General features: G+C 45.5%; 3 protein-coding genes across 4 annotated transcripts; 2 read left to right on the forward strand and 1 right to left on the reverse strand.

Moving 5' to 3' along the window:
• The first annotated feature begins 13,972 nt into the window (after positions 1 to 13,972).
• CACHD1 (cache domain containing 1) lies at positions 13,973 to 139,767 on the forward strand. The gene is made up of 27 exons (XM_054384249.1): positions 13,973 to 14,191; positions 52,928 to 52,990; positions 67,873 to 68,021; positions 83,615 to 83,721; positions 95,052 to 95,178; positions 97,709 to 97,853; positions 99,787 to 100,003; positions 105,096 to 105,245; positions 106,943 to 107,176; positions 110,082 to 110,231; positions 111,163 to 111,286; positions 112,090 to 112,207; positions 114,061 to 114,229; positions 117,434 to 117,576; positions 119,007 to 119,188; positions 121,213 to 121,323; positions 125,000 to 125,122; positions 128,322 to 128,421; positions 128,539 to 128,655; positions 130,473 to 130,633; positions 131,892 to 131,978; positions 132,513 to 132,629; positions 133,844 to 133,995; positions 134,328 to 134,489; positions 135,223 to 135,300; positions 136,240 to 136,341; positions 139,529 to 139,767. The coding sequence occupies exons 1-27, from the start codon at positions 13,973 to 13,975 to the stop codon at positions 139,765 to 139,767; spliced, it is 3,846 nt and encodes a 1,281-aa protein (XP_054240224.1).
• Positions 139,768 to 154,237: 14,470 nt separating this feature from the next.
• RAVER2 (ribonucleoprotein, PTB binding 2) lies at positions 154,238 to 197,604 on the forward strand. The gene is made up of 16 exons (XM_054384561.1): positions 154,238 to 154,436; positions 154,513 to 154,883; positions 170,033 to 170,099; positions 170,953 to 171,422; positions 175,865 to 176,056; positions 177,371 to 177,497; positions 177,895 to 177,897; positions 179,502 to 179,584; positions 183,682 to 183,786; positions 183,979 to 184,090; positions 185,342 to 185,601; positions 187,556 to 187,667; positions 188,752 to 188,897; positions 193,301 to 193,390; positions 194,176 to 194,304; positions 197,458 to 197,604. Exons 1-16 carry the CDS (start codon positions 154,238 to 154,240, stop codon positions 197,602 to 197,604), a joined length of 2,613 nt encoding a protein of 870 aa, XP_054240536.1.
• Positions 197,605 to 201,399: 3,795 nt separating this feature from the next.
• On the reverse strand, positions 201,400 to 234,828 carry JAK1 (Janus kinase 1). 2 transcript variants are annotated; one of them, XM_054384366.1, is made up of 24 exons: positions 234,633 to 234,828; positions 232,644 to 232,767; positions 227,246 to 227,399; positions 225,013 to 225,176; positions 223,180 to 223,528; positions 220,449 to 220,622; positions 219,459 to 219,616; positions 218,634 to 218,761; positions 217,987 to 217,998; positions 216,514 to 216,684; positions 214,078 to 214,184; positions 212,469 to 212,615; positions 211,464 to 211,551; positions 210,835 to 210,962; positions 209,592 to 209,727; positions 209,029 to 209,180; positions 207,438 to 207,588; positions 206,052 to 206,146; positions 205,738 to 205,930; positions 204,581 to 204,705; positions 203,501 to 203,673; positions 202,967 to 203,084; positions 202,349 to 202,459; positions 201,400 to 201,513 (listed from the first exon to the last, which is right to left on the reverse strand). In XM_054384366.1, exons 1-24 carry the CDS (start codon positions 234,799 to 234,801, stop codon positions 201,412 to 201,414), a joined length of 3,429 nt encoding a protein of 1,142 aa, XP_054240341.1. In that variant the 5' UTR covers positions 234,802 to 234,828; the 3' UTR covers positions 201,400 to 201,411. The 2 variants fall into 2 exon arrangements, with proteins under 2 accessions (XP_054240341.1, XP_054240340.1); XM_054384365.1 differs by lacking the exon at positions 217,987 to 217,998 and having other exon boundaries at positions 216,514 to 216,700; positions 218,638 to 218,761.
• Between the last annotated feature and the right edge of the window lie 45,694 nt (positions 234,829 to 280,522).

Below are 280,522 nucleotides of genomic sequence, written 5' to 3' on the forward strand. Positions count from 1 at the left end.
TGTTTATAACAGCAGGAGGTATGGCTGCACATGCCTATCATATTTTAAAGGATTGTTGGTGATAAGATGATAAAAAATGCAGACTCTGCAACCACTTGATTCCAACAAGCTGTATATATTCAGTATGATTAGTGGATTATTCCACTTTTCTCTCATTTTAAATATATTGTAGAATTGTTTTAGTTGGAAAAGATCTCTAAGATCATAGAGTCCAACTGTTAACAGCACCATGGCCATTAAACCATGTTCCAAACTGCCATGTCTACAGATTTTTTTACCTCCAGGGATGGTGACTCCACCACCTCCCTGGGCAGCCTGCTCCAATGCCTGGCCACTCTTGCAACTAATATCCAACCTAAACCTCCCCTGGCACAGCTTGAGACCATTCCCTCTCATTCTGTCACTTGATACTAGGGAGATGATTCAATTCCAATAAGCTCAGGTATGAAGATACGCTGCAGAACATGTACCTTGGCTGTAAAGTGTTGTTGGGTGGATAATTAACCAGAAAGGACAGAGGGAGCATTTTATAAGTGAGAAGTGCTCCTCTCTCTTTGATGGCTCATTAGTAGCAGATTTGCAAGAGGCATTGTGGAAAGTCCTCACCAGTTTTCACAATGCAGTAACATTCATTGCCTGCTAATTCGTTAGTAGGAGGAGGTAGGCACCTGGAAACTGCCCACTCTGTAATGACTCATAGTAAAGCAATCACAGAGAATGATAGAATCGTTTCATCGGAAAAGATGAAAAGATTAGCCTCTTAAAGTATTAAGAAAAGTCCAACTGTTAACCCAGCACTTGCCATGGCCACTAAACCATGTCTCCAGGTGCCATGTCCACACTTCTCTTGAACACCTCCAGGGATGGTGACTCCAACACCTCCCTGGGCAGCCTGTTCCAATGCCTGACCACTCTTGCAGGAAAGAAATTGTTCCTGCTCTCCAGCCTAAACCTCCCCTGGCACAATTTCAGGCCATTTCCTCCTGTGCTGTCACCTGATACTAGGGAGAAGAGACTGACCCCCACCTCACTCCAACCTCCTTTTAGGGAATTGTAGAGAGCAATGAGGTGTCCCCTCACCTTCGTCTTATCCAGACTTAAATGAACCTTTATAAATGCTATTATTGTTCTTGTCTACCCTCTGACCCTATTTTTGTCTTCACTCATGAGAAGGACTGCCAATAATGCCTTGTGACATTTTAATGCAACCCTTTAACATGAGCTGTTTCACGTGTTAGATTCAGCCTTCATGAGTATGGGTAGGAGTGGAGGAAAATAAAGGTCTGTTTCTTTACCACATCTCAGCTGTTCATTAGGTGGTGGAGCTAAAATCTGTGATAAGAATCAGAAGGCAAAGCCAAACTGATAAGCCTTGTAATGCTGTTGATGGAGGAAGAAAAAGAAAAGCAGCTGGGATTTTTTCCCTCTTTGTTTCTTTAATTAAGTCTAGACTATATGTGTCCTGCAGCTTGGAAAGATCTGGAAATATTTACTAAATTGCATTCTGCTTATGATGTCAATCATCAAATTAAAAGAACGAGCAGAGAATGGATTTAGGAAAGAAAAGAAATATCTGATTTGCAGGTTCCTGTTGCTTAACAGGACATCACTGAACTTCAAAGACAAAAAACGTTCTTTCTTCCCAGTTTGTAAAATTTATTCTAGCCTGCACTTCTGGTTCCCATGAAACCAGAATTTTCATCACCAGAGAAGTGATGTGGATGAAGAGATCTCACTTCTTGCCCTCTTGGTTTTCCATTAAAAAATATAGAACACCCATTTCAGCCTTCAAAAGGATTTCTTCAGAAGATCTCAAATCAGATAAGGAAAAAAAACCCCAGTTTTATGAGCTCTGGTCTGAGTTTTTAGTCTCCACAGATTGCACACAATTTCAATCTATTCCTATATATTTTCTTTTTTAAAGCCCATCTTAACTGAAACTTCAAACCTATAACAACTTATGTATGTGTCTAGGTTAGAGGAGGATTTCAGATGAGTATCTGTGTTCTCTAGCGTAAAATAGTGGCAGGATCAGAGATTTCTTTTGGTACTTGCTGTAACAAAGAAGAAATAGCAAAGGACCAAGAGCAAGCCAAAAACAACAGTGGAGGCATGGAGTAACTCATGATGTTAATCAGATATGCAGAGATTCCTCTTCTCTCAGCTCCTTAGCTACAATGCTTAACACAACATCTCATCTAATCACAAATCACCTTCTGGAGGAGTATGTCTGTAGGTACGATCTGCCCTCAAAGCTGAAAGTGACTTTTACTGTTTGTTTTTTTTTTTTTCAAAGTGAGTGACTGGATTCTCTGGATTCATACCAGAGGTGGTGCTTTGACTGTTATTAAACTAGCCTATAAAAGAGCTGCCTAATTAACAGGCAGAACAAGTCATTTAGAATATGCAGTTATATTCTGAATGCAGGCTTACAATGGCTTCCAGTAGCATCTCAATCTTTTTTTTTCAGTTCGGGCACACTTATTTAGTTAATCTAACACGGGGATGCATTATTAATGCTGGCTACATGAAGAAGAGTACAGTCAGCAGGTTGAGGGAGGCTTTCCTCCCACTCTGCTTTGCCCTAGTGAGGCCACAGCTGGAGGACTGGGTCCAGTTCTGGGCTCCCCAGTTCAAGAGAGACTGAGAACTAGTGGAGAGAGTCCAGCAAAGGCTCCAAAGATGCTGAAGGGCCTGAAGCATCTGAGGAGGAAAGGCTGAGAGAACTGGGGCTGTTGAGTCTGGAGAAGAGCAGCCTGGGAGGGAATCTGCTCAATGCTTGGCAAGAGTTAAAGGACTTGTGGGGGGCAAGAGGATGGGGCCAGACTCTTCTCAGTGGTGCCCAGTGACAGGACAAGGGGCAATGGCCACAAACTGGAATCCAAGAATCTGTTGATTGTAGATATTTGTGCACATTGTGACTAGTGTATATTTGTACATATTCATTGCATTTCATCATAGATTGTAGATTTTCTTGTAAATACAGCTTGCATTTGCTTGCAGACTGAGCTAGCCTAGTTACTGTCAGTGTGTGAGGGGGATTTCAGCTCTCACACTGTTACAATTCATTATTTTGGTGCCCAACATGGGGCTTGAACCCACAACCCTGAGCAGCCTGGAGCAAGCTGCCCAGAGAAGTTGTGGAGTCTCCTTCTCTGGAGAGCTTCCAAACCCACCTGGCCATTGTGATCCTGGGCAAGCTGCTGTGGATACCCCTGCTTTAGCAGGGGTTCTGGACTGGATGATCTCCAGAGGTCCCTTCCTACCTACACCATGCTGGGATTCTGTAAAGTGAGTTTGTCATTATCTGCTATGTACCTTCAAATTGGAAAAACCTCTCTTTCTCTCATTAAGTTTTTCTTTGATTTGGGTTTTTTTTAAAGCTTCTAACTGTACAAAAACTGATCTATGTGCATTCCAACCTTTCCATTGGCAGATCTGTATTTCTCTCACTGTTAATTACTATGCTTAAATATCATCCTGCTTCTGTAGAGCTTACCATCCTGGCCACAGGATATCTGCCACTTGCAGTGATAACAGAGATCTGATCTTTTGCAGGAGTAAATTCTCCTAAGAAAAGTTGATGTCATCTATAGCCACAGTGGTGCAATGAGATTGTGAGGGATATTTTGTGGAAGGGTTTAAGGAAAAGGAACCGGGCATTAAAATGTAGTAACAGCTGCCACAAAACCAAAGACAGCAATGTACTCTGAAAAAAATAATGAGGAAAAAAATATATATTGATTTTGCACTCCAATAGCATTCCCCAGAAGAAGGTAAATTCTGCCTTTTCATTCATGTCTTGCAAGACAGTGACAGAACAAGTGGAAACTGCCTCAGGTTGTGCCAAAGAATGTTTAGGTTGGATATAAGGAAAAATTTCTTCACAGGAAGAGTCCTCAAAACATTGAAATAGGCTGCCCAGGAAGGTGGTGGCGTCCCCATCTCTGGAGGTATTTAAAAGACACATGGATGTGGTGCTGAGGGCTGTGGTTTAGTGGTAGTGACTTAGCAGTAGTGGTGAGATTGTGAGCTTTAAGTGAGCAGTTGGGCTTGATGATCTCAAAGGTCTCTTCCAACCTCAACAGTTCTATGATTCAAAACATTATTTTCAGCTGTTAGAACACACGTTCTTTTACTTCTGTAGATCCTAGTGAGTGGTCAAATTCCAAATTATTGAGCTGCATACACTGAAAATGTAACTACCTGCAGATGGTGTCCCTTAAACATTTATTTAGGTGCACATTAGGTATTCCTGAAAACGTAATAAAAGAAAATTCCACTTATTGCCTGCCTAATTTCAGAGACTATAACCAGCTCAAGGTGTTCCTGGAGCACAGGCTATGGTGAGGATCCTGTTGCAGCCTGGCCACTAAAGGCTAAGAGATTCCAGATGTGCTGGGCCAATGGAGGAGGATGGGGGTGAGTGTTCATTAGGCAGGAAAGAGCCTTGGATCTTGGCCTTCCTTCTTGGGATTATATTTAATGGATGGTTGTTGAATGTAAAATGCAGAAAAGGGGAGCAAATTCGGGTTGGAAACTTGGCTGCTGAGTGATGTACCCCGTAGGCAAAGCTGTTGAGTGAGGTGGACACCATTGAACTGTCTTCTGAGAAGGTGGTGACACGTCACTGAGGTGATTATCTCCCACTGTGGTCAGTGGAGCTCCACCCTGCTGTTACTTCAGAAAGGACTTCCCAGAATAGCAGGGGATGGAGAAAGAGAGCCCTAGGTCCTGCTGAACACGGAATCCCAAATCAAAAAAACGCTCCTTGGCAACCTCCTCCATGACTGGCCACATCCCTCCTCCAGAAGGGCTGGTGAAACCTGTCAGACAGCACACTCCAACTGCAACTCTCTCCTCCTGCTTGCTTACAACTCTTCTCAAGCTTTGTTTACAGGCTGGAGCTGAGGGATTCAAATACCGTGTGTGTGGGGATGACCATGTTGGCAGGTGGCTCTTGGGGCATGCCGCTCCATATCCCAGAGCACGTTGCATCCGCTGCCTAACTAGAGAACATGATCTTGGGGACAAAGATCATGTCAGCCTGTCTGCAAAGTGCTCCACAAACCATATCAGGTGGTCTAGCAGAAGCTATTACTTCACCCTCCAAGCCTTGCCTAGCATAGGGCCAAGTCCTAGGTGACGGCGATATTAATAGCAGTGCAGTAAGGGGAGGTTCAGAGTAGGGACCTCAAGGAATCCCATGACAGGAACAGCTGAGATATATTCTGTTTCTCAAGAGCCAGGAGAGAGACGAGGGGTTCTCACGTTCTCCCTGTCACCACTGCAAATTCTTCCATCCAACCAATCTCACTGTGACACAGTGACACCCTTTTGATCCCATGGGGAATCGTCCTCTTATGCCCTTAAAAAGGGTGTTTATGTTCCATCCTGTGGCAAGACATGGTCCCCAACCAAGGGAGAGGATAAGGGCACCTTGTCACAATGTGGGGGTCAAATACCAAAAATGAAGCTATTTTAATTTTTAGAACAAAAACAAAGGGAAAAGAAAAGAAACAATTGAACAAACAAACTAATAAACCCAAACCCACTTTGGTGCCATGAATTCTATGACATCAACGTGAAGATAAAAGCAGAGATGTAGAAGGAAGATAAAAGAGATTAGGCTATCAAAATTATTACAAATATTGCCAGTAGCAGTGCCTGTTCCCAAGGCTGCCTGCCATTTCTCAGCAATATGATCCAAGTTTGCAGGTTTGGGCTTTCCTTTTATTTCTATTTGTGCTGGAATGTTCCTAGCTGCTTTGTAATTTAGACTCCGGGATATCCAAGCTGAAGAGTTCGGCCATTTCTACAACTAAGGTTTTAGCAAACTAAAAATGACCAGAACACTTGTGTGTAGCTAAAATACAATACAGAAAGAGAAGACTCATGACCAGTTGGAACAGACCTTCGAGATCATCAAGTTTAATCATCAAGATCATCAAGTTTAAACCTAACACCACCACAGCCTTTAAACCACATCCCCAAATGTTTCTTGAACACCTCCAGGTGATTCTACCACCTCCCTGGGCAGCCTGTTCTGATGCCTGATCACTCTTTCAGTGAAGGAATTTTTCCTGATATCCAATGTAAACCTCCCCTGGCACAATTTCAGGCCATTTCCTCTTGTTTTGTCACCTGATATTTGAGAGAAGAGACCAACCTCCACCTCATTCCACCCTCCTTTCAGGTAGAGAGCAATGAGGTCTCTGGTCAGTCTCCTCTTTTCCAGACTAAACAATCCCAGTTCCCTCAGCTGCTCCTCATATGACTTGTTCTCCAGACCCTTCACCAGCTTTGTTGCCCGTCTCTGGATCTGCTTCAGTGGAGTCTGTAAGCTCCAAGGATGGAAGCATGCTCTAAATAACCAGTGGATCTCATACTGAGCTAAGGTAGAGGTGTGTATTGACACCCAAGATATATGATTTTAAGACCTGTTGGAGCCTTCTGAAGGTGCCTGTGAGTCTAATCTGGCATCTGCTACTCAGGCAAACATGTTCTTACTCCAGTGCAGGGTACTGCTGATGCAAGGTGATATTGAAATGGAAAACAAGTTTAAAAATAAAAGAGAAGGCATCTGATGCTATTTTTAGAAACATTTTTCATATGATCTTAAAATGATAGAAAGAGCACCCATTAACACAGTGTTTTGATTTAGCAATAATCTCACAAATAGTATCTTCCTATTGGTGTTTGATGATAGGACTTGATCACAGAATCAGAGAATTGTTCTGGTTGGAAGAGACCTCTAAAATCATCAAGTCCAACCATCAACCTAACACCACTGTGGCCATTAAACCATGTCCCAGAGTGCCATGTCCACGCATTCTTGAACAACTCCAGGGATGGTGACTCTACTACCTCCCTGGGCAACCTCTTCCAGTGCCTTACAATATTCTTCAGAGTCTTTTCCAACCTAAGTGATTTTATGATCTTTCTACTAGTTTTGTTTTGCTAAAATACAACACAGAAAGAGAATCATGAAAGAATGAAGAGATCAAGAAATGTGAGTTAGGAATTTGTCTCCTTTGTTTCACAGCATGAGCATGTCCTTTTATCCATAAGCATGAAAAATGTCTTAATAACTCATATGGTCTTGATTCAGGAGGGAACCATGGGCATTTAGAGAAGTCCTAAACATGTTTCAAACGTAGTTTGCTTCTCATTCACAATTTCTTTGGGTTACCATCTGGTGAACCACATCACTATTTAACGGAGTTCTTCTCTGAACTTGGTGCCATGCTGCTGAAAGATGTTATTCTAGATACCATGTAGGCAAAGGAGACATATCTGAAGGTAGCAGGTTGCTGGAGTAAGGAAAATTCATCAGCATAGAGCTAGGATGAGGTTGTGAGCCTATGGAGCAACTATTTCTGGAAGAGGCTCCACCACACTTGCCCTGAATCAGTCTGTATGGGAAAGCACCATAGAAACCTTGGTAGTGCTCAGTTGTTGTATGGCGAGAACAGAATCAAGACTGATGTCTACTGTGGCTGGGGAATGATTAACATCCTAACAGGCTGGCTCTCTTACAGGTAATTACGTGATTATATAAAGGTCATGACTTATAAATCCCCAGGGACTGGACAACTGGTTAAAAACCCAGCCCTGCCATCTGCTTTTATAGTTATATTAATCCCAAACTGTTTGACTGCAGCTTTCCCACAGCATGTAGTCATCACTCTCTTCTACACTGTTGTAAATCATGTCTATTATTTTTCCTATATTATGAACTTCCATTGTAACATCACAATCCCACATGGTTTTCTCTCAGGAGAAACAAGATGTGCTGAGATGCCCTAATGCCCAGACCTCAAAAGACTCTTTGTAGTGATGGGTAAGAAAATGCCAGAGCACCAAAAAGCTCTGCAGGGGCACGTTTATGGCTTTATCTCCCATTGCAGACATGGCACTTCAGGACATGGTTTAATGATCATGATGGTGTTAGGTTGATGGTTGGACTTGGTGATCTTAGAGGTCTTTTCCAACAGAAACAATTTTATGATTCTATGCTTTTCTTTCTTTGGAACCACCAGGAACAAACCCCCAAAATCCTCAGGCCTTTTTATCAGCTGCCAGAGCCCAAGCCACCCCTCCCTGTAGCCATCTCTTTTCTATGGCTGGGATGCCTTTGCCTCTCCCCCTCTTTAGCTCTTGCTTAAGTATTTCAGTCCTGCAATGATGATAGTTTGAAGCTAATGAATTTTCTTCCTTACACCACCTTTTAGTTAGACTTCAGTATAAAATGAGCTGAAAGGAGACCACGCTGGTAATGCTGTGGTATTGCTGTGCTGCTAGCACTGGGCTTGTTCAGCACTCAGCTGCACAGCTGGGCACAATGCTGACTTTGAAACCCCACACCACATATGTGATGGCTTTCATTAAATATATTATCTGGTGATGATGGTGCTATGGAAGGAACTCTCTCGTAGGCACACTTACAGATCTGGGCTGGGGAGGGAGGAGACCAAGGCATTTTTTCCATTTTCATGACTGATTGTAATCTATACGGCAATGACTGATTAAGTAAGCAGATGTTGCACTCACTGTGAGCTAACATGTGAAGTTTAAAGTCTTAGAGGTCCTATCATATAATGTTTGTGAAAATGGACACATTTCAAATGACATGAATCTGAACTGAGCACCATGAATCATCAAATCACAGAATGGTTTAGGTTGGAAAAGAACTTTAAGATCATTGAGTCTGTTAACCCACCACTGCCATGTTAACCGTTAAATCATGTCCATCAGCACCACGTCTACATCTGTAGATAGAATCACAGAATCATTGAGGTTGGGCAAGAGCTTGAAGCTCATTGGTTCTGTTAACCTACAACTGCCAAGTTAACCACTAAACTGTGTCCCTCAACACCACATTGCATGTGTAGATAGATATAAGGAGTATAGACTTAAAACGTTTATACAAATGGTCTTTCAATCAGGAATTAACGAGGAGATATCAGAGGACACATTTCTGATGTATAGCAGTTTGTTGTCTGCATACAAGGAAACAAGGTTTAGAGAAGCAGTTCCCAGATGCATTAATCAATTGCTGCTTGAACTGGTCCATGATAAATCACAGAATAAGGGATGCTGCTCATGGCTTAATCCTAACACGTCAGTATGTTCAGCTCTCAAGAGGGAGCAAAGATCAAACTTGGTGAGAAAGCCAGGACTGTAGCCAACACTAACACTAGGATGAGATTCCAGAGAAAGCATTTCAAGATAATGAGAGGGATGAGAAACTAAACATGAAAATGAACATGGGGAAATGAAGCCCTTCAGATTTAGCCTGTGCACAGTTTTTCTGGTGTCCACACTCAACATAAAGGCAGGTATAAAAGGAGTCAAAAGAGAAAGTAAGAACCAAATAAGCTAGGAGATACAAGAGGAAGATTGCAGCAAAGCAGAAAGCAGCAGCCTCATGTAAACTTCCAGTTTCTCTATTTTTAATCTGGATTTATACCAAAAGATTAAATTTAGTCTTTGCTTTGCAGTTAGAAACAATAGCCACAAAGAGTTTCTCAGATCCTCTCTTGGTGAGTGAGCGTTGCTCTTTGCCTTTATGAGGACTACTGGATGTACAGCTTGTACAGGACTAGTTAACAAAAGGACTATGGACCACTAGAGATGATCAGGCAGAAAGTATGAGGCTGCCAAAAAAAACATTCTGTCTGCCATATAATTTTTGGGGGTGTATTGCTTGTAGGTGTGAAGATTAAACACCAGGCTTTGAGCAGCCTGGTATAGTGGAAGGTGTTCCTGCCCATGACAAGAGGTGGTGAAAGTAGATGATCCTTAAGGTCCTGTCCAACCCAAACCATTCTATGATAAAAGGCTAGACCATGTTTTCTCAACATGTGCTCTTAATCTGCAAAAGCCTCGGGGTACCACAGAAGAGACCTCTCTATTCATATAGATCTGAACCTGTATATACAGTTCTTAATATATAAATTAAATATTTACCTGCAAAGGAACTTTGGAAGCTCTATCAATAATATCATGATTTCTACAGAAGGATATACACCATTAATCATCATGGAATGCTATCAGATTAGTCAAGCATGATTTCTCCTTGGTAAATCCATGCTGACTACTCCTGATAACCTTCTTCTCTTCCAAGTGCCTTGAGAAGGAGTCGCTCCATCCAGCAGCACACCTCTCCTTGTTGTGACTCCAAAGACCATATGAGCTGAGTAGCAAACCCTTTTTTTTTTAAGGATATTTTACTTTTTTTCCCCCTCTATGTCATTTTGGAGGGAGTTGTTTCCTACTTCCAGCACATGTACAACTAATTCAGAAATGGTTCCACTGATGGTTACCTTAGTTGCAATTCTGCATCAGGGCATCTTTTGACATCATGGAATAAGCTCCTCCATAAACACAGGAGGCAAGAAGGCTGCAGGGTGGAAGGAAGAACTTGATACAGTTGGACTTGATGATCCTAAATGCCTCTTCCAACCAAAATGATTCTGTGAAGAGTTGCTAACTGCTTCTGTGCTGGAAGCTGGCTAACTCATCTGAGAAGGCATCTGTGGAGGCATGGAACACATGGGAACTCCAGGAGGAGGCCAGGTTTGCCCCAAGGGCTGCAGAGTAAATGAATTTAGATTGTGCATGAAGATGTTAAACTTGTTCAGTTGGTTCCCTTGCCATGAACAGGATCCCAGGGCTTTAGAACTAGAAGGACAATTGCTTCATTCGTTTCCTGAAATTAGTTCATAGGAAAGAGAGAGGGAGAGAAAGAAAGAAAGAGAGAGAGAAAGAAAGAGAGAGAGAAAGAAAGAGAGAAAGAAAGAAAGAGAGAAAGAGAGAATGAAAGAGAGAAAGAGAGAGAGAAAGAAAGAGAGAAAGAAAGAAAGAGAGAGAGAATGAAAGAAAGAGAGAAAGAGAGAAAGAAAGAGAGAAAGAGAGAATGAGAGAGAGAAAGAGAGAATGAAAGAAAGAAAGAGAGAAAGAGAGAATGAGAGAGAGAAAGAGAGAATGAAAGAAAGAGAGAAAGAGAGAATGAGAGAGAGAAAGAGAGAATGAAGAAGAAAGAGAGAAGAGAGAATGAGAGAGAAAGAGAGAAGAAAGAAGAAGAGAGAAGAGAGAATGAGAGAGAGAAAGAGAGAATGAAAGAAAGAAAGAGAGAAAGAGAGAAAGAGAGAAAGAAAGAAAGAGAGAAAGAAAGAGAGAAAGAGAGAAAGAAAGAGAAAGAAAGAGAGAAAGAAAGAAAGAGAAAGAGAGAGAGAAAGAGAGAAAGAAAGAAAGAGAGAAAGGGAGGAAGGAAGGAAAGTATTTGTAGCACTAACCTTGTGATTTCTTGATCAGGTGCATTAATTGGATGACTTGGGTAGCTGGAAACTCAGTGGTGTTACTAACACAGCTAGCTACTGACTGACCTCCAGCTGTAATCTTGACTTGATAATGTTTTATGCAGCAAAGTTTACAGAGAAGGAGTTTTCTTTTCAAACATGCAGTTAGGGTCAGAAAGAAAATAATATTAATAAAAAAAAAAACCCAAACTGGGTAGATTAGCCAAGACATTTGAAAACCACTTGGCTTTTCACTATAATTTAAAACCTTTGCGTCCTACGCTAGTGAATCTAATAAAAACCCCCATAAAAATGTAATACGAAAATGACTAGTGCTAAGAGTGAATTTGGCTCAGTTTTGCTTCTCTCTTGGGCCCAGGGAAAATATTCCAACAGAAGTCCAAAAGCTTCAACGTGATTGAAACGTTGCTTGTCTTTCAGGTAAAAAACAAACAAAAACAAATAAAAAAGGTACTTAAGCAACAGAAATACAAGATAATGATTATAGCAGCTTGGAGAGGTGGTGTTTTGGTTTAGATTGATTTTGCTAAAACAGAAAGAACTCCTCAGGAAAACTGAAATATTGTGTCAGAGCCATAAATCACCTGAATGAACAAAAGCCAAGGATAAACTGATACAGCTTGTTCATATTGAGAATTAATTGCATTTATTAAAAGCAAATGAAAGGGAGTTTTGCTGATGTCCCTTGAAAAACAGCAGCAGGCTAAACCTGACTCTGAGAGATACCGTCAGATGCTGCCCAACTGCAACCCTTTCCCACAGGAGAAGGGTTTTGGTTCTGACCCAGCTCTCACTCTGGACAAAGTGGGGTGGGCAGTTGCTGTTGGCATCCAGCACTTGAGAGAATATTAAAAAAATCAACTGTTAAAGAAGATAGAAACCACATTTAAAGAAAAAAAAAAAGAGTATGGATACGTGGCTGTATTAATTCTTGGATGAATTGGGGCCAGGTTGGATGAGGCCTTGAGCAACCTGATCTAGTGTAAGGTGTCCCTGCTCATGGCAGAGAGGTTGAAAATAGCTGATCTTCAAGGTCCCTTCCAACCCAAACCATTCTTTGATTCTGTAATATAAATCTAGAGGGTATGGATTTCCTATGTGCCTTGGGCTTTCTGATTTCTGGGCAGGAACCACTTCTGGGTGCAAAAGAAAAATGCTTCTGCTTTCATTTGGTAAATTATATTCCCTGGTATGTGCTTTCCTAATATGACCCAAGGTGCACACAAGGTGTCTGGGGTGTTTCTGGTGAGGTACATGACGAGAAGGGAAGGTGTAAAGTGTGAGGAAGACAAGGGATTGAGAAAGGTGCTGCCACTTCTCACTGGGTGCAGAGATTGGTGTGTGCTTGTCCTGGATACTGTTTCCAGGGCCAACAGGGTTATGAGCAAAAGTTGTGGAAAGGGTTTTCTCTGCATGGCTTTGTCTTCTGTGTGGCTTTGTCCCCAGCACTTCGTCACTCAAAGAGGATGTTTCTCCAGGGGTCTTTGGCTAGTTATGTTCTCTGTGCTGCTCATCCCAGGACAGCTGTCCTTTGTGGACCATTGAGTGGGTTAGGCATTGTGTAGGTTCCTTTCATTGATTTTCCACCTCTCTTGCATGATAAACATTTTCTCAAGTATCATTGCATGGCACCGTGAGGGTTGCTTTTACACTTCTACATTGCTTCTACAATGATGGTGGTGAGACCCTGACCCAAGTTGCCCAGAGAGGTGGTAGATGCCCCATCCCTTGAACCATTGCAGGTCGTTTGGGGCTCTGAGCAACCTTCTGTAGTTGCAGATGTCCCTGCTGACTGCAGTGGGGTTGGACTAGACGATCGTTAAAGGTCCCTTCCAAGCTAAACCCAGTCTGTGATGCCATTATTCCATAACATGAGTCTTTGCTGCCCAAAGATGGATGACCTTGTGCTGTGGGTTGTGAGAGAGGACAGGAACATCGCACTCAAAAGGAAAAGATTTTTCTCTTTTTTTTTAAGAGTAAAGAAGGTTTAAAAAAAAAAAGGAGGGGAAAACAAAAAGTGTGTGTGGGGGGGAAGGTAAAGGTAAAAAATTAAGTTTCAAAAGGTTAAAAAGAAGAAATGTTCTGACCTTCCCGGGCTGCACTCGCGGCCGATGACACAAACACTTGCGGTCCCGGGCCGCCCCACCGAGCCCCTTGGCCGGGGTCCCTCCCTCTACGCTCCGCTCCGCTCCCCTAGCCCGTGTCGGCGGGGGGCAGCGCGGCCCCGGCGGAGGCCGCGGGCGGGCGGGAGGAGAGGGGCGGGACCGGGGGGGGGGCCTGCCCGACCCCACTCAGCCCCCGCCCGCAGCTCGGCGGCCCCAGTCGCCTCCTCCCCTTCTCCGCGTTGACTCCGATCCCTGCTCTGCTGCTCCCGCTCCTCCTCCACTCCGCACTTTGAGTCTCTCTGCCGCCGCTGCCGCTCTCAGTCAGCAGCGGGGCCGCGGCGTGCAGTGTTCCTGGAGCCGGGCTTGGGACGCAGCGGCCGCCCGGTCGCCCGTCTGCTGTCCCCCTGCATGGCGGCCGCTCCGCAGCCCTAGCCGGCCCCTGGGGCCCGGGTGAAGGCAGCGTAGAAGTCGCGGGTCCGGGGCACACACACACGACAGGACGTTGGCCGGAGGCGGTGCCCGCGGCTCTCCCGCCGCGGAAGCATGGCGCGGGGCGGCGGGCGGCAGGAGGCCGCTGCTCCCACCACCAGCACCTGGGGCCTCTGGCCGTGGGGTCCGGGGCCCCTCGGCCTCCTCTGCCTGGCGCTGCTCTGCGGGGTGGGCGCCGCCGAGGCGGAGTTCTCAATCCTGGACGAGGCGCAAGTTCTGGCCACCCAGATGAGGAAACTCGCCACCGAGGAGCTGGGGGTCGTCACCATGCAGGTACGGCCCGGCCGGCCCGGCCCGCGCCTCGCCTGGTTTTCCCTCCCTCATTCCCTGTCTCTTTCCTCCACACGCTCTTCCCGATTCCTGTTTTGCCCTTTCTTTCTTCGTTCCTTTCTTTCTTTCCACCTCGCCGGTTCTTTTCTGTTTTGCAAACTTTCCTTCCCCTTTGCGCAGGCGGTCCGGTTCCCCTGAGCCCCCTGGCCCCGGCTCCTTTCAGTCTAACCCCGCTCCCCTCAGCCCCGATCCGGCTCGGGCGGCGGGAGCGATCGGGGCGCGTTGAGGGAGGAGGGGCAGGGACTGATTCCTGTTTTATTCGTAATTCGCACAATAGAAGCGGTCAGAAAACGCCCTCCCGAAGTCTCGAAGTCTGTTTTTCGCATAGGGGTCCGAGCCAGGCCTTGGGGCTAAGCTCCGGGCCGGCTGTGCGGTTTGTGGCTCGGTGCTAACCTGCCTTCCTCCCGAGCATCTCTCCCTCTGCGTGCTGCTGGCGATGAGTGGAGTCCTGTCCGAAAACCCTCAGATGAGGGTAAAGAAATGCTTCCCGGCCCCAATGTGCGTTCGGACAAGTTTATTCAGATGCTGAAATTCGTTTTGGGTTTTGGGACTTTGAGGAGTTAGTTATTTTGTATCTCGGCCTTAGGGGCTGCATCTTAATGGGGTGTTTTGTATACGGACTGGTTGGACTGGCAGGGTGTGCTGGTACCTGTGTTATGGCTATCGGCTACGGACCCGCTCCTGGTGGGGAGAAAAGTGAAATCATATCCTAGGCGGCTTTCAGCGAAAGGTACGGTCAGTAGCAAATGCACTTTTAAAAGCCTCCTAAACTGAAAAAGAGACACTTTCATAGGATCAGCAGGGGTCTCTATCCAAATGGCCTTTTATCTTCTCTAAACTGGCGTCATTCTCTCACCTCTGAAACATCATTGTGTTGGCCGGCCTCCTAGGGCTTCGTTTTGTCCGAGAAAACACTGAGCTGTCTCTTGTCCTTGATGCTAAGAAGACGTGGATTTAAATGACTTCACTTAACAAGGTAGATTATTGATGTAGTGATTCAAGGAAGTCGCTTTTTTCCCCTTATGCCGTGCATACGCCTGCGTTTATTTCCCCTCAAAAGATAGGAGTGTAATCCTGTAAATGGTGGCGTCTGCTTAGTGCAAATTAAGCCAGTATAATTGTCTTGCTAAATCTGTTTCTGGTGTTAAATACCCCTACCCCAATATGATCATCTCAACTCATTTTGTCTTTAAAAAAAGCAACTCATAAAAATGTCTATGGCTGTGATACACGATCCAAGTGTAGGGTGAGCCAGATTTTCTTTCCAAGGATTGTAGCAATGATACAAACTCGGGATCAATCTGGATGTTGGTGCAGAGGGATGCAAATAATGTTTAAACTGAATTTACTCTTTGTTGGATATTTAAGCCCCCAAAGTAATTTAATGCGGTGGAACTGGTAGTTAAACTCTGAAAACCCTTTTCATACTCAGCTCTGTTTTTATATGCTTAATATTTTGGCTGTCGTAACTCCCACTAAGCTAATGTGCAGCCTGTCCTTTGCTCTCCCCTCTAACATTATTACAGCTGTTTAAGATTAAACACCAGTGGGAACAAACCTCCCCTGATTTTTAGAAGCTTCTTTGGTGACCTCCTATGGTAGAACAACAACAACAAAAAAATCGTTATGACATGCGTCACTGTAGCCCAGTTTTAGGGGTGCGGAATTACCCTTTTCCTCCCTTGTGCAAAGCTGTTTGGGTTGCCTGTGTCGCAGGACTGTTGGCACAGCAGGAATGCTCAGGGTGATGCAAACAGGTGCCATGGCAGAAAGGAGGAGTGGGGGATTTTTGGAAGAAGAGCCAGATTGCTTTTGGGCTTTAAGTGGATAAAAATCCAAAGGTGTTGTCGTGGGTTTGGAGGGCGACGTGAAGGCAGAGGAAGTTGTGGTAGCGAGAGGAAGGATTAATACCCGACCATTTGGGAGCTGCGGTTTTGTTTAGTTTCATAAATTGTAGAGGAGGAAGCGGCAGGATTTAATGCTTCCCTTGTGCCCTTGCTTCGTGCTTTGGTCCTTGCCAGTTGTGGCTTCTACATCTGCACATCCTGGTAATAGGCAGGAGGTGGTGTCACCAGCTGCTGGAGCAGGACATAAGGCTGGGAGAGGGCTTTGGAGGAAGGCTAGGTCTGAGCTGGAGGTAGGGAGGAAGCATCCAATGAGTGAAGGAGCAGGTAGAAATGCTTAAATTGAGTGCAGGTGAGAAGCTGTTTTGGGTGTGTTTTCAGTCTGGAAAAAGAAATTGTAGACAGAGCCTCCATAATTGCAGGAATGGAGGGATGAGGTGGAGCCTCCAGAGCGGGCTCTAGAGGAGCGAGGGGAAAGAGGTAAGAGGAGAACTATGAAATGTGTCAGCTTTGAATAAAAGAGGCAGGGTGGAATGAATATGGAAGCTGCAAGATGGAAAGTAAGGTAGATTTCTGATGGAGCAGCCATCAGTGCTGTAAATGAGATCTTTCATCCTCCATTCAGCATCTACTTCCTGCAATGCATTCTTCTACCAGCATTTCACCTAATTATTTCAGCAACAATAAGGGCTTAGTGCTTTTAATCAAATCCTGCTCTTTTGTATTGTTGAATGAGGTGCATGTATGTCTGCATTGTAACACAGACTGAAGCTATGGGGAAGAATCAGGATGAGAGAGATATCTGATGCCAGCATCAGTCTGACAATTGTTTTTTTGGCACTCACACCACTGCTTTCTATTTATAGATGGTTGGTGACTGCAGTATCTGACTGGTACCTTTAAGCAGTGCTTTGTTTTCTCACCCATGTAAGTGCTCTGATTTCAGATTTCCTTGAATGATGATAATGAGGATAATGTAATACAGGTGAAGCTTGTGAGATGCATCATTCCAGGGAGGTGGTGGAGTCACTGTCCCTGGAGGTGTTCAAGAAATGTGTGGACGTGGCACTTGGGGACATGGTGTAATGGCCATGGTAGTCTTAAGTTGAAGGTTGGACTCGATCTTAAAGGTCTCTTCCAAGCAAAACAATTCTACAATTCATTGGGTGTATCGGACAGCAGTTTAACAGCTGCTTAGGTAAGTTTCAAATGAGAATACGCACCTTTGTATCACATGAAGTGATCACTTGATGAGAACACGTTTGGCAGTGCAGGAAGATGTGCATGTCCCGAGTGTCTTGTGTGTTATCATCTTGAGTGTTATTTCTCCAGGAGTGGTTAAATATAGAAAGTTCATTGATTGTCTGACTTCCTTTGTCACACTCATTCCCACTCTGAAACCCACAGCTAATGTCTCATCTCATATAGGCTTCCTTTAAATATGTTGAGTTATGGGCTGGTGTGTACATGCTCATGCTTTTGCATTTTTTTTTGCCCTGAGCTATAGAGGTGATATGTTTGTGATTCCCACCAAAGTTCATCAATATTTCTTCCAAATTAACCAGAAGCAGCTGCACCACGGTCTCTTCATTTTCTCTCTCCTTCCCACGGGGTGGAGAGGGGACAGCATCGGGAGCTGTGCCTGCAGCAGGACACAGTCAGCCGTAACTGTTCCCTTCTTTTTATTTTTGTAAGGTAGGGTGTCTGTATTGTTACAGGGAGCAGCTTTTGGTAGCAGGCTGCATCCTTGGAAGACAGTGTGCAATCACATCTCCACTTGCCACTCCAAGCAGGTGTATTCTTTTTCATTCCTCACTACACTATGACTTCAGTAGCGTGGTGTCATAATTCACAGCAGGCTGGAGTTCAGGGAATGAGCAGCTCAAGTGAGAGTCCTGAAATATATTCTCCTGGGCAGAGCTGACACTCAGCAGTAATTAAAAGCTAAGTGTCCCTTTATACTAAAATTATAACTAAATTGGTGGTTGTGGCATAATCTGGTCTGCTGGTAGAGTTTCACTGTCTCTGTTACCTGTCTTGTCTGATCTTGGTTTCTCTGAACTGCTTGAAATTACTGAATAGGTTGGAACAAGTGAAATTCCTTGATTGAGAGGTCAAGGCAGGAAAAAAATTAGAACTTTTGTGAGCCTTTTGTTTGGATTTGGCAAAGTTTAACCCTCTAATCTGCACAGAGCAGCCAAGGTGAGGGCTATTTATTGCTAGTGTGGGGCAAAGTACCATCTCCACCTCCAAAATGGGGATATAATACTTGCAGTGAGAGTTGAAAGGCTTAAGCGATGCTTTCAAGATGAAAAGCATTGTTAAATGCTTCTATAACTTTCAAAATGCATGTTGATGTTTCGAGCCAGATAGTAACAAAAGTTATAGGCCCCGAGGACCTTGAATATTTTTGAAGGCAGTTCTGCCATTTTAATCCTTTACGTTTTTTTTTTTTTTTACTCTGGGAAGGAAGTATGGCCTTTTTGGCCTTTTCCCATTGTCTGTCACTGATCTTGGAGATTAGAAGGGGGAAAAAAAGTATTTTGAATCTGAAAACAACAGTTTGCTGGTCATTTTTGTCCTGGTTTGTCATTTTTCTTTTAGTATTAGTACTTGCTCAGGTGATGTGTAAAATGACAAACGTTGTAGTGCAAGCTTCTCCAGGTTGATTGGCAATGGGATTATTTATTTATTTAACTAATAACTTGTCTGGCTATATGTTTTTCAAGAACAGATTGTGCACAGACCAGAATGACATGGAGATGTCCAGAGGTTTATATGGGGAGGATGCCCTGACACCATCGTTCTGAGAAATCCATATTCTTTGAAGATTTTTGGGTGATGGCAAAGAGTTGCAGTCACCACAACAGTTCATTTGTTTGATCCCTTTGAAAAGGAACACTGACAGAATACAGTATTTTCTTTTTTCCAATGGGATGATCATCTGGCTAATGACAGTGGATTTATGATTCAGAAGAGATAAATCCCATTCCAAGCTGCACTGCAGACCAGTTGAAATGCCAGAACCGTGGTTCTCCATCTCTGAAGTCAGGGTATTTACACATTTCCCCACTTCTTGCACTGTTACCAAATAAATCCACAGTTGACTATGAGGTAGTTGCTCAGCAAATGATGTAAAATACTGCAAGTCCTCCAGCACTGGGTCTGAAACCTTGGACCTCTGTGAACCTTCATCCAAATGACAGCACAGAGCCACAGAACTGTTGAGGTTGGAAGAGACCTTTGAGATCAAGTCCAATCACTCACTGAGAGCTCACAGTCTCACCACTACTGCTAAGCTGCTGCCCCGAAACCATGTCCCTCAGCACCACGTCCATGCATCTTAAATACCTCCAGGGATGGGGCTCCACCACCTCCCTGCTTCTCTTTTTTTTATATTTAGTTTTTCCTTTTATTTGCAAGTTATTTCTAGCTTGCAAAGCTGAATTACAATAGAAAAATGCAAGTAAGGAAGGCTGATAAATATTTGACTAGATATATTTTTCTGGTAATTATTATTTGCTAGTAGTGCTCTCTTTAGGAATAATTACAGAGTAGAAACCATTGGAGTAAAACCTCATCTGTTTTACATGATTATGCCTTGGTTTGAATCCAGCTACAACAGCCTCTTTCAAGGCTCTCTGAAAGCCCCAGACTGCAGCAGTTTTTCATCCTGTTCCACATGTTTGTTTGTTTTTTTTTTTTTTTCCCCTTTCCTCCCCAGCATGAAACATTTCAAAAAGATAGCAAGAAGTCCTGGTGGAAGGGCAGGGAAAATGGCTGTGTGTAGGAGACTGAATCTGAATTTTTAATTAGGCTTTGAGTTGTTTCTTCAAAGTGTTGGGACATCGTTAGCTGTGTAAGTCCTGTTGCCTTAGCCAAGAGTGACATTTCCCTTCAAACAGGGAGAAAGCAGCTGCCCTGCGCAGATAAAAGTCACCAAGCACGGTGCAGCAAGGAGGGGTGGGAGATAATTAGCTGTCCCCTGCGCTGCTGCCACGAAGGACCCTGCCAGTGGGGACCGAAGGGGTTATTAGCAGCAAGAAATCCAAGGACTTTGTGAAGTAATTGGGAATCTCTCAGCTGTGGCAGGGCTGATAACACCTATGGGAAGGCACTGAAGTAAATACAGTATGTGCTAGCCTGCTTCCTTCTTGGCTTAATTCAGCAGAGGAGGTTAGTACTTGATGATCTGAACAGCAGAGAAGCTGCTCTGCTGCTAGCTTGGCCAGGCACTGGTGAGAAAAAATCTAATGCTTGTTGTCAAATAACAGAGTCTTTCACCTTCTTTCAGACAGAAAGGCAAGATATTTTGAGGCTGGACGTAAATGTGAAACATAAAAGGGTAGATTTAGACTGGAGATTAGGAGGAAACTCTTCATGGTGAGGGTGGTGAGACACTGAACAGGTTGCCCAGGGAGGTTGTGGATGCCCCCTACCTGGAGGTGTTCAAGGCCAGCTTGGATGAGGCCTTGAGCAACCTGATCCTAGTGGAAGGTGTCCCTGCCCAAGGCAGGGGCATTTGAACTAGATGATCTTCAAGGTCCCTTCCAACCCAAACCATTCTATGAATCTGTGATTTTGTGTGATTGTGTTTATTACTATTTCTTTTATGTCTGTCGATAAAAGGAAGTACTAAATATTGACAGATTTTTTTTTTAGCTTGACAATTTGTGTTTTCAATTCAGCAGGTTTTGGTGAAAAATGGGCAAAGAAATAATAGAATCAAAGAAGAGTTTTGGTTGGGAAAGTTTTTTGAGCTCATTGAGTCCAACCATTATCTGACTTTACCAATTCTGATGCTTTGCCAGTTCATGTGTGGGAGTGCCCAGCTATGAGGAATGATCCCAAAATTCTGTCCTTTGCCAGGATGCTGCATATCTTGGGTGAGAGCCTAACTCTCTGTGAAGCTTCATGGCAGTTCTTTATGGATCAGATTGTGGGGACTTTGCTGGGGACTTCAGTGAGCGTGTTGGGATGGATAATGTCCTAGGAGTGATTTATTCTGTTGTTACTCAATAGAAAAATACTAACTTTGGGGGTGGATTTTTGGTTTGTTTGGGTTTATTATTTTATTTTTAGTTGCTTTTTTGTTTGTTTAAGGGGGGGTTTGTTTGTTTGGGATTTTTGTTTGTTTTTATTTTACATGCATAATATAGCTTAGAAATGGAAATTTAAGTAGTTTGATATATAAACCTTTTGTTTTTTATGCCAAAAATTCTTCTGAGATTTTGACTAATACCTTTACTTTTGTAGGCTTAATGCAGAGTAACATGTAAAATGATAAAGTGTGGAGGGCCTGCATCCTGCAGTCACCATTTTCCTATGGTCTGTTGTCATGTAATAACGTGCAGTATTAAAGAAAGCCAAGAGGAAATCCTTGTGCTCCCTTTGCCATGGCAAGCAGAATTCAAAAACATTGATATTTAGCCCAGTGTGTTGGGAAGATACAACTATTTAACATAAAAGTGCTAAGTCATTGCTTGACTCTTACATTGTCTGTGTTCTTCCTGCAAAATCCTTATGTCTGACTTAGCAGGGAAAATCCAAATTGATTTTTGAAATAATCCTGGTGCCACAAGTCACTAACGCTCATTTCTAATTCCATGACAAGTTTGAATGGAATCACTTTTATCAGCTGCCTGTAAGGTCTCTTCTGGAGATTTTCCCAAGTGATTTTGCAGCAGTGTATTTGCAAAATTACAATCATTAGTAAAACCAAACTATTACTTCTCCAGCTCCTCAGCCAGAAGCAGCTGATAAAATCAGCTTGACACTGGTGCTGTTGGAGCTCATGGCTTTGTTCAGCCTTGATGTGATTTGAAGCTGCAGCTACTTAACTAGCAGAGCAGAAAGCACTGTTTTGAGAGAAGCTGTCATTTCATTTTGAGCATTTTTGCAGAGCTGTCTGCCAGTGCTCTCTGTCCAGTTTTAGCCATCTTTTCCACATTTTCCTGCGAGACAGTAGGAATTTTTTGTTATACTTAGGATTGTCACAGGTGGGAATGAGGCCAGGGGAAAAGGCTTTAAAATAGACACATCTGGAAGTTGCTATAAAGGTTTCTAGGATCTGGGATGCTTTAAGCTGAATTTCTTGTGTGTTTGCCTTGGTAGGGTTATGAGAGTACTTGAATGTCCTTTTTTGTGGATTTCAGACCAGATTGTGTCTCTAAGTGAGTTCAGCTTAATGGTGATGGTCTGATGGTACCACACCATAGGTCTGAGGTGCTCCCATGACCTCTCTGTTTCTGGTTCAGTCTCTGCTGCTCTTGCTTTCAGCAAAGGAAGTATTAGAAATATTTCCTTTTGGGCTCTTTCACCTCAGAAGTAATATTGAACAAAACCTGGGAAGGTGTTTGTGGTAGGGTGACAGAAAGGAGAAGAGACAGACTCCCGAAAACAGCTGTAGCGGGAGCCTCTTTGCCTAGAGCAGGTCCAGGCTCTCAGCCAAGGCTGGAAAGGGCTCACCAGCCCTTGGGAAAATCTGATGGAGAGCCAGGAGGGGCTCTTTGCCTTTTGTTGGAAAATAAAGGAACTCAAAATTATGTGGGTCAGGAGTGTGAGATTTTCTCATAGCAGGCTTTCGTTTTGTGTGAGGGGTTGGACTAGATGACCTTCGGAGCTCCCTTCCAACCCAGACCATCCTGTGATTCTGTGAGGGTAATATTTGATACTAAAATGATTGCAAGTTGGTAAAAATATCTTGATGTTAACCAAACAAGCCACAATCTTCACCATTTCTTTCTCAGAAGAAGATGTTAACACAGGAAAGATTGATCCCTCCATGCTTGTGATCGTTTCCTTTCCTTCCTCCTTCCCACATGACGGCAGATGTGTGTGAAAATGCGTTGCATGGTGCTAAAGCCACAGGGAGAGGTGTTCAGCAGCAGCTGGAGGATGACATGGCCAGCAGTGACAGCAGAGCTGTTCCTGGCCATTTCACACCTGCTGTGTATCACACAGCTCATGTGTACACCATGGGACAGTTCAGCTTGCTGCTGCATCATCCAAGCCTGGCTGCTGCTTTGGGAATGGGAGGCCCAAGCCCTCGGCAGAGACCGGTTGTGTTTGACTCGGACTAGTCCTATTTTACCTCACAACAGTAAGGAGGATAAAACCAAGTCGTGTGAGGCTTTTGGGGCTGCAGTAGATGTGTTGGAGATCCTCAGGTGAGGAGCACCTTGGTGTGGCTATGGAGGGGTGTGTGCTTTGTGGGAGCCAAATTAAGCTTGCCTGAAGTGTTTGCTTTCACTGGTAGCCTTTTGACTAGGGATCAACACATGGGCAAATGTTGATGGAAGATTGGTACAGAAGAAGGTCACTTTCAGGATATTTGGGGTTTGTTCATGGTCAGTGAACATTATATTCCCTTGGATTTTCCCATACAGAAATCAGGCATCATTTCTGACTTTTAATTTTGGAGACCTAAGCATCATATGAAGGAAAAGAAAGGTGCAGAATCTGTCATTGCTGCAAGGACTTTAAAATGGAGGAGGAAAGGCTACTTCAAGTCAGGGGATCCTAAATTACAGCCGGTATTTTGTTAGTGATGGAGGCTAAAGCAGGTGTGTGATCTGCAGGTTCAGCTTCCAGCTGGCAACAGCTGTCAGAGTCAAACCCTTATGGACTGGACATTGTAGAGATAGAATTTTTGTGTCTGGAAGGCATATGTGGTGTAAGAAAAGGATTTTTAATTCATGAATAATACATTTAACAAATTTAGCAATGAAAGGATATTTAATTTAAATATATTACCACTGTGAACTAGGTAGGTAGACTTCATTGATTATATTGTTTGCCTGAAGTATTGTGTGTAATGTGAATTTCTTGGTTGTTTCTAATTTCTTTTATTAGTTCATTGCTCAGTAGTGTATTTGAGCAGAAATTAAATACATTTTTCATTTTATTTCTAACTGAAATGTGACTATCATTTTATCTGTGAAACCTTAGAGCAGCCTTGTGGTATTTGAAGGGGCTAGGGGAGAGCTGGGGGGTATTTTTGACAAAGTATTTACAAGTAAAAAGTATTCAAAACAAATAAATGCTGCACAGTAAAAAGTAAAAAAAGACTTCTAACAAAATAAAAAGGGGCAGAATGAGGCTTCAGACTGGAAGAGTTGGTTTTAGATGACACATGAGGAAGAAATTCTTTCCCATGAGGGTAGTGAGGCACTGGAATAGGTTGCCCAGAGAAGCTGTGGAGGCTCCAAGCCTGGCAGTGTTCAAAGGCAGGATGGATGGGGCCTTGAGCCACCTGGTCTAGTGGAAGGTGTCCCTGCCCATGGCAGGAGCTTGGAACTAGATGATCTTTAAGTCTCCTTTCAATCCAAGCCAGGCTGTGATCTGTGATGACGATATTAAATTATAATATTTCAGCTCCTCCATTTGAATCCTGCTGCTGTTTTATTTTTGTAGCCCTCGATGATTTTGATAGCTGCTCTGAGGAATATACTTTGATGGTCTTGGAGTTGTTAAAATTAGCTGGATTTTTTGTTTTTGGATTTTAGTCCAAAAGTTGCTTTTTACCATTTTAAATATCAGCATACTGATGATACTGTGCTTGCATTAAAACTGCTGCATGTAAAGCACAAATTAAAATAATCCCATAATAGATAACTCACTTTAAAATGTTTAGTCATTTATTTCTGCTCGATAAGAAGTTGAGCCTAATGACTTGCACAATACTGATCCACCATGGCATCAAGTAAGTGTAATTTTGTCTCTCCCTTCATATTTATGCATTTATTCAGTAAGCTGTTGACTGTAAGTCTAGAAATACAAGTTCTGGTAATTGCAACCTCAGCCTGTCAAGTACTGCTTTTTCATACATTACCAAGAATAGAAAGTCAGCCTCCAAAAATAAATGAAACCCAACATACATCACCATGGTTTTCAGTGCTTGAAATGGTGGATTTCTCTTCAAGGAGCAAAGGTGCAGCAGCTATTTTGAGAAGGGAAGGGAAGAGTCAGGATGAAATGAGCTCAGAGCTTCTATGTGAAGGCTTGTTTGAAAACCAAGACCTGCTGCGTGTGCTGTCTGCTTTGAGTGTGTCATCTGGGTGATTTATTAGAGCCTGGAAATTCATGCTAAAGGGGAAGAGAAAAAGTGAGCAGCTAGGAAGGGATAATACAGTCGTTAAGAATATTAGTAGAGAAGGCATTGTTTTGGGGCTCTTTGGAAATGTAATGAAAGCTGTTGTCCTCTCTAAGACAAATTAGATGTGAACTGCTCTGCTAGATAGTGTTGGTCAGATTTATTCCAGCCTCTTACTTGTTTTTTTATGAATCCCTATCTGGATGCAGCTTTGATTATAAAAGAAAATAAAAGCTATTGTGTGTTCAAGGCCTTTGACCCCCAACCTTGACTCCTTGGGAAGTGTAGGGACTTCCCATGAAGTTGTACTTAGGCTCTCTCAAGCAGATCAAAAGTGCAGCAGAGCTGGGTTTTTGCTGCCTTCCAGCCTTCCTCCATCGTTTCCTGAGCTCTGCTTTGCTTGTTTTGTGTCACTTTTGCCATTCCTGCTCTTCTTGCTTTCCAGTACCAGCAGTGTGCTGGAAATGCCTTCCTTCTTCATCATGAATGAGCACTTGGCTGTCCTGCCCATGATGTGACCTGTGTGGGGCTGAGGTGGTTGGTATGGCAGATGGACACATCTCTGTGGTCAGTGGAAAAAATAACATGATTGTAACAGATGCCCTGAGATGTTGTGCTTGATGGAAGATATTCCTGTGAGATAGGGAGCTGGATGGCTGTGAGTGCATGGATGTAAAGATCTGCAGAGCACTGTCTGTCTGCATGACAAACCCCAACCACAGTGCCACAGCCATCCACTCTTCCTCTGTGTCCACAGAAAGGAGCTGGACTGGGTTTCGGCTGCTGCTTCTAGGAGGTGACATTTCATTTTAGTGCTGAAAACAGATTTATGGCCTTTTTGGGATTCTTGCTCTGAAGTAAGGTTAGAGCCAGTGTTAGCATCAGGCCCTAATTGCCTGCATGTCCAAAAATATATTCAAAACATTAAAACCTTACTATAGAAAGGCTGTGGTCTGGCAGTATGGCCAGCTGCAGACCCTGCAAAGGCTGGTATGTGAAGCTGGCCTACAGCCATACCCATGCTGGTGAAGTTTGTCAACTTGTGGCCTTGCTTTGATGCAGAAAGAAAAAAAGATTCTTTTTTTTGTCCCTTTTGGTGAACAGAAAATACCTTGTTCTCTCACAGACCTGGCAGAAATTTGTATTTACCTGAGTTAGGTACTCAAAGTCTTGGGAGATGCTGAATCCCCGTGGGGAAGGGGAGGAAAATGGTGTAGAAGTGAGTTTAACAGAGAAAGGGGCTGAAGTGGCTGGTTACTGCTTTGGTTTTGACAAGAGCAGAAGCAGATATGAGTGGCAACTCACCGGCTCATCGTCATGCCATGGTGGAGGAGCAGGATTTATAGATTCATATAATGGTTTGGGTTGAAAGAGACCTTAAAGATCATCTAGTTCCAACCTCTCTGTCATGCACAGGGACATCATCCACTAGCCCAGGTTGCTCAAGGCCTCATCCAAGCTGGCCTTGAGCATCTCCAGGGAGGGTACATCCACAACCTCCCTGGGCAACCTGTTCCAGTGTCTCACTGCCTTCACTGTGAAGAATTTCTAATCCTCAATCTAAATCTCCCTTCCTGAAGCCTAAGTTTTATTTAGTTTTACATTTTTTTAACTTTCCTGTTGCCAACCTAACCAGAGCAGAGATGCTGGTGTTCTTGATCATCATGTTTGGTGCAGGTACACTGTCAGAGCTTGAATCATCTGGTCAGTTTTATCCCTGAATGGTTGTCTGCATGTCACCAAATAAAGAACTAAAAGCATTAACCAATGCCAAGTACCCTTTGGGCTGTCGTTATGGGTACCAGAGCTATTTGAGTCTTACCGCAGAGGAGTTGTGAAGCATTCCCAGCTACTCCTTTTAAAGCCCAGTTTAAAGTAATAGACTTAAAAATCTTATTGTGTAGTTGAGTTAGTGACTGAGTCTTCACTTCATAATCTCTTTATAAAAATGTATGCACATTAGCGGGACTTATTTAATAGACACACTGCCTAGATGAAAGGGCTCTTTGTGGAAGGAGGCTTTTGTGCCTTTCTGGATCTCTCAGCAATTCCTGCAGAGCTTCCCAAGTCTGGCTGACACCGAGCGCCAGAGGAAAAGACCTTCTCGCTTTCAGCTTGACTGGAGAATAAAGGGGAGCGAGTTGGGAGTGGGGGAGGGACCCCCGCTCCCTGAGGCGGGGCGATTGCTATGGGCAATCACCAGCCCAGCATTTAGCACGTTTTAGTTCTTCCTACCCCCAGCTGGGGCTTTGCATTCGCAATGAGCTCGCTGCTACCCTGGCAGCACAAGTGGGGCTGTGGCAACAATAGCAGCTTCCCAGCCCGGTGAAATGGAGACAACTTCTCTCAGCCTAGTAGTCCCTTGATTTCTGGTTTGGTCCACAGATGAGGTTAGTAATGGCCACTAACCAGAAAAGCATTTAATTGGTTTGATTATTTTTTTTTTAAATTGAGATCTGATGTTATCTTTCATCTTCTATTTATTCTCTCAGCTGGATTTTTTTTTTTCTTCTGTCTGTGGTGCACCACAGATATTTGGCAAGAAAATTTTTTTCTTTCCCTGGAAAAATAAGGCTGCAATGCCATGGATATGTTCAGTTTGACCTTGCAAACGCCTTCATGAGAGGAAGAATCTAGTGGACATCTAATTAAGTTTCCACTGGCAAAAAGAAACCTCAACCAAAAAAAATCCTGAAGTTTTTTGATAAAGACATCTCTGTTTGCAGTTGCTGTTAATTTGCATGCTCTGTGTTTTGCAAGCAGAGAGAGCTCCACCTTAGTGCTGTTGTAAGGACCCCAGAAAACATATTCCACACTTTGGAAACACCTGGGTGAAGATTCACAGAGAAAATTACTTAAAAAAAAACAACAAACAACCCAAAGGATGACACCAAAATCTCCCCAAACCTACCCAAACAAACACACACCTCCCCCCCAAACAAGAAAACAAAAAAAAGCTCAAAGAAAACCCATAGGCTTTTAATTAGCATGGTAAACCTGGAAATTGTGATTGAGATCCTTTAGAGTTTCCATTTTGGTCAGATGGTCTGTCCCTGGTGGGAAAGGGGAAGTGGACTCTGTGCATTGAGCTGGTTTTTGCTGGTTGCTGTGAAAGTGCTGCTTACGTATTTCAAACAGCCGGATGAGGAAGAGCTGGGGTCTGCTGGAGGTTGGGTACCTCCAAAGAAATTTGTGTTGTTAGGTAACTCCTGTGGTGTACCTTACCTCTGCTTCTTGCCTTTGACCCCAGCTGCCTGTCTTCACCTGATTCCTTGTATTTGCCAATGGTTTTTCAGCTGCAGTCACAGTTGGAGACTCTATCTTGTCAAGAATGAGAGTGGTGAGATGCTGGCCCAGGTTGCTCAGAGAGGTGGGAGTTGCCCCATCTCTGGAACCATTCCAGATCAGGTTGTCTGGGGCTGTGAGCAACCTGTTCTGGTTGCAGCTGTCCCTGCTGACTGCAGGAGGGTTGGACTAGATGACCTTTAAAGGCCCCTTCCCACCTAAAGCATTCTATGAAGAAAGAGTAGAAGTAGGTCTGTGTCTGGCTTGAGTTGAATGTCTGCAGGTTCCCCGAAGGGTAAGGTCGTTGGGTATGCGGCAGCTAAGAGTGAAAGCTGAGGACTGGGTTACACTCAGGTATCTTCAACGAGGGATGAGGTGGAAAGTCTTACAAAAGGAACATGTCTGGCCAAAGTTGATCAGGGGTGAAAGGCAGTGGGGCTGGACTTTGCTAGTGTTCCTGTATGACTTGAAAGCACTTTTTGTCTTGGGATGAACCAAGGTGTTTGTGTCATTGTTGTGACTGAGAATTTTAATAATTAAAAAAACCTTTGAGACAAATCACTCAACATCTTCTTGCCAGCAGCCCCAGCAAAAGGCTGCAGTTCTCTGTGTAAAGCCAACTGAACAGCCAGCCTCTTAATGTTTGGATGAAGGCGTAATCCCTTTCTAGGTGTCCTACCAAACCGGTGCAATTCAGGTGCCACTCATCTTCCTCAAGCTCCTCTTACCAAAGAAAAGCTCTAGGGTAAATGATAGTCTGAAGAAGAGAAGACTTCTCCATACATATCAATAGCAGCCTGAGAAAGCTCTTGCTGAGCATTGAGAACAATTCTAAAGGACCTTTTGTAGGCAAGAGGATGGGGCCAGACTCTTCTTACTGGTGCCCAGCAACAAGACAAGGGGCAACAGGCACAAACTTAAACCCAGGATGTTCCACCTGAACCTGAGTAGAAAATTCTTTGGTGTGAGGGTGCTGGAGCCCTGGAGCAGACTGCCCAGAGAGTGTCCTTCTTTGAGAGCTTCCAAAGCCCCAAGGCCATTGTGATCCTGGACAAGCTGCTGTGGGTGCCCCTACTTTAGCAGGGGGTTGGACTGGATGATCTCCAGAGGTCCCTTCCAACCCTTGCAAGTGTGGGATTCTTTCCATGCATGTGGGCTTGTTACACAAGCAGTCTTACCTGTAAACCTCAGCAGCAGGTTGAAATTTGTCATGTTGTGAATTTCATGTCTTTTATAAGGTTTTTTGTGTCTTTACCAGTCATTGCAACTCTTGTAAGAATGAAATCCAAGGAGGTTTGAAGTGTTTCTTGCACAAGCAAGTGGTAATTGAGATTATTTTCTAATAGTATGTGTTTGGAGTAGATAAAAACACCTGAAACTTCTGTGGTTTGATAGCAATCCCTGTATAATTATCCATCACTTTTCTATTCTGTTTTGGTATTTGGAGAAGCAGACACTGTTTGCTGCATGGCAGTGCTGTGAAGTCTGAAAAGCATACATGTTCTGAAAGCTAGAAATGTATTTGCTTTTTCATTCATTTCATTGCATATTTGTTGCAGGTTTGTGCTCTTCAGTTTCTTGAGGGGCGAGTTAGCTGGACATTGTATTCAAAACCAGGTTCTGTTTATCAGATGAAGATTTCTTATGAAGAATAATGTTTATTTATTTTAATAGCTGCTGGATGCTTTGCAGATTGGGATAACAAGTATTTGTTTATTTCTTTTTCATCAGAACAACCCCCCCGCACACACACACATACCCCAAATCCAACAGTATTGTTGTTATTACTATTTTATTTTTGGTGCCTAAAAACTGAAACAGGAAATGACCTGAGACTCAGTTTCCATGACACCCTCTCACTTGAATCCAGTTTTCAAGAAGATGAAAGGACCAAAGCAGGCTTTTGATAGTGAGCAGCTAATTGGGTGGCTGATAAAGGCAGGTTTTTCTGTGTGGGGAAAAAAAAACCAAACCCAAAAACAGAGAAAAGAAGTAGAACAGCTGTGTTTTGGTACCTATGTATAATCCGAGAGAAAACTCTCCAAGGACAAGGACACTCAGTCATGCCTCAGTGATAAGAAAATGAAGGATCTTTGAAAGCATAAATGTGGCTTTTGGGGATGGGGGGGAAGTTCCTATTTAAAATAAAAATCTACTGGAATGAGTGTGTTTATAAATAATGGATTTGAAAAATCAGAATGGAACCACATGAAATGGTGTGGAAGGTTAAGGAAGGGATCGTGGCCCTATACTCAGCACGGGTCAGACTGCACCTTGAGGATTGTGTCCAATTTGGAGCACCACAGTAAAAGAGATACATTGAGGTGCTGGAGTGGGTGTAGAGAAGGGCAACGAAGCTAGTGAAGAGTTTGGAGAGTATATCTTATGAGGAGAGGCTGAGGGAGGTGGAGTTGTTCAGCTTGAAGAAGAGGAGTCTGAGAAGAGACCTTCTTTCTCTCTATAGCTACCTAAAAGGAGGTTGTAGTGAGGCCAAGCGTTGGCCTCTTCTCCCAAGTAACTAACAGGACAAGAGGAATTGGCCTCAGTGTGTGCCAGAGGAGGTTTAGGTTGGGGCTCTGGTTGGATATTTCTTTCTTGCAAGAGTGGCCAGGCATTGGAACAGGCTGCCCAGGAAGGGAGTCACCATCCCTGGAGGTGTTCAGAAAACGTGTGGACATGGCACTTTGGGACATGGTGTATGGCCATGGAGGTGGTGGGTAGAAGCTTGATCTTGATGATCTTAGAGATCTTTTCTAACCTTAATAATTCTACTCTTCTGTGAAGTGTGGGGTTTGTTTCTGTGTATACAAATCCTGAAAAAATGGCAATGTGCTCAGGTGGGTTTTTTGCTGTTCCCTTTGCTCAGTGTGTTCCTATGTTGAAAGATGTGGTTAGAGCAGCATGCAGTCAGGTCTGCTGCTCAAGAAGGACATGCTTCTCTGGGACATGTTTCTGCTATACAAAGCCAAGGGTTGCAGAGGAAGCTCATAAGAACCTGCTTCATTTTCAGCAAAGATCTATCAAACGGTCTCATCTGCAGCCTAGTGGCTTAGTTTTAATAGCAGACTCTGATTCAGAAGAGTTACAAAAGCAGCTGAATTGATCCTGCCTGCTGAGAGGAGAGGATCTTGCTTGCCCCTCCACTCCCATTGGGCAGTCTGAGTTGGCTGCACCCACCCATGACTCCTTTCCCCCACCCTGAGATCAGCGTGGGCTTTCATCAATGGTTGGATGGATTTTTCATGGTTTGCTCCTTCTTCAGGAGGTGTTTTTCTGTCCAGATGGAGAAGAGAACTGTGTTAGCTAATGCCATTCTTGCTGCTGTGCATGGGGTAACTTTGTTTTCTCATGAAGTTTTGAATACCTGGAAGGGAAAGTTGTTGTAGGAACATTTGAAGATCAGCCATCTTGGGACTTTGTATGCTCTTCATGGTGGTAGGGTACCCTGTTGGTTCGTGAAGTGTTTCCAGCTGGTTAATGCTATTTCCATGCATTGTTTTCTCCTCCTTTTTATGTGGAATATGCCATCTAGGTTGGCATAGTTCAAACTAAGTGAAATAGGAGGCCTAATATCAAAGCAAGCCTGTTTTTTGAATGCAGAAGATTAGGATCTCTCCTCTGAAAGCTAAGCCAACAGTTGCTAGTCTTTAAAAAATACTTCAGTGGTTCATGAACCTAAAAATCAGCTGCACCATCAGTAAACAACCAACAGAGAGTTTGGAGCCACGTAGATGCCAAGGGGACTGGAACATCTACCCTATGAGGAAAGGATGAGAGACCTGGGGCTGTTTAGAGAGGAGGCTGAGGGGGCATCTCATTAATTCTTAGGAATATCTATAGTGTAACTGTTGGGAGGGTGGGGCCAGACTCTCCTCAGTGGTGTCCAGTGATAGGACAGGGGGCAGTGGTCACAAACTGGAACCCAGGAGGTACCACATACACATGAAAAAATTCTTGACTTTGTTGGCAGAGCCCTGCAGCAGGATGGCTAGATTGGTTGTGGAGTCTCTTTCTGTGAAGGCATTCAAAACCTGCCTGAATGTGTTCCTGGGTGATTTACTGGCTGACCTGCTGTAGCAGGGGCTTGGACTGGGTGATCTTCAGATGTCCCTTCCAACCCCAACCCGCCCCCCAACCCCTCCTCCATGATTCTGTGTGATTCTGTGAATTTGGCACAGATCTGGCTGCTTGATGCAAGACATTCTCACCACACCATCATGTTCTCCTGACTTCTGCAATGTTAAGGAAGCAGCTGACTATCTGAAAGAGCTGCTTCACCATCAATAAATAAAACCCTCTAAAACCAGCTTGACTGCTGGTGTCGGGCAGCTCCTCAGCCTTCTCATGTAAAGATCTTATTAGGCAAGGGCTGTGGGCTGGCTGCCAGTTTTCCTCTGCAGACTGAGCCTGGGGGACTGCTCGTTAGCTCCCCGCCTGCCTGCCAGAGAGGAGCACGTTAAATGACTACTGGAGGAAAGGGCCGTGCTCTGACACCGCGGGAATGCAGGTGGGCTGGAGCCATGCACGGGAATGAAACCAACGTGCTAATCGTGCTGCTGGCAGGAGGCTGCCTGCTCTCTGCAATTTCAGTGTTTTCTGGTCTAAATAATCCCAGTGGGTTTTCACCAAACCTTTCCAGCTCTCTCTGCTGATAGAGCTGTTAATAATGTGGTTTATGTCAGGATTTGGGGTGAGCATTTGGTGAGAATCTCGAGAGAGAGATAGGTGTTGCCTGCCTTCAGAAAGTGGAAAATATTGCTTTAGGAGCACAGCGTGGTGTTTGCTGCTGCTCCTGAGTGCCAGCACAGTGTCAGGAGTGTCATTTCCCAGGAATGGTGTCTGCAGCTGGCAGAAATTTCTCTGCACGTTGAGACTTTGAGATCCAATCTTGTGCTTGTGCTGTCACTATGGAGCTCTCCTGGAGCACTCGTTTATTTTTTTTTTTTTAAAGGCTGAAATTTTAATATTGATCCCAGAGTGTATATTCAACTATTCTGCTCAGAAAATAGTCATTACTTATGCATGGTGAGAGGCAGAAATGAAATAAAGTCAATCTGGTGTTGTATGTGGGAGGCAGAGGGTTGCGTGTTCCTGTGCAGCTGTGACAATCCCTTGGGTCCTGCCACCTTGGGCACCATCCCTCTTTCCCTGTCCCTTTCTGGTAATAAATCTATTTTATCTCAGATTAAATGAAATCAACCTGAAAACGAAAAAATGGTAGTAAGATGTTCCAGAAGCGACAATTTAATTATGATTTTGAAATTCAATGCTGAAGGAAACAAATGTTTCACATAGATGCTGTTGCCAGAGCCCTGCTAAAATGTGATTAGTCTCATGAGTGCTTAATATGGAAAATGTTTAGCAGGCAGGAAATAGAGAATCTTTTTTTTTTTTTTTTTCCCCAGCTACTTCATGTTTATCTGCAGAACAGGTAGAACAATATCTGCTTGATAAAGGTGTTTGTTTTAAGTGCAGCTATTCAGGAGGCTAGAGAGCAAATAAATGGGAGAGTAAGCAAAATACAGTTTAACGTTAGGGAAGATATGAGAGTCAAAAATGGAAAGCCAGGTCTCTTTTTTGCTGGTATTGGTCTACATCACTGTAATGGTGTGGTGGGTTGAAAATCCGCCCCTTTACCAGACCAGCTCAGTTGGAAGCAAATGAAAGCTGTATTTACAAGCAAAACTACAATCTACAATGGAATGTGATGAATATGTACAAAATACACAGTATTTACAATATTTACAGGTATTTACAATTAATAAACAGCACGAGGTCTTTGACCAGGGGAAGCTAATAGCTTCTCCCTTCCCTGCCTCCTCCCTTATGCCCCTGTAGACAAGGGACAAGAGAAATAAGCAGAGAAGTTAATACCAGTCAAAACAGTGCAGCCAAGGTCAATCAGAATCAAGTTAATCTCTCCCAGAGTGTAGAAGTGAGAGGAGAGAGAAATTGTTTTGGGAACCAACTCTTATGGTAGATACCTCTCCAATGAGATTGTTTAGAATTATCTTTATTTTCCTTTTTTACACCCAGTAGTGGTTTATTTACCTTTTACCACTTTCTGTTCAAGATCTGTGGAAAATTTTAAAGGCATAGCCTAAAACTACCACAAATGGTCTAAGTGCCTTGAGGGGGTTGCAAATGTGATTTATTTACGCTGGGAGGGTCTCATATGCTTCCAGCAAAGCATAAAGCAGTGAGTGAGTGTTAGGCTTAAAAACTGCCTGACAAACTTTATATTTCCTCAGTGCTATCACTTGGTAAGCATTCTTTTGAGCAGTCATCTTTCTTGCAAAGTGCTGTGTGATGATCTCTGAATTTTTGCCTGCCCAACTGCTTTATGTGGCCCCTATTGCATGCAGCTCATCCCTCATGTAGCAAATTTGGGGTGGAACTCAGAACTTTCCACAGTGCTGACAGCTCAGTGATAATTAGTGCATGATTACTACTGAAGCCCCAGTTGAAGAAGGGCAGGGACTTGCTGGAGAGGTACAGCAAAGGGCTACAAAGATGCTGAGGGGACTGAAACGTCTCTCTGATGAGGAAAGAGAATTGGGGCTCCTTAGTCTGGAAAAGAGTAGGCTGAGGGGGGATCTGATCAAGTACAAATATTTAAAGGGAGTATGGTGCCAGGCTCCTTTCAGTGGTGCCCAGTGACAGGACAAAGAGTAACAGGCACAGACTTGAATATAAGAAGCTCCATCTGAAAGTCTTCAGAGAGGGAGACTTCACAACCTCTCTCCGCAGTCTGTTCTAGGGTGCTGTCACCCTCACCATAAAGAAGTATCTCCTCATGTTGAGGTGGAACTTTCTGGGTTCCAGCTTGTACCTGTTGTTCCTTGTCCTGTCACTGGGCACCACTGAAAAGAGCCTGGCACCTTCATCATGGCACCTACCCCTCAGATATTTATAGGCATTAATAAAGACCTCTCTCAGCTGCCTTCTCTCCAAACTAAACAGCCCCAGGTCACTCAGTCTTTCTACACAGGAGAGACATTCAAACCCCCAAATCATCCTCAAAGTGTTTAGCTGTTTTCAACATGTGTCTGTCAGCTCCAGTCTCTGTAGTAAAAACTATCTTGTGAAGACATGTTTAAACTGTGTCATGGAAAGCTTTTGGATATTGAAACACAGGTTACAGTCTGAAAGAGGAAGGTGAAGTTAATGTATGGCTATCAGCAATTTATTAACTTACTAAAGTTAAAATTTATTAAGATGAATTATCAGTATCAGAGTAATGAAGAATTTCCTGTCCAATAAAGAATATTTTCTTCTTTCACTTTCTGACTGTTAAAACAGTGATACCAGTGTAGTAGAAACTGGATTTGACAACAGGAATATTTATTCCTGGGGTAGCATTTCTGGCTACTTCAAAGCAGCCTTAATTTAAGCCTTTTTTTCTCCTCACTGTCTGAACTCGCTAATCCTGATTCCAAAGTGGATTACAGTGTCATTTCCACGTGTTCAGACAGATGTGCAGCACAGAGATAATTGCACAGAAAAGCAACAGAAAGAGAATTTGTGTAGCCCACCGTTTGGAGGTGGGCTCTCTACAGCCTTAAACCCTTAATTCAGTGTCTAGTTTGCCAGTCAGTCCTGGCGGGCTTGTGTGCTGATGAGGCTTGGCAAGCTTGTGGCCTTTCTTCATGTGCAGCTTGAACTTGGAAGCTGTGCTTCCACCAGAGTGAGGATTTGATGCCCATTTAGCACAATTCATCATAGGATTTTTTTGTTGTTGTTGTTAGAAAAGACCTTTGAGATCGTCAAGTCCAACCATTAATCCACCACTAAACCACATCCCTCAGCACCACATCTACAGGGCTTTGAAACCCCTCCAGGGATGGGGACTCCCTCACTGCCCTGGGCAGTCCATTCAGTGCTTCACAACCCTGTCATGTACTCATAAAGAGCAGAGTTATTATATAATGCTTATAAAAAATTGGAGGTTTTGGTAAAATACTATTTGTTGTAATGCAGCAGCATGTACTAAGTACAGCTTTTCCATTGACATCTATTTCTGAACTCGATAGGATTTCATAAATGAAAGCTGGGGTGATTTACTGAAAGTGGAATGAACCCTATTTTTGAGAAAGAAGCTGATATTAAACATTCTAATTTGAAAACCCCTTCAACGGATAAATATTTGATGTGCACTGAAACATCCTCAAAAAATGAAATATGGATGAGTGGTAGGAAGATTTGATAATTTCAAGTGCAAGTGCCTGCCTAGGGATTCTTGATTCTTTTTAATGAAGATAGCACTGTACACAGGATCAGCATGAGTGCTTCTTAAATAAGAGAGTTCATCTCAGTAGCATCTTCTGAAGGAAATCACAGCAAAGGTTTATTTTCAGCTGCCTTTTCTCCAGAGATCTGGAAATATTTTCTTTAGACACAGTTAAACATGAATTTAGATTTAAAAAATTAAAAAATAAAGTCAAATGATTATTTTCTGGTTTAACATAGAAATTGTTTTAATTGTATTCATCTACCAGGAGCAGTTCACTTTGTAGTTTGTAAATGGTTTGTGGAAGAGCAGCTCGTAATAATATTTACAGAAGGCATGAAAAATACTAATTGCTTCTGTCATTGTTTTAATTTTAACAATGTGTGTGTGTGTCTTGAGTTGGGTTTTTTTGATCTCTTTAATAGATACAAGCCAACTGGTAATGACATCAACCATAACCTGAATTCATACTTCCCATTATACATTTTCTGGGCTGTATGTTTTTTTCCTTTTCTGAAAGGCTCATTCCCTCCAGTTTAAATTCCTTTTTTAAGAGTGGAAATTTGCTCCTAAACTCTGTTGGCTGCTCTGTTCCTCCTGCCCTCACAGGTTGTGCTATGCTGACCATAAATTACAAGAGTGTGGCAATGTGCAGCTTCCCAGGACTGCGCTTGTAGGTTTGTAGCAATTATTTTTTGTGCTTTAGGTTGCAAAACATAAACCTGCTGGCAGTCAATTTGAGGTTTTCATTCTGTCCTCTACAGCCAGGATAGTGCAGTTCTCAGTCCAGTCTGCTTTGCTGTTGTCTCCTCTGGGCTTGGGAGGTTTCATTAGGGTTAAAACCAATCCAAAACAGAGGGGGGAAAAATATCTATCTTTAGAAAAAATCTAGGCTGTTTCTCGGCATCCTGAAAGCTGGTTTCTTTTTTCCTTTTTGCTTTGCTTTTGCAGCATTGTGATTTTTCTTGCATGTATTCCTCTATTTTCCAGCAGTAGCGTTGGCCACGTTGAAGGTCCATTCTTGTTCAGAAAGAGACTGTTTGTCCAAACAGAGCTGGAGGCATGGGTGGTGTTCATATGACAAGATTGGACCTTGACACAGTCCCTTAAAAACTTGGAACTTTTTCCAACCATACAGAAATTAACTTATATCTTACTGGGGTAATGGCTTCAAAGTCTAAGAAGCTTGATTTAGGTGAGACATGAGGAGGGAATTCTTCCACATGAGGGTGGTGAGGCACTGCAACAGGGTGCCCAAGGGGGTTGTGGATGCCCCCCACCCTGGAGGTGTTCAAGGCCAGGTTGCATGAGGCCTTGAACAACTTGGTCTAGTAGTAGGTGTCCCTGACCATGCATGGCAGAGGGATTGGAACTGGATGATCTTCAAGGTCCCTTCAAACCTGAACCTTTCTATGAATCTGTGAAATACATCTCTAATGATTTCAGCAAATCTAATTTTTAGGAGGCTGAAATAGGTTGTTTTTTTTTTTTTTTTTTTTTTAGGAAATAGCTAACTAAGGTGTTCATTCAAAAAGAGTGAATGTCACTATTGTTTTCATGGTTATTTAGTGAAAATGATAAATAATGCTTTGGCCACATTCAGATAATTAGAACAGTAGATTAGAAATGGTTTTGTGTTATGATGTTTTCCATAAGTCTTTTATTGTACTACTTATTCTTCTGTCAAAATATGTTTTATGCTGAAGTTGCTATTGTGGCAAGAGGACTAAGCAGAGCTGAGATAGTTTTGAAGCCCTGATTAAATAATGACTCTCTGAATGATGACATTTGTCAGGAGGTCTTGGAGACCAGTATAGTGTCTACACAAATCTGTATTTAGATGTCAAATCATGGGCTCTGTTCAACTGCAATAATTGTGTTTAGCTGAATAGTCCTGGTGTGAAGGCTGCTATTGTGAAGTGAACTTAACTGTCCAGTGTTTATCTCTTGGTGAAAGGGCTGTAAGTGCTGTGTGGGATGTCTGTGGTGCAGAGACATGGTATAGGCATCACAGTCTCACAGTATATCAGAGGTTGGGAGGAACCTCAAGAGATCATCAGGTCCAACCCCCCTGCCAGAGCAGGATCACTTTAGGGTAGTCTGCACAGGAATGCATCCAGGTGGGGTTTGGAAAGTCTCTACAGAAGGAGACTCCACAACCCCCCTGGGGAGCCTGTGCCAGTTGGAACAGGGAGGTATGCCAACAAGCCCTCTCTCTTCTTTGTGATTAGGATGTCACAGATTCACAGATAGCATTGGGCTGGGAGTGACCCTCAAAAATCATCTTGTCCAACCCCACTGCAGTGAGCAGGGCCACCTCCAGCTAGATCTGGCTACCCTGGCACCACATTCTTTGGAAAACAAAGTAAAACCGCTGATTTGACAGCCTGAATCTGAGCCAGCAGTGTGCTCAGGTGGCCTGGATCAGCAATAGTGTGATCAGCATGAGTAGGAAAGTGTTTGTCCCCAGGTATTCAGCACTGATGTGGCCACACCTTAAGTTGTGGGTTCAGTTTTGGGGCCCTCACCTGAAGAAATATGTGAGGTGCTGGATTGTGTCCAGAGAAAAGCAATGAAGCTGGTGAAGGATCTGGAGAACAGGTTTGGTAAGGAGCAGCTGAGGGAATTGAGGTTGTTGAGCCTGGAGAAAAGGAGGCTGAGGGGAAACCTTCTGGCTCTCTACAGCTCCCTGAACGAAGGTTGGAATTGGGTGGGGGTTTGTCTCTTCTCTGAAGGAACAAGCGACAAGAGGAAATGGCCTCAAGTTGCAGGGGAAGTTTAGGTTAGATGTGAGAAGAAACTTCTTCACTGAAAGGGTTCTAAAACACAGGACTAGACTCCCCACAGAGGTGGTTGAATCCCCTTCCCTGGAGGTGTTTCAAAGAGGCAGAGATGTGGTGCTGAAGGACATGGTTTACCACAGGACTGGTAGAGTTAGTTAATGGTTGGACTCATGGACTTTGATCTGCAGCAGGTCTCTCTGGCCTGAGCCTCAGCAGCTGCCTAGATGGAACTGCCTCATCTCCTGGGACCCACAGGAGATGAGGCAGCCCCACCCTTGGCTTGCAGCCTCTTCAATTTGTAAAACAATGAGGGTGCAAGATAAAGGACTCCTCTTTACAAACCATCTGATAACGTTTTGCTCCCGAAGGCTGGATGCAGAAATTCTCTTGGGATGGCTTGGCAGCGGGAGAGTTTGCTCTTCTTCAGTGCCTTCCCTCATTAAATCTGGAGCTTTTTCTCCCTTTTCTGACTTGGAATCTACTCTGCTGTTGATTAACACTGGAGGTTTTGTTGGAGTTTTGGTTGTTGAGTTTTGTTTTGGCTTTTGTTTTACTCCCCCTCTTTCATGTAAATGATGTCGTGCTATTTTGCTTGCTTTTTGTTAATTTTTAATTAGAAGAATAAGTGCTTGCATTCATGCACAAATTGCTTTGAAGTGCTGTAGGAATTCAATGCATGCGCCGTCCCTTAGTCTCAATCTTTAATTTTTTTTTGATGAATTGATAACATCTAATGGCTCTGCTCTTTCCAGAAGATTACATTTGTTTGCAGTGGGTTGCTCAACCTCCTTCTGTGTCCCAAGATAAAAAGTGAAACACAAGGGAGAAGGATTAATCAGCCAGCTCCCATTGAGGTTTTGTTTCATGGGGGTGTGACTCATGATGGACCAGAGCTTTTGGAAAGAGCGAGGGAAGAACAGTCCTAGGGACTAACTGACCTCCATTCAGCAGGAGCCAGCTGAAGGTGGGTTGTTGGATGCCCTGGGCCAGCTCTGCTCCTCTGGCCATTGTTCTGCAGAGCCTGGAGGTGATCACTGACCATGGCTTGGAGAAGTGGTTTAGTAGTTTCTTCCAGAGATTATTGTCTGTGCTTTATTGACCTGGCAATTATTTGCCACTTTTCATGTGATCACTATTTTGGGGGTCCCAGGACACAGCATTTACTTCTGTGGTAGGTGTGTTTAATCTTGTTGGTAGTGACAGGTCTTCTGACTCATAAAACCTAAGGAGGAGAAGTTGTCAGGAAATCAGTCTACCAGCATGCTTGTTCCCTGAGTTCATTCCTCCCCTGTTATGAAAGCAAGAGGAGAAATACCCCATTTCCAGTGCTGGTTGATGGGTAGTGCTCTTTTTGTTCACACATAAGTAGAATAAAAATTCTGCATTTTGAGGGTAGTTAGGCACTGGAACAGGTTGTCCAGAGAGGTTGTGGATGCCCTATCCCTGAAAGTGTTCAACTCCACACTGGATAAGGCTTTCCGCAGTCCTGTCTAGTGGACAGGCCCCCCATAGGGTCCACACAGGCCCTCCCATGTGGTAGAGGGGTTAGAACTAGGTGATGTTCATTAATACAAATAATATTATGAGAGTCCTAATGTACTTTTTATTTCAGACACTGACTCATAGAGGGAGGTACAGTCTCTTTTTCAGGTTGGGCTGTTCAGCCTGGAGAAGAGAAGGCTCTGGGAAGACTTTAGAACAGCCTTTCAGTACCTGAAGGTGACCTACAAGAAAGCTGGGGAGGGACTTTTTACAAGGGCTTATTGTGATAAGAGAAAATGGACTGAAGATAGAAGAGGGGAGATTTAGAATGGATATTAGGAAGAAATATTTACAGTGAGGGTGCTGAGACACTGGAACAGGTTGCCCAGGGAGGCTGTGGATGCCCCCTCCCTGGAGCTGTTCAAGACCAGGCTGGATAAGGCCTTGAGCAACCTGCTCTGGTGGAAGGTGTCCCTGTCTATGGCAGGGGAGTTGGAACTAGATGATCTTGAAGGTCCCTTCCAACTCAAACCATTCTGTGATCTGTTTTTTCTCCCCTTGGAAAAAGTGTTGGTGCCTTGTGTGGAAGCAGCTGAAAACTGACAGCTCTATGTTAAAGTTTGAAGTTTTTTGTGTCTTCTTGCAGAGTGGGTCAATATTGGACAGTTGTGGTTAAGAAGCTGCAGCAGCAGTTGCAGTGGAAGGCTGTTATCAGGCTATTTATTGTCTGGATATTGATGGTTCCTGCTGAGAGATCCTGAAAAATGATACTCTTGGACCTTTAAAGAAACAGCTCTGCAGTTGCGTTAGCATCAGCCTATTCGTTTTGCACACACAAGTTTGGTGTTGTGATTTATGAAGTATAAATTCCTGTGTTTAAGCTTGCTGGGCTTGGGTGGTTTTTTTTCTGACTCAAGTAGATCTCTTCAACACCTCACTCCAGCCTTAGGGTTCCTGTGCTGCAGCATTTCTGCAAACAAACCCCATCAGCTTCTGCCTTGCTTGTGTTAAACAGCTGAGGAAACTCATGTGCTCTCAGTATGTGTCTGTGTGTCCCACTGGGGTTTGGACTTTGCTGTAAATTCACACAGTCCTGGCTGGAATGTTTCTTGATGGAACCAGGTTGAAAACACACCACAAAGCGTGGCCAGCAGGTTGAGGGAGGTGATTCTTGCTCCTCTGCTCTGCTGAGTCCTCACTGGCAGTGCTGGGTCCAGCTTTGGAGTCTTCAGCACAGGAGAGCCGTGGACCTGTTGGAGCAGGGCTAGAGAAGGCCACGAACATGATCCAAGGGCTGGAGCACCTCTCCTGTAAGAGCAGGCTGAAAGAGTTGAGGTTGTTCAGCCTGGAGAAGAGAAGGCTCCAGGGAGACCTTACAGTTTCCCAGTATTTGAAGGGGGCTACGGGAGAGCAGGAGAGGGACTCCTTACAAAGGCATGGAGTGACAGGATGAGGGGCAATGGCTTCAAACTGAAAGAAGATCAATTTAGATTAGGCATGAAGAGTAAATTCTTCCCTGTGAGGGTGGTGAGGCACTGGAACAGGTTGCCCAGAGAAATTGTGGAGACTCCAAGCCTGGCAGTGTTCAAAGCCAGGCTGGATGGGGCCTTGAGCAAACTGCTCTAGTGGAAGGTGTCCCTGCCCACGGCAGGGGATTGGAATTCGATGATGGTCCCTGCCAACCCAAACCATTCCATAATTCTACGTTTCTTCTGCATACTTGCTGTATATTGAATTCATGACCAAATTGAACAGGCCCAGTAATTAAAATACCAAGCTCTTTTGGCTATAGAAATGCATCTCTGTATTGGTCTGTTGCTTATATGTTTCCCCATCTTTAGTTAGTCGTTTTGACATGAGCTTGAAAACACACCAGGAAAATGAAACCTAGGCTTCTCCCAGTGGGATGGAATTTCAGGTCCGTTTTGCTCCTGATAAATGCTCTGACTTACGTTCTTAACAAAATGCAGCCAGTTGAACAATACCCAGTAATCAAAACATTTTCAGCCTGAAAAGAACCCCATATAAATATTTTAAGTTTCACATCCTAGAGGCTGGAATGAGGAGTGAGTTTAGGGAGGGGAAATCCAATCCTGTTGAGAAGACCATCTGCTTTATATTTGAAGGTTGGGCTGCAGAACTTCTCGTTGTTCTGAAATACTGCCGTAGACGTTGTTGTGAGTATAACCTTAGTCGAGTTACACTGGCTAAAGGAATAAGCTTTTTAACATGTGGAACTCGTTTTCTTAGAGTATTTTCCCTTCTCACTGTTTTTTTCCCCTTCCCTCTTTTCTGGTCCCCTGAAAAAAAAAAAAAAGGACGAAAAATCTGTTGGTTCTTGATTGCATTTTTGGCAGTTTCTCAGTTTTCCATAGTTTTCTCTCCTCCCAAATGCCTGAAATTTTCCAGGGAAACAAATTTATAAAAATTGTCCACTACTTTGTTTTCAAACAGTGTCATTCCTAGTTATCATCTGCCCTTCTGCCTCACAGAATGCTAGTGGTTTCAAGAATATTCTCTGGAGATCATCAGGTCCAACCCTGCTGCCAGAGCAGCATCACCACAAGTAGATCACACAGGAACACATCCAGGTGGGCCTTGAGAGTCTCCAGAGACAAACTCCACCACCTCTCTGGGCAGGTTGCTCCTGTGCTCTGCCACCCTAAGGGTAAAGTTCCTCCTCATGTTTAGTTGGAACTTCCTGTGTTCAAGTTATGCCCACACTAATGGACATAAAGTGATATCTTGTCCTGTCATTGGGGACCACTGTGAAGAGGCTCTTGAAACAACCCCAAAGATTTTTTACCTCCCACAGGCTCATGGTAGTAGATTAAAAATACAGACTGTGATAAATTTCTACCATCAAAAGTGAGACCCAACCTGAATTCCAGTTCTTCAGTTGTCCTCTGTATGTATAAAACATTTTGGTGCAGTGCTGGCCACAGCCTGGGGAGCAGAGCTGCAATGGGCCAGCATGGCACGTGGCAAAAACCAATAGTACCTTGATTTGGAAATAGCAAATTGGGAAGCATCTTCATTAAGATAAAAATTGGGAGGAGGAATGATGTTTTCCTGCTTAAAACCTCAAATACTGAGGAATTACGCTCCCTGAAGGTGTGTGCATGAGCACATGGAGATAGACATCTGCAAAGACATACACTTGCATCATGAGTGCCAGGAGGTTCTCTGCTCACTTTGCTTATGGAAAAGCTTTTTCTCACAATTGATATTCCCCTTCCCCCCCAATTCCTCTTCATTCCAAGTAGTCCTGTGTAAATTTTATATGTAAAATGAACAAAGTAATTTAAATGATGTTGCCAGAGGAGTCTTGTAAATGATAAGGTGGTTTAACAATGCTCCAGCAATAAAGGTAACAGAGCACAGACCAATTATGCCCATTGGTGACACACAGAGCTTCTCTGAGCAGAATGTTGGTGGTAGGAGATGGGCTGGGCAGGACAGTAGAATCACAAGTCACAGTAATCATAGAACTATACAGTTGTTTTGAAGAAGAGACCTCTAAGATCAAGTCCAACCATCAACCTATGACCACCAGGGCAGTTAAACCATGTTCCAAAGTTCCATGTCCACACTTTAATTGAACACCTCCAGGGATGGTGACTGCACCACCTCCCTGGGCTGCCTGTTCCAATGCCTGACCAGTCTTGCAGGAAAGAAATCATTCCTACTCTCCAACCTAAACCTCCCTTCACAGAATTCCTCTTGTGCTGTCATCTGATACTAGGGAGAAGAGACCAACCCCCACTTCACTCCAACCTCCCATCAGGGAATTGTAGAGAGCAATAAGGTCTTTGCATTTCCTCGTTTTTGAGCTGAAGGCGCTGCTCCTGGTGCCTGCTCTCTGACCTCCATGAAAGCTCCCACCTGAGCCCAGCTTGTGAGCTCTGCATTACATGTCTCTGTCTACATCTCTGATAAAGATATCTGTGTGTTTGAAAATACCACAGTAGACAAATACATTAATTAGTTAAATCCTTCCTGAAAACTTATCCTTTTATGAAACCAACAGAAGGAGAAAGGCATTGCCAGTGTGGATCCTGAAAATGTGGTCAGGCATTGGAAGAGGATGCACAGGGAGGTGGTAATCATCCATGGTGGTGTTCGAGAAACATGTAGACATGGCACTTTGGAACATGGTTTAACTGCCCTGGTGGTCTTAGGTTGATGGTTGGTCTCAATGCTCTTGGAGGTTTTTTGCAACCAAAACAGTTCTCTGATTCTATTCCTTTTTAGTCTGTAGCTGCTGCGTCTGTCCCTGGCCTGAGCAAGGTCTTTATGCTAGGCTCTCATCTGAGTGGTTTTGCCTTTCACTGTGTTTTCCTCCACTTTACTTTAGCTTCTTCTATGTATATTGTAAATTTTCTTAGGGGAGAAACACAAAGCATGTCCCTGCTCTCCTGGGAAGCCACTATTTAATGTTTCTCGGGTTTAGAAAATGGTAACCAAACAGAATGTGATAGGGCTTCAGACACTGCAAAAATAAACCCCAGACAGGAGCCGCAGTTTTCCTTCCGAACAATCCCACTCAGTGAGTTTCAGCAGAGAAAGGATTTGTTGGATATTTGTTTGCTCACCACTTTTTGAAACATTAAACTTTAAAATGAGAAACAGGGCCCTGGTTAGTAGCTGCTTGAAGTTTTAAACCATGTTGCAGCCCTGCTGAGCTAATAGATGTGCCTTTTGCTACTGCTTTTTTGGTGTACTTCTATTAATATTGCTGTTTTATTTTCATCCTGGAGTACCCAAATTTGACAGGTACCAGCAGTCTATAGCCTAAATCCACTGAAAGTTGGGATTTTGCTTTATTGTTTTGATGTCTTCTAGTGTAGATGGCAAACCAGCATCAATGTATTTACAGCTGAGTGGATATTTGACTAATCCTGGCTTTGTTTTTCCTGAGTCTCTTTCTGTTTTTTTTTTTCCAGATTCTTCCATTTCCCTCCCTGAATCTCTGTTTTTCCCAATTCTCTCTCCCTCTTTTTCCCGACTCTCTCTTGTTTTCCCTCCACCCCCCCGATTTTCTCTCTGTTGTTGTTTTGTTTTTTTTTTTTTTCTGATTGTCTCTTGTATTTTTTTTTCCTGATTCTCTCTGTTTTCCAGTATTTGAAGATGTTATTTCTGTTGGTGGGGAGATGGATTTGGATCTGGTCTGGCAAATAAAGTGATGTGTAAATGGCTGAATGCCCTGCAGAGCAGTTGGTGCTTGTATTTGGTTGGAGACTTCGGGGATTTGGGAGTAGTGGCTTTTTTTGTTTATTTTGATGCAGTACTGACAGTCAGTCTGGGGGCTTTTGAAGTGTTTTCTCACCACAGTGCAGTGCTGCTGAGTTTATTTTAATCTCAAGAAACTGAGGGAACAAGCCAGTTAATATTTTATGTTTTGTGCTAAGCTTGGTTTACAGTCATCTACCAGATTGAAAACATGACTAAAAGACACCTTAGTCTTGTTTTGGCACATCACAAAGAAAAACTGGAGCTGCTCCCTTATCTCTGGCTTGATGGAAACCTGACTCCATCCTAGCTGGAGATGCAGGTTTGGGTGCTTAGCCCATTCATCACTGTCAGACCCCACCTGTGGGAGGCATTAGCTAGTGGTGGCCCAAATCTTCCCCAACCCAGCTTCAAGGACCCCTACCCTTGGGTCCTCTAATCACTTCCTGACTTATCTCACTTGTCAAATATTTGTCCTGCTGTTCAAAGCTAGAAGTGAGGCCAGCTGGTGGCACCAAGAAGCTCTTGGTGGCATTTAAAGTTGTTAAAGGGTATCTCTAGGTACTGGAGAAGATTATTTTCCAGGAAGCTGCAAGTGCTTTGACCCAGACAGATAATTAAGGAGCTAAGGAAACCAAGAGGCTCTAATGTGTTGGAAATGTGTTGGTAAAACCAGCTCCAGCTTTCTGAGGACTCCATCCAGTCAGTCATCATGTGCACTTGCAGACAAAAAGCCAACTAACTCTTCCTGGGCTGATCCCCAGCAGCTTGGGCAGCAGGTGGAGAGAGGGGATTTTGCTCTTCTCTGCTGAGACTACACCTGGAGTGCTGGGACCAGCTCTGGAGTCCTTAGTATGGCAGAGACATGGGCCTGTTGGAGTGGGGCCAGAGGAGGTGACAAAAATCATGCAAGGGCTGGAAACCCTCTACTGTGAGGCTGGGCTGAGAGACTTGGGGTTGTTCAGCCTGGAGAAGGCTCTAGGGAGACCTTTTAGCAGCCTTCCAGTATTTGAAGGGGGCTACAGGAGAGCTGGAGAGGGACTTTTTATGATGTCATGGAGTGTTATGATGAAGGGTAATGACTTTAGACTGGGAGAAGCTGGATTTAGATGACACATTAGGAAGAAATTTCTTCCCCGTGCGGGTGGTGAGGCACTGGAACAGGTTGCCGAGAGACACCGGGGAAGCTCCAAGTCTGGCAGCGTTCCAAGCCAGGTTGGATGGGGATTGAGCAAGTTGCTGTAGTAAGAGGTGTCCCTGCCTATGGCAGGGCAGTTGAAACTAAGTGATCTTTAAAGGTCCCTTCCAACCCAAACCATTCTATGATTCTGCAGGCTTATAGGTACATAAACCTCACTCAGCTCTCCTGAAGGCTGCATGTCTCAGAGCTGTCACAGAACACCAGAAATCCTGCTGTGGTTCCTGCAGGTACCATGATGTTCCCCTCTGTTTGTGTAGCTAAATGTGAGTGCTGTGTTCAGCAGGGGAAGGGGAGGATCAAGATCATGAGTGGTGTGATGTGCTGAGCATTGTGCTGCAGGACTCAGGTGTTGCCGGAGGCCTGGGAACCCCGGGGATGGCACAAGGCTTTGTGCTCAGCCCCTGCATGCCCCACAGAGCTTAAATGTGAGTAGAAAGCAGCAAGAGCTAGACACAGGCAGTCAGACAAGCGCTGTTTTGCTCTGAGCATCTCCAACCTTTGAATAATTTGAAAAGAGAATTACACTTCCCTGACTTCATAATTCAGACCTGGCTAAATCTGGGACTAGTGGCACTTCTATCATTTGCTTTTGGACCAAAGGATGGAAAATGCAGATGCTTCAAAACTCCTAAGATTTCATGTAATTTTCCATGCCGTTTACTTCAGAATGTTTTGTCTGCAAACCAGTTCTTTGTGCTGGAAACAGCTGAAGTAAGTGAAGTAAAATTTGCTTGCGTGTAGGGTGAGCTGTGGCAGCACAAAACAGCTGTGAGAGAATGCTGATTGCTACATCAGGTCTACATAGAATCATAGGATGGTTGGAGTTGGGAGGGACATCTGGAGATCATCCAGTCCAACCCCCCTGCTAAAGCAGGGGCACCCACAGCAGCTTGCCGAGGATCACAATGTCCAGGTGAGCTTGGAATCTCTCCAGAAAAGGAGATTCCACAACCTCTCTAAACAGCCTGCTCCAGGGCTCTGGCATCTTCACAGGAAAGTTTTTTGACTCCTCTTCAGGTGGAACTTCCTGTGTTCAAGTTTCACACAGAATTCAGAGTTTGGACTGGAAAATATTTCTAAAGAATTTTTTAGATTGGATATTAGGAAAAAATTCTTAATTGGAAGAGTGGTCAAGCATTGGAAAAGGCTGCCCAGGGATGTGGTGGAATCACCATTCTTGGAGGTGTTCAAGAAATGTGTGGACAGGGCACTTTGGAATATGGTTTAGTGGCCACAGTGGTGTTGGACTCAGCGTTTTCTCCAACTGAAACGGTTCTATGATTCTATGAAAAAAAAGAAAGTTGCTTTTGTTTCCATTAATTTTTTAAGTCAAAAGACTTTGTGGAAATGTGCTTGATGAAACCAAAACATTGGGAGTAGTAGAAGCACTGCAGGCATGTTGTGGCACCTGCAGGGTTGGAGCACAACTGCAAAGCTGAACCCCAAGTCTCTCAGCCTGTCTTTGTGCTCCGGCCCTCTGATCGTGTTTGTGGCCTCCTCTGGACCTGCTCAACAGGGTTGACCAATGTTCAGCAAGAACCTGAATATTTACTAGAGATCATAATAAATTTAGAGTAGCTAATGACAGGAAAAAGAGAGGGGCAAATGGAGAAAAGTAAGATAAAATGCTGGTTTAGGGCTTGCTGAGGTGTTGGGAGCAGTGCAGGGGAGGTTGATAGCTCTGTCTGGTGGAGCATCAGCTTGGAGGGAGCAAAGCTGGATGCTGAACCAGTGTGGTGGTTGCAGCCGCTGTGTGTTGCGACAACGAGTGGTGGGTTAGAGGCATCTCATTAAACACGTGGGTGGTGGTTCCTGGTGGCTGCTGCCATCTGCTCAGCAGATTCAATTGAACAATGAGGGGAGGGGGGGAACAATAAGGTACAGATGTTAATAGTGTGTAAACTTCAATGGGCAAAGGTCTCCTAAGTGTTTAGACTGGTTTGGTCAGTTTGTGGAGCTGACTTCTGAGTCTGTGAAGTGCCCTTAGCTTCATTTGGAGATTGCTGCTTCACTCTGGTTTTCTACTTAACGGCAGATTGCTTTTTCAGTTAGTGAGATTAGCTTAAGTAGAACAGGGAGATGATTCTGGCTTTAGGTGAAATTCTGTGTAGGAGTTCTTGAAGAGGGAGCAGATATCCTGAGAAGAATCATGGAATTGTTTTGGTTGGAAAAGACCTTCAAGATCATCAAATCTAACTCTGTCAAGGTTGGTGCTAAAGCATATGTCCCTCAGCACCACATCTCTGCATATTTTAAACTCCTTCAGGGATGATGGAGAGCCTGTTCCAGTGGTGAGAACCCTTTCAGGGAAGAAGTTTCTTTTAATGTGTGACCTAAACCTCCCCTGGGACAACCTGAGCCCATTTCCTCTTGTCCTAGGGAGAAGAGACCAACCTGGGGGGTTATTGTAGAGAGTCAGAAGGTCTCCCCTCAACCTCTTTCTTTGAGCTGACCAACCCCAGATCAGGAGTAACTGACCCAGGCAGGAGCTGAGCAGTTTGTGTGTAGCCTCGGCGGGCTGCAGCTCACGTTTTCCTGGGTGGTTTCTCAGTCCTTACTCTGTTTTCACTCGGCTGGCAGTTTGACTATCAGGCTCCTGCTCCTCCCTCTCTGCCATGCACAGAGCTTTTACTCACAGCAGAAGATACCGTAATGTTGGGTAGATTCTAAATCAAGCAAAAAGAGGTTAAAACCCCAGCCCAGTGGCCAAATGAATTCCTGCTGGCACCGTGACTCTTACATAACCGTGTATAATGGTCTCTGGCTTTATTTTGAAAGTTCATAACCAGACCTGCGTGTTAAAGGGGTGGAAGAAGGGGTCAGCTTTGTGTTGAGGACAGAGAGCTCCATTCTGGGTAGCTGACAGTCTATTTCCGCCTTGCTTCTTTTGATGTCTGCAGACTAAATGCTGCATGGAGAGAAAAATTTGAGTCATTTAAAATATTTTGCATCAAAATGACATGCTTTAATGTATTTCCTTCTGATGTTTAAATTATCTTTTCATCTCATGAAGGGGATTTAAAAAAAAAAAAAAAAGAAGCCAACATGTTTGTAGTTAAAGTGCCCAAGCTGAACTTTAAACAAAGCTCTGGAAGAAGAGGAAGTGTCAATGTACAGGCAGCTTTTAAGAGCTGGTGCCTTTTTCTTCTCTTCACCAGCCCCCCACTCCTTGGCTCTCTGAGACTTGTAAACTGAGGAGATTTATTGCTGCTCTTCCAAATGCTTCTTTAGAATTAGGAGTGTAAATTTTTGGAATTCCTCAAGTCCTCAGGAGGCAGAGGATAAGGGAAAGTGATGAGCAGAGAACACCAAACGGTTTTCCAGGATGGTTTTGCCAGTCCTAGCTGCATCTTGCCTTACCAGGGCAAAATCAGCTAAACCTGCATCAGCAGATCTCATGGAGTCATGGACCAGTGATTACACTGAATTTGGGTGAAATGTAGACTTCATTAGGAATTGCAGTTGTTATTGTTAATAATGTGGAGAGCTGATAGACTTACTGTGTCACTCCAGCTCTGGAGTTCTCAGCACAGAAGAGGCATGGACCTGTTGGAGCAGGGCCAGAGGAGGCCACAAAAGTGATCCAGAAGCTGGAAGCCCTCTGCTGTGCCAACAGGCTGGGGGAGTTGGGATTGTTCAGCCTGGAGAAGAGAAGGCTGCAGGGACCTTAATGTAGCCTTTCAGTGCTTAAAGAGGACCTGTAAGAAAGCTGAGGACAGACTTCTGAGCAGGGCCTATTGTGACAGGACAAGGGGTGATGGTTTGAACTGAAAGATGGAGATTCATAGTGGAGAGAAGGAACTAATTTTTTACACTGAGGGTGGTTAGACCCTGGCTCAGGTTTCCCACAAATGTAGTAGATGCCCCAACCCTCGGGCATCCCTGCTCTAGTTGCAGATGTATGTCCTATCTGACTGCAGGGGGGTTGGACTAGATGACCTTTAACAGCCCCTTCCTACCCAAACCATTCTGTGATTCTGTGATTTTATGAGTCTTAGTAATTTCACAACTGTCAGGTCAAGGGATGGGCTCAGCAGGATCCTCATGAATGACTGTCCTTCACCAGATGTGTCCATGCCTGCAGATGTATTGTGTCCTTGACTTAACGCTGAGAGACATGGAATCCACACTGTCAGTGAAATCCCAGCTCCCCTTGAGGCTGGTAGAGAAAAATCCCTTTGACTTATTTATTTTTTTTTATGCCTCCTCCACAATCTAGGAAGGAGTTTACCATTCATGTTCTTTCTGCTTATATCACTGATTTGCGGTACATTTGAGATTGTAAAATGTACTTCCCACTAGTTCACTTCCCTACATCATGTGTAGAAGCTCTAGTAAATGTGGCAGGGATTGGCATGCACTTGAGCAGGAGGACAGGAGAAAGAACGTCCTTCATAAAATAATGGGCACGTTTTTCTGTTTTCAAATGCATAATGACCTAAATAAGCTTAAAGTATTACTGTTATTAATTGATAATGAATACTCAACACTATATGGAATAGGTTGCCCAGGGAAATGGTGGAATCACCATCCCTGGAGCTGTTGGAGAAATGCGTGGGCATGGCACTTTGGGACATGGTTTAATGACTGTGGTGGTCTCAGGTTGCTGGTTGAGCTTGATGATCTTAGAAGTGTTTGCCCAGCTTAATGATTCTGTGATATGGTTCTCTCAAACCTCCACTGGGTTATGTAGCCATCACATATTGCTGTTTAAAAGGGATAACAAAGGAGTATTTTAGGGACGCTTGTAGGTCTTCCAATGGGGGTGGCCCCACTGTCACTAAGGGGAAAGCTGCCTTTGGAAACGAGAAATCCGGAAGGAGAAACGTAGGTGTATCAGGCAAATTTCTCAGGAATGCTGTCAGTGCAACTCAAATCCTTCCAATCCTGTTTTTCAGTCTGGAAGCAGAATATTAACAAGGTGCTGAGTGTTTTTTCTTCCACCTAACCACTGTAAATGAACACTGCTGGCAGTGTGGCTGTCACTTGGGTCCCTCTGGGAACAGATGGGAAGCTTTCCTAGGGGAAGACACAGCTCTCACTTCTGTCTTCTGATACATCCTTTTAAAATGAGTCCTATTTTTCTCTTTCCCACATACCAAATATGTCTAAATTCTGCTCACAGCCTCTCATGTGGTAGCTGGAAGCAGCAAGGACTTTTAAAAATGGCCATGTTGGGTTAAAAGTTTAGCACTAGAGAACAGTAGTGGCTTGCACAGCAGCAGCTTTCTAATATGTAACACTTTTTTTTTTAGCATCTTATGTCAGTTTAGTAAATGAACAGATGTTTATAAATAAACCTTCTGTGTCTTCACCTTCAAAACCAATCCAGCCTCTTCATGCAGATCCACAAACACTTCTACGGAGGCAGAGTTCCCCTTGGGCTAGCCTGGAATTAGAGACTCCCCAGGTGAAATGGTCCTTTTCTGGCACTGGTTTCCTCACCCCTGTGCCTTTTGGAGCTGCTTTAATGTGACATTCAAGACAACCATCTCTTACACATCCTTTCTGTTTTTTCTTTCTTGCAGAGGATATTCAACTCCTTTGTGTACACAGAGAAGATATCGAATGGAGAAAGTGAAGTTCAACAGGTGAGTCCAGAAGCCCCTTCCCACTGCCCACCAGCAGCGTTACAGAGTTAGTGTTAGGAGAGGAATTGCTGTCTGGATTTATTGTGGCCACTATGTAGTGTCCAGTGAATCAGATAACAATAAATGACATAGAAATTAAATGGAGATGGGGGTCTATAGCTGATGATGTGTTTGAAAATTCTGCATTGTCATTGAAAAGCTTCCCATCTGCTTTGTGTGTGTCCTCCCCTTGGAAACAAAAGAGCAGAGGCAGAGCTGGGGCTCTCATGTACCTTGCAATAACTGGCTGGTTTTCATCCTGGAAATCACAGAATGCTATAGGTTGGAAGGGTCCTTTAAAGGCCTCCATTGCATCTGGGGAGGGATAACCCCCTGCATCAGTACAAGTGAAGGCTGCTAGAAAGCAGCTTTGTGGAGAAGGCCATGGGACTGCTGGCGGACTAGAAGTTCCCTGTGAACTAGCAATGTGCTCTTGTGGCCAAGAAGGCAAATGGTCTTCTGGGGTGCATGAAGAAAAGTGGAGGCAGAAGGTCAAGGGAGATTGTTCTCCCCCTCTACTCTGCCCTAGAAAGGCCACATCTGGAGTAATGGGCCCAGTTCTGTGCCTCCAGTTCACAGGAGACAACTGCTGTAGAGAGTCCAGTGGAGAGTGGAGAGTCCATTGGACTCTCTACAGATGCTGAGGGGCCTGGAGCATCTCTGTGAGGAGGAAAGGCTGAGAGCCCTGGGGCTGGTGAGCCTGTGGGAGAGCAGCCTGAGAGGGCAAGAGGATGGGGCCAGACTCTTCTCAGTGGTGCCCAGGAAGAAGACAAGGGGAATTGGGCACAAACTGAAATCCAGGAGGTCCCATCTGAACAGGAGAAGAAACTTCTTTGTTGTGAGGGTGCTAAAGCCCTGGAGCAGGCTGCCCAGGGAGGTTGTGGAGTCTACTTCTCTGGAGAGTTCCCAAAGCCAGCTGGGCATTGTGATCCTGTGCAAACTGCTGTGGGCGCCCCAACCCTGGGGAGTTGTACTGGATGATCTCCAGAGTTCCCTTCCAACCCTCACCATGCAGAGATTTTGGAATTCTGTAATTGGATGCCCAAATTATGATCCCATAGAAGGAATCTGCTGCTTGGAAAGGCATCATGCATTTGGTGGCAGTAGGTGGTTGGTCCCAGCACTGTAACAGGAGGGTTTGCTGGCTGTGATGTCACGCTAGGGTAATGTTTCTCTTGAGTATTTCTGGGTGGTCTGCACACTGCGGAAGGGCCATGTGGGCTAGATTATCCGTATCAGATGGCTTATGAAAGCCAAAAGTGTTTTTAGGAAATCAAGAAACTGGATTAAAACTTCTTTGAAGTCTCAGCTATGGATTCTCCACTTAGGAAAAGTTGCTGCTTGTTCCCCAGCCACAGATGCACCTCTTCACCCTATGGAGATATAAATAACTGTCCAAACACTGGAGGTACTGTGATGAATTCAGAGCTGTCAGAGGAGAAAAACGAGGCCGTGGTGAAGCATAATTACTGTGGTTAAAAGCTCAACAGTGAAGTGCATAGAAGAATAATTGAGCACTTCTGTTTCATTAATAACCCAGTCTTGTAACCTTAATGAATCACAAGCAATAGAACTGGAGGTTTATGAGTAAGAGTAGTAGATTGAATGGGATCAGCTCAAGCAAAGGCAAACACACATAAGCAAATTAAATCCCCAGTTGCTCATTCCTGGTTTTGTCATTCATTAACATTTTCTTAGCAAGTGATACCAAAAGGCAATTAATTAGGGGTTTATATCAACTGGGATTTTCTTTTTCCTGGCAAATCACTGAATTCTTGTGGGGGGATGGGCTTTATTTTATTTTTAATCCCAATCTGTAAATAATGATTTTCAGTTTATTGAGAGAAAGTGAAAAACTACAGCTGTTGGCCTTCAGGCCTAACTGTTTTATAGGCTTGGCTTTCCTTATGCCACACAAGGAGTGGTTTACCTTTGGATGTTAAACTGCTTACACTTCTGAGGTCTACAGTTAGAGAATTCCTGTTGCGTGTAACAGATAAAACCTCTTTGGCTTTGAATAGGTTATTAAAAATTGGATGGTGATTGCCAAAAATAACTTGGATTGCTTTCCTCCTGTAAGTGACTTCCATATCAGAGAACTCATAGTATGAAAATGTAGTGGTGTGAACTGGTGATATGATTGAAGTGGAAGATCGTGAGTTCTGTTAGGGGAAAATCTAGGTGAGCTGTTTTCAAGGAAGCCAGCATGTGTTCAGCATCCTGCCAGACATCTGGTTTCTGTGGTGTAGAGAACATGAAACCGGACTCCCAGGAGGAGAGAGAATGGTGACATAGAATCAAAGAATTGTTTCGGTTGGAAAAGACCTTCAAGGTCATTGAGCCCAACCATCAGCCTAACAGCACCATGGTTGTTAAATCATGTCCAAGAGTGCCATGTCCACAGGTTTCTTGAACATCTCCAGGGATGGTGACTCCACCACCTCTTGGGTAGCCTGTTACAATGCCTGACCACTCTTGCATGAAAGAAATTTTTTGTAATACCCAACCTAAACCTCCCCTGACACAATTTCAGGCCACTTCCTCTTCTATCACCTGATAGTAGGGAGAAAAAAACAACCCCTGCTTCACTCCAACCTCCTAGACATGGTCTGTTTACCTTCCAGTACCTGAAGGGGCCTACAAGAAAGCTGGGAAGGGACTTTTTACAAGGGCTTGTTATGATAGGACCAAAGGGAATGGATGGAAGCTTGAGAAGAGGAGATTTAGACTGAAGATTAAGAACAAATTATTTACAGTGTGGGTGGTGAGACACTGGAACAGATTGTCCAGGAAGGTTGTGAATTTCCCCTCCCTGGAGGTGTTCAAGGCCAGGTTGGATTGGGCCTTGAGCAACCTGCTCTGGCGGAAGGTGTCCCTGCCCAAGGCAGGGGGTTTGGATCTAGATGACTGTGATGGTTTGAAACTGTCTCTTTAATTTTTCTTCTCAAAGTTCAAGCAGAGAAAGCTAAAGAGTGTAAATAAGTCACTGTTGGGTTTAAGAAAGCAAAATAATGATTGTTCTAAACACTTCCATTGGATGGATAGGAATGTTTAGGAACTACTACTCAAAACAAAGTCTGCAGTCGGGGCAGCTTGCTGGGCTGTCTGGCTGCTGTTTCTTCTTCTCTTCTGGCTGAAGATAACACACTGACCTTGGCGAGCTAAGGTAACAACTTCTCTGCTTTAGCTAACTCTGCTTTCTGCCAGGGGAGTCTGGGGGGAGGCCCCTGGGAGAGAGGCCCCTTGGGAAAGGTCCCCTTTGGGGGAAGCAAAGGGAGCTTGGTTGTGCTTTTCTGTTGATTGTATATATTTGTGAATGTTGTGATTTTGTATATTTGTACATACTCATTGCATTTCATCATAGATTGTAGATTCTGCTTGTAAATACAGCTTGCATTCGCTTCCAGACTGAGCCAGCCTGGTTATTGTCAGTGGGGGGGGAATTTCAGCTCACACTGACACAATGATCTTTAAGGTTCCTTCCAAACCAAACCATCCTGTGAATCTTTGCATCTTAGAGGTCTTTTCTTTTTAGCGTCAAGCTGTGTCTCAGCCTGGAAGGACAGGCTTGCTGCAGAACTGTTTGTGCTGCTGAAAGGCATGGGCCATCCAACGCCTCTTTGGCTTTACAATGCCAGTACCTGTGAGACAGATGAACACATCAGTGCTCTCTCTCACCAAGGCAGAAGGAAGCCTGTCTTCCGTGGTGGGAGGAAAGATGCTTTTGGCTGCTGTCCCACTGCCTTGCCGTGTCACATGTCGCAGTTGGTGCCCATGGCTGACTGCCTTGACAGTGACACTAAACCCAATGCCAGACTGCTGCAAAAACACCACAGCAACCTGAGAGAAACCAAACATGGTTGTCTTGAGTATTCTTAGTAGAAACAAGATCCTGATGTGTCAGCCCCAGGTGCTGCTCTGCCTGCTCAGGTTCTACAGATGGTATAAGAGAAAGTTCTGCACACTGGAAAGTAGCTTTCTGCACCCTGACAATGCTCAGGAGTGTATTTCAGTGTCACCCAGATGAGGAGGAATGATTTGAATCTGCTGAAGCAGAGGCAGTGGAAGAAGCTGGTGGTGATTCTATGATGCTTTCTTAAGCCATGTCCCTGCTGCCCTCTGTGCCCTTCCCCACAGAAGCAGTGTTGTTTGTTTTTTTTTTTTTCAAAAGCCAAGCAGGTTGGAATCACAGAATGCTTTAGGATGGAAGGTCCAACCCCTCTGTAGTCAGCAGGGACATCTGCAACCAGAGCAGCTTGCTCAGAGCCCCGAACAACCTGACCTGCAATGATTCCAGGATTAGAGCATCTCCCACCTCTCTGGGCAACCTGGGCCAGTGATTTGCCACCCTCACAGTGAATAAATTCTTCATTCTCTCCAGTCTGAATCTCCATTTCTTTAGTTCAAACCATCACCCCTTGTCCCGTCACAGCGGGCCCTGCTCAAAAGTGTCTCCAGCTTTCTGATCTGCTGCTTTAAGCACTGAAAGGCCACTGCCGCGGGCCATACAGGCGAGCGGGAAGAACGACACATCAATGTGATGCAAGTTCAAATCCCACTTTATTGAACCATCGGTAGTTGCTTATATAGACCAAACTTTTCCGCTCCACCTTCACGCTGTGAGCATGCGTCCTTCTATTGGCTCCGCCATCTTGTCCATGCGTACTGCATGCGCCCCTTCCAGGAAGCCGATTGGTTAGCATAGCCACACTGTTTACACATGCTTCCCCATCTACCTTTTACAATGTTGCAAATGCCCCAACACCTCCCCCCTTTTTCTTAAATAACAAATTCACACTCTTAGTTACACTACTTAGCATGCATTGGATTAAACATAACAATAAGCATATAATTAGCAAAGCAAAAATTGTAGGTATCAGCATTTCAAGAACACCCAGCAACACAGCCTGGTAGACCCCAATTTGAAAACCAACTATTAAACCAATTGTCTAACGAACCACTTTGCTGCTTAACCCTTTTTTTTTTTTTTTTTTTGTATTTTCCTTGAGCATCCAAATATCTTTTTGAATAGATACGCTGTGGGCTGCAAGATTAAAACAACACATTCCCTTGATTTCTTGACAACCATGTCCTTGGGCCAAAAGCAGAGACTTCATTTTCAATCTTTCGTATTGTCGTCCGAGTCTGTTTGACCTGGATCAGATGCGGGCCGTATCCACGGTCGAACCCACTTGGCTGGAATCCACCTTGTTGACTCTCCTGCAGACACACAAGCATAACCCCTTCCCCAAGTCAGTAAGCGGACTGGTCCATTCCATCGCTGGGCCAAAGGTTCAAAGATTTGTACTAATACCTCATGCTGAGAAAAGTCATTTCTATTAAGCAGGTGAGAGAACATAGGAACTAAATTTTGTTCTGTCCGTGGATTTAACCAATTTAACACATAGCATGCCTTTGCTATAGTGAGGTACGGACTCCTTTCCCCCTCTTTTTTATATATTGTCAAAAGCCGTTTTAGATCCTGGTGCGCTCGTTCAACAATGGCTTGCCCTCCTGAATTATAGGGTATACCTGTCAAGTGTGTAATTTTCCAATTCTGAAAAAACTCATGAACTTTGTTACTCAAGTAAGCTGGAGCATTGTCGGTCTTAATAGTGTCTGGTCGCCCTAACACTGCAATGGCTGTTGTCCAATGCTGAATACAAGCCAAACTGTTGGTTGACTTATGTGAAGTTGCCCAAATTGCTTTAGAACATGTATCTATCGTGACATGGATGTATTTAAGGGCACCGAACGGAGGAAATTCGGTGACATCCGTTTGCCAGACCTGGCGAGGTTCTAGGCCCCGCGGATTAGTCCCTTCAGCCGAAATGGGAGTTAATCGGGCACAATCAGGGCAACTGGCAATTATTGAACGAGCATCTGTTTTAGAAATCCCAAAGGACTTCATCAATGACCGTGCCGATTGATGAAAAAATTTATGGGACTGAAGTGCTTGTGCCAAAACATCTTCTGTGGATACTTTGCTTACTACTTTGCTGTCTATGAATGAATTCCCTTCAGCTAGTAACCCTGGCAAATTAGAATGGCTTCTGATATGCATGACCCACCATGGATGTTGATGTGCAATAATTTCAGACTGTAGCTCCAAGATACACATCTCAAGGACAGGATTAGTTATACCGCCTAAGATTGCATTATTTAAACGCTTTACTACTTCAACCACATATTTTGAGTCAATTATAATATTCAAGGGTGTCCTCCGGAAATCCTGAAATACCATAAGAACTGCTTTTAATTCCAAAATCTGAACTGACCCTTTTGTCTTTTCTACTCGGGTATTCCATAGCCCGTTGATTTGATGAGCATATCCATATTTCCCTGTCATACTACTGGCATCCGTAAAAATAGTGATCCCCTCTGAAAGGGGAGATTCTACTTGCAAGGAGTCCTGTTCTATTATCAAATTTGTTTTAAACAAAGGGTGTTTCGGGTAATGATTATCCAGTCTAATTCCATGGACAGCCGTCGCAAAAGCATCAGATTGCTCCATCCATGAATCTGCAAGATTGATGTTTTTCAATGGCAAAATAATTTGAGCTGGGTCCGTCGCTGCAATTATCCTTAATCTATTTCTTGCTTTTAATAGTAAATTTCCGACTGCGTCTGGCCTTGTAGTTATAGTGGCCTTCAACGTACTGCTATGGAATACCCATTCCAGAATTAACACTGAATCATCTTTAGAAATCTGAGTAATCAAAGCAGCCACTTCCCTGTCTTGATTATAACAAATAATAGTGAAAGGAACACCAGGTACAATTCGATCTGCCATATTATTCCGTATTTTTTCTCCTATTACTTGTAAAGCCTGGTATGCTGTGGGAGTCAATGCTCGAGGGTCAGAAGGGGATTTCCCACCTTTTAAAAGATCAATTAGTGGCTTTAAATCAGAATTGGTGATCCCACAATATATTCTTAACCATTGTAAATCACCGACCAGTCTTTGCACATCATTCAAATTTTCAATCTTTGTATTAAGATTCAATTTTTGAGGTCTCAAACGTGTTTCTAGAATCTGCATGCCTAAATACACCCATGGTGCACGACGCTGAATTTTCTCTTGTGCAATTACTAAACCATATTTTGCTAATGCTTGAGTCACTTCTTGCTCTTTTTGTAATGGAAGTGGCGTTGGGGAGGCAATTAACAAATCATCCATGTAATGGTAAGTAATCAAGTCAGGGTTATTTTTTCTCCACGGAGCTAATGCCTGATCTACAAACCATTGACAAATTGTTGGCGAATTTTTCATACCTTGGGGCAGGACCACCCATTGAAACCGTTTAGAGGGTGCAGATCTATTAACAGACGGAACTGTGAAAGCAAATTTATCGCTGTCTTCCTCATGCAGTGGTATTGTGAAAAAGCAATCTTTCAGATCCAAAATAAGTAGATTCCAATGTTGGGGCAACATAACCGGAGATGGTAATCCTGGTTGTAATGCCCCCATTTCTACCATTCTATTATTGACTGCTCTTAAATCATGCAACAGTCTCCACTTCCCCGATTTTTTCTGTATAGTAAAAATCGGTGTGTTCCAAGGACTGACGGATGGTTTTATATGCCCCAATTCAAGTTGTTCCTGAACTAAACTTTCAACAACTAAAATCTCCTTGCAAGATACAATTCTGAGCAAGACCCCTATACCTTTTATCCGCATTAAATGAAGGATCTCTAGGCAATGAAACCATTGGTATATCAGTATCAACATTTCCCCCACCGCACATATTTGCTTTCTCAAAATTTCTGGCCTTTTTATCTATTTCTTCCAATTGCTTTTCTACATTTCTCAACCCAGTAACTATAGAACTATGTGCTGCCTTATAAGCATCTTTGATGTCCCGTTTTTTCGAATCACGATCAAGTCTCCTCATTTGCTCCAAAAGTTCTGTCATAGCCTCTCTCTGCTGTCACAGTTCTTTTCTTAGTTCTTGATATGGATTGTTTGCAGCTGCAGCACTACCGTGATTCCTCCCCGAGGTCGCTGAAGAGGAAAAAACAGTCTGCAATTGATCCCAAAAAGCAGTGGAATCTATTTCCATGCTTCCACTTTCTCCGGAAAAAGGGGCAGTCGCCTCAGTATTTGCAGCGCCCTGTGCCGTCATGTTAATCACAACAGAATCACTTTGATTCGGACCAGTTGCATAAGGTGGCAAAGATTTATTTGCGTCACAATTGGAGTTATAGGGGGGCAAATCATCCCCGTCCAGACCCCAGGCAATCTTCTCTGCCCTGGTCATATTTGATGTTGTTACAGGGCAAGGAACGGGAGAGTCCCGACAGTCCACAGAACTATCGATAGGCGGCCAATTGTCAGGCAATTCTGATTTTGTTTCCTTTGCGGTGACGTCTTGGATCGTCTGTTTCCAAGCGGCTGCAGCGGTCGCCTCCCCATGAACTTGATCAAGCAACAAACGCACTGTTCGATATGTTTTAGCCAAGTGTTTTGCCTCCTTAGATTCTGTCTGCACGCTCTCCCAGAGCTCCTGTCCTATCTTCTGCCAAACTTCCCGACTATAAGCATCTCTCGTAGAGTTCAAATAACCCTTTCTTCGTGCCCAAGCAAGCAGTTCCATTAACGCGGGCTTCGGCAAATTAGTTTCCCCTTTTTCAGCCAGCCTTAACAGGCTATCTACTACGGCTTCTTCTATGGCTGATACAGTCGACCCCATCCTGCCCTGTTTTCTCCCTGACTCACCGGTCAGCCGTGCACGAATCCGCCTTTCTTCGGGCGCCCAGCTTCCTCTCCGCTGGCAGCAGGATCCTCGCCGCTCCGCAGCTCTGATGTGTCCGTCCCCAATCAGTATCACGTTGGGGTCACCAAATGCCGCGGGCCATACAGGCGAGCGGGAAGAACGACACATCAATGTGATGCAAGTTCAAATCCCACTTTATTGAACCATCGGTAGTTGCTTATATAGACCAAACTTTTCCGCTCCACCTTCACGCCGCGAGCATGCGTCCTTCTATGGGCTCCGCCATCTTGTCCACGCGTACTGCATGCGCCCCTTCCAGGAAGCCGATCGGTTAGCATAGCCACACTGTTTACACATGCTTCCCCATCTACATCGTACAATGTTGCGAATGCCCCAACAGGCCACATTAAGATCTCCCTGAAGCCTTCTTTTCTCCATGCTACACAATCCCAAGTCTCTTGGTCTGGTCTCACAGTCCAGGGGCTCCAGCCTTTGGATTGTTTTTATGGAATAAGTGTGTTAAAAATAGGTATAAGAATACAAAAAAGTTAAAAGTAGAAGTCTGTTGATGCATAGTAAGGATGTGATACAGCAGGAGAAGTGCCTGGTGGATGCTGAAATTGAGGTACTTGTGTTCCAAGTTCTTTCTTTCAAAGTAAAAATACAAACTAAACTCTTCAGTATGCGAGAAATGCTTTTGGAGGAGCCTGTCAGTGTTAAATCCCTGGTTGTGAGTGTCTTATGGCATCAGTGCCTGTCAGCCTCATTGATACATATTTCATCTGCAGGCTTGAAAACATTAAAAATACTTTTGGCTTTCAAGATGCAGCCAGAAATAAAACCTAACCTTGGAGCTGTGCTTTCCCTTGGTGCTCCCTGAGAAGGGAAGACTTCAGAGCTGTGGAACTTTGAGGGGGAATGAAGATTTAAAAAGAAAAAAAATAAGAGGAAGCTCAGGGGAACAACGCAAATGAGGCAAATGTCTCTGGGAAAATTAGGGAAGCTCACTGATGTTGTGATGAAAGGTTGTCACTGGAGATGGTGACAATTGAAGTGCATTACCCATGGGTGCTGCTGTAATAGAAACAGGTGTTACCGTCCAACCTGTCTGCAAACTGAAATGCTTTGGCTGCAAGCCAGCTGCCAACAAAACAAAAAAGGTATTAAAAATAGAGCTAATGGCTGCATTGTTTGGAGGAGACACTCGTTGCTTATTATTCCATTCTTGAAAATTAAGGAGAAAATACAGGAGTCTGAAAAAAAGATGAGAGGAATGCCCAGGGAGGCTTCTTTTCCCTCTCTCTTTGTTTTTAAGATGAGGTGAAGATCACTTGGAGTCCTGACCCCAGGATAACAGTGGTTGAAGTCTCAAGGTGTCCAGATTTATTTTAGTCTCCATTAAAATGGGTGAATTTAAACATTTCTGTGGGAGCAGGAAATGTCTGTCACACTTGGTGCCTATCCAAGGGTATTCCAACCATGGGATGTTAGCTCCCTGCCCCTTTTATGTTCCTGATTCAGGCCCCAGTTTTCCGTTTGTATCTTAAAAATGTTTTAAACAGTTACATTTGGATGGTTTCATGGCTCAGTGCTCTGCCCTTTTGTTAAATTATTAAAACCTTGGAGATTCTGTAACCATTGTGGTGTGGTTTTTCCATCCTGTGCCACAAGCTGCCCTGCTTTGGGCAGGCTAAAGAAAGCAGGGAATAGATTGGAAAAACACGATCTTTTAGTTAAAGATTTTAGGGTTTTATATAGGAAAATGCGAAGCTGATTTCAGCCAGCAACCTTTCTTCTGACAGCTGAGAGCATCACTTTGCAAACTGAATAATGTTTCTGAGCTAATGATGTGAGCGTGCATGCATGCATGGGCACGCAGGCACCCATGAGGAGCTAGGCAGCCTGAATTATGGTGGTGTGGGGTTTTTTTTGCTGTTTTAATCACTGAGAACTGGGAATTGCCTCTTTGTAGCCATGGATTTTTTGTGCTCCACTGAAGCCCAGCTATGGAAGAAAAATTCAGTTGGTTTTGTTAGGCTTTCATCTGGATGATCCTTCTTGGCTTGCTGAATTGGAACTGTTTGGGTTTAGTGCTTTTTCAGCTGATGGGTGACTTACCCTTCGGTTCCTCACGTGGTTTCTTCAGTGTAATCCATTGTCAATGGAAAAATGTTTTTGGATCATCTGGCCATGGGTGACTTTTTTGAGTGAGCTGTTTTTAAAGTGAATTTGATTATTGGGAGTATTCATATAATCATAGAATGCTTTGGGTTGGAAGAGATCATTAAAGGTCATTTAGTCCAGCCTCCCTGCAGTAAGCTAGGCAAGGTTGCTCAGAGCCCCATTAAATCTGATGTTGGATGTTTCCAGGGACAGGGCTTCCACCACCTGCCTGGACAATCTGTCCCAGTGTTCCACCACCTTCATAGTAAAGAATTTCTTCCTGATGTCCAGTCTAAATATACCCTGCTCTAGTTTCAGGCCATTGCTCCTTGTCCTAGAGCTTCATGCCTTTGTACAGCTTTCCTGTAGGCCCCGTTCAAGTACTGGAAGGACACTATAAGGTCTCCCTAGAGCCTTCTCTTCTGTTGCTATCTGAGGGCAGTATTTTTAGGGTTTTTCAAATTAGGCAAACATAATTCTTCCAAATTACATCCATGGAGATGTCTGTGTAGCTCTGGGTGGCTTCATGTCCCTTGTCACTGATGTGCTCTTGACTCTTTGTCCTGACTGGGGGCCAGTTGGGCAGGGCCTTGAGCAGCCTGGTCTAGTGAAGGTGCCCCTGGTGGGGAGGTTGGAACTAGATAATCTTAATGTCCCTTCCAACCCAAACCATTCTGTGTTTCTATGACTGAAGTGTTGGATCCCATTTAATCGAAGTATTTACATTTGTTAGAATCATGTAATTTCCCTGCCTACTGCGGGGGGCTCGGAGGGTTGTGGTGTGGACCAGATGAGGTCACTTTCAACCCAGTGAATTCAATGATTCTGTGACTTTGAGCCTCTAAGAGTTTTTTTGATAGAAGATGCTTTTTTCAGTTTCTGAGGTATCTTCTGAAAACCAGATTTGTCAGATCTTCAAACTCCTCACAGCGAGGTAGAATTCAAAGGCTGTGAGGTGCTTTTGTTTTTCAATCCAGAAGGTCAAAACTCATCAACACCAATGCCTCATCTGGTACAGCATTCATGAATGAGAGAAAAGCAGTGCTTCTAAACCATAGTCCTTCTGCTCTGCTGCTCCCTCTCAGTTTTGTTACTGCTAAAGCTGGTCATGTGGTCCTTTTCTTTCAGCAAACTTTAAGCTCTGTCCCCTTTTGTGATTTCAGGTAGGGAGACCAAGGAAGAAGTGTATAGACTCAAGTGTCTGGTTTACAGTAGTGCTTAAGCACAGGTATTGAATTTGCTCAAATGGAGAGGAACTTGATAGCCAGGAAACTTAAATGCTTTGCTTTAGGAAGTTTGGCTTGCATGTGTTTGAGACCCTCTAAAAGAATACACTTCTTGAGGACATGTTGGAGCACAGTCAGACAAAAAGAAAGTTTACCAGAAAAACAGAAAAGGAACTAACTACCCAGCAGCTCATTACTGAACAACTGGGAGCAATTTAGTAGTGTTGGATTCCTACCATGGAGGAAGACCATTAGTAGTCCTCTGGTGTCTTGGCAATAAATCATTCTGCAAAACTAATTAGGTATAATTCTGCAAGTCACTTGAGCAAGGTCCTATTAAAACCTGTGCTCCTAGGAGACCTGTCTTTGAGCTGCAGCATTTGCTGGGAACAATGGAGGCAAAGGCATCGCTTCTATCAGTGTGGGCCCTGTTATTTGCATAACGAAGTAAATCATGACGAAATGTCCTGTTAATAATAGTTAGGAAAGACATTTGTCAGTCCAGGGGAACTGGAACAAGTGACTGCATTTCTCAGGACTGTTAAATCATCCCCGTAGGGTTTGGAGTGTCTAGGGAGCAGGAGGGATGAGTGTTTCGAATTAACGAGCTCGCTTCAGCTCTCAAAAAAAATTTGAGGGACTGCAAAATACAATGTTTCTGAGAGTCCAACGCTGCAGTGTGTTGCTTAGGGATGGTTCTTTCATTTAAGATGTGTCTGGCAGATGATTAAGTGTAAGAGATAAGTTGATGTGCAAAGGATGCTGAATGTGCCAAAGCAAGTCTTGTCTCTTTCATTAATTTCTCACCATGAACGAAAGACAAGGAGCAAAATTCCCTGTGAATATTTCTTACAAAACGTGGTGTTTCCTGGTAACTGGGTTTACTGTCAGGTTTGCTCAAATAACAGCCACAGATTTTTCCCCTTCCAGTTTTGCCCTGCAAAGTCATTAGTCTGACTCCTCGTGGAGCACCTAATGAACTAGACACAAGTGAGTTGCTATCTGCCAGTGCGCAAGCTTCACTAGGTCAGTGATGTGTCGCAGAAGGCTCTACCCCTTGCTAGCACTGTGTGTATCCAGACTGCTCTGGATCTGCCTGGCACAGAGAGAGCAGGGGCTCTGCCTGCAGAAAGTGTTGGCACAACCATGCCTTCAAGAAAGGTATGGACATCGCACTTCAGCACATGGCTTAATGGCCATGGTGGTGTTAGGTTTGCAGTTGGACTTTTCCCACCAAAACGATTCTATGATTCAAGTCCCACACCAGCAAGCCCCAATGCAGAGCTCAGAAGGATTTGATTGCCAAAATGTGTTGACTCCTCATTGTTGTTATTACTGCTATTTTAATAAACTTTTAAACAGAAGGGCTGAAGTCCCCAGTTTGCTATTTCTAAAGCTAGGGACTTTTAATTTATTTCAAGCCCCAAGAATTGCAGGGGAGGGACGACAGCCTGTTTGTTTTCACTTTCTGAAAGGAGAGAAATACGATCATCTGCTCTTACAAGTAATACAAGAACCTCTAAACCTTGTCCTGATTTATGAATGGCTGCCTTCAGCAGAGGGACCTCTGGCAACAAAAGCCTTGTGGAAGAATTTCACCTGCGGCTGTTTTTTTCCTTTTGTTACAATATCAATTACAGGTTTTTCATTTTGTCGTTGAAGTCTGTAGTTTAAAATGTAGCTTGTGAGTGGCCACAGTGAGCTGCTAGACTGATGAAGAAAATCACTTGGAAGATGCGCAGCTAAGAGCCTGTAGTGGCCCTTGGGAAAGCAGAAGGGGATACAAAGAACAAAACACAAACTGGGATGAGAACTCTATGAAAGTAGTTGAGAAATACTTCGGCATAGGTCCACCTGACTGAGGAAGCTCTTGGTGAACAGAGAAATATTCATGACAGCATTTGGATCATGAGCTTGGCCCAACACAGCAGTGTGGGCTCTTTGCTCCTGAAGTAGTAAGAAGTTTCTGTAGGTGAGGTCTTTAATTATTTGGGCTTTCCTTAAGTGTCCATTTAGAAGGCTGCTTTAAATTGTCTTGTGGCCTGTTTTAGTCAGACCTTCCAAGAGCATTGTACTGAATCAACAGGAAGCCAGTACCTGAAAGGGGCCTACAAGAAAGCTGGGAAGGGACTTTTTATAAGGGCTTGTAGGGACAGGACGAGGCCCAATGCATTGAAGCTTGCAGGGGGTAGATTTAGACTGGAGATTAGGAAGAAATTCTTTACAGTGAGGGTGGTGAGATGCTGGAACAGGTTGCCCAGGAAGATTGTGGATGCCCCTTCCCTGAAGGTGTTCAAGGCCAGATTGGATGAGGACTTAAACAACCTGGTCTTGTGGAAGGTGTCCCTGCCCATGGAGGGGAGGTTGGAGTTAGATGATCTTTCAGGTCCCTTCCAACCCAAACCATTGCATAGATAGAGTTGCATCCCGGTGTCAGACCTTAATGAAAGGGAAATGAAATATAATAGAAATTTCACTTCTCATTCATGCAAAACTTTAATGTTCAAGTGCTCATTGCTAGGTCATAAAAGTGTTTTAGTTTATCGTACAGACTGTGTTCTATGGCCAGCGTTATTAATTGATTTCACAGTGCTTAAGCCACTGAAGTAGCATGAGCAAGGCAGATAACTATGATCTTTAACTCAGGCAGTTTCTCCTTTCCATTTAAGTTGGTTGCTAATTTGGGTAATACAGAGAAATTGGCTTAATCTTCATCTTTATTATTACCATTTTTCAGCTGGCAAAAAAAATCCGTGAGAAGTTTAACCGTTACTTGGATGTTGTGAATCGTAACAAGCAAGTTGTGGAAGCTTCATACACTGCTCATCTGACATCACCCTTGACTGCAATCCAAGACTGCTGTACAATTCCACCCTCTATGATGGAGTAAGTATTAAATTCTGAAATCTCTTCTGCTGTCACGTATTATGTGAAGAAAAAAAGATGATTTCTTTGCAGAGTAGCCTGTATTTTCTGCCACTCTGGAGAACTCTGAAGGAGGACAGCATTCACAAACTCCTTCTTACCTTGTCCTCTTGCTTTTACATTTCTACTAAGCACACATTCAATGAAGAACTCTAAACAAGAACTGGGATTCAGCTGTGATGGTAAAATGAAACAAAAAGAAAAAAACTTTGTTCAGTCCTTAAGTCTTCCATACAAAACGAGTCTGTTTATATACAAGATATTTTTTGCACTAAGGCACTCCTTATTCTGAACAACTCTTCTGAAGCTTGTCATGGGACTTTTTTTTTTTTTCCCCTCCTTTTGAAATGCAGTAACTAAAATAATGAGTTGGTCAGTAGATCACATGCTAAAAACCATTGCATTACAGTTTAATTAAGTTGACATGCTGCTGTTTCATACCTACAGGCTTGCTGAAACGGAGCACATTGCTCAGAAATGGAATTTGTTCATTTTCGATTTGATTTGGTTTTAAAGACAGGATTTTTGGGTAGTCTAAATCCAGGCAATTGGTTGTCTTGGGGTTCTCTTATGCTATGTATATGCAGGAACTACTTTGGGTTTCCTAAGTGTGTGATAGAAGATCTGATTTTCCCAATAAAAGTGTCATAATTTCTTTTAAATGCTCAGATTTTAAACTCTTCTGTTTGGTCTGTATCAGCAATAGTGTGACCAACAGGAGCAGGGAAGTGATTTAATGCCCCTAAGCTCAGCTGCACGTTGAATGCTAGGTTCAGTTTTGGGCCCCTCCAGGAATGACATTGAGGTGCTGGAGAGTGGGTCCAGAGAAGAGCAGCAAAGCTGATGAAAGATCTGGAGAACAGGCCTGGTGAGGGAGCTGAGGGAGCTGGGGTTGTTTAGTCTGGAGAGAAGGAAGCTGAAGGGAGACCTTCTGGCTCTCTACAGCTCCCTGAAAGATTGGAGTGCAAAGGGGGCTGGTGTCTTCTCCCTCGTATCAGGTGATAGGAGAAGAGGAAATGGCCTGAAATTGTGCTGGGGGAGGTTTAGGTTGGATATTAGGAATGATTTCGTTCCTGCAAGAGTGGTCAGGCATTGGAACAAGCTGCCCAGAGAGGTGGTGGAGTCACTATCCCTGGAGGTATTTAAAAGATGTGTGGAGATGGTGGTGAGGGATGTGGTTTAGTGACAGCAGCTTAGCAGTAGTAGTGGGATTGTGAGCAGTTGGGCTTGATGATCTGAAAGGTCTCTTCCAACCTCAACAGTTTTATGGTCCTATAGGTAGTGACAGCTTATCCTTGAGGTTTCAAAGACGTGTGCTAGTGCTGGTGTTACAGCAACAGTAATAGTTTCATTTAGAGCTGCTGCTGTAGAAGAGGTCACATTGAAAGACAGAGACTTGTCTGTGCCGTTTGTTGTTTTCAAGAGATACTTTGCTTTGGATTGCACCTTGAAAATGTGGGTGTCCTTAGGGCTGTGTTTTTTCCTTCAGAAGGGTTATGAAATATTTGTGCTACAACTGCTTGACTCTATATTCTTTTTCTTGCTGCAGGGAGGTGTTTCACCTTGTAACCTCTACTTGAGTAAACATTTAGTGCAAAACAGTGTCAGAAGCACATCTTCTTCAGGGTGGCTTTTTAGGCTAGATTTGAAGACCTGTCCCACAATATTTAAGGCTGTTTATCACATGGTGTTTAGCCTCTAAATGCATGGTGACATTTGAACCTTCATGCTGTTGGGTGATTGTTCTATCAGCCTTTTACATCACTGTCTGGCTTATGGACACTGTTAGGAGCTCAGCAGTTTTGGAACAATTAGTTGGGAAGGAGATGATGAACTGTAGTTTAGAGAAAGGGTGATTTTTGTAAAGGTTATTTTAATGACTTGATATATGTAGTTTATATTTGTTAGCATTAACAAAACTAGCCATGTGTGTGGCCTTGTGTTTGCTCTTATTTATCCTGAAAACCTAAGCGCTGGCTTCAAAGAAAATTTGCCATCTTGCTTGAGATAAACTCTGAGAATACGAGACCTGGAGACTGTAAATAAAGATTACAAAAAGAACCAACAAAGCACAAGACGGCATATAAAATAGAGTCATAGAATCATAGAATTGTTCTAGTTGGAAAAGACCTCTGAGTCCCACCATCAGTCTAAGACCACTATGGCCATTAAACCGTGTCCCCAAGTACCATGGCCACACATTTCTTGACTCTACCACCTCCCTGGGCAGCCTGTTCCAATGCCTGACCACTCTTGCAGGAAAGCAGTTGTTCCTAATCTCCAAACTAAACCTCCCCTGGCACAATTTCAGGCTATTTCCTCTTGTCCTGTGACCTGATACTATGTAGAAGAAACCAACCCCCACCTCACTGCAACCTCCTTTTAGGGAGTTGTAGGGAGCAGTGAAAAAAAAATGACATTTCAATTACTCATTTGGTTGAGTAGTGAGATGTGAGAGGGAAAGTAATATTTATTTTACTGTCATTATGTGCTGTTGGCACTTGCAGTGAAGAACCCAAATGAGTAAGATTTCATGTGGCTGTGATTCCAGTCCATGGTGACAAGTTCTGAATTAAGATGAACAGCCAGACTCTGCTTTGGGTTGCTCTACTGCACCCAACATCCACCACCCTAACTAGTGTAATGAATGCTAGCAGTCTGTTCTCCTGTCCAAGCAGTCTGTTCTCTGTTCTCCTGTCCAAGGCAGGTTTGTGCAATGGAACTACCTTGTTTGGAAAGTGGAGAAAACAAATAAATCAGAATGTGCAAAACCAACGTGATGAGGCAGTGCAGTTGGTGGCTATTGAGTGGTTTTGGCAGGAGACTTTTCCATAGGCTGTAATTCAACAAATATTTTAATCCTGTGCTTGTGCTTCTCTTGTTTACCCAAGCATTCAAACATATGCTGGAGTACATGGAAATGAATCACATGCTGAAATGTGTGGACAGCTAAGTGGAGGTGGATTGCTACATTCATACAGTCCTACAATGGTTTGGGTTGAAAGGGAAATTTAAAACTCATTTAGTCCAGCCCCTCTGCACTGAGCAGGGACATCTGCAACTAGAGCAGGTTTCTCAGAGCCCCCAACAATCTGACCTGGAATGGATCCAGGCATGGGGCATCTACTACCTCTCTGGGCAACCTGTTCCACCATCTCGCTATCCTCAGTGTAATAGAGTTTTCTTTCTCTTTTCTAGTCTAAATCTCCCTCTTTTAATTTAAACTGTGACCCTTGTCCTGTCACAGCAGGTCATGCTAACAGGTCTGTTCCCAGCTTCCTTGTAAGCTCCCTTGAAGTACTGAAAGGCCACAGAAGGTCTCCCTGGAGCCCTCCTCTTCTCCAGGCTAAACAACCCCAACTCTCCCAGCCTCTCCCAGCCCACTCTTACAGCAGAGGGCTTCCAGCCTTCCCATCATTGCTGTGGCCTCCTCTGGCCCTGTTCCAACAGGTGCATGTCTCTTCTGTTCTGAGGACTCCCTAGCTGGCCTGGCACTGCAGGTGGGGTGTTAAGCAGTGTGGAGTAAATTTCAGCAACAGAACAGGGGCAGGGTTTTGCTGTTCTTTTCTTCAGATAGAGGTGTTTGCATTTTAATTTGTGCTTAATCAAGATTTGGGAATGGAAAAATGTGGTGGTAATGAGGGAGAGACAGAGGCTGAGAAGAGACATGAGTGAACATGGCTTTCAGACAATCTCATAGGTAGAGGGTATGAAGATCTGGTGTCTGCCCTACCATTACCATTAAGGCTATACCTGTGTCTGTATGGTCAGAGCCTGGAGACTTGCCCCTTCACCCAGGGCTGTCTGCTGCATGGAGGAAGCACCCCGAGCAGCTGAGAGGAGGCATTGCTCCACCCAGGCAGTCCATGTGGATAAAGTGCTCCAGACTCTTAGCAAAGGGATGGATAAACTGAGGGGAGATAAGGAAAATGGATGTCAAGTGACATGCATCTTCTAATCCTTGAAGAAATCCCTGCTGGGAAATAAGGCTTTGTGTTTCCTCACTAATACAGACTGCTGGAGGAGCCATGAGAAGCAGATCTCATGCTGTCTCCAGACATTGCCTATCACGATTGCACTGGGTGGCTATTTACAAGACAATGTTGTAACTTTGTGTACAAAATGGTGTCTCCTGTTTGTCATGCCTGAGATGCTTCATTCTTAAGAAAGCCCTCAGTAGATCTTGAGGAAGTCTGGGAACCTAAATGGCCTGATAGGGTGGAGATGGGGCTATAGCAGTGTCAGCAAGAGGCTGGGGAAAAGAGTAAAAAATGTTGGTTTATCAGAAGTACAGAGCAGCATCCCCAGACATGAAACTAAAGGCAAGGGGAGACCCCAGTGCTCTACTAGTCCCTGAAAGGAGGTTGGGGTGAGGTGGGGATCAGTCTCTTCTCTCTAGTATCAGGTGATAGAATGAAAGGAAATGGCCTGAAATTGTACCAGGGAAGGTTTAGGTTAGATATTAGGAATAATTTTGTTCTTGCAAGTGTTCTTGCAAGTCAGGAATTGGAACAGGCTGCCCAGGAAGGTAGTGGAGTCACCATCCCTGGAGGTGTTCAATAAGTGAGTAGATGTGGCACTTTGGGACATGGTCTAGTGGCTGTGGTGGTATTAGGTTGATGGTTGGACTTGATGATCGTTGAGGGCTTTTCCAGCCTTAGTGATGGTTGGACTCAGTGATCTTAGACACCTTTTCCAACCTTAATAAGTCTATAGTTCTAAGTCCAACCATACATTTGTGCTGGTGAAAACATTTCCCTTTCTCTTTGCTTCTATCCTGAAGGACAGAAATGAATTTCATTGCTGATTTTTGTTGCCTTCAAACCCCATCTGTGGAGAGGTGCTTTGCCATTCATTAATGCCCTTGTTTCTGCTGCTAACAAACTTGTCTCAAGGCAGCTGGAAATGTATTTTTGTTCTTTATTTAACTTAGCTGATAAGGCCTTAGGGAATACATTTATCTGAATTTGTGGAAGGAGATGGAATGGAGAAATATTTGTTGGTAAAACACAATACTTGGCAGTGTTGTGTTACAAACCTTACCAGAGTTGTTTGACTAAGGGAGTTTACAAACCTATTTCTGAAAATCATTGACTCCCTGGCTGTGATACCACCCTCAGAAGTGGTCTGGTTTTTTTCTGCTTTTTAAAGAGATGGTTAAATATTTGCTAATGCGGTTCAGTTTTATCGCAGCTCTTTCTGTGTTTATCTTTCCTCTCTGGAGCAGTTAAGTGGGAGATAACGGGAATCCCATTCAGGTCCTCCACTTGCTGCAATATCTGAAGAGCTGCACTTCCAGAGAAGAAGTGGGTGGGCCATGCTGCATGAAATTGCAGATGTTTGCTGTTCTTGCAGAGTATCAGACTACAGTAAATGCATGTGGGTTTGTAGAGCATGTAGGGAGCGCTCAGAGTGCTAGTCTTGGCATGACCTTGCTTTGTCCATAAACTCTAGCTGGTATTTAGGAAATGGCTCTCTTGGATTGTTGCTTTTACTTTGTAAATGCAGCTGAGCTCCTCATGAAAAAGTGGGGTTTGGAAGAGTTTGTTTTTCTGGGTTGCAGCCTTCCTTCCAATAATACACTTTCACATCTGAGAGCAAGTATACTTTGACTTTTGCAAGCAGTGGTTGAAATACTTGGACCAACTTCTGTGCCTGTATCCAGTTTTGGGCTCCCCAGTTCAAGAGAGACAGGAATCTACTGGAGAGAGTCCAGTGGAGAGCTATGAGGATGATTAAGGGACTTGAACATCTCTCCTATGAAGAAAGACTGAGAGACCTGGGGCTGGTTAGTCTGGAGAGGAGAAGGCTGAGAGGGATCTTATTAATGTCTATATATATTTGAGGGGTGGGTGTCAAAATGAAGGTGATGGTCTCTTTGTGGTGGTGCCCACAAATAGGACAAGGAACGTTGGATACAAGATGGAACACACGGAGGTTCCCCCTCAACATGAGGAGAAACTTCTGTTGTGAGGGTGCTGGAGCCCTGGAGCAGGCTGCCCAGAGAGGTTGTGGAGTCTCCTTCTCTGGAAAGATTCCAGACCCACCTGGATGTGTTCCTGTGTGACCTGCCCTAGGTGATCCTGCTTTGGAGATCCCTTCCAACCCCTATCATTTTGTGATTCTGTGAATGATCAGTAGTTGTGGGGGGTTTAGGGTGGAATTTACTCATAAAACCGTTGTTTTTCCAGCACTCTGTTTAGATTCAGTGGCAACATATTCTCAAGTGTGTAAAGTATGAGTTAAAATCTTTCCTTACAATCTGGAAGGCCTGCCTGGTTGTGAGGGGAGGTTTAGGAGGTTAGTATTAGGAAATACTTCTTCACTAAAAGGGTTGTCAAACATTGGAATGGTCTGCCCAGGGCAGTGGTGGAGTCACCATCCCTGGAGGTACACAGATGGTGTGTGACCTGGTGCTCAGGGACATGCTTTAGTGGTGACCTTGGAGTGCTGGGTTGAATGTCGGAGTGGATGATCTTGAAGGTCTTTAGCAGCCAAAGCTGTTCTGTGTTTCAAAGGTAATGCTGAATTCTCAATGAACTTAAGCAATGTCATTTACATACTAAAATCAACTTGAAATTTGGATGAACAGAAAGGAAGCAAAAGAAACAAATCTTTAAAACAATGAGACCCCTTCAGTAGCTGCCCAAGTGTCATTTTCATCCACAGCTCCCTCCTTTTTCCCCTAAACTGAAACTGTACACTGTAAATTCCGGCCGAACGCGATCCGATTGGAGCTCACTTGAGCCCTGGTTTGATGTAAGATTCAAAGCTGCTGCAAATTTATTTTATCTCCTACACTTGCTGATCTCCTGCTTGTAAATCCTGTTGAAGGAGAATAAAAATGAGTGCGGCCTGATGGGAATTGAGTGTCTGAAGTTCAAAGCAGTTTGCAGATCAGAGCAAACGTCAATCAAATGAACATCTTGCAAGCTAGGCAGGGAGTGCGCTTTTCCGTGGGGAAGAGATCAAAGTGGGAGTCGCAGCTCTGTTTGCTCCCTCGGGATGCAGCTTCGATCGGCCCTTCATTAAAGGGAATCCAGAAGGAAGGGCTTTGCAGAGAGAGGCAGGGAAAGGGGGATGGGGCAAATGGGCCTGTCTTGAAGCTGAATTTCAGCCAATGTCTTTTAGAAACATACAATGATTTGGGTTGGAAGGGGCCTTGCAGGTCATCTAGTTCCAACCAGGGATGCTTTCCACTAGATCAGGTTGCTCAAAGCCCTGTCCAGCCTGGCTTTGAACACTTTCAGGGGATGGAGAATCTACCAAATCTCTGGGCAGCCTGTTCCAGTGCCTCACTACTCTCAGGAAGAATTTTCTTCCTAATATCAAATTTAAATATCCCCTGTTTCAATTTAAAGCCATTACCCCTTGGCCTGTCGCCACAGGCCTTTACAGAAAGTCCCTCTCCAGCTTTCTGATAGGCTCCCTTGAAGTACTGAAAGGCCACAAGGAGGTTTCTATGGAATCTTTGCTTCTCCAGGCTAAACAGCTAATCAACCAGTATCCCCAATTCTTTCTCTGCAAGGCTGCTTTCCATCCATTCATTGCCCAGCCTTGGATTTGTGCTTGGATTTTCCTCTCATTTAATTAAATACCCTCTCATTTAATTAAATACAGCAACATCCACAGTGTTTGCTGTGGTTTTCTAGGAAGGGTTTTGAAAGAATTCTTAAGTGTTGGTTGTAGTGTTACCACCTGGAACATTTTGGATGAGATCTCAAGAAGAGATCTCAGTCAATCATCACAGTTATTGTTAACCTCATACTCTTGCTGCTAGGCAAAGTGGAAGACACTGGGGAAAATTAAGACTTCGTTGTGCAGAGGAAGGGTGGTGGTCAATGCTTGTCTGCACATCTTAAAATATTAAGGTTTTGGGGGTTCTAACTTCTTCCACAGCAAGTGATAGGAAGATTTGTAGAGCTTGAACCTTGCGTGGAAAGCATGGAAGATATAAATAGAAAAGGTAAAACCAGGAGTTAGAGCCAAGAATATGAGCTTTTATTGGAAATGCCACATGGCAGTGTTGAGACTTCAGTTGTAATTGTGTCTTTAACAGCAAATAGATTGTAAGCACATTCTTAATTTAAACAACTTGGATCACCCAAAATAAGCACATGGGAAACTCTCCAGTGTAATTTAAATGATTCATAGATATTGTGAGTCTGCATCTGCCATCCTCCTGCCTTTGCCCAGTTTCTGCTCTTGGGTTTCTGAAGATGTACATCTGGGATGGGAGCAGGTCTCTTCTCAAAGTTCTTGTGTCATGGAACCAGTATCATGGAACTTTGAAAACACACCACATTGCAAGGTGCAAAAAGTCAATTTTAAGGCAAACTGAACCCAAAAAGAGGTTTCACAGGGTTGTTTTGGCTGGAGAACACCTTTCCAACTGTTAACCCAGCACTTCCCAGTCATTGGAAGTAGATCAATAGCTCACTCTGGAGCAGTCCTTGTATGGGTCTGTCTGAGGACTGCAGTTTAATTTATGGGTTTAAAACAATTCTGCATATTTAATTTACATCGTTTTCCTATTAACTTGATTCTGTTTTTGCTCTTTGTGCACTGTAGCAAGATAAAGGAGGGGTGGGCTTGGCTGCAGGAACTTGTTGCTTTCCTTTTCCAGCTCTGCTGCAGAGTGTTCTCATTTTCCTGATGGATAACAATGCTTAGTGGGAGAAGCTGAGATGGTTGAATTTCGCCTTAAAGTTCTTCAGCATGTAACAATGAAAAGTGCAAGGTCAACAGGGTGTTTATAGCTAAAACACTGATCCCCTTGGCCTGTGGCAATGGGTTTGGGGCTGCAGGGGGTCATGCCAATGTGATAACTTCATTTTTGCGTGCCTAGAAGAAATGCCAGAGCTGAACCTGGCATTCATCTACTTGAAACCTCATGTTAATATCTTAGCATGACTGAGAGACCTGGAATTCAGTTTGGCAGCTTTGTGTGTACAAAGAAGTGATACAGCAATACAGTTGACATTTTGAATCAAGAGATTTAAAATTTCTCAACTCCAAGAGGGACATTGAGATGTTGGAGTAGGTCCAGAGAAGGGCAACAAAGCTGGTGAAGGATCTGGAGAACAGGTCTGGTGAGGAGCAGCTGAGGGAACTGGGGTTGTTCAGCCTGGACTAAAGGAGTCTGAGGAGAGACCTTCTGGCTCTCTAATAACTCCCTGAAAGAAGGTTGGAGCCAGATGGTGTCAGTCTCTTCTCCCAAGGAACAAGCAGAAATGGCCTCAGGTTGTGCTAGGGGAGGTTTAGGATGGACATGAAGAACAATTTCTTCTCCAAAAAACTTGTCAAGCCCTGGCCCAGGCTGGCCGGGACAGTGGTGGAATCCCCATCCCTGGAGGCATTTCAGTGCCATGTAGGTGTGGTGCTGAGGGCCATAGTTTAGTGGTGACCCGGTAGTGCTGGGTTAATGATTGGCCTTGATGAGCTTAAAGGTCATTTCCAGCCTAAGCAATTCTGTGAATTCTCTGCCAGGTACTTTAAAGTGAGTTGCTGGAGCAATGTGAGAGCTGTGTGGCAGGATGCACTTGTCAGTTGGAGTGAGCGTGAGCAGTGACTTGTGGCATAAAATAAACCCAGAGCAGAGGAAGATTCCAGATGATTTTGAATTAAATCCCAGCACTTCCTGCCTGTGCTCTCAGACAGGAATTCTTTTAGTTGCTAACAAGGTATCCAGCTGCCATCACTAATAGATTGTGATGGGAGCAGTGGGATAATTAGCTAACATCCTAAAAAGTCGTTACTTGTCCCTACGAGTTTTGTCATTAGGGTTCCTTGGAAATTATTTCTTTAGCATGGGGCTGGTTAGTTTGCAGTCTCCAGCTCTTCTCCATCTGGTTTTGCCCAAATGTAAACATGCTTTTTTGGGGAACCCATCCTTTATCATTCCATCTTAGTCTTGAGATTCTTTAGCCAAAAAAAATCAATAACATTTTTGCTCACTTGGTAGGGGCTGTCACATTTTGAGGTGGTTACATTTTAATGCAGATAGGAAAAGCCCCAGCCTTGATCTGAGCACCAGATTGCTGTGCAATGTCAAGTCTTTCTGTGGGTGGAGAGGACTCTGGGGAGTTCTCAGAGAGCAGGTGGGCAGTAATTTCAGCAAGGAGTCCAGGCAGAGTGAACAAGCCTGTGCAGGGCTCTACACCATCATGGTGTGGCTGTCTTCAGTGTCTGACTTAACATCCCTTCCCAGTGTATCAACCTGATGGTGGTGGGATCATATCATAGAATCATAGAATGGCTTAGGCTGGAAGGGACCTTAGAGATCATCTAGTTCAACCCCCCTGCCATGGGCAGGGACATCTCTCAACTAGACTTTGTTGCCCAAGGAGGACCTCGTCCAATGTGGCCTTACATAGCTCCAGGGAGGGGGCATCCACAACCTCCCTGGGCAACCTATTCCAGAGTGGACAGGAGACCTTTCTATCTGTCTGTCCATCTGTTTCTCTCTTCTTGCCATGAAGAGTGAGGATAATGCAGAAGATCATTAAAAGCTCTTCGCCCCTATCTGAGTCTTGAATCAAACCCCAGTGCTGATGCACTGCTGCTGATTGTGCTGTTTTGGAGAAAATACCAAAACCACCTAGACATCTGGTGCCAATGAGGAGTCCACAGCACTTTTGTAGAGCAAGGAACTGAGCTGCCTCTTCTTGTTCCCACAGCATTATTCACTACCCTCAGTGCTCAGTGGTTTGAGCTGCTGCCACAATTAAAGATGTCTCTCCAGTGATGAGCAAGTCCACAGCTGTGTGTGTTAGGTGGAGATGGAGGAGGGCAGGTGGAGTTAAACACTATGTTGAAAGTCTGAGGTGTGTAAAATATTTGTGAAGAGATGAGAGAGAATATGTGTACAGACTGCTCTGGGACTCCCTGAAGTAAAAACTTGCACTTTCCAATTATGTTTGCATCTACATAGTAGAAAGTTTGCAACTTAAATATTCACAGCACACCATCCCCCGTTGCTCCCCCACACCCCAGTATTTATAAGTTAAAAGGTTGACCAAAATTGGTAAAACTTTTTGAAACCGCATTTATTCTACCTAATTTGTAAAGTGTGTAGAGGGCAGTTAATTATCGACGAATATATGTGACTCTTCCCTTCTCCCCACCCTCTTTAAGTCTGGGTTTGAGAAGGGCTCACAAAACGTTGGTGCCTCAATAACTCTGCTTCTTCACTGTGGCTTCATTCATCTCGACCAGCAGCTGAGGGAGTTTCTCCTCCCCCTCCACTCTGCCCTGGTCAGACCACAGCTGGAGGACTGAGTTCAGCTCTGGGCTCCCCAGTTCAAGAGAGACAGGGAACTGCTGAGAAGAGTCCAGTACAAGATGCAAAGATGCTGAGAGGAGTGAAGCATCTCTGTGAGGAGAAAAGACTGACAGCCCTGGGGCTGTTTAGCCTGAATAAGAGCAGTCTGAGAGGGCATCTGCTCAATGCTCAGCAAGGGCTAAAGGGTTGGGGGGCAAGAGGATGGGGCCAGATTATTCTCAGTGGTGCCCAGTGGCAGGACAAAGGGCAACAGGCACAAGCTGGAACCCTGGAGGTTCCATCTGAACAGGAGAAGAAACTTCTTTGGTGTGAGGGTGCTGGAGCAGGCTGCCCAGAGAGGTTGTGGAGTCAGTTCTGAAGAGCTTCCAAACGTAGCTGGGCATTGTGATGCTGAGCAAGCTGCTGTGGGTGCCCCTGCTGTAGCAGTGGGGTTGGACTGGATGATCTCCGGAGGTCCCTTCCAACACTCACCATCCTGTAATTCTGAGATTCTTGGGTCTCCTCTAAGAATGACGTGGTCAGTTTAAGATGCATGCAGTGCTGATGGCTGAAGATCAAACTAACTTTAGTACATGCCAGTTTAATGAGACATTGTTTTTACTGATACTTCTGTGTGGCAGTGAAGGTAGAAAGGCTAAGCAGGCAGCAATCAATAATGATCACTTTATGCATACTCCAAAGTTCAGTTTGATTAGAGATTCTTCACATAGAGCCTCTAGTCTGAGCTCCAGCTGTGTAAAAGGAGACTGTGTGACTGCAGGAACCATAACATACAATCTGCTGTTAAGGCCAGAGAAGTCTGTGTCTGAGGTCTTGTTACGCTTTTGCATAAAGGACTATTTCACTTATTGCCATTCAGAAAGTCATTAAGGAATTTATTAGTAAGTTCACAGGAAATTACTCCTGTACTTTGAAGGGCAAATCTCTGAACTCGTAAGAAGTTCACAGCATAAGTAAAACCTCTGCTTTAAGCAACAAAACAATCAGGCCACTCTCAAATATGGTTAGACCACTATGAATTATGAACATAAAGCAACCTTATGTCCTGAGTAGGCACCAGCAGCAATGCTCACAGTGAGCTCCAGCTCCTCTCAGGAGCATTTGGCTGGTTTTGTAATGCTACAATTTCTGCAAGAGGATCCAGTCACCTACAGAGCTGGTGATCTTAAGCCTACTGACAATTATTTTTCTTTTTCTTACTTAGTTTTCACTTCTAGGTTATGCAAAGTGTTCTTACATCCCACGTGTGAGGATCCCACAAACCCAGAGTTGGAGGCTCTCAGCAAATCCTGACTTGGGGCTGCTGTGGCTACGTCCCTGTAGAATGGAATTATTTTGAATTGGGCTGAAAGAAAATAGATTGAATTAGGAGAGTTTGAGTTTGCTTAAGAAGACTTGCTTCCTGTGGTCACAACTGGAAATTTCCTCGTAACCAATTCCATCTGTCTGTGGTTTTTGTTTCTGCTAATTGTTGTTATAAGGGGATGGTTTGGAAGTGCTTTGTTTTGTTGTCTCTGTCTCCACGAAACCCAGCCCTTCTAGCAAGCACTAGAGACAGAAAATCATTGTCTTTCTAGTCATACTGGGCACCATCATTGCTGAAGGAGAATCACAGAATTGTTCAGGTTTGTTAGGTAAAACCAAAAGAATTCAAACATGCAGGGCTGATTTTCAGTTTGCTTCAAGCAGAGACAATGACTTGGCCCAAACTGGATTTTAATCCTGTTACTGGTGTGGTGGTAAGAGGGTTTGTGCCTCTCATCCTAATGACTTAATGTTCCCTCTCTCTTTGGAGACTTTTTACTCTTGCTTTAAGGGGTAAACCTTCTGGGAGAAGAAATTTTTCCTAATATCCAATCCTAACCTCCCCTGGTGCAACTTGGAAGAGCTCTTTAAAGGTTCAGTCCAGCCATTACCCCAGCACTGCCAGGTCACCACTAAACCATGTCCCTCAGCACCACATCTCCATAGCTTTCAAAGCCCTCCAGGAATGGAGACTCCACCACTGTCCTGACCAGCCTGGGCCAGGCCTTAACAACCCTTTTGGGGAAGAAATTTTTCCTAATCTTCAACCTAAACCTCCCCTGGTGCAACTTGAAGCTGTTTCCTCTTGTCCTATCACTTGCTAGGGAGAAGAGACCAACTCCCACCTGACTGCAATGTTCCATAAGGGAGTTATAGAGAGCCAGAAGGTCTCCCCTCAGCCTCCTTTTCTCCAGGCTGAACAAGCCCAGTTCCCTCAGCTGCTCCTCACCAGACCTGTTCTCCAGACCTTTCACAAGCTTCTTTGCTCTTCCTTGGACACAGCTGCAGCTTACTGAATTTCAATTTCTTAATTAAAATCTTCAAGTAGAAGAAGGGTGCTTAGGTTTCCTACCCCTTTAGATTGCAATATTTTGGGGCCTCCACTGTCTGATAGCTTCTACATATGGATGTGTATGAAAAATTGTAACATCAGTGCAGTGGGCAGTAAGCAACTACACAAAGAACCTGAAGGACAAAGATAAGTTGCACTGAGCATTAAATTGGCACTGGGTGAGTGGTATAGAGATGGAAGGCAGTGACTGAAGTGCTGTTGATATTAAGTTGGTCACTATCTTTTGATGTAACTGCTTTGTGTGTAATTCACTGCTTTTAGACTTGACAATACTGAACCCCCAGTTTCTACCCAGGACACATTTCCTATTAGCTTTCATGCCAGAAAGCCTAGGTAAGTCCTCACTTGCAGTTTGTTGTAGGAACAGATTGATGGAGAAAAATTCTTTGATAAGAATTAAATAATTTATTTTGAAGTACTAGAATAATCATGTCATAGATTCATACTATGGTTTGGGTTAGAAGGGACCTTAAAAATCATCTTGTTCCAATTCCTCTCCTGTGGGCAGGGACCCACCAGGGAACAACCTGGACCCGGTTGTTCAAGGCTTCATCCAACCTGCTCTTGAACACCTCCAGGGAGGGGGCATCCATGGCCTCCCTGGGCAACCTGTCAATAAGTAAAATGCCATCAAAATACTGAAGGTCACAAAAATATTAACAGGTAAAACTGCTCTATGTAAATGACATGAAACTGCAGTTAAGTCTTTGAAAGCTTTAGAAGTGTTTCCAGTTATTTATAATCCTTTTAACCCCTTTTTTGTTTAAATTTGATGATGCTTTAATTCTATTTTATCATCATTAGAAGTTTATGTATGTGAATACGTCTTGCAAAAGGGCTATGAATGTATCTGAATTACTTCACCTATCCAAAATGTAACTTAACTTGAGACTGTCAAATTCTTTCCCTGTTTGGAATGTAAATCTCCAAGTTCTGCTCCGGAAAACAGGTTTAAAATTCCTCTTTTTTCATAATGACATGAAGAGGAAATCCTCTTCCTGCAAGACGCTTGGAATAAAGCTTTCAAAAGTGAAAGATAAAATAAATAGTCCTGGTGAAAGAGTCTGCAGCAAGTAAAGGTTTGTCTCAACAACAGGAGAAAACAGTTCCTGATGGCATGCTGGGTGCTAAGCTGGAACATCTACTGTTTAAATCCAGATGAAAGAGCACACTGTTACAATCCAGTCTTTTAAGGGATATTGTGGTGGAAAATGCAACATATCATTGTAGAGAGCAGATGCAGTCGAGCCATGAGGAGCTCATCACCCAGAGTTTTGGGTTTCTCAGTTTTTCTTGGACCTTTAAAATACGTATAATGTTGGAGTTTCCGCTCTGGTGGGACCTCAGCTGGAGTACTGTGTCCAACTCTGGAGCCCCCAACACAAGAAGGACATGGAACTGTTAGGGCAGGTGCAGAGGAGACCCCAAAGCTGATCAGAGGGCTGGAGCACCTGCCCTATGAAGATAGGCTGAGAGAGCTGGGGTTGTTCAGCTTGGAGAAGGCTTGCAGGAGACCTTAGAGCAGCCTTCCAGTATTTTTTGAAGGAGGCTACAGGAGGGCCAGAGAGGAACTTTATACAGAGGCATGGAGTGACAGAATGAGGGCCGATGGCAGGAAGAAATTCTTCCCCATGCGTGAACAGGCTGCCAGAGAAGTTGTGGAGGCTGCAAGCCTAAAAGCCAGGTTGAATGGAGCCTGGAGCCATGTGGCCCATGGCAGGGTGGGTTGGAACTAGATGATCTTTAAGGTCCTTTACAACCCAACCCATTCTGTGATCCTGTGATCTCATTCTTTCCCACTGAGCTATCCCAAGACTGGTTTGCAGGGTGGCTGCTGGGTCCCTGGGGTTCCAGGGTGATGTCAGAGTGCTAACCCTGCTGTTGTCATTTCAGATTCGATGGCAATTTCAACACCAACGTTTCAAGGACTATCAGCTGCGACAGACTCTCTACCACTGTCAACAGCAGAGCCTTCAATCCTGGACGTGACTTAAATTCTGGTAAGCAGCACTTGGGGCTTTTTTCCTTAAATGTTGTGGGGTTGGGGTTTTTTTTTCCCATTAGACTTCACCATTTCCTTGGCATTTAGAATTAGCATCGATTGCCATAGCAACCAGCTTTTCTTTCTCTTTGCAACTGTCACACACTGCTCTTAATTTGAGATTTCATGATTGAAAGATGATACCTAAAGTAATGCCCTTAGTCTAAGTACTTCATAAAAATGTCAGGAAGATTCTATTCCAGCCTACCATGGATAATTTTGTTGTGGTTTATGCACTTCTTATATCTCCTCTTTTTTTTTTTTTTTCCCCTTTTATACCAAGGCACTTTACTTCCTAGGTCTGTCTGCTTTGGCATCAGCAGTGTCAGCTGCTGAAGGGACCATGCAAAGAAGTTTCTCTGATCTTCTTAGCTGAGTTCAGCTAATGTGAGGCTGTTTGCAGCGATATGCAAAAGCTACAAAACATAAGGACATCCTAAAATATTTCCTTCCTTTGTCTTGTCAGGGCATTTCCATCTTGACAGTCAGTGCATTTGCTTGACATGCTTAAAGAGCTAGAAATATGCTTAGAACCAAAATACATCTGACTTATCCCTGAGAAATTCAGCTTTTGCTCCTCCAGTGCAGCAAAGTTTTTTTTTACTTGAATTAATACATGGATTTCAGGTGGTCTTTTTCAGTCCTAGTTTTGTCCAGATATTCCATCTCTCTTTTCAACTTTATGAGTATTTTCACCTTATTTTGCCTCATAATGCCTTTAAGTTGTAGATTAGAGAACACCATAACTTTGGTTGTGGATTTTGTTTAGCCTAAGTTTTGGGGCCTTAATTACTTACCTAAGGCAGACTTGAGAGAATTTTTGTTTATTATTTTAATTTTCATGTCTTTTGGATGAAATACTAATTTATTTTTTTAACTTGACTGATGTAGGGGCACACATAAAACAATCTACACTTACCATGCAGCAATCTGCCTGTCTTAGAATCATGGAAATCGTGGAAAAGACCTTTAAGATCATCAAGTCAAACTGTCAACCTAAGAACACCAAGGCCATTAAACCATTTTCCCAGCTGCCATGTTCACATGTTTCTTGAACACCTCCAGGGAAGATGACTCCACCACCTCCCTGGGCAGCAAAAATACTGAAACTAATAGGATCCAAGAGCCTCAATTTTTTTGTCTTGCTTTGTCCCTTAAAGCTCTGCTTCCTGGTTTTCTGATACCATCTAAAAGTATAAACCAAACACAAAAGGGTCTGTGGTCGGACTTTTCAGTGTTGCCCAGCCACAGGACAAGGGGCAGTGGGTGCAAACTGGAACCCAGGAGGTTCCATCTGAACATGGAGAAAAATTTCTTTGCTGTGAGGGTGCCACAGCCCTAGAGCAAGCTGCCCAGAGAGGCTTTGGAGTCTATTTCTCTGGAGAGATTTCAAACCTTCCTGAACAGTCCCTGTAGGTTCCTTTCCATCCCATCCACTGTATAGCACATCTTGAATGCAGGTGCTGGCCTGCCAAGCTCATTTCCTGACATACATCTCATCACCATAATTTGTGTGGTGTTTTCCATCCTAAAGATAAGCAGTCTTTGTTCACTTACTGGGATTTTGCTGGGCTTTGTTTTGCTCAGAAACTATCCCTTCATTAAAGAAAAACCCACTTAGTAAGCAACCAACTTAGTAAAATAATGGTTAAAATCACATTCAGTTGTTGATTAAAGTAACTTTGAAAGCGAATTTTCAGGCAAAGCCTTGAATCAACCCTTTAATTTTTTTTATGTAAGTAAAAAAAAAAAACAAACAAAAAAATAATCCTTTTACTGCTGCAGAAGATGGATTAAAAAAAAAAGAGGAAATATTTTTTTTTCTTCTTGAGTGGTGGAGAACAAATAAACTGTAATTTCCCTTATTCAATTCAAACTTCCCAGGTTTGAATTCTCACTGAAACAAAGTGAGAGCACAGTCAAGCTTCTCACTGTCCTGGCTTGTCAGGAGCACTTGAGTGCCTCCTCTTCCCTTGCCTCTGGCTTGAAAGCTTCCTGATGAAAGGAGTGCCTTCAAAAAATGACATTGGCAGTAAAGGGCAGCAGAAGAGAAGAGGGAATTGGAGTGATAGTAAGAACAGGGATGTGCTTCAAGACTGATTGACAGCAGAATCTCATCTGGCTTTCCTGTTGGCAGCTCTCAGAAATACAGTCTTTTGGAGGCAGTTTTTTATCAGTTAGAAAATGCCTGTAAGGTAGAAATGGAATGGAAGGAGTGGATTGATGCAGAAAAATGAGATGGAAGTAGGTTTATTTGAGGAGAAAGAGTTGATACACACCTAGTGAAAGTAACTAGCAATAGGGCGAGAGGAAATGGCCTGAAATTGTGCCAGGGGAGATTTAGGTTGGAGATTAGGAACAATTTCTTTCCTGCAGGAGTTGTCACGCATTTGAACAAGCTGCCCAGGGAGGTGGTAGAGTCACCATCCCTAGAGGCGTTCAAGAAGCCTGTAGATGTGGTGCTTCAGGAATATAGTTTAGTGGTCATGGTAGCTGGGTTGCAGTTGGACTCAATTATTTTAAAGGTCTCTTCCAACCTTAATGCTTCTATGATTTTATGAAAAAGAAGTTAATTTTTATGTTGGTGAGTTACAAGCAATGTCCTTGGTCCTCACTTCTTTGTGAAAATTGTTTGAAAATCTGTGAGATGATGCTTCTCACCTTCTCTTCCCTGGTCCTCATTTCAGAACATCTAAGCCACATGAGCTCCACCACCTTGGCCACAGAACAGGAGACTGGTGTTGCTTCAGGGAAAGGTTGCTGCCAGGAGGGGGGAGCAGAATAATGCTGCTGTCAAGCTGAACATCACCCATGTCCAAAGCACCGTCCCTGTATCACTGCAGAAGTATTTGGGGTTTGGAATAATCCGGACATGGGAAGGCTTAGGGGCAGGAGACTGGCTGTTTGTTTCTGTGATGGTGGTGTCTGTAGCTCTTGCTACATGGGCCATGACCTCTTGTGGCAAAAGCCAGTCTCTGCCCAAAGGAATTCATGGTCTGAGACAATAGTGGGCTTGAGACAGACTGGGGATGTAAACAGACTAGGAAACAGTTTTGGTCAGAAGGCTGGAAGGTTCTCGGTGCACCAGCATCCTTACAGATGTGAAGATGGCTGTCAGGATAGTGCTGGCTTTTAGAAGCTCTTCCTTAGTGACATCTCTCTTATTTCTACAGTGACCTAGTTCTGTGAATCCACTTACCTTAGACCATATGCTGAGGTCAGAGGACTTTGTCTGCACAGGGCTGTTTCTCCATAAATCAACATGGGTATTCAGAATGCTGAACCAAAACCACCTATGAAAGAGGATGAAGATCAATTGAACAAAGTTCCTCTAATCTCATATTTTTCTTACTTCTCTTGAAAATGTCCTCATGTAGAGCTAGCCAGGAATTTCTGTCACACTTTGGATTCAGCCTGGATTATTTTTCTGCTCTCAAAAAGCCTGAGAATTGCTGGTACATCGGAGTATTTTGATTATGGTTGTTTTTTTTTTCTCTGCTGCCTTGCTTTGCTTGTTTAGATGCAGAGGCAGGAGCCACGTCTTCCCAAAAGTGATATCCCGTTGTCTTTCCCACTGGATGCAGCTTGGGGAGGACCCTGAGTGCATGAACCTCTTCAAATTATTTCGGTTGGAAGAGACCTCTAAGATCATCGAGTCCAACCGTTAACCCAGCACTGCCATGTCACCACTAAATCATGACCCTCTGCAGCACAGCTCTTCAGTGACCCCAGGGATGGGGGATTCCACCACTGCCCTGAGCAGCCTGTTCTTGCCCTTGACAACCCTTTTGGGGAATACTTTTCCTTGCATCCATCCTAAACCTCCCTTGGTGCAACTGGAGGCCTTTTCTGATATCGTGTTCCTTGGGAGAAGAGCCCAACTCTCATCTTGCTCCAGCCTCCTTTCTGGGAGTTGTTGAGAGCCAGAAGGTCTCCCCTCAGCCTCTTTTTCTCCAGGCTGAACAAGCCCAGTTCCTTCAGACAATCCTTACAAGACTTCTGCTCTAAACCCTTCCCCAGCTGGAAGGGTTTGAAAGCCCTCTCCTCCTCCAGCCCAGAAGCAGGAGCTGCAGTACTCCATTTTGCTCACAGTTTCCATATCAGCCTGCCCTATCTATCACCCAGGTCATGTTCCTGAATGGGTTGGGTCAATCATTTCAGTCTTTACATAGACAAAATAATTCCCATGAGTGTATCCCTTTTCCTGCATGAGTTTTGCAGTTGAAATAATCCAGCCTATAAAAAGCTCTCAGCAAAACATAAATTTAAGCTCTGCTCAGTTCAGCCTCAGTCTCAATGTTTTAGATGTTGCTCTTGGCCTGCTCTGCACAGAGGGTAAGAAAGTCGGATCAGAGTGGTGAGGTTGTAGGTGTTGGAAGGGAATGGAATTCCTACCGCAGACTGCGGGCAAGCCACAGGAGCAGAGCCTGGGAGAGCTCTCTGTGGACAACCACCTCAGCTTCTAGTCTGACTGTGGTGTTAAGAAGGGTACTTGCAGCTCATGAGCTTTGGGAAACAAAGGGCTTTTTTGGCAGTGTTCTGTTGGAGCATGGTAATAGAGAAAATAAACATTCATCTTAGGGAAGAGGGGAAGAAGAAAAAACAACCCTTAAAAATAATGCTTTTTTCTTTCTGGGTACTGGGTGACTTCCATTTTTTTAATGTCTTAGGCTTTGTTTTATCTTAGTTTGAGTTTTCCATTTAGATTACTTTTAGCCATTACTACAAACCTAGATAAGGGAAGAGTCTTTATTCTTCAGATGGAATCACCGGCTTTGGTTAGTTAGATTAAGAGATCTGTCCTCACTGGTATGAATAGTCCTTTATGTATTAAATGACAAAATCTTATCCAGAGCCAGTGCATTATGTTATCAGATTCCTTTGGTCTTTTTTCTTTTTGAATAAACAAGGAACCAGTAAATCTTTCTTCTTCTCATCCTTCAAAGTGCGGAAATGTCTGTTTCGACTCAGGCAGCTTTAGAGGAGTGCTGTTCCCCAGCAATAAGCAGAAATGGTACCAAAGTTGCTCAGTAAATTCTGTCTGTTGCTTCTCTGAGTTGTAGATAATTTAAAATATGGAGTGCCTTGCTCATGTTCCTTGTATTGCTGAACTTTGATAGCTGGGGAGAGTTAAAATCATAGAATGGATTAGAAGTGACCCTCAAGATCATCTACTTCCAACCCCACCCTGCCACGGGCAAGGATACCTTCCACTAGACCAGGTTGCTCAAGGCCCTGGTCTTGAACACCTCCAGGGAGGAGGCATCTACAACCTCCCTGGGCAACCTGTTTCAGTGTCTTGCCACCCTCACTGTAAAGAACATCTTCGTAATCTCCAGTCTAAATCTTCCCTCTTCAGCTTCAGTCTACTCCCCCTCATCCTATCACTATAAGCCCTTGTAAAAAGTCCCTCCCCAGCTTTCTTGTAGGCCCCTTCAGGTCTGGAAGAAGTATTTGAGCAGAAGAGTTAATTCCCCTGTTCCAAATCATTTTAATGAAGGAAGCTGGGCTTGTTCCATAAAAGGAGAGGGTTTTTTTTCACTTCTTTCCCCTCCAGAGTCAAAAGATCTCCCAAGGAGTGAGCTGGGCTCCATTCTGGCTCGTGCCACCAGCAGAATTTTAATTGGGTTGGAGCTGCAGAGCCTTTTCTTTGTGGTGCAAACGCCTGAGCCAGAATACAGTTTGACTCAGAAAATCCTGGACTGCATTTGAAGGGCTGGAGAGTTAAGAGAATGTCTTTATGTGTCAAATAAATCCATTCACTCGCTGCTGTTGTTTCTGGGGAGCACTACAGGCTCTTCATGATGCTGCTTTTTGATGGAGGAGGTACTTGTCAGAGGAGAACTGCAGTGTGTGTTGCACAGAAAATTAAACTTCGCTTTATGTGTGGGGTGAGAACCACGAGGTCTGCAGCTCAGTAAATGCAATGCTAAAGAAGAGGACTTTAAGAAGCTCTTTTATAATGAGCAATTATGTTCAGTAATTCCTTTTTTTTTGCCACTGACTGTTTGTGCTCTTCTTTTGAAGATTAATTAGTTAATGATTTGACTACGCTTTGAAGATGGAAAGTGGTATCTAGAAGTGCTAAGTGTTATCATACCGCATTCCCTTTGAAGTTTTATAAACTCTATCACATAGGGCTTGCTTTCTAAAAGTCCTTTTTGCCTTGTGAGAGATTTATAATTAGAGAGAATGATTATTTCAAATACTCTCATGCTAATACTTCCCAACTTCTTTCTGCCTGCAGCAGAATTTGGGGTCATGTGGTGCTGCATTGTAAGGTTTCAGAGTGCCATCTCACTGGCAGCTCCCAGCCAGCCATTCCTGTCCCCACTCTGTGTCTGGAAGTAAGGGAGTCCACTAAGATTTCTGTGTTTATTAGACTTGGACTCTTGGCTTCCTCCAAGCAGTGTGATACCAAGGCTGGGTCTTTATTTAGTGGTGATGCTCACTTCAGAACAGCAGAGTCACTGCATGTACACAATAACACAAAATGCTTTGGAATTTCGTAGAATCATAGCATGGTTTGGGTTGGAAGGGACCTTGAAGATCATCTAGTTCCAAGCTCCTGCTATGGACAGAGACACCTCCCACTAAACCAGGTTGCTTTTAAGGTGCCATCCAACCTGGCTTTGAACACTTCCAGTCTTGGAGCCTCCACAACTTTGGGCAACCTATTCCAGTGCCTGACCACCCTCATGGGGAAGAATTTCTTCCTAATGTATTATCTAAATTCAGCTTCTTCCAGTCTGTAGCCATTACCCTTTGTCCATGCCTTTGTCAAAACTCCTTCCCCAGCTGTCCTGTGGCCCCTTCAGGAGAACTATCCCTGGAGTCTTTTCCAGACTGAGCAACCCCAACTCTCTCAGCCTGGCCTCACAGCAGAGGGCTTCCAGCCCTCCCAGCATTGCTGTGGCCTCCTCTGGCCCTGCTCCAAAAGGTCCATGTCTGTGCTATGCTGAGGACTCAAGAGCTGGCTGCAGCACTGCAGGTGGGGTCTCAGCAGAGCAAAGTAGAGGGACAGAATCCCCTCCCTCCACCTGCTGCCCACACTGCTGGGGACCATCCCAAGATGCTGTTGGCTTTCTAATTGGCATCAAAACAGGGAGTTGGGTGCCGCCTTATACTTGGAAAAATCACTTGAATGAGAAAAAAGGAAATTATTTTGGCTTACAATGAGAACCACAGATCAAGCATGTGAAGCCCAGAAATTGAGTAGCAGTGAAATGCCCAGCAAACATCTCTGCTGGGGCTGCCCAGGGGGTTAATTTTGGTGGATTTAGCCTTTAGCTATAGGCTAGGCAGGCAGCTGCTTTTACAGGATGTTTTTTTTGTTGTTGGAGTCTTTTGATTGTGTAACACATCTAGAGGCTGGCTTTGCTGCAAGGAGGAGGTGAGAATAAAGTACAGGCAACTGAGGGAGTGGAAAGTTTGGAGTAAGTGAGGCTGGGCTAAAAACAAGTGTCTGCTGGGTGTCCTGGCAGGGACCAAGAAATGAGGAAATATCTGCAGGGCATTCTTACAGCTTTAGTGGATGGAAAATAAGTGCACTCAAATAGAAAAAGAATAGAATAATGTATTTTTTTTCAGCTGTGGCTTATCTGCTGGGAGATTGTCTGCTGTGGTCAGAGGAAAAAGGGAGGGGGGAAAAGCAGAGTTGTGATAAAATTGGTAGTCTCTGGGGAAGGTGTTATTGAGCTCATGTACTAGCAGAAGGAAAACATGAGCAGAACTCTCTGAAAAGGAGGAAAAGCAGAGAAAGGCACCAAGGAGGCTGTAAGGAGTTTGAGGTTCAAACTGAGTTGTTTTGTGGGGAAAATGAGCGTTTTTTAAATCCAGATGTTCTCATGGGGAAATAAATACCAGTTGTGACCTCATAGAAATGAGGTTTGCCTTTGATACAGCAATGATTTTTAATAAAACCCTTTAAATTGTAAACATTTTTTTAAAGGCTGTAGATGAAATGAAACTGGACAAGTTAACTTCATCCAGGCTTTAACTGGGCATTCACGTCTGATTTGAAAATACATTTTTCATGGCCTTTAACCCATTGCAAAACCATAGATACTAGAGATTAAGCTTCTTTATATGAAACAAAAGAAAACAATCACCATATAACATGCCCAGAACTATGAAATCTTGGTGGCTAGCCATAAAAAGAAGGAGTGAAATGTTTGATGGTGTCATGTGCCTCTCTACGTGCAAGGCAGGGCAGCCATAGGAACCAGCAGATCAGCCACAGTGGTATCACTGGAAAACTGTTGTCCGAAAGAAAGGCTCAGTGTGCATGATGGACTCTTCCATTGGTGTTCCATGCCTCTGCCTAAATAACTAACCAGCAAACTGAAGAGTGATTTGTTTGTTCACTGCATTACCCCCACCACATGATACAGCTCTGAGGTTCTCCTCTGGCACCTTGACCTGGACATCAGGGAAATCAGGAGTAACCTGCACATTGTAAATGTCTGCTGCTCAGTGTGGTGTGCCTGCCCTTTGGTGACCTGATTTATGTCATAAGATAATTTACTAGCTTTTCTTAAGTTTTTTTTGTATGCAGTAGGATGGATAATATTGGTTGTTGTGCTTAAAAAATAAAATAGAATCACATAATGATTTTGGCTGAAAGAGACCTTTGAGATCATCAGGTCCAAACCATTAACCCAGCACTGCCAGGTCACCACTAAACTATGCCCCTCAGCACCACGTTTCCTTGGCTTTCAAACCTCTCCAGGGACTGGGGACTCCACCACTGCCCTGGGCAGCCTGCAGCAGGCATTGACAATCCTTTTGGGGGAGAAATTGTTCCTCATGTCCAACCTAAACCTCACCTGGTGTAACTTGAGGCCGTTTCCTTTATGCCTGTTGCTCGTTCCTTGGGAGAAGAGACCAACCCCCACCTGGCTCCAGCCTCCTTTCAGGGAGTTGTTAGAGAACCAGAAGGTCTCTCGTCAGCCTCCTTTAGTCCAGGCTGAACAACCCCAGTTCCCTCAGCTGCAACTCACCAGCTTTGTTGGCCTTCTCTGGACTTTCTCCTGCACCTAAATGTCTTTCTTGGAGTGAGAGGCCCAAAACTGAACTCAGTATTTGAGATGAGGCCTCACCAGTGCCAAGTACAGAGAGGCAAGGAGAGGAATTTCAGGTAGCCCTAGCTATAATAGCACTGCATGGGTTAGGTTTAGTTTGGTTTTAATTAGACCTAATTTTTGCTTAATATTTTCCCTGGTACCTTATTTTGATGACATTTGAGGTTGCTTTTTGTCCCTACTATGCAGAAATCATTGTCACAAAAAAAACCCTGCTAGATAGGTACCATCACCAAAACCAGAAAGAATAACTTAAGAGAAATCTGGGGGCAGTTTAAGTGCGACAAACAATATTCATGTATTTGTTTGACATTTTTTGCTTTCTTTGAAAATGGGAGAATTCATGAGATAAAGGATTCCTGCTCTCAAGAGCATCACCAGGCTGATGTTGTCCATGCACAGGGAAGAGAAAGAAACAAGGTTTGGCAGCTTTGTTGGAGTTGAATTGGTGTTTTTTTTTTTTTGGAGGAGGATGAGAAAGTGAGGGGTGGGAAAACCCTCATCAATGATTTTAGGTCTTCTTGTTTCTTCCTCCTTCCACTGAGGCACCAAATTTTTCAAAGCTACAGTTGTGCAAAACTGCATCTTTCTGCAGAGCCAAGCAGGATGCACCCAGGACTTCCAGTGGGACTTTTAGGCACTGTGGAAGTAAGTGTGGTAAAAAGAGGGGGGAAAAACCCCCAAAATAGTAGGTTTTCTTCACGGTGATTACACTGAGCTGAATGTGGAGAGAACATCTTGGCCACAGCCAGGCTGGGAAACTTGAGTAAGTGCTAAACTGTTGAGGATGTTGAACTTCAGCTATATTCGGTGGGTATTTTGCTGTAGAATGGCTGACTGAGGTTTGAAATGTGCCTTGCAGTGATTTCCAACCCAAATATTTGGCATGTTTGATAATGAACAAAATCCAGAAGATGAAACAGGCCTATTGTCAGTGTCCCAAGGGAAATGACAAAAGTAAATGCTCAGCAAAAGGTGAAGCACTCTGAATCAAGTGTTCTTCTCTGCCATTTCTGCCTGCTTTTGTATCAAGGAACATGAAAGAAAAAGGGCAAAGAAATGCCTTTATTTTAAAGTGTAGTTTAAGCTGGTGTGATCCATTTTAAGAATTCAAACATGCAGGGCTGATTTTCAGTTTGCTTCAAGCAGAGACAATGACTTGGCCCAAACTGGATTTTAATCCTGTTACTGGTGTGGTGGTAAGAGGGTTTGTGCCTCTCATCCTAATGACTTAATGTTCCCTCTCTCTTTGGAGACTTTTTACTCTTGCTTTAAGGGGTAAACCTTCTGGGAGAAGAAATTTTTCCTAATATCCAATCCTAACCTCCCCTGGTGCAACTTGGAAGAGCTCTTTAAAGGTTCAGTCCAGCCATTACCCCAGCACTGCCAGGTCACCACTAAACCATGTCCCTCAGCACCACATCTCCATAGCTTTCAAAGCCCTCCAGGAATGGAGACTCCACCACTGTCCTGACCAGCCTGGGCCAGGCCTTAACAACCCTTTTGGGGAAGAAATTTTTCCTAATCTTCAACCTAAACCTCCCCTGGTGCAACTTGAAGCTGTTTCCTCTTGTCCTATCACTTGCTAGGGAGAAGAGACCAACTCCCACCTGACTGCAATGTTCCATAAGAGAGTTATAGAGAGCCAGAAGGTCTCCCCTCAGCCTCCTTTTCTCCAGGCTGAACAAGCCCAGTTCCCTCAGCTGCTCCTCACCAGACCTGTTCTCCAGACCTTTCACAAGCTTCTTTGCTCTTCCTTGGACCTGCTCCACACATAGCTGTTCACCAGCTTTGGTGCCCTTTTCTGGACTCACTCCCAACACCTGAATGTGTGTCTTGTAGTAAGGAGCTCAAAATGGAACTCAGTATTCAAGGTGCAGTGCTGAAGGCAGGGAGGTGATCACTGCCATAGCTCTGCTGGCCATGCTGTTGCTGGTCCAAGCCAGGAATATTTGTAATTCATAAATTCAGGAATTGCTATCACATATTAAACAAAATCTGTCAAATCCAGTGTTAAGTTTCCACCAGACATCCACTGTTTGCAAATCATACCTGAAGCTCTACCAGTCCTCAGACAGAGGTGCTTGTATTTCATGTTAGGTCCTTGGTTATTCTTCTCCAAGCACATGCAAGAGAAGTCATGAATAAACATCCCTCCAAGGTTGTAATTCTGCTTCCTTTGTCATTTTCCCTCTTGAACCTGTAGTTCTTGCTGATAATCTGAAGTCTAACCCAGGAATCAAATGGCAATATTTCAGCTCAGAAGAAGGCATCTTCACTGTGTTCCCAGCCCACAAGTTCCGGTGCAAAGGCAGCTATGAACACCGCAGCAGGTAGGATTTGTCTCTTTCCAATGTCCTGGGCAAAGCACTCAAACTGGATTCCTCAAGCCTTGATTTCCTTTCAGCTTTGTGCTTTGCCAAGATAACAGCTTTCATGAGTAACCTTTAGTGGGGTCCCTTGGGTTTTCTTAGTTTTGTTGGTTTTTAAGGCACCAGTTTTCACTTTTTAAGCTACTTTGAAGTAAAATAAACTCACATCCAAGTTTCTCACCTTTCCCAAATCAAATAAACTGTAAATAGCAGGAAGTTGTAAATCATAGGGCAGCCCCCAGGCAAAATTGGATATGTTTGACTCATACTTGACCCCTGTTAACAAAGAAGTGAACAAGCATTCTACTGATTTGGCAAATGCATCACTTTGGGGAGATGGGTAAAGGATGAGACACTGGAAAGAGCATAGGCAGGAGCATTTTTCCTCTCTCCACTCAAGGTTCAAGGGGAACACCATGGATAGTTTGGGAGCAGCAATAGTGCAAACTTTCATTTTCTGTTAGAAAAAGCGCAATCAAATGGTGACAGGGTTTTTCTGCAGAGGGGAATATTTGTATTCCATGGGCATTAAGCAGAGCAGTTGCAGTGCAGTATTTTTTCCTTAGTTTTTCTGTCAGTGCTGTGGGACTAATAAAGAGTCAAGAGTGGAATCTTATGAGAAAGTGGCTTTAGTGTCTCTGATGCCACATTGGCTAATTGTCCCAGTTAATCAATCTGTGCAGAGGAAATATCAGTCCATCCAAGTACCTTTCCACATAGCTGAGTGCACAGAAGTGCTTTGGTTACCTGTCAGTGTTGAGTAATCAAACGTTGACAGATGTTCTCTTCTGTGTGTCATCAAAGCATGAAGCATATGGGCTTGATTAAGTTTTCTATGGCCTTGGAAAGGTGATGTCTGAAGATGTGAGAGCTGGGCATACCCCACTGTTGATGAGAATTCTGTCGCTAAACCATTACTGGTTTTATCAACATCACTTAGTCTGGGTTGCAGATTCTCCATGGTTAAATAAAGGATATCTTTTGGCTAGTATTTACTTCAGAGGATGGTTTGGATGGATTAATTAGTTAATGCTTCAGCTCTTTGAAGATCAAAGGCCTTATTTAGGTTCCTAGGTATTAATACCAATGTGGGGCTGCAGGCTGTTTTACAGTTAAGATCTGATTTGTGCCAGTTTATTGCAGTGCCTTGTCTAAAGTCTTCTGCATTTCCTTCACTCTTAATAAGATATCTCTGGCTGCCTTTGATATAATAAAATTTAGATCCCAAAACTCACTCTGGACTTGATAACTGCTTTTGGGTCTAGACTGGAGAGGAGGAGAATCCACATAAAATCATAGAATGGCAGGGGTTGGAAGGGACCTCTAGAGATTCATAGATTCACAGAATGGTTTGGGTTAGAAGGGACCTTAAAGATCATCTAGTTCCAAGCCCCCTGCCATGGGCTGGGACAGCTTCCATTGGATCAGGTAGCTCAAGGCCTCATCCAACTTGCCCTTGAACACAGACAGTGAAGAAACATCCACATCCTCCCTGAGCAACATATTCCAGTGTCTCACCACCCTCACTGTAAAGAATTTCTTCCTAATCTCCAGTCTAAATCTACCCCCTGCAAGCTTCAATCCATTAGATCCATTAAATCATCCAATCCCCCCTGCCCTGCCAAAGCAGGATCACCAAGGGCAGGTCACACAGGAACTCACCCAGACAGGTTTTGAAAGGCTCTAGAGAAGGGGCCTTCACAACCTCTCTGGGATATGTTTTATCCTCTCTCATTTTTTTTAATCCTTCATATTTTCTTCCAGGTTGAAACCTTTAGTGTGAGAACTTGTGGAATCTTTCACATATCTCTTACAACACTGAACTGGATCTTCACTCAAAACAGGTTTATTTGTGTTAGCACAGACAGATACACGACAGCTCCAAGAGTTAACTCAGACTGGCCGTGTGGCATAAAACTGTGCAGACCCAGGACACCAGGAGAAAACCCTTTTTGGCCAGAAGCTTTCCCTTATTACCATAAACCAAACACCCTATGCTAACGCAACCCTGCACAGTTGCACAGGTTTCTACATTTCATGTAACCAGCAAAACCCCACCAGTGCAGTGAATTCTACATGTGAGTGAGGTTCCCAGCACCCAACATTCATCATGAGGCTTTTCTTGCTTGTCAACACTTAATCTAAAACTTGGTGTCATCTGCTGCAAACAGCAATCCCAAGTGCTGCTGCTGTGTCAGCAAAATTCTTTATTCCTGGCTGAAAGTAGTTGCTGTGGCAGAGGGAGAAGGATCTGATACCTGATTTGGGTATCTCTTCCCTCAGGAAGAGAGGGAAAGTGAGGCCTTCTCTGAATCTTCTCAATTAGGCTTTCCTAGCAGAAGCTTTCATGAAGGCAAACGTTCCTGTTACAGTTCATTGTGTTTTCCTGGGGTGTTTTTGGTTTTGATTCTTCACTGTTTTCACTTGTGAAGGTTTGAGTGGAGATGACAAGATGACTCATGACAGTGCTTTGGGGGTTGTTCTCCTTTAGGCCTGTCTACGTTTCTACGGTTCGACCGCAGTCCAAGCATATTGTTGTCATTGTGGACCATGGGGCTTCGGTCACCGAGACACAACTTCAGATTGCCAAAGATGCTGCTCAGGTCATTCTGAGCTCTATAGATGAACACGACAAGGTAATGTTTCTCCCAGCATGTTTCCAATGCTTTCAGCTCTCCTCAGTGTTCTCAGTTTTCATCCGAACTGATGGTTTTAACTGCAGTCTGTAGACTCACGGGGATCTGTGGCCTACCCCTACTGCAACTTCCGGAAGCCTGCGTTACTGCAGGGGAAACATCTGGGGATCTGCAGACAAAATTCCAAAGTGAAAACCACTGTTTTAAGGCAAAATCTTATTTCTGGGTGACCTTCAAAGGCTCTTTTGTCTTGGCAGAGTCTTTAGGTGATGGTTCAGCCTGGAGAAGAGAGGGCTCCAGGGAGAACTTGTAGTAGCCTTCCAGTACAGGAGGCCTGGGAGATATGATTTACAAGGAGCATGTAGCAATAGGACAGGGGGCAGTGGTGTGAAACTGGAGCAGGGTAGATTTAAATTGGACATTAGGAAGAAGCTCTTTACTGTGAAGGTGGTGAAACTCTGGAACATGTTGCCCAAGGAGGTAGTGGAGACCCAGTCCCTGGAGACATTCAAGATAGGTTTGATGGGGCTCTGAGCAACCTGATCTATTGCCCCATCCCAGGAGACATTCAAGATCAGACTTGACATGGCCCTGGGCAGCCTGATCTAGTTGGACTGCAGGGGGGGTTGGACAAGATGACTTTTGAGAGTTCCTTCCAACCCAATGCAATTTGTGAATTAGAAGAACTGTGCTCTGAGCCTGACAACTTCTGAAGTACTTGAATGCTTTGAGAACCTCTTTTCTCCTCTGAAGCTGTATTTCTTTTGCTTGTGAAAATGGAAATTATTTCTTCTGCTATACTGGGGAAAGCTGAAGCATAATTAGTGGTTGGAAAATTCCCAGACAAAGAAAGGATAAAGCAAAGGAAATCTGGATTTTGTGTTTGCTTGACAATAAGACAGTCACTTAAGTTGTGGTTTTGGAAGTACAGATTAGAACCAAGGGCCTGTAGCGTACTTCTGTAGCACCACAAGCAGTCCCCAGTATGGTCTTTACTTTTAGTAATTCTCTGCCAGTGGGACCTTGATTATTCTTTCTGGTTGGGTTTTGTTTTTGTTTTTGTTTTTTTTAGCAGGAAGGAAATTTCAGTCAAATCAAGTCAAAGAACAACTGATTATAATCTTTGCCTTAAGTCTTCTCGATAATAATCCAGGAAAAACATTTCTACTTCTGTGCTTTTAGAGTGTTTTAGTACTGGAAAATAATAGCTCAGCAGAATTAATAGCTCTTAAATGTCAGTGTCAAAATCATTTGTCTTAATATAGACTTGTAATGAAGAAAATAGATTTAAGACATTTATTAGTTGGTAGCTCAGTGGTTAGGAAACCTGTTATACAGGTATAGAAGTACTGCTTAATTCTGTGGCTGTCTTGCATCAGTCATAATTGGGAATAAATTATGCCACTCATTTAATAAGACTGCTGTAGTCTGTGTCTGTTAATGTCCCACTACATGCCTTGACTTATTGACAGGATTCAAACTGCTGGGAAATTTGCCCTGCTTAGAATGAAACATTAAAGCAACACAAAGCTTGGCTAAGAAAAGTTCTTAGTGGGTTTGTTCTGTTTTCTTTTCGTTTTTAGCATGCATTCTGCTTTTCTCTAGGCGCTCAGGGAGAGGTGGTTTATTTTAATTTTGGTTCTCTCTAGTCCACTCACCCTGCAGCCCAGAAGAGTGTATTAACTATTATGTATGAGCAAAGTGAAGCTGACTTGGTCTGAGAAACAAAGGCTGAAGTCTTTTTTTCTTGCAATCACCATAAGTCTAATCCTTTTCAAATGTGATGGGTTTATGCCTGGAGCATTTCTCTTTTAACAATTGCATTTTAAATCCAGGGAATCTCTTCAGTTGGCTTTATCATTGTGTTTTCTGTATCGGTGCGTAAAGAATTCTAAATGGGAAGGTAATCCAATAGAGTTTCTTCTCTTTCAAGATCTCCGTGTTAACCGTGGCAGACACAGTCAGAACCTGCTCGCTGGATCAGTGCTATAAGACTTTCCTGTCTCCTGCCACTAGTGAGACAAAAAGGAAGATGTCCACCTTCGTTAGCAGTATAAAGTCATCTGACAGCTCCACGCAGCATGCGGTGGGATTTCAAAAGGCTTTCCAGCTGATACGAAATACCAACAACGGCACCAGGCTCCAAGGAAGTAAGTCCCTGCTTGAGCAATCCGGCTTATTCTGGAGGCTTGCCAATGTCTGCTTGTTTGAGCTTCTCGCTGACAGAGGCCAAAGGAACGGAGTGTCTTGAATGTGAAATGAAAGAATAGAGGGTGGAGGAAAGCACGGATTCTGGTGGCTGGGTCTGGAGGCTCACAAAGATGATCAGAGGGCTGGAGCACCTCTCCTGTGAGGGCAGGCTGAAAGAATTGGGGCTGTTCAGCCTGGAGAAGAGCAAGGTCTAGGGAGACCTTAGAGCTACATATCAATACCTAAAGGGGTCCTACAGGAGGGCTGGGGAGGGACTGTTTAGAAGGGCTTGTAGTGACAGGATGAGGGGCAATGGTTTGAAATTGGAGCAGGGTAGATTTAGATTGGACATCAGGAGGAAGTTCTTCACAATGAGAGTGATGAAATACTGGAGCAGATTACCCAGGGATGTGGTTGAGGCCCAATCCCTGGAGATATTCAAGATCAGACTTGGTATGGCCCATGGGCAGCCTGATCTATTTGGAACAGTCTTTGCTGACTGCATGGGGGCTGGACAACATGACCTTTGGGAGTCCCTTCCAGCCCAATGCAGTTTGTGAATCTGTTGACTCTGCACAAGTAGCCATTGAATGTGGCCATTCCCTTTTAATTTAGTTCACTTGCTGACTTCCTTTTGAATTACAAAGTGAAATTGTAGGATTAGGTTGTCCAATTGCTGAATTATTTAGCAAATACATGTGTGGGGGGAGTCCTTTTAATGCAAATTGCTGTTGCTGAAGTTCAGTGACTTAAAGCTAAAACGTATGTATGGATAATCTGCCTAACTGGAATCCTACAGAGGTGTCCTTTGCTTCTCAGGGAAAAGGGGGTTTGGAGAATACCAGTTATGGGGGCTGTTTTATGGAATGTGAGGTTAGCCTGGCTAAATTTTCCTTCTTCTAAGAATATCCTCCTGAATTGTGGTCTGCTCTGGGCTTCCTTCTTCCTATCCCATGATTGGGGTTTTCTTGTGTGTTTTTGTAATGAGGATGTGGTGATGTAGGAAAGATGGATGTGAAATTGAGTGGCACGTTTGCTTGCCAGGAGGCAATGGAAAGCCAATTCCTGAAGCTGTGCTCTGAATGCTTGGTGGAGTTAAGTAACATCACCGCTGCTGTGGCAGGGTGGAGAAACCAATTTGATCTCTATGGGTTTAGTCAATTTATGTAACACAGATCCCATAGCTTGCTCCAATAAGAGCAAATTCTTCAGTGTGCTGAAGGGCACAAGCTCAGAGCAGAACACGACGAAAAAAAAAGTCCTGGAATTAAATTGCTTTGGAAAGAGTGAGGAAATGTGCTCCTCCTTCATGTGATTTATAAAAGGGTGCTTTTGCTATAAAAGCTTCAACCAACATCTGACTTCTAGGCAATACAGTGAAATACTGATCTGCCTGTACACTGTTTAGCTGAAAGATAAGGTGCCCAAGGGCAGGTATTTACCATCCTCTGGCAAAATTATGAAAAGCCTGCAGCTTTCTACAACATAAAACATAAAAAATAAACTCAAGAAATCCAGCACTGCTGAAGCTAGCTGGAATCAGATGCATTAGTCATCAGGAGTTATTCCAAGAACATCAGCTGTAGAGTCTTGCAGCATAACAGAATCACAGAATGGTAGGGGTTGGAAGGAACCTCTGGAGATCATCCAGCTCAATCCCCCTGCTAAAGCAGGGGCGCCCACAGTAGGTTGCCAAGGATCACAATGTCCAGATGGGTTTGGAATCTCTCCAGACAAGGAGATTTCCCAACCTCTCTGGGCAGCCTGCTCCAGAGCCCCAGCCACCTTACACCAAAGAAGTTTTCCTCCTGTTCAGATGGAACCTCCTGGGTTCCGGTTTGTGGCCATTGCCCCTTGTCTTGTCACTGGGCACCACTGACAAGAGTCTGGCCCCATCCTCGTGCCCCTCACAGGTCCTTTAGCTCTTGCTGAGCATTGATCAGATCCCCTCTCAGGCTGCTCTTCTCCAGGCTCACCAGCCCCAGGGCTCTCAGTCATTTCTTTTCATAGAGGTGCTCCAGGCCCCTCAGCATCTTTGTAGCCTCCACTGGACCCTCTTGAACTGAGGAGCCCAGAACTGGGCCCAGTACTCCAGGTAGAGCTTTACTAGGGCAGAGTAGAGGTGGAGGAGAACCTCCTTTAGCCTGCTTTATGCACTCCACCAGACCATTTGTATTCTTGGCCATCGGTGTCTCACTTGTACAGCAGGACTCCCAGGTCCTTCTCCACTGAACTGGTTTCCAGGAGATCAACTCCTAAATTCTTCTACATATCTTTCCTATTTGGCCACTCTTTGTGTATTAGGATTAGAAGGCTTTGGTACATTCTCCATTAATGTGCAAACACATTTTTTTCCCAGGTTTTATACCAACTATTTTGGGGCACAAGGACAGAGAATTGAAAGAAAAGGCAAATGCTTTGGATTTAGGTTTTCTTCAGGAGTGAAAAGGCTTTGAAGGCCCAATTGCCTATACAGCAAATTTCAGAATTCGTAGGGTGAGACACAATAGGTTTGAGAAGAGGATGTTTATAGAACAAGTCTCATTTTATTGTAAATAATCTTTTCATCTTCTTAAAAAAGAAAAATAAACCTATTAAAAAAATAAAATCATTCATTTCACTGTTAATTTTCTAACATCCTCTTCCTGGAGAACAATGTATGGGTGTGTCAGGGAAGCTATTGAGATACAGCCTCATTCCCAAATTCACACTGGGAAAGTTAGAAGGGAACTAATGGTATGAGATGGAAGAATTGTGCCATTGATCACGTCTGAATTTCCTGCCTTATGCTGGTTCTTATTGCTTTCCTGCTCGGCAGATCCTCATCCCAAAGCTCTGCCACTGAGTACCAACATTCCCAGAAAACTCTAGGTAAAGAGCTGGGATAAAATTGCAGTGTAGATATATTTAGTTTATAGAATCATAAAATCCTTTCTGTTAGAAGAGACCTTAAAGATCAAGTCCAACCACTAACCCAGCACTGCCAGGTCACCACTAAACCATGTCCCTCAGCACCACATCTACACAACTTTGAAATCTCTCTAGGGATGGGGACTCCACCACTGCCTGGGTACCCTGGGCCAGCCCTTGACAACCCTTTCATTAATAATGGTAGACTGAACACTGAATAATGGTAGACAGGAAAGAGAGCTTTTTCCAGCTCTCTGAGTTCAGTGTATCAAATAGAGCAGGCTGATTAGCTGTTGAGTGATAAGATGCCCTGTTGAGCAGGAGGTAAGGTGTCCTTCATGCAGACTTAGAACTATCTTATGTTACTTCTGCTAGCAAAGCTTTTAGACTGCAGGATCATGCCTGGATGTGGTGTACAACAGCTATGCTATAGCCTAGGAAACACTGGAAGAATTTTCCTTAAGCTACAGCCAAAGCTGTATTAATACCAGACTCTGGGTGGGGTTTTTTACCTACTTTTAGCTTCTTAAAATAAAAGTCAGATACTCCCCCCAAATTTACAGCTCTTCTTGCCTCAGCCAATTCTGGCTGCAAGTCTTTTCAAGTCATGATGACAAAATGTACAAGCCAAAGCATTCATACTTAGTTAAAAAAAACAACCCACAGCAAAGCCACAAAGAACCCCAGATGACACAACAGAGTTGGTGTATAATGAATTAACCTCATGTGCTCCACATAATATGGTGAAGTATGATCCCTACAAGTGTCTTTAGGCATAAAATACTGGTTAGTGCTGAGATAGAAGCTGATGAAGCATCTAGATGATTTGAATCTGTGTTCAAAAGCTTTGAGGTAGGTCTTTCACCAGGAGCATAGCTTGAAAAACATGTTCAGTGTCGCACAGAATGAGTCATTGATGGACAGCAGTGTGGTGCCTTTCCAACATACAGCATTGGGTGCCTTTCATCCCCTGGTGTCCTCCAGCTGTTGCACTGAACTCAGGGACTCAGATTACAGAATTACAGAATGGCAGGGGTTGGAAGGCACCTCTGGAGATCATCCAGTCCAACCCCCTGCTAAAGCAGGGGCACTGACAGCAGCTTGCCCAGCATCACAATGGCCAGCTAGCTTTGGAAGTTCTCCAGAGAGGGAGACTCCACAGCCTCTGAGCATCCTGCTCCAGGGCTCCAGCACCCTCATAGCAAAGAAGTTTCTCCTCATGTTCAGGTGGTACCACCTGGGTACCAGTTTGTGCCCATTGCCTCTTTTCCTGTGGCTGGCCCCATCTTCTTGCCCCCAAACCTTTAGCTCTTGCTGAACATTGATCAGATCCTCCTCTCAGGCTGCTGTTCTCCAGGCTCAACAGCCCCAGGTCTCTCAGCTTTTCCTCCTCATAGAGATGCTCCAGGCCCCTCATCATCTTCATAGCCCTACACTGAGCTCTTTCCAGTAGTTCCATGTCTCTCTTAAACTGGGGAGCTCCAGATATGGCTTCACTAGGGCAGAGTAAAGCGGGAGGAGACCCAATCTTGTGCTGCTGGCTACACTCTTCTTGATAGAAACCATTAGGGTTCTTGGCCCTGAGGGCATGTTGCTGGCTCATGGATAACTTGTTGTTCACCAGCACTCCCAGGTCCTTCTCTTTAGAGCTGCTTCCCTGCAAGTCAACCCCTCACCTGCACTGGTTCAAGGGGTCACAGGTGCTCCTCTTCGATGCATTAGGGAATTGCAGTCCTCTGGATTGCAGGGTAGGTGATGAGCAGATTTTTGCTTTCGTTAAGCCCTCCACATGGAGCAGGGTCTGCTGCATGCTGGGATCCTGTGCTCCTGCTGTGGCTGCAGCCAGACCAGGAGGCGCCTGTGAGGAGAAACAAGCCACAATGCTTTTAGATGGTTGGTAGGCACCAAATCAAGCAGATGTTTGTTAGGTGCTCTGAATGAAATGAATAATGAAGGATGTGATTGATGAGACTGTGAACCTCACAAATGAAGCTGTTAGCAATATATGGTTCTAAGCAGGGCTCTGACCACCTGAATTTATAGAATCACAGAAATACTGAGGTTGGAAAAGACCTCTAAGATTGTCAGTTCCAAGAACTGCCTTAATGTAATGCACTTTCTGCTCTCTCTTTCTGATTCTAGATACTGATATGATCATAATTTATCTCTCGGCTGGGATCACATCAAAGGATTCCTCAGAAGAAGATAAAAAAGCCACTCTCAGTGTCATCAATGAAGAAAACAGTTTCCTCAACAACTCAGTAATGATCCTTACTTATGCCCTCATGAATGGTAAGAGATGATTTTGTGTTTTCACTGGGTGAAAAATTTCCTTCTACAGCTAGCTTCTTCAGCTCATCCAAATGTAATTCCACACCTTACTGGGAGTAGTTTGTTGGAGGATTTTGGCTTGTGTAATCCAGAGGCTGCATCCAGATCTTTGGTCTATAAAACTGTGTGCCACTGCATGGCTGTGTCATGAAATCAGAATGGTAGGGGTTGGAAGGGACTTCTGAGTCCAAGCCCCCTGCCAGAGCAGGATCAGCAAGGGCAGGTCACACAGGAATGCATCCAGCTGGGTTTGGAATCTCTCCAGAGAAGGAGACTCCACAACCTCTCTAGGCAGCCTGCTCCAAGGCTCCAGCACCCTGGCAGCTAACAAGTTTCTCCTTGTATTGAGGTCGAACCTCCTGGGTTCAAGTTTGTATCTGTTGCTCCTGTTCCTATCAGAGGACATCACTGGAAAGAGTCTGGCCCCTTCTTGACACCCATCCTTCAGAGGTCTGTAAACATTAGTAAGATCTCTTCTCAGGGTTAGTTGTGGGGGAGTTAACCTTCACTTGAAATCCCTCTTGCTTTAACATTAAATCCAGCAGAAAACAGATCAACCATTGATGTTACTGGGCATAACTTCCACCAGCAGACGGCTCTCAAGGTATTTCTGCCAGTAACACAAACACCAGGGGAAACTGTGTTTCATAGTGCAGTTGCTCAGGATCTAAATTCTTGTTGGTTACCAGCCTGAACTTAATTTGGTAACTGTTGCCACTGTACACCACTGCCCATTTTTCCTGGTGCCACCAAATAGGAATATACTTGGCTTCTGTTTCAGTTATTAGCCATGAATGTAACATCAAATGTAATCTGAAATGCTCTTATAGCTTAGGACCTACCTTAAGAGTGAGGTTAAACATGAAGGTGATGCTCACAGTAGAGCCATAAAGGTTGGAAAAGCCCTCTAAGGTCATTGGGTCCAATCATCAACCCAACACCATGTCCACTAAACCGTGGCCCCAAGTGCCATGCCACACGTTTCTTGAACACCTCCAGGGATGGTGACTCCACCACCTCCCTGGGCAGCCTGTTCCAATTCCTGACCACTCTTGCAGTAAAGATACTTTTCCTGATATCTTGTGGAACAGAAATTTTGCATCCTGTGTTTCTTCAGTAAGAAGGTTGTATGTTGTATCACTGAAAACTGCATGTAGCCTCCAGGAAACTAAAGTTCAGCCTAATGGATCATTTGCACATTAAAATACTCATCTGAGACCTAATATATCCAAAAGTCTTTGATTTGTCTGTAGGAGCTGAGCCTGGCACATGTGTCAAATGGGCAACTTTAGTGTTTAAGCTGAAGAATAAAGCCTGTTATCTCCAAGGGCTTCTAATATGCTCTTGGTCCTATATGTGGACCAGCCACTGGAGGAGAACAAAGAGCTGCCCTGTGGATTTATGGGTCACATAAGTCTTTGTTAGAAGATCTTTGTTGAGAGTGGTTATGCAAAGAGCCTGTTCAGATTTTGCACCATGCAACAGAACATGAGAGGCAACCTTAATCAATTACTTTTCCTAAAGCCATACTGGTCTGTCAGTACCTCACCTTATCACTTACCAGTCCTACAGCTTTTATTGACAGCACTTTAAGAAATCTTGATGGAAATTCAGCTTCTTTTGTCTCCTTTCTTCCATTTCTTCCCTTTGCCTTTCAGAGGGAGTGACAGGTTTGAAGGAGCTGGCCTTCCTACGAGACCTGGCAGAGCAGAACTCAGTGAAGTATGGGGTGCTGGACCGAACAGCTCTCCCTGTCACCAAGGGAAGCATGATGGTGCTAAACCAGCTGAGCAACCTGGAAACTACAGTGGGCAGATTCTATACAAACCTCCCCAACCGAATGATTGATGAAGCAGTCTTCAGCCTGCCCTTCTCAGATGAAATGGGAGATGGTAAGTGCTTGCAGTTGAATTTTGGTGTCAAAACCTACAAAATTAGGTTCCCTTTGCTTATATGGAATTACAGAATTGGTCTGGTTGGACCAGACCTCCAAGATCATTGAGTCCAACCTTCAACCCAGCACCACCATGGCCATTAAACCATGTTCCCAAGTGCCATGTTCATGTATTTCTTGAACATCTCCAGGGATGCTGACTCCACAACCTCCCCAGGCAGCCTGTTCCAATATAAATATTCTGTAGTTTTATAAGGTGATGCTTTCAGGTGTGTTCCCAAGGCAAATACAGAATTACCCTTCCATGCCAGCAGGTTTTTTTTGTATCTGCAGAAGGTCTAGGTATGAAAAAGTGGTGTTAAGACACAGAGTAGATAGATTTAGATTGGATTCTCAGGGGTGAAATTTGGTCTTAAAAGCCTGTGTACAAGGGAGTGAGGAAAGGCTGAGGGATCTGGGGCTCTTCAGCTTGGAGAAGAGGAGACTGAGGGATGGGCTCATTCATGTTTGTAAAGATGTGCAGGGTGAGTGTTGGGAGGATGGAGCCAGACTCTGCTCAGTGATGTCCAATGACAGGACAAGGGGCAATAGGTGCAAGCTGGAGCAGAGGAGGTTCCACATGAACATAAGGAAACACTTTTTTACTGTGAGGGTGACAGAGCCCTGGAGCATGCTGCCCTGAGAGGTTGTGGAATCTGTTTTCAAAACCCACCTGGATGTGTTCCTGTGTGACCTGCCCTAGGTGGTCCTGCTCTAGCAGGAGGGTTGGGCTGGATGATCTTTTGAGATCCCTTCCAACCCCTAACATTCTGTAATTATCCATAATGTAATTTGTGGAGAGAAATTCTTTGTGCTTGAGGAAAGCAATCTTGTCATGTTGAAACAACATCCATCACCATGCTGCACCATTGCTGGGGGCATTATTTCAGTACTTCTGTATCTGGAGGCCTTGCAGGAAGGCTCGGGGAATTTCGTACATCACCACAGTGGAAAAGAAAAAGTTGCTACTGTTTGAGCTTCTGTTTTCTGTGGAGCTATGGCTGTGACTTTTAAGTCATCCTTCCTGCTGGAGTTCTATTTGTTCTGCCTTTGCACCCTAAGCAGTGGCTCTTCAAAACTGGTTTAGCATTGATTCTCCACTGCTGGGATGGAAAGACGGGAATGCTGGATGCTGGTGGTCCAACTTCTGTAAGAGAGGGGGAAGCAACCAGTTTAGCAGATGCCACAAAGAGAGATAATTAATTAGTGTCCAAAATTTGTTATCTTTAGCTCCTCCTTTAGCTTCAGCACGATTGGTCTGCCCACAGCACTGGGTAGAAAGAGGGAGCCTCTGCTGCCTGGTGATCACTTAGCCAGTGTAGACCAAATTTTGTGGAAATAATCAGTGATTTTATAGTGCTCTGACAACTGAGCAAAATCTGTATTTCTTCATTCAGGATTTTATATCTTCTTAGTATGTAGGGTTAAGATGAATAGTTTTCAAGTGCTGCTGAGTTTGGGTTGTTCATTTGTAGACTTCAATAATGGTTGGCTTCAATGATCTTGAAGGTCTTTTCCAAACAAAACAATTCTGTGATGCTATTTGTCTTGTGTGTTGAGTCCCAAAACAAATGTAAGCCTGTTCTTGAGCAAATCTCTTCTGACTCAGAACTCTTGCTCCTGTGTTTCCTAACTCAGTAATTAGCTATATACTGCTCTCTCACAAAGCCATATCCAAGCACAATGGAAAATTTGAGCAATAGAAGGATTAGAAATGTTGCAATAGTGAAGATTTGCCTAACCTAAATTTCAAAGTGTACTTAAAAGCTTATACACACAACTGATTTTTATTTTGGATTGAAGGAAAAGAGTCACTGAGTTTCCAAACTGTGGTGTAGAAAGAAAGAGAAATAAAGTTTTTGCCAAGAGTTCTTACCTTGGGCACAAGATGCATCCCAAAGCATTGTGAAATTCTGTCTCTGCTTCCCACTGCAGTGGTCATACTGAGATTTAGTCAAGCAGAGGAAGTTTAATACTCGGAATATGCAATTAGATGAGCAATAATTCATCCTTATTGTTGCTTTACAGGTACAAATTCTCTTCCTTCTTCTTCTCCCTGTTTTTTAAACGACATTAAAGGAACAAAATACTATCATGGATTTTCATGCAAGTGCATATCTTACCTGTAAGGCATCCACCTGTAGACCAACAAAAGGTCCCAAAACATTAATTGTAGGGTGTGTTTTAATAAATGGATTAAATGTTCCCTATCAGAAACATAGACCTTAACTAAGTAGTGGGTAACAGCAGCCAGCCATGACAGATAACGTGCTCCTCTTCCTGTGTAACAGTTTCAAATTATTATGGAACTATAGAATTGTTTAGGTTGGAAAAGACCATCAAGTCCATCTCTTAACCTAACAGTGCCAAGTCAGCACTAAACCATGTCCCTCAACACTACATCTGCATGGATTTTCAATCCCTCCAGGGATGGGGAATCCACCACTTGGGCAGCCTGGACCAGGCCTTGACAACCCTTTCACAGAAGAAATTGTTCCCTCTGTTCAACCTAAACCTCCTCTGGTGCAATCTGAGGCTGTTTCCTCTTGTCACATCACTTTTTACTTGAGAGAAGAGACTGACTTGCACTTGGCTCCAGCCTCCTTTCAGGGAGTTGCAGAGAGCCAGAAGGTCTCCTCTCAGCCTTTTCTTCTCCAGATTAAACAACCCCCATTTCCTCATCTTCTCCTCACCAAACCTGTTCTCCAGACACTTCACCATCTTCGTTGCCCTTCTCTGGACACACTGCAGCCCCTCATTGTCCTTCTTGTAGTGAGGACTCCAAAGTGCACGTTCTGTTTCCTCTAAAAATAATTAATTAGATATTTTTGCTGATGGCTTTATGTTATTTCTCTCATCCTAAGGCCTGATCATGACTGTAAGTAAACCGTGTTACTTTGGCAACCTGCTGCTGGGGATTGTTGGAGTTGATGTCAATCTCGCCTATATCTTGGAAGATGTCACCTACTACCAAGACTCCTTGGGTTCCTACACATTCCTCATTGATAATAAAGGTAACTTTTTGGCATGGATAATCTCTTGTAGTCCCACTGAGATCAATAACCATCAGAAGGAAATTCTTCATCCTCATGTCTCTAAATTAGTGGATAAGTATTGAATGATAATATTCATAGATTCTTAGAATGGTTTGGGTTGGAAGGGACCTTAAAGATCATCTAGTTCCAACCCCCTCCCATGGGCAGCAACACCTTCCACTAGAGCAGGTTGCTCAAGGCTTCATCCAACCTGACCTTGAACACTTCCAGGGAAGAAGCATCCATGACCTCCCTGGGCAACCTGTTCCAGTGTCTCACCACCCTCACTGTAAAGAATTTCTTCCTAATCTTCAGTCTAAATCTGCCTTCCTCTGGTTTCAATCCATTCCCTCTCATCCTACCACTACAAGCACTTGTACCTTTCTTGTAGGCCCCCTTCAGGTACTGGAAGGCTGCTCTAAGGTCTCCCTGGAGCCCTCTGTTCTGCAGGCTGAACAGCCCTAACCCTTGCAGCCTATTTTTGATTAAAAGGTTGTGTGTTGTTGATTAGCTTCACCTCAGAGCTGCTGGAGACTGTGGGTGGATTCATGGTTTGAACTGTCTGCACTGGAGGTTTGATATGGAAATACTGAACTTGCTGTTGAGATTTTCTCCCTGTGTTATATGTGAGTTTTTCTAGATCTGTAGGGCAAACCAAAACTGGTGTGCATGTGTGTTCAGCTCTTTTCTTCTGGTTCCATGTTTCATTTTCAGCTTACCTAGTTCTTGGAGCCATGTTTCATTTTCAGCTTACCTAGTTCTTCATTTGAATCTTCTTTGATGATAAATTGCTTGTTCACTTTGGTTAAGCCTTGTTAAAAACTGCATCTTGTTGCTGTATTCCTCTTATTTTTTTTTCCTGTGAATATTCATCCTGGGTTCAGTCTGGTTTTGTGTCTTTATTTTTTAGGATACACTCTTATGCACCCATCCCTCACCAGGCCCTACCTGCTGTCTGAACCACCACTTCACACAGATATTATCCACTATGAGAACATTCCCAAATTTGAGCTGGTGCGCCAGAACATCCTTAGGTAAGGAAATGGGCTGCAAGGCCAAATATTAGCTGTCCTTAGGGCACTTAGAAGTATTTCTAAGGAGTTTTAGGAGAATACCAGGTAAAGTTCCTTTTCCCACAGTGTCTGGATACTTGGAGGGATTTATTTTTTCTCTTTCTCCCCCTCCATTGTAGAACAGTTTGGGTTTTGTCTCCAAAGAACAGTTCTGGTTTGGGGTTTTGCCTCTATAGCTTTCTTCTTGTTATCACCTGGTGAGCTAAGCAGTGGTTTCCGCAGCAGATCTAGGGGATACCCTTTCTAATGTCTCTCTCTTTCATGTCCACTGTTTGATCTGGGATTATCTTTAGAACATAGTTGGAAAAAGACCTTTATGATCATTAAGTCCAACTGTTCTCTAACTCTTCTAAAGCTGGTGCTAAGCCATGGCCCTCAGCACCACATCTCTGTGTCAGTGAAACATATCCAGGGATGGGGATTGAACCATCTCCTTGGGGAGCCTGTTCCAGTGGTTGAGAACCTTTTCAGTGAAGAATTTTCTTCTAATGTCCAACCTAAACCTCCTCTGGTGCAAGCTGAGGCCATTTCCCCTTGTCCAGTCTCAGATTAGCCTTTGCCTAACCTGAGTATGTGTTCTAAGTCAAAAGATGGTGGTACAGGAGTGCATTTTCAGCATACATACACATTTTCTTTACCTCAGACAGATACCAGTTCATCTCTTCATCCCTTAGGATATTTTAATGCCTGTAGAGTAGGTGGAGTTTGCTTAAGAGCTTTCTCAATGTTTAATAAAATGCTGTATGTTCTGTTTGCCAACACAGCATTCCCCTGGGCAGCCAGATCATTACAGTCCCTGTGAACTCCTCACTGTCTTGGCATGTAAACAAGCTGAGAGAGGTTGGAAAAGAAGCCTACAATGTCAGCTATGCCTGGAAAATGGTAAGGAATGGCAGTGACACTCACAGGGTGGCACAGACTGAGGGTGCATTCATATACTGAGCACAGTGCAGCATGAAATACTGCTGTATGTTAAGTAAGAAAGGTTTGGATTACAGTGAAGAACAGTTCTGGTGCACCCAGCATAAGAAGGACATGGAACTGCTGGAGTGGGTCCAGAGGAGGCCATGAAGATGATCAGAGGACTGGAGAACCTCCACTATGGGGACAGGCTGAGAGAGTTGGGGCTGTTCAGCCTGGAGAAGAGAAGGCTCCAGGGAGACCTTAGAGCAGCCTTCCAGTGCCTGAAGGGGGCTACAGGGGAGCTGAGGAGGGACTTTAGACAAGGGCTTGTAGTGATAGGATAAGGGGGAATGGATTGAAGCTGCAGAAGGGGAAATTTAGACTGGAGATGAGGAAGAAATTCTTTACAGTGAGGGTGGTGAGACACTGGAACAGATTGCCCAGGGAGGTTGTGGATGTCCCCTCCCTGAAGGTGTTCAAAGCCAGGTTGGAGGAGGCCTTGATCAGCCTGGTCTAGTGGAATTGAAACTAGATGATGTTTAAGGTCGTTTGCAACCCAAACCATTCTGTGAATCAAAGGAAATGACCATTCCAAGTTTGTTCCTGTGTCAGCTTCAGAGGTGTGTCTGTGTGTGGTCTTTCATGGAGAAGACACTTGTTTCATGAGACATAACTAATGCAGAGTTACACAGAGATTATGCTGGTGCTTTCCCAATGGAAGTAAATCTCTGCTGCTCTGGATGTCACACAATGGTATCCTGGGGTGGATTAGAAGGGCTGTGGTTAGTAGGTCAAGAGAGGTTCTCCTGTCCCTTTACTCTGCCCTGGTGAGGCCACATCTGGAATATTGTGTCCAGTTCTGGGCCCCTCAGTTCAAGAAGGACCTCAGGGAACTGCTTGAAATTCGAGTCCAGCACAGAGCCACAAAGATGCTGAGGGGAGTGGAACATCCTCCTTGTGAGGAAAGACTGAGGGAGCTGGGGCTCTTTAGCTTGGAGAAAACTGAGGGGTGACCTCATTCATGTTTATAAAGGTGTGAAGGGTGAGTGTCAGGAGGGTGCAGCCAGGCTCTGCTCAGTGATGTCCAATGACAGGACAAGGGGCAATGGGAGCAGAGGAGGTTCCACATGAACATGAAGAAAAACGTTTTTAATGTGAGGGTGACAGAGCCATGGAACAGGCTGCCCAGAGAGATTGTGGAGTCTCCTTCACTGGAGACATTCAAAACCCACCTGGATATGTTCCTGTGTGATCTGCCTTAGGTGGTCCTGCTCTGGCAGGAGGGTTGGACTGGATGATCTTTTGAGGTCCCTTCCAACCCCTAACATTCTGTGATTCTGTGACACATAAGTACCTACCAGAGACCATATCTGCAGACAGTGCTGAGGCAGTGATTGGTTTTGAGCCATTCTGCTTAATGCTACTGTTCCCTTTTGGGCAGAGGAGTAGGATCCATTCATTAATACAGCTGGGAAAATGTTCAGCTTCTGATTTGGATACCATCTCATGCAGAAGTGTATCAGTAGACAGTGATGGTGTTTGCTGTAAAGAACTTACAAAACAAGAACTTCTCAGTTATTATAGCTTTAAAAAGAAGATCTATGCTCACAAACGTTAATTGTATCAAAGTGCAATGTGCAGGCTTCATTGCCAGTTGTGAGAGCTTTAGGAGAGCTTCTGAGGTGATCTTTGAGAATATGGCCAAGTCTGGTTCTGCCTTTCAGGACTGGATGAGATGGGTGATTAAAGAGAATGAAAACTAAACAGAAAATAAGTTCTCTAACTTCCACTTTTTTCTTTCTTCTGTTTAATGACTTGCCCATGTTTTTCAGGTCCAGGACACATCCTTTATTCTGTGTGTGGTGGTGATACAGCCAGAAATCCCTGTCAAACAGCTGAAGAATCTCAACACTGTCCCCAGCAGCAAGCTCCTCTATCACCGACTGGATCTCCTGGGCCAACCTAACGCCTGCCTGCACTTCAAGCAGCTGGCTACCTTGGGTAAAGCTTCCTTGCAGTTCATCTTCACCACCTTGTGCATGTCTGTAGAGTGTTGCAGCAGGAAGGAAAAGTCTTCTCAGAAGACACTGGAAATACTGTCTCTGAGAGATTTCTGTTTCCAAGGCTGATTTGCTTATCAGTCATTACCTTCTTACAGCTCTTCACAGATTGTAACTCCTCTGCTCAATGGTGAGCACTTGTGTGGATGAATGCAGAGGGACTGCTCATCAGAGTATGAGATAGTTTCTTCGGGAGTCTTGCTTGATCAAGTTCTCAGAAAGTGGGAGTGGGGAGAGAGTGAGAGAGGTCTCACCAAGCTTAAAACAAAGTATGGGCTGCATCAAAAGAAGCATGGCCAGCAGATGAAGAGGTGATTCTGCAACTCTGTTCTCTTGAGACCTTACCTGGAGTACTGTGTCCAGCTCTGGTGCCCTCAATACAAGAAGGGCATGAAGCTGCTGGAGCAAGTCCAGAGGGTGCCACAGAGATGATCAGGTGGTTGAAGCACCTCTCCTATGAAGACAGGCTGAGAGAGTTTGGGTTGTTCAGCCTGGAGAAGAGAAGGCTCTGGGGAGACTTAGAGCTACATTTCAGTATCTGAAGGGGACCTACAGGAAGGCTGGGGAGGGACTGTTTAGAAAGGCCTGTGACGATAGAACAAGGGGCAGTGGTTTGAAACTAAAGCAGGGAGAGATTTAGGTTGGATATCAGGAAGAAGTTCTTCACAATGAAATTGGTGAAATACTGGAACAGGTTGCCTAGAGAAATGGGATTGAGGCCTCACCCCTAGAGACATTCAGGGTCAAACTTGATGTGGCCCTGAGCAACCTGATCTAGTTGGAGAAGTCCCTGCTGACTGTGGGGGGGTTTGGACAAGATGACATTTGAGGGTCCCTTCCAATCTGATGCATTCTGTGATTCTCTTCTCTTGGCTGTAGATCAGATTATTGACAAATAAGTAGGATGAAATCTTAACCAGTCATGCAGAACTAATATTCTCTTGACTTTGGACTTATCCAAGTTTTTCACTTCCACAAGCATTTAATACCATTGATCCATGTGAAGTCAGATGTTATATCTGTTGGGGTAAAGTGAGAACTTCAGTGATGTGATGGTTTCCAGACCCTCCTTAATGATTCTTGGCTTCCTCACACGTTCCTGCTTTTGACAAGCTGAACTGATTCTGCTCTACCTGACTGGTTACTGAAAAGAGGGAGAGGTCTTCATGGCAGTAGAAGTTCTAGTGTGTGGAAAGGGGAGAGAACTTAAACCCTATCACATAAGTTATTAAAACCCATAATTGATACTAAGAACATTGCTTTTTACATGAGCATCCCAAGTTGGAATCTTTCCTATTTGAGTATTGATCTTGAGAGTTTTGCTAAAATCTGTGCTACATTGCAAGAAGTTCTCAAGTGCTTTTGGTTGTAGCAAGGTTTGAAGTTCTCACAGCAGATTTGCAGCACAGCTGTGAGATTTTCTTTGCTGCATTGCAGTTCTACAAATAACCAAGTGAGGTTAGACTGGAGGAGTTATGGAGGAACTCAACTAGCCTGTGGGAATCACTTTACCCATTGTTTAAAAACAGGGATTTTTCTTTTCTTTAATGTAGTGCCTAGTCTTGATTGTACTTACAGCCAGAAAGACAAGACAGAAATGGACAATGCAGCACTGAGCTAAGTGGAAAACCTGCAAAACAAAATGCAGTCACATCAGGATGTTTGGTCTGGGAAGCAGATGAAGGACTCTGATAGATGATACCTGCAGTACATACGGTTGCTGAATGGCTGGTGATGTGTTTTAAAGGAATGTGAATAAAAGCAGAACACTTCACATACTCCAAAATATTTTTTTCCCTCTGGAGACCATTACACATGGGAAAATGGGATTCCTTGGGTCAAATATTGAGAAAAAGCCTTCTTCTCCACCTTCAGCCCTGCAACATCATCATCATAATTTTTCTTCTTAAAAAGAAGAAGCTGTCTGGTGCAGTTTCTGCACAAGGAAAGTTCACTCTCTAGTGTTGTGCTGGAAATCACCCCCCAGACAGCCACAGGTTTATTGGTAAGCTCCCCTTTCTGAGCTTGGAATTCTCTGCTTGTTTGTAACTGAAAGTGCTTGGCTTTGCTTTTCCCTGCCATATCCAACCTAAACATGGATAATTAATTTCTCTAGCACAAAAATACTTTGTTAAGGGAAACCAGCTTTTGTCAACTTTCAAAAACAAGTAATGCTGAAAGTCAGAATGGGTTCCAAACAAGGGCACCAAAGTCTACCAAATGTACCAGGGCAGCTTGAGGGGGTCACCTACTGGAAAGCAGCTCTGTAGGGAAGGACCTGGGAGTGCTGGTGGACAAAAAGTTGCTCACAAGCCAGCAATGTGCCCTCATGAGAATCCAGTAGAAGCTACACAGATGCTGAGGGGCCTGGAGCATCTCTCTGAAAAGGAAAGGCTGAGAGACCTGGGGATCTTGAGCCTGCAGAACAGCAGCCTGAGAGGGAATATGATCAATGCTCAGCAAGAGCCAAAGGACCTGTGGAGGGCAAGAGGATGGAGCCAGACTCTTCTCAGTGGTGCCCAGTGACACAGCAAGGGGCAGTGGGGCACAAACTTGAACCCAGGGTGTTCCATCTGAAGAGGAGGAGAAACTTCTTTGGTGTGAGGGTGCTGGAGCCCTGGAGCAGGCTGCCCAGAGAGGTCATGAGGTGTCCTTCTCTGGAGAGCTTCCAAACTCAGCTGGCCATTGTGATGCTGGGCAAGCTGTTGTGGGTGCCCCTGTTTTAGTGTAAGGTTGGACTGGATGATCTCCAGAGGTCTCTTCCAACCCCTACCATGCTGGGATTCTGTGGTTCTGTGAAAACACAGAGATCATGGACTAACGTTGTGACTTCTGTATTTTGAAGCAAGAAAGGTTGTTCTCTTGCAGCCTATGTTCTGTCAGTGCCTGGGGAGACCAGCTATGCTGGTAAATGCTCTGATCTGGGTGGAGAATACCATGTGTGCGACCCTTACTGTGTGCTTTGCAGCCTGAAGTGTTGGATAGTGGAGGGAAGAGGAGGAGTGGTGAAGGGCGCATCACTGTAATTCCTTCCATGTGTCCTCAGCTAGGACACCCCATCCGAAAACCTTTCATGACACAGGGGTTGTTTATGCAAGGTGTGCAGTTCTGTGTGCTCAGCATTCTCCTGTTTTGCTGGTTTCAGAAAGCCCTACAGTGATGCTCTCTGCGGGCAGCTTCTCCTCTCCTTACGAGCATCTGAGCCAGCCCGAGACGAAGCGGATGGTGGAGCACTACACGGCATACCTCAGCGACAACACGCGCCTCATTGCCAATCCTGGCCTGAAGGTACGGCCTGCCTGCTCGCCACTCTGCGCAGCTCTGCAGGCCTTGGTTTCCTCACATAACACAGCTTCCTCCAGGAAGGGAGTACCTGAAACGTTAGAATCATAGAATCACTTTGGTTGGAAGACACCTTTAAGATCATCAAGTCCAACCGTTAACTCAGCACTGCCAGGTCACTGCTAAGCCGTGTCCCTCAGCACCACATCTACAGGGCTTTGAAACCCCTCCAGGGATGGGGACTCCACCCTTGCCCTGGGCAGCCTGTCTAGGGCTTGACAACCTTTTGAGGGAGTAAATTGTTCTTGTGTCCAACCTAAACCTTCCCTGATGCAACTGGAAGTCATTTCCTTTTGCTTGTTGCCTGGGATCAACCCTTACCTGGCTACAACCTCCTTGCAGCAAGTTGTAGAGAGCCAGGTCTCCCCTTGGCCTCCTCCAGACTAAACAACCCCAGTTCCCTCAGCTGCTCCTCACCAGGCCTGTTCTCCAGACCTTTCACCACCTTCTCTGGACCAGCTCCAACCCCTCAATGTTCTTGGAGTGAAGGGCCCAAAACCGAACCATGGAGTCAAGATTGTGCCTTCCCCAGTGCTGAGTCCAGGAGGAGAATCCCTGCCCCAGTTTTGCTGGCCACACTATTGCTGATCCAAGCCAGTATGCTGGTGGCCTTCTTGGTCAGCTGGGCACATGCTGGTTCATCTTCAGCCAGCTGTTGATCAACACCCCCAGGTAGTTCCCAGCCACTCCTCCCTAAGCCTGGAGCCTTCATGGGGTTCTTGTACCTGAGAGCAGGATACAGCATTTGGCTTTGCTGAACCTTATCCCATTGGCCTTGGCCCGCTGATCCAGCCTAAGTCCCTCTGTAGAGCCTCCCTGCCCTCCAGCAGATCAATACACCTGTCTAACTTGGTGTTATCTACAGACTCAGTGATTTCCTGATGCTCACTCCTGATGGAGTGGTAGTTCGTAGTAGTATTCTTATGCCTGGAGAAATGGCCATAGGCTTCAAGACAATGAAGAGAGGAGAAGCAGCAGGTAAAAAGTTGCTGAGCAGCTGTTGAAATAAACAGTAGCCAGACTAAAGCTGCAGTAATTTCTGAGTGGAAATATTGTTGTGTTCTTAAGCATGTAAAGGAGAACTTTCTGTGTCGTGTGCAGGCAGAGCAGTGTTTATATTTACATGAAGTAAAAAAAGCAAACTCTAAAAGAGAGATAAGGGGAACTCTCAAGGAGAGATAATGACACCAATATTTCATTGTAATAAGCTTTCCCTTTGGCTGGAATGTGCCAGACCTGTCTGGTGTGAGAAGACTTTAAACAAGTAATTGAGTTTAGATGATCTCGGATCGCTCTTTAGGAAACCCTGCCAGCAGCTTATTATCTTTTCATGCAAGTCTTAGAAGAACCCTGCTAGGTCTGCCTTTGTTTTGCAGTTCTCTGTCAGAAATGAAGTAATGGCTACCAGTCACGTCACAGATGAATGGATGACACAAATGGAAATGAGTAGCCTGAACAGTTACATTGTGCGCCGTTACATAGCAACCCCCAATGGGGTGCTCCGAATTTACCCCGGTTCCCTCATGGACAAAGCATTTGATCCCACCAGGAGACAATGGTGAGTTTTTAGGGTCCTGTTGTCAAAGCTTTGGCTAATCTCAGAAGGCAATAGGGGAAATATTTGGTATCGATTTCATCACCTTGGGGTGGGTTTGGGGGTTGTTTTTATGGCCAGTTAGAAACTATTTAACCGCAAACGTTTTCATCATGGCTAAAAGGCTGGGTGCTTAAACACAGCCAGTTAAAACCTTTACTGGTTCTCATTCCAAATCCTTTTTAAGGGATAGTTTCTGCTTCATATCCCTGCTATGGCAGATGGGAATATAAATATTCAGAAAAGGAGCATCCCCTTTAGGGATTAACTACTTCAGGAACATTTTCAGCTCCATTTTTGGTTGTTAATATTTTAGTCTTTCCATTTGTTTCTTTACAGCAGATTTCCTCACTAATTGAAAGTAGGAATTCGCTAGCTCAACTCTGCACTATTAATTATGCACTATTGTCTGGTTTGGGAAAATATTTGTGTGCATTACAAATGAGATCTGGAGACGTGGGAGTACTGTGGAGTGTGTTTTGATGTGTGTGCTTTGTTGAAGGGAGCCAGCAAGGTGCTGCTGCACTGGGATGCCTGCGAAGGCATGAGCCAGCACCATGTCCCAACCCACCAGCTCTGAATTGCTCATGGCCACACTGTAGCTCACCTGACCCATGTTTTCTTTGGAAAAAATCATTTCCATAGCTACTGATTAGCTTTTCTTCAGGTTTTAATCTTTGTTATGTATGTCATTGCTGACAGAGAAGATGGTGGAATCATAGGATCATTTTGTTTGGAAAAGACCTTTGAGATCATGAAGTGGAGTGACTGTCCCTGCAGGTGTTCAAGAAACATGAGCACGTGGCACTTTGGGACATGGTTTAATGGCCACAGTGGTCCTTGGCTGATGATCTTAGAGGTGCTAAACCATGTCCCTTAGCACCACATTTTGCTCTCTTTGTGTTGCTGTAGTAAATGAACCGGGCACACTTTTACAGTCTACAAGGGTAGATTTAGACTGGAGATTAGTAAGAAATTGAATTGAGGGTGGTGAGACACTGGAACAGGTTGCCCAGGAAGGTGGTGGATGCCCCCTCCCTGGAGGTGTTCAAGGCCAGGTTGGATGAGGCCTTGAGCAACCTGCTCTAGTGGAAGGTGTCCCTGCCCATAGGAGGGGGGTTGGAGCTAGATGATCTTCAAGGTTCCTTCCAACCCAAACCATTCTATTCATGTCTTAATTTTAAAAGCTCTTCAATTCTTTTCCCTGTTGGTTTTGGGAGGGGGTTGGGGTTTTTTTGCTTCTACCCTCCACTGATTTTCTCAAACCATGGATTTGAAAACACCTCCATAAGCAGCATGTCCATAGTGTCTTGAGTTTTAGATAAAGTCAGAAGAAAAGAAGAAGCAAGCAAAGCACTGGTAGTAAAGTGGACGTCAGTCACTTGCACAGTGTAGTCCAGACTCCTAGATCCCACTGGAGTGGGGGAAAACAAAGTACATTTTTCATAGACAAAAGTTTTTCCAACAGTTGGAATGTTTTATAGACTTGCTTGTGACAGTAGGAATGTATTTGATGTGATGGTGGCTCATCTGAAGGTGACAGGAAGTTTTACAGGAGGTTGTAATCACTTTCTGACATATTTGAGACTTTTCTTCTCTGCATTCTGTCCATACTATGTCATTTCTCCTCTGTTTGCAGCCTAATGGTGCCAGTGTTTGCTTTGAGTTTCTGGCTCTGTGGGCATTAAGTTGGTTGTTCTGGGGACAAATGTCTACAGTGGTGTTAAACTTCCTGTGCAGAAGTAACTGGAGCTTTTTATTATGCAGTTGTATGTGCTGAGGAACCATTTCTGAAGTCAGTTTGGTTAGGTCTGGGTCCTGATCATATTTAGGTAGTTGCTGCATTTTAGGAACCATGAAATTGGGAGCACCTTGTTCACAGTAGGCAGAATTCAGTGCCTATATTTCTGCAGAAGCAAGGATAACGTCTTAAAGATTACAGAAACCATTTTTCACTAACGATGAATGTTTCTTTTGGCTGCCCTTAGGTACCTGCATGCAGTGGCCAATCCAGGATTGATCACCTTTACTGGCCCCTACTTAGATGTTGGAGGGGCTGGCTACGTCGTTACCATCAGTCACACAGTCCATTCTTCCAGGTAAATGGTGTGTTGAGGTTTGTGTCAAGCAAGAATACTCCCAGTTATCAAGACGTGGTTTGGGTAGGAGAGAGATAAGCTCAGCAGCTCCTGCATCTTCAAGAACTGAAAACCAAACCTGGTTTTAAATGTGTTCCTGGATGACCATGAGTTGAGATCCAAGACAAGAAGCTAGAAGGAGGAGAGGGATCGTTTTCATGAGGCAGTTTGGCATGTGTTCCCTCTCTGATGATAGTCAGGTATATTTCATCAAAGCTGTTCCACCCCCATCCCATGGGCAGGAACACCTCCCACTAGACCAGGTTGCTCAAGGCTCCATCAAACCTGGCTTTGAACACTTCCAGGTCTGAAGCCTCCACAACATTTGGAAGAAGAGGTGAAAGCAGAACTACGTAACTGCAAAGAGGTCCATCCACAAGATGGTTTTAATTAAGGAGCTGTCCATACTCCAGAAATTGAGAGAGCTCCTTTCCTGAGCTGTTTAAATTGGACAGAAGCTTTCAGGAGTAAGAAGAATGTGAGAAAAAGCCTGTAAACCTTCAAGCTGCTCTTACAGGATTGCTAAAACCAAATTGGAGTGGAAACAATGGACAGTTCCTTGGGATCAAAGGCAAAATGAACATCATAGCCATACAGGAAGAAGCATTTTCTGTGTTAATTAGCCTTCTACAGCTTGAAAGAAGGAAAGCAGAAATTCTTATGTGTCTGCATTCAGAGTTGATCAAGAGATCAGCAGGACCTGTTGTGACAGGACGAGGGGTGATGGTTTAAATTAAAAGAGGGAGATTCAGACTGGAGAGAAGGAAGAAATTTGTTATGCTGAGTGTGGTGAGACACTGGCCCAGATTGCCCAGAGAAGTGGTAGATGCCCTATCCCTGGGACCATTCTAGATCAGGGGCTCGGAGCAACCTGCTCTAGTTGCAGTCTCTGCTGACTGCAGGGGGTTGGACTAGATTACCTTGAAAGGTCCCTTCCAACCCAAACCAGTCTGTGATTCTCTTCTATGAGTCTCATAGTTTCCTTTATTCTTTATTCCTTTATTATTATATGAGTGTCTTGTCAGTGCTGGAATGACCCTTTCTGTAGGGACCAGACTTTTTTGTTTCAGGTCCCTGTGGGCCAGGTCTCCAGCCTAAGGCTGCGGGTTGCTTGGAGGTGTAGGCTGAGGGTTGTTTGGAAATGTAGGCCAAGGATTGTTTGGAGATGTACTCTCAGGGCTGGTTGGAGGTGTAGGCTCAGGGTTGGTTGGAGGTGTAGGCTGTTCAGAGGAGCATATGTGCTAAACCTTTCCAACATGAGCTCTCCCAAGTGTCAGTGGTTTTCGCTTAGAGTCTCTTCCAAGCATTTTCCTGAGCACATGGCTTCTGTGCAAGCTCCAAGACCCCACTTCTAACATTGGTAAATCCAGATGGCAAAGCCAGCAGAGCCCAGGATACTGCTTTTCTACTCTTCTGAGAGACATCTTGGCTTTGTTTGGGATTTCCCACCATGGGACATCTGCCTGTCTTTTTTGGCAGGAGTATTATCAACCCTAATGCCTGCATGGTGCCTCTCAGAGAGGAATTTACTTAAGGGAAGCCAGCACTTTGGTAAGGAGAGAGTTGCAATTAATCACAGCCCTGATTTTTATCTAGCAAGCCATGGTTCAGTGAGCTTCGAGAACTTCAAGCTCACATGGGTTATTAGAAGATGATTAAAGAGCAGTTAAACAAAGTTTGGCAGATGTGAGTGTGATTCCTGGGTAAATATGACCTCCAAAGCTTATAGTCACATGCAGTTATAATCCCCAAAGAGGTCTTAGCTAAAATAAAACAGAGGGGTGGGGGAGGAATCACCAGAGTTAACAGGCAGGCTCGCATTAGACACTGCTCTGTGGGTTTCAATTGACGGCAGTGGTTTATCTGGCTCTTATCTCTCCTTCCCATTTTATGTCCATCTTTCTTCATTTTTTGGAGGCTGGGGAATGGAAGATTCATGCAAGAAGTTATTTAACACAGCTTGTATCAGCAAGCCAGGAGGATTTACTGTGTGAAAATGCAGCTGAAATATTTACAGTGTTCTTCATGGCTTTTTGTCTGTTAGGACAGGGCAGTAACTTCATAGCTTGATGCCTTGTCACATGCAGTTAAATGGGTTTGTGCTGATTCAGTGTCATCTTTCTTCCCATTCTTTTTCCATCAAGTGAGTAATGGTAAAAATAAATTAAATGCAGTTTTTTAGAGCCTGTGTTTAGATATCTACAAATGAAATTTGATTACATCTTCACTGGACCTCTTTAAAAGCAAGCAACTTTTCAGTCCAGTAAATACAGCTGGTTTTATACAGGTCAGGGGTTGCCAGCAGCCTCTACTTCGTATAGTCCAGCTGTGCTCTTCAGTATCTTCTTTTTCTGGACACTTTTACTCCTGTCTTCAGAGGTAAAATCATTTAGAAAAGTGACTTTTGAAAAGTATTAAGTCCAAGGTGTCTCCTTTGTCATCACTCTAAGGCCCTGATGGAGGAGCTGATGATTTTGTGTTCTTCAGGGATAAGGCATAACTTGGTCTGGCTGTGCTATTTCAGTGCTGCAGGGAGAAAACTCTGAGAATTTGGGTGTAAGAGACGTAGCAGTTACAGGGATTGCTCAATAGTAGCCTCAGGCTATCCCAGCCCATAATATTTTCATAACCTGCCATCATAAATACTAATTATTTTCCTCTGCTATTACATTAGAAGGCTTTTGTTTCAGAGCCTGGCTGCTGTGATGCACAATGGGGATTTGCAGCTTAGCTCAAGTGCATTCATTCAGGGAATCTTGTGTATCTGGGTGTTTCTCCTGAGGGGAAGGTGGAAATTTACCGGGATGGGAAGTTTGGGGAAAAAATAACAACAAAAATAGAGTTTCAGCTTTCAGCATCCAAATGGCCTCAGCCAAATGTGAAGACTGTGCTTCTGCCAGGAGAGCTCTTGCAGTTGCTTCAGTGATGGTGAGGAAAGTTAAAGCTATGTGACTAAGCAAAAGTAGCAGCTTTTTACTTTTACAGAGCAGTAAGAAAATTCCATACATCAGCCTGAGACTCTTTAGTTGGTCTTTGATGTACAGTTGCTAGGGCAACTGTGTAAAAATAGGAACAGGAGTGCATTTTTGAGTATGGGTGAAATTCTGCCTCTCACAGCAGCTCTTGATACTGTCAGCATCCACACAGACACCAGCTTCTACCCTCTCCCTGAAGAACTGGTTTATGGTTGCCCTACACTGGGGAAGGATGCTGAAGCAGAACACTTGTGATGTTGATTGAAATGTTGCTAAATACCAAATGTCTATAGGTGATAGGGGTGTGTGTCAGAGTTGAGGGAAAACAACCCATGTGGAGGAGGGTTGGCTCCTCACTATGATCAAGTTCTGGGCTGTCTCCTGCTTCTGGTTGTGTGAGATGCAGTTTGTGTGGAGAGACTTCAGGAATTTCAACAAGTAACTAACACTGCTAAAACCCTGTTCTCCCCATTTACAGCTGCTCTGACTGTTCACTGAAACACAAGCAGGGTGAGCTGAGCTGAGAGGTGTGGATTTGAGATGTTCATTTATATGCCAGGGAAGCCAGTCCCCTCTCCAAGCAGGGAACTGAGTAATTAAAGTATTAATTATTTATACAGCCATGAAAGCCTTCTTTCCTTTCTTCCCTCCCCTCTTTTCAGTGCACAGGTTTCTTCAGGACATTCAGTGGCAGTGATGGGCATTGACTTCACCTTACGATACTTCTACAAAGTTCTCATGGACCTGCTGCCAGTTTGTAACCAGGATGGAGGAAACAAAATAAGGTAAACCATTCCTTCCAGGCAATAGATATGTAAAGCCTCTCTTATCCTTGAACCAGATGGCCCACAAGTATTTCCTGACTTAACTTACACTGGAATTCTGTTATTCTCATTATGTGTTCTCTGATTCCCACTCCAATTCATAGAAGGGATAGGTTTGGAAGGAACCTTAAAGATCATCTAGTTCCAAACCTCTGCCGTGGGCAGGGACGCCTTCCACTAGAGCTGGTTGATCAAGGCCTCATCCAGCCTGGCCTTGAACACCTCCAGGGAGGGGACATCCGCAGCCTCCCTGGGCAACCTGTTCCAGTGTCTCACCACCCTCACTGGAAAGAATTTATTCGTAATCTCCAGTCTAAATCTCCCCTCCTGAACCTTAAATTCATTCCCTCCTCTGCTATCACTGCAAGCCCTTGTAAAATGTCCCTCCCTAGCTTTCTTGTAGCCCCATTCAGGTACTGAAAGGCTGCTCTAAGGTCTTCTTGGGGCCTTCTTTTCTCCAGTCTGAACAGCCCCAACTCTCCCAGCCTCTCCCTATAGGGAAGGGTTCTGCAAACCTTTGATCAAATGGGACCACCAGAACTGGATACAGTACTCCAGGTGGGGTCTTGGCAGAGCAGAGCGGCAGAATCCCCTCCCTTGTCCTGCTGGCCACACTTTTGATGCAGCCCAGCACACAGTTGCCTTCTGGGCTGCTGGTGACCATTGCCAGCTCATGTTGTGTTTATCATCAACTGACACCCCCAAGTCCTTCTCCAGACTGCTCTCGAGCCACTCCTCTCCCAACCTCTATTTGTGACATTTGTGATCCTTGATACTTATTTATATCTTCTCATAAAGATGTGGAGTTTTTTGTTATTCAAGCTCACACTGTCATCAGCTAAGTAAACAGTCTGCAGGAATACCAAACCAGAAGACAACTGCTGAGGTTTTGGGTTATATTTGGACTTAGTGAAATCCTGGGCAGAGAACTGTTCTTTATTAAATGAACTCATATCCAGCTCTTCTCTGGCTTGGGTTGGGTATTTTTTTTTAATCTATTTTTTGGTGGATTTCTGGTTTGGCATTTTTTTCCCTCCCAGTTAAAAACTATTAATACTCAACAAGGGCAGATGCTTTAGTCTGTCTCTGCATTCCCTAAATGAGGAATTTCAGGCATACTGTTAAATGCTTTGTTGGACCATTCTAGTGCAGCAGCCAGATCTCTTGCTTACAGCATGCAGGAGATAAGAGAGCACCTCTCCAGCTATCCTGCAGGGGGGGTTACTGTATCTCTGCTAAGCATTTTTTCTCTACTTTTTGGATGTTAGGAGAAAATTCTTGGATATAGGGAAAAATTTCTTCACCAAAGGAGTCATGAGGTACTGTAACAGGGTGAAGTGGTAGAGTCCCCATCCCTGCAGGTGTTTTAAAGATACTTGAATGAGGAGCGTAGAGATGTGGTGTAACTGTTGTGTACAGGGAGATATTGGGTTATGGTTGGACTTGATGGTCTTAAGGTCTTTTTCAACCAGGTGATTCTCTGATTCTTTGATTTTTTTGGTTCTCTGGTTCATTTTCTCTCTGCAGTCATTCTGGGTGATCACAAACCTGCTCATTCCCCTGTCTCCTCTAACATCTCTTAGAAAACAGAGAAGATTGCATCGCTGCCTGAATGTCAGTTTGGGGCAGTAAAACAAACCCCAGCCACCAGTTTTCCTGACCCTGACGTGTCCAGTCCCATCTATTCTGTGCTGATTGATTTAAATCTCTCTGCTGTCTCCCTCGGTGAGCTGAGGTGGGGAAGCTTTCCAGAGCAGGCTGCCATGGGAATCCTAGACTTGAAAGCTGCGCCGAGTATCCGCTGGCCCCAGGCAGGAGGCCGGGGCAGGCCGCAGCTGCGGGGCCCAGCCAAAGCCCCGCTGTGCCGGGGGGACCCTGCTGAGCATTTCGGGAGCACTGAGTGGCCGCATTAACCTCCTCCCATCTCCCTTCTGCGGCCACCGTGCCTCTTGATCTTGGGGCAGGCTGTGGCGGTGCCGCTGGCTCCTCCGCCTTCCCCAGCAGCCCTGTCTGCAGCTATGGAAACGGGATATGCCCAAAGCATGAGGGATTAAAGCTGGTTTCTGGATGAGGGCATAGATCCCACATCATTTCCCTGGGAAACTGATGGGAAGAGCTGAAAAGGGGAGAGGAAAGGTTGGGAAGGCTGAGAATGGAACGGGAGTGATTTATCTCCCTGTTCAAATTGAATTCTAAAGCGGGAGGTCATTAAAGGAGAGTGTGAAATCTCTGTTTAATTAGGAACATAGGAGATTAATAAGCTGTTAGAGCTTTCCAAGTTCATTAGGCTGCTTTTATTTCTGGATCTTCCCCGATCAGACAAGACAAGGCATTGAGCAGTTTTTCTTTCTGTTTCTAATCAGTTCCACTTTCAAGTTCTTGATGGTCCGGGCTTGCTTTACCAGTAACAGATGTGAAAGCTCCAGGGAAACGCCCGACAGATTCTGTCGAGACAATCTGCAGTGGATTTGTTTAATGACTTTGTTAGCTTAAGAAATGGAAGCCTTAAAAATCCTGCCTCTACCTGTAGATTGAAGATGATCTTTTGCTTCCCTGTGTTCTGCTGAAGCCTAGGAAGTGATTGTCCCCTCTGTACTCAGCACTGGTGAGGCCACACCTTGAGTACTGAGTTCTATTTTGGGCATCTCACTTCAAGAAGGACATTATGGGGCTGGGGCAAGTCCAGAGGAGGGCAAGGAAGTTAGTGAAGGGTCTGGAGAAAAAGTCTCGAGAGGAGCAGCTGAGGGACCTGGGATTGTTCAGCCTGGAGAAAAGGAGGCTGAAGGGAGACCTTTTGGCTCTCTGCATCTCCCTGAAAGCAGGTTGGTGCCGAGTGAGGGTTGGTCTCTTCTCCCAAGGAACAAGTGATAGGATGAGAAGAAATGGCCTCAAGTTGCACCAGGGCACGTTTAGGTTGGACTTTGGAAAAAACACCTTCCCTGACAGGGCTCTCAGACACTGGAATGCCTGTTCCCTGGAGGCGTTTAAAATACGCAGACATGTGGTGCTGGGGGACATAGTTTAGCACCAGACTTACCAGAGTTAGAGAATGGTTGGAGTGGATGATCTTAAAGATCTTTTCCAACCAAACCATTCTGCAATTCTGTGATTTTGGTGAGGTCTAATGGAAGCCCTCTCCTTTTTTTTTTGTTGTGTACAGGTGCTTTATCATGGAGGATAGAGGCTACCTTGTGGCACACCCAACCCTCATTGATCCCAAAGGACATGCACCTGTGGAGCAACAGCACATTACACACAAGGTTTGGCTCCTCTTTTCCTGCTTTCTTTCTACCTTTTCTGTTTTCTGTAAGGACTGTAGAGAACCTGCTGTTGGTGTCTGATTTCAAAGGCATAAAATCCTGGTTTTTCCCATGTAGGAGCCTCTGGTAGCAAATGACATTCTGAACCACCCCAACTTCGTCAAGAAAAACCTCTGCAACAGCTTCAGTGACAGAACAGTTCAGCGGTTTTATAAATTTAATACCAGCTTAGTGGTAAGTCTGGGTTTCTGTTTTATTTTGCTTTTGGATGTACTTTGGTTGGGTTGGGTTTCTTTTGGTGGAAACTCAAGTCCTTGCCAGGATCAGCAGAGGAGGCTGGCAGCCAGCCTTCCGTGAGGATTGGCCTCCATTCACCTTCTCCAAACACAGAATCAGTGATCTGGACTGCATAAACTGTGCTCACACAGAGAGTCAGTTGACATGCAAGGAATTATGAGCGTGACTGCTGGCCAGCTCTGGTTGATGCCTGCAAAGTCTCATCCAGCATCAAGAAAATAAGAGCAGTACTCTGTTGTTACATGAGGACTTTCCAGCAGGTTTTTTCTGCTTTGGATCCTCTGACTTGACCCCTGCCTTCCAGCTCTGTCCTACGACAAAGCGTAGTAGAGGTCTCTAATTTTTATTAGGTGTCCAAATAAGTGTATTTACTGGTGAGCTGAGTATATGTGAGCATTCATAGAGTCACAGAATGGTTTTGGTTGGAAGAGACCTTTACGATTATGGAGTCCAACTATTAATCCAGCACTGCCAGGTCACCACTAAACCATGTCCCTCAGCACCACATCTCCACAGTTTTTTAATCTCTCCAGGGACGGGGACTCCTCCATCCTGGAGGGGAGTTACAGTGGATCACAGAATGTCACTGTCAGATTCCAGGCTTTGGAGAGCTAAATGTTCTTCCATCCCCATGGGTTGTGTGTGAGCTTCCTCCTGTGCTCAGCTGCACTGAGAGCTGTAAGCCCGGGGCTGTCATCTCTCGCTGTGCTGTGAATGCTGCTGGCAGTGCCGCAGATTCACCCTCGTGTGATCGCTGCAGAATATTCAAAAGATGTTAAGCTCTGTGGGAGAAGCTGCTCTTTAAATAATACTTTTCAATTATTACTGGGAGGAGAAAGTGGGGAATAAGCATCAAAAACACTTGGAAGTTCTGTCAGAAGACACTGATTTCTGTCAGGTAGGCTTAAACATTTTCCTCACGCTCAAAATGCAAACCAGAAGGTGTCTTATAGTGAAGGAAATTGCGGAGGACAGAGCAAAAACTTCAGACTGTGGCATGCAAATGGGAACGAGGCTGCCTACCAAATAGATCACAGCTGTACAGACCTGTGGGCTACTTCTTCATGTGCCAGGAAGGTTTCAACAAGTTGTGATGGTGGCTGCCCATCAGAGCAGAGCCTCTTTTGCAGGTCACTGATGGTTAAAGTGGTGGGGATGGGCCAGTGAAAGATACAAAGGAGTGACATCACAGAATGATTTGGATTGGAAGGGACCTTAAAGATCATCTAGTTCCAAACCCCCTGCCATGGGCAGAGACACCTCACATTAGACCAGGTTGCTCATGGTCCCATCCAACCTGGCTTTGAATACCTCCAGGCTTTCTACCTAATGTCTAATCTAAATCCGGCTTCTTACAGTTTGAAGTCATCACCTCTTGTCCTGTCACTCCATGCCTTTGTTCAAATACTTGAAGGCTGCTAGAAGATCTCTTCAGAACCTTCCTTCTCCAGGCTGAACAAGCCCTGTCCTCATGGGAAATCCAGTCTGCTGTCAGTGGGATAATCAGGCTCAAGGCTGCTACCACATCTCACAATGTTGGCAAACTAAGCATAGTTTCTACTGTCTTCAGCTAAGTCTTTCCATCCGGTAGCAGCTTGGAAGCAAAATTTAGCAGGCTGATGACCAATTTTGTGTGTGAAGGCATCACTCTCACATCCTTCAGCTCTGTAAGGCTTGCTTGGAAGGTACAAAGTCTTCAGCTCCCTAGAAGTGGGTTTCTTCCTGCACCACTGACAAGACCTATTCTTCCCTAGGGAGATCTGACAAACCTGGTGCATGGTAGTCACTGCTCCAAGTACCGGCTGACAAGGATCCCAGGCACCAACGCCTTTGTGGGCATCGTCAACGAGACCTGCGACTCGCTCGCCTTCTGTGCCTGCAGCATGGTTGACAGGCTCTGCCTCAACTGCCACAGGTGAGCAGCACACAAGGGACATGAGCAGGCTGCTCCAGGCATTTACTTCTCCCTCTTTCTCGATCTGGGCAGTGGAAAAAAGTGTCCAGAGAAGTTGTGGATGCCTCATCCCTGGAAGTGTTTAAGATCAGGCTGGATGAGGCCTTGAGCAACCTATCTAGTGGGAGGTGTCCTTGCCCATGGCAAGGTGGTTTGAACTAGACGATCTTTAAGGTCCCTTCCAACTCAAGCCATTCTGTGATTCTAGGATTCAGGGTTTATCAAAACACATGAAATGAAATTAAAACATGCAATGCAAAGCCAAAGTGAAAAGAAAATAGTTCTTTTACTTGTGCAATTTTGGAAGAGACATGGTGACTTAGCATATCATGGAATCACAGACTGGTTGGGGTGGGAATGGACCTTCCAAGGTCATCTAGTCCAACCCCCCTGCAGTCATATCTGCAAAGATATCTGCAACCAGAGCAGGTTGCTCAGAGCCCCAAACAACCTGACCTGGAATGGTCCAGGGATGCAGCATCTCACACCTCTCTGGGGAACCTGGGACAGTGTCTCACCACCCTCAGGGCAGGAGTACATGCCCCTGCTGCCCATGCTGCTGGGGATCAGCCCAGGGCAGGGCTGGCCCTGGGCTTGCAGCACATGGTGCCAGCTTATCTTCAGCTTCTCACCTACCAGCACCTCAAGTCTTTCACAGGGTTGCTCTCCAGCCCTTCATCCCCCAGCCTGGATTGATGCTGGGGATTGCCCCAGCCAAGGTGCAGGACCTGGAACAAACATAACAATTTTTTGCCATATTGTTAAAAACATAGTGTAGTTGGTTCTTGACATGGTTGAGTAAGTAAAGACCGTGGCAGACCCTGCGTCTCGGGCAATTGCTGTGGATCATTCCCTGTGTTCTGGCATAAGACACACAAGTTTATGTGGACTGATGCAGATTTTCATTGAGGGGATCCTGGTGCTTGCAGACTTGCCCCACACCAGGATCATTACGTGTTTGTTGCAGTGGTAAGAACAGCCCTGCACCTAGATCTGAGACTTGCCCAGGATTATCTGCTTTTCACCCTTCAGGGTGTGGATAACAGATCAGACAGGATCCATTTCCTCAGTCCTAGTGCAGAGTAGAGCAATCCCTGTGCTCCTGGGGGAAGGAGAAGGGTTCCTGAAGAGCCTTCTCTGTGGTGAACAGAGCTGCACCATGGGGTTAAAGTCACAGTGCAACATCTGATGCGTTTTTCTGTGTTTTCTGCCCCCGAAGAATGGAGCAGAACGAATGTGAGTGTCCCTGCGAGTGCCCTCTGGAGGTAAACGAATGCACCGGCAACCTCACCAACGCCGAGAGCAGGTGAGAGCCTTGGACTCACAGCCTGGGTTGGATTGGATGGGATCCTAAAGCTCATCTAGTCCCACCCCCTGCCATGGCCAGGGACACCTTCCACTAGAGCAGGTTGCTCAAGGCCTCATCTAAGGTGGCCTTGAACACCACCAGGGGAGGGGGCATCCACAGCCTCCCTGGGCAACCTGTTCCAGTGTCTCACCACCCTCACTGGAAAGAATTTATTCCTAACCTCCAGTGTAAATATCTCCTCCTCAGCTTTAACTCCATTCCCTATCACTACAAGCCCTTGTAAAAAGTCCCTCCCCAGTGATCCTGTAGCCCCCTTCAAGTACTGGAGGTCTCTATAAGGTCTTCCCTGAGCCTTCTCTTCCTCAGTGTGAACAGTACCAACTCTCTCAGCCTGTCCCCATAGAGGAGGTGCTCCAGCCCTCTGACGTCTTTGTGGCCTCCTCTGGACCTGCTCCAGCAGTTGGATGTTTTTCAGTGATTGTGGTTTGACTGCTTTTTTAATACAAGTCTTTCCTTTTTGCCCCAATACAGGAACCCAAGCTGTGAAGTTCATCAGGAGCCAATGACCTTCACAGCCATCGACCCAAGCCTGCAGGATGCTCTGCCACAGTGTATCAACACTCAGTGCAACCAGAGGACAGAGAGCGGGTAAAGTGGCCCTCTCAGAACAGATTCTGTAAATAATTAAGGGAAAACAGCTGTCTGGGACATGTTCTTAAGAAAAAAAGAGAAGAAAGCAGAAGTGTGATGCCATGCTCTTAGATTTTTAGCTACTTAGATACTTTTTCACATCCTGTAGCACACACCAGTGATGACATCATGCTGCATCAGGAGACCTCAGCATTCCAGTTTGAGTCACATAACACCGTGGCTCTCTTGTCACACTTTGTGGTTCTGAGGACTGAGGCAAGAGGTTATAGGAAGGTGAGGATCAGTCTGTTCTCCCAAGGAACAAGTGATAGGACATGAGGAAAGAGCCTGAACTTATGCCAGGAGAGGCTTAGGTTGGATGCAAAGAACAGTTTCTTCCCCAAAAGGGTTGTCAAGCCCTGGACCAGGAGTCCCCATCCCTAGAGGGATTGAAAAGCTGTGTAGATGTGGTGCTGACGGACATGGTTTAGTGGTGACGTGGCAGTGCTGGGTTAAAGGTAGGACTTGATAATCTTTATGGTCTTTTCCAACCAGACTGATTCTATCATTCTAGAAGTGGAAGGTTTGCTGTTGAAAGGACCATGGGCTCTTCCTCTTAGCACAATGTTAGTGCTGTTGTGTTTCTCTGCCTTTTGGAGAAACATGGGGGCTGAAGTGTTCACAGAAAGCAGGCAGGACTTCTGTGGTGGTAGCTTTTGGGATGGTAGTTCCCTGTCAGCTTCCAGTTTCCTGCTTCTCTGTTCTACTCCTGGCATTACATAGAAAAACTTAAGGCTTGTTTTTTGTTAGTTATGAGCAGTCTCCAGCGAACTGCTCCAACCAAACTTCAAGTCTTTTCTTCCATCTTCCAGAGGACTGTAGAAAAAGGGTAGGACTGTAGTCAGTTCACCATGCTGAGAAATGTCTCATTGAAGGAGGAGTAGGAACTGTCAGAGGAGTTTAGGAAGTTCTCTCTTTGCTTACGCTGAATGATGGAGGGAAAAACCAAAGCAGCCTGGGAAGATGCCTGTTGAAGGTGCAGGTTCTCTGTGAAACTTCCCTTGTAGCAGCTGAGCATTTGAATGAGGAGCTTTTGTGTCCAAACATTACTTGAGTGAGGGCTTACAGGTGATTTTTGTTTTCTTCTATCTCATGATTCTAAACTAGATTGAGCCAAATGAGAAGTGTTGACCTTGAAAGTAAATACCATCTCCTTTGGTTTTAATTTTCAGCGATTGCTTTGGTGTGTTGGACTGTGAGTGGTGCATGGTGGACAGTGATGGGAAGACCCATCTGGATAAGTCCTATTGTGCCCCTCAGAAGGAGTGCTTTGGTGGCATTGTGGGAGCAAAGAGCCCATATGTGGATGACTTGGGAGCAATAGGTAAGTCCACCAACGTAGCACAGGTGCTGTATGGAGCTGTTTGTGTTCAGCAGTCCACTCTTTCCGTGTCAGAGCATGCTCCACTTCTGACTCTCGTGCTAGTGGTTAAATATCAGCAAAAGTAACATAGCAGTAAAGAAATAGCATCAGACTAGACATTCCTGTCCTTGGGATGGACCCTTCTGAATTTATTCTCCTCTCTAAAGTATGTGCACTGAAGCACCTTGAAAGCCCTCAAGATCTTCTCCCATCTTCAGAGATGTTGATGTAAAGCTTTCTGCAGAGCATTTATGGACTTCTTTTCCTCCTCTGTTTTGTGCCTTTTGCTTTAGGAGATGAGGTGATCACTCTGAACATGATCAAAAGTGCCCCAGTTGGCCCAGTGGCTGGAGGCATCATGGGCTGCATTATGGTGCTTGTCCTTGCCGTATACGCGTATCGCCACCAGATACACCGGAGGAGTCACCAGCACATGTCACCTTTGGCTGCTCAGGGTGAGCTGAGAACTCTTGGACAGAAATAGTAGGATAGGGATTACAAAAAACAACAACATAACAAATATCAAAACAAAAACAAAAATACCAACCAAAACACAAAACCAAATCAAAATAAATCAAACCCTCTTCTCTTGGTTTCAGTGGGATGCTTCACCCCATTGCATATCCTTTTTGCTAACCCTTAGGAAGGTCAGATCTCATCCAGGGTTCTTGTGTCTTGCTGCCCTCTCCTGGGTGCAGCCAGACCTGCTGCTGCTCAAGGAGAGTGCCCAGGAACCTGTAACCTGCAGTGCTTGTCAGGAAGCTGAAGTTAGGTTCTTTTTAGAGCTAAACCAATAAGCCCAGCTTCACAGCTTTCTGGACCTTGTCATGGGATATCTATACATAGCTTGATGAGACCACTGAAGTCTGAGAAACAAAACTGTGTCTGGGGGAAAGGATTTTTGGTAGAAAGATACACAGAAGTGTGCTCAGGGCTAATTACCTCCATATTTGATTATACCCAAGCTCCATTTGGAAGGAATTGAACTGATTCAAAACCCTAAAGCTTGTTCCTCCCAGGGTGAGGTGGGTGCATCATTTTCCTGCTATCCCCAGCCCCAACTCTCTTGGAGAAGGAGCACAGCAAGCCCAGACAGCCTCTCTATTCCCAGGCTGACAGCCATTAGTGAGGTGCTCCATGATTTTTTTTTTGTAACAGTTGCGTTTTTCTGTTTGTAATGGTGTGTAGAAATGTCAGTGCGTATGTCGAACCTGGAAAATGATAGGGACGAGAGAGACGATGACAGCCATGAAGACAGGGGAATCAGTAAGTACCAAATCGCTTTGCTGTAACCAAAAAAAAAAAAATTAGCTTTAAACCAGCCATTTCTTTTTTCTGATAGAATTAAAATGATGTGAGGAAGCCCTGTGCTGATGAGAAGTAGAAAATGAGTGGTTTAACCTAAGCTGGAACTTCCAGTTACGCCTTTGGTGCACCTTTAATCTCATGCTAAAAAATGACTCCATTACTAATCTCAATTATGTGTGGAAAGGGGTCACCCCTCACACCTTCCCCATCATGACCACTTCCAGAAATACCTCAAATCAATTTAAAAATTGCACTTGTCACAGTACAAGATGTGGAAAGCTCCTGCCTTTGTTCAGCCTTGGAAAGCAGAGGCCATGTCTGATATGGATGGTCAACGAAATATATCAGTAAATCGTATTTGGGTTGAATTGGGATGTTTGTACTTCTTTAGTATTAAAAATGGCACTTGTGTGTGTGATACTGGTGTGCTGTCAGATGAGCACCTGAACTCTGGGAAAGCTCCAGAGTCAGACCAGATCCAAGTCTCTGGGCCCTCACTAAAGCAACTCAAACAATACCCAAGATTTGAAACTGTGTCAGCGCTCAAAGATTTCAAACTAAGTTTCATGGCTTGCATCTACTGCTTCTCCGAGTCCTTTCTAGCTTCATTTTGAGTTGACTTTCAGTGCTGCCACAGATTCTGCAGCACTGGCACAGCAATTCTCTAATTTCTATTGATCCAAGCAGGTGAGGTGAAGGAGTTCAACAGGATCCTGATCTGTTCCATTTAAACACCACCTTTTGACTCCTCTGTTGTTGGGCAGTTGCCTTCAAATAAGTGGAGAAATATTGGAGAAAAAGTAGTTTGCAGGAAGAGTGTTTCCCTGTGCCTGATTTGTCCCACGGAGATAATCCAGCACTTTGTTGCAAACCAGTTGTGTTTCTTTCTGCCTGCAGTCAGCAACACTCGGTTCATAGCAGCGGTGATAGAGCGGCACGCCCACAGCCCCGAGCGCAGACGCCGCTACTGGGGGCGATCAGGGACGGAGAGCGACCACGGTAAGACCTTCAGTCACTGCCCTGGCCCTGAGTTAATGATTACACTCACTGGGTTTCCTTCAAGTGTCTGGCATGTTGGAGAGGAGACTGACAAAACCAAACCAAAAACCTTTGCTCCTTATTGCTTCACAGCAGAGTAGTTTTGACAACCTCAGGTGATACTGTCCATCGAGGAGCTGCTTTTGTGAGGGTGGTAGCACAGCAGCAGCTCAATGCTGTTCTGTCCCTTTCTGATAAGGGTTCTGCCAGCTTCACTGGGTGGATGCAGTCCAGACCAACAGAACCACTGAATCATACAATCATCCTTGTTGGAAGAGACCTTTAAGATGATTGAGTCCAATTGTTAACCCAGCACTGCCAGGTCACCACTAAACCATGCCCCTCAGCACCACATGTACACAGCTTTGAAACCCCTCCAGGGATGGGGACTCTACCACTGCCCTGGGCAGCTTGGGCCAGTACTTGACAACCTTTTTGGGGAAGAAATTGTTCCTCATGTACAACCTAAACCTCCCATGGTGCAACTTGAGGCTGTTTTCTCTTGTCCTTGTTCCTTGGGAGAAGAGACCAGCCCCCACCTTGCTGCAACCTTGTTTCAGGGAGTTGGAGAGAGCCAGAAGGTCTCCCCTCAGCCTCCTTTTCTCCAGGGTGAACAACCCCAGTTCCCTCAGCTGCTCCTCACAAGACCTGTTCTTCAGATCCTTCACCAGTTTCATTGCCCTTCTCTGGACTTGCTCCAGCACCTCAATGTCCTTTTTTGAGTGAAGGGCCCAGAACTGAACCCAGGAGTCAAGGTGCAGCATCACCAGTACTGTACTGGGGTACAGTGGGACAATCATAGAATCAGTCAAGGTTGGAAAAGACCACAAGGATCATCCAGTTCCAACCCCCCTGCCATGGCCAGGGACACCTCACACTACAGCAGGCTGGCCAGAGCCTCATCCAGCCTGGCTGCAAACACCTCCAGGGATGGGGCCTCAACCACCTCCCTGCACAACCCATTCCAGGCTCTCACCACTCTCATGGGGAAGAACTTCTTCCTCACCTCCACTCTGAATCTCCCCACTTCCAGCTCTATTCCATTCCCCCTAGTCCTGTCACTACCTGATATCACTTCCCTGGTCCTGTTGGCCACACTATTGCTGATCCAGGCCAGGATGCTGTTGGACTTCTTGGCCACTTGGGCTCACTCTGGCTCATATTCAGGCAGCTATCAACCAACAGTGATAGAGGCCAATGTGTCAAGTGCCTCCTGCCCCTTTCTGCAGCACCTTCAGTCCATACCATCACCACAGAGGACACTTAACGTCACCTTTAAGCAAATATCGATCAGCATTACCTGTGTCCATGTGTTGCAGTGAAAGGTATCTGTCCATGCTTGGTTGACACACACCCTCTAGCCCTGTTTGGGTTCAGGGAATTTGGATACATCTCTCAAGCCCTGAGACTAAGTCTTCTTAAATCCCAGAAGCTGTTGAGAGGGTGTAAATCTGTAGAGTCATGAGGAAGCTTAATAGCAATTAGGAGGAGGGTTAGACAAGGCAGTCAGCCCCAGATGTCAGCTCAAGCTGGGTGCTGTTATGGCTGAGTGCTGTTACAGCAGAGCTGCTAAATTAGTAAGGCAGTGATTACACTGAGAGAATTGCTGAGGGACAGGAAATCTGAAGGCCAAAGCCTTGGGACATGGGTGAGCAGATGTCTGAGGGACAATCTTGCTCTAGGAAGAATTACCCTGGATTTGGGGCCAGATTACCTGTGCTGAGGCAGATTTGCTAGACTAAAGCTCCTTTTGCTCCATTTCTTGTAGCCCTGATGAATCTTTCCCATCCCTCTGGTCAGCATGCCAAGGTTAGCAGGGTAAATGGTTCCCTACTTCTGAAACTGGAGCTTCTATTTTTAGTTTCTGTAATTCCATCTTCTTCCAAGGGCTGCCCGGTCTTCTTCCACAATTCCTCTCTGCTAGCAACTAACCACGGGAAACGAGAACCAGCTTTGGGTGCTGCTATTTTTCACTTGCTTCTTTGGGGTGTCTCAAGCTGAAAACCTGGCTGAGATGCTAAGAAGCTCCAGTGGTTTTCCAGCTCTTAGCTAAAGCTTTCAGAGAAGGATTATTTGTCTAACTAAAGCAAATCTTTCTCATTTCAGCTTTTGTGGGTTTGCATTTGGAAATGCTGAGGTAGTTTTGTTTGTAGTGCAGCCTGGTTTTGAGTGGTAACGGTTGGCGTGGTAAACACAAATCTCAGTCACTGTTTTAGCACCTGCTTCAAAAGAAAGGGACAGAAAAATCCCCACAGGACCTGTTAGGGAACAGCTTCCTCACTGGGAAAGCACAGTCTTCACTTGCAAGGGTTGGATTGCTTTCTGGTGACATAACTGCCTTAGGAATCCCAGTGAATGCAATGTCTCATTATGCCTAGAGACAGATGATCTGGGGTTTTTAAACTTCTCAGACTCCAGGAGCAGATAGTTTAGCCAAAGGAGAGCCTCAAGCTGATTGCAGTCTATGTGTGCTTGGCTGGAAGCATCAGTACTGTTTGGCTTTATGGAGAGCTCACCAGCATTAAAACTTGTACTTGGGCTTTGGAAATAGACCTTCCCAGGTGAAAGATGCCCTCTTCCTTTGAAAAACCCACTACTGGGATTCTACAAGAGGATGTGATGAAGTGTTGCTGCTTCCAGATCCGAGAGCTGGCCATCCTACCTTGGAAAGAGCTTAGGGTCTTGTGAGGAGCAGCTGAGGGAATTGGGGTTGTTCAGCCTGGAGACAGCTGAGGGGAGACCTTCTGGCTCTCTACAACTCCCTGAAAGGAGGTTAGAGCCAGTGGGATTTGTTCACTTTTCCCAAGGAACAAGTAACAAAGAAGCAGCTTCAGTATCTGAAGGGACCTACAGGAAGGCTGGGGAGGGACTGTTTAAAAAGGGTTGTAGCGATAAGGAGCAAAGTAGATTTAGGTTGGACATTAGGAAGAAGTTCCTCACGATGAGGGTGGTGAAAATACTGGAACAGGTTGCCCAGAGATGTGGTTAAGGCTCCATCCCTAGAGATAGTCAAACCCAAATTTGATGTGTCCCTGGGCAACCTGATCTGGTTGGAGGTGTCCCTGCTGACTTCAGGGATGTTGGGCAAGATGTCCTTTGAGGGTCCCTCCTAGCCTGATGCAATCTGTGAATCTGATTTCTCTTCCAGGCTACAGCACCATGAGTCCTCAGGAAGACAGCGAAAACCCTCCCTGCAATAACGACCCATTGTCGGCTGGTGTTGATGTTGGGAACCACGATGAAGACCTGGACCTGGACACCCCACCTCAGACCGCTGCCCTGCTGAGTCACAAGTTTCACCACTACCGGTTGCACCACCCAACCCTTCACCACAGCCACCACTTACAGGCTGCAGTCACGGTACACACTGTGGATGCAGAGTGCTAATGGACAAGGAGAAGAGAAACCTATGTTGTGAGCAATGATCCGTGCAGCAACAGGTAGCTTTGGTTTGGTGCTTCTCACCAGGAATGATGTAGCTGTCTTCCTGAGTAAACTGTTAGGCACAAAAAGCCTTCCATTTCTAGAAAGGTAAGGTTGGCTCTGAGATGGAAGGGAAACATCCTTGATGGATGGACCTGCCATAACATGGAATGAAATGGAGCAGGAGGCACGTTAGACCTCCAGAAACAGGGACGCAAGTTTACACAGCAGCTGAAGCTTTGGCAGCTCTCTTATGCTGAGCCAGGAGGAGAGAGCGAGCTTGAAAGAGCCAGAGATGATTTGGTTTCCTTAACTGGAAGAGCAGAAATCTGTGCAGCCGAAGACTCAAAAAGTGCCAGATGGAGGCAGGGAAGGGGGGACAAGGCTGCTGGCTTTTCTGTGGTTTGTTCTGCACGTAGAAAGTTCTCTGCTCCCACGATTGCTGTGTGCAACCCGGGACAATGCATCTCCAGATTTTTAAGTAAAGGATTATTTTTCTACTATTTATTGAACTCGAAACTTCGGGGAGGGAGGAAGGGGAGAAAAACATGTTAGTGATTCTCAACAGCTACCACGATGTATTCTGTGCTGGGAAGTGGTTCTTCCGAGGAAGACATCTGTTTCTTATTAGCTGAGCTTCATCCACTGCCCTGCTCTGCAAAAGGGAAAATGAAGAAGCCGTTCCTGCCGTGTTTACGTTCTGAGTGCTTTCTTTGCCACGATGGTTTTCTGTAAATATCACAACCTGATTGAGAGGACAGGATTTTCCTCCTCTTGCAGAGGGGAAAGCCTGTGCTCCCTTACTAAAATCCTGAGAATTCAGCTCATCAACCTCTCCCATCTTTACCTCTTTGATCATCCGTCAAGGTTTCCGTGTGGAAGTAATCAGGAATTTATTTAGCCTTAGCTAGCAGACGATTCCAAGAGAAATCTGTGCCATTATTCTGTTTCCTTTGGACACTCTCATGGTCAGACATAGGGATAAACCAGGGCTCTCTAAGCCTTGGGTTACTGTGGAAGAGAGCTTCTTGAAATCATAATTCTAAGCTGCTGCTGCTGTTTATCTGGAAGTTCACCTGGCTTTGGAAATTCCACCCAAGATTAACCAACCTGTCTGACACATCATGACTGCAAATTAGTTTTCAATCACAGTGTTGGATTTTAGATTTTTTTTTTTTTTGGTGATTACAACAAAATATCAAAACTCTCCTTGCACTGTGGGAATGATAAGCATCCATTTATATGTTGGATTTGTTTTTAAAAACAACAGAAAAGTCACTTGTTTTAATTAATATGGTACTTAATGCTGTATTCTGTACAAAAATGAGTTTGAAACAGTACGGTAAAATATGTGTGATATCAGGATACCCCTTTATACTATGTATAAAAATCCAACCTCTAGTGAAATAAACTGTATATAACATAGAGCTCTGTGGAGAAGTGGCTAGGTGGAATGTACTGTCCTCGATGAAGGGCTGGACAACCTTAGCCAGTCACTAGTGGTGTTCCCCAGGGCTCAGTATTTGTGCCAGTTCTCTTTAACAACTTTGTCAATGATCTGGAGTCCACCCTCAGTGAGCTTGCAGATGAAACTAAATTGAGTGGGAGTGTTGATCTACTGGATGCTCTGCAAGGAAATCTGGCCAGGTTGGCTGGATGGGCTGAGGTCAGTTGTATGAGGTGTAACAAAGCCAAGTGCTGGGTGCTGCACTTGGGTCACAACCACCCCATGAATGCTCCAGGCTGGGGGAAGAGTGGCTGGAAAGTTGCCTGATGGAAAAGGACGTAGGGGTGTTGATGACAAGACAGCTGAAGATGAGCCACTGTAGTGCTCAGGTGGCCAAGAAGGCAAACAGCTTCCTGGCCTGGATCAGCAATAGTGTGGCCAGCAGGAGTATGGAAGTGGTTGTGCTGAGCACTGGAGAGGCCAAACATCAAATATTGGGTTCGGTTTTGGGCCCCTCACTCCAAGAAGGACATTGAGGTGCTGGAGTGTTTCCAGAAAAAGGCAAAAATGCTGGTGAAGAGTCTGGAGAACAGGTCTGGTGAGGAGCAGCTGAGGGAGCTGGGGTTGTTCAGTCCGGACTAAAGGAGCCCGAGGGGAGACCTCAATGCTCTACAACTACCTAAAAGGAGGTTGGAGTGAGGTGGGATCTCTTCTTCCTGTTATGAGGTGGTAGAAAGAGAGGAAAAGGCCTGAAATTGTGCCAGGGAAGGTTTAGGTTGGAGGAACAGTTTCTTTCCTGCAAGAGTGGTCAGGCATTGGAACAGGCTGCCCAGGGAGGTGATGGAGTCAGCATCCCTGGAGGTGTTCTGGAACATGGTTTAATGGCCATGGTGGTGTTAGGTCAATGGTTGGACTCAATGATCTTGGAGGTCTTTTCCAACCAAAACAATTCTATGATTGTACTTGAAGCAATGAGAAGAACCAAAGCTCTTGCTTAGAATTCAGGAATAATGATCTAGAGGTGTGCCAAGTCACAACTTCAAATGCTGACAGCTAACCTTGGCCCAGCAGGAGTAAATGTCATGCTGGTAAAGATATTGCTGCTCATTTAAACCAAATCCTGATAACAGATGTAATCATTGTTTCTGAGATGATAGCTCTTTCATTTTTATTGGCCAGGTTGCTGCCACAGCCTTTACATCCCTGATATTATTTTACTGTGTTGACTGAGGAGCAAGATCATAAAATGAGTGGTTGGACTCAAACCCTGTGTCCTTCTCACCTGTAACTGGGAAACTTTATGGCTCTTCATTTTCCACTTGTCTCAGTTTTGAAGTTTAGCTGTATTAAGCAGGTCAAAGGACGTTCTCCTTCTCCACTATTCTGCCCTAGTGAGGCCACAGCTGGATTACTGGGTCCAGTTCTGGGTTCCTCAGTTCAAGAGAGACAGGGAACTACTGGAGAGAGTCCAGTGGAGGCTACAAAGATACTGAGGGGCCTGGAGCATCTCTGTGAGGAAATGCTGAGAGACCTGGGGCTGGTGAGCCTGCAGAAGACCAGCCTGAGAGTGGATCTGCTCAGTGCTTAGCAAGAGATAATGGACCTGTGGGGGGCAAGAGGATGGGGCCAGACTCTTCTTACTGGTGCCAAGCAACAGGACAAGGGGCAGTGGGCTCAGGAGTTCCCACCAGAACAGGAGGAAAAACTTCTTTGCTGTGAGGGTCCTGGAGCCCTGGAACAGGCTGCCCAGAGAGGATGTGGAGTCTCCTCTGGGAAGCTTCCAAACCCAGCTGGCCATTGTGATCCTGGGCAAGCTGCTGTGGGTGCCCCTGCTTTAGCAGTGGGGTTGGACTGGATGATCTCCAGAGGTTCCTTCCAACGCTCATCATGCTCGGATTCTGGGATTGTGTAATTTCCTGTAGGTTTTCAGAGTTTTTATCTTTTTTTTTGTGCTAACACAGAACTGGCTCAGTGCTTTCAGTAGCTGAGCACTATGAAGGATGTTTCCTGTGTGTAGCAAGCAGGTTCTCCACTCAAGGAACCCAGTGGCCTGTCCAGAGAGAGAAGCTGTTTAGATGTTCAGAACATACTGCTTGAAAACATTGAGATTATTTTTTTTTACTTGTTTACACTATTGCCTTGATTAAAAATGTGATTTGGGAAGAACAGTCTGTTACAACTTGCTCATAACATTTTATAAGGCCACTTAAGCCATGAAATGTTATCCTTACCCTTGCCCTTGGCAAGGGGAGAGAAGACAGATGAGATGTTCCCATGTGCAGCAGCAGTTGTGACTATAACTGGTCAAAAATGAGCTTTCAAAGGCTGTGTTCTGGAAAGTGACCCAGAAATGATGAGGATAAAAAGTGTATTTGTCAGAGTACAAATTACAGTAGTGAGCAGACAGCAAATATGGAAAAGGGAGAGAAAATGAGGGTGTAGAAGTGCTGGACCAAGCTAAGAGAGTGCAGGTAATCCCAAAGGCTGTACCCAAGTGCAAAGATTAATTTGCAGTGTTCACAGCTCCTAGCTCCTTGTTCCATTTATTTTTCAAAGAGAATCCCAGCTATGGTTGGGATTTTCAAAGGAGCCTGCACAAGGCTTTCAGTGATGTTTGGAATATTAATTCCTACAGCAGTGAATTCAGGAACTGCAGGACTGCTTTGCTGTGCAGTCGCCCCCTTTGCCATGGACCACAACCATGAAGAAGCAATGCCAGTGCCACAGAGGATTTCATAGTGCTGCATTGCAGCGCTTCTGCCTGAGGAGAGCTAATCATTTTCTCTGCTTTATGTGCTCTGAACTGAGTCACAGAAGGACCTTGGCCCAGAAGGACTTGCATTTCTGAAGCCAAGGCTACAGTGGAATTTAGACACTCAAGTCCAAGAGTGAAGTCCTCCAACCCCTGCCTTGTTAGCGGAGTGCCAAACATAACTGGTGTGTTTGCCAGCGCAGGCGCGGGGCGCTGCCAGCTCTGCCTCCATGGAAGAGGAGCCTGATGCTTCCCTGCCTCTGCACCGTTGATGTCACTCACTTTGGACTGTGCTTTGTGAGCTTGGGGTGTGCAGATCCTCTGCCTGAGAACCCCAAGGAGCCTGAGGTGGCAGAAATTCAGAGTGTATCTAACACCACGTGTGAAGAGTTTCCAAGTGAGCTTCTGTCTTTTCATGGCAGCCTGCACTAGAACATCACACGTCCTCCTTGCCTGCTGTGTTCCAGGCAAAGGCTTAATCACTTCACAGGTTGGTAGAATGGGTTGGGTTGGAAGGGACCTTAAAGACTACCTAGTTCTGACCCTCCTGCCATAGGCAGGAACATCTTCCACTAGAACAGGTTGCTCAAGCCCTCATCCAGCCTGGCCCTGAACACTTAGAGGGAAGGGGCATCCACAACCTCCCTGGGCTACTGTTCCAGTGTCTCACTATAAAGAATTTCTTCCTAATTTCCAGTCTAAATCTCCCCTTCTTAAGCTTTCATCCATTCCCTCTCATCCTATCACTACAAGCCCTTACAAAAAGTCCCACCTCAGCTTTCTTGCAGGCCCCCTTCAGGTACTGGAAAGCTGCTCTAAAGTCTCCCCAGAGCCTTGCCTTCTCCAGGCTGAACGCTCACAAATTCTGCCTCTCTTCTGCAAACCTCCAGTGAGATTTTCAGTAAATTGTTGATTTAATAATATATTAAAGGAAAATAAATGTCTGAAATACAAGAGTTTCCTTCAAATAATCAGATCTACTTGGTTTAACCAAGGTTTTCTTTGTCATGCCCACCAGAAAGTGGCAGTTGATACCAGTTGGCAAAGTGCTGACCTGAGCAGAAGAGCAGCACAAATTTGGTGGCAGAAACAGGACATGTATAAGATCAGGATGTTTCAGCTCACAGATGAATCACAGTGGCCTTATCTAAATGCTGTGGAAAGAACACTTCCCAGTTTTCTCCCTGGGCTGGTTTCTTTAGGAGCAGCGGTAGACAGTAGTGCTCTCAGAGGCAGGAGCCAGCAGTAACAGTTTTTGTTCTGGTTTACTCTAAACTTTTACAGCTGACACCGGCAAAACCACACTAGCTTCTTGGAGCACTGCCTGAACAAGTGCTTTCTGCTGTTACTGCCACTAATGGAACAAAAACAGGGACAGCAAGGAAGGGAAAGTTGGCCCAAAAGCATAGTTCGGGAACGTTTCTACCCCCCCCTCCACCTGGCAATGAAATGTGAGGGTGCGAGTGCAATGGATAAAGCTTTGGGAAAAAAGGGAACAGCCTCCCAGAGTGTCCAGTCAGCACTTCTACCAGCAGTGTCTGCATGGAAAAATCTGCAGGAGGAGGTGGGGCTATCCCTCAGCAAAATTCTTCCAAAACTGGTGGTGTCTCCTCTATCACAGCAGCTGAACCCTAGCATTGTTTTGGTTGGAAAAGACCTTCAGGATCATCAAGTCCAACCATTCTCTAACTCTACCAAGGCTGGTGCTAAACCATGTCCCTCAGCACCATGTCTCTACCTCTTTGAAACACCTCCAGGGATGGGGATTCAACCACCTCCCTGGTGATCCTGTTCCAGTGTTTGAGAACCCTTTCAATGAAGAAGTTTCTTTCAGTCCAACGTAAACCTGCCCTGGTGCAACTTGAGGCCATTTCCTCTTGTCCTATTACTTGTTCCTTGGGAGAAGAGGCTGACCCCCATGTGGCTCCAAGGTCTTTTCAGGGAACTATAGAGAGTGAGAAGGTCTCCCCTCAGAACCGGCCTTGCTTCAAAGTGGCAGCCTTGGATGATTAGATTGCCAGGTATTTCCAATTTTGTTCGGCAGTGATGGATTTCTCTAATTTTAAAGCTCTTCCACTGCACATAGAGGTAATGACATGGGACAGACACTCTGAGTAAGGTTGGCAGTGGGACCTGCAGGAAACTGGGAACTTGGTCAAATAATTTTAATAGACTTATTTTCAGTTTTCCAACTTTCTGACACCTCAGCAATTAATTTGCTCCTTATATCAATTCTCCTGGCATAATCACAGGCAATCAGGAGAGATTAAAGGTTGAATAATTAAACTACATAATCCAATTCCTGCAAAATCAGAACAACCACCACTTTAGGTGTGTTTATTTTCGTTGCAGCTTAACCAAGGAAATCTGTGTGAGCAGCCAGAATGTGTCAGTGCTGTAACCTCAGCCACAGAAGCTAGAAGATGGGAAGGGGACCCATGGGCTCTTCTGCTCCTCATGGAAACAATGAACAGGTCAAAGTCAGACACTTCAGTGTGTCTGTAGCTAACATTGTCTAGCTCAGACAACCCAGTGCTTTATACCCTCCTCTTTCCAAATTCAAACTGCTGTTTACTGCAGCAGGACAACACAAATCCAGGTGAAGGGCTCAGCTCCTGTCACCCTGGCATGGGCAAGTCCTGGGGATCAGCCTGGAGAAGACAAGGCTTTGGGGAGATCTAATGGCAAGTACCTGAAGGGGGCCTACAAGAACGATGGAGAGAGACTGCTTACAAAGGCCTGTGGGGATAGGATGAGGGGCAATGGCTTCAAACTAGAGTAGATCTAGACTGGATGTGAGGAACAAGTTCTGTACCATGAGGGTAGTGGAACACTGAACAGGTTGCCCAGGGAGGTGGCTGGGGCCTCATCCCTGGAGATATTCAAGGTGAAGCTTGACAGGGCTATGGGCAACCTGATCTAGTTGAGATGCCCCTGCTTAATGCAGAGGGGCTTGAACTGGATGACCTCTGGAGGTCCCTTCCAACCCACACCATTCTGTATGATTCTGTGGGTGGCAGAACATTTTAAAGGCTCATCAGTTTTTCAAGAAGACATTGGGAAGGTTGAGCTTGCATTCATTCTTTAGGCCTGTTTTCCATATTTAAGGAGTTACAGTGATTTTAGGAATAAAATATTGTGGGACTGTATCCAATTCCAGCCTGTGCAGGCAGGGATAAATCCCTGACTGGTTGATCATATCACAACACATTGCTGTAAGATGCCTGTTCCCTGCCAGTATGTACCAGCCAGTCAGTTAATCACATCAAGGACTTCCCTGGAGTTTCTGATTAGCCAGGTCTGTAGGGGATGTAAATGAGGTTGTGGTGGTGATGCACTCAGTTACTCCAGGGAATGCTTCAGCTCAGTGTTATGATTTCACTGGGGTTTGGTGTGAAATGATTTTACATCTTCCTCTGAACTATCAATATCAGCTTCCAGTTCCTGGAAAACAGGGAATCTGAGACAGAACAACTTGGCATCCTCAGCCACATGAGCCAGCAGTGTGCTCTTCGAGCCAAGAAGGCCAGTGGTCTCCTGGGGTGCACTAACAAGAGTGTCACCAGCCAGTCAAGGTTAGTTCTCCTCCCCTTCTACTGGGTCCAATTCTGGGCTTCCCAGTTCAAGAGAGACGGGGAACTACTGGAGAGAGTCCAGTGGAGGCTCCAAAGATGCTGAGGGGCCTAGAGCATCTCTGTGAGGAGGAAAGGCTGAGAGGCCTGAGGCTGTTGAGCCTGCAGAAGAGCAGCCTGAGAGGGGATTTGCTCAGTACTCAGCAAGAGCTAAAGGACCTGTGGGGGGCAAGAGGATGGGGCCAGACTCTTTCCAGTGGTACTCAGAAACAGGACAAGGGGCATTGTGCACAAACTGGAACCCAGGAGGTTCCATCTGAACAGGAGGAGAAACTTCTTTGGTATGAGTGTGCTAGAGCCCTGGAGCAGGCTGCCCAGAGAGGTTGTGGAGTCTCCTCTGGAGAGATTCCAAACCCTCCTGGACATTGTGATCCTGGGCACACTGCTCTGGATGACTCTGCTTTAGCAATGGGGTTGTACTGGATGATCTCCAGAGGTCCCTTCCAACACCCACCATGCTGGGACTCTGTGATTTGAATCTGCAATTTGCAGGACATTAACAGCTCAGCCAATAAAAATACTCTCTGTTGGAATGTGGGGCTGTACCTGCTTTTGCTGGAAAACCCAAGGCATATTTTAATTTTTTTTTTAATACTATAATTGCCAAAAATGTACTTTGTGCCAAGAAGTTATTACTAAATCTGAAGCTGACTCTGGATTACATTACCTTTCAGTGCAGCAACAGTTCCTCACTTTATAAGTTACAGTTCTTGCTTCTTTTATCTTTGTACTGTTAATTTGCAAACCACTGTGTCACAGGATGGAAAAGGAGGAGAAGTTGCTAAGCAGTCTGTTAGGGAGCTAATCCATCATTCCTAACACACTTGGGAGCAGTGTCACACCAAGTTTAATAGCTGGCAGGTTCCACTTAAAGAAATTGTTCAGCTGTGGCCAAAGCCAGTTGAAGTGGTTTGTGTCTGTGTGGAAGAATGTTTCAGGAATAAAGAAACATCCTGTTTTGGGGCACACACAGGAGTCAGTACTTGACATGTTTTGCTCGCTCCAAGAAGGACATTTTGGTGCTGGAGTGTGTCCAAAGAAGAGCAATGAAGCTGGTGAAGGGTCTAGAGCACAGGTCTTGTGAGGAGCAGCTGAGGGAACTGAGGTTGTTTATCCTGAAGAAAAAGAGGCTGAGGGGAGACCTTCTGCCTCTCTACAACTCCCTGAAAGGGGGATGGAACCAGGTGGGGACCAGTGTCTTCTCCCATGGAACAAGTGATAGGACAAGAGGAAATGGCCTCCAGTTGCACCAGGGGAGGTTTAGGTTGGACACGAGGAACAATTTCTTCCAAAAAAGGTTGTCAAGGCCTGGAACAGGCTCCTCAGGGTTGAATCACCATCCTTGGAGGGATTTAAAAGCTGTGTAGGTGTGGTACTGAGGGATATGATTTAGCATGCATGGAGGTGTTGGATTGATAGTTGGACTTGATGATCTTATAGGTGTTTTCCAATATTTATGATTCTATGGTTTAGCAGTGACCTGGCAGTTCTGGGTTAACAGTTACACTTGGTGATCTTAAAGGTCTTTTAGCAGTCTAAACAATTCCATCATTCTCTACTCCAGTGCATGTGTCAGCACCAGTAAGGCTCCTGCCAAGTGAAAATAACAATCTGTTGGCAATGCAGCTCTGAATGGCACAATGTGGCTGTGGTGGCCTTGGAAGCAATCTGTTGTCCATCTGGCATCTCTTCAACGTGATGGGCATTGTTGGGAGGGGATTTGATGGACCTGAACTCTGATCCTATATTACTGCTGTTCCTGAGTGCTTGGAGAATGAAACAAGCAAGTTATCTCTGGTATTAAAACAAGTTTAGTAGTTAGCTGGACTTGCCATGTTACAACACCTGTCTCCACAACATTGCAGTCTAGACATGTGGAGTTACTTTAATGGGTAACGAATGAATTGTAGCCCAGCAGAGCAAGTGAAGCCTCAGACTGGGAGGTAGCTGCAGAGACAGCTTACAAAGTGTCTGCTTTTTCAGCATAGTGAAGGTATCAGTTGCTCATTGTGCTCTTCTGGCTTGGTAATTTGATAGGAAATTCTGTTTGTCTCTTAATGATCCCCATTCTTACTGCAGTGTGGAATTTTACCCTGAGAATGTATTGAAGTTTGTTAGAAAAATGGTGAAAGGAACTTCTTTTGGCACCTCTGGTGTGTTTTGGAGGCAATATGCATCTGTAAGTTAAAGGATTGAGCATCTAGATCATCATCACTGCACTAATTACTGCTGTAGATAACTGAATCTACATCTTTTGGTTTCCAAATTTCAGTTTCCTAATGAAATGAGTGGCTAGAGCTGGGAACAGTGGGCACAATAAAAACTATGTGTATTGTTTGCACTTTGCTCACATGAAGCAGTGCTAGCAATCAGGGATTTTTATGGAAGCTTGGAATTGGCAGCAACTCGTGGATTCCACACCCTTACTGCAGGAAACACCAATCACATGGTTTCAGAAGATTGTTTGGTTTTCCCTTTCATAAAAGAAATCACTTGTTTAAGGAGCTCACAGATTCATTTCTAGCATCTCATGGACCTGGGAGCCTCAGATGGGTCTTTAGATATCCTAAATAGAATCACAGAATGGTTTGGGTTGGAAGGGACCACCAAAGATCATCTAGTCCCAATCTCCCGGCAGTGAGCAAGGACATCCTGCTCTAGATCAGGTTGCTCAGAGCCTTGTCAAGCCTGATCTTGAATATTTTAAGGGATGGGGCCTCAACTACCTCCCTGGGCTACCTATTCCAGTGTTTCACCACCCTCATGGTAAAGAACTTGTTCATAACCTCCAGTCTAAATCTCCTCTAATTTCAAACCATTGCCCCTCGTCCTATCACTGCAGGCCTTTAGAAACAGGCCCTCTGCAGCTGCCTTGTAGCCCACTTCAGGTACTGGAAGGTCACTATTAGGTCTCCCTAGAGCTTTTTCTTCTCCAGGCTGAACAACCCCAGTTCCTTCAGCCTGTCCTCATAGCAGAGGTGCTCCAGCCCTGTGATTATCTTTGTGGGCATCCTCTGGACCCACTCCATCATGTCCTTCCTGTGTTGAGGGCTCCACAGCTGGATGCAGTACTCCAGGTGAGGAATACTTGGCTTTCATTTTATCTGCACAGATCTGAACTTGTATGTACTTCTGAATGCAGATAGTTATGCCTGAGACTGTCTTTAAATGTAGAAAGAATGTGTCACAATTCTGTTTTAACACTCAGCCCATAGAAATGAAACAAACATACATGGCTGGTATTAATTCAAAGCCACAGAAGCATGAGGAGATTAATCTTCAGCTTCAAAGAGCTACAAAAGCAGTTGCTGTGGATGGGCACGTTACTCTTAATTAGCAAGGAATTTAGTCACTAAATTAAATTACTGCAAAGTGGCTTATCAGTATAATAGCATCAAGTCAGCAGTGTACCCAAAGTTACTCTTGCAGATCTGTTTCTTAAATGGTGATTTTTTTTTCCTTTGCAGCAATTTTGACACAGTTACAAACCGAGGGCTGTTTAGAGCACAAAACATAAATATTTAGGGGTTTGTTTTGAAAGCAACATCAAGTGAGTACACTCCTATGTATACACACAGCCTTTGCATATGGCATGGGCTGTAAACAACAAAATGGTATTCTGTAAGGAAAAGGGAAATCCATACCTGCATTGCCTTGCTGTCTGTTTCTTGCCATAGCTGGGTGGAGACTGTTACCATTTGAATTTCATCCTGAATTGCACCATCTCAGCAGCTTCCAGGATGCTTCCCAGTCCTATAGAAGCAGTAGCAGAGAGATTTGTGAGAGGCTTCCCTAACCTGTGTCTCTTCTTATGGCTCTTTAGGCTTACATCATTTATTTTCACTGTCACAAGGCAGGCAACAGTTCTAAAGGCTACATCTGAGAGCTGTAATGGCCAGCCTGAAAGAGCACTGGCCAAAACCAGCCCAGAGGACAGTAACCTGTGCTACCAGCCTGGGCTTTTGATTCTCCTGACAGAAATTGTATAGTAAAATGGGAAAATTCCTGAAGGCAGAAGATATAGTTGCCAAATGAAAGCACTGCCTGTCTAATGCATTGAAGGAAGTGTGAAATCACAGAATCCCAGCACAGTGGGTGTTGGGAGGGTCCTATGGAGATCATCCACTCCAACCCCCCTACAGCAGGTTGCACCAAAAAGAACAAAAACTACTTTGATTATTGTTGGCTCAGTAGTTTTAAGATTAATTTCATAAAATTATAGAATGGTTTAGGTTGGAAAAGACCTTAAAGATCATCTAGTTCTACCCTCCCTGTCATGGGCAGGGACACCTTCCACTAGCCCAGGTTGCTCAAGGCCTCATCCAACCTGGCTTTGAACACCCCCAGGGAGGGGGCATCCATGACCTCTCTGGGCAAACCTGTTCCTGTCTCACCACCCTCACTGTCAAGAATTTCTTGCTAATCTCCAGTTTAAATCTCCCCTCTTCCAGCTCCAATCCATTCCACCTCATCCTATCACTACAAGCCCCTGTAAAATGTCCTTCCACAGCCTTCTTGTAGGAAATAATTTCAGAAGTAATGAAGTTCAAGAGTCTTTGTAGTCTTAACCTGCTAGCTGGGGTTTGGACTAAAGCAGTTTCTCCAAACACTATTGTTACTTGCTGTGGGTTGATCACAGATTCTGGTAATCCTGTCTCTAAAGTGCCCTTTAAATCTAGTTAAGAATTATCATCCAGAACTAGATTTTCATGATACAAACTTAGTCACATCTACCCAATTTAAATCAAAGTGTGTTCCCAGTTTCTTTTTTTAAGACTATTTGTCAGATTTGGATTTTCTTTTGCCTATTCTTTGTGGTCAGCCTCATCTCTAAAAACAGGTACCAATATTTAAATTATTCTTCATTCATTTATAGCAATGATGACCATGTTAAGAGCTAAATTTAACTCTGTTGTAAATGACATTGCAAGTAACTATGCTAAGGAGAAATGAATTTTCCAGAAGAGTGACCTATTTATTTTTTAAAGGAAGTGCTGAGTATCAGGGTGAAATATTTTTACAGTCAAAGGCTCCACAGAAGGGCAAATTTCTTTTATGGTGACTCCCAGAAATAATTTTCTTCTACCAGTATGTCTATTATTTTCTTCTGCTAGTATGTTACACACCTTGAAAGGCTGGGAGACCTGAGGCTTTTTAGTCTGTAGAAGAGAAGTCTGAGAGGGGATTTAATAAATGTTTATAAATATCTGAGGGCTGGGTGTCAAGAGGGAGGGGACAGGCTCTGCTCAGTTGCATGCTGTGATAGGACAAGGGGTAATGGATATAAACTACAGCACAGGAGGTTCCACCTCAACATGAGGAGGAACTTCTTCACTGGGAGGGTCACAGAGCACTGGAACAGGCTGCCCAGAGAGGTTGTGGAGTCTCCTGGGGAGACTTTCAAGACCCATCTACATGCATTCCTGTGTGACCTGTGCTGGATTCTATGGTCCTGCTCTGGCAGGGAGGGTTGGACTTGATCTCTGGTGGTCCCTTCCAACCCCTAACATCCTCTGATCCTGACACTTGGGAACCCTGTGCCTGCCCATCCACCATTTCTTGGAGCTTTGCCCCAGGAGCATGACTTTTGTCACAAGTACAGCACCCAGGTGTCGTTGTACCCATTGGTGTGTTTCTGATGAATAATAAAATTAGAATGACCTCATCTTGGGCCATAGTGTCTGGTAACCTCTGGTGGAGCATTTGGGTTCATTCATGATGTGGTTTCTTTTGTTGTCATTCTGCATTTCAGGCTCTCCAGGTGGATATATGCATAAAAAAGGTATCAAAACATTGAGGGTAAGGAGTCTTTGATCCCTGGGCTGAGGCCAATGGGATGAGGTTCAACAAAGGCTTAGTGCTGGGTTCTGCGCTTCAGTCACAAAAACCCCACACAAAGCTCTGGGCTTGAGGAAGAGTGGCTGGAAGCGGAATGGCTGGAAACTCACCAGCAGAAAAATGACCTGGGGGTCGACAGCTGGCTGAGTATGAGCCAGTGTGTGCCCAGGCTGCCAAGAAGGCCAACAGCATCCTGGCCTGGAGCAGCAAGAGTGTGAGCCAGCTAGGAGCAGGGAAGTGATTGTCTTGTACTGGGCATTGGTGATGCCACACCTTGAGTATTGGGTTCAGGTTTGGGCCCCTCACTCCAAGAAGGACATTGAGTGCTGGAGCAGGTCCACAGAAGGGCAATGGAGCTGGTGAAGGGTCTGGAGAACAGGGCTGGGGAGGAGGAGCTGAGGGAACAGGGGTTGTTCAGCCTGGAGAAAAAGGATGAGAGGAGGCCTTCTGGCTCTCTACAACTCCCTGAAACAAAGTTGCAGCAAGGTGGGGGCTGGTCTCTTCTCCCAAGGAACAAGTAATAGGAGAAGAGGAAGCGGGCCTCAAGTTGCACCAGGGGAGGTTTAGGTTGGACATGAGGAACAATTCCTTCCCCAAAAGGGTTGTCAAGCACTGGCCTAGGCTGCCCAGGGCAGTGATGGAGTCCCCATCCTTGGAGAGGTTTCAGAGCCGCGTAGATGTGGTGCTGAGGGACATGGTTTGGTGGTTGGCTCAGTGTCTTTAGGGGTTTTTTCCAACCTAAAGTGGTTTTGCGACTTTTGGAAAATGGCGGGAGTGCCGGAGCGCTCGAGCCCTTCTCTAAACCCTGCCTCCAAACACGCTCCTGTGTTGGTGAAATTGCCCCTCTGGCCCCCACACCCCGAGGCGGCTCGCAGCCTGAGGCCGTTACAGGCACCACCCAGCTCCGCTCGGGTTTCCTCCGCCGTCCTCCTCCTCCCGGACTCGTGCCCCTTTCACCGCCTTTGTGCGGCACCGGGCGCGCGGGGGTCGGGGCTGTGAGGGAGAGGCCGAGCCGGCTGCCTCCTCACGGGGCTCCGCAGCGTCCCGCTTCCGCAGCTTTCGTCGCCCCGGGAAGGCCCAGGGAGAGGGCGTTCGGGGCGGGCCGGGGGCGGGCAGCGCGGCGGCGCCTGGCGTGGTTCCCCGCGCTCCGCCGTGCCGTGCCCCGCGGCTTCCCCGCCGCCTGCCCGCCCACCGCCGCGGCTCCCCCCCGTTCGCTCGGGTGCTCTGCAAGATGGCGGCGGCAGCCGAGCGCGGAGCGGAGCTGCCCGCGGAGCTACCGCGCGGGGCTCGGCAACCGCTGCCGCCGCTGGACCCCGAAGAGGTGACGAAGCGATTGGCGAGCACCCGCCGGGAGCTGAGCAACAGGCGCAAGATTCTGCTGAGGAACCTGCCGGCCGAGAGCAGCAGCCAGGTACAGCCACCGCCTCTCCTCCGGCGGCGTGGCGCGATCCCGCCGGCGCCTCGGGCGGGCCGTGCCCCGGGGGTTGGGGTAAGAGCGCCCGGTGCCACGGAGGAGCCGCTTCCCAGGGCGGTGCGGAGCTGCCCGGTGGCCAGCGTTTGCCCTCATAGCCGCGGGAGTTCGTGGGCTGCAGCTTCTGTTCCCTTCCTCTCTCCCGCGGCTCGGCTCGGGTTTCTCTTCCCGACGCCTTCTTTGGCTTTGTTACCGCCGGTACCGCTGTGCCCGCCGAGGGCGGCTCCAGTTTGTCTTCCCCGCGGTGGGCGCGGCCGCCCTTTACCCGCGGGGAGCGACACTGGGCTTGGCGGTTGCTTTGTGCTGGCGCCCAACGGTGGGAGCCAGCCCCGGGGCCAGGCCCCAGCCCTCAGGGTGTGAGGGAGTAGCCTTCATTCCAGAGCTAACCCGGGGGTCTGTGAAGGGCAGTGGGGTCGTTCATCAAGGTGTGCAAAGCAGCCAGGCTAATGAGTGTGCTAATTGCAGTTGTGTTACAGCACGTGAAGTGAAGCAGCGGCCGGTGTGTGGCCCGTTAGTGGTACTGGAGAGGTGACACCTGTGTTCTCGCTGTGCCCAGACAGGTCGAGCGGCTTTACAGTCCTGCAGCACCTCCAGTTTCTCTGCAAAAGCCAAGCTAAAAAGCTTCAAACCCGGGTTATTTTGTTTTCCTGGGGTGAGCAGTGCGTACTCAGTGAAAGTGATTTTCCACGATCTCATGGTGGTTTAGGAAAATTCCACTCAAATTAGTGCAAAACGTAGGAGAAGATCAGTGAACTCTTAAACCTAATGCATCTGAGTCACATTCTGAGGTGATTTAGTTGCCTAGGCACTTTACCAGCTCCGAGTAATCATTTTGATGCACAAGTAGAAAAAACTGTAATTACGGTTTTTGTTCTAAACCTCTCTTTTTTCTAAAGCACAGGCAGTTTTATTACCTGTGGGTAAGTGCAGCATGTGAAGATGAGCGTATTCTCCCTGACTTCTGTAAAAAGGCACCATTCATTTCAGAGTGAATCTTTCAGCGATTGGTGTAATTGGATCCAGAGTGCCCAGCCTGCTTGCCATGGTGCTTCTTGGTGCTTTGTTCTCACCTCTGTGGTGCCTTTCAATCTGATTGGCCAGACTGTAGTGTGATCCTAGGTTGTGAAGAGTTTTCTAGCTGACAGTTTTGCTATCATCCTGCATGGGCAGAGCCTCACCTCTATTTATAGCAACCTAATGACCTAATCAATAGCAAATTCACAAGTTGGAAACCCCTGCTAATCTTCCATCGCCTGTTGAAGAAGCCATCACGCGTCAACTGTGTTGACAGAGAGGGCTTACTGGGGTGTCACAAGGTGCTTGCTCCGGATAGCTACAACAGGGTCACTTTGTCTGACACTCCAACAGTTGTGTTACTTGCCCCTCTTGCATGCAGCAGGTACTTGATGAATTCACAAAGCACATCTCGCCTCTGTGGAAGCCAAGAAGTTTGGTGTTGCTTGGTCAGACAGAGTGCTACAGGGAAAAACAATAGTGTGAAGGTCCACCTTGGCAGCCACATAGTTTGGAAGTTTGCCATTTCGTTTTCAGGATGTAAAAGTAGGACTTAGATGCCTGTTTCTCTGTGTAAGGTTCTGATGTTTACCTGTTGCTAGGATAGAACAGTACCACCATGTACAGATCCTGAAATATGGTTTCAAAAGATGTCATTTTAGTTTTTAACATCATTGAGGAATTCATGTTGGCATGTAAAGGCCAACTAAGAAGAGTTGTGGAGGAGAAGTTTCTGTCCTGGAGCATTTTTGGAAAGGAGAAGTATGTTTGTGGTTAGACATGTTAAGTGTACCTGTGTATTTGGCTGTTGGGCATTTCCAGAAATTACCATGAAACACAATGTTTCTAATTGAAGAGTGGCTGAGGGAACTGGGATTGTTCAGCCTGGAGAAAAGGAGGCTTGGGGGGAGGCTTTCTGTCTCTCCTCAGCTCCCTGAAGTGAAATAGGGGTCAGTCTCTTCTCACAAGGAACCAGCGATAGAACAAGAGGAAGAAATTATCCCAAGTTGAACCAGGGGAGGTTTAGGTTGGACATTAGGAAAACTTTCTTTACTGCAGGGGTTGTCAAGGCCTAGCCCAGACTGCCCAGGGAGGTGGTTAAATCCCCATCCCTGGAGCTATATAAAAGCCATGTAGTTGTGCTAAGGGAGGTGGGTTAGCAGTAGCCTTGGTAGTGTTTAGATTGATAGTTGGACTTGATCTTAAAGGTGTCTTCTAACCAAAATAATTTTATGATTCTGTAAATTTCAAATTAACAGGTTTAGTAAACTGTGTAGAGGTGTTTTTTCCTGTTTCTTCTTGAGATGCTTGACTAGCCGAATAAAATCAGATAAACTATTGCTAACCCGGCCAACTCACTCACCATCAAGAAGGAGATTAACATTGTTAAAGCACAGCAAAGTCTTCCAGAATAGGCTTTCTTAAATGTAATTATTTATCTCTGAGGTCTCTTCCAACCCCTAACATCCTGTGATCCTGTGATTTCTAGTCATTGAGGTGTTGGTATTATGTGAAGAGGGAGGCCAGGACTTTCCAAATGAGTCTTCAAATGACAAGCACTTCTGCTGGTATAGATTGGTGAGATGTTCACTTTTGTCTGAAGGTTCATCATCTCTCAAAATGAGTACAGAACTCCTATTTTTTTTTTCCAGGTGAAATTAGGTAATGAACATTTTCCTCTGATAGTTGTAGCTGTATATTCACTTTTAAAATCTATTAGTGTACTTGTAATCTTCTATTGCCTTTGGAGTTCCACCTGCATTAAACTGAATTAAAAAAAAAAATACTCTTATGGCCACAGAAGAAATGCATCTTAGCTATAAAGTTTCTGAACCAGAAACAAGAGTACCACAGGTTTGTAGTCTTAAAAACCAAACAAACAGAGAAAACTTTAAGTGTCAGAAGTGTAGAGCACTTCAGGTGCAGGGTGGCTGTTACGGGGCAAAGGTTGCCCGTCTTTGAATCTTGGCAAGTGGGATTTCTCTCAAAGGCCTTTGGCAACATCTGTATTCCTGAGGAAATCCAGAGACTATTTTCAGGAGGAAGGATGGCCTGAAGAAAGCACTCAGCAGTCTATCATGCCAAGTAAGTCAGCATTCCCTTATGAGCTTTTTTTTTCATTGTGTGTCAGCATGAAACAAATCCAAAGTGGGAACAAATTAAGTCAAAAAGAAGGTTCTTTCTGTATTGAGCTTTAGAGCAATTTCTTCAAGCAATTCTCTTAGTACAGCCATGGAAGAAGGTATTTTTCTGATAAACCTATGGTCAACTGTTCTTGAAGGCAAAGCCTCTATTTAGTTTTCAGTTGGCAGGTCAAATGATTTTCTACTGACCTGTCCCCCCAAAGTCTTCCAGAATTACCCATATAGTTCCCCATATTCATCCTCATCTGATTCCTCCAGCAAAGTGCCTGAGCTGTTCATGTTATCAAAACATGTGGTATGACAATCATGTAAAAATGGGCATCAGCTGTTGCTGTGACCTCTGTAAATCTTGAGATGAGGCACCATTGATATCTATGTAGATACATTTTTGTTACTATTTACATTGCTGAAGCTATAAATTTGGATAGAAACACACTTGTAGTAACCCGAGTAGTAACTCTGGTTCCTGCTGGCTGGCTTCGTGTTGTGGGTAAAACAGCTCACCAGATCAACTCCTATCTCCTGTCTGTCTGATCTTACTGCTTTGAAGCTCTGGATGAGCTGTGGTCTGGTAACACACCATGCACTGAGAATACAGGACCCCTAGGCCTTATTCTGAACGTACTTCAGATGTTGAGGTGAGATTCTCCTTGAAAGGAGAATGCAGTACCAAGTATACATGGATGCTGCACGGAGGATGACAGCTCGCCTTGTTCCTTCATGGAGCTTCACTGCTTGCATCAAGAATGTGCATGCCAGCCTTCAGGTACAGGGTGTGCTCTCCAAAGCAATGATCTTTTCTCCTCTTGCAGCCTGTGGACAACAAACTCCTCTGACTTGTAATTCTTGCAAGAGCAGGGAACTGTCACCCCTTCTTCCCAGGGTAATCATTTTATGGCTTCATTAGGATGCAGGGTCATAAGCAGGATCCCAGGAATCCCAGCAGGGCAGTGATATGTGATGTTTTACAGTCAGACAGGCAAGATTGCCCCGTTTGGGGTCTGTTCTTGTTAGCATTAATATCCCTCTGATACAGTGCTGTGGTAAGACTGATGGTTGTGTCAAGAATCTTCGCAAAAAGACTGTCCTAGTTTCACTGGGATAGAATCATAGAATGAATTTCTGTTCAGGAAAGCTGTTAGAGAAGATTGCAACAGCTGATTCAGTGAGAACAAAGTTGATAAGACAACTTGTTTTCATTTGTGGCTGGCCATGCTGTGTGCAGGTCTCCATAGTGATCAAAGTCTTCAGCAGTTTTGAGTCAGCCAGATGCAGCTGACCTGAGCTGGCCAGCAGAAGTATTCCATACCACAAACATCAAGCTCACTATAAATTAGAAAGTTTTCTGGGGACAGCCGTTTCTCCTCATGGCCACCATCCCTGGAGGGTCTTGCCTGTCACCCTGCTCCCGAGGCCAATTTCCTGTGTGCCTATTTTTACTGGAGCTGTGGTACTCAAAGTGCTTGACATCCAGCATTCACTGCTGGGAGCAGCTTGCAAAAACTGCTTGGGCTGGGTGTAACCCTGTGTAGTTGCTTTTAGTATTAATATTAGTTTGGGATTTTTTATTATAATTTTATTAAATTTGTTTCCATTTCAGCCTATGGGTGTCCCTTCCTTCTCCTGATTCCCCTTCCTGGGGTGGGGGTGGGCACTGAGTGGTAGAGCAACTGACTAAATGAAGATAAAGATTTAAAAGTAAGCTTGGGTTGTAGTTGTTCATTTTGTTCTGGTCAGTGCTTGGCAATGACTTAGCACTGTCTTGGTTGGACATTGCTTGTGATGGCCTTACATCTCCCTGAGCTGTCACCTCTCATCAGTCAACTAATCCCTTTCAATAGCAAGGAACAGTCATGCTGTTTGAAGTGAACGTTCAAGGGCGTGTATCAGGAATTGAAGGTCCTGGGAGCTGCACTGAGTGCTCTGGGAGGCAGGAGGACTTCTCTGGGCAGAAGGAGGGAAGGAAACAATAACCTTGTCTCTTCTTGACTGCTAAAGTGATGCCAAGAACGTGAGGATGGCCAGTGTGAGTGAAGTTACACGCTACTAGATAGGAAGTTTTATTTTGCTGGAGCATTGTATGGCAAGTCAGCCTGTTTGGTTAGAAGAATGGATTAGAAGAATTGGGTTTGATTGCCCCAGGTCATTAGTTTTTCACTGTTAATGGTTCCTTATTTATGTCTGATTAACTTTCATGGGAGCCGAGGCTCATAACTAGGATGAAATCAACAGTCTGGTACCATGACATACCAGTCTGTATATCCAGGGAGTTGCTGTTAGGAAGAATACACCTTGAATTGTCCTACTCTGGCTACTGAAGTGCTGGAGTGTGTCCAGAGAATGAGAGCAAAGTGGGTGAAGAGTCTGGAGAACAGGGTTGTTGAGGAGCAGCTAAGGAGGCTCAGGGGACACCTTCTGGCTCCCTACAGCTCCCTGAAAGGAGGTTGGAGCCAGATGGGGGTTGGTCTCTTCTCCCAAGTAACAAGTGATAGGACAAGAAGAAAGAGCCTCAAGTTGTGCCAGGGAAGGCTTAGATTGGACATCAGAAGAAATTTCTTCACTGAAAGGGTTCTCAAAGACTAGAACAGGCTGCCCAGGGACGTAGCTGAATCCCCCTCCATGGAGGATGCCAAGATGTGTAGCTGAGGCACACAGTTTAGACTTGGTAGAGCTAGATAGCGGTCGGCCTTGATGATTCCAACCTAAGTGATGATTCTGTGCTTATCTTCCTTGCTAATCATTACCAAGATCTGTAGTAAGATCTCCACTCTTCACAGCTCAGATGAGCTGACCAGCAAGGGCTGTTCACTTGTGGATTCTCCTCTCATGCAGCTAAGGAGCTGGTACTGTGGGAGATGCCTTTGCTTTCAACCAGTTGTATTTTTATTCTGTGCTTGATTATCTTTAAATGCCACCATATTGCATTCACATTTTTGCTTTTCTTCTTGAACATCTGAGGCCAGAAAATAAATCTTACAGGGGGGGGATGTTCTACTTTAATGTAGGACGTGAACTAAAATAGGGCTGATTAATTATTTTAATACCCTGCAATTCTTCTTTGGCATGACAGAATCTAAAGAAAGATGAAACATTTGAGTGTTGATAAGAAACTGGTGCAGTCCACCCAGGACAGGGATTCATTTTGTCTTCTGGGACCTGATGTACCCATCCATTTTTTTCCCGCTGGTGTCTGTTCCCCATCAAAAGACAAATCACTACTTAGCATGATGCTATTTCTGGTGGGGTTGTGTGTTGGGTTTGGGTTTTTTCTCTTTCTTTCTCCTTGGATTAGCCACAATTTTTCCTTGTTCCTTTTTGATGGAAAGCCTTTCATGAACTGTGAGGATTTGAGGAAATGCTCTCTCCCCATCTGTTGTATGCCAGACGTTTAAGTAGAAGGGGCCTTTGTGTTTTAGTTAGTCCTCTGTCACGCTGACTGAACATGAAAGGCATACTTGCTGAAGAGTGAGGAGCCTTAGGATGTGCGTGCTTTTTGATTTCCTGTATTGCTTTTCTTTTTCTTTTGCTTTGTGCTCTTGCTCTCTCATGTTACCTCTTCTATGGCTTTTTTCATCTTTCATTTAGCTTGCAAACAGTCCAGTATACCCAGGATGATGAAACTGATTTCCAGTCCCCTGGTGTTCCTCTTACCAACACACTAATACATCTCTGGAAGATCAGAGAAACAGGGTTTTCATCCCACATCCATCATAAGTGTACTGAGAAACTTATTCTTCTATCTGAACATTTTCATATTTACTTCACCAAAGATTTTTGGGGGCTGTTATCTTCCAAAAATGAGCCAATTCTCAACCCAAAAGGTTCACCACAAAGGTGGTTTACGAATTGATTTTATTGCAAGTTTCATAGTTTGTGACTGTTCGTGGAAGTGGATCATAGAATCATAGAATGTGCTGAGCAAAACCTTTAGGCCACACCTCAGTGCTCAATGCCTGAGCAAGTGGACATAAACTACATTTTAAACCTGATCCTACAGCCATTGTTCCTATGAGAACTTTCTTTACTGCAACAGTGAAGAAAAGAACTTGAGAAGTCAAAGAATCATAGAATTGTTTTGGTTGGAAGAGGCCTTTAGGATCATTGAGTCCAACCTTCAACCTAAGACCACCGTGGCCATTAAACCATGTCCCGAGAAGAGAACATACTATAGTCTAAAACCTTACTTGTTAGGAGCAGGGGAGGGTTTATCTGGCAGTTGATGCCCAGCTGGTGAAAATTTGAGTACCGCCTACCTGTGTGGTCATCAGTAGGTAAGCAGTGTTTAAAATTGCACTTTACATTGGTCCTTGTGCTTTGTTACCCAGCCCTCTTGTTGATGCTGTGTTCTCCAGTTCTTGCTCTCCAACAGTCTTTGGGTTTTCCCTCAGTAACAGATTGTTACTTTAAACCCTCTTGATGTTCTCTTGCTTGTTACCTCTTCAGGCAGTTAATGTAGACCTTTAGCTCCTTCCCTAGAGCCAAGTTACAGACCAGGCTTGTACAGTGTTTATACTGGAAACACCACCAAAGCTTACTGTAGAAATGTGAGCAGGCACCATTATAACTGGTAAATATTTTTGGTGCCAGAATAACACAAGTTGGTTTTACACCTAGAGAGAGAAAACTACTTGGGGTTAGGGTGCTGTAGACTTTAGATATACATTGTGTATTCTAAGTGATCACAGAATCACAGAACATTAGAGGTTGGAAGGGAGCTCCAGAAATCTTAAAGTCCAACCTCCCGCCAAAGCAGGATAACCTAGGGTAGTCCACACAGGAATGCATCCAGGTGGGTTTTGTACGTGTCCAGAGGAGGAGACTCCACAGCCTCTCTGGGCAGTGTGCTGGTTTGAGGCCAGCCAGAACATCTCTTGTCCTGAAAGGGACAAAAGAATGACACACACAAACAGATTGGAGAGTGATGGAGAGTTTATATGGAAAAGCAATTGGTGAAACTACAGAAAAAACTACACAGCATAGTGGCAAAGAACATCCTAAAGCATACAGAGTCCCTTTACATAGTACCCAGAGGTTTCTCAATCCTTCCCTCCTCCCACCTGAGGGTCTGCCCAAAACCCCCAGGGCTCGTTCTTCCCCCTCCCGCTGCTAGGCAAGTCTCAGGCTGGCCAGGTCCGAGACTGCCCCCCCTCCATTCTCCTCCTGGCATTAGGCCTAGTCAGGCCTAAGAGGCCTGAGATACTCCCCCGGCATTACCCGATAAGAGAGGACATCTCCCACGGGGGCAGAGAGGGAAGAAAGAGGAAGAAAATGACTCTGCAGATGGATTGATAGGGGGCAGGATTTATGGGTAGGAATACGCCGAGTCCTGTGTCCACCCCTGTTGGGTGAGCACCTGGGACACCAGAGGTGTATCTCATGCAGCAGTGGCAGGGGGCACCCAGCCCAAACTGCCACAGGCAGCCTGTTCCAGTGCTCCATCACCCTCACTGTAAAGAAGTGAAGGCTCCAGAAAGACCTTATGGCAGCCTTTCAGTACCTGAGGGGGCCTACAAAAAACCTGGGAGGGAACTTTTTACAAGGGATAGTTGTGACAGGGCAAAAGGGAATGGATTGAAGCTGGAAGAGGGGAGATTTAGACTGGGAATTAGGAAGAAATTCTTTACAGTGAGGGTGGTGAGACACTGGAACAGGTTGCCCAGGGAAGTTGTGTATGCCCCTCCTCCCTGGAGGTATTCAAGGGCACATTGGATGAGGCCTTGAGCAACCTGTTCTAGTGGAAGGTGTCCCTGCCCATGGCAGGGGTTTGGAGCTAGATGGTATTTAAGGTCCCTTCCAACCCAAACCATTCTATGACTTCTGGTGTATTTCTTTTCTTGCACTATGAGATCCTGGTTATGAAGAGCTTGATTTTATTCAAAATGATATGTTGAGCTTTAGTAATTTGATAAAATAGAACAAATATGCCTGTTAATGACCACTTTCATGTTTGTATTTAGAACAATGAGGGTGATAAGGCTTGAAGACAGATCCCCTCTAAGGAAGGAATTCTTTCCATCTGAGAGGTTAAAATTTGAAATTGATAGTATGTGGTAAAAAGCCATGTTGCCAGTTTTTCTACCTGAGACAAGACAGGAGGAACAATTTCTTTCCCAAAAGGGTTGTCAAGCCCTGGAACAGGCTGCCCAGGGCAGTGGTGGAGTCCCCATCCCTGCAGGGTTTGAAAAGCTGTGTAGATGTGGTGACTTGGGATTGCTGGGTTCATGGTTGTGCTAAAAGTATATTCAGACTGCCTTTACTAGTGATTTCTCTTAAATTCATAGAATCATAGAATTGTCAGGGCTTGAAGGGACCTCAAGGATCATCTAGTTCCAGCCTCCCTGGCTCAGAGCCCCTTTCAGCCTGGCCTTAAAACCAGGGATGGGCCTTCTACCACCTCCCTGGGCAACCTGTCCCAGTGTCTCACCACCCTCATGGTGAAAAACTTCTTCCTAATATCCAGTCTGAATTTACCCACTTCCAATTTTGCTCCATTTCCCCTAGTCCTATCAGTATCCAAGATCCTAAAATGTCCCTCATCAGCTTTCTTGTGGGCCCCTTCCGATACTGGAAGGCCACAATAAGGTCTTCTCAAAGCCTTCTCCTCTTGAGACTGAACAGCTCCAACTCTCTCAGTCTGTCTGCTAATTCCTTTTAATGTAATTGGTGGTGGTGTTTTTCCGCTGATCATAAAATAGGAACTGATTATTTTCTAGTTAGGATTTTTGTTTTCCCTGATGTTATTAACTAGCTTTCAATGTCTGCTTGTAAGAACTTTGAAGGTTTAAGAGGCTGTGTGGTAGCTTAGCATAACTGGTTACATTTCTGTTCTAAGATGTTTAGTTAGTGCTGCTGGCATGGGCCACGAGTTTATGCAACTGCTACTCAGAGCAAGCTCGCTCTTCCATTTTCTCTCCTCCTCTGCATTTCTGTGGTACATATCATCCTTGCTTTGACCAGAGCTGTGTTCCCCAGGAGCTGCCTGGCCAAGAGCTTGCTCAGGTACAAAGACACCTCAGTGCCCAAGAGTTGGTGTTGTATTTTATTCTGGCTCAGGAGCCAACTAGGAGTTCATCCAAGGTGTGCAATGATTACAGGCCAAGATAGGTACCACTACAAACAGTGTTTGTGTTGGAAACTTCATGGGAACCATGACTTGCTGTATGCTGTATCTGCCGGATAACTTTGCTTACAATTTTTGTTGTCAAAATATGGTAATCTAACTTGATGTTGAGTGCTGGGCACTCATGGCAGGTAGAGACCTTCATGTTAGTGGGTGTTGCCATTTGGTTTAGACTTCATATGTTTGTTGTTGTGATCAGCAATCACATTTTTAGACTAGTAAGTTCATTCATTTCTAAAAGAGGAAAAAGTGCTTTAGGAGAAGGTTTGTAAATGTTATATGGAAAAATGCTGAGAGTGACCAGCCTTGGTCAACACACAGTTTGAATATGTGGGTAAAGTGGTGGCACTAGAGATGGCAGCCACAGCTTGCCTGTGGTATTGCCACTGGGTTTATTCCTCCTGCTTTGCTAAAACTGGCACAGAATTATAGAGTGATTTAGGTTGGAAAGGAACCTTTAAAGGTCATCTTGTCCAGCTCCCCTTGGAGTCAGCAGGGGCATCTGCAACTAGAGCAGGTTGCTCAGAGTCCTAAACAACAACCTGACCTGTAACAGTTTCAGGGATGGGGCTTCTACCACCACTCCGGGCAACCTGGTCCAGTGTGTCTCACCACCCTCAGTGTACAAAATTTCTTCTTAGATCTAGTCTAAATCTCCCTCTTTTAGTTTCAAACCATCACCTCTTGTCCTGTCACTACAGACCCTGCTCAGAAGTCTGTCCCCAGCTTTCTGATCAGCTGCTTTAATCCCTGAAAGGCCACCAGACTGAACAACCCCAACTCTCTCAGCCTGGCCTCACAGCAGAGGGCTTCCAGCCCTCCCAGCATTGCTGTGGCCTCCTCTGGCCCTGCTCCAACAGGTCCAAGTTTTACCTGTGCAGAGGACTCCAGAGGTGGACCCAGTGCTGCAGGTAGAGTCTCTGCTTACATTCATTGCCACACCAGGGAATACACTTGACTTGGAGGACCTGCTTCTCCTTCCAGAGTAAATACTTCATCCTGGCCCACACACCAAGGAGACAACTCCATTCGGTGCTGTTAGAGCACAATGCTCAGTGGAACCTGGTTAGGAACTGTGGGTAAAATGTTCTTGTGGCTTTCCCTGACAGTTCTGCTTGAACTGCTGGGAATAGAACCTGTTAATAATATTACAGTGGTGATAGAGTTTGTTCTTTTCTGACAGAAGTTCAGAGAAGTGCCTGAGTTCAGAAGCCAGCTTAGTAATTCTGAAAATGTGAAGAATTGTAGTTTGATATACCCAGATATTTACAAATCTGTTTCATTTGAAGAAGTACACATCTGCTTCAGAGTCAGCATGGCCTGTTTTAGTTTTGTTAATTGTCACAAGTATGTGGAAAATTCTTTCACTGAAATGCTGCAGAAACCCAGCTCCACAGGTAGAGGTCTCAGTCATGCCATGGGGAGCACAAGAAGAAGCCCCTTCCTAGAAGAGCCTGTTGAACAAACCTGGCAGAGTTGTGAAATTTGGTTCCTTCCCACCCGGGGATGAACAACTTCCTGCACCAGTACAGATTAGGGCTTGACCTGCTGGACAGCAGCTCTGTGGAGAAGGACCTTGGGGTCCTGGTGGACAGTGTTATCCATGGGACAGTAATGTGCCTTTGTGGCCAAGAAGGCAAGTGGTCTCCTGGGGTGTATTGGGAAGAGTGTGACCAGCAGATCAAGGGAGGTTTTCCTCCCCTCTACTCTATCCTGGTGAGATCACATCTGGAATACTGTGTCCAGTTCTCGTGGTCCCCAGTTCAAGGGGAAAGAGATACGCTAGAGAATGTCCAATGGAGGGCTATGAGGGTGATGAAGGGACTGGAACATCTATGTGATGAGGAAAGGCTGAGAGACCTAAGGCTATTTAGCCTGGAAAAGAGCAGCTGAGAGGGGATCTTCTTAATGTTTATGAATATCTGCAAACTGGAACCCAGGAAGCTCCACCTCAACATGAGGAGAAACTTCTTTACTGTAAGGATGAAGGAGGCCTGGAGCAGGCTGTCCAGAGATGTTGTGGAGTCTCCTTCTCTAGAGACTTTCAACACCCATCTGGATGTGTTCCTGTGTGACCTGCCCTAGGTGATCCTGCTTTGGCAGGGGGGTTGGACTGGATGACCACCAGAGGTCCCTTCCAACCCCTACCATTCTTCGATTCTATGAAAATCTTTACTAAACTTTGCTTAAATTAGGTTTTTATTTTTAGTCTTCATTATGTTGTATTTTTTTACATGAGACCTCATAGTTATCCCAGGAAGATACAGATTCATAGAATTGTTTTAGTTGGAAAGGACTCTAAAGATCATCAAGTCCAACCATTAATTCGACTAAGCCTGGTACTAAACCATGTCCCTCAGCAGCCGTATGTTCAATTCAGGTTATTTTCCCTCTCAGTTAAAGTTCCAGGCAGTTACTGGGAAATCACATGGAATCATCTGATTCAGAGATGACTTTCAAAAGAGTATTGAGAGCTGTTTGAAATACTTCCTGCAACTTCCTCATAATCTAGAACTTTCAGTGTGACTTCTGTAAAATAATATAGGGAGTAAAAAGTTCAACATGTCCCCCTTGTTCTGAGTGGGACCAAAATTACTTTTTTAGAGTCTTCAGTGCCAAGATAGGATGAGAGGGAATGGCTTTAAGCTTGAGGAGGGCAGATTTAGACTGGAGATTAGGAAAAAATTCTTTCCAGTGAGGGTGGTGAGGCACTGGAACAGGTTGCCCAGGGAGGCTGTGGATGCGCCCTCCTTGGAGGTGTTTGAAGCCAGCTTGCATGAGGTCTTGAGCAACCTGCTCTAGTGGGAGCTGTTGCTGTCTATGGCAGGGAGGTTGTTCAAGGTCCCTTCCAACCTAAACCATTCTATGAATAAGATACAACTGAGCTGTACAAAACTGCAGAAGGTGTCTTCTCAGTCTCTCATGACTCAGAAGGAACCACCAACTAATTCTCTGAAGAGGGATGTCCACAATCCAATCACCTTCCTGGCTTGAATCTTTGAATTGTACCTGGTATATTTTGCTCTTCAGAAACCACATCCTTCTCACATCTGATCAGAAGGTGGCTGGTAGATTGTGAGGTGCTGCCATATTTTATTAATGCAGTATTTGACAGCTGTTAACTACTGAAACCAGAGATTGCTGCTGGCTTGACTAAAAGCTATGCACCTGACACCACTCATGGAGAACCCAATTAACCTCTCAGCTATATATTGGATTAGCAAACTGGCAAATAGGGTGGGCTGCTGGAAATTGTCTGCTACTGGGCAGGGGGCAAGAGGATGGGGCCAGACTCTTCTCAGTGGTGCCCAGTAACAGGACAAGGGCTCAGCCCAGAAACCAAGAGGTTCACCTAAACATAAGGAGAAACTTCTTTGGTGTGAGGGTGCTGAAGCCCTGGAGCAGGCTGTCCAGAGAGGTTGTGGAGTCTCTTTCTCTGGAGAATTCCAAACCCACCTGGATATTGTGCTCATGGGCAAGCTGCTATGGATGCACCTGCTTTAGTAGGGATTTTAGATTGGGTGATTTCCAGAGGTCCATTCCAACTCCCACCATTTTTTGATTCAGACAAGGTTGTGATTTTGATTTTGATTACTCAGTTGGATTTTCACTGGCATGTATGGGACTAACCCAAGTAAAAGGATGCATACTCTTTCCTCTTCTTCTGGAGAAAAGGAGCCTCAGTGGAGACCATCTTGCTCTCTACAACTCCTTGAAAAGAGTTTGGAGCCAGGTGACCACTGGTATCTTCTCCCTAGTTACAAGTGATAGGAGATGATAGTGATGAGAGGACATGGCCTCAAGTTGCCCCAGGGAAGGTTTAGATTGGAAATTAGAAGAAGCTTCTTCACTGAAAGGGTTCTTAAAGAGTGGGACAGGCTGCACAGGGAGGTGGTTGAATCCCCATCTCTGGAGGTAGAGATGGTGGCCTTGGTAGAGTTAGGTCATGGCTGGATTTGATGACCTTAAAGGTCTTTTCCAACTGCAGTGATTCGCTGATTCTGTATATCCAGGTTACTACTTTGGGCTGTTCTTGGGGATGATTAATATTGATTTCTGTGTTCTCACCACTGAACTGATCATGTTTCTATTTTTTGTGGGGCACCTGCATACACCTTGCTCTTGCTGCAGCAAACTGGTACACAGCTCTTCCACTTGCTCCTAACCCCCCCTGCTCTCTCCCCATTAATTAGTGGGAGCAAATAATGCTCTTGGGATCAATTCTTCATTGAGCATCTGTGCAGTAATTGATAGAGGACACTTTCCAGGGGGTATTCTGGGCACAGTTACCTGTTGGTTGAAAGAATATTCATTATTAAAAGAGTGAAAATCTGCTAAAGTGAATTTGAGCAGTTGGAGGCACATAAAGCAACTGTTGCATTTCATTTTATGGCAGCATTGCCTGCCCTCAGTAGACTGCATGATGTGATGGTGCCAGTGTTTCTTGTCTGTGTGGTATTTTAACTATGTTAGCTGTGCTTCAAAAAACTTGGGGGAGAGGGATGTGTTGCTGTTTAATGAGCTGCGATGTTAGCCATCTTTATCAAAAGACACTCAACAGGACACCCTGTTGTGCTTATGTGACTTTAGGTAATGAAAAGTGAAATTAATCAAACTCAGTGAGTCATTTTTTTATATCATATTAAAACATCGCTGCAGTAGTGTGATCAACTGTCTTAAAACCAAATATTTGAAGGTGTTTCCATGGGGAGATTTTGTTTATTAGGAAAGTTGTTTGGGTTTGGTTTGGGGTTTTTTTTTTTGTACTGGTTAATTCTTTATCTGATGTTGCTTGTACTTTTCTCTTTCAGGAAATCCATGACTTGTTTAAAGAATATGAAATAAAGTATTGTTATGTGGACAGAAATAAAAGAACAGGTAAGAACCTAAAACATATGTTCTAAAACATAATTCCATGGTGAAACTAGTGAGGAACATCATCTGCCATGATGTCTGAAAGCATCCTGAGCAAAGAAGTTAGCTATGTGTTTTCCAGCAACAAATAAACTAAAGGAGACAAAGCCAGGACTTGGCCTGAGCAGCAGAGAACAATGTAACTTCAGAAGATGTTGTCATGTAGCTTGAATGTCCCTCAGTGCCGTTTTTGGCTGCATAGTTTGTTACCTTCTACTGAAGCCAGTGGAAAGCTGGGAACTTCACTAATGTCATCCAGAAGCAGGTTGGTCCACTGTGGTATATCTCAAGCATATTCCCTTTGTGAGTGTCTCTGTGGAACAAAGCCAGGATGCTCTTGGCCTTCTTGGCCACTGGGACACACACACTGGCTCATCTTCAGCAGTTGTTGACCAACACTTGACCAGTTGTTGACTGATGTCCCCATCCCTGGAGACATTCAAGGTCAGACTTGATGTGGCCTTGAGCACCTGGCTCCAGCTTCCTTTCAGGCAGTTGTAGAGAGCCTGAAGGACTCCCCCAAGCATACTTTTCTTTTTGTTTCCTAAACTGAAAATGTTACAAGTGGTGAGGTCATGTCTGTGCTTCTGTAGTCACTCTGAGGTGATTCCTCATGACATCCATGTGAGAGTGCCAAATTGTAACAGGTGTGTTACAGCATATCTTTATCTATTGCACCTTCACGGTATATCCTAAACTCTTGTTTGTCCTATGACTTACACTGGTGGGTTTAGGGGACAGGGAGAGGTGTGGTCATTACTTCTGTGGCTGAGGAGGAGCTGTCGTCGGTGCTGTCACTTGTTCCGGTCTCTTGCAGCGTTTGTCACTCTGTTAAATGGAGAGCAAGCTCAAAATGCCATTCAGAAGTTCCACCAGTATTCTCTTCGGGGGAAGGAGATATCTGTGCAGCTCCAACCAACAGATGCTTTGCTCTGCATCACCAATTTGCCCATTTCATTGACGTTGGAAGAGTTTGAAGAACTTGTGCGTGCCTATGGCAACGTGGAGCGGTGTTTCTTGGTCTACAATGAAGCTACTGGCCATTCCAAGGGCTATGGCTTTGTGGAGTACATGAAGAAGGACTCTGCTGCCAAGGCCAGGCTGGAACTTCTGGGGAAGCAGTTAGAGGAGAGCACTCTCTTTGCGCAGTGGATGGATGTGAACCAGCTGACCACAAATCTTATTCACTCCAAGTGCCTTTGTGTAGATAAATTACAAAAAGACCATGCTGATTCAAAAGATCTGGTTCAAGTTTTCTCACTGAAGCATAAACCTGTTTTCTGCCAGGTATGTTGGATTTTGTGTCTTTTGGAAGGTCATGGCCGTGATGTCAGTGGCTCTGTATTTGCATCTTTGCTGTATGTTGTCTTATCCTTTTATTTTTCTTTTAATTAGTGAGTGGTTACACATCTGCATTGCGATATATGCTGTGGTACAGATGCTTTCTTGGTATGAGCTCAAAGTGATTGGTTGATGTCAGCTAGGACATCTGCAGGAGACTACTCTCATGAAATGCCAATAAAATGCTTAGAAGACACCCCCTCCTCATATATATGACTGGAAATAATTTTAGAGAGCTTTTAAAGGAAACATTGATGATGGGTTTATTGCTCAGTGAGGAAAGCCAGAGTGTACTAACAGCATAAGTGCAACAGTTTAGATGATGGAGAACACATCTATAGCTCTATATCTCTATGTATTTTATTCTGTAGCTAAGGGAGAAGTCTTTTACACTGAGGATGGTGAGAAACTGTCCCAGGTTGTCCAGAGAGGTGGTAGATGCCCCATCCCTGGAACCACTCCAGGTCAGGTTGTTTGGGGCTCTGAGCAACCTACTCTAGTCCCTGCTGACTGCAGGGAGTTGGATTAGATGCCCTTTAAAAGTTCCTTCCAACCGAAACCAATCTATGATTCTATGTATTTAATGGGTGTACTTTAGAAACCTCTGTAAATACTTGAAGTGTTTTTTTTCTTAACTGAAGAAGATGTATGCTTGGATCTTGTAGTGGGCTGAGCTTGTCAGTGACAGAAGTGGTAGATCGTTTGGAAAGCTTGCAGGTACAGAAGAGGCACCAGAGAGTCACAGAATGTCAGGTTGGAAGGGACCTCAAGAATCATCTGGTACAACCTTTCTAGGTGATAGTGTAGTTGAAATGAGGTAGATCCTTTCAAGCCTTTGCAAGTGTGAAGGTGTTCTTCTCATCATCATGGCTTGTGATAATGACCACAAATAAAATGTTGTTCACAGAAGTGGTGCAGAACAGCATACCATACAGGGGCACTAGAGAGAAAGCCTGTGTTAAGGTCACACAGTTGGGTATGATTTCAGTTGTTGGGTTTGGTTTTATCTATGTTTGTTGTTGGGGTTTTTTTTGTGCTTTTTTTTCCTCAACTATCTTAGAAGGCTGGTCAGAGATTAGCTTCAGGGATAAGTGTCGCAGGTTCTCAGCATCTACGACCGGAAGGTCCATCAGGCTGTCTAGCCTGACCACCTGCAGGCCATCATATTTTCCCTAGTCCTCTTTTGGAGCCCCAGGAATTTGTCGCTGACTAAAGCACATCCTTATATTTGCTTCATCCAAATCTACCAGCAGATAGATAAATTGGAGGCAACTGTTTCCAGAAACTTCCAAAAATTGGTGTTTTGCACTTGTGCCTATTTTCTTGAAAGCATCTGCCTTCAGCTTCACCTCACTGATGACTAGATTGAGGAGCCTTTGCTCCCCACCATTTTCTTTCTGTAAGAAGGTATTAAGTGCTGTAATCAAGTTACTTGGTCAATTTTTGTTTAATTAGCTAAACAGATTAATCTTTTAAAGTCTTTAGTTCGGGGATGTTTCCAGCTGTCAGATAATCTGGAGGCTATTATCAACTCACCCAATAATTTTTCAACATCCTTTTAAAACTCTGAGATCTGAAGAGTAACAAACTCTGATAAAGATGCTCTTCACTAACAGCATTCTACTGGACAGATAGAGACACTTAAAATTGATCTTTTTTGTCCCATCTTACTGTCCCTCTTAAATCACAGAATCATAGAATGGTTTGGGTTGGAAGGGACCTTTAAAGGTCATCCAGTCCAACCCTCCTGCAGTCAGCAGGGACATTTACAACTCCAGCAGGTTGCTCAGAGCACCAAGTGACCTGACCTGGAATGATTCTAGGGATGGGGCAACTCCCTGGGCTACCTGGACCAGGGTCTCACCAACACTTAGTGTGAAAAATGTCTTCCTTAGATCTAGTCTAAAAAAATATTAATACACATGTATGTGTGTTCTCTGTCGTCTAAACTTCTGCACTTGTGCTCTTCATACACTCTGGCTTTCCTCCCTGAGCAACAAATCCATCATCAGTGTTTCTTTTAGAAGCTCTCCAGAATATTTTGATACAGATTACTGTCCAGCAGTACAGATGAGGGGTTGACCTGCTGGAAAGCAGCTCTGTGGAGAAGGAGCTGGGACTGCTGGTGGACATCAAGTTCACCATGAGCCAGCAATGTGCCCTTGTAGCCAGGAAGACCAATGGCCACCTGGGGTGGCCAGCAGGTCAAGGAGATTCTCCTCCCCTTTATTCTGCCCTAGTGAGGCTACAGCTGGACTACTGGGTCCGGTTCTGGTCTTCCCACTTCAAAAGGGACAGGGAACTACTGGAGAAAGTCCAGTGGAAGCTATGAAGATGCTGAAGGGCCTGGAACACCTCTGTGAGGAGGAAGGGCTGAGAGCCCTGGGACTGTTGAGCCTGGAGAAGAGCAGCCTGAGAGGGGAGCTGAGCAATGCTCAGCAAGAGCTGAAGGGCGGGGGGCAAGAGAGTGGAGCCAGACTCTTCTCAGTGGTGCCCAGCAACAGGAGAAGAGACAGCAGGCACAAACTGGAACTGAAGAAGTTCCACCTGAACAGAAGAAATTTCTTTGGTATGAGGGTGCTGGAACCCTGGAGCAGGCTGCCCAGAGAGGTTGTGAAGTCTCCTCTGGAGAGCTTCCAAACCCAGCTGGCTATTGTGATGCTGGGCAAGCTGCTGTGAGTGTGCCTGCTTTTAGCTGGGGGTTTGGACAGGATGGTCTCCAGAGGTCCCTTCCAACCCCCAGCATGCTGGGAATCTGTGCTGAAACTACAATGCATTCCATAGCTGCAAACCATTCTTTTCACAAGTACTTCAGATCTTTACCAGTGCAGCTCAACCGATGTCAAAATAAATCGCAATGCTTCTCCACACACATTCCCACACACATGTACACAGCATATACACATCTGTGTCTGTATCTATATATCAAAAATATGTGAGTTCTTCAGAGCTCTTTCCATGACCAGTTTTTAACAGCAGCATTAAAGACCTGACCACCCTCTTTTTTCTTCAGAATCTTTGACGTTTGTTTTTCACTGGTTAATGTAAGTTTGTGGAACCTAAGAGTTTAGGATAAGTTCTTTTCTATCCAGTGAAACCTAGAGGAGATTTCCTCCCTTCTCTATCAGAGCTCATATCATTTCTCTTCATTTTAGGACTAGAGATTTTTGCCTGAGCATTATTCTGTCCCTTCTAACCCCCTTTTTTCTTTTTTTTTTCTTTTTTTTTTTTTCTTTTTTGTTGCTGTTTGATTTAAATCTGCTCATTCTGCTATAAAACTCTGCAGACAAAGGCTAGGGCATTGTTTGACACATAAGCCTGTTTCCAGTCTGCTTGACTGATCAGTCTGGCATCTTCTCTTGGCATTAAATACGACCACAGCCTTCATAGTCTCCTAAAAGGCAGTATACATCCGTGGAATTTGCATTGTTAGATGTTTCAACAGCTGCCATCTAGCCTGATGAATGTCATTTTCATTATTGCAGGCTTAAGAGCTGAACAATAATGAGTTTATAATTCCTATCCTGCAAAAGAAAATTAAAATTATTGTAGCCTACAGCTGCATTTGCAATTTCCTTATCATCCCTTCTTTGTTCTGAATATATTTCATAGCTTGGGTTCTCCATGAGCTTGAAGCAGAGGTGGTAATTCAAGTAGAGCATGCATGCCAAGCATCCTATAGCTTGTGCCATTCCCCAGGGGTCTGTACAATCTTGTTCAGCATCTGCAGCAGTGACCTGGATGACGTGTGCTCTCAGTTTGCTAATGATGCAAAACTGGGAGGAGTGGCTGACACCCTGTCAGGCTGTGCTGCTGTTCAGTGACACCTGGACATGCTGAAGAGTTGGGCAGAGAATGACCTTGTGAAGTTCGAAGTAGGACAACTGTAGGGTCCTGCACCTGGGGAGGAATAACCCACAGGGTTGTGGCAAGAGGATGGGGCCACACTCATTCCAGTGGTGCTCAACAACAGGTCAAGGGGCAAGAGGTACAAAATAGAACACTAGAAGTTCCACCTAAATGCATAGGAAAACTGTTTTGCTGTGAGGGTGTTGGAGCAGTGGAGCAGGCTCACAGAGAGGTTGTGGAGTCTCCTCTCTGGATACTTCAAAAACCCACCTGGACATTGCAATCCTGGGCAAGCTGCCGTGGGTGCCCCTGCTCTAGCAGGGGGGTTGGACTGGGTGAACTCCAGAAGTCCCTTCCATCCCCCCCATGCTGGGATTGTGTGATGTGGTATTCTGAGAAAGAAACATACTGAGTTATGTAGATCCCAACACAGGATGTCAGCTGTTTGCAAAGTGTTTTGCAAGGGTCAGATGAAAACACAGCAAGGCAGTCCCTGAAGTTCTCCATTCTGTGCAGTCTGTTATGAAATGTTGTTTCAGTTTGCTCAGGATGAAGACAGTTGTATTGGGGACTTTGCGGTGGTTGAGTATGAAACTGCAGAGCAGGCTGAGGAGGTCCAGGAAGTCACCAATGGCATCACCATCAAAGGAAAGAGAGTCCATGTGTCATACTGTGCTCCAGGAGCACCAGGCAGAAGCACCTTGGCAGCACTCATAGCAGCACAGAGGATGGTAAGAAACTTGCAAATCTGTTTTCAGAACAATTTTGAAACACCTTGAGCAGCCTGGGTAGGGTCAGAGGGATTCAGCTGCTTTGCTTTAGGGTAAGGAAGTCCTAAATGTGAGGAGAAACTTTGCTGTGAGTGTGGTGGAGCCCTGGAGCAGGTTGCCCAGAGAGGTTGTGGAGTCTCCTTCTCTGCAGAGATTCCAAACCCAGCTGGCCATTGTGATTCTGAGCAACGTGCTGCAGGTGTCCCTGCTTTAAGGGTTGGACAGGATGGTCTCCAGAGGTCCCTTTCATCCCCTCACCATGCTGGAATTTTGTGAAGAGAAGCCAAGCTTTTGGAAGCATTAGCCTTACTCCTATCTACGCAGCCCAGTTCTCCTCCTAGGAGACCCTTCAGTTTGAGGGTGGTGAGGCACTGGAACAAGTTGTGGAGGCTCCAAGCCTGGAAATGTTCAAAGCCAGATTGGATGGGACCTTGAGCAACTTGGTCTAACAGGAGGTGTCTCTGCCTGAGGCTGGGGAGTTGGAAGTAGATGGTCTTTAAAGTGGTTTTCAACCCAAACCATTCTGTGATTCCAGCTCCCAAGTCTCCTTCCATTTGCTGCAAGGAGCAAGGGTAAAATATGGCAATAGGACATCATCACCAAATTATACTGACATAGCTCTGGGGTTTTAAAAAATGTAGGGTTTTGTAAGCTAAATTTTTCCAGTTCAAACCAAAAATAACTGGAAGTAGTGTCATTTGGCAAGGTAAAAGTTGGCTTAACACAGAAAAGAATTTGTCAATTTCAAGATAAATCTCAAGGTAGGAAAAATAGTTTAATCTTGTGCTTGATACAAAAGGAAGCTTTTTACAACCACATGTCTTTATCAGATTATTTCCTAGCAAATGGGATGTGATCAGTGTTATATGAAGCTGTCTTAAAAAGAGGAGCAGAACAGTCTCATTATTTCCACTAGCTTTAGCCCACAGCTTTAGAAGAGAGATGAGTGATGCTATGAAGAGATGGTCTGTGGTGCTCATCTCAGCAGTGCCTCTCCCATTCCCCTTTTTTGGCTAACTCTGTCTTGATTTAAGGGGAAAACAAGAAATGTGTCTCAGGAAAAATAATATGCTTGAATTTTTGGAGGGGAACAGTTTTGTTAGATATTTCATTTGAAGGGAAAAGGAGCGTGGAAAGGAGCAGGGTACAGGGAAGGAGTTGTTTTTTTCTGTGTAAAATGAAATGTGTGCATCACCGTCTCACAGGTCTGAGGCATCTCAATGTCATCTTTGTTTCCTCCTGATTCTAACACTTTTGTATCTCTCTTCATTGAAGATGAGGAACAATAGGAAAGGCTTGCTTCCAGAGCCAAATCCAGTGCAGATCATGAAAAGTTTTAACAACCCAGCCATGTTGCAAATGCTGCTGCAGCCCCAGTTGCGTGGACATGCTGTTAAACCTGGTAAGTGGGTTTAGAAGTCAGTTTAACAAAAGAAACCCTGATCTTGTTGAGTTCAGCCTTTCAGCAAAGGAGAGAAGCAGGAATTCTATTTAAAAACCTCTGCTGTCACTTATTCTTTCACATTTGATGAAAGCAAAATCAAGAGGTGGATTGCTACACTATTGTGTCAGGGCAAAATGAACGTGACCTAAAAACGTTACCCCACATTAGCTCTGTGTTTTCTGAGTGTTTATGTTAGAAGAAGGTTTGAAATTAAATGAAATGGCTCTTGCAGATGGCATTAAAATGGCAAGTTGAAATCTAATTCTAAGTCTGTACTCAGCACTGATGAGGCTGAAGCCTCAAATAACAGGTTTGGTTTTGAGTCCCTCACTATAAGGAAACTGCGGTGCTGGAGCAGGTCTTGAGAAGGGCAACAAAGCTGGTGAAGGGTCTTGAGAACAGATCTGGTGAGGAGCAGCTGAGGGAACTGAGGTTGTTCAGCCTGGAGAAAAGGAGGCTGAACGGAGACCTTCTGGCTCTTGACAACTCCTCCAACAGAGGAGGTTGGAGGGAGCTGGGTGTTGGCCTCTTCTTCCAAGTAGCAAGTGACAGAACAAGAGGAAATGGCCTCAAGTTGCACCAGGGGAGGCTTAGCTTGGTCATTAGGAAATATTTCTCTACTGAAAGGGTTGTCAAGCCCTGAAACAGACTGCCCAGGCAAGTGTTTGAATCCACATCCCTGGAATTATAATAAAGCCATGTAGATGTGTGCTGAGGGACATGGTTTAGCAGTGGCCTTGGTATTGCTGGGTTAAAGGTTGGACTTGATAATCTTAAAGATCTTTTCCAGCCTAAACAATTCTGTGATTCTGTCTGAATTTTTCAGCCTGGGTCTTTCTCCTGTTGTTTCCAATGCCAGTCATTATTCACTTGGGTGCTACCATAATCATGCACAGCATTTTGTAATGGCATGCCCTGGTTTCAGCTGGGATAGAGCTGATTCTCTGCTTAGTAGCTAGAACTGGGTTGTGTTTTGGATTCAGAGTGAGACAAATGCTGATGATACACTGATGTTTGCAGCTGTTGCTAAGGAGTCAAGGACTTCCCAACTTCTCATGTTTTGCTAACGTGCAACAGGAGAAGAAACTGGGAGGGAGTATAGCCAGGACAGCTGACCTGAACTCTCCAAAGGGGTATTCCCTACCGTAGAATGTCATGCCCAATATATCAGCTGGGAGGAGTGGGCTGGGGAGGTCAGGTCACTGCAGGTCATTGGTTGGTGGCCAGTTAGATAGTGCATCTCTTGTCCTTTTCTTGTGCTTTATTTCTTCCTGGTTTTGTATATTCCTTCTCTTCCTCCTCCTTATTATTATTATGCTTTTTTAATTGTTGTTATTAGTATATCTTATTTTAGTTATTAAACTCTTCTTATCTCAACCCACAAGTTTTATTTTCAGTTCTTCTCCCCAGCCCACTGGGAGGCATGAGGAGTGAGCGAGCAGCTGTGTGGTGTTTAGTTCCCAGCTGAGGTTAAACCACAACTTGGTACTAACCGAAACTATTTCTGTGCCTTCTTGTTAGGATGGATGTGGATAAACATACTAAAAACAATCTTACCACATTTCAGATGGTGAAAGTGTTAGCAACAGGAATGAGAACAGGTAATTTGAAGAGTCAGTTAGGGGTCAAAGAGTTCGTGCCATAATCCCCTGACTGAAGATACCCAGAAACTGTGGACACTTTGAACACTTCAGCTAATGCTGAAGTTTCAAAGCACATTAGATAAAGCTGTGATCTGCATCTTTGAGCAAAACTCATCTTTAGAGGAGGAACTAAGTTTGATCTCTAATATGCTGTTAATTGCAGATCAAACCTGGCTGTATTGAAAAGTTTTGTTACAGTGACCTTTAGTCTACTGAAAAGTTTCACAACCCCCAAATATAAAAAATACAAAATAACTCTTACAAAGACCTTTACTTGCCTAACTTATAAACCAACATTTGTCTTGTGTTTCTAAAACAGTTCTTGGAGCATCTGCAGGTTTACCTCACCTTATAAATTCAGCAGTTGGCCCACCTTTTTTGCAGCTGAATAAAATTCATCAGGTATGTCACCAAAATACATATTTACCCAAATACATATTTGTGAAGATCCCAGCAGGAAAAATACTCTCAAAGTTTTAAGAAATTACAACTAAAATCAAGTGTTCTAGTTAAAACTGTCTTTGGGAAAAACAGTTTGTTGTGAGATACCTATGGGGATGTGAGAGCAAACTGTGCTTGCTGTCCACAAGTGAGTTATTTTATCTTAACTGAGTTTTTGATTTGGTAACACCATGTAGAGACAACTAGTCATTACTGGCCAAAAAAATCGTCTTTAATCAGAGTTTAAGAAGCATGGCACATCCATTTCTCTTGGAGCTGCTCACACACACTTCCTCTTCTATTTTAATGAAGCCAAGCAGCTTAGTATTGTTAGCTTCATTATAAAGCTTGCAGGGACCAAAATGTGCTAAATATACCATAAAAAAATGGCAATTTGCAGATGTCCCTTCTTAATCCAGAAGGCCCCACAAGGTTATAAGCTGCTTAAAGTGTTGGTGGAGGGTCTGTAATTCACTGTTGAGTTGATACAACTTCCATATGGACACCAGAATTCCTGGGAGATACTATAAAGGATATTTGGGATGAGTTTGCCCTAGAAATTGGTGGTAGGAACGTGCTAGAGTAGCACCCAGAAGCAGATCTCCTCCCTGCAGCAGTTCCCTTGGCCAGCAGCCTGCCTGGCCTCTGCCTTGTGTTGAGGTTCTGTCAGAAAGTTCTGCCTGCAGCCAAAATTTGCCTTCAATATTCATGATGGGGTTTTTCTTATTACCTGTGAGGGACTGGAATCAATGGCTGTGATTTGCTATTTCTGATGGTTCATAAATTTCCATTTAAAAAATAAAATTCCCTTAAGCAGTTTTTCTTTCTGCTGTGCTTTTGGCAAACACAAACTTCTAGGTCTTAAAAAAGACCATGTTCAGATGCAGGGATGCACCTTGGGTTAAGTTTATTTAGCCTTTATCTTTCTCCCCTGCTCAAAACTGGTAGATGAATATTTTCATTTTGAATAAATGCTCCTTAATTTTGCCCCATCAAATGAGTTGTTTGGGGATTTTTTTTTTGTCCTGTGCAATGTAAAAAAACCCAACCAACCAACCAACCAAAAAACATCCTTCTCTGCTTGCACTGCTTTGATTTAAATGACATTTCAAATTGGTGTGTTTAATTACTGCTGCTCTTTCTTCAGCCCCAGAGAGTCTGTGCTGCCTTGGAAGGCAATGTGAGTCTTTTCTGCTCACAGCTGGAGACAGGCATGTTTTACACAGTTACCAGAGATTGATGATGATCCAAGGGGTTTTTGGCTTAAGAGTGCTGCAGCTAAACAACTTCGTGTTCTCTCTTTAGAGAGACTTGCAAAGTCTGATTCTCTTCCAGGGAGCTTCCTGCCATTTAATTAGCTCCAAACCTAATCTAATAGCCTGAATTTTATTGACAGTTATTTAGTTATCCCAATTCATTCTGTTTTTTCAGTGACTTATTTCAGATTAGTCTCTAAACCCAGAAAGCCAGGTCACTATTTTTATTGTCTTGAAATTCAGTGTTGTCACAAGTTAGAGGACCAGACAGAACTTTGGCTTCTCTCCCCACCTTCCCAGTGACACACAGATTCAGCCTCCTGTATATCATGGTTTTGCTATTTCATGGTCAGGCTTTTGTAAAGTAATATTTTAGGGTGAATGAGCCACTTTTTAAAATAATTGATAAGAAAAGATTCAGCAGAGGGAAATTTGAACAAATGGATTATTCATCCACTCATCTTTCAACTATGGAGGCAGCCTGACTTTCAGCTGCTTTAATTTCTCTTAACTACAATTATCATGTGCCAAAAGAATGCATTTTAAGCTTTCTTAAAAACCTGTTTTCCTCAGTCATCTACCAGTTTATTAAAACTTTATTAACCCAAAGGCTTTCTTCTGAGGATTCAAACCAACCTGATTTTTCCAACTCTTGAATTTCTGAAAGTTTTGCAGTTGAACTATTATATTTTCCTTGATATAACCAAGTATAGAAGGAACAGACACTGGTACTGGTGACAATAAACAGCCCTGGATGATTTCTACTGGAAATCACTAGGAGAATTAAAATAGCAGATGTGTAACTAATTTAGATATGGCACTTTTTTGGTCTAAACTGCATGTTTCAGAGTCTAGAAGACCATACTGAGAGCAACCCTCCTTGGGGTGATGGTTGATGAGAAGCTCAACATGAGCTGGCATGTATACTCACAGCCCAGAGCCTGCTAATACCCAGCTGATCCCCAGGGCACCAGTTGGAGGGAAGGGATTCTGTCCCTCTGCTCTGCTCTGCTGAGACCCCACCTGCAGTGCTGCAGCCAGTTCTGGAGTCCTCAGCACAGCAGAGACATGGACCTATTGGAGCAGGGCCAGAGGAGGACACAGCAATGATGAGAGGGCTGGAAGCCCTCTGCTGTTAGGCCAGGCTGAGAGAGTTGGGGTTGTTCAGCCTGGAGAAGAGAAAGCTTCCAGGGTGACCTTCTGGTGGCCTTTCAGTGCTTAAAGGGCAGATGAGAAAGCTGGGGACAGACTTCTGAGCAGGGCCTGTTGTGACAGCACGAGGGGTGATGGTTTGGACTAAAAGAGGGAGATGTAGAATGGAGAGAAGGAAGAAATTCTTCACTGTGGGAGTAGTGAACCACTGGCCTAGGCTGCCCAGAGAGGTGGTAGATGGTGGTAGAGCCCTGGCAATATTCCAGGTCAGGTTATCTGGGGCTCTGAGCAACCTGCTCTAGTCACAGATGTCTGTGCTGACTACAGACGCGTTGCACTAGATGACCTTTAAAGGTTGCTTCCAACCCAAGTGGTTCTATGATTGTATGGTATGACAGACATGTGAATTTGACCCTGCCATACAGAGATACAACCTGCTTGAAAATATTTGTGAGGTGTTTTGTAGGAGGCGGAAAAATTTACAAAATCATGCATTGGGAGAGTTGCCTTCTTTTGGGGCTCTCCATCCTCATTACCTTGTTTTGGTGATCTTTTTTATGTAAGAGATGTTAAAAAAAAAACAAGGAAGTCTGTGCTGGCTGTGATTTGACACAATCAGTGTCCCATAAATCTATTCTTGCACTGCTGTACAAAAAGGTTTGTAGAGCAACCTATTTTTTGGCTGGTAAATCATGCTCAGGAGCTGCTGCCAGAAAGGCAGCTTCAAGCCTGTGTTCAGTTAACATGAATCATAAAGTGGTTTCATGATCCAGAGTGGACATAAGATTCCTTTTAAGCCACTGTGCTACTCCATGGTGCACATAGTGCTGAGTATACCCTTAGTAATCTGAATGTTGGGCTCCAGAGTTGTTAAGTGGCTTAGTTCTGGTTGCAAACTGATCCAGATTTTTTTTGACTGAAGAATATGAATATTTTATAGCCTCGACAATCCATAGGCATTGTGCTTTCTGGGTTTTAATGGTTCTGGGATAGAGTTTTATATAGGTAGTTGCCACTAGAGTTTTATATAGGTAGTTGCCACTAAAAAGGTGGGAAAACGTATCTGGATATTCTTCTTTGAAAATAAAGATACTCTGTGGTAACTGTAAAGCAAGGTATGAAAGTCCCTGCCAGTTCCAACCCAGGCCTGTAAATTGTGTAGGTATGTGGTGGAGATTGTGTATCAGAACTGCAATGCAAGGGATGAGGCAAATGTTAACAAAGCCCTTATTCACAGAGCTCATAATCCCCTGAAGGTCTTGTGTCTCATCTTTCTTCTTGGCATTCTAGGTAACTCTCCCATCTCCTGTGTCTGCAGAGGCTTCAAACATGTTTAGCTTTCCCTGTGGGCTTAGAGGTGGAGGCTGGATTGGATTTGGAGTGTGCTCTTGATCCTTTAAAAGCCATCATCAGGCATCCTTGGAGTGGGGAGGAGAAAACAAGGGCTGGATGGGGGAGAGTTTAAAAGAACTTGAAACAACTTTCTGTGAATGAAAGAAATACTAAGTTTTGTGGAGGAAATAGTTACCTTCCTTTGCTGTGTTAATTCAGGAACTGATTTGAATTTCTTGAAGCAGTATCATCTGAAAATGTTTCAAGAATGTGCTGTTTTCCATGGCTGTCAACTAACACATTTCAATACTTTCACAGAATTCCATTCTGGGGAGCGCATCAAACTTACTGCTGCAGAGCCCTGCTCACCTACCACTGCCACAGCAGCAGCTGCTGAAGGTTGAAAACGTCCAGGCTAACAGTGTAAGGTCATCGCTTCACCTTCAACTCTCTTTGGACCTTCTTATAGCTGCTAAACCAAATCATTTTGTTCATCTGCTGTAATTGCACAGTTTAGTGTACCTGTAAAAAGATGAACCAAATGTGAAAGTGGTAAGAAATAGCTACAGACAGACAATTTGAATCATTCATAGAGTTTTCTGTTCTTCCTTACAGAAACCAGGTTTGCTGGGAGAACCTCCAACGATGCTGCTTCAGACAGTGCTGGGAATAGGGGTAATGCCAGCAGTGAGTTCAGGCATGGGAACCCGTGGAGAAGCTCTGAAGTGTAAATGACTTTTGCTTTCATACCAAATCAGTAGAAATGCTCAGCTTGAAGCTGAAATTGAAATGCTCAGCTCCTTACTTCACCCTGTTTCAGCTAAAGCCCCATCTTTGAACCTTATCACCACCCAGTGAGGTAGGCAGAGAGCTGGGCAATAATGCACGGTATCTAGGTACACAGTGGAGCAAGGGAACAAGTTCTTTACCTATGTAATCAACTATATCCTGTTTTAAGCAGCAAACTATTTTGCCTTGTTGCCTGGCTTCTCTCATCTGTTTGTCAGGGTGCAAAGAGTCCACTGTGGCATTGGTTGAATATTTGCAGGGTGTTAAACATCCTGCTTGCTCAGTTACTGCCATTTTTAATACACTTGGAAAATATGTAGGATGAGAAAAAATGGCCTCAAGTTGCACCAGGGCAGGTTTAGGTTAGATGTTAGAAACTTCTTCCCTGAAGGGGTTCTCGCCACAGCCATTAAACTATGTTCCCTAGGGACATGTCCACATGTTTTTTGAACACCTCCAGGGATGGTGACTCCACCACCTCCCTGGGCAGCCTGCTCCAATGCCTGACCACTCTTGCAGGAAATAAATTGTTCCTAGTCTCCAACCTAAACCTCCCCTGGCTCAATTTCAGGCCATTTCCTCTAATTCTGCCACCTGATGCTAGGGAGAAGAGACTCCACCCCACTCTAACCTCCTTTCAAGGAATTGTAGAGCAATGAGGTCTCCCCTCAGCCTCCTCTTCTCCAGGCTGAACAACTGTGGTTCCCTCAGCTGCTCCTCACCAGCTCTGTTCTCCAGACCCTGGCTTTGCTGCCCTTCTCTGAACCCACTCCAGGACCTCAATGTCCTTCTTGGAGTGAAGGGCCCAAAACTGAACCCAGGATTCAAGGTGTGTCCTCAGCAGTGCCCAGTACAGGGGTACAATCACTTCCCTGCTCCTGCTGGCCACACTCTTGCTGATCCAGGCCAGGATCCTGTTGGCCTTCTTGGCCACCTGAGCACACTGCACACTTCTTACCTCAGTGAATGTTTAAGACTCAGGGTTTTCCTCTATTATATTAGCTTTAAGTAGATTTGTTTGGTCCTGGGACAGTAAAAGAATAAAAACCATCATCAGAATGCAGTGTTCTGGGAGAGCTGTAAACCAGACCTCTAAATGTTTTTCTCATCACTTAGTAAAAACCACAAACAAGACCTACTGATAAATCTTGCCTAACAGCAAAGTTTCTCCATTTATGGTTGACTGCAGCATCTAATCTGCCTCCAATTCAAACAGCAGCAGCAGCAGCAGCAGCAGGGATGGGCATGCTGCCATTCTTCCCGAATCAGCACATTGTTGGACAAGCTCTGCCGGGGCAAAACAGTGCTGCGGAGAAACAGGCAAGTCCCGAAGCCGTGGTGCCGGGATCCCAGCCTTACCACCAGACCCTGACAAACCTTCCTGCAGGAGCTTTGCGGGCTGGCCACGCCAAGCAAAACCCACTGAAAAGCACTGAGATCAGTCTGGGGGTAAGGAACTTGGGAGTGCAGGTCTTCTCCTTGTTTTGCTCTTGTGCTTGGATTGTGTTGGTATTTCAACACGCTGAAGAGTTAACTGCTTCTTGTAGTTCTCTGCTCTAGAATGTGCTAGATCACAGGATCATTCATGAGGCATTTTAAGGTCATTGCAGTTATGAATAATAGGCAGAGAACAATAACGCTCTTTGGTGGCCCAGATGAATTCACAACAGAATCTTTTTAGAGTACTGGAGGGGTTCTTTATTTTTTTTTTCATGTCTGTGCCTCTCATAGCTTTTGATGATGAAATTATCTTCAGGGCAAAGACTAATAATTGAACTTGTGGTGGAATTTCATGCCTAATCATGAACAGTTCTGGTGGTATGTAGGGCCTTTGGGTTTCCTCTTGGGGGGTGTGTGTGTGTAGATATATATATATATATATATATGTATATAATAGAAAAATTTTTATATATATAAAAAAGTGTGTGTGTGTATATATATAATGGGCAATTTAAATTTTCCATTCTTAATCCATACCCTCTTAGCCATAGCTGACATTTTCTTAGTCTCTCTCAGTTTTAACATTTATTCTTTTGAAGGCAGGGGATGGGAGGCTTGATGAGATGGGATTTAAATTGAACCAGAATGGTCATTAACAGGATTTAGTTTTCTTGTAATATACATAAATACTTTGATATTTACTTGGAAACCTGCCGTTAATTCAAATCAGATCTGTGTTTTCATGGCATATTTTCTGAGTCATTTGAAGTGATTAGACATCTCCAATATTGGTGGTTGCCTTTCTTAGCTTGGATAGATTTAGTCCTACTTCAGGAAGTATACTTTTCATTCTTCAAATCAGTTTTTACTGTAATGAAGTGGAGTTTGACCTGTGTATAGACCCACATGGATAAAATGCATAGGACATACAGATATACATATGTAAAACCACTGTTTTATTTCAGCAGTTAAAGGGAAAATGCAATTAAACCATTAGGAGTCTGGATAATCAATTATTTTCTATGAATCCTGTTTACCAGGAAAGGTTCTTTTTTGAAATCCTGGTAGATTGTTTATTTTCCTGCATCAGGAGGAGGGGAAATGGCCTCAAGTTCCACAAGGAACAGGGACTCGACCACCTCCCTGATCAGCCTGGGCCAGGCTTTGATAACCTTTTAGGAAAGAAATTGTTCCTCATGTCCAACCTAACGCTCCTCAGGCACAACTTGAGGCTGTTTCCTCTTGTCCTATCTCTTGTTCCTTGGGAGAAGAGACCAACCCCCAACTGGTTCAGCCTTCTTTCAGGGAGTTGTAGAGAGCCAGAAGGTCTCCCCTCAGCCTCCTTTTCTCCAGGCTGAACAACCTCAATTCCCTTAGCTGCTCCTTACCAGACCTGCTCTCCAGACCCTTCACCAGCTTTGCTGCCCTTCTCTGGATATGCTGCAGCATCTCAATGTGCTTTTTGGAGTGAGTGGCTTAAAACTAAACCAAGTCTTCCAGATATGGACTCACCGGTGCCACATACAGGGGGACAATAATTTCCCAAAACTGTGCTATAGTGGCAGATCTCAGACAGGGTCATACCTTCAGTCCAGGGCTGATTTGTCCTTTTTTAACTTGTGACTCTGGGTAAGAAGAGTTCACTTTTGGCCACATGCTTAATGCTAACACCTTGCATCTGTGGTAATTTTGGTGGTTATTTTTTCATTTACTTGACTATAAAAATTTTTTTTCTTTGTTTGATTTCTTTTTTATTATCCTGTAGTACCTTACAGACTGAAAAGAAAGGTTGATGCAAATCCATCTGGCAACAGTGTCCGGATAGCTGTCCCAAGTATTTCAGTTTTCCTGTGGCATTCCATAGGGCTCAGCTTTTTTCAGACTCCTGCAGGGACACTTACCCTGGTTTCTGGTAAACAGTGTCCAAGTACAGTGCACACTGACCTGTCCCCTTCTTTTACAGACTCCCTTGAAAAAGCAGACTTCACTGCTGGGAGAACCACCAAAAGAAATACGTCTTAGTACCAACCCCTACTTGAATTTGGCAAGTGTGTTGCCTGGTTTGTGTCTTCCAGGTAAGCAAACATACAGAATCATAGAATTGTTTTGGTTGCAAAAAAGCTCTAAGATCATCAAGTCCAACCATCAACCTAACACCTCCATGGCCATTAAACCATGGTCCAAAGTGCCATGGACACATGTTTCTTGAACACCTCCAGGGATGGTGACTCCAGCACCTCCCTGGGCAGCCTGTTCCAATGCCTGCCCATATAGTGGGTCAGGGTTCCTTGACCAGGGTGTGACAAATGATGATTGTGTTTGCCAGCTAATTCCAGTGACCACAACATTTATCTTTAACGAAACCTGCTTTAAAATTCTGGTGTAATCTATCCTCAGAATCAATATTGTATCTGGGGAGAGGGAATCTTCACAGTTAATCATAGAATGGTTTAGGCTGGAAGAAAACTTTGAAATCATTGAGTCCAACCATTAACTCATCACCCTATGGCTACCACTAAACCATGTCCTTCAACAACACATCTACATAGCTTTGAAACCCCTCCAGGGATGGGGACTCCACCACTGCATGTTCAGGGCTTGACAACTCTTTTAGGGAAGAAATTGTTCCTCATGTCTAACCTAACCCCACCCTTGGCACAATGTCAGACCACTTGCTCTTATCCTGTCCCTTGTTCCTTGGGAGAAGAGACCAACCCCCACCTGGCTCCAACCTCCTTTCAGAGAGTTGTAGAGAGCCAAAAAGTCTCCTCTCAGCCTCTTTTCTCCAGGATGAACAACCCCAGTTCCCTCAGCTGCTCCTCACAACCCTTGTGCTTTATACTCTTCATCAGCTTCACTGACCTTCTGTGAATCTGCTCCAGCACCTCAATGTCTTTCTTGGAGTGAGGGGCCCAGAACTGACCCCAGTATTCAAGGTGTGGTCTCACCACCTCAATAAGAAACCTCAGTAAATAATGGGCTCACTGATGGGGAGAAACTTCTAGAAAGCCTTTCAATTATTAGTAGCACAGGTTAATTTTGAGCACAGCCTATTGTCAAGTAGCAAATTTCTGTTGTAGTCCAAGGAGATTGCTGAAGAAGGTTGTCACTGAAGCTGTGCAGTTAATGCCAACCCTGTATTTGTTGTGTTCCAAGCAGCAATTGCTGGCAAAGCCTCCAGCCCACTGCAGCAGAGCAGCCTTTCGAACAACATCCTGGATGCTGCTGTGTCTCAGGGACCTACATCACAACATGGAGTGGAAAACTATCTTAATTACTCTCAACATCATGGGGAGTACCCACAGGTATGTTGTTTTGTAGCACTTTCTTCTGAAGCCTGTTTGGTTCAGAGCCCTGGTACCAGGATTTTTGGCAGATAGGAGCTCAGAGATCCCTCCCTCGGCTCCTCGTTGGTTTTCTCTGGGTACTCTTAGTGCACTTCTTGGTACACATAGAATGTTTTAGGTTGGAAGGGACCTTTAAAGGTCACCTAGTCCCACCCCTCTGCAGTCAGCAGGGATGTTTGCAACTACAGCAGGTTGCTCAGAGCCTCAGACAACCTGACCTGAAATGGTTCCAGGGATGTGGCTTCTATTCTCTGGGCAACCTGGGACAGTGTCTCACCACCCTCAGTGTAAAACATTTCTTCATTCTACCTAGACTAAGTCTCCCCTGTTTTAGTTCAAACCATCAATTGTAGTCCTGTCAGAACAGGCCCTGCTCAAAAGGTCGTTTCCATCTTTCCTATAAACCTTCTTTAAGGGGGGGGTCTGATGTAGCCTGATAGCTCTGCATGGAGTTGAACAACATTGCCCAACATGGTGGACCACTCTTCAACAGTTCCTAGGCTTTCCTACCAAACCCCATCCTTTTCTTCAGGCTGAACCTTGTAGGTCCTTTTCCCTGAGAGTTCCTCTCTTTCAGTGTACAGAACAGATTTAGCACGAAGTACATCTTATGCCAGTTAAAAAAAAAGACTTCAGACATTCCCTGATGCAGTGTTGCAACCATGGAAAGATTGCTTCTTGAGAGCCTGAACTCAGTGCAGCCAGCTGAAAAATTACTCTCTTACAACTTCTGACTTGGCTTTTGTCTGCCTTCAAAACCATGAAGTTTTCCTCTTTCCCTTCCCAAGAAGTTTTCAGCTTTTCCTGACCCTTGGCTAGATCCCAGAGAAGAGGGTGTTCTGTCTACCAGAAGTTCCTGTGTGGCTTGGGCAATTTTTCTGGTCTGTGCCAGCTGATTTCGCTGCATGCAATTCCTTCAGCCTATACCTCCGTGGGTGATCAGAGCGTGGGCTTTAAGGTGGAGGGCTGGAGAGTGTTCCAGTACTGAGAGCAAGTTTCACAGCCATCAGGGCACTCTGAGAGAACATTTCCCTGTGTTCATTGGCTGTCACTAGTCTATGGAGAGAGAGAGTGGTTTAGGGATCAAATATGAAAACTGGGTTGTAGTGCCCTCAGGTTATCTGTATGAAAGTCCTGGGTCTGCAGTGAGACACCCATCCTGGTTCTGCTGTCGGTCTCCTCCTGACCTGTCCCCATGACCACCTCCTCCCCAGTGTAGCCTGATCTCTCCTCCCACTGCAGGGAGACAGAAACAAGTTGTGCTTCCTTCTCCTAGGCTGCTGGCACGGAAATCTGTGTTCCTCCAAGCCTCCTGAGGTAGAGCAGGGCTGTTAGGAGAGTTGAGTCTGGAGGACAGACAGTGGGACACATGGGTGGGCACGGTGTGGTTTTGTATTTAGGAAGGTCTCAGCTTGGCAAAGTTGGGGTGGAGGGGATGGGTTTGCTGCATGATGGTGCTGCAGCAGGGAGCTTTGCCAGGAGCCAGACCCATCTCCTAGTTGGGTCAGATTTGGTGAGAGTTGTGGGTTAGGGAAGCAAGAGTGATGTCCTGGGGATGTTGTGCTGGGTGGTTCATGTAAGCACAAGGTGGTCATGAATATTGTGTGAGCAATGGCTTTATGTCCATTTTGATGTCTCCTGGAATTGGTTCCTAAGCCCAAATCCTTAAAATACTGTCCAAAAAAAAAATAATTGGTGGTGTAGGATCATAGAATCATAGAATCCTAGAATCAGTCAGGGTTGGAAGGCACCACAAGGATCATCCAGTTCCAACCCCCCTGCCATGCCCAGGGACACCTCACACTACAGCAGGCTGCCCAGAGCCTCATCCAGCCTGGCTGCAAACACCTCCAGGGCTGGGGCCTCAACCACCTCCCTGCACAACCCATTCCAGGCTCTCACCACTCTCATGGGGAAGAACTTCTTCCTCACATCCAGTCTGAATCTCCCCACTTCCAGCTTTGTTCCATTCCCCCCAGTCCTGTCACTCCCTGATAGCCTAAAAAGTCCCTCCCCAGCTTTCTTGTAGCCCCCTTCAGATACTGGAAGGCCACAAGAAGGTCACCTCAGAGCCTTCTCTTCTCCAGACTCAACAGCCCCAACTCTTTCAGTCTCTCCTCATAGCAGAGGTGCTCCAGCCCTCTGCTCATCCTGGTGGCCCTTCTCTGGACACCTTCCAGCACCTTCAGATCCCTCTTGGAATAGAGGCTCCAGAACTGGATGCAGTACTCCAGGTGGGGTCTCAGCAGAGCTGAGCAGAGGGGGAGAATCACCTCCCTTGCCCTGCTGGCCACACTTCTCCTGATGCAGCCCAGGCTCTGCTTGGCTCTCTGGGCTGCAAGTGCACACTGACAGCTCCTGCTGAGCTTCTCATCCCCCAGCACCCCCAAGTCCCTCTCCTCAGGGCTGCTCTCCAGCCAGTCCCTGCCCAGCCTGCATTTGTGCTTGGGATTGCCTCCACCCAGCTGCAGGACCCTGCCCTTGGTCTTGTTGAACCTCCTGAGGTTGGCTTGTGCCCACCTCTCCAGCCTGTCCAGGTCCCTCTGGATGGATCCCTTCCCTCCAGCCTGTCTGCTGCACCACACAGCTTGGTGTCAGCAGCAAACCTGCTGAGGGTGCACTCAATGCCTCTGTCCATGGCACCGACAAAGATGTTGAACAGGCCTGGTCCCAGGACTGATCCCTGAGGGACTCCACTTGTCCCTGGCCTCCACTGGGACATGGAGCCATTGACAGCCACTCTTTGGGTGCAGCCATCAAGCCAGTTCTGTATCCATCTGGTGGTCCACCCATCAAACCCATGTGTCACCAGTTTGGAGAGCAGGAGGTGGTGTGGGACAGTGTGGAAGGCTTTGCTCAGCTCCAGGTCAATGCCATCAGTTGCTCTCCCCTCATCTATTAATGTTGTGGCACTTGTCATGGAAGGCCACCAGGTTTGTCAGGCAGGATTTGCCCTTGGTGAAGCCATGCTGGCTGTACCCAATCACCTCTTCACTATTCTTCTGTCTCAGCAGTGCCTCCAGGAGGATCTGCTCCATGATCTTACCAGGCACAGAGGTGAGACTGACTGGCCTGGAGTTCCCTGGTTCTTCCTTCTTCCCCTTTTTGAAAATGGGAGTATGTTTCCCCTTTTCCAGTCAGTGGGGACTTCCCCAGACTGCCAGGACTTTGGGAATATAATAGAGAGGGGTTTAGCAACCTCCTCTGCCAGCTCTCTCGGGTTCTTCAGGTGATCACCAACCTGATCTTCACTTATGATGGGCAGTTCTTCCTCCTGGTCCCTGCCATTATCTTCCATGACTATTCCAGGAGTGTGGCTGGAGGCCCTTGCAGTGAAGACTGAGGTAAAGAAGTCCTTGAGAACCTCAGCCTTTTCCAGGTCCCTTGTGACCATTCCACCTGTTTCCTTTCTGAGGGGCCCACACCTTCCCTAGGCTTCTTTTGACCATTAATATACCTGTAGAAATTCTTAGTGTTCCCTTTGACCTCCCTGGCTAGATTCAATTCAAGCTGTGCTTTGGCTTTCCTAAGCAGGTCTCTTGCTGCTCAGGCAGCTTCCTTACCTGCCCCCATTCCAGCTGTCCTTTCCTCCACTCCTTGTAGAGCTTCCTTTTAAGTGATAGTGTGTCCAGCAGCTCCTTGCTCATCCAGGCAGGCCTCCTAGCATTCTTCCCTGCTTTTCCCTTTGTTGGTATACATTGCTCCTGGACACAGAGGAGGTGGTCCTTGAATACTGACCAGCTGTCCTGGGCCCCTCTTCCCTCCCAGGGCTTTGTCCCACGACACTTTGGCCAGGAGATCCCTGAAGCGATCAAAGTCTGCACGCCTGAAGTCTAGGGTCATAAGCTGATGAGTGAGTTTAGTCTGTCTTTAGTAACATGAAGGACTCAAATAGTGTCACTCAGGTGCAGAGGTGCCACGTGTCACATTCATAGAATCATAGAATTGTTTTGGTTGGAAGAGACCTCCAAGACCATCAAGTGCCACCATCGACCTAAGACCACCATGGCCATTAAACCATGTCCCAAAGTGCCATGGCCACACGCTTCTTGAACACCTCCAGGGATGGTGACTCTACCACCTCCCAAGCTACATTTTTATCCTTCCTTCCCTTCCTCAGATTTCCACTGTGCTTGTGTCTGCTGCCAAGGCAGTGGTGCCTTGTGTGTCTTCTGAACCACTTCATGTAGTTTTCAAGGTTTGGTTTGAGCTTTATTGCGATGTCAAACATGTTTTGGTGCTTTATGGAGAGCTTTACCTTTTAGTCCCTGTCAAGTCCTGCAAGGCCCCAAGAAATGTTGTCATTTAAAGCCATCTTAGTAAGACAGCTAATGGGAAGAGGTTTTTTTCCTCCTCTATAGGAGGCTGTTCAGCAGTGGTATCTTCATTATGCTCAGGCATATAACTCTACCCAGGCAAGAGCTGATGACTTTGAAAATGAAGCCTCTGAGGTGAGAAATCCTTTTATTCTCTTCCTGTCTCCATTGGCTGTTTCACCCATCAGCTGTGAAGGTGCTTTGGACTCCAGACACCTGCTTTGTTTGTTGGGAGTGGCTGCTGCCATTTGTTCTGCAGAAATAAGGGGCTGAAGAACTGGGGGGGAGCGGCACTGCATGGTCACCTTCTGCCGGGCAGTCCCTCCAGACTCATCCTCACGCTTTTGATTGTGTCTGGCATAAATATTCTCTAAAATCCCACAGTTAAAATACTCGTACCAAGAAAGAGCATACCACCACCTTATTTCCCATGGAATCCTAGAATGGATTGGGTTGGAAGAGGACTTAAGGACCATCTAGTTCCAACCTCCCCCAAACGAGCAGGGACACCTCCCACTAGAGCAGGTTGCTCAAGGCCTCACCCAGCCTGGCCTTGAACACCTTCAGGGAGGGGACATCCACAACCATCCCTGGGCAACCTGTTCCAGTGTCTCACCAATGAGGCATGATCCTTTCCTGAGGGCTCGTTCCTCACTCATTCCATTCCATAGCCTGAGATTTGCGTGACCAGTGAGAAACTCTGTAAGGCATTAAATCAAGTAAATATCCCCCAAATCCTCCATCTGACTCCAGAAATCGCTGCATGCCTGAGCTGCTGTGCACTGCACGCTCCTCCTGGCAACTGTGACTCAGAGATTTTCATTCATTCTGAGTGCTTGTTGCTTTATCAACTGAAAAATTATTCATTAAACCATTTTCTTTCAACTTCTGGTTGATGATGGATCCCATTCTGCATCTAGGAATCAACAGGTGGACCTTACCCAGACTACAGGACCTGCTTGCAGGTCATGCCAACACTTTACAGTGGAGCCCAGGGATCACACCAGCCAGGCAGCTTGCAGCTTCCTCCACAAAGCCCATTAAAGAAGGTGAGAGAAGAGACCCAGTCTGATCCAGCTGCTGGTGGAAGCACTTCTTATTTGTCTTGTGCTGCCACCGAGTGGGCTTTGGTCCCACAAGACGAAGCAGAGCTCTTCCACCACATCTGTGCTCCTCAGCATACTGAGCTGCTCCTCAGAACCAGCCCCCCAGTTTCTGGTGGATGTGATAAATAAAAGCAGTGGTTGGGGAAGGTGAGCCAGTGCCAGACCCCCTCAGAGCCTTCCAGCTATCTCAGTGCCCACAAATAACCAAAACCCCCAGGCAAAGAGAGGCTGGGTGTTTGTGAGCCAAACCTCTTGGAGAGATGGTGTCTGTGAGGGTGGATGTGCAAAAACCCCTTGGAGACAAAGTGATCAAAGGAGGAGGGAATTCACCCTCGTCTTAGATGGGGTTTGCCTGACTTGAAGATGTTTTGCAGTGAGTGCCACTGGGATAAGACCTCTGAAGTGGAGTTAGAAGTCAAAGCAGGGTCCAAGTTACCTGCAGCCCCCACTTTGTAGTAGCTTAACTGGAGGAGAACCGGTTTAAAATGGCTTTCATTTGAAATTATAACAGATGTCAGATGGTGCTTACTACAGCCAGACTGATTGAGCAAAGCTTCCTTTGTCTGCTGCACCCTGTAGACAGTTCTCATCAGCAAAAGATGTGGGAGGGATGGGCAAATGCTGTGGGAGCCATGAGGACCAGCTCATGTCTGGCCTAGCGGGAAGCTGGTTTAACACAGACCAAGACAGGGAGGTTAAAAGCTTTGTGCAGTCTGAACAAAGGACTTCTCATTTCCCAAGTCCTCAGAAGTCCTGAGGACCTCAAACCATCATGTTGTAGGTAAATTACATTGCTCCTGGTTAGACCTTAACAGCCAGATTTTTGAGCTTCTGCCTTTGCAAGTCCAGCTCCAGCCATGAGAGACATGATGATCTCCCCAGGTGCTGCTGGAGGGATGCTGAGCTGGCTCTCTAGCCCAGCTCGTGGCCCTTTGCATGATGTTCAGGGATGCTGAGAGCAGCCACAGCTGAAGTCAGCAGTGGCATTTGGGGGAACTTGTGGGCCTCCTGCATGACTCTCCTCCATCATGACTTTAAATCCCTTTGCTGTATGGAGGCTAGCAGCAGGATTCAGCATGTGATGTTCTGGCATCCAGACTTGGCACGACATGCCTGGGTTTTGAAGGAGGTTTAAAAAGAACCAGCACGGTGGAGGACCTTTGGAGATCTTCTCTTCCACCCCCCCTGCTAAAGCAGGGTCACCCAGAGGTGCCTAGGATTACAATGTCCAGGTAGGTTTGGAATCTCTCCAGAGAAAGAGAACACACAGCTGTAGCAATTCATGACTTCTGGATAGGAGACAAGGAGCTGGCTTTGACAGATCTTGGGATAAAGCTGGCCAAGGCCATTGGCATGAGCTGTGAAGTCTTTAGTTGTGTGTAGCTGTGTCAGGTTCCTGACAGCTTGGAAATGACTGGAAATGAGTGACATTGTAACAGGAGGAGGAGATAGTCTGGGGTTTGAGTTCACCTTTCAGTTATCTCCATCTCAAGAGGAAGGTTTGTGCGTGGAGCTGACTTTGAACAGCTTGCTCAGAAGTTTGTCTTGATGCCAGGTGCCATAAAAGGCAGAAAGAGAGTGGTTGGTCCCTTGGCATAGATCAAATAGAAGCACAGTTTGCCTCCTTAGGGAGGTCCTTTGCTCTTCCCTGGAAGAGAAAGCTAAATCTTGGTGCAGAGGACACACAGACTTGTCCACCAAGAAGCTCTGTACTGCTTCAGTGTGTGCCTGTGTGGCTGCACTTGTTTTAACCCTGTGGCCGTTTTCTGCTGCTTAGGTCGGCTGCATTCCAGAGGTTCAGAAAGAGCATGGCTGGAGGTCTGTATGAAGCCCACAGTGGTGGTGCTGCACTCTGCCATGTGAGCCAGGACATGGTGGAGGGTCACAGTACACATGTGACATCCCTGTGGCTGTTAGAAGTGGGGACCGGAGGAACACTCAAAGTTGTTCCTCAAGCAAGTGCCGGTGCTGGTAACAGGAAGTGCTAAAATGAAGTTGGCCTTCACAGGGTGCTAATGTGAGGTGTCAGTGAGCAACTTCTCTGCTTCTGAGAACTGCTGGGATGAGTTGGGCTCAGGAACATTTGGTCAGCTCAGCTGGTCTGATTGAGTGAAGGAATTGATGTCCCTGTTTGTGAAAAGTGAAGGTTTCTGAAGTTCTCCAATGTGAGCTGCACCCTTCCCCCCCCCCCCCCCATTCTTCTGATCTGGGACAGTCAGTCTGTTTGAGCAGGTCCAGGTGGTTGTTACAGGGCAGATACTTCCATCTTAGAACAAGGAGAAATTAGCAGCACAATAGGGGAAAGGGAGAAGGGATCAATGAACCATTGATGAGGGTGGTGGGCTCTTGTGTCTGGTGCTGTAGATGCATGGATAGTGCTCTGGTGGATCTCAAAGAGGAGCTGAACCTGAGCCTTGCATTCCCTAAGGAGCCTTTGGTGGTAGGGCAGCCTTAGGTCACCTGTGCCCTCACCAGAAACCCTACTCTGGGACCCTCAGGACTTTGTGTGTTGCACTGAGGTTTTGCTTGAAGAACCATTGCTGCTTTCTCCTCACCTTGGTACCACATCTGAACTCATGTCTACAAGTGGCAGATGGCCAGCCATAATCCACAGCACAAACCTGCTTTGGCATGGCTGGAAACCAAGTCCTTCAACATCTGACTTGCCACAATAGCTGTGCCAGGATGCTTTTAACCTTTTCAGCTCACCAAGAGACAGAGGATTGAAAGGTGGCCACTGGTTGACAGGATGACTGGTGGCCACATACTTGACAGGATGAAGACAGCTGGAGCTGCTGTGGTGCTGCAGGGGAATAGCATGGCTATGACACTACTGCTTTTTAACTGTGGAGCAGGACCAGGGCAGCCCTTTGCCCTCACAAAGGCGCAGGTGTGGTGGGACACCAATGCAGTCATGACTGGGTTTTCTTTTTAGGGCCAGGGCATGGACACTGACTCATGAGCTGTGTATAGCTTGGATCTTGAGGCCAGAGGAGTCAGTCGGGCCTTTGGAGTTGGTCACTGGCTCCTGGGCCCAGCCTGGAGCTTTATTTATTGCTCTGGATCATGTGTCACTGGTTTCCTCCTTGTCCTCAGGTGGCTCCAGTGCGGAGCGAGAAGCGGAGCGCCTCGTACCTCATTGCCTCCCCAGAAGCTGGCCCTGTGGAGTACCTGGGCCAGCAGGCGGCGAGCTCTGCGGCGCGCTACGCCGAATCCTCGCTCAAGAAGAAGCGTGTTTATTGAGACCCTGGCTGCCCACCCCGCCCTCTGGGGGCCAAGGTGGGACCTCTCTTCTCATACCTCTGCTATTTATTGCTGCCTTAACTTCAGACAAGTCCTTCTGCTTTCTGTGTGGGGTGTGAGTATCCCAAGAGGAACAGACCTTCTGTAAGGGCCAAGTTTGCCGAGGAACCGGTACGTATCGCCGCGAGGTTGGCCACGGCTCGGTAGTCTGGAGTCGCCTTCTGGAAGGCTGGGATGGTGTTACCTTGGTCACTTGCCTCTGGAAGTAGCAGTGGGCTGAGGCTGACTGGATGAGGAACTGGGTGAGTTTTGGCAGCTTGCTGGCTGAAAGCAATAAAAATACTGAGGAGGGAACCCTGAGCCACGCTCCAGTCCTCAGGCTGAGAGATTTCAAAGATGAAGTCTTGAGAGAAGTAAGGGTTGGGGTTTTTTTGTGTTGGTTTTTTTCTTCTTCCTTATTTTTTAACTCAGAATGTGAGGTTGGTTTTTGGATTTTTTTTCCTTTTCTTGAAAACTTCTTTTCCCCAATCTTTACCGTTTTCCAGGATTAAGAGTTCTGCATTTACAAGCCTTTATATTTTTAATAGTTCCTCTTAATTCTGGAAGGGAGACACATACCAAATGTATTACCAGAGCCTTGCTGACGTTTTTCAATAAACAGATGTCAGAAGTAAGATGCTAACCTTGTGTGCTGCCTTGCAGTATCCAATTCCTTTTGGCTAGGTAGGTGATCTTGGACAATGAAATAACCTCTGTCTGCTTTTAGGCCAAGAATCCACAGCTTTCCCTTCTTGAAATTAGTGATGTACAGTTTGTGAGTGCTTCTAGGTGTCAGACAGGGCTGCTGGCCACACTTTCAGGTGGTGGAGTACTGGTAAAGGTAGCTGGAAGTGGAAGAAATCAACTGCCTGGTCTGCTTTTGCTGACTACTTCTGGATGGGGATGATTCAGAGTTAGAGATGAAGTTCTACTGCCATGCTCCTCAGATGACCTCTTTAATTCTGCCTTCCTGCTCTTCACTGTATTTTCTTTTCTCCAACCACCTTAACTTTTCAGATGTGCTGCACTCCAAAGCCTGCTCGCGTAGAGCAGCCTGGCCCTGGTTTTCACTCCTGCTATGCACACTTTGCATGAAGTTCTCCCTAGAGGAAAAGAGTTACTCCCACATCCCAGGTGTACAGGATGGGCTCATCCCCATGCAATGGAAACTGCAGCAGCCTCTGCATGTGGCTGTAGCACAGCCAGCCAGTGCTGGTGGCACAGGCTGGGCTGCCTCTGCCCATTACCAGGCTGGCTCCCCCAGGGCAGATGGCAGCACACGGACACCATTTCCCAGTTTGATCATTGTTCCTGTTTTGTTTGTTTGTTTTTTAAAAGACTTTGTATTATTTTTAGCATATTCATTAAGCAGTTCTGCCTGGGGCCTTTCTTCTCTGCTGTTAATCCTTGTAGCTGGAGCCTTAGACATCACTGCTTTTGAGATCAGTGGTTGTGACAGGTAAAAAGTATGAGCCAGTGCGCTGTGTCAGACAGCCTGGGTTTGATGCCTTGGAATCCCAGCATTGTGGGGATTGGAAGGGCCCTCTGGAGATCATACTGTCCAACCTCCCCTGCTAAAGCAGGGGCACCCACAGCAGCTTGCCTAGGATCACAGTGGCCAGGTGGGTTTGGAATCTCTTCAGAGAAGGAGACTCCATAACCACTCTTGGGCAGCTTGTTGCAAATTCATTTGGCCTGAATTCACTGAGCACTGAGGCCAGACCCCAGGGCCTTTTTGCCTTGATCTTGCTGGAAAATCCTGAAGCCATTTTTTTTTTAAATACTGAGGTTCTTAAACTCTGCCTTTCAAGCTTTGTGATGTGACCATGATAGGCATTTTCAAAGCTTAAAGCACTTCACAATCAGAATCCCTCCTCCCTCTGCAGCTATGTGTGTGCTGCACACACAGGACAGCTCAAGGAGCTCTGGTGGGATTCCATGTGTGTGTATGGATTAAAAACTGACTTGTAATAGTTTTGTTCCTCCTCTTTGTATATGCAACTTTCTCAACTTGTTACGCTTTTCAATGAAAATAAATCATTGGTTCACATTAAAGTGGATTTCTGTGGGAGGAAAAATACCTCTGGGCTACCTTGAAATCATTATTTAAAAGAAGGAAAGGTGGTTTTTGAAGACAAATAGGCTCTGCTCACCATTTAAACCTCTTTCTCTCTTTAATTTTAGATTAAAGAAGATAATGCACCTGGAGAAAAAAAAAAATCTTTATTAGATTTGTTTGTATAAAGAGTAACAAAGTGCTTACAGATTTAAATCAGGTTCATAAGTGACATACAGCAAAAACAAAACAGGTAATACTGTAAAAATAAATCTGACTTCCTTGCAGCTCATAATTACAATTTTATATATATATATATATAAAATTATATATATATATATATATATAATATATAGTTAGCTATTTAAAGACATCTCTCTGTTATTGCCAGAACTGAGTGTCTCCTCAGAGCATTTCCAAACTTCCAGGCGTGGTGGGAAAACAACCCCACCAAGTCCTACAGCATGGGTCAGCAGGTTTCAAATTAAACCACTGTGCCCTGCTGAGCATGGTCCTGGCAATAAAATGTATGTGGTCCCAGTCTGGCCCTACTGCTTTCCCTTTGGTTAACTGAATGTGGCACAAGTCCATGGCTTGAGTCTGGAACTCCAATTAATTAAAGACCAAAGCCTCATCTTAGGTCCAATGAAGGGCTGCACTCCATTGCTCAACTTAGTTAATGTGTTGGCCAAATCCTCCACCAAAATGGTGGGCTGGGTGGCAGCGCTGCTAACAAGAAGACTGTTTGATATGCTTGAGAAGTTCTCCTCTCCTGGGCACACATCCTTGGTGGCTCAGTCCTTTAACTCTTTGTGAGGGGCGTGCTCCCCTAGGTTCTGTACACAGCTCCATTTCCTTTTCTATTTCCAGACTAACTTACTTCCTGCTCCCCTCTCACTCGCACGCATCGTGTGTGCAGGTGCAACAGCCACAGGAAGAGTGGAAGCTGCAGCAGGTGGAAGGGGGTAAGGTGGGAAGGGAGGAATGAGCTGGGAACAGCAAAGAAAGAGATTTATGCAGAAAGGGGATATGTTGCAGTGAAATGGTAAAAACTCCATGAAACACAACAATTCTGAGTGGCTGTGGCTGGGGTTTTTAACAGGTCACGAAGCAATTTTCAGTCAGATACAAGAGCTCAGAACTGCAGGGTGGTTACAAGCTGATTTTTTTTGTCTTCTCTGGATTTTTATACCAGAGTAGGGGAGGTTTTCTTACTAAAATTTAAGTGCACATGAAGGATATTTTAAAAAAACCTCCTCAAAAATCCCATAAAAATTATTAACTTGCCTTCTCTAGGCCCACTACTTTAGCTAGCTAGGGAATAAAGTGTACAGCAGGCTCCTTTCCACGCCACAGCTTGGACTGCAGCACATCTTTCAGTTTGCATTCATCAGGGTGCTCCCAGCTGGATAAAGATAAAGCTAAAGCTGCCTTCTGCTAACAGCAGCAAATCCCAAAAAGTCAAGCTGTTGTTTTTGTCACCTTTAAACTAATTTGATCCAACTGTTGGCTAAAATTAATAAAGGAAAACTGTTGGCAAAAGAATCCTTTAAACCACATTAGCACAGTCAGGGTACAAATTACAGCAGTGAAAAAAACCCAAAACAAACCAGAATGTCTGGGGCGGTGAGATTTGGACACACATTTGAAGTACTGACAGTATTAAAAAAAAAAAAAAAACAAAACCAAAAAAACCCCAACCCAAAAGGTAATTACATTTTACTCATAATTGTTTCAAAGCCCTGAATCAGGTTGTGAAAAGTTGTCCGTTCGTCGTGCTTGAAGATCCAGCACTTTCTCATCAGCTGGTCCACCTAACAACCACAAAAAAGGCATTTTTAAAGGTTCTGTGAAACATTTCTTTGGCTTTTCCCACTAAATATAAAGCGGAAGACTCTCACTGCTGGGAAATAAAGGACACTGAACCAAACACAGAATTGGTTTGGTTGGAAGAGACCTTTAAGATCAACATGTCCAACCATTAACCCAGCACTGTCAGGTCACCACTAAACCATGGCCCTCAGCACCACATCTCCACAACTTTGGATGGGGACTCCACCATTGCCCCAGGCAGCCTGGGCCAGGCCTTGACAACCATTCTGGGGAAGAAATTGTTCCCTGTGTCCAACCTAAACCTCCCCTGCTGCAACTTGAGGCCACTTTCTCATATCCTCTTGCTTGTTCCTTGGGAGAAGAGACCAACCCTCACCTGGCTCCAGCCTCTCCTGTACAGAGCCAGAAGGTCTTCCCTCAGCCTCCTTTTCTCCAACTTAACCCCAGTTCCCTAAGCTGCTCTTCATGGGACTTACTCTTTAGACCCTTTGCCAGCTTCATTGCTTTGATCCCACCAGCAGAGGCCTTCCCACCCTCCCTCCCATCAACTGCTGTGGTCTCCTCTGGCCTCCTTCCAACAGGTTCATGTCCCTGCTGTGCTGAGGACTCCAGAGCTGGTCCCAGCACTGCAGGTGCAGTCTCAGCAGAGCAGAATCCCCTCCCTGCCCCTGCTGCCCACGCTGCTGGGGATCAGCCCAGGACATGGCTGGTATCCTGGGGACAGCCAGGCATACCCAACCATGAAGGAGTGACACTTGTGCTGCTAGTTTAGCATCCAGGGGAGGGCACCACCCCCAAAGGGCAGGTGTCTGTTACCTCCTCCGGGCAGTTGGGGGGCCGTGGCAGCCGCTTTTCTTCCTGCAGCACATGCACCAACCGTGCTACCGTCATCTGTCCCTGCGTGGGGCCAATCATCTTCAAGAACTCCTGTGAAAAGAGACAGAGTCAGGGCCACAGCCTCTCACCCTGCACAAAGCCAGGCCTTCAGTTTGACATTAGGGTGACATTTGGCTCAAAGTGAAAACCCACAGTAGATGCTTATCCTACAGACACCATGCACAAATAGTTTCTTCATCAGGACAAGCAGTCCCCACAACTTAGAGGGCCTTTCTTCACTGACAGACAAACCTGAGGGTTGTTTTCATAGAATCAGAATGGGTTGGAAGAGTTCTTAAGGATCAACTTCTTCCATACCCCTTGCCTTCCACTAGAACAGCTTGAGCAAGGCCCCATCCAATCTGGCTTTGAACACTTCCAGGCTTGAAGCCTCCACAAATTCTCTGGGCAACCCGTTCCAGTGCCTCACCACCCTCATGGTCTTTCATAAGATAAAAGACAGTCAATCTACTCGTTTCCAAAAATAACACATTTTCTTACAAAAAAACCTAGCCAATTTAAGCAGGTTTAGCAGCAATTTCTTTCACAACCACTTACTGCCATGGGGCTGGACTCAGAATCACAGTAGGTAAGCAGCTCGTAGAGTGTCACCCCAAAGGACCAGACATCTGAGGCGATGTAGAATTTACTCTGCTGCAGGCATTCTGGAGCATACCTGAGGACACATTGATGTGAAACTTTACTCAGAGCTGCACAGATCTATTCACATGCAACAGAGAGCTGAACAGGCAAGTTCTGTGTTCGCAGAGTTCTTGTACCTAAATTCATGTGCCCGCAGGGCTTGGGATGCCACAGCAGGAATAAAATAAGGTACAACTGTCACAGAGCAAGTCACTCTGAAACTGAAAGCAAAAACAGGGAAAATGGATCACTATGTGCAGCAAGAATGGCACCAAAGAAGCTAAGGATAATCTACCAGGTGCCTCTGCCTCGCTCTGATGTTGCACCTTGATGTAGGCCTCTTAGCAAAGTATGTACAATCTTGAGGATACCTAAAAGCCCAAGTCTGCAGGAGCAGAAAGCATCCTGCACGGCATAGGCTGATAAAGAGAACAAGCTGTAAGCTACTACCAGAACACAGGGCTGTCGAGGTCATCCTTCACGGTGTAGTACTCCTTGTCGGTCTCAATGGCTTTGGTGAGGCCAAAGTCTCCAATCTTCACTCTGTTCTCACTCTCAACGAGGACATTTCTTGCTGCTAAGTCACGGTGCACGTACTGGCGGGAGCCCAGATAGTCCATCCCCTAAGAGAGAAGCAAGTCTTTCATGCTGCTTTCTCTAATACTGTTTAACCACTGGTTTTCTCCAACTTCCCCTTCAAATGCTCCCTTGCTCACGTGGTCAAACTCTGTCCAGATTTCCCATGGCAGATTCTCCATCTGCTGGCACTTTCCAGGGTTTTATGACACATACACCCCCTTAATCTCTGCCTTTTGGTTTCCCAGCTGCTGAAACTGCTGGTCCTGCTTTGTGCTTTCTAATTTTCAGCTCAGCAGCCACAGAACATCTTTGGTTGGAAGACACCTTAAAGATCATCCAGTCCAACCTTTGACCCAGCATTGAAAGGTCAACAACACTAAGTCATGCCCCTCAGCATCTGGTCCACTGAAGCACCTTCATGGATGGTGACTCCACAGTGGTGGAGTGGTGGGCAGACCATCCCAGTGTTTGATAACCCTAAAGGGTTATCGAACCACCTCCAGACCCTTCTCCCCACAGCAGCCATTCCTTTGTGTGCTGCTAAAACTGATTTTTCTACCTGCCTGCTCCACCATAGTCACAGTCCCCTCAAATCTCCTGTAGAAAGCACTTTGCTTCATGTGGCCTCACTGCTCCTGCAGATCTCCCTCCCTTCAGCCTTGCACACTGCTCCTTCCCTCTTGCCATCACAGCCTAAGTGCTGTCCTTCCTCCTAATGCTTCCAGCTCTGCAGCAGCAACTTCTCACAGCAGACCTTTATGCAAGGGAATCTGTTAGTTGCTCCCTTGCTGGTCTTTGTGCCAGTAGCACCTGAAGCACAGGAGAGACTACTTTCTCCTTGGGGACAAAGAGAATGGCTTTGGTCATCAAGAGCTGGCCTCTCCTTCCCCCTTCAATCTATTAAACTAATGGAGCAGCAGAGCTGGAGGGAGGCTCTGGTGCCAGGCTCACCTTGCAGATCTGAACTGCGTATCGGAGCAGCTGCTTGAGGTTGATCTTGTTCTTGTTGCGGGGCAGATACTCCTTCAGGCTCCCAGAAGGAAGGAACTCCATGATGAGTTTAAACCCACTGCCTCCTAAAAACAAGATGTGTTTAATCTGCAGCCAGATGCCCCTGCTTATGTCATTAACACAGTACCTTGTGTCCAAGCCCACGGCACTGGGAGCCTTTGTGATGCTATGGTGTGACCGTGACCATGGCCAGGCCATGGGCTGACACCTGTTAGCACCCACTGAGCTCCAGAGACCCCTCAAACAGGACTGAACTTAAAGTTCTCAACACTGGCTTAAAACAATCACTACTGCAAAACCATCAGAGCTCTCTTCTAGTAAGAACTAGATGATGACCTTGGGGTAGTGGGGTTATGACCCAGCTGTAATGGTCAGCTCACTCCTGGAGCACAGACACTCCACCAGCCTGCCCAGGGGCTCCTTTTTCAGCACATCTCCTGAAAACAGCAACCATGTTGCTTGCATGCAGATTAACCAAACACAAAAATGGGCAGGAGGAGGACTTCAGAGATCAACTGCTGCTTCTGGAGTCCTCACCACAAGGAGGAATAGGACTTGTTGGATATCCAGAGGAGGCCACAAAAATTTTCTGATGTGAGAACAGGCTGAGAGAGTTGAGGCTGTTCAGCCTGGTGAAGAAGAAGGTTCCAGGGAGACCTTCTGTTGGCCTTTCAGGACTCAAAGGGGCCCATCAGAATGCTGGGGACAGACTTCTGAGCAAAGCCTGTTGTGACAGGACAAGGGGTGATGGTTTGAACCAAAAGATTCAGACAGGAGAGAAGGGAGAAATGTTTGACACTGAGGGTGGTGAGCCCCTGGCCCAGGTTCCCCATCCTTTGAACCACTGCAGGTCAGGTTGGGTTGGATCTGAGCAACCTGCTCTAGTTGCAGATGCCCCTGCTGACTGCAGGGGGGTTGGACTAGGTGAGGTCCCTTCCAACCCCATCCAGCCTGTGATTCTATGATTCTTCCATGCAGAAAGAGATCTAAACCCCTAAGGTTGAACCAAGAGTTTTCCTTTCTAAAATGCTTCATATTTGAAGGCAAACCCTTCTAACCCTTGGTGTCCACTGCTAACATTTCACATGCAGATTTACCATCTTCTGTGCAAATCCCCTTGTACTTGACAATGTTCTCATGATAAAGATTCCTCAAGATTTCAATTTCCTTCTTGAGATCAGCAATGTGACTCCCTCCACTCTCTGGCTTTAGGGATTTCACTGCCACCTGCTCCCCTGTGTTGTCACCTTCTGGGTCATATCTACACAGTTCAACCTTGCCAAAGTGGCCCTGATTGGAAAAAAGGAAAGACAGAATGAATTAACATTAACTGGGCATTTAGGATTCCACCTTCCTGCTGTGACAGAGAGGAGCACACAATTCTGTGCTCTGGAGCTGACACTCCTCTTACCTCCCCCAGGTCCCGGATTCTTTTCAAGAATCTCTTCTCAAACAGTGTGGGATCCACCTCTGTAACAGGCTTCTTCTCTGAGACGATGTCAGGGTCTAGGAATGCAAGAAAAGACCCAGCTCAGACAGATTCCTGCAAGGACATCTTGCTCCTGACACCTCAAGGCATCCCTGCCCACTCCCAGTCTGCTGCTGTTAGGGCTGCATCAAAGAGGTGTGACCAGCAGAAGCTTAGAGTAGAAGAGCTCTGAGGTTCCCTTCCAACCTAAGCCATTCTGTGATTCTATGGCAAGTGAGGGGATTCTGCCCCTCTGCTCTGCTCTGCTCTCATACGACTCCACCTGGAGTACTGCATCCAGCTCTGGTGTCCCCAGCACAAGAAGGACATGGAACTGCTGGAGGGAGTACAAAGGAGGCCACGAAGATGATCAAGGGCTGGAGAACCTCCCCTACAGGGAAAGGCTGAGAGAGTTGGGGCTGTTTGGCCTGAAGAGAAGGCTCCAGGGAGACCTTAGAGCAGCCTTCCAGTACCTGAAGGGAGTCTACAAGAAAGCCGGGGAGGGACTTCTGACAAGCTTGGGCTTGTAGTGATAGGATGGCAAGGCATGGATTGAAGTTTGAGGAAGGGAGATTTAGGCTGGAGATTAGGAAGAAATTCTTTGCTATGAGGGTGGTGAGACACTGGCACAGGTTGCCCAGGGAGGTTGTGGATGCCCCCTCCCTGGAGGTGTTCAAGGCCAGGTTAGATGAGGCCTTGATCAGCCTGGTCTCGTGGGAGGTGTCCCTGTCTATGGCAACACACTCCTAGGGCCATCTCATGGAACTCAAGAATTGTCTTGAAACTAATTTAATCTGTTGTGAATCTCTTCCTGGAATCCTCACAACCAGGACGGCATCCAGAGAAAGTCAAGAAATTATCACAGCTGAAACCCCTCTGCTGTGAGTCAGGGCTGTTCAGCAGAGACATCTGCAACTACAGCAGATGCTCCAAGCAACCTGACCTGGGATGGTTCCAGGGAAGGGGCATCTAAAACCTCTCTGGGTAACCTGGGTCTCACCACCCTCAGTCTCAAACATTTCTTTCTTTCTCTCTAGTCTGAATCTCCCTCTTTTGATTTCAAACCACCACCAGCCCACGTCCTGTCCCTAGCTTTCTGATTGGCCACTTTGAGTCCTGAATGGCCACCAGAAGGTCTCCATGGAATGAAACAGCAGCGACACCAACACAACCTAAGCCACACTTTCTCCAGCAAGGGTCAGTTGTAGGGACACAACAACACTCTGCTGTCAATACAACCCAACATATGGAAGAACGCTGCTGGAGGTGCTCAGCTTCACCAAATAAACCTTACCCCTCCTCCAGCTGATAAGCAAATCCATGCCTTACTTTGCTCCTCCAGCTTGTTGATGTCTCTCATGATGGCTCTGAAGAAGGGTCTCTGGTGGGGGTCATAGTTCATGCACTGTTTCATCAGGTCAGCCAGCTCCTTGCAGGACGGCGTTGCCAACACAAAATGCCCCTCGTAGAACCTCTCCTTCTGCAAGGCACAGACAGGAACATTGACAGGAGTTTCAGAGCTGCACTGACTAAAGCCCTGTTCTGCAGCAGAAGATGCTGACTGGTGGATCTTCAGCTCACTGGGAACTTCCCTTTACCAAAGAAATCCTCCTTCTCACCACTAACTCTACACCATCTCCTACCAGCAGAGAATTACCATTGTGCAGGGCTTGTTCAGCCTGGAGAAAAGGAGGTTCAAGGGGGACCTCTCTGGCTCTCTACAACTCTCTGAAAGGAGGCTGGAGCCAGGTGGGGGTTGGTCTCTTCTCCCAAGGGACAGGACAAGAGGAAATGGCCTCATGTTGCACCAGAGGAGGCTTAGGTTGGACATAAGGAATAAATTTTATCCCTTGAGGGCTGTCAAGGCCTGGCCCACACTGCCCAGGAAGGGTTTCAAAGCTGTGTAGATGTGATGCTGAGGGCCATGGTTTAGTGGTGACCTGGCAGTGCTGGGTTAATGGTTGGACTCAATGATCTTAAAGGTATCTTCCAACCAAACCAATTCTGAGTCTACTCCATGAGTCTGGTATAGTTTGAAGCAACCATACCAAACACAGGAAGTTTCTAAACTGTGCTGCAGAATTCTCCTTTCAGAAGGTTGGGGGTTTTGGGCACATTTTCCATGTTACTCCTGCAGCAGGACAAATGGCTGAGTGGAAACACCTGCCAAGGAAACACCACAGTCCTGGCTGCTCCTTACAACCTCAGGGTAGATGGGCTGAGGGTGGGCTTGAGCATTGTTAGCCCTGCAGAACCACCCTCCCTGTCTGCCACATGCAGGAAATGAGTTGTAGCCAGGGTAGCAAGTTCCCTTCAGCCACCTCCTGTTAAACCACTGGGGCAGTGACTCAAGTGCTCTGTCATTTCCTTCTGAGGAGCAGCAGCTGCCTTGCTCCGTCACCTTCCTAACACAACAAAGTTTCAAGAGAGGATAAGCACATTTGGAACATAAGCTGGACTCCAGCAGTGATGAACAGAAGCTGCCAGCAGTAAGGCAGAACAAGAGTTGTTTCAATTTGGGTTTGATTTCACAGTGAACAATAATGGTGTCCCCCAGGGGCCCAGTTCTGAATCCATCTCCACAAGAAACCAGCAAGAACAGAAGCTGCTTTTACCACAGAACTTCAAACAGTTTATGACTGCACAAAGGACTTTTGTGAGGATCAGAAGCTCTGTTGCTATGCTGAGGTATGAAACCCCCACAAGAAGGTCAGGTTGAAGCAATAATCAGTGATTTTTGTAGCAAGGACAAGAATTCCTGCTGCAACTTGTGGCAGCTGAGATGGATCAGGTCCTTATTGAGCCCAGCTGAGCTGATTTGCATCCAAGTTGAAAGCAACTCAGACTGGGTATGGAAACTGAAGTAGCAGAGAGGGCGCAGCTGAGACGTCAAGGTCAAGTTCATGTTACATGGTTTTACCTCTGCTAACGTCTTGTCCTTCAGGGGTACTTCTCCATTGTAGCAGATTTCCCACAGTGTTGTACCAAAGCTCCACTTATCTGCTGCAACACTTAAATTTTTGGAGTCTTCAACACACTCAGGTGCAATCCAGGGGATTCGCTCCACACATTCTGGGGTAAGACACAGAATCAGTTTGGAGTCAGTATCAGAGGATTAAGCCCCAGCCTCCTGACATCCTTGTTCCTGTCTAACAGCTGCTCGACTACAACTAACTAAAGCTGCAGCACTTGTCCAGCTTCAGGGAAATCCTGATTCTCAAAACCCCTGTTCTCAGCCCCTGGGGCTTGTCCAAGCTTGTGCCTTGAGCCATTCAGAAACTCAGATTTCTTCTGTGTCATCTGAATAGGCTTCAAGTGACAGAAATGAACACAAGCAGCACCCACCAGCAGCAATTCCTCTTCACCTGTGTGCAGTTTTCAGATTCAAAGCTGATTGCTTCTATTCTACAGCCAGTCCTAGCTGGAGTAAAGGATGTTTTTTCCTTTCCCACTGATGACAGAATTGTGGGTGTGGTACCATACCTTGTCTGGACAGGACAGTTATGGGTATTCCTGGGTCACTCAGCTTTATGAAAGGTCCATATTCCATGTCAATTCCTTCCCTTGCCAGCAGGATGTTTTTGGTACACACATTGCCATGCACCAAATCCTTGTCCTCCTAGAGTAAGGGAGGAGGAGAACAGTGAGTGCAGTGAGCTGGCCATGAGCTAGCAGTGAGGTCTGCAAGTGCTCTAACATCTATAACCACAGCCACACAAAATCACAGATAGGAGGGGTTGGAAGGGATTTCTGGAGATCATCCAGTCCAACCCCCCTGGCCAAGGCAGGTTCACCTAGAGAAGGTCACACAAGAACACGGCCAGAGGGATTTTGAATGTTTCCAGAGAGGAAGACTCCATCAGCTCTCTGGGCAGCCTGCTCAAGGGCTCCACCACCCTTAAAGAAGTTCCTCCTCATGTTTAGATGGAACTTTTTACATTCAACTATGTGCCCATTACCCCTTGTCCTGTCACTGGGCACCATTAGAAGAAGACCAGCCCCATCCTCCTGACACCCACCCTTGATGAGACCCCCCCTCAGCCTGTTCTTTTCCAGACTAAGAAGCTCAAATCCTCTCAGTCTTTCCTCGTCAGAGATGTTCCAGTCCTTTCATCATCTCTGTAGCACTTTGCTGTACCTTCTCCAGCAAACCTCTGTTCTGCTTGAACTGGGGAGCTCAGAACAGGACCCAGTCCCCCAGATGTGGCCTCACCAGGGCAGAGTAGAGGGGGAGGAGAGCCTCCCTCCATCTCCTTACCACACCCCAGGATGCCATTGGCCTTCTTGGCCACAAGGGCACATTTCTGACTCATGGCCATCCTGTTGTCCACCAACACTCCCAGGTTCTTTACCCAGAGCTCAGCCCCCAACCTGTGCTGCTCCATGGGGTTGTTCTTCCCCAGATGCAGGACTCTACACTTGCCCTTAGTGAATCTCATTAGAGTTCCAACCTGCCCAGCTCCCCAGCCTGTGCAGGTCACACACAGAAACTGGGGACAAATCCAGCACATCACCTGCTTGGCCTGCTGACAAACAGTTGCTGATCACCTTCTCTGAGAGTCTTTCTCCTTAAAGCACCACAATGAGTACCACAAGAACACCCCACACATTGCACAGCCCCACTACCTGAGGAAGGAGATTCCTTAATTACTAACTGTATGGGAAACCTCTGCAGGGTTAAACTGCAGCAGCCACCAGCAGTGCTTTTGTCCAGGTGCCTTCTTACCAAGTAGCTCAGTGCACTTGCAAGTTGCTTGGCAACTTTGAACTTCCAAGGAGTTGTCAGAACTTCGCTTTTCCGATGCATGAACAGATCCAGAGGCCCAAATTCCACAAACTCTTCAACCATGATATCTACAAAGTCAGGGGCATAAAGTCAGCAGTGCAAGAATCTGGGGCTGGAGCAATCTAAGAGGCCTGCTGTCATCTTCTCCCCAGGCAGGGTGGGGGACAGAATGGCTTTATTTTGCCTTCCTCAAAGTTTATTTCAGTGCTCAGAGTTCAAATTAAAAGGCTGAGAGAGTGGCTTTATGTAGTAAATGGATAGTAAACCTGGAACAAAGCATTTCAAAGGCCACAGGGCCGGGAAAGAGCTTGTGCCAGCAGAGGGGTGTGTACTGACACTGCCACTCAGGCATTCTGACCTCAAGGAATCATGCTGCAAAGCTGTTCTTCAAAGACAGCACTGAAAGAGGAAACTTGTTAGTAAAAAGGCCTTTGCAGGTGCCTTGCTGTTCCAATTCCCCTTCTGCCTGCACTGAAAAACCAAGAGGCAGCAGCTGCTGACCCCAGCTCCCCGGGGCGAGCCCTGGGCTGCCCAAGCCTGCCGCTTGCAGAGGTGTTCACTGAACTCACTTTCAACGTCGCGGACGCAGACTCCATGGAGGAGGACAATGTGCTTGTGAGACACCTGCTTCATCATGCTGGCTGTCTCAAAGAAGGCCTGGAGCCAGAGGAAAGAGGTGAGACATTAACTGCTGCCCACTGGTAGTCACCCCAGAGTTCAATGCACACAGCATCAAGTGTCAAAAGCACGTGCCGAGGATCACTGCCTTCTAGTAATATAATCATGGAAGTGGTTTGGGTGGGAAGGGACCTTGAAAGATCATCTTGTCCAACACCCTGCAGTCAGCAGGGACATCCCCAGCTACAGCAGGTTGCTCAAAGCCCCAGACAGCCTAACCTGCAATGGTTCCAGGGATGGGGCATCTACCACCCTGGCAACTTGGCTAGCATTTCACCACCTGCACTGTAAAAACATTTCTTCCTTTTCTCTAGTCCAAATCTCCCTCTTTTAGTTTCAACCCATCACCCCTTGTACTGTCACATCAGGCCCTGCTAAAAGGTCTGTCTCCAGCATTCTGATCAGCCCCTTTAAGTACTGAAAGGCTAAAAGAAGGTCTCCCTGGAGCCTTCTCTGGGTTGAACAACTTCAGCCTTCTCAGCCTGTTCTCCCATCAGAGGGGTTCAAACCCTCAGATAATTTTTGTGGCCTCCTCTGGGTGTCCAGCAGGTTCCTATTCCTCCTTGTGCTGAGGACTCCAGAAGCAGCAGTTGATCTCTGAAGTCTTCCTCCCACCCATTTTTATGCTTGGTTAACCTGGATGTGAGCAACATGGTTGCTGTTCCCACCAGATGTGCTCCAGCCAGACCCCATGCTGCTGCCTCTCCAATGAGATTATCTCCAAAATGCTGGTCAGTTATGGATTTAACTGCCAAAAATGGTGAGCTACACCTTCAGCACTCCTTACCTCATACACAACCCCCTTTTTAAAGCCTTTTCATAGTTACCCACCTGCCATCTGGGGAGGCTCAGCATTGGTAGCACAACAGACAAAAAATGGAAAAAAAACAACTTGCCAAAGAAATGTCTCGGTGGCTGGGGTCCAAGACTTTGAGAAGGACTTTAATCTCTTTTTCATTTTGATAACCTTCATTCTCATCATCTTTGTAGTTGAGGATCCCTGAGTAAATCTGTGTTCTTGTCCCTCTTCCAAGGTGTTCACCCTAGGAGATAACACACAAGATACTCAGCGAACCAAGGTGTGAAGCAAATGAGTGTAAATCAACCCAATTACTTGATTCTGCCTCTCCAAGTAGAGGATTTAGCTCTCCACTTGATCTGGCTACATGTAGACTTCAAAATAGTACAGTGAGAATCCAACAACAGCATGTTACTCTCTACTGAGCACACTCACCACTGTAAAGCCAGGAGATATGAAGGGGCTGTTACAGAACCATAGAACTGTTTTGGTTAGAAAAGACCTTGAAGATCATCGAGTCCAACCATTCTCTAACTCCACCAAGGCTGGTGCTAAACCATGTCCCTCAGCACCACATCTCTGCCTCTTTTAAACCCCTCCAGAAAGATTCAGCCACCTGTTCCAGTGCTTGAGAGCCCTTTCAGTGAAGAAGTTTCTTCTGATCTTCATTAACATCAAACAGTTCAGTGTTTAGCCTTGTGTCAGACTAAACAGCAAAGGAATGCCTCTTATTTGCAACAAGCTGCTGCTGAGGTGATCTTTAATGTGCATCCAAAAGTTACAGGAAGTAATATTTCAACAGAACGCTTTGTTTGGGAAAGCAATTTCCTCTAAGTAACAGAGGATTCTGCCTTGGGATAATTTTGCAGGCAGCCTGTAAAACCACCAATCAAAAACCCCAATACCTGCCCCAAACTTCTTATTTCACTGAAGAAGCCAACCACATGATTCCAGAGCTCAGGTCAAGACCAATTCCTTTATATTTGCCCCACAATTCTTGTTTTACTGCAGAAGCCAACTGCATGATTCAAGAACTCAGGGCTTTTAGAGACCATCAAAGGGGATTTGTGCACTCAGGTGACCTGCACCACTAACTGCATACAACTGTCAGGACATTTGGGTGCTGAATCAGTTAGCAACACAACATTTGGACTGTTAGGGACTCAGATCTTTTAGAATCATGGAATTACTGCATTTGGAAGAGACCTCTATGATCATCAAGTCCAACCTGCAAATACATTTTTTTACTGTAGGATGTTTTACTGTAGGCAACTTGAGGTTTAAGATTGAAGCTGAGGTTTAAGATTAAACTCAAGAGTTTCAAATCAAGCCTCAAGCTGCCTGTCTCTTTGGTGTGTCAAGCTTTTAAAAGATCCAGCCACGTCTTGCAACCAACCAGCTAGACTTGCATGATTATTAAGCATGAGCTCAGAAGCACCTTCTCCCCCAGACACTAGAAAGGGCTCAGCTATCAGCTTGATTTCCAGTGAAAGGAATTACTTCCAAGCTTTTCTTCTTGCACGCAAGGACATAAAAACGTTTAGGTTCTGGAGCAAGAGGCTTTCACACAAACCAAGTTTTGCTGAGGAGTACTGGGAGGGGGAGAACCAGCCAGAAGGGGGTGATTTTGTGTCCTTTGAGTGGGTGGAGTGGGCTGCCACACTTCTTGGATTACAAGGGAGAAGCACAGTTGAGCAGCTACCTACCTGTATGATTTCTTCCTTCAGGATACGATGGAAAATCAGCTGCCCAAGGGGATAAACAGGCTGCCACTCCTGAGCCTTCTTGGTTGCAACAAGCAAGTTGGAGATTTCTGGAAGGCAAGGAGAGAAAATATTCTTTAGAGCTTCTCTGAGAGAGCTGCATTCACCGTTCTCAGTCAGTGACATTACTGTGTGTGCTTCACTGCAAGAAGAAAAACCCATATGAATGGGGAGGAAGGAGAAAAGAAGAACCTTTGACTTAAATTCTGCTCAAGTAACTTCTATTCTGTCATTCAACAGAGAATTTAGAGCTATGTATTATGTGTTAAAGATACAATGTGAATATTTGCCATATTGAGGCTGGTATCCAGAAACTGTAACGGTATTTACTGCACTGAGAAATACTCAGGACTGAAACCTTAAGTACCTCAATTAAGTAAAATAACACATTCTCATCATTCTCATCAGCTTTGTAGCTGGGGATCCCAGAGTAAATCTCTGTTCCCCCCTGTCAACAGTCTGCAGTGTTCAGGTAAGTAAGCAAGGAGTAGCTGGAGTCTTGTTTCTTCTCTTTACCTCCTTGAAAATCTCTTGCACGATGGGACACATTAAGAGTCAGCTTCCAGAGCATGGGAATTAAACTGGGGAATGGGAAATGAACAGAAGGAAAAGACTGATAAAGATGTTGTTTCCTCCCCACTGCTTCTGGTCAGGGAGAGGCACGGTTAGATCCAGAAGTCCTGCACATGAATTTTCTCTGGCTGATTCAAAAAGAAAAAAGTGCAGGGGGAACAGCATGGATCCCAGAATCCCAGTATGGTGAGGGTTGGAAGGGACCTCAGGAGATCATCCAATCCAACCATCCCACAGCAGCTTGCCCAGCATCACAATGGTGGGTTTGGAATCTCTCCACAGAAGGAGACTCCACAACCTCTCTGGGCAGCCTGCCTCAGGGCTCCAGCACCCTCACAACAAAGAATTTTCTTCTCCTGTTCAGGTGGAACCTCCTGGGTTCCAGTTTGTGTCCGTTCCCCTTGTCCTGTGGCTGGGCACCACTGAGAAGAGTCTGGTCCCATCCTCTTGCCCCCATCCTTTAGCTTTTGTAGAGCACTGAGCAGATCCCTTCTTAGGCTGCTCTCCTCCAGGCTCAGCAGCCTCAGGTCTCTCAGAGCTTTTCACCCTCACAGAGGTGCTCCAAACCCCTCAGCATCTTCACAGCCTCCCCTGGACTCTCCAGCATTCCCTGTCTCTCTGCAGAGGTAACACCCTGGATCCCACAGTAACTTATGCAGATGAAAAGCTCAAAGGGGCATTAAGCTCCTTGACCTTTTTTATTATACCCCACATCCAGCTGTCAAAATGCAATCAAAATGTCAAATTGTACAAGTTCCCCATGGTGCAGACAATGACCAAGGTTCTTCAAAGTGCTGGTAAGCTCAGTGTCTACCTACAGAGCACTCTCCCCTCAAACCATCACAATCAGCAGGTAACTAACAGCTCACTATTTCCTTTACTCCAACAGGAAGCCATTATCTGATCATCACAAGCACACTGCTGTGTTTCCTCTTTCATACAAAATTCAGCTACCAGACACTGGTAATTTATAGATTCACAGATCCACAGAATGGTTTGGGCTGGAAGGATCCTTAAAGATCATCTAGTTCCAACCCCCTGCCATGGGTTTACAGTAAATGTTTTTAGCAGGTGTTGGCTTTAAGAGTTTATTGGCCCAGCCCTCTAAACTCTGACCTCTCAGATGGAGTTCCTGCCTGCAAGGCTGTTCTGCTTTCTCGCAGTTGCAGACCAAGCCCCCTCTACTGTTTCATGAAGATTAACAGAGCAAACAACAGCTCATAATGACAGCAAACAAGCTTTAAACCAAAGGTTGCCACACAACCAGTGCAGGCTGCAACCCTCCTTTGCTAGAACACCACAAGGTGATGCATGGTGGCACTGCCTGGCATATGTGACTCTGGGGACCAGAGGAAGAACCTTACATGGTCCCCTCTTTGGCACAGCTTTTACAGCCCATGACTCTGAGTCAGCTGTGACATTTTCTTTTTAAACAGAACTAGAGTTTCACCTTCTGCTATCAATACTGCAGGGCCAGCCATTTGGGTGTGAAAAAGGAAACCAGAACTTCTCTCATTTGAGAAGTTCACACTAAATAAGGCTCATGAGAAGCACCAGCCCCTGAGCATCCTGTGCTGAGTAATTAACACTGAGAGGAACCTCCCCAAACCTTGTTCACAGTGTTGCTTTTGCTTTTTGGCACAAGTCTCCTCCACAGAAATGGAAAAGGCTTCATCTATAGCTTTTTAAGTGACAAAAGAGCCTCACCACACAAGAACAAAGCACCAACCAAAGAATGCCTCCTCCTTCTGGAGCCTGCTTCCACTTGACAGCCAAGTTTCTTGCCTCTCTTAAAGGACAAATTACCTCTTGGTTTTGGCTGGCAGCACCTCTTCAGTGTAAAGCTGATGTTGTCTGTGCGCAGGATTTGTCCTTTCAGGTGGTCCATCAGCTCTTTCAAGGATGAGAAAGGCTTGTTGGAGCCATGCAGGAAGTACTCGCCTTTCTCCACCTCAATCTGGAAGTTCTTGTGCTGCACTGAATTATTTGTCTGCTGTAGGCAGGGGGAGAGGCAGGGAAAAAGAAAGCAAAATGAAATCATTGAAGTGAAAGAATGCTTGAAAGCCATAAAAGCTCCTCAAAAGCCTTTGTAAATCTCTGTAGGCCCTGCCCATATAGTCAGTCATAGAATGGTTTGGGTTGGCCGGGTCTGTGAAGATCTTAGTTCCAACCCCCTTGCCATGGGCAGAGACACCTCCCACTAGAGCAGGTTGCTAAAGGCCTCATCCAGCCTGGCCTTGAACCTTCCTGGGCAACCTGTTCTGGTGTCTCACCACCCTCACTGGAAAGAATCAATCTCATATCCTAATATCCTATTCCTATCACTTGCTCCCAAGCCAGGGTCCTCTAATGAATCTCCAATTAAGCAGAAGAAGACCCTTAAGTTCCTATAACCTCCAGTCCCAGGAAGGCTCATAACAAGAGTGGAAGAAGAGCAAGATGAAGACACAACCATCTACTGCGTCCAGTTCTGGAGCCCCTATTCCAGGAGGGATCTGGACATGCTGGAAGGTGTCCAGAGAAGGGCCACCAAGATGAGTACAGGGCTGGAGCTCCTCTGCTATGAGGACAGACTGAAAGAGTTGGGGCTGTCCAGTCTGGAGAAAAGAAGGCTCTGAGGTGACCTTCTTGTGGCCTTCCAGGATCTGAAGGGGGCTACAAGAAAGCTGGGGAAGGACTTTTTAGGCTCTCAGGAAGTGACAGGACTGGGGGGAATGGAATAAAGCTGGAAGTGGGGAGATTCAGGCTGGATGTGAGGAAGAAGTTCTTCCCCATGAGAGTGGTGAGATGCTGGAATGGGTTGTGCAGGGAGGTGGTTGAGGCCCCAGCCCTGGAGGTGTTTGCAGCCAGGCTGGATGAGGCTCTGGGCAGCCTGCTGTAGTGTGAGGTGTCCCTGGGCATGGCAGGGGGGTTGGAACTGGATGATCCTTGTGGTCCCTTCCAACCTTGACTGATTCTAGGATTCTATGATTCTATGAACTGTACATCTAACATGTCCAGTCATGGCCTCTGTGTCATGCAGAGCCTGGGAGTATGCAGAAGCCCTGATAGTGCAGGAGGAATTTTCTCTTCACTCGGTCAATAATTGCAGAATCAGGACCATGGTTTCAAAACCTCAACTTAAAAATAGCAAAACTCCCTTTCACAACCCAGATTGTTCAAGTAAACGAGATTTGAGGCTGTTGTTCAAACCTTCCAGTTTCATTCAAATGAACTGAGGAAGAGCAACTGAACTTTGGGACTTCTCTAATCTCAAGCCCTTATCCTTTCCAGTTCTGCCCTCTGCTCCTGCTCCTCACCTCTCTACATCTTCATGGAATCATAGAATGGCCTACTCCAACCTCCCTGACATGAGGGACACCTCTCAACTAGACTCAGCTACCAGTGCAGGCCCCTCAGTTCAAGAAGGAACTCAAGGCACTGCTTGAATGGGTCCAGCATAGAGCCACAAAGATGCTGAAGAGAGTGGATCGGCTCCCTGCTGAGGAAAGACTGAGGGAGCTGGGGCTCTTTAGCTTGGAGAAAACTGAGGGGTGACCTCATTCATGTTTATAAAGGTGTGAAAGACAGTGTGGGGAGGATGCAGCCAGGCTCTGCTCAGTGATGTCCAATGACAGGACAAGGGGCAATAGGTGCAAGCTGGAGCAGAGGAGGTTCCACATGAACATAAGGAAACACTTTTTCACTGTGAGGGTGACAGAGCCCTGGAGCATGCTGCCCAGAGATGTTGTGGAGTCTCCTTCTCTGGAGACATTCAAAACCCACCTGGATGTGTTCCTGTGTGACCTGCCTTAGGTGATTCTGCTCTGGCAAGGGTTGGACGGGATCATCTCTAGAGATCCCTTCCAAACCTTAACCTTCTGTGGGAAGGGAGCTGCTTGCCTTCAGCTCACGATCAGCTTACTGCTGGGGATGCCCCACCTGACATACCTCTGAGCCTTCACAGCAGGTGACTGTCATGAGGATGTGGTTGAAGTTGGTGCAGCTCCACCTCAGGACGTACATCCCTGCTTCATCTCCTTCCAGCCGCAGTTTGTGGATGGCGTATTCCGTGCTGCAAGAGTCAACATCAGGAAAACCAACCAATGAGCAGCTGCATCCAAAAGCTATCAGTAGCTGGAACCAAAATGTCTTAGCAGCAGCTTAGAAATATTTACATTGTTATTAAGATCTGAGCTCACTGCATGTATCACGCTCACAGTGAGCTGCAAAAGAGAGAGGGAAGAAAGTTGTTAAGCTCTTCACGTGCTTGACGGGGCAAATCCTACATCCACCACAGTGCCTGTGCCTATAAACTTCTCCGTTTTCTATATATTTCTATACATTAAAGGTAAAAGGAAGAGTCAAAAAGGTGGCTAGAAGGGAAAAGAATTGCTTTACCTATTTAAAAACCCACAAAGGCCTCCATCTAAGGACTCACAGGGTCAGGATAGATACAGCTCAACTTGGGTTCCCTAAAATACTTCCCTCAGATCAACTGACAGTGATTTTCATAGCTACTTTTTTTAGTGAAGTAAGCCTCAAAATACCTCAGCAGTGAGAAAACTCTGGGTTTAGAGATGACTAAGTGGATGTGGAGAGAATCAGTGATATTTTTTCCTTCTAATCATTAGAAGAAATAGATTGTTCACAACCTTTTGTTAATTAACAACCCTCCAAATGTTCATTTTTCCTCAGAGGTTTCAACCTGCAGTGCTATTGGAGGACTAAGTATTCCAGTGGAAGGATAAAAAAGCAAGCATTTCACTAACCAAATGGGTCCATGACATCCATTTTTGATGTTGTGCTCAATCAGTGGGGGAGCCACATCAGTGCAGAGGTAATGGTGGGCATCTGCTGTCAGCCTGAAGTAGCCATCAATCAGCGAGGCAAAGGACAGGGCCTCCTCGTGTGAGGACAGCTTTAGTTCCTACAACACAAAGGGGGTTTGGTCAAGAGCTCTTCACTTCCACCCAAACACCTCAGGAGTGTTCTCACATCCAGCAGTTCTGGCACACAGTGGTTAAGGAATTGTCCCACACACATTTAGGAAGCCAACACTGAGCATCATCTGTCCTCCTCGCTCATAATTGGTGAGGAACTTCCATTCTCCAGCTTGACTTACATTCTGCTGTAACCCTACATAGAATGGTTTGGGTTGGAAGGGACCTCCAAAGGTCATCTAGTCCATCCCCCCGCAGTGAGCAGGGACATGGGGTCTTTAAGTCAGTATCCTTGTGGCAGCCTTTGGAAAGCACCAGAAATTCAGGACTGGAGCTTTCATGTTGGGATTCGAAGCCCAGGGCACTCTGTAGCTCCCTTCCAACTTCTAACAGCTGGCAGCCCCCAGCAAGAAGAATCACTTAAGACACTAAAAGTGGGTATCTATAAACCAACTCTCCTCTCCTCCCAGGTCTTCTCTGCATTTCTCTCCTCTCCCTCCGCCATCCTTACTGAGCTCCTCCTCCTGGGTGTTCCTTTTAGCTATCCAAGCTGTAGAGAGGAAGCCATGGGTTGAGAAGCACATTAAGGAGGCCACCAGGCACTAGTGGTCCAGAGTATTAAGACTATAAAAACATCTGTGCTCACCAACTTGTAGCTCTTCTAACTTGCAACTTTGCGTCTGCACAGTGCCGAGGACATATTCCACTGTTATTTAAGTTAGGAAATGTTCCTCAAGGGACTTGTCACCTGTTGCCCAACAGCACCATGTCATCACAGCTTCCCATGGCAGGAAAACCTACCTAAGGTTTGGTTCTTACCATCCTTTTGTTGTCCTGCTTGTTAATGCTAACTGTAGACTCCTTGATGACAATGTGGGTGATTTCAGGAAAATAGGAAAAATTGTTCCACAGGTCTCGAGTTTTATGTTTTTCTTCCTCTTTTTTGGTTTTGCCATCAGATTTCTTCTTCTTCTCTTTCTCTGTCTGTACAGACTGCAAACAGAGTTTGGATAAAGGCATACTCATAAAACCAGACTATTTTTAGCACTAAAATAAAAAAAACATCCATGCCAAATCAATCCACCAAATTTTTTGCACCAAATTATCAAGTCCTTTACGTGTTCAGTGTATCAAGGCAACCTGATCTAGTAGAAGGTGTCCCTGCCCATGGCAGAGGCTTTGGAACTAGATGATCCTTAAGGTCCCTTCCAACCTTGACAATTCTGTGATTCTGTATTGCAGGGATTACCCCAGTCAAAAAACTGTCCATAAGGCAGTCTTCAGGAGGATCAAAGAACCCAGCTGGGCATCTCACCTCTCCCTTGGTATGTTAAAACTATTTTGGTATCAGTAACTTCTAAATTCTATACTTGAAATATTCTGTTAGAGCTCAGCCCAAACTCAGGAGCCACATTCTTCTTGCATTGCATGCTTGAGCTGCAGATGAAGTTCTGCAGGTGGGCCACAATGAAGCAGAACATCTTCCAGCTCAAAAACTATTACTAAATACTTAAAAACCACAAAATGTTCAGGCTGTGCAAAGCATCCTGCTCGTCACAGAAAGGTTTGCACCATGATGGAAGTCTTTGGGTTGGACATTTAAATAAATATCATCTCCAAATCAGCAGAAACAAGAGCCCTGCAAGACATACTGCACTTGTGGCAAGCTCTTCTGCTGAAGTATCAGTTCTGCCTTCTCTCCTCCCCATTAATATTATCATTACAAACAGGAATTCTCCATCAGGGATAGAGATAATTAGGTTACATCTAAATGGAGTGAAGCATAATAGTTTCTATGCTCCAAAAGTTGGCTATCAGCAGGGTTCTCTTCACTGTGGGGAAGTGAGGCAAGCAAAAAGAGGTCTATTTGTTACATGTTTTATGTGGAGAAAAGATGTAGAACCACATGGAATAGAAAGGGCTGGAAGGGACCTCTGGAGATCATCCAGTTCAACCTCCCTGCTAAAGCAGGGGCACCCACAGCAGCTTGCCCAGCATCACAGTGGCCAGGTGGGTGTGGAATCTCTCTAGAGAAGGAGACTCCACAAGCATTCTGGGCAGCCTACTCCAGTGCTCCATCACTCTTAAATCAAAGAAGTTCCTCCTCCTGTTTAGATGGAACTTATGTTCACCTTTATGTCCACTGTCCCTTGTCCTGCCACTGAGCAACACTGAAAACAGACTGGCCCCATCCTCCTAGCACCCACTCTTGAAGTATTTATAAGCATAAATTCCTTCAATTATTTCAGTGGTTGCACTCCAGCCAGCCATGCTGTTGCTACCCAGAAGCACATAAGCAAACTTGCAGTGATAGGTCAAGGACCAATGGTTTGAAACTGGAGCAGGGGAGATTTAAATTGGATATCAGGAGGGAGTTCTACACAATGAGGGTGGTGAAACACTGGAACAGGTTGCCCAGGGATGTGGTTGAGGCCCCATCCCTGGAGGCATTCAAGGTCAAACTTAATGGGGCCCTGAGCAACCTGATGAAGTTGGAGGTGTCCCTGCTGACTGCAGGGGGGTTGGACAAGATGACCTTTGAGGGTTCCTTCCAACCCAATGCAATCTGTGAATGTAGTCTGGAAAGCTACACTCTCAAATAAACATTCATGCTCTCGCTCACATTTTGCCAGCACGCCCCAGCAGCAGAAGCACTCAAAAGCCCTTCAAACCTCAAGCATATTTAACATTCATGTGCCCACAGTGACCTCAAGTAGCAGCACTGAAATAAGGAACAACAGAGAACATCATCAAATGAGAGAATCTTCCAACAAAAAGCTGCTCTGCAGTGTTTTGAAGACCACATCCACGTTTTAACAGATATGTTCCCAAAGCAATCATTGAATTACAGAATCACAGAATGGTCTGGGTTGGAAGGGACCTCCAAAGGCCATCCAGTCCAACCCCCCCTGCAGTAAGCAGGGATATCCTCAACTAGACCAGGTTGCCCAGAGCCCTGTTGAGCCTGACCTTGAAAATCTCCAGGGATGGGGCCTCAACTACCTCCCTGGGCAACCTGTTCCAGTGTTCCACCACCCTCATAGTAAAGAATTTGTTCCTAACATCTAATCTAGATCTACTCTTCTCTAGTTTGAAGCCACTATCCCTTGTGCTATCACTGCAGGCCTTTGTAAACAGTCTCTCTCCAGCCTTCTTGTAGGCCCCCTGCAGGTACTGGCAGGCTGCTCTTAGGTGTCCCTGGAGCCTTCTCTCCTCCAGGCTGAACAACTGCAGCTCCCTCAGCCTGTCCTCATAGCAGAGGTACTCCAACTCCCTGAGCATTTTTGTGGCCCTCCTCTGGACCATCTCCATATTGAAAGCTCCAGACCTGTACACAGTACTCCAGCTGAGGTCTCACCAGAGCAAAGTGGTGGAATCACGTCTCTGGATCTGCTGGCAACACATCTTTTGATGCAGCCCAGGATGTGAGTTGCCTTCTGGGCTGCAAGCTCACACTGCCTGCTCATGTCCAGCTGCTCGTCCATCAGCACCCCTAAGCCCTTTCCCACAGGGCTGCTTTCTCTCCCCTCACCCCTGTCTCTCCCTGGGCACTTACACTTGGCTTGAGCCTCCACTGGATGCCGTTGTTGCCGGTGACAATGACCTCGTAGAGCGGGAGGCTCTCGCTGTCTCCGCAGCCACATCCATTGATTTCATTCTCCGAGGAGATCCGCAGAAACAAAGTCTCAAAGATTTCAGCTCCATAACATTTAGTCAAGGTCTCCATGGTTGATAAGTATTTGACTTTGAGGTCACGTGGGGACACGTTACCTTCACAGATGGTCTTGTTGTTAAACTCTTTAAGGAAATGCTTGAAAACGTTGTTGATGCGAATCCTGGTCAAGAAGTTCCTCTGCCTGATGGTCTTGTTCAAAGTTTCAGGAATATAATGCTTGTAACTAGAAGGAAAAACAACACCACAAGTTTTTAGCCTAGAAAAGAGAAGACTCCAGAGGGACCTTACAGCTGCCTTCCAGTACCTGAGGGGATCGATCATACAGGAAGGCTGGGGAAGGACTTTTCATAAGGGTGTCTAGCCATAGGACACAGGGGAATGGGTTGAAGCTGAGGAAAAGCAGGTTTAGACTGGATCTGAGGAAGAAATTCTTCAGTACAAGGGTGGTGAGACACTGGAACAGGTTGCCCAGGGAGGTTGTGGATACCCCCTCCCTGGAGGTGTTTAAGGCCAGGCTGAATGAGGTCTTGAGCAACCAAATCCAGTTGAGAGGTGTCCCAGCCCATGGCAGAGGGGTTGGAGTAGATGACCTCTAAGGTCTACTTCCAACCTAAGATGTTCTATGGTGAATCTATGACTATTTACAAAGGCTTGTAGCAATAGGACCAGGGACAATGGTTTGAAACTAGAGCAGGGGAGATTTGGATTAGACATTAGGAAGATGTTCTTTACTATGGAACACTGGAACAGGTTGCCAAGGGAGGTGGTAGATGCCTCTTCTTGGAGATATTCAAGGTCAGGCTTGATATGGCCCTGAGCAACCTGATCTAGTTGGGGATGTCCCTGCTCCCTGCAGTGTGATTGGACTAGACCTTGAAAGGCCCCTTCCAACCCAATGCATTCCATAATTCTATGACACTGCTGTCTCCTGCTCTTCTTAACTCTTTAAAATATACTTTGAAAGTCATTCACAGAGAACAAGATGCAGTAAACCACTGCACAGTTGCTGCTTTGAGGATTTGAAGGGAGCGTTGGAGAGGGATGGAGTGACAGGATGAGTGATGGTTTCAAACTGGAAGAAGCTCAATTTAGATTAGACCTCAGGAAGAAATTCTTCTCCATGAGGGTGTTGAAGCACTGGAACAGGTTGCCCTGAGAAGCTCTGGAGGCTCCAAACATGGAAGTGATTCAAGCCAGAACACATGGGGCCTTGATGCAAGCTGGTCTGGTAGAAGGTGTCCCTGCCTGTGGCAGAGGGGTTGGAACTAGATGATCTTTAAGGTCTCTTCCAACCCACACCAGTCCGTGATTAACAGCCAATAACCTTTTCAAAAGCTTTCAAAAGCTGGATACAGCCCATTCAAACCAGTAACTGAATTTATTCTAAGAGCTTTCTCCTTAGGTTGCCACCTAGCAACACAGACATTTCTGAACCTGAACACAGAACCCAGCAGGTTACTGGGTACCCAACACATCAATCTGCTGATGGCACCAGCTCGAAGATTACAAATACCCTCCAAGTAAGAAAAAAAAAAAAATCCAGGTTTTCTAATAGAAAATTGACCAACTGAGGAAGATCCCCTCAGCAACACTAGTGTTGGAGCTTCTAACTCCTTTACAGACTCTGGAAGGTGAAAATGCTTGAAGTCCCATCTGGAAGAGAAACCCAGCAGACACAAGAGTGAGGAAGAAGTTATCCCAGCTCACCTGATCTCTTTGGACAGCTCTGGAAGCTTCACCTTTTTCTTCATGGCACAGTGAGAGATGGCAAGGACAGCCATCCCCAGACACTCGTTCTCGATTTCATGGACCTCTTGATCGTTTCTGGGATCACGGATCGGTGCCAGGCCTTTCACTAAGTCATACTGACCCTGCAGAGGAGACAAAACCAGAAAGCTGCCAGGTGTAGTCTTCATAATAGTTTATCTCTGAGCAGGCAACATGTCACAAGATCACAGGCTCTCCTCAAGCAAGAGGAGGCACCCAACGCTGAAAGCAGGACAGGAAGGGGTAGGGGAAGGAGGGAAGAGCCATGCAGCGAAACAGAAAGATGGGCAAGCACTGGGTGCCCTGCAAAGCCTGCCTGGTAGGAAGAAACCAACATTTGTGCCTGTCTAATGTCCTTTAAAATGATCTGTGGAGCAGATGGAATTGCCACACAGATCATCACAGCACATTCATCCCACAGTAGTCCAGTGTTGTGGCTTTCACCAAGAACATCTCCAGACATCTACACAGAGCACCTGCACTGCTGAGACAACTCCAAAAACCCTGTCCCCCGCTTTGGTAAATCAGTCCACCACAGGAAGTTCAATAAGGACAAGTGTAGAGTCCTTCCCCTGGGGAGGAATACCACCAGGCACCACTACAGACTAGGGGTCATCCTGCTGGAAAGCAACTCCATGGAGAAAGACCTTGGAGTCCTGGTGGACAGCAAGTGATCCAAGTTAGCAATATGCCCTTGTGGTCAAGAGGGCCAATGGCATCCTGGGGTGCATCAAGAAAAGTGTGTCCAGCAGGCCTAGGGAGGTTCTCCTCCCCCTCTACTCTGCCCTGGTGAGACCACACACCTGGAGTACTGTATCCAGTTCTGGGCTCTCCAGTTTAAGAAAGACAGGGATCTGCTAGAGAGAGTCAAAGAGAGAGTATGAGGATAATCTGGGGACTTGAACGTCTCTGCTATGGAGAAAGACTGAGAGCCCTGGGGCTGTTTAGCCTGGAGAAGAGAAGGCTGAGAAGGGACCTTATCAATGTCTATAAATATCTGAGGGGTGGGTGTCAAGATGAAGGTGCCAGGCTCTTTTTGGTGCCCAGTGATAGGAAAAGGAACAATGGGTACAAGCTGGAGCCCAGGAGGTTCCACCTGAACAGGAGGAGAAATTTCCTTTTTTTGGTAACTAACTAAAGAAAGCAGCCCCCATCTCCTCTTCGAGCACCATTATGATTTACGTTTTTTCCTGGTATACAGCAGATACTTTCTGCCTCTGCTTTATCTCTGCCCTTCATCACCTGGTGTTTCTTTGAACCTCATGCACTCAGTCTCAGCCACATCTCAAAACCAAGATGACAAACTCTGTGGCAGCCACCTTGCCCTGGGACAGTCTGACAAATATTTAGTTACCAAAGAGCAAAGACCTTTCAGTTTGTGTCTTTTATTACTTCAGAGTGCCAGTGATAGCATGGAAATGCACCAGAGAGCTGTAGCTAACCTGATTTTTTTGTTGTTGTGGTGTCACAACACAACAAGGATTCTCTGGAACAGCTTCATGCTCTCTGAAGGACACAATCACATCTCAAAGTCTAAGAATTCTGCTTTGTTTTAATCTCCAGTGCGTTTAATCTGCTCATTTCACAAGCCTCCATCAACTTCAACCTTCCCTTTTCTTTGGTTAAACCAGTTTCTGGTTTGCAAAATCCATTTGTGTACATACAAAATGTTTAGACAGGAGCAGAAGCTTTCTAAAACATGGATTCTCCTTACTTGCCACATCCAACCTCCAACAAGTGGAAGGCACAATAGAAGGAAAGAAAAACTGCCACACAGTAAAATGAAAGTCATTAAAAGGACACCACACTGTCAGCTTTAACACTGCTACTGCTCCCCTAGAGGACTAGAGATGACAAAGTTATCAGCAATGTTTTGCAAGGGAAAAGCTGAGCACTGATATCCTTAAATAGTTGATACTAAAAGAAATTATGCTTTAAAAACACAACCCTTCTTGTGCTGTGAGATCTAAAGTTGCTGCCTATAGGAAGATTGTTCTTCATTTAGCAAATTCTCTTCTCTCCACCACGCAGAAGCACGAAGAAAACACTTATCAATACCAACAGGTGAGGTTACAGAAGTAACCTTAGAAGTACTAAAACAGGTCTTTAAAGCAGCTTCTGCTGGATCAAATCTTTTTTTTTGTGACTGAGATAACTGCCAGCATCCTCTTACCTGTGCAAAGATGTATTCTAAAGAGCTTGCATCAAGTATTGGGGTTCCTTCTGGGACTGTCTTCTTCTCAGAAGAAGTCTTTGCCTTCTTTGGAGAATGCCTCCACACTGAGGGCTCACTTTCATTAGTCCCATGCCAGTTTGTGAAGTAGAATCTTGCAAGAAACAAGGAACAAACCACGTACATTAGAGCAGTATTTTAAAAATCAACAGTTAGAAGCCAAAATCCATGCAGAAGAACAAAGAATTCTGTACCAAGATGAGCTTTCTGTGCTGTGTTTCTGTCCATCCTCTTTTTGTTAAGTCCCCTAAAAGCATATATCTGAATCATGAGTCGAAACACCACCATGCATGCCAAGAACTCCTGCCAAGTACTGCAAGATACTGCAGATCTCCTTTAGCTGAAGCATAAGAATGAGAGCAAAGCAAATCCTTCTGCCTTCAGGAAATGACTTTGTTTCCCTATGCTCCTTGCTAAGTTGGGTGATAATTAGTAACTCCAGTTCCTTTGGTGTTTCCTGAAAGTAACTATGGGCCAATTATTCAGTATTGTTTGTAATGAAGAGGAAAATTTGCTCCTTTCCCTAAGAAACTGCACCGATTCTGACACCACTTGTAACTGACAATAAAAACTGGAGGAATCATACAAATAAAGATGGGGAGTATCTGCCTTGAGAAGACTGATGGACCTGTGCTAATGGAGGGACAGATGAGGACTATCTCACCCTCACAAACAGAAATGGGAGCACAAGTTTGCCAATTCAAAAGTCCTGCAGATGAGCTGGAAAGGAGACTGCTGATCCTAAGTTTCAGGAGCATGACACAAGCCTTCTTTACATCACTTTAGCCCAGGGCAGGCACCTGGGGCATGGGTGAGAGCCATGGGGATGATCTGGGGAGTCAGGGATCACCCTGGGAAGGGAGCAGTTTTTCACTCCACCCAGTCACCTGGTCAAGGGCTGGTGCATATTAAGAAGAGCAGCAGGTTGAGGGAGGTTCTCCTCCAACTCAATTCTGTCTTAGTCAGGCTATATCCATAGTACTGGGTACAGTTCTGGCCTCCCCAGTTCAAGAGAGACAGGGAACTACTGGAGAGAGTCCAGTGGAAGCTACAAAGATGTTGAGGGGCCTGGAGCATCTCTGTGGAGAGGAAAGGCTGAGAGCCCTGGGGCTGTTGAGCCTGGAGGAGAGCAGCCTGAGAGGGGAGCTGAGCAATGCTCAGCAAGAGCTGAAGGACCTGTGGGGCGCAAGCACAGTGGGGACAGACTCAGTGAGCCAGCATAAGTGAAGCCCAGTGACAGGACAAGGGGCAATGGGCACAAACTGGAACCTAGGAGGTTCTATCTGAACAGGAGGAGAAATTTCTTTGATGTGAGGGTGCTGGAGCAGGCTGCCCAGAGAGGCTGTGGAGAGATTCCAGACTCGCCTGGACATTGTGATCCTACGCAACCTGAGGTTCTCCAGAGATCCCTTTCAACCACCACCATGCTGGGATTCTGTGAAATGCTGGTGGAGAACCTGCTGCTCTCTTTCACCCACAGCAGCTCTGATAATCCTTCTTTCCAGTTTCTAGAAATGTATGTGTGGGGTCCATACCACGAAAGACAGCTACCTCCAGCTTCAAATCTAGCTATGGAACAGTTAAACTTCTCCTCCTCCCCCAACTGGTGTGCCAACTACTCCAGGATGTTACAAAATACTGTGGTTCCTTATGTTGCAGACTTTTTTTTACCTTGAGGCAAGAGAAAGAAATACTGGATTGGTTAAAAAGTCTCTAGTGAAAAGCAAGTCCTTGTAAAATACCACCAAGAATACAGCAGCTGGCATAGATCTGATGGGGAAAGAGGAGGACACAAATTCCATACAAGCAGAAACCAAATCTAAAGCTTTCAGCAGTGGGAGAAAAAAAAATCAAACATCTAAAAAGCATTTGAAACTCCTCAGTCACATTTTTTTAGACATATAATAGCCATTTGATGAAATCAAACCTACCAGTGGGATGAAATTTCAGACATAAGGTTGGCCACATAAAAACGATTCAGTCTCTAAATGATATGTCCAGCTTAATACACTGCACCATTAAATAAGCCCAGAGAATTTTTCTTTTTCAATAGTAATTCTGCCTCTCTGCAGAGCTCAGAATAAACAATATGGATTTAGAGTAGGAGTTTCACAATCCTGTGTTGCTGGTAATTTGCCAGTGCTCTGCCCTGCTCTTGGTTCTGCTGCCTAAGCCAAGACACACAGTGGATCAGAAACAAAAGAAAGGAAAATACCACTTCCCAAATACACTGCAGCATCCCTAGGGAGATGGGAATCTGTACATTTTAGGGCTTAGCTCATGCAGGTTCTCCTCAAATGCAGATGGAATTACTGTAAACACAGATTGTTGGCCCAAAATGTGCCAATTTCATGCATGGAGCACATGTGACAAAAGAAGCCAACTTCAAAGCCCAACTCAAAAGCCAAAAAAAACCCAAACCAGCAGAAATATAAATCTGGAAAGCTGGACATTTCCCATAGCTTCCTTCAACAAGGGAGACTGCACAGGGAGCAGTGCTGAGGAGAAGGACTTGAGGTGATGGTTGATGAGAACTTCAACATAGGCCAGTGCTCCCAGCCCAGCCCCAGACATGTCCTGAGCTGATCCCCAGCAATGTAGACAGTGGGGGCAGGGAGGGGATTCTGCCCCTCTGCTCTGCTCTGCTCTGCTGAGACCCCACCTGCAGTGCTGGGGCCAGCCCTGGAGTCCTCAGCACAGCAGTGGGGCTAGAGGAGGCCACAGTAATGATGGGAGGGCTTCCAGCCCTCTGCTGTGAGACCAGGCTGAGAGCTGGGGTTGTTCAGCCTGGAGAAGACTCTGGGGAGACCCTGGAGCAGTCTTCCGCTATTTTCTGAGTGGGGCTACAGGAGAGCTGGAAAGTGACTTTTTACAAAGGCATGAAGTGACAGGATGAGGGGTGATGGTTTAAACTGGAAAAAGCTCAATTTAGATGAGACATGAGGAAGAAATTCTTCCCCAGGAGGGTGGGGAGGCACTGGAAGAGGATGCCCAGAGATGCTGTAGAGGCCCCCAGTCTGGTAGTGTTCAAAGCCAGGCTAGACAGGGCCTTGATAAACCTGGTCTAGTGGAAGATGTCCCTGCAATGGCAGGGGGTTGAAACCAGATGACCTTTAAGGTTGCTTCCTACCCAACCCAGTTTATGATTCTATGATAAAATGGTAAAACAGAGAGGATTCCAGAAAATGAAGTCCCATGTAGATTAATCTTCTATCTTTAATCTTTATTAATCTAGACTGAACTTTGCTTTCTGGGATATTCTCTGTTACCTGCATGGTGCTAGCCACCACACAGGTTAGATGCAAGAGGGCTGAGAGAGCTCCTGGAGAGAGCTCCCATCATTCACCCAAAGGAGTATATCAACCCAAACATATAAATATACCAAAATCAAACAAAATGGAAACTATTTTTTAAGCACTGAGATAAAATCAGCATTCTACTTTTAACAGGAGGATTAATTCCCACAATTCCATCTTTAAAACATCACCTTTTGATGTGAGAGAAACACAGCACAGCAGGGAATTTCAGTACCAGGGCAAACCCACCCATAATTCACACTCTGCCAAGACATTTTGTTATTATCCAGCCTATGGTTCATCTGCTTGACCTCTTCAAGCAAGAAAGGGCCTTTAATGCTCTGTGAGAGGCCATTTGAGTCCTCAGGCCTTCTTTTAGAGAGTGACTCAATTCCATTATTGTCTGCTGCTTATCTGCCAAACTTAATCACAGCTGTTTAAAGCTGACATGAGCTGAGGTTAAGTCATTAATACCAGTAATAAATTGTGTTAAAGAAAACATGAAAAACTATAATATCCTCTTCCTCTTCTAAAATAGGTTATCACTGTTATAATCACTTGAAAAGCAAAGATGGCTTTGTTGACTGTCAGTATTTTTTTCCCTCCTGACAGTTCATCCAACAACAACAATTCCAGCCTGGCAATAATCAGAACTGAAACACCTTGCACTTCGAAGATCTAATTTCTCATTTTCATAGAATGGTTTGGGTTGGAAGGGATCTTCAAGATCATCTAGTTCCAACCCCCTGCCATGGGCAGGGACACCTTCCACTAGAGCAGGTTGCTCAAGGCCCAATCCAACCTGGTTGTGAACACCTCCAGGGAGGGGGCATCCACAACCTCCCTGGGCAACCTGTTCAGTGTCTCACCACCTGCACTGGAAAGAATTTCTTCCTAGTCTCCAGTCTAAATCTCCCCTCTTCCAGCTTCAATCCATTCCCTCTCATCCTATCACTACAAGCCCTTGTAAAAACTCCCTCCCCAGCTTTCTTGTAGGCTCCCTTCAGGTAAAAATTGGAAGAATTTGGGAACTGGTGTTTAGCTTGGAGACAGGAGGCTCTGGGGAAACCTTCTCGCTTGCCACAACTCCCTGAAAAGAGGTTGGACCCAGGTGGAAGTTGGTCTCTTCTCCCAGGGAACAAGCACTAGGACAAAAGGAAATGGCCTCAGGGGAGTTTTAGCTTGGACATGGGAAGCAACTTCTTCCCAAAAGGGTTCTCAAGGCCTAAAACTGCCCAGGGCAGTGATGGAGTGCCCATCTCTGAAGGGGTTTCATAGCCGTGGAGACGTGGTGCAGAGGGACATGGTTCAGTAGTGACCTGGTCTTGATGACCTTAAATGTCCCTTCCAACAAAAGCAATTCTGTGATCTATGAAGTCCTAAGAGGAGGACATCCTTCCTCCAGCTAGAGGATGTGAGTGCTCAGCAGCTGTCAGCGTTACTGCTTTCACTTCCCAGTGTGTGGGGGCTGGTGGATCCATTCAGCCCAAGAAATCTCACCAGGATATGTGCCCTCTTTTAAGAATGCCACCTCATGTTCAACCTGATGGTACATGACAGAGAAACAGATCCTGAAAACAACGGTTTCAGTTTCCTGAGGCTTCCTCCAGCCAAGAGCATGCCACCCACAGATTCCCTTCCAGTCCTTGAAGAGAATTTCAAAAGCAGTAGCATGTTGCTTTTGCTTTCAAGTTAATAGCAGAATTCCCACTGAGTTCAGGAGGAGAATAGCTCACTTTGAACACTTCCAAAGGAATGGAAACATGTAAAATAGTGACATAAGAGAGCCACATTTCTGGAGGCATTGTTTTCAATTAGCTTTTTGATTGTTCAGTCACCTACAGCTTTGTGGATTTTCAACTTCTGGGGCTTTTGTCAAAGTTAGGTAGCAAAGATGAAAGAAAATCAGGAAACATTTTAAAGTTTTCACTGCTAATCTCTTACCTGGGCTTCTTTTGGTTTTGCATTCCTGCCTCTTCAGTGAGTTGAGTGTTTAAAGTTAAGAGCACCTAGACATGGTTAAAGAATAATTTTTGACTTACCTCATTCGATAATGGAGCCTCAGGGATGTTTTCTCATCTATCTTGAAGACCTGGTTTGGTGCATACCAGAGTTTTTTGTTTTCATCGTAGAGTGCAAAGAGATTATGGCAGAGAGGAGATATGGCTGCCAGAGAAACAAAAACAGATCAAACACAAGGCAAGACACATGCATGAAGCAAATATCTGATCTAGCAACACTGACCAGAAAAAGAAACTGATCCTAGGATGAGTTTGGAACAAGCATGTAGGAAGTCATGGCTAAGTGGAACCGGAAATTAGGCATGGGCTCATTCCATTGATTTTATTGTATATCCAACAGTCAGATTCATAGAATCATGGAATGGGCTGAGTTGGAAGGGACCTTAAAGATCATCTAGTTCCAACCACCCTGCCATGGGCAGGGACACCTTACACTAGAGCAAGTTGCTCAAGCCCACATCCAACCTGGCCATGACCTCCCTGGGCAACCTGTTGCAGTGTCTCACCACTCTCAATGGAAAGAACTTCTTCCCAGTCTCCAGTCTAAATCTCCCCTAAATTTTCCCTTCAATCCATTCCCTCTCATCCTATCATTACAAGCCCTTGCAAAAAGCCTCTTCCCAGCTTTCTTGTAGGCTCCTTTCAGGTACTGGAAGGCTACCCTAAGGTCTCCCCAGAAAGAATCTCTGATAATTGAACGTTCTCATTTCAGCTACTTCTAACATTAAAAATGTCTGTGATTCTATGATTTTGCCAAATGTTTGAACTTCAGAGGAAAGTACTTTAAAATCTTCACTTAGAATCATAGAATCACAGAGTGGTTTGGGTTGGAAGGGACCTTCAAAGGTGATGTACTCCATCCCCTCTGCAGTCAGCAGGGACACTGGCAACTAGAGCAGGTTGTTCAGAGCTCCAACCAACCTGACCTGGAATGGTTCCAGGGATGGGGCTTCAATCACAGAAGTAAGTGTTTTAACAAAACCACTCAGCAACACCACACCTTTGAGCTCAGTTTTAGGTGCTTAATACACTTTTCTCCTTGAAAGAGAAGGGTTCAGTGAAATGCTGAAAATAGAAAAAGCACAATGTGTCATTTTACCACTCTTGCCCAATTCAGCTGAGGGTTTTCCAACAAAGAGCAGTCTTTGACTTGTGTGTCTAGGCTGACCTGCTTTAACCTTTGCATTTATATCACCCCAGAAGAGAACAAGCTACAGCACATCTACAGGGTTACCTTTCTTTGAATTCCTCCTTTCAGTTTCTTGTTTTTTGGGGAAAGCCCTGGTCAGGCAAGCAGCTATTGCAGCAGCACAGGTGAGGGGTTTAACTGCTGGAAAGCAACTCTCTGGAGAAGGACCCAGCAGTGCTGGTGTACACGAAGTTCAGCATGAGCCAGCAATGTGCTCTTGTGGCCAAGAAGACCAATGGGCTCCTGGGGTGAAGAAGAGTCTCCCTCTTGAAGGAGAGTCTCCATGAAGAAGAGTCTGGCCAGCAGGCTGAGGGAGGTACTCCTGCTCCTCAGCTCTGCCCTAGTGAGGCCACAGCTGGAGTACTGGGTCCTGCTCTGGGCTTCCCAATTGAAGAGAGACAAGGAACTACTTCATGCAAATCTCAAGACAGCTCCTCCCACCTTTTCTTCCACTTCAAGCAGTTTAAGAACTGCCCAAACAGACCCTTGGCAAAAATTTCCATCCTAGACTACAAGTTCTTTACCATGAGGGTAGTGGAACACTGGAACAGGTTGCCCAGGGAGGTAGTTGAGGCCCCATCCCTGGAGATATTCAAGGTGAGGCTCGACAGAGCTCTGAGCAACCTGATCTAAGTTGAGGATGTCCCTGCTGACTGCAGAGGGGGTTGGACTAGGGACCTTGAAGGTCCCTTCCAACCCAGACCGTTCTATGAATCTATGACTCTACATCGTATGCTTTTTTCTTCTACAAACGTGGGTGCAGCATTTTTCATGCTGTCAGGCCTTGCCAGAGGGAACTGAAATAACATGGCTATACTCACAACACCTCTGGGCAGCTCTGATGCACAGCTCTTCTGAAGTGAACTCGCCACTTGTGCAACAAATGGGAGTTTTATCTTGTAGGTAGAAAAGTATTTCCAGACCCTGGTGCTGAGCTTCCAGGTTTACTTCACTCTTCTTTGTGCTCCTCATCTTTGCACAGAAAGCCATGGCTTTGCAATCTTCTTTTACGTTTAGATACTGAAAAGTGGAGGGAAAAAAAGAGTTAAGGAAAACGTGGAGATGAGTTTGAATACCTGGCAGAACACACAGCCACTGCTTAATGAGGCTGCTGCACACTGTGATGAGCTAGGCACAGCACTTCTCAAAGCCTGCACACTGGGAACCTGATTATTCAAGATCAGTGCTGCTCATAAATGAAGGGGAAAGTGAAAAAAGAAACATCAGTGCTTATTCTGGCTGGTCACAGAACCACAGAATCACTGGTTTGAAAACATCTCTAAGATCACTGAGTCTAACCATTCTCCAACTCAACCAAGGCTGGTGCTAAACCACGTCCCTCAGCACCACATCTCTGCCTCTTGTAAACACCTCCTGGGTTGGGACTTCAACCACCTCCCTGGGCAGCCTAATCCAGTCTCTGAGAACCCTTGCAATGAAGAAGTTTCTTTTAATGTCCAACATAAATCCCCCCTGGTGTGACTTGAGGCCATTTCCTTATCCTATCACTTGTTCCTTGGGAGAAGAGAACAACCCCCACCTGCTCCAACTTAATTTCAGGGAGCTGTAAAGAGCCAGAAGGCCTGCTTTTCTCCAAGCTGAATGACCCCAATCCCTCAAGCTGCTCCTCACCAGACCCATTCTATTATCTTTGGTAACTCTGTTCCAAGTACTTCCTTTCTGTTCTGGTGGTTCTACAACTATTCTAGGTGGTTCCTCTTCTCACTGTAAAGCAGGAATAACTTTCACATCCTTAAGCACACCTAAGTGGCTGAAAAACAACACTTGAGGCTGGGTTATATAAACAGTTCAATTTCTACTTCCTTTAAAAAAATCAGCTTCTATTATTACAATCATCATAGCAGCTAAATATTTTTGACAGTTTTCTCCTCTCTCACCCTTTGTTTGTTCAGCTCCAGATACTTGAATGTGTCATGATGAAATGAGCTTTATTGGAGGGTTATTTGTTGTTACTACTTCTCTCTCTTTCTCCAAGAGGAAATAAAAGCACTAAGGAGGTTTGATGCAATAGCTTCCAGATGCCAAGAACAGCCCCAGCTCAAAAGAAAATACGTGTTGCGTTTTACACCCAGTGCCTCAAGAGGAAGAGTAGAAAGCAAACAGATGAACACACACTGAAGAATATTATGGGGTGTGTGTTCCATCACAGAATGGAAGGGACCTCTGGAGATCATATCCAATCCCCCTACCACAGCAGGTCACACAGAAACACTTCCAGGAGGGTTTGGAATGTCTCCAGAGACAGAGACTCCACCACCTCCCTGGGCAGCCTGCTCCCTTAAATTAATGAAGTGCCTAAGTGCCTCCTCATGTGTAGATGTAACTTCTTATGTTCAACTTTGTCGCTGTCAGCCCTTGCCCTGTCACTGGGCACCACTGAAAGATGACTGGTCCCATCCTCTTGATACCCACCCCAGAAATATTTGTGACCATTTACGAGACTCCACCCTCAGTCTTCTCTCTGCCGGAGTACAAAGCACCAACTCTATCAGCCTTTCCTTGTACGAGAGATGTTCCAGTCCCCTCAGCAGCTTTGCTTACCCTCTCCAGCCAAGTCTCTGTCCTTCCTGAACTGCAGAGCCCAGAACTGGACACAGCTCTCCAGATGTGACCTCACCAGGGCAGAGTAGAGGAGAAAGAGAGCCTCCCTCCATCTGCTGGCCACACTCTTCTTGATGCACCCCAGGATGCCATTGGCCTTCTTGGCCACAAGGTCACATTGCTGGCTCATGGCCATCCTCTTGTCCACCAGGACTCCCAGGTTCTTTACCCCAGAGCTGCTCTCCATCAGCTCAGCCCCCAACCTGTGGTGCTTCATGTTTTACTAAGCTTTAACTCCATTCATAACAACCCCCCCAAGCACCTGTTTCTGTAGTGTATGAAATTAATCCTCCCACTGCAACCCATCCAACCAACCCAAGCCTCGAGAGCCAGCACACCTGCATTTATGTAACTGGTTGATCCTCTATGGAGCTGAAACTGGTTATCTTCACACTCTCCAAGGGCAACTGGAGTCTACCTGGCAAAAAAAAAAAGAAAAAGAATGAAAATCATCAAGGATAGGCCTTGGTACAATCTGGGCCACAAAATACATGGTCAGGCTGATAAAATGTCACCTGCAAAGGGAAGATTTCCATTAAGGTAATTGAGATGTGGATCTAGCCTCAAAGACAGTCACAGCAAGCATCTAGCAGTCATCTTCTCATTTCTTTGGACTCTTCAGTGCATGGGCTGAGACAGCAACAAAATCCAGGGGGAAAGCCTTGGTTAATCATTAGGGTTTTCCCCTATTTTCAGAGATTTCCCTATTTTCAGAGATTTAACCATCAGCTGGATGTAGCACTCATTGCAGTTCTTAGCTGGGCCACCAAAGGAGCATTTTTCTCTTCACTTTACCTCCCCCCAGGCTTTTGAAATCACTTCCTATTTTTAACTCCATGTTGCCCTGGTCTCTATTGTTTCTTCCCCTGACAGACTGTCAGAGTTTTTTCTTTGTTTTATTCTTCTTTGCTCTGTGAAATGTGCAGAGCCTTGGGTGGACTTGGAATAAGGAAGCTACTGCGTCCAGCTCTGGAGCCCTCAATACAGGAAGGACATGGACCTGATGGAGCAGGTCCAGAGGAGGGCCACAAAAATGCTCAGGGGGTTGGAGCACCTCTGCAACAAGGACAGGCTGAGGGAGCTGGGGTTGTTGAGCCTGGAGAAGAGGAGGCTCTGGGGAGACCTAATAGTGACCTTCCAGTACCTGAAGGGGGCTACAGGAAGGCTGAAGAGAGACTGCAAAGGCCTGTGGGGATAGGATGAGGGGCAATGGCTTCAAACTACAGAAGAGTAGATTTAGACTGGATGTTAGGAAGAGCTTCTTTACACTGAGGGTGGTTGAGCACTGGAATAGGTTGCCCAGAGAGGTGGTTGAGGCCTCATCCCTGGAGATATCCAAGGCGAGGCTCGATAAGGCTCTGGGCAACCTGATCTGGTTGAGGATGTCCCTGCTGATTGCAGGGGGGTTGGACTAGATGACCTTGAGAAGTCCCTTCCAACCTAGGTGATTCTATGATCCTATGATTCTAAGTTGCTCCTCTCTCACTGGCATGGGAATGAGCCAGCCAGAAGGGGAAGGAGTCTCGATTTCTTGAGGAGAAGGATGTGAGACTCTGCTCAGCATCTCCAGAGAGACTCTCATGTTCTGGCACTGGCAGTCTCTCATTGCCCATCAGCCACAGCTTCAGGCTGTGAAGGGGAAACCATCCCACTCGCTTCTCCTGCAGCAGTCACTAATTGAGTGTGAGAGTAAACTAAACGGGACAAAACATGTCTGAACTAAACATAACAGCACTGCTGCTCTGGTAAACGTCCCTCATCACTCAGATATCTGAGGCTGAAAGACTCCTCTGTGTTCTCCAGCCCTCCTTTTTCTCTGCCAAAACCTCCTTCAACTAAGCATGGATTGTTTTTGCTGCAACAGCATTTGATCTTCATCTGGTAGAGCAGGCTTCAATCAATATTGCTTTAGAAGGCTTAGGCTTAGTCTGGAGAAGGTCTGACACTGTCACACAAGCTTCCCTTGTGCTTGGAAAGTGCCCAGCAAACGGGACACTACCACAGAGAAAAAAAAGTAACATTGCACAGCACACATTGCCAACAAAACTCCATGCTCCTTCCACCCATGTCACTTCTATGCCAAATTTGAGTTTCCAGACACATTCCCCCAGCAATAATACGAGGAAGAACTAATTGGGAGCATGATGATTGGAAAATACAGACAAGCCACTAATTGTTTCTGCACAGCACCATAACATTTAAAGGCAAAAGACTGAAGATACCAGCTTCAACCTAATTGCAAACACTCCCTTTTCCAGGGACATATAACTGAAATTCAATAGATTTGGATGTCTGTCTGGGCAGAGCATGAAAAAAAAAAAAAAGGTTGGCCAGAGGTTTGAAAATGTGAAGGGAAATATAAAACCCTTTCCTTCTTGCAGACCCAGAAATCAAAGCGGTTGCTTTTCAACCCTTGCGTGCTTTGGGTATGTTAAATGGCTCCTGCTCTTGTCTCTAATCAGGGCAGCAATTCCCAGAAGACAAAAAAAAACCTTAAGTGCAGCTTCCTTCACAACATGCTTTGGGAGATGACCCAAACAAACCAACAGTCAGTCTCTAACTTACTGGCTACTGACAATTTTCCAGACATTCCTGTGCCCAGCCTCAGGAATTCACTTTTTAAAGATGCCTCTTAAGCATCCAAAAAGTCTCCACCGAACCAGACCAATTCCTGCTCTGCCTTTAGCAGAAGTATCTCCCACCAGTCATACACAGTAATCATGGAATTGTTTGGGTTGGAAGAGACTTTTAAGATCATTGAGTCCAACCTTCAACCTAAGGTAAACCTAATACTAGGTCCAGAGGAAGGCCACAAAGATGATCAGAGGGCTGGAGCACCTCTCCTTCAAGGACAGGCTGAAAGAATTGGGGTTGTTCAGCCTGGAGAGGAGAAGCCTCTGCAGAGACCTTAAAGCTACATTTCAGTATCTGAAGGCGACCTACAGGAAGGCTGGGAAGGGACTGTTGAGAGGAGTCTGTAGAGAAAGGATGAGGGGCAATGGTTTGAAACTGCAGCAGGGGAGATTTAGGGCAGACATCAGGAAGAAGTTCTGCACAACAAGAGTGGCAAGACACCAAGCAGATTGCCCAGGGATGGGGTTGAGGCCCCATCCCTGGAGACATTCAAGACCAGACTTGATGTGGCCCTGAGCAGCCTGATCTAGTTGAAGATGTCCCTGCTGACTTGCACAAGATGACCTTTGATGGTCCCTTCCAACTCAACACAATTAACACATTCCTGCTGCCCTCTTAAAGGTCTATGTTTCAGTCACAGAGCAACAGCTGAGGAACTCAGGGGGAGCAGATCCTCAGCCTGGTGCAACACCAGCAGAGGGGGACAACGACTCATCCTTCACACAAGGGTTACAACCACAAAAGTAGTGATTTTGGGTGCACATGGGCACAAACCCAAAACCATGCACCCACAATTGCCAGATTTCTTCAGAAGAGGTCAATGAACAGATCTGGAGCCCACACAGAAAGTATTTCTTTTTCTCATACACAAAATGTTGCTATCAGAAAAGTGAGAAGTTAAGAAGTAAGAAGACAGAATTCTAGAAGGCAGGTTGCTCAAAATCAGTTTGTTTCTGGTTTGTCTGTTAAATCATTAAGACTTAATGAAGTCTTCTGTTCAGCCTGGAGAAGAGAAGACTCCCAGAAGATCATTACAGAGGCCTTCCAGTAACTGAAGGGGGCCTACAAGAAAGCTGGAAGGGACTTTTTACAAGGGCTTGTAGTGAATGGATGAGAAGGAATGGTTGAAGCTGGAAGAGGGGAGATTTAGACTGAAGACTAGGAAGAAATTCTTTCCAGTGCAGGTGGTGAGACACTGGAACAGGTTGCCCAGGGAGGCTGTGGATGGAACACCTTCCTGGAGGTGTTCAAGACCAGGCTGGATAAGGCCTTCAGCAACCTGCTCTAGTGGAAGGTGTCCCTGGCCATGGCAGGGGAGTTGGAACTGGATGATCTTGAAGGTCCCTTCCGACCCAAACCATTCCATGATTCTATGAAAATTTGGGAGACAACAATATTTGGTAAAACATCAAGTTCCTGCCTGTAACTTGCCATGGCGAAGATCCCCTTCATGCCCAACAGTCCCACCATTTCTGAGGAAAAAATGTACAACACTGTTTGTTAAATAACCCTTTTAAGCCTCTGTATTCCTCAAAAACCAAAGGAAGAAAAGGCAGAGGCATAAATTAAACGCTTTAGAAACTACATGCAAATCTTCCTTCAATCAGAAGGAAGAAGTTAATCCTCTGTTGTGGAAGAAGGAGCCCAGGAAAGGCCAGCTGGCTCCAAAGCCTCCTGTGAAGCTGGGACACCTGCACCTGGCCCTGCTGAGTACCTCCTTTCAATGAAAATACCCCAAAACACAAAAAGACCTTCCCTTGAGCAAGGGAATGAGGGATAAAATAGTCTGCTTGTAGACAATTCAAGTTGTCAGACACCAACTGATGCTGGCTCCAAGAAACTTCTCATCTGAGTTCAAACAAGGCTCTAGATGCAGCTCAGGCTGCGTACCCAAGCAGGTAAGGGATCAGTATGGTTTTTACCCCAACTCAGTTTTCTTGCTCTCAGAGGGACATGCTTAGAGCTGGCCCAATTCCCAAAAGACAGGCACTGCAATGTGGAGATGTAAGCAGAGCTGCTATGTCACCATACACAGAGATCATGGAAGCAAAATGCAAAGATGGAAGGTCTCTTCCAGGGGAAAAAGTCCCAAAGATGAGAGGAGAGGAAAATCCCAGATGAAATCGGAGCAAACCAGAACTTGGTTTGAAGCACCATTAAGCAGAACCAGGGGACTTTTATCCCATCACAGGAGCACTTCTACTATGAAGGCAGGCTGAGAGAGTTGGGGCTGTTCAGCCTGGAGAAGAGAAGGCTCCAGGGAGAACTTAGAGCAGCCTTCCCAATATTTGAAGGGGGCTACAGGGGAGCTGGCGAGGGACCTTTTACAAAGTCCTGGAGCGACAGGATGAGGGCTGGTGGTTTCAGACATTGGAAGAAGCTCAATTTAGATCAGACATTGGAAGAAATTCTTCCCCATGAGAATGGTGAGGCACTGGAACAGGTTGCCCAGAGAAACTCCAGAGGCTCCAAGCCTGGAAGTGTTCAAAGTCAAGTTAGGTGGGGCCTTGAGCAACCTGCTCAGAGGTTCTAGGAGGTAGCCCTGCCATGACAGAGGAGTTGGAACTAGAAGATCTTTTAAGGTGCCCTCCAATCCAAACCAGTCTGTGATTCTATAATTTCATGATGGCTTGTTCCTTCATAAAGTAACAGGCCTTCCTGAAGTGTGCAGGACATGCTATTTTGGTAGCAGTCACAGTTTCTGTCATCCTGAAAGTTCCCAAACACTATTAATTTTTTCATCACACTGATAAGGAAACTTCACAGCCCCTACAGCACAGGGCAGACATCTCATCTACCATAACCTCTCAGAGACTCGAAAATCAAACCAGGTGCACTACTTAGTCTCAGAGTTTTATCAAGAGAAAATAGCACCATTGAAAAACTTCTCCACTATGAGGTGACAGAGAACTGCCCAGACAGGTTGTGGAGTCTCCTTGTCTGGAGAGATTCCAAACCCACCTGGATATTGTGATCCTGGGCAAGCTGCTGTGGGTGACCCTGCTTTAGCAGAAGGGTTGGACTGGAAGGGAGGTGGTTGGGGCCCCATCCCTGGAGATATTCAAGGTAAGGCTCAACAGGGGTCTGGACAGCACAATCTAGTTGAGGGTGTCCCTGCTGACTGCAGAAGGGGTTAGACTAGATGACCTTTGGAGGTATCTTCCAGCCCCCACCATGCTGGGATTCTGTCTAAGGATACAACAGCAAAGTGATGAAGCAGCACATTAAAAACCCAGGACACCGATGGGAACATCACAGCCCTGACCAACTACCCTCCTAGAGCAGTCCTGGGAAGGTATAGCTAGCACAGCAGCAAAGGTTGGACCAGCCTCCAGGAACTAAAGCTCACTGAAAAGAAAAAGGTAAGAACTTGTAATTAAAGCAGAAGATCACAGAATCACAGAATCAATAAGGTTGGAAAAGACCTCGAGGATCATCAAGTCCAACCTGTCACCCAAGACCTCATGTCACCATGTCACCAAGTGTCACATCCAGTCCCCTCTTGAACACCTGCAGGGATGGTGACTCCACCACCTCCCTGGGCAGCACATTCCAACCTCTAACAACTCTCTCCATTAAGAACTTTCTCCTCACCTCCAGCCTAAACCTCCCCTGGCACAGCTTGAGACTGTGTCCTCTTGTTCTGGTGCTGGTTGCCTGGGAGAAGAAACCAACCCCCACCTGGCTACAACCTCCCCTCAGGTAGTTGTAGATGGCAATAAGGTCTCCCCTGAGCCTCCTCTTCTCCAGGCTAAACACCCCCAGCTCCCTCAGCCTCTCCTCATAAGGCTTGTGTTCGAGGCCTCTCACCAGAGCTCCTTCAGGTCTAAAACTCTTGTCCAGTTAAGTCTGAGGAGAGCAAAAGGTTCAGTGTCTCCCTCTCTGCTGCCTACAGTGGCCATGTCTTCTTACAAACATAGAATTATTTGGGTTGGAAAAGACCTCTAAGATCATCGACTCCAACCATCAACCCAACACCACCACGGCCGTCAAACCATGTCCCAGAGTGCCACATCCACACATTTCTTGAACACCTCTGGGGATGCTGACTCCACCACCTCCCTGGGCAGCCTGTTCCAATGCCTGACCACTCCTGCAGGAAAGAAATTGTTCCTCATGCCCAACCTAAAACTCCCCTGGCACAACTTCAGGTCATTTCTTCTTGTTCTATCACCTGATACCAGGGAGAAGAGACCAACCCCTACCTGGCTCCTACCTCTTTTCAGGTAGCTGTAGACAGCAATGAGGTCTCCCCTCAGCCTCCACTTCTCCAGACTAAACAACCCCAACTCCCTCAGCCACTCGACCTGTGGATCTGCTTGTTACACTAACTCAGCTCTCAATACTTCCATCTGCTAATATAAAATAATTTAAGATTAATTCTACTAATTAACATCACTATTCTTTCCTGGGGAGAGTTCTTTCTAGTCATACTGATGAAAAACACCAACCAAACAAACAAAAAAACCCCCTTTTTAAGTATTAATTCTCGAAGTCACGAATCCAAACTCCACAGCATAGGATGAGGTCACCTTTTTAATGCACTTGGGTCCTTTCTGCTCATATACAACTTTTCATCATCTTTATGTGTGTGATCACAGGCTTTTTTTGTTTGTTTGTTTTCCCCACAGGACTCTTTCACTGAATGTGCAATTTTATTTATTGTTTTATTCAGGGTGATCTCATCACAAGCTGTCTATTTCTTCCACCTTCCCTCCCACCACCCCAAACCAGAGTTACTAACTCCCCTTGGGTTTTTCTCTGGTATTCATTCTAGCACGTGACTGATCTGGGTTGTAAAACCTTGAGTTAAAAAATCAAGTGAGAACAGAGACAATAAAAATTTTCAGCAAAAAAAAAGAGTTAACCAAGCTCTTCAGAACTGAAAAGCTGGCTGTGTGTGAGGGGCGATGGCAGCCAGTCTTCCTTCTCCTGTCGACAGAAGTTTAACATTTCTTTTTTAGCAATCTGAGAAGCAGAGGAGGCAGACTCCTGTCACCTTCACTGACTGCTTCAGAACAGACCCAACTCTTGATGGACCCACACAATTCACTGCCGTGCTAGAAGAAGGAACCCTGTTCGTTTCCTGTGCTCTTCCAAGGCAATTACAGCTACTTCTCTGAAATCTGTGACGTGGCACCTGTGGAGGAAGAAGTTTTTCAGGTTGCTCAGAAAGCTGTGTGTTAATTTACCACCTCCATTGTCCTGGCTGGAACATTTTCCTCTGCATTACTTGGTTTTTCCACCCTGGTATTCCTTAGAACAGGGACTGAGCTTCTATCAGAGGAACACTGGCCAAAAGGTTTTTTAGCTTGCTCCTAAGTTATAAACGTGTACTTAAGCCTTTCTCTTTTGTGATTTTTGGTAACAACTTTAAATGATAAAAGGAATCACCAAATGCCAGGTTGGAAAGGACCCCAAGGATCATTTAGTCCAACCTTTAATGCTTGAGAAATTTACAACCACAGAATCCCAGCATGGTGGGAGTGAGAAGGGACCTCTGGAGATCATCCAGTCCAACCCCACTGCTACAGCGGGGGCACCCACAGCAGCTTGCCCAGGATCACAATGCCCAGCTGGCTTTGAAAGCTCTCCAGAGAAGACGACTCCACAACCTCTCTGGGCAGCCTGCTCCAGGGCTCCAGCACCCTCACACCACAGAGTTTTCTCCTCCTGTTCTGATGCAGCCTCCTAGGTTCTAGTTTGTGCCCACTGCCCCCTGTCCTATTTCTGGGCACCACTGAGAATAGCCTGGCCCCATCCTCTTACTCCTACACCATTTAGCTCTTGCTGAGCATTGATCAGATCCCCTCTCAGGCAGCCCCAGGTCTCTCAGCCTTTCCCCATCAGAGACGCTCCAGGCCCTAATTCATCTCACAATCTGATACTATCTCCTTTTACAGTCCACACCAACCACTTTTCAGCTAAAGCACTATCAGTCTCCTTTGAGGCCAATATATTCACATATCAAGCTTAGAATCACAGAGGGCTTTCGGTTAGAAAGAACCTTAGAGATCATCTACTTCCATGGGCAAAGACACCTTCCACTAGATCAGGTTGCTCAAAGCTCCATCCAACCTGCCTTTGAACACTTCCAGGGATGAGGCATCCACAAACTCTCTGGGCAACCTGCTCCACTGTTTCAACACCCTCACAGTGAAGAACTTCTTCCTTAGGTCTAATCTAAACCTTCCCTCTTTCACTTTAAAACCATCACCCCTTCAAGTCATCATGGAAACCTACCAAAGAACAATATGAACTTGACCATGTAGACAATGCACACAAACTAGAGGAAAGTTCATGTACTTTTGTTTTTTTCTCCCTAAAACCAGATCTTTGTTACTAAAACTGATGCCAATGGGGCTGAAGGGGGATTCCAGGCCTGAAGAGATTTACATGGACTATCTGTTTTTATTTCTGCACTAATGATCCTCTTCCTTCGAGTTCTTCTCCAAGCTGCTCACCTACATTCCCTCTGTGTCCCTAGCTAGGAGTTTGCACCTTTCAAATGGAATGGAAGTTTGCTGGCAAAAGGCCACCTCATCTTCCCAGCAATGAAGCAGATCTTCAGGAAACGAGGCCTCTTCCTGGTGGCACTGCACTGATTTAAGGGGTTTCCTGAAGTTTGGATCAGATGTGCGGAAAAACTTTCAGGAAAATCAGTCAGCGTAGCAAATACCTCCAAATCCACGTTTTCCTGGAGGAGCAACTGTTAAGGGTGTGCAAAGCTTGCTCCTTCTGGGCTCACCTGGCAAATGATCCTCATCAGGTCACTGGAACTAGATGGGGCAAGACTTCTCATGCTCTTCATGTGATAGCTGAAAGTTCAGTGAAAGCCAGTATTTGGAGAGCAGGTCTTGTGAGGAGAGGCTGAGGGAGCTAGGACTGGTTAGCCTGAAGAAGGGAAGGTTGAGGGGAGACCTCATTGCTCTCTACAGCTACCTGAGAGGAGGGTGGAGTGAGGCTGGTGCTGGCCTCTTCTCCCAAGTAACTAAAGACAGGGCACGAAGAGTGGTCTCAAGCTGCACCAGGTGAGGTTCAGGTTGGATATTAAGGAAGAATTTTTGCTGAAAGAGTGGTCAGGCCTTGGAACAGGCTGCCCAGGGAAGAGGTGGAGTCACCATCCCTGGAGGCATGAATAGATGTGGCACCTGAGGACACAGCTATGGTGGTGGTGCAGGACTTGATGATCTTAGAGGTCTTTTTTCAGCCTTAAGGATTTTATGATTCAATAATGAGCTCACAGCTGGGGCAGACAGAAAGCGAACACAGGGCCATGTACATCAGCTCCGCTGACGCATGGTGACTCCTCCAACTCAAGAGTCCTTGGTTGTACATCCAAGCCAGAAGCCAGCATAGCTCTTAGGTCTGCAAAGAGGTTCTGAAGCCAGGGAATAGTTCTATCTTTTCCAAGAGAGAAAAACACACTCTAGTAGATGCACAGATCCACCAGAAAGGCAGGAAATGAACACAGAAAGAAAGGAAAATAGAAAAAAACACCACAACAGATGCGACATTCAAAACCCACCTGGACGTGTTCCTCTGTGAACTTCTCTAGGTGAGCCTACCTTGGCAGGGGGGTTGGTCTCAATGATCTCCCTTCCAACCCCTCTCATTCTGTGATTCTGTGACATTCTCTGCCAACTGGAAGGCTACAGCAGGCCGATGTCATCATACAACTCCCCATGCCATGCATACAGGTGGCAAGAGCAGCCATCTGGCCAGCACAGCGCTGGAGTTTAGGAGCACATTGTTGTCCAGCAATGTGACAGGACTTCTGCAGAACTTCAGCTCCTGCTTTCCTCCTCCACAAAGCCTTCTAGTAATTGAAGGTCCTGTGGCTCCCCGAATATTTAGGAACTACCAGTAGTTTTCCTAAGCAGGAAAAGCCACCAGGAGGGAGCTGAAGCATTTTCATTGTCCACATCTTCCAGATGAAGGTCTGTTAACTGCAGAACAACTTCCCCCTCTACTGAAACTGGTGCAAGAGAACTAACTTCATCCTGCTCTTCGAAGCCTTAAAATCTCAGAGACATCACCCCACTGAAATGTTTGATGAAGTAATCTGGTATCTGGGGCCTCACCATGCATCTACAGGCTCCCCTTCAAGTTCTCATAGAATTGTTTTGGTTGGAAATGACCTCTAAGATCACTGCGCCCAACCATCCTACCATCACCATGGCCATTAAACCATGTCCCAAAGTGCCATGTCTATACGTTCTCCTCATAAGCCAAATGTTTTATAAGGCACAGCCCACCCCATTTCCACCTTATTCACTTCACTGTTTTCATTTACTCAGCAGTCTGTGCATGTGGAGGAGATGAACCCTAGGTCCTAGATATGAGATTGAAGCCCAAGAGCTAGCCATGCCACCCTGGCACCAACAGTGTTCCACAGCTGCACATTCAGACTTAGAATGTACCTAGGAGGGGGCTATTTGTCATGCCCCCCAACCCCCTTGCAAAACCACATCACCTTTAGCACAGTCCCAAGATGGTACAACCCTTCAGGTCCAATGACCATCTCCATGATCCACTGGTGCTCCTCAAGAAGGGAATGTTACATTTTCCTTGCTTAGAAGAAAAAAGCAAGCTTAGATTTATTGCAACAGAACCTGGATCTCCCATTGTGCCTTAGATCTTTAGTAGGAAAGCAACTCAAACAAGCCAGCAGCTGCTGTCTAGCAAGGTCAAAGCTACTGAGCCAACACAAGAAATGTTATCACTTCTGCAAACAAGCGGAGGAAAAGGAGAAATGAAATGACTTGCTCACTTACCCAGGAAATGGAAGCCAGCACTGTTAACTAGCTCAGGTTTCCCCCATCCCACTCTGCAGCTCTAACATCAGAGGTACGATTAGAAGCAAGAGTCCCTCCCAACACCACTGGTGTGAGTGGGCAGACTCCACAGGGCTTCACACAGGCTGAAGCTTTCTACTTCAAGCACCTAAAAGGTGTGAAGGGGCTGGGACCCCTTGGTAACCACATAGCTACTGCAAAGCTCCCCTCCTCCAAGACCAACCAGCTGTTCACAGACCACTCTAGCAAAGCTCCCAGCACAGTAACCACACATGGTCATTTCCCTCACGTTCAGCCCTGCAGCCACTTCCTTGAGAGCAGCTACAGATGTCCTGAAGCTTTTGCACTTTCAGACTGTGTCACAAAATGGAGACTCTCGTCCCAGTTCTCTCCGACCCCTGCTTCCCAGGCTGCACATAGAATCCTAGGAATGCTGGAGGTTGGAAAGGATCTCTAGAGATCATCCAGTCCAACCCCCCTGCCCAAGCAGGATCACCTATGGCAGGTCACACAGGAGCACATCTAGATGGGTTTGGAATCTCTCCAGAGAAGGAGACTCCACAATCTCTCTGGGCAGCCTGCTCCAGGGCTCCAGCACCCTCATTGTAAAGAAGTTTCCCCTCATGTTGAGGTGGAATCACAGAATTAACCAGGTTGGAAAAGACCTTCAAGATCATCAAGTCCAACCTATCACCCAACACCATCTAATCAACTAAACCATGGCACTGAGTGCCTCGTTCAGCATCAAATGCTTCCAGGGATGGTGACTCCACCACCTCCCTGGGCAGCACATTCCAATAGCCAATCAATCTTTCTGTGAAGAATTTCCTCCTAACATCCAGCCTAAACCTCCCCTGGCACAGCTTGAGTCTGTGTCCTCTTGTTCTGTCACTGCTTGCCTAGGAGAAGAGACCAACCCCCTCCTGGCTACAACCTCCCTTCAGGTAGTTGTAGACAGCAATGAGGTCTCCCCTGAGCCTCCTCTTCTCCAGGCTAAACACCCCCAGCTCCCTCAGCTGTGCTCCAGACCCCTCCCCAGCTTCGTTGCCCTTCTCTGGACATGCTCCAGCAATTCAACATCTTTCTTGAACTGAATGGCCCAGAACTGAACACAGTACTCAAGGTGTGGCCTAACCAGTGCCGTGTACAGGGGTACAATGACCTCCCTGCTCCTGCTGGCCACACTATTCCTGATGCAGGCCAGGATGCCATTGGCTCTCTTGGCCACCTGGGCACACTGCTGGCTCATGTTCAGCTGCTGTCAACCAGTACCCCCAGGTCCCTTTCTGCCTGGCTTCTCTCCAGCTACTCTGACCCCAGCCTGTAGCTCTGCATGGGGTTGTTGCAGCCAGTGTGTAGAACCTGGCACTTAGATGTGTTAAATCTCATGCTACTGGACTCTGCCCATCTGTCCAGCCTGTCAAGGTCCCTCTGCAGAGCCCTCCTACCCTCTAACAGATCAACACCTGCTCCCAACTTGGTGTCATCTGCAAATTTACTGATGATGGACTCAATCCTCTCACCCAGATCATCAATAAAGATATTGAACAGGATGGGGCCCAGCACTGATCCCTGGGGGAAACCACAGGCTGCCAGCTGGATGTGGCACCATTCACCACCACTCTCTGGGCTCTGCCCTCCAGCCAGTTCTTAACCCTGCACAGAGTGCTGCTGTCCAAGCCACAGGCTGACAGCTTGGCCAGGGGTTTGCTATGGGGGACGATGTCAAAGGCCTGGCTGAAGTCCAGATAGACTACATCCACAGCCTGCCCCACATCCACTTCCTGTGTTCTAGCTTGTGCCTGTTGTTCCTTGTCCTGTCACTGGACACCACCACAAAGAGACTGGTACCTCCATCCTGATGACCACCCTCATATTTATAGACATTAAAAAGATCCCTCTCAGCCTTCTCTTCTCCAGACTAAAGAGCCCCAGGTCTTTCAGTCTTTCTTCATAGGAGAGATGTTCAAGTCCCCCAATCATCCTTGTAGCTCTCCATTGGACTCTCTGCAGCAGAGAGTCTATGACAATGGTGGCATCAAAGAAGGACTGCAAGCAAGCCCCATGCTCCCTCCTCATCCTCTATTCCATCCCACACTACAGGCATGAAGGTCACCTGGCCTCACAGAGGAATGGGTGAGAAAGGAGGTTTTGCCACAGCAAAATTTCTTTATCCCAGAGGAGGAACTCACCCAGCACCATCATGCAATGGGGCTGAGCTTCACAGGAGCAGGGCTGCTACCTCACCACCTCCTAAGGAGCAGGAATGACTGATGGTGAAGAGCATCCTCAAGATGACCACTGCAGCTCTAAGAAGAATGCAACTGAAATACAAGCACCAATTTGCATTCTACCTAGTTTAAATGTCACCAACTTGCTGCCACAAGCACTTAAATGACTTTAAAAGGAGTTCTGTCAATGTGGTCAACATCTCCTTTGCATGTGGCAAGACACCTTAATCCCCTAGACTGGTGTACTCGTAAAGAGCTTTGGTAGTGGCATGCTTCCTGTGGTGGCTTTGCACTTTGGTAAAGTACTTTTTGATGGTTTGTTTTTTTCCTTCACAGTATCACAATATCGCAGTATATCAGAGGTTGGAAGGGACCTCAAGAGATCATCAGGTCCAACCCCCCTGCCAGAGCTGTCTTTCTTTCTTCTTTCTGTTTGTTTTTTCTTTTTAATGTGGTGAGAAGCTATTGTTCAAGTTCACTCTTCAGGGCTCGCCATTTCAAACAAGTCACAAACAAAAGCAAACAAAAACTTGCCCAGTTATCTTTGCCCTTCTTTTCAGAGCAAACCACTAACAAGGACATCCCCTAACCAACAAAAAAAAACCCACATTCCTTTTGTAACAGAGTTCTGAAAACATAGCAAAACCATAGCAAAGTTGGGGATTTGCTACCCACAGCAGGAGCAATTTGATCTCCAAAGGCTCTCACCCCTCTCTTGTGTTCTCTGCTCATCTTTCATGAAGTTCAAATCACAGTGCTGTAATGCTGGAAGCCCCAGCTGGATGCACTTCTGGTTGGACAAGGTAGGGCCAGATGGTACCGGCACAGGTTGAGGGATGATCTTTTATAGAGCAGCTCTGGAGAAAAGGACCTGGGAGTCCTGGTGGACAACAGGATGACCACGAGCCAGCAATGTGCCCTTGTGGCCAAGAAGGGCAATGGCATCCTGGGGTGGATTAGAAAAGGTGTGGTCAAAAGAGGTTCTCCTTCCCCTCTACTCTGCCCTGGTGAGGCTGCATCTGGAATACTGTGTCCAGTTCTGGGCCCCTCAGTTCAAGAAGGACCTCAGGGAACTGTTTGAATGAGTCCAGCACAGAGCCACAAAGATGCTGCAGGGAGTGAATCAGCTCCCTGCTGAGGAAAGGCTAAGGGAGCTGGGGCTCTTTAGTTTGGAGGAGACAGGGAGGTGACCTCATTCATGTTTATAAAGATAGGAAGGGCAGTATCAGGGGGATGAAGTCAGGCTCTTCTCAGTAATGCTCGGTGATAGGAAAGGGGCAATGGGTGCAAGTTGGAGCAGAGGAGGTTCCACATGAATGTAAGGAAAACCTTTTTCACTGTGAGGGTGACAAAACACTGGAACAGGCTGACCAGAGAGGTTGTGGAGTCTCCTTCTCTTTCTGTTGCCATGGAAAGCCACAGCCATCTGAGACTGTTTTAGAGAGAAATGAGCTCTACAATAGCTATGCCAATGCCACCCAGAGCTTTAAAAATCAAATACACCCACCTCCAACTACAATCTATTTGCTGGGAAACTAATGAAAGAGACTTAGGCAAGGCAACACTTCAACCTTGTCCTACCATACCTATAAGCCACTGTGCTTTGAAGAAGCTTTGGCTTTCTCAGACACTGGGCTTCACTCTCCTCAAAACAGTCACCATGTCTGGAAAGAAGAGGTGTACTGCTGTGCTCACCAGATCTAAAGCAGTCATCAAACTGAGGGGAAATGTTCTTCTGGTGGTATATGTAGCAAAGAAAGCAGCCAGGTTAATTAAAGCTGCAAGAAACAAGAATTGTTGAATCACAGAACGGTTTGGGTTGGAAGGGACCATAAAAATCTAGTTCCATCACATGGGCAGGGGGGTTGGAAGTAGATGATCTTTAAGGTCCCTTCAAACCCAAGCCATTCTGTGAACCTATGAATCTATGACATCATCCTCCAGACACCTCTTCTGTTAACTGTGCGTGCTGAAACAAATGAACAAGGTGAGGTCTCTCTCACTCAGCTACCCAACCCTTTGGTTTTACTTTGCCTCAAGAGAATCTCACTGGATCCAAGAGACTGCACCAGGGATGGGCATTCAGGAGACGCCCATGGGGGCCAAGGCAGCCTTGACATATACTTTCTCACACTGCATCAAACCAAAGCTTGGTTCCCACCAGCACAACAGAGACCAGAAGGAAGATCAGTCCCCAGGGAAGGAAAACAAAATCAAATCCAAGCCAACTGTAGTTTTTAGCTTTTAATTTGAGCAACTCCTTCTCAGCACCACAGTTCTGTATCCAGTGGCATGCTCCTACCTGTGTATTTGATGTGTATGGCTAGAGTTGAGAAAGATTTCCTACCACTGAGACATCATTTTTAATACAAGAGGGTGTGATGGTTTTAAGACCGTCTTTTTCATTTTTCTTCACAAACTTCGAGCAGAGAAAGTGAAAGAATGTAAATAAATCACTACTGGGTGTAAGAAAGCAAAATACAGATTATTCTAAACACTTCCATTGGAGAGAGAGAAAGGTTTAAGAATCACTACTCAAAACAAGATACAGGACAGTCGGGCAGTCAGGCACTCTTGCAGTCCGTCTTCTCTCAGTCTGCCTGCTGCTTCTTTTCTGGCTGGAGCTAACACACATACTGACCTTGACAAACTAAGTCTAACAAACCTCTCTCTGCTTCTTGGCTTTCTTCCCTTTTGCCTGCTCGGGGCAGGGGGGGGGGGGAGAGGAAAAAGAAGCACACACCCCCCCCTTCTTTTGGGGGGCCCAAAGGGATCTTGGTTGTGCCTTTCTGTTGATTGTAGATATTTGTGCACATTGTGACTAGTGTATATTTGTACATATTCATTGCATTTCATCATAGACTGTAGATTTTCTTGTAAATACAGCTTTCATTTGCTTGCAGACTGAGGTAGCCTGGTTATTGTCAGTGTGGGAGGGGGATTTCAGCTCTCACAGTGTGACAGAGGGAAATACAGTTCTTCAGTGCCCATCTGTTGAGATAAACACACATAACAATTACCTTTTATCACTGCCTAATCACTGGAGTACACCTGTAGTAATGGTGAGCTCTACATCTACTCCTGTGAGGCACAGGAAGGAGCTGTGACCAGTTCATTGGCTTGTCTGAAGCAAACGAGACACAAAACTCAGTTCTAAGCCCATTCAGGCCATTTTCTGGATTTCTTCTTGGCTTACTTTCTCCTCTCCTCACCATTTCACCAAGGTCACAGCTTCTCAGAACAGGCAGTGGGTCAGTGCACCTGCGAAGTTCCTGAAAGGACTGCTGCAGCCCCACCACCAAGGGTGCACACCTGGAGGAGTGAACTCTCTCCCAGCATAGATTTCAGTGCCACTTCTCCATGCCTTTGAAACAGCTTTAGAGATGGGGACTCCACCACTGTCCTTTTTAGCCTGTTCCAGGCCTTGACAACCCTTCTGGGGAAGAAACTGTTGCTCACGTCAACTCTAAACATACCCTGGTACAACAAGATGTCACTTCCTCTTATCCTATGGATGCAGATCTAGAGGGTTGGACTCTTCCCCAGGACAGACTTCAGCTTGCTTTAATTACTTTTATGTTCCAAGTATTTTAATGAATCTTTATATTGCCTAGCTTACTTTAAAAAGAGATGGAAAACCTTGAATACCACCTGTAACGGTGTTAAAGGAATGAGTTGGTATGGAATTAATCCTAAATCCTTCTTCTCTGATCCAAACTGTAACAAGACTAGGAAAAAAAGCACCTTTTTCATAGCTCCTTTCTTCCTCAAAATCATCAAGTAAATTAACAGAAGCCATCTCAAACAAAGGAAGCCAAATGAATCATAGAATGGTAGGGGCTGGAAAGGACCTCTGGAGATCATCAAGTCCAACCCCTTGTCATAGCAGGATCACCTAGGGCAGGTCACACAGCTTTGAAATGAAGCTCTCTAATGAAGCTCTTTAAAAGGTTGTGAGCAGACATCTTGAGCTGTGCCAAGTTACAAGGATCTTTGTGCCTCCCTTTGGTGACCGAAAAAGCAGAGCCTGAACTGTGCTGGCTTTCTACTAGCAGATCTTCCTCCTCCACTGGTTTGGCCTCCTGGGCCCAACTCTACAGATGGTGCTTGCTGTTTTCTCACTGCTATGCATACATGTAGAGTCACCAAACTGCTCCTTTCAACCCAAACATGGTGTCAGTCACACCTCAGATTCCCTCTGCATACTAAGACAGCAAACATCCTCCATGGTTTCATACCAATTCTCCTCCAGGACTTCAGAATATGGGACAGCTGTGATGTTCTGAATGCCAGGCTGCCAACTGCTGCAGTGAAGGCCTTATCTAATGGTCGTTTTCTGTTTGCACTGGAGGAACACCCTGATACTCTTTCTAGTACCAGTTTTATCTCCTGACACAACTAAAATAACTGATAATTTCGTGTTTAAGCACAGGCAGACTGTGCCACAAGCAGCTTGTTCTACAGGAACATAGGGCTGTGAAGGGACCCAAAAATCCACTCCACTTCTCCACCATCATCTATTAACAGAGACATGTGCTGGGTTGATGGTTGGACTCGATCTGAAAGGTCTCTCCTAACCAAAATGTGATTTTGAGCATCTCCCCAGCTTGCACATCCCTGAAGAGATTACCTGAGCTGAGCAATATGATGTTTCAAGACACCTTATCATAGAACGGCTTAAGTTGGAAGGGACCTTAGAGATCATCTATTCCAACCCCCTGCCATGGGCACGGACACCTCTCAACCAGACTCGGTTGCCCAAGGACTCATCCAACCTGCCTTGAACATCTCCAGGCAGGAGGCAGCCAATCTCTCTGGGCAACCTGTTCCAAAGTCCCACCACCCTCGTACTGAAGAGCTTTTTCCTAAGATCCAGTCTAAACCTACTCTCCCTCAGCCTTAAACCATTCCTCCTTTATCCTCTCACTGGACACCCTTATGAAAAGTCCCTCTCTGGCCTTCCTGTATGCTCCCTTGTGGTACTGGAAGGCAGCTATAAGGTCCCTCTGGAGCTTTTTCTTTTCCAGGCTGAACAACTCCAGCTCCCTCAGCCTATCTTCATAGCAGAGGTGTTCCAGCCCTTGGATCATCCTTGTGGCCCTCCTCGGGACTCACTCCAGCAGCTCTGCATCCTTCTTTTGCTGGGGTCACCCAGAACTATCATTAATTATGGATTTTTTTTTTCCAACCAACCAAAGTTCTAACAAGTATTTTCAGCAAATTCTCTCACTGAATGTTCAGCACCCCATCTAATTCTGAATGCTGTGGCTTGATGGGGTACACTTGTTACAATTAAGAGAATTGCTGGTGTGAGCCTTGAGTTATGTCAAGCAAAGTAAACATTTACACTCAATTCCTTGAAGCTCTTGACCAAACACATATTCTATTTTTAACTAATCAGGTTAAGTAGGAGTAAACTTTACATGTTTACCTCTGAGACTCATGCCAACAGTGGTTGCAAGGTGGTAAAACATGTCAAGAGACTTCAGCGTACAACGGTGAGCAATGGGACTTTGCTTTTTCCATCTCAGGGAGTCTTGTTTGGGTGACGGATTTGAGAGTTTGTACTGTGGATTGCACAATCATCCTCTCACCAAGGGTTTGGTCCCTTGGCCTTTAGACTCATCCATACACAGACAGACTCTGCTGCGCTTCGCATTTGCCACAGGGGTGTGGCGACAGACAGGATCTCAGCCTGCACAACATCTCTCCTCTGAAGAAAGGCTGAGGGAGCTGGGGCTCTTTAGTCTGGAGAGGAGAAGGCTGAGAGAAGATCTTATCAACATCTATAAATATCTGAGGGGGGGGGTGTCAAGATGAAAGAGGCTCTTTTCGGTGGTGCCGATAGGACAAGGAACAACAGGTACAAGCTGGAACAGAGGAGGTTCCACCTCAATACGAGGAGGAACTTCTTTACAGCAATGGTGCTGCAGCCCTGGAGCAGGCTGCCCAGAGAGGTTGTGCAGTCTCCTTCTCTGGAGACTTTCAAAGCCCATCTGGCTGCATTCCTGTGTGGCCTGCCCTAGGTGATCCTGCTGTGGCAGGAGGGTTGGACTGGAGGATCTCTAGAGATCCCTTCCAACCTCTACCATTCTGTGATTTCAACCTGGCAGCCTATGTACTTTTCTGCCTAGAAAGTCTTCCACCTCTTCCAGTTTGCCAATGCAACTTAAGGCTCCCATAACATCCTGTCTGGGCTGAATCATCTCATGTTTATAGTTCACTGGTTTCTCTTGTTAGAAAACATTTGCTTGTCCTATTTCTGCAGCTGCTGCTTGGTAACTTGGTGGTCTTGCCTTTAGCAACAAACTCATCTTCCTATGAGTCTTACACAATGTATGAAAGTTGAAAAAAGTCTGAGTAACACACTTTGTATTTCAGAATACTGAGTGGCACTCTGCAAAGAACAACTGTAAGGTATGTTCGAAACCAGAAATTTCCAGAAGAATATGAACATTTTCAGGAGTCAATCTGCATTCCCAGTAATGTCTTTACATTCTGAACATTTACAGTACCTCACTGTGCCTTCATTCCCAGTTTTTGCCAAAAGAAGTTTCATAAAAGTTTATGCTCAATTCACTTTTCAATCAAGCTGTAATTTGATTTCAGTCCTCCAGAAGCACAGCACAGCACAGCAGACATTGCTTAGCTGCAGCTCTCCCTCCCTCTCTTCTGATGCCACTTTAGCAAGAGCAGGACCATTGCACTGCTGCTATGACCCAAAACTGACCAAATTGTTGGACCTTGCTAGGAACTAGCTTAAACAACTACAGTGAGTCTCAAGATCACAGAATCATTTTGGTTGGAGAAGACCTTTAAGATCATCACGTCCAACTGTTAACCTATCACTGCCAGGTCACCACTAAACCATGTCCCTCAGCACCACGTCTCCATGGCTCTGAAACCCCTACAGGGATGAGGCCTTTACCACTGCCCTGGGCAGCCTGGTCCAGGGAAGAAATTGTTCCTAATGTCCAATCTAAACCTCTCCTGTCACAACTTGAGGCCATTTCCTCTTGCCCTATCAAGAGGAACAAGAGGAATAATATCTTGTCTGAAGATGTCAGCTGTACACACCACAGGTCAGCCTTTCTTCCCAAGAGGCTGATAACAAAACTTATCTTGATTTCAACAGCTCAGGAAGGCCCAGTTAATCCACACTCAACCAAAGAGCCTCTGGTCTAACAGACTGTGACTTCAACCTCCCTCCCCAGCTCCAGTGCCAACACAAAGCTCAAGGAACTTGGCTGAGCACCAGGAAATTTCTTCTGCAGCAAGAAAATTACTCCCAGCCAGCATACTAATTCCACTGCAGCTCCACAGTAAACACCCCAAGCTGTGGCTACAATCATCTCTGCAATACCCTGCCAAGTGATGAGGAAGGTGGGGAGAGGCAGACCTGTGTAACCCCAAATCCACAAGCCACATTCTTGCACCTTCTCTGGCCTGAGCCCAAACCCTCACTCAGCAGCAGTAAACAGGAAGCCAGCGCTGAACTCAGTGACACATCTGTGCACCCCGAGCAACCGCTCAAACTTCTTCCTCCTGCACAGACAGTTGTCAACATCTGCAAGAGGAGAATAACCTTATCTGGAAGGAAGGGAGTCAGGTCTACACCTTTCAGGTCATCAGAGCTTCAGGAGCTGAAGGGCAGCACCCTAAGGATTGTGTACATTGCAAGCAAGGCTTTACAACAGAAAAGCCGTGACTTGTGTATTCCACTGTGGCTAAACCCCAGGACTATCTGCTTAACATTAAATTATGTCCCTTATGAAACAGACTTCCACCTGGTGGGGTAGAAAAGCACCTCTGAGGTACTACCAAAGTACTCATCATCACCCCTCCTCACTCCATCAGCTGTGCCACTGCTGATCTGATTTGCACAATCCTACCCTGTTCTCAGTTTCTGGGTCTAGATGCAGTGTTGTGAATACAGGAGTGCAGCTTTTCTGGCATCACAGAATCATTTTGGTTGGAAAAGACTTTTCAGATCATCAAGTCCAAACATTAACCCAGCACTGCCAAGTCCACCACTAAACCATGTTCCTCAGCACCACATTTCTGCCTCTTTTTAACAGCTCCAGAGATGGGGATTCAAGCACATCCCTGGGAAGCCTGTTACGGTCTTTGAGAACCTTTCAGGGAAGAAGTTTCTTCTGATGTCCAACCTAAATCTGCCATGGTGCAACAGGAGCCCATTTCCTCTCACCTCATCACTTGTTACTAGGGAGAAGAGACAGATCCCCATCTGGCTCCAACCTCCTTTCAGGGAGTTGTAGAGAGCCAAAAGGTCTCCTCCTTTCAGCCTCCTTTTCTCCAGGCTGACCAACCCCAGGTCCCTCAGCCACTCCTCACCAGACCTATTTTCCAGAAGTGGCAAACAAAACAGACCTAATAATCTCATTAAATGCAGGACTGAAGACATCACTTCAAATCAATAAAGCAAGCTCTTCTCATGAAAAGTGGCTTTAAGGCCTGACTGCAGCTTTTAAGAATCATTCCTGTAAGGAGCTTGGTACAGTAAATGTGAGTAAGCAAATATTAAAAATAGCTGAGCAGGGACACTCTGGTTCAGCCTTTTCACACTGACTCAAGGCCATATGACTCACCCCCACTATCTCCTGCCATATCGACATTCCCAGCGCTGCTCTAACATCTTGTACTTTACATACTGGACACCAACACTGCCAGTCTCAAGACCTGCAGGACCCGAGTGGGGGTTGTGTGTGTCAACAGCACTAAGGCTTTGCAGAATTTCCTACGTGTCATTTCAACCTTCAACAAGCATTTCCCAGGAAATGATTCACAGGCTTACACTATGAAAAGGCTGAAAAAGAACTAGAAATTAGGGAGGTGAGATGCTTAAATCACTTTCAAAACATTTGACATGCAATTATCAAGCATCTTGCTTCAGAAAATACTTTTTTACCCTCTTCTTTCTCCTAGCTGCAGCCACCTTGAGTTACTGAGTTGCTTTCTAACAAGATCACCCTCTTAGAAATCCACAGGTTGTGCACCCAGTTTCTTCTAACACTGCTTCTCTGCCTTCTTTGCTCAAACAAGCCCAAAAAATCAGAGAAAAACAGCCTTCTACAACAAGTCTTGGTCTGATTTACTGAAATTTACAGGAACTAGTGGTCACAGAGAGGGAATTTCCACCTTCAACTTCAACTGTACATTTACAGTCAAAGCCTCAGAGAATGGAAAAGCTCTTACAAAACCTTCATCATACAGGCACCATTTAATCAAGACTAATCAAGCTAATCAAGCACCAGCGACAAGCTGTTTAACACCACATAGATGCTACAGATGGCAACATGGGATCCTCCTTATTTTATTTCCATAGAGAGTCCTCTATCTCCTTAAAAATCATACACACTAATTTTTGCACTAATACTCCCTGACCCAAACAACTTAACTGTGAGGCTCATGCCTTAAAAGAGATCCATAGAATGGTTTGGGTTGGAAGGGACCTTCAAGATCATTTAGTTCCAAACCCCCCCACCACAGGCAGGGACACCTTCCACTAGCCCAGGTCGCTCAAGGCCTCATCCAACCTGGCCTTGAACACCTCCCAAGACGGAGCATCCGTGACCTCCCTGGGCAACCTGTTTCAGTGCCTCACCACCCTCACTGTGAAGAATTTCTTCCTAACATCCTGCCTGATCTTCCCTCCTCAAGCTTCAATCCATTCCCTCTTGCCCTATCACTACAAGCCCCTGTAAAAAGTCCCTCCCCAGCTCTCCTGTATCCCCCTACTGGAAGGCTGCTCTAAGGTCTCCCTGGAGCCTTCTCTTCTCCAAGCTGAACAGCCCCAACTCTCTCAGCCTGTCCCTGCAGGGGAGGTGGTCAGCCCTCTGAATCATTTTCATGGCTCCTCTAGACCCACTCCAGCAGCTCCATGTCCCTTTTACCCAGGGTCACCAGAACTGGATGCAGTACTCCAGGTGGGGGTCTCACAAGAGCATAGCAGAGGGTGGTCACGCTTCGTTGGCACAGCTCAGGACACAGTTAGCCTTCTGGGCTGCAAGCACACCACAGAGGAAATGACAGAAAGAAGCCAGCAGCAGCAAAGTCCTGCAGTTAATACGCACATAAATCCTTCAGAAGTTAGGGGTTTACTACATCTTCACTGCTTGTTGATAAAAATAACAACAGCTTGATTGTTTAGGGGGTTAAAATGCCTTTTTTTTTGATATCAAGGGAAAAGAAAATGTAGCAATAGAATGGCCTGTAAGAGAAACATTAGATATTTTATGGAAGCCCCAAGGTGTTGAGTGCTGTATTTGCACCTCTCCTTTAGATATCTTATGTATGAGCTGTTCAGAGTAACTTATCCTCTATGTTACGTTTTGCTTGCATTAAAAATTATCCCTTTCTGCTCCTTTTTTTTTTTTTTTTTTTGGCTAGGAAATCCCCAGCATGGCTATGTTGGGGACTGTTTTCAGTGTAACTCAGAAAGGAAAAGAGGATAGGTGAATGTCATGGGCTAGACTGACCCATTTGCTAAACTATCAAACAGCATTTGCCTGCTTCCAAAACTAACAAAAATCCAGCTGTAATAAAGTCTGAGCTCGAACTGCCAGAAAAATAGGAACTGTGCTGTAGAATTGGGTTTTTTTATTTCCCCTTTTGAACTTGCTACCAGAACTAACAATACATTTTGTGTCTAGTACACCATGAGACACCAAATGTTACTGATTTTGGGGGAAGGGTAAAAAAAGTCAATTATTTGCCACCAAAATTTGTTTCTAACTTCCAACTAAACAGAACAGTAGCTTCACAGGGGGTGTAGTCCTTTTCATACTTCTACAAATCATAGAATCATAAAGTCCATGGATTATAAAGTCCAACCTAAAGGAGGAAAAAAAGTTCAATCAATACAGTTGAAAAGGATGGGCTACCAGAAGAGTCCCCCCATGCAACCCCAAATTAGGAAAGGCAGAGAGGGGTAAAAAGGGAAGAGAGGCAAGTCTGAGGAACTGTACATCACACCCCTCCTGTTTTTACACACTGGGATGAGATTGCACATTCATAGATTCATAGAATAGTTTGGGTCGGAAGGAACGTTCAAGATCATCTAGTTCCATCCCCACTGTCATGGGCAGGGACACCTCCCATGAGATCAGGGTGCTCAAAGCCTCATCCAACCTGGCCTTGAACACCTCTAGACAGAGGACATCCACAACCTCCCTAGACAACCTGTTCCAGTGTCTCACCACCCTGTCAAGAATTTCTTCCTAATCTCCAGTCTCAATCTCGCCTCTTCCAGCTTCAATCCACTTGCCCACACTATAAGCCTGTGTCAAAAGTCCCTCCCCAGCTTTCTTGGAGGCCTCTTCAGGCACTGGAAGGCCGCTCTAAGGTCTCCTCAGAGCCTTCTTTTCTCCAGGCTGAATAGCCCCAACTCTCAGCCTGTCCCCGTGGGCAGGTGCTCCAGCCCTCTGATCATTTTCCTGGCCTCCTCTGGACTCTGTTTGAAAATTCCAATTCCAAATTTTGAATTTCAAAACTAAGAATGATGGAGAAAAGGAATTTTTCAACAGCAGCTGGGCATTTTATTCTTCAATCCAGGTCTGCAGTCAGATCATCTGCAAATACCACAGCACAGCTATCCTGGGCAAGGAATATTTAATTGTAGTGGGCAATACTTGCTACAAATAATAGGGGAAAAAAACCAAAACAACTTTGGGGAGTAAATCTGTCAAAGCAGCTGCATTTTCTAAAAGCAGAAGGTGCACCACAAGGACACTGCTGAGCACACAGCCTGTTAACTCAGCAGACTGAGGTGGCTACTTCAGCTTTAGCTCTAAATACTCCTCAACATAAAATTACTTCCTTTTTTCTGTCCTTAAAAGCAACTGCAAAACTGAACTGCAAGTTAACATGCAGGACTCAACAACAAAACCTCTTTCAAATGTCATTAAGTTGCTGGTTTATCCTGATACACAAATAGAATCATAGAATTGTTTTGGTTGGAAAAGACCTCTAAGATCATCAAGTCCAGCCATCAACCTAACACCACCACAGCCATCAAACCATAACCCCAAGTGCCATGTCCACATGTTTCCTGAACACTAGTCTTAAGCTGCTCAGCCTTTCCAAAAATTAGTGACACCACAGAGAATCACTGAACTGTTTGGTTGGAAAAGACCTTTAAGATCACCCAGTCCAACCATCCACCTAACACCACCATGGCCATCAGGTGTTCATCAGCACTTTCAAAAGCCTCATGGGTTTTAGGGAGATGAGAAGCTTCACTCCAAACCAATGCCTTAAGTCACTATGATTACCAGAAGATGACCATGTCCCATGAAGAAACATCTCAACATGAATCAGCACATTAAAAGAATCAAGATGAGAGAGTTGGGGTTGTTCAGTCTGGAGAAGACAAGGCTCAAAGGAGCCTTCCAGTACCTTTTCTCAAATCATAGAGTGGTTTAGGTAGGAAGGGACCTTTCAAAGTCATCTAGTCTAGTCCAACCCTGCTGCAGGAAGCAGGGTTATCTCCAACTACATTAGGTTGCTCAAAGCCTCATCAAACCTGAACTTGAACATCTCCAGGGACAGAGCCTCCACCACAGCTTGTTCCAGGCCTTGACAACCCTTTTGGGGAAGAAATCGTTCCTCATGTCCAACCTAAACTTCCCCTTGGGTAATGTGAGGCCATTTCCCCTTGTCCTATAACTTGTTACTTGAGAGAAGACTCCAGGTCTTTCTCTACTGGGCAGTTTCCAGCCTCTCTGCCCCAAGCCTGGAGTATTCATGGGGTTGTAGTAATCCAAGTTCAGGACTCAGAACTTGGCCTTGTTGAACCTCACTCATTGGCCACCTGTTCCAGTGTTCTACCACCCTCACAGTAAAGAACTTCTGTGGCTAAAAGCCCATAAATGGTAGTAAACCAGAAATTAAGCCAATATTTACCTTTCCGTATGTGACTCCTTTGCATATGCAGTGGTTACCTTTACTATCCAAGGTTATATGCTGTTAAAACCAGTTTACTTCACTTCCCTATGCCATTCCAGACACAGTCTTCCTATGCAAATAGAAACAAAACTTATTTCCTTCATTCTTAAGGGGAAATAAACTCAAAAAGCCCCAGTGTGCTGTTAGCCTACAGACATTCCCCAAATCAGAAGGGCAGCACTTGTCATTTCCATGTCTGTGCATCACCATGACTAAGACCACAACACACAACCACCCACACAGAGAGCACCACCTTTGTACCTCCCTGAACGCTGTGCTGGACGTTACTGGCACCATTTCTCCAGTGTTCTGAAGATTCCACAGGTCACACTCAAACCCAGCTGATAATCCCACTCCTCACAGCCTCCTGAAGCATAAAGCTGGGGGGTGAGGGGATTTCAGCACTCCCCACAATTTCTCCTTTCCACGCCAAAACTCTCTTATGCCAGTGGTCAGGTTGAGAGAACGCCTCTGGAGATGTATTTCATAGCTGCTGCACTGACATGTCCTTCATCCCCATGGAACAAGGATGTTAACACTGTGCCCATGCCCCTCCATTCCTCTCAAATCACAGGTTCCTGAGCAGAAAGAGAGCTTCTCCAAGCTTCTCAGAAGGGCTCATGCACAATTTGTTTGTTTTTCAAAGGCACAGCACCTACAGTGGTGAGAACCTCAAATTTCTCATTTTCTATTTTCTTACCAAGCCATCAGAATGCTGACTTTCAGTATCCATTGGCTTCCAACACAAACCCACAGCGTGATTTTTGCCCCACTCCAGCGTTCAGTATACAATCACAGAATGCTAGGGGTTGGAAGGAACCTCCAGAGATCATCAAGACCAACCACCCTGCCAAATGCAGGACCACTTAGGGCAGGTCACACAGGAACCGATCCAGGTGGATTTTGAAGCTCTCCAGAGAAGGAGACTCCACAACCTCTTTGGGCAGCCTGCTCCAAGGCTCCAGCACTCTCACAGCAAAGCTGGTTTTTTACTCATGCTGAAATGGCATTTCCTGTCATTGAGTTTACATCCATTGCCCCTTGTCCTATCACTGGGTATCCCTGAAAAGAGACTGGCTTCATCTTCCTGACAGCCACCCCTCAGTTATTTGTAGACACTGATAAGGTCCCCTCACAGCCTTCTCCCCTCAGTATCTACTAGAGTAACTAGAGAATGTCTATAGGTTTGTCTACAATGTCTATGATTAATCACAGAATGGTTTGGGCTGGAAGAGACCTTAAAGATCATCTAGTTCTAACACGCCCCCCCAACAGGCAGAGACACCTTCCATGAGAGCAGGTTGCTCAAGGGAAGGAGACCTTATGGCTCTCTACAACTCTCTGAAAGGAGGCTGGAGACAGGTGGGGGTTGATACCTTCTCCCTAGTAACAAGTGACAAGATAAGAGGAAACAGCCTCAAGTTGCACCTTGGGAGGTTTAGGTTAGACATCAGAAGAAACTTGTTTACTGTAAGAGTTCTCAAAGACTGGAACAGGCTGCCCAGGGAGGTGGTTAAATCCCCATCCCTGGAGGGGTTTAAAAGACGCAGCAATGTAGTGCTGAGGAACATGGTTTAGTGGTGGACTTGACAGTGCTGGATTAATGTTTGCAACTGATCTCAAAGGTCTTTTCCTACCAAAACAATTCCCTGATTCCACATCAAGGTATTAATTTAATTAAATTACAACTTCCATGTTGGAAAATGGCTGAGGTGGGAAGGGACCTCTTGAAATGGCCTGCTCCGTGCATTGATTGCAGCTGGGAGAGGCTACCCAAGATGTCCCCAGCTGAGCTATAATCTCTCTGCAAGCAGACTCTGGCCTAGTGTTTTACCATCCTGACAGTAGTGAAGTGCTGTATGAAAGATGCTCCAGCCCCTAAATCATGAAATAAGTGGTGTATAAATTGAAAGGGTTATTTGTTTTCTTAAGGCCAAGAATACATTTTACCAAATAAAAAACTAATCAGGATCATATTCCAATTTTTCTTCTCCTAAATCCAGTGCCTTTGACTAAGAACAAGACCACAGCCACAAAATCAGCATATAAAAGAGAATATAATACAGAATGATAGCAAAATTAATTGGATTGATCCTCTGCTCCATCCCTCCCCCTGACATTACTCATATCCACACATGAAAAACTACACCAGTTCATTTTTTAAGGTCGCAGCTTCTGGCAATGAGCAGAATCAAATGCAAATCAAACCAGGAAGAGAAACCTCCACTGTAAATATGCAAAGTCCAGACAGAACTCTGCAACAGCATTTCTAAGTCATCAGTTGATTGCAGAATGCTCACCACTGAAGATTACCTATCATTGAAGGTTGCTCCACATTATTTGATGTTTCAGGCCAAATACCCAATGACCTACCTTCTCTTCCCACCACTTTAAAAGATATTTTATAGGCTATCCCTAATTATGGGTGAGACAGCCAGAGGAAAGGGAATGTGTCAGTGTGAGCTGAAATTCCCCCCCCACTGACAATAACCAGGCTGGCTCAGTCTGGAAGCGAATGCAAGCTGTATTTACAAGCAGAATCTACAATCTATGATGAAATGCAATGAGTATGTACAAATATACAAAATCACAACATTCACAAATATATACAATCAACAGAAAAGCACAACCAAGCTCCCTTTGCTTCCCCCAAAGGGGACCTTTCCCAAGGGGCCTCTCTCCCAGGGGCCTCCCCCCAGACTCCCCTGGCAGAAAGCAGAGTTAGCTAAAGCAGAGAAGTTGTTACCTTAGCTCGCCAAGGTCAGTGTGTTATCTTCAGCCAGAAGAGAAGAAGAAACAGCAGCCAGACACCCCAGCAAGCTGCCCCGACTGCAGACTTTGTTTTGAGTAGTAGTTCCTAAACATTCCTATCCATCCAATGGAAGTGTTTAGAACAATCATTATTTTGCTTTCTTAAACCCAACAGTGACTTATTTACACTCTCTAGCTTTCTCTGCTTGAGCTTTGAGAAGAAAAATTAAAGAGACAGTTTCAAACCATCACAGGGAATTATCCCATTTTGGCACTTCAGGACATGGTTTAATGGCCCTGGTGGTCTTAGGTCAACAGCTGGACTTGATGATTCATAGACTCATAAATTCATAGAATGGTTTAGGTCAGAAGGGACCTAGAAGATCATCTAATTCCAAGCCCCTTGCCATGGGCAGGGACACCTTCCACTAGCCCAGATTGCTCAAATCCTCATCCAACCTGGCCTTGAACATCTCCAGGGAGGGGGCATCCACAACCTCCCTGGGCAACCTGCTCCAGTGTCTCAACACTCTCACTGGAAAGAATTTCTTCCTAATCTCCAGTCTAAATCTCCCCTCTTCAAGCTTCAATCCACTGTTCCTCATCCTATCACTACAAGCCCTTGAAAAAAGTCCCTCCCCAGCTCTCCTGTAGCTCCCTTCAGGTACTGGAAGGCTGCTCTAACGCATCCCCAGAGCCTTCTCTTCTCCAGGCTGAACCTCAATTCTCTCAGCCTGTCCCCAGCTCTCTGATCATCTCTGATCATCTTCGTGGCCCTCCTCTGTGCAGCTCTATGTCCCTCTTATGCTGAGGATCTTAGAGGTCTTTTCCAACCTAAGCAATTCTATGATTCTACAAATTTAGCACATTTTATAGCAAGATGTTCCTGAAGTAGACTGCTTGCTGCTCTACAGAACTATGTCATGCTACTTACCTAATGGTTGATTCTAAACAAAGTCCTAAAAGATAATTTCTATTAACACAGAGATGCAAAATATTAAGTCGTGTATTAAGCCATTGGTTGAGACTCAGGAAATTTTGTTTGTAGGCTGTGCCCTCTCTGAGTTCACACATGAGATGCCCTGCTAAAACCAGCAGAATAGCTTTATTGGTCCATAAGTATGTATTTGTTTATAAGATTAAGATCATTATCAGCCTTGCCTGCTAATTAAACTACTCTCTTTTGAGAAACACCCGCCTTGAAATGCTGATCTCCAAAGCTGCTGATATCCACTGCTTTTAAAACCTGGAAATGGTCTGGGAAAGTTCCTGATCTCCATTGCTTTTAAAACCCTGAAATAGTCTGGGAAAGTTCCTGATCTCCACTGCTTTTAAAACCTTCTAAACCATACCCAGGAGAGAGGATTTTCTTTTCAGGTGTAATTTTCTAAATTGACTTGGGCTGTGGGCAGATGTACAGGCTTTGTCCAGGCAGCAGAGGCTGGTGAAGCTCTCTCCCCTGGGAAGGCACTTTTTATACACAGGGCTTGTAGTGACAGAATGAGAGGGAATGGATTGAAGCTGGAAGAAGGGAGATTGAGACTGGAGGAAGAAATTCTTTACAGTGAAGGTGGTGAGACACTGCCACAGGTTGCCCAGGGAGATTGTGGATGCCCCCTCCCTGGAGGTGTTCAAGGCCAGGTTGGATGAGGCCTTGAGCAATCTGGGCTAGTGGAAGGCGTCCCTGCCCATGGCAGGGGGTTGAAACTGGATGATCTTTAAGGTCCCTTCCAACTCAAACCACTCTAAGCTTCTATGGATCTATGTTACTGTTCTACTGGTGGTCACCAGTCTTTGTTGGCAAAAAAGGGAAGCACAGATGGCTCAGACGTGGGCAGGGCAGCAGCATCTTCCAAGAGACAGGGAGCAGTAAAAACCTCAAGGATGGTACATCTCAAGTGGTTGCACGCACACGTGCAAGCTGTCTTAGCCCTGAATGCAGAACTCCTGCTGATTAAAGGCATTTCAAACCATGAACTGAAATGTGTGGTCTATTTTATTTCCAGCCAGAGCCACGCAAAAGAAGTTGTACTTCTGACCAAAGCCTTTGCAGCTTCAGCAAAATTATCAAGAAGAGACAGTGATTTGCATTTCAGCTGTATCTGACAGGCTGAAATGGTCACAAAGCTTGGGACAAAGTAAGCTCTTCATGTCATTACCCAGCTTCAGTGATGTGTACTGATCTGGCTGTGCAAAGCTGAACCTGCATAGAAGACAAAGGGCACTGAGCAGTGTGTACACACACCACAAACAAGCCTGGCAGTTTAATTAACCACTTGATACAGTTTAATTAGGAGCTAAGCAATAAAGATGTAAGGGATTGAAATGTCCTAAGGAGTTTGCTCATCAGAGGAAGCATGAAACAATCCCAAGGCACATAATGAGGCTGTGCCAGCCTCTCTACCAACACACATTGAGGCTGTGTGACTCTTCCCCACTACTCCACCCTCATGAAACTCCACCTGAAGTACTGTGGTCAGCTCTGGAGCCCCCAACATAAGAAGGACATAGAACTGTTAGAGTGGGTCCAGAGAAAGCTATGATGATCAGAGGGCTGCAGCACCTCTCCTGTGAAGACACGCTGAGAGAGTCAGGGTTGTTCAGCCTGGTGAATAGAAAGCTCCGTGGAGACCTTAGAGAAGCCTTCCAGTATTTGAAGGAGACTTAGAGGAAAGCTGGAGAGGAGCTTTTGACAAAGACATGGAGTGACGTAATGAGGGGTGATGGCTCCAAGCTGGAAGAAGCTGGATTTAGATTGGACACAAGGAAATTCTTCCCCATGAGAATGGTGAGGCACTGGAACAGGTTGCCCAGAGAAGCTCTGGAGGCTCCAAGCCTGGAAGTGCTCAAAAGCCAACCTGGATGGGACCTTGAGCAACCTGGTCTAGAAGGAGGTGTCCCTGCCCATGGCAGGAGTGTTGGAACTAGATGATCTTTAATGTCCCTTTTCACCCAAACCATCCTGTAATTCTAAGGTAATGCTCAACCCAGAGTCCTCTGCATGAGGCAGTGTCCTACCATGGATTTATGGGTTGGCAGGTCCTGCCCTCCTCACATTAAATGAATTCCCCAAGTAGACAGAGCAAGAGGGCGGCTCTCCACAAATGCCTCTCTGCATGCTACATAACGCACAAACGCTGTGGTGTGAGTTGAGAAAACCATTTTGTCTGTGCTGGGCTGTAGGAAGAAGTTGAATTGCTTCCATTTCAAAGCATCTTGGCATTTCTTAGGCAGGATTTTCACAACATAGTGTCCAAGTTTACACCTCCCTGCAGAAAGCAGGGGAGGAAGCTGATGAGAAGTCTTCTGAACTGGGAACAGGCATCCACCAGAGCAGACCGGTTGCTCAACCGAAGGGTGATGTGCCACAACAGGAGTTGTGCTGCTGTGCATCTCCAGCATGAAACCAAGGCCTCACTGATGCCACTGCTTACCTCCTGCCACACACACCCCCAGAGCGAAGAAAAACCTGGGCTCATCTTTCACTTAATTCAACAGCAAACTTCTAAGAACCCAGTGTGAGTAAACCTGGAGATACCACAGGCTTTTATTGCAAGGCAAATTTTGAGTCAACATCAACAAAGGGTGAGCAATTCACCTGCACACACCAAGCTACCATGACTGACACCTTCAGGTTTAGTAGTTTAATGCTCTGCTGGCACATATTGAATGTTCAGGGCTTAAAACAGTGGTCAGGCATTGGAACAGGCTGCCCAGGGAGGTGATAGAGTCACCATCCCTGGAGGTGTTCAAGAAATTTGTGGATATGGCACTTTGGGACATGGTTTGATGGCCATGGTAGTGTTGCGTTGATGGTTGGACTTGATTATCTGAGAGGCCTTTTCCAACCCAAACAATTCAATGATTTAAGCAAAGTGAGCCCTCTGTTTGCTGATGTATCTTGATTGTATAGCTGTAACTTGGCCGTGTTGTAAGTCACGTGCAGGAAGCTGCAAAGGCTGTAAAACCCACAGGACCTTGTTTTGTTAACTAGGCACAAGAGAGCTGCTGCTCCTTTGTAAAAATGAGGCTCTTTTAAATCAGCTATCCCTGTATGCCCCTTCACTAACTGCCTGTGGCTTTGACAGTGAAATCAAACCCATGCTCTCCTGTATCTATCACCTCCATGCTTACAAGAAAGCTGTTCAAAGCCATGAACTGCAGCTAAACTAAGTGCTGGTATAAAACAACTCAAGCTCATTTCTTCCAGGTAAAGATGGTGGTAAGACAAAGGTTTCTGGGTGAGAATGCCAGCTGGCAGTGCTGGCACTCATGACCTGCATCCACATACAAGATGTTCAGACATAGACTCATAAAACACTTATGTTGGATGTGACCCAGGGGGTCCGGGGGGCTGCAGTCAGCATGGACCTCTGCAACTAGAGCAGGTTGCTCAGAGTCCCAAACAACCTGACCTGCAATGGTTCCAGGAATGGGGCATCTACCACCTCTCTGGGCAACCTGGGCCAGGTTCTTACCACCCTCAGCATCCAACATTTCTTCCTTCTTTTCAGCGTGAATCGCCCTCTTTCAGTTCAAGCCGTGCCCCCTTGCCTGGTCACAACAGGCCCTGCTCAAAACGCTGTCTCCAGCTTTCTTAGATAGGAGAGCCTTGTTCTGTATCATCAACAAATACATCTACCATGTTCCCTTCAGGAGGGGTTTTCCTGGAAATAATTATGGCTTTAGTGAAAAAAGGGGATTGGACTGGGCTCCTTTTCTCTGACTACACCAGAATCTGGATGAACTCTTAACTGTTTCCTGGTTTTAGAGCACAGAATTACTAAGACAGTTCTTAAAACATCAATATATAACAGTCAAATAAAATACATTCTACACAAAGCCATTTTCTAAGCCAGGCACTGCCATCTCTAAGAGATAAACCAGTTAGAAAGGCCATGAAGTTTTAACACCAGAAGGTGGTGTCAATTATGGTAAAGTCTAAGTGGTCCACAGACCATCAGGAACAGTGAAGGCAACAAGTGCTGAGGTTTGGAATTGCAGCTCTTACTTCAGTAACAAAATCTTCCTTCAGGTTAAGTCTTAAATAGAATTAAAAAAAAGGTAGAAGATTCAAATAAGAGAAACCACGTAGTTTAATACAAATAAACCACAAATCAATAGGAGGAAAAAGCAAAAAGGTAAGCAGGGAATTTGTAATCTTTTGTTTGCAGAGGAGAGCAGAACTCCTGTGGAACAGGGTGCTCCAGCACAGGTTAGAGTGCTGGAAAGAGTGACAACAGAGACTGAAACACAGGTTAGAGGGTTGGAAAGGGTGACAAGAGGATGCAACACAGGTTAGAGACCTGCAAAGGTTGACAAGAGAATGTAATACAGGTTAGAGCTGCAAAGGGTGACAAGAGGCTAAAACGCACAGGTCAGGCTCAGTGATGTAACTTTCTGGTTCCTTTTGAACTTTTAAACTCTCTAAACAGATTAGCTCTGGCAATTTCAAAATTATTAGCCTCTGTTGTACCAGACTTTGAGGAAAAGTGACATACAGAAGTGTTCAGGAAGTGAAAGGTTATTTCTTGTGCATCTTCAGTAAACACAAAAAACACCGAGGGTACAAGGGAAAGCACATAAAGCAATCTGCAAATGCCAGCTTCTAGTTGTTCTTGGTCAAAAACCTCAGAACTGAGGGTGGCCACACTTTCTTTCTATGCAGGAGGCTACCACCAGCTTGAGGTAAGATGCAAGAGCTTGATGTCCTAGAGACAAAGAAACTCCACCCAACCCATGCAAACCTGCGGGGGGGGGGTTGGACTAGCTGACCTTAAAAAGTCCCCTCCAACCCAAACCATTGCTTGATTCTATAATTCAATGATAAAATAGCAGATTTAAATATAAAGGGCTCAGCCTAAATGCAATGCTTAAGGCAAACTGTATTTATACTCCTTTTTCCTTAAACATCTAATTCCCTAAAAATTAAAAGGGCTTTAGCAAAGAAAACTAAACCCAAACAAAAAACAGATTTGAATTTGCAAAAACAGGTATTTATGGATGGCAAGCAACAGGAAGTTATTTAGACTGTGCAAGCACCAAAGCATGTAAGGTTTGTTTTGCTTCATTTCATCTATCTCTTTGTGTTGAGTAGAAAAGTTCTGCCAAATACATTTCCTGAAAAACTGAGCCCACATACAAGGAAATTTCTTGCAAGTGCTGACTCTCATCCCTCCCTCCTTCCCCTGTCCATGGTCTGCTTCACAGAATGGCAGGGGTTGGAAGAGACCTCTGGAGATCATTCAGTCCAACCTTGTTTTCCTTATCTAAAACAGTAGGCTTAGATCTGTCCTTCCTCCTGACAGGAAAGGTTGAAGGCAGAACTGGTGTATGCAGCACAGCCTGAGGCATAGCAGCTCTCCCAGCAGATCCAGGTACAACCTCCTAGGCTGAACAAGAACTTTTTCCTGTTTGAAAAAGCATGAGTCAATCTCAACTTCCAGCCAGTAAAATTAAGCAGCTTAAAATATCTGAAGTGGAAAAGCTGTTTGGCCTTGATGTATTTTGACAGACTACGCCCCAAACTGAAGAGCAATTATTAAGAGTATAGCTAATAAATATATCAATACCCTGGGACACCTGATGGACAATCCAGACCCTGCTCAGTCTTTGAATAACTGGAAATGACAGGAAACAAAACACTCAAGCAACAGTTAAACAGCACACAATGTCCAAAATAGCTGAAAACTTGCACTGTATTCACAAACTGGTGCCTCAACAGGCCTAGCCCCTCTCAGATCCATCCTGCAAACATGGGAGATCACCTATAGCAGCTTGAGAAGCATGCACATTTTCCTTTGGGAAGCATGAGGAATCTGGAATGGCGTGGCCAGCAGCAGTAGGGAAGTGACTGTCCCTTGTACTCAGCACTGGTGAGGTTGCACCTCGAATCCTGGGTTCAGTTTTGAGCCCCTCACTCCAAGGACATTGAGGAGCTGGAAAGGGTCCAGAGAAAGGCAACAAAGCTGGTGAAGGATCTGGAGAAAGAAGTCTTAATGAGGAGCAGCTGAGGGAACTGGGGTTGTTCAGCCTGGAGAAGAGGAGGCTGAGGAAAGACCTGGCTCTCTACAACTCCCTGAAATGAGGTTGCAGTGAGGTGGGGGGTGGTCTCTTCTCCCTAATATCAGGCAACAGAATGAGAGGAAATGGCCTGAAATTGTGCCAGGGGAGGTTTAGACTGGGTATTAGGAACAATTTCTTTCCTGCCAGAGTGGTCAGGCATTGGAACAGGCTGCCCAGGGAGGTGGTGGAGTCACCATCCCTGGAGGTGTTCAAGAAATGTGTGGCCATGGCACTTTGGGACATGGTTTAATGGCCATGGTGGTCTTAGGTTGAAGGTTGGACTTGATGATCTTGGAGGGGTTTTCCACCCCAAACAATTTTCCAATTCTATGAATAGCAGCTGCCACTTAGATGTTGTGTTCAAAGGGAATGAAGCCTTTGGGGACTGGCAAGGTAAAGCAGAATTTCCAGAAGAGCTGAGGAGTGGAAGGTTGTTTAGTCAGGGTCACGCAGAGTCGAGATTAAACATCCCAAGGCTTCTAAACCCATCAAGTGCTGCATTACATGCTTATCCACCTGCAGACTGCCTCCTTATCTCTGTGAACCTTCCTGTCCCCTCCTCCAGTACACACACAGGCAAAGTCTTGACTCATGCTAAACACTGCATGCTTCAAAAGTCAGAGAACAGAGCATTAAATACTGAATTTCTTCAATTCTGTAGCAGATCTGCCTCTATGGAGTGAATTTAAAGGAAGTCCAGGATACTTCGTAGAACAAACCTGCCAGATGTGCATTTATGACAGATGGAGTTTCTTGAAGCTAGTTGCCTTGCCAAAGTTTGTCCTTTACTAGCAAGCTCCTGCTGCTGCTTTCGTAGTTCCATAGCTACAGCACAAGAGAGACTTGGAATTTCTGGAAGAGTGTTTGTTTACTTCCAGAACTGCTGACAAGTCAGAATCAACAGCAACAATCTTCCTGCTCCTTGGTAGCTGGAGCTGTACTTTTTCAGCATCTTAACCCTGCAGGTAGGTCACCACTCAGCCCCAAACTCCAGTGTGATGTTTTTCCCCAGACTCTCACCACTACCTTGCTCCATTAGCTACAGAGGGCCTGTAACCATAAGACGAGGGGCAACAGTTTAAACTGGAGCAGGGTAGATTTAGGTTGGACATCAGGAGGAAGTTCTTCACAACAAGAGCAGTGAAATACTGGATCAGGTTACACAGGGATGTGGTTGAAGCCCCATCCCTGGAGATATTCAAGATCAGACTTGATGTGGCTCTGGGACACCCTGATCTAGTTGGAGCTGTCCCTGCTCACTGCAGGGGGATTGGACAAGACGACCTTTGAGGGTCCCTTCCAACCTGATGCACTCTGTGAACCCTCTGCATTGACTTCCAGTTCTGTTATTTCCTGCCTTACCTTTCACAACCGATAGGGAAAGGAAAATAAGTGCAGCAGAACAATTTTATGGGCCTGCTGTTTTACACTGTAAACACAATCACCTAACAGAGAGGGAACCATGGTCACATCACCATCGCCAAACTCACCCAGTGTCAGAGGACGGTAAAAAGTAATGATACGAAACAAGTGGCACAGACCACACTTCTCCAAGTAGATAGAAGCTGCTCTTCCAGCTTCCTGTAGCTCAGGCTTGTTGTTTTGCTGTCAGTTATGCAACTTATGTTACATTTATATAACCAGTTCAAGGGAAAAAACTGAGTAGCCAGCCAAAAAAAAAAAAAAAAGGCAGTTTGATAAGCCCTTCAGCATGAATAGAAGTCAGGACCTGTTCCTTAAAAATCCACCTGTTTTCAACAGGCCAGGACATTAAAGCCACTAAATCACACTTCCTCTCTTCAATTTCTATCAATAGAAATTGCAATCAATTCACCCAAGAGAAAATTCATCACCACCTTCTTCCAGTTACCCAGAGCAGTGTTTCTGGTTTTTGGAAGGATGAGGTAAATGAGGAAAGCAAATACAGCACTGGGTACCTAAAGGGCTGCTAAAGACATTGAGTTGGACTTGTTCATGGGTGGACTCGATGATCTTGGAGGTCTTTTCCAACCTTATGATTCTAAGTGAGTGAGTAGGATACCTCTCCCCCTAATCTGTCACTTGATGTGCTGTACAGAAACTAGAGTGGAAGGTGGAAGTCACCATTTAGCTGCCAAACGCTGCTGAGATTCAACTTTCCTTCTAATGAGGTTCAAACATTTTTGTCTTACCCTAGCAGCAAAACTCAGTGGTGCCCAGGAGGGGTGACAGGACAAGGGGCAATGGCACAAACTGGAATCCAGGAGGTTCATCAGAACAGGAGGAAAAACTTCTTTGATGTGAGGGTGCTGGAGCCCTGGCACAGGCTGCCCAGAGAGGTTGTGGAATCTCCTTCTCTTGAGAGCTTCCAAACCCAGCTGGCCATTGTGATCCTGAGCAAGCTGCTGTGGGCGCCCCTGCTTTAGCTGGGGGGGTTGGACTGGATGATCTCCAGAGGTCCCTTCCAACCCCCACCATTCTGTATTTTATATATCAGTCCATGACAAAGGTTTCTTTGCAACACGCAGGCTGCAAGTGTTAATTGACTTATTCATCTGCTTGAACTGTAAAAGCCATTTTCTATCAATTCAGCAAGTCTTTGCCATTACCAGTATCTGAAATCTAATTGCATCTGAAGTGATTTAGAGACCTAGAGCAACTCTGTGTTTACAGGAAAAATGCACAATCTTCAAGAAACTGCAAACTGTTGGACAGACTTCAAAAGAGCATCTGGACTACTGCCAATTTATCATCTAGAAGAAAACATTTTGTCATTTTTAATTGCTGTAGGACATGACATGAGTCAGGAACCAAGACACAATTCAGAGTTCTCTCTATTTATGGTTCCTAAGTTCTCCTAACAATCCTTTTCACATTTGAACACATTCTTAATGGTTTGGTTTTAATGTGTAAAAGCTTCAACCTCTCAAAACAACACAAACATCTTCCTCCTTACGTGAGTACAGGCCGAGCAGCTCTCTCTTGTGCAATTCATGCCCAACACAGCATACAGATTCAAGGGTTCTCCAGTTGACTTTGTGATGTATTTTGAAGCTGTTTCTCATACCAAGTCAAGCAGCAGCAAGGTGCCAAGAAACCTAATGCCAGCTCTGTAGGTGAAAAAAAGTGTTTCACCCCCAAATTGAAGGAGGACAAGGAGGTACATGGTAGGAAACAGGGAAATCTTCCTGCCCACAGCAAGCATCACTGACAGGATGCTGCCTACAAAAACAGATTTTTCTCCTCTACACAAAAAAGAGAAGCTACTTTCTGCAAATTCAATCTTTTATTTCCAAGACTGTGAACTACTACAGAAGCATCCATCTAAACTTATTGAATTTGGTTTCACTTACTCTCGCAAGCAAGAACCCTGGAGCACCTTCAGCCCCACAAGCGTGAAGGTAAAAGAATTGAGAGTGAAGTTTAAATCACCAACTCTGACTATGGAAAATGTGAGGTATGTTGATTTTACTCACTGAGTCTCTTCAGGTACACTTCAGCTTTGTGTTCTGCAATTGACACAGCTTTGCTTTCCAGGGCTTTCCTATTAGATATTCTCTCCAGAGTCTGTTTTCCATTTGTTTTGCAAATAAGCTCATGCAACAGACAAGCCCATGTGGTCACAGAAAACAGCATATTCCCAAATGGTTCAAGATTCACAGAATCTACCCCTCAATGAAGGCCACTTTGAAATGAATTCTTAGCCATTTTTACAGTGCAGAGTTTAGCAATTCACAAGATTAAAGCTGTTCTGTGCTTATATTTTTGTGCAAATTTAAACCCACACAAGTTGACTTTTTACAAGATTTTTCACCTAACCTTTCCCAAAGGTCAAATGCTTGCAGTTTTGTTCTGCATGAGTATAGCATATCCTCTGTTCCATTGGGTTTGGGGGCAGATGGCTTGCACATTTAGAGATTCATAGAATGGTTTGGTTTGGAGGGGACCTTAGAGATCATCAAGCTCCAACACCCCTGCCGTGGGCAGGGACACCTTCTGCGGCACCAGGCTGCTCAAGGCCTCATCCAACCTGGCCTTGAACACCTCCAGAGAGGGGGCATCCACAACCTACCTGGGCAACCTGTTCCAGCGTCTCACCACCCTCACTGGAAAGAAAGTTCTTCTCCATCTCCAGTCTAAATCTGCTCTCCTCAAGTTTCAATCCATTCCCTCTCATAAGCAGAACTAAAAATGCATTGACAAAAACACTCATAGAAATCTCCCTGCGATCACTAACTTTTTACACCAGAAATGACAGCAAGAACTGATGGAACCTGTTGTTTGCACAGAGGCCAGCAGCAGCATTTCTTTAAGTAGCTCTGTGCTTCAAAGCACCTGTCTCCATGTCACCTAGCACAGACTCAGATCAAGGTGCAACTTCCTGTATGTTTTAAAAACAAGTGCCAGGAGGAAATGCCTCCTGCTCCCCATATATGGGTAAAACTGAACTTAACACTGAGCTTCAGCAGCGCCAAATAAAATGGTACCAACTTGCCTATGCTCCACTCAAGAATAAAACTACAGACAATCTTCTATGAGCAACTTAAACTGGGCTAACTGGAGTTAAGTTTAAACACTGACATGACTTTGATTTATTTCCATCTCCCACCAAAAAAGCAACCACTAAAGAAAAGCACAAACTTCCTTTTACTGCACTTATTTAGCCTCTAGGTCTCTATGACTCAAAATACAGCTCCCCATCCCTAATCCACCCAAGCAGCCACCCCGTTAGCAACACATCTTCCTCCTAAACTTGGTCTCCATGTCTGTTTAATCAGAGCTGGCTACAGCCTCTCCTGCCATAGCGAGTGACTGCCATGTTATCTTCCTGCCATCAACTTACATGGTCAGCAGTGGGGTCAATACACTTCAGACTTTTGTGTCCTGGTTCTCCTCGTAGATGAGCTTTCTGTATGTGTTTTGAAAACACCAGCTCCAGAGGATTATACAAACAACACAGCAATTGTTTCCTCACACACACACTAAGCAGAACTCTATTTTTAGGTGTCTGGAGCAGGTAGAAAGTTCAGCACAACTTGTCAACTGCCAAGTTACCTGCTTCACGTCCCTGTGTGTCCTTTAGGGTGACAGATACCGTGACCTGCCTGCACGATGGCTGTCACTACCCTTACAGGAAGGAGCACCTACAGAGAAGGGCTGAAAGCTGTCCAAAAAGTGTCTCTCTCCCCACAGAGGAACAGATGCCAGACTGACAGCTGGACACAATCGGTTTTCCCAAGCCCTTTAATGGCACAGAAGGGAAAGGCAGCAGTATTTCTAAGCGGCTTCACTGGAAAAGAAGACCGAGGAGACTCACGGAGGGTCCGAGCCCACTCCTGAGCAACTGGATTTTTTTTTAAACTTTACCCATTTCCAACAGTTATTTCATTCCTGTTTCTCCTATCACCAAAACACGGCCTCCCTCCGCAGCCGCAGCCGCGCAGCACTCACCGCTCGCCGAAACGTGGCTCTGAAAACTCCCTTCCCAGCCGGGCACCGCCAGCACGGCCTCGTTCCCCGGCCCCTCTCCGTCGAGAGGAACCCAGCGGCCCCACACACCCCAGTCCAGCCGCCGGCCCCGGGCCCGGCCGCCGCAATGAACCCAGGAAAGGGCCGGCGCTGCCGCCGGGGGAAGCCCCGCACCGCCCCCGCGCCGTCGGCCATCTCGGGAGCTTTCCCAAAGGGAAGCGCCCGCCGCCCGCGCCGCCCTGCTCCCCGGCTCCCTTCAGCCCCGCACTCGGGCAGGGGTGAGCAAGACCCCTTTCCGGCCCCACTCACCTCTTCCTCACCGGGCGTGAGACGGGCGGCGGAGGTGCCGTTCAGCCACGACCCCGCGGGGCGGCACGGCACGGCACGGCACGGCGCGGCGCGGCCTGGCCTGGCCTGGCCCGGCCCGACCTGGCCCGGTCCGTGCGAAAGCGAAGCCCGCAAGCGCTCGGCAGCAGCAGGGCGTCGGTCCCGGCACGGCGGCTACGGCGGCCGCCTGTGGAGCATGCGCGAGGCTGGGCCCGCCCGAGGGCGGTGACGAAGCGCGGCCGCTTCCCGCCTCTCACCGCCCAGGTTGAGGGTGCTGTGGGGGTGGAGGCCTTGGGCTCGGAGTGAGGCGGCTGGGGCGCGGGGGCCGCCTCGCCGCTGAGCTTTGCGGGCCCGGATGGCCGGCAGGTTGGGATCAGTCCAGGCGCTCACAGGCCTGGACCTTCGGAGGGGCAGCCCTGACTCCGCCGCACGGATGTGCCCCCAGAGCGCGGGAAGGGTGAAGGTGGGGGAGGTGTAAAGCGAGGTGAGGACTTAAGAGTGCGGAGAGAGGTCAGCACCGGGGGGATAAAGAGGAGCTACTTAAAAAGTCGGCCACATGGTACGACTCAGATGGTGCTCAAGGTCATAGAACCACAGACTGGTTTGGGGTGAAAGGGACCTTTAAAGCTCATTTAGTCCACCCCCCCGGCTGTCAGCAGGGGCATCTGCAACTAGAGCAGGTTGCTCAGAGGTCCATCCTGACCTGCAATGGTTCTAGGGATGGCCATAAACCACCTCTCAGTGCAAAAAACCATCTTCATGTATCTAGTCTGAATATCCCTCTTTTCGTATAAACCCACCACAGGCCCTGGGCAAAAGTCTGTCTCCAATTTTTCACCTCCCAGCACCCTCAAGTCCTCCTCAGGACTGCTCTCCATCCCTTCATCCCCCAGGCTGTGTTGACATCAGGGGTTGCCCCAGCTGAGGTGCAGGACCTTGCACCTGGCCTTGCTGAACCTCCTAAGGTTCATACAGACCCCCCTCTCAAGTCTGCCATCTTCACCAACCCAGTGCCAAGGCCATAGCTGTTGTCTCCACAGATTTCTGACATCTGCCCTGGTGCAGGCTGAGCTACTGGTGTGTCTGGATCATCTTTAAATGACCTACATCCTACCCCTAGCCTCACACAGGCATGGATGAGCCAGTGTAAACAACTTGGTGTTTATACCAAAACGAGGAGACACAATTCTCTTGTCTGCACAGAAAGGAGATCGGTTTCTTCGTTGTGGTTTCAAACTCTTCTCAAAGTCACAGGAAATGGCACAAGTGGAAGCAGTATCAGTCAGAAAATGATTCACTTGACTAAAACGATACCCCCTGCCCACACACACACGTATCTGGCAATTGTCTTCTCGAGACCCCATCTGCTGCTCTTGGGGGAATTGTCCTAACAGCCACATCGGTCATTAGAACAAACCAACATCTGCCCCTTTTACACAGAATGGTAATTTCATGTCATTCAGACCGATCAGAGCACGCTGATAACGTCATCTCATCAAGGTCTTCTCATGCATGGCAGCACATGGGTGTGCAAGTCCTGACTTCTGAACCTTTTCTCTAGGAAATCAACCCAAAATCCCCTGCACTCAGCACTGGTGAGGCCTCACTTTGAGCACTGTGTGCAGTTCTGGGTCCCTCACTGCAAGAAAGATCTTGAGGTGCTGGAGCAGGTCCCAAGGACAGCGACAAGACTGGTGAAGGGACTGGAGGGAAAGTCTGATGAAGAGAGGCTGAGGGAGCTGGGGGTGTTTAACCTGGAGAAGAGGAAACTCGGGGGGATGTTATCACACTCTACAACTACCTGAAGGGAAATTCTAGTAAGGTGGGGGTCAGGCTTTTCTCCCAGGCAACTTGTGACGAGAGGGCATG

The sequence above is a fragment of the Indicator indicator genome, chromosome 10 (assembly GCF_027791375.1).
Source record: "Indicator indicator isolate 239-I01 chromosome 10, UM_Iind_1.1, whole genome shotgun sequence".
Taxonomy (NCBI): Eukaryota; Metazoa; Chordata; class Aves; order Piciformes; family Indicatoridae; genus Indicator; species Indicator indicator.

Excerpts from the sequence above, each read along its gene's own strand:
- CACHD1 (XM_054384249.1), top strand. The coding sequence starts at position 13,973 with ATGGCGCGGGGCGGCGGGCGGCAGGAGGCCGCTGCTCCCACCACCAGC. Across the intron at positions 114,230-117,433 it reads CAAGCAGCTGGCTACCTTGG|AAAGCCCTACAGTGATGCTC; the intron begins GTAAAGCTTCCT and ends TGCTGGTTTCAG. Across the intron at positions 119,189-121,212 it reads GATCCCACCAGGAGACAATG|GTACCTGCATGCAGTGGCCA; the intron begins GTGAGTTTTTAG and ends GGCTGCCCTTAG.
- RAVER2 (XM_054384561.1), top strand. The coding sequence starts at position 154,238 with ATGGCGGGAGTGCCGGAGCGCTCGAGCCCTTCTCTAAACCCTGCCTCC. Across the intron at positions 184,091-185,341 it reads CCGTGGAGAAGCTCTGAAGT|CATCTAATCTGCCTCCAATT; the intron begins GTAAATGACTTT and ends GGTTGACTGCAG. Across the intron at positions 193,391-194,175 it reads TTGAAAATGAAGCCTCTGAG|GAATCAACAGGTGGACCTTA; the intron begins GTGAGAAATCCT and ends TTCTGCATCTAG.
- JAK1 (XM_054384365.1), bottom strand. The coding sequence starts at position 234,801 with ATGGCTTTCTGTGCAAAGATGAGGAGCACAAAGAAGAGTGAAGTAAAC. Across the intron at positions 210,963-211,463 it reads CTGCGTCCGCGACGTTGAAA|ATATCATGGTTGAAGAGTTT; the intron begins GTGAGTTCAGTG and ends CTGACTTTGTAG. Across the intron at positions 203,674-204,580 it reads ACGCAGTTCAGATCTGCAAG|GGGATGGACTATCTGGGCTC; the intron begins GTGAGCCTGGCA and ends CTTCTCTCTTAG.